The sequence below is a fragment of the Gorilla gorilla genome, chromosome 1 (genome assembly GCF_029281585.2).
Source record: "Gorilla gorilla gorilla isolate KB3781 chromosome 1, NHGRI_mGorGor1-v2.1_pri, whole genome shotgun sequence".
Classification (NCBI taxonomy): Eukaryota; Metazoa; Chordata; class Mammalia; order Primates; family Hominidae; genus Gorilla; species Gorilla gorilla.
This window is the reverse complement of record NC_073224.2, coordinates 183,129,769-183,391,750: the sequence shown is the minus strand read 5'-3', so window position 1 is coordinate 183,391,750 and position 261,982 is coordinate 183,129,769. Positions and strand designations below refer to the sequence as shown.

At 38.8% G+C, this 261,982-nt stretch overlaps 2 protein-coding genes and 2 long non-coding RNA genes across 6 annotated transcripts; 2 read left to right on the top strand and 2 right to left on the bottom strand.

The window, feature by feature from the left end:
- Positions 1-46,395: 46,395 nt before the first annotated feature.
- LOC115933761 (uncharacterized) lies at positions 46,396-63,525 on the bottom strand. Its single transcript, XR_008670825.2, has 3 exons — positions 62,810-63,525; positions 62,103-62,223; positions 46,396-46,659 (listed from the first exon to the last, which is right to left on the bottom strand). It is a non-coding gene; the product is annotated as an uncharacterized lncRNA (long non-coding RNA).
- Positions 63,526-63,798: 273 nt separating this feature from the next.
- PRKAA2 (protein kinase AMP-activated catalytic subunit alpha 2) lies at positions 63,799-133,982 on the top strand. 2 transcript variants are annotated; one of them, XM_004025866.5, is made up of 9 exons: positions 63,809-64,051; positions 93,059-93,200; positions 110,034-110,127; positions 110,993-111,137; positions 112,390-112,477; positions 114,559-114,783; positions 122,603-123,107; positions 124,726-124,852; positions 126,101-133,982. In XM_004025866.5, the coding sequence occupies exons 1-9, from the start codon at positions 63,958-63,960 to the stop codon at positions 126,337-126,339; spliced, it is 1,659 nt and encodes a 552-aa protein (XP_004025915.1). In that variant the 5' UTR covers positions 63,809-63,957; the 3' UTR covers positions 126,340-133,982. The 2 variants fall into 2 exon arrangements, with proteins under 2 accessions (XP_055215851.1, XP_004025915.1); XM_055359876.2 differs by lacking the exons at positions 122,603-123,107; positions 124,726-124,852; positions 126,101-133,982 and adding an exon at positions 115,188-115,605 and having other exon boundaries at positions 63,799-64,051.
- A 3,423-nt stretch (positions 133,983-137,405) lies between these two features.
- On the bottom strand, positions 137,406-238,324 carry FYB2 (FYN binding protein 2). 2 transcript variants are annotated; one of them, XM_004025867.5, is made up of 20 exons: positions 237,862-238,324; positions 210,750-211,497; positions 207,653-207,814; positions 205,857-205,890; positions 186,883-186,992; positions 177,697-177,731; positions 174,917-174,948; positions 172,849-172,945; positions 170,053-170,212; positions 163,161-163,275; positions 163,035-163,075; positions 161,166-161,226; positions 159,703-159,801; positions 157,631-157,659; positions 156,100-156,160; positions 145,098-145,184; positions 142,185-142,278; positions 138,781-138,937; positions 138,631-138,664; positions 137,406-138,313 (listed from the first exon to the last, which is right to left on the bottom strand). In XM_004025867.5, exons 1-20 carry the CDS (start codon positions 237,868-237,870, stop codon positions 138,292-138,294), a joined length of 2,187 nt encoding a protein of 728 aa, XP_004025916.4. In that variant the 5' UTR covers positions 237,871-238,324; the 3' UTR covers positions 137,406-138,291. The 2 variants fall into 2 exon arrangements, with proteins under 2 accessions (XP_004025916.4, XP_063554415.1); XM_063698345.1 differs by having other exon boundaries at positions 137,488-138,313; positions 210,750-211,493; positions 237,862-238,030.
- LOC109028019 (uncharacterized) lies at positions 227,789-230,280 on the top strand. The gene is made up of 3 exons (XR_002007072.3): positions 227,789-227,920; positions 229,635-229,711; positions 230,078-230,280. It is a non-coding gene; the product is annotated as an uncharacterized lncRNA (long non-coding RNA).
- Positions 238,325-261,982: the final 23,658 nt, after the last annotated feature.

Genomic DNA, 261,982 nt, shown 5'->3' with positions numbered 1-261,982 from the left:
ATGGGGCTTCACCATGTTGGTCAGGCTGGTCTCAAATTCCTGACGTCATGATCGCCTGCCTCGGCCTCCCAAAGTGCTAGGATTACAGGCATGAGCCTATCTCAGCCTGATTTGGTGCTACAGATGGTAAAGACTAGCAAACTGTGTAAGTTATCAGCGCCGCGGCATCTTTCTAGTACCTAGCACGGGATTTGCTGTGTACTGAATTAAGCTCAAGTTAGGACCGGTTAGTAAGTGGGGCTTGCAAAGAAAGACAACATTGCTATCTTCTGGAAGCAAGAAGATCTGACTCTCCCAAGAAGTTTTGGAGCTGAAGCATCCAACTGCAAATCACACACAGCACTCTCAATTCAAATAGCACAGGTAAAAGCCAGGGTAGTTCAGAAGACAGATGCTTGAGATAGCTTTTTCTTGAGAAACACCTTCTCTTGAAAAGTTAAAAGAGTGGAAACAAAACAAGGCCAGGTTCATAATTATTGACATTCTAAGAGGAATTCAGGATTCCAGGGTCTTTGCCTACTCAATTGTCTTTGTAATTATAGTCATCTTTGAAATTCTTAGTCACCAAACCATGCTTTTGGAATTCCAATCCAAAAGCAAGCTTTCTTGAAACTGCAGGCCTCTCTGATCTTTCCCTCCTTGGAGCTCTAAAAGACCTTGAGTAGAAACTCAAGGTCTTATTCCACTGGACACGGCCCTATCTGATTACTTCACTTTGCAAATCATGAAATTACTTGCAAAGTGAAATAATAAGACAGGGTCATGTGCAGTGGAATATAGTGGCTTGTCTTACTTGGAAGTGGTCATAATTTGTCCCTCAAACATTGTTAGCTCCATGAGGCGAGAGCCTTGACCTTAATACCACAATAAATAATGGTGAAATCCTAAGTCAAAGAAAGAAATAGTGACTACATGAATTTTATAGGTACCTCCCTGTATGTTTCCTGTCTGCTTTTCCTTATCTGTGAAATGACTTTTATTAATTTAAGAATACACATATTTTTAAAAGTCAGACTGGCTGGGCGCAGTGGCTCACGCCTATAATCGTAGCTCTTTGGGAGGCCAAGACAGGCAGATGGCTTGAGGCCAGGACTCCAAGATCAGCCTGGCCAACATGGTGAAACCCCATCTCTACTAAAAATACTGGTGTGGTGGTACAGACCCATAGTCCCAGCTACTCCCTGAGGCTGAGACACGAGAATTGCTTGAACTGGGCAGGTGGATGTTGCAGTGAGCCCAGATCACGCCACTGCACTCCAGTCTGAGCAACAGAGGGAGACTCTGTCTCGAAAAGCCTGTTATTCCAAAAGCAGATAAAAGGGATAATAAACGGATGTTTAAATAAGACTTTTATATTTCCATTTATAAGGCTCTGTGGGCTATTTTTCCATAACTAAAAGATCGTAGTGTTAATTGATGTATGTAGTTCTATGCAAACAGGTATTATATTTGGGTAACTCTTCAAAGGACCGCTACAAATACTTGTTATTATAAAACTGATTTGAACAAGTAATAAAATATAGTGTCAACATATTTCTTTAGATAATGGGAAATAAAGCAGCTAACCAGACATATAAACTTGAAGGCCTCTTTGCCTTAAACCCTAAAGTTGAATAATCTTACCAGCAAATAAATTGCAACAAAACAGACTTGATAATTTAGAATGGTGTCATTTCAAGGTAATTAAGTAATTAGAATTTCTGGCAAACAAACTTACCAAAATTCACACATCAAAATGACATCCAGTTCATTAAATTGGTCTGTATAAAAACTATAACATCAGCAGGGATAAATGCCTTTTTAAGATTGACTTATTGTGTGTGACAACAACAGCACATCATTCTTACATAACTGATACCTCCCAACAGATTTAAATGGCCTTCATTTCTAAGATCTCTCGTTACCTCATAATTTTCTTTCTCTCTCTTTTTGACTCCCAATATTTAATAATTAATTATTTTTAGTTTTGAAAAGGTATGAATTGGCTCTAGAAATATTGAAGAGGAAAGTAGCTGAGTCCCTTTTATATAAAATTGTATGGTCAAAAAGTAAGAGCCTAAGTTTCTTAAGCCATTGAAATTAACTTAAGAAGACATAGACATTTTGACTAAGAAGAGTCTGTTTATCCAGATTCTTCCAAACTGTTATATTCATATTCCACCTCTGGTTTTTACTAAACAAAAATTGCTAGCTTGCTGCTATAAGTGTTGGATTTGATATCACGAATGCTTCCAGAGGACTGAATGGAAACATCTACAGTAATACTCCTGAGAAAAGGCAGGAAGGGGCAGGGGATTAGCAGGAGGGTTTCTGCTGTTTGACCTGAGGCAAGCTGAATAACCTCCCTGAACCTGAGTTTCCTCAACTTTTAAATGGGGCTGACATTTTCTGTAGTTGTGAGGAGGGTTTAAAAGTATAAAATGAAATAATACATTTGAAAATGCTTGGTACACAATAGGCAATCAATAAATATTAGTTGAATGTTAATTTTGTTTTTTCTTTGAGATAGAGTCTTGCTCTGTCACCCGGGCTGGAGTGCAGTGGCGCGATCTCAGCTCACTGCAGCCCTCCTGAGTTCAAGCGATTCTCGTGCCACAGCTGGGATTACAGGCATGGCCACCAAGCCTGGCTAATTTTTGTATTTTTAGTACAGACGGGGTTTCGCCATGTTGGCCAGGCTAGTCTTGAACTCCTGGCCTCAAGTGGTCCGCCCACCTTGGCCTCCCAAAGTGCTGGGATTATAGGCGTGAACCACTGCGTCTGGCAAGTTGAATGTTAATATTTTCAATGAACACTTTATTTCTACAAAATACCTCATTTAAATACAGCTGTTTAAAAAGCATTTATCAAGTACCACCTTGAATATAACCATTTAATTGTAGTCATCCTTCCCTAAATAAAATAACATCTTCAGCCTCTCAACTCCTGTCTTTTTAAAATATGCAATTTCTTGAGGTTTCAGAAAGTATTAATTCAAAATACTTATTTTCTTGAACGATTTACTTATATGTTGTTTTCTTCAGGATTGTGAAATCCAAGAAAAGCCATTTGCTTAAGCTAATAATCTTGTGAGAGTACAAGTAAAAGTACTTTCATTTTAAAAGCACTTTCACATCTATTATCTTATTTTTATCTTTATAACTCACTGAAGTAGGTGGAGTTGCTATCATTAGTCCCATTTTACAGATGAGAAAACTGAGGCAAGCTCACTTAACTGGATAGAACTGGTTTTCCCCATAGGTAAAATGAAAATGATTCTAACATTAGCTCATGCAGGGTGAAGTGTATAATGCTTTACAGTTTATAATATTTATAATACAGTTATACCCCTTACAGTTTATAATGCTATTTACATTCACTGATCTTGTTTCCGAATAGGTAAGGCGGAGATTATTATCCTTGTTTTAGAAATAAGGAAACTGAATCTTGGAAAGATAGGAGATTTGATTAAAGTTGGTGGTGAGGAGATTCCTGAAGAGCCACTGGAATCCAGGTCTCTTAATTTCTAAACTAAGGTTTTTCTCTTTACCCCACAAGGTCTCACACTCAAAGGTGCTCAGAAATTTCTGCTGTTCAGCAGTGAATTCACAGAGTATCTTAGAGGGACTGAAGAATTAGCTTCATGTCTTTAGTAAAGAGACAGAGGGGAAGTCGTATTTTGTTTGTAATTTCTTACAGGCTTGGAAGGGAACAACAACTGTTGCACCTTGTGTCTCTGAAACACATTTGGCTTCATAATTTGTCAAGCAGTTTTTTTGTTACAAAAAGGGAGCTTTAAGAACACAAAATCGTAGTGGTACTGGAAAGCAGTCTTGGATTCATGTCAACATTTTTACCTTTTTACAAGTAGTAATCTTTTCTTAGCTAGAAATTAGAGCAGTTAAGAGCTAATCTTATGGTAATTCAAACAGTTAATGTTGTTCATTTAAAAAAAAAATTAGAATGGATGGAGGAACTTGCAAATAAAGATGCTTCAGAGAATTTCCAAAACTGGTCAAACTAGAGCTTGGCTGATAACGTAAAAGGAGAGTGATGCTGCCATCTTGTGTCATTACAGGAAAGTGCCATGGCTCCCAAAGTGAAAATGGCAGTAATTGGGGCATGGGGAATGATTGAAATGGGAATTAAGAACTTTTATAGCATACATAAAATAATAGCCAACAGCTATTCGATTTTGACTATCCTAATATTGGTTATTCATTCAATAGAAATTTATTGAGCATCTGCTATGTACCAAACACTCTTCTATAAGCTAGGGATATGGCAATGAATAAAACAAAAATTCCTGTCCTCATTGAACCTTTAGGCTTTAATTATTTGATATGTGTTAACTCCTTTAATATTCCAAGCATCCCTGTAAGGAAGGTTTTTTCATTTTACAGATGAGGCTACTGGGGCACAGGAAAGTTAAATAACTTTAACTGCCAGGTGATAGAGCCTGGATTTGAACCCAGGCAGTCTGAGATAGGAGCCATCAAGTCTTTATTACTATTACTTTTAAATGATTATTTTTCTGGTGAATATTTAGAATTAGCCAGCTGGACTCAGCTTAGATGATCCCAGTTTTGTTGGCCACATCCGAAACGTAAATCAGGAGGCAATTGAACATATGTGTTCTCTCCACCGGGCCTGATCAGGGTGTTGACCTTGGCCACATCAGGGTCATAGAGCTCCTTCATAGCCTGTTTGATCTGGTGCTTGTTTGTTGGCCTTGATATCCACAATGAACCCAAGTGTATAACTGTTTCCTTTTTTGTTTATGCACGTTACTTCCTTTATAGTTTATTATGAAGACTTTCAAATATACAGAAAAGTTGAAAATAATTTACCATGAGCATTCATATGCCCACTCCCTAGAATCCACCATTAATACTTTATTCTACTTGTTTTATCACATATCTATCATTCTGTTATCCATCAATCCATCTCGATTGTCATGTTGTTTTCTGTCTTCTTCATAGCAGACTCAGTGGTCAGTGGAACTGATGAGGCAGAGTGAGTAAGCTTGTTTCTCCTGGGGGTGCTCATCCAAGGATATTTGGGCTGCTTCCACAACCACAGTGCCTTGGGCCACCAGAAAGAGGGTGACATATGGATCTTTTTTTTTTGTGGCCAAAGCCTTTGTTTTGGCATCAGCTTCGGAGGGGGCAGGAGCTTCCTTCTTCATCTTCGGCGCCATCTTGTGAAAAGGCTAAGACGTTAATAATTAATCTGTAATGAATAAACTTTGTCTGTGTAAGGCAGCAGCCCCCAACCTTTTTGGCATCAGGGACTGGTTTTTTGGAAGGTAATTTTTCCGTGGACCGGGGAGGGGAGTGGGGGGATGGTTTCAGGATAATTCAAGCACATTATATTTATTGTGCACTTTATTTCTATTATTATTACATTGTAATATATAATGAAATAATTATGCAGCTCACCATAATGTAGAATCAGTGGGACCCCTGAGTTTGTTTTCCTGTGACTAGATGGTCCCATTTGGGAGTGATGGGAGACAGTGACAGATCATCAGGCATTAGATTCTCCTCCTTGCAAGCGCAGTTCACAGTAGGGTTTGTGCTCTTATGAGGATCTGATGCCATCGATGATCTGACAGGAGGCAGAGCTCAGGCAGTAATGCGAGCTATGGGGAGCAGCTGTAAATACAGATGAAGCTTTGTTTGCTGGCTGGTGGCTCACCTCCTGCTATGCAGCCCAGTTCCTAACAGGCCACGCACCACTACTGATCTGTGGCCTGGGGGTTGGGGAAGCCTGGTCTAAGGCACACAGGAGAAAGATTAGTGGTTTCTGAAGTGGTACTTTAATTGTGTGCATCTAGGAGAAAAGAGCAGAAGGTTGTTTGTGTGCATGATGTGCACATATATATATAAACATTTATGTATTTATTCACTGAATTCAAATATATGTATATATATATACACTCACTGTATACATATGTGTATATTTATTCAATGTATATGTGTATTTACTTGCTCATTTAATCATTCATCAAATTTCATGATCACCTTTTCTATGCTAGGATTTATGCTAGGTGCTAGAGATAATCAAATTAATGCTTATGGCTTCTTTCTTCAAATGACTAATTTTTAGAAAAACATGTGAACAGGGCCAGGCGTGGTGGCTCACACCTGTAATCCCAGCACTTTGGGAGGCCAAAGCGGGTGGGTGAATCACGACATCAGGAGTTTGAGACCAGCATGGCCAACATGGTGAAACCCTGTCTCTACTAAAAATACAAAAAATTAGTTGGGTGTGGTGGCAGGCGCCTGTAATCCCAGCTACTTGGGAGGCTGAGGCAGGAGAATCACTTGAACCCAGGAGGCGGAGGTTGCAGTGAGCCGAGATCACGCCACTGCACTCCAGCCCAGGGATAGTGCAAGACTCCGTCTCAAAAAAAAAAAAAAAGAAAAACATGTGAACAAATACTTGCAATATTATCATATTTCATTGTAAAGTTTAAATTGTTTTCTTCAAAAAACTATAATTTTCTTCATGAAATTTGATGAAATCATGAAATTTGATGAATGATTAAATGAGCAAGTAAATACACATATCTTCAGACACAAACCACACCATGTTCCTAACATGGTACATAATAATAAGGCTTCAAAAAGTAGTTGTTGAAAGAATGACTAGAGGAAAGTTACAAGCACAAGGTAAGGGTATCAGGGAAAGCTTCAATGAACAGATAAGTCATAGTTGCATAATAAAATTGAAAAAGATGTATAATAACTTAAGTACATAGAAGCACATGTGTGAGACCTGTATTTTACATCATTCATAAAACCTAATCCCAGATGGATCATAGACATAAACATGAATAATAAAATGAAACTTCTAGAATAAGATGAAGGATAATATATTCATGATTTTGGGATAGGCAAACATTTCTTAAATAGTAATAAAAAAGCATTGATGACAAAAGAAGAAACGGATAAACTGAAATTCATTAAAATTCATAATTTGTATTTATAAAATATACCAGAGCTGCCAAACTATGGACTGTGTATTAGTCTGTTCTCCCGCTGCTATAAGGATATGCCCAAGACTGAGTAATTTATAAAGGAAAGAGGTTTAATTGACTCACAGTTCCACAGGGCTGGGGAGGCCTCAGGGAACTTCTAATCATGGCTTAAGGGGAAGCAAACACGTCCTTCTTCACATGGTGGCAGCAAGGAGAAGTGCAGAGCAAGTGGGGGGGGGTGAAGCTCCTTATAAAACTATCAGGCCTTGTGAGAACTAACTCACTATCACGAGAACAGGATGGAGGAAACCGCTTCCACGATTCAGTTATCTCCGCCTGGTACCTCCCGTGACACATGGGGGTTATGGGAATTACAATTCAAAATAAGATTTAGGTGGGGACATAGCCCAACCATATCAGACTATAAACTTAATCCAGCCTGTCAAGTGTTTTTGTACAATATGTGAGCTAAGAATAATTATTACATTTTTACATGGCCGAAAAACAATCAAAAGAAGAATGATAAAGTTTTTGCTTATTCAGTAAACGTATTGTGTGTAGCTGCTTTTGCACTAAATGGCATAGCTGACTAGTTGCAAAAGAGACCACATGACCTGCAAAACCTAAAATATTTATTATTTGGCTCTTTACAAAAAAAGTTTGACCCCTAAAACAAAAAATTAAGAAAATGAAAAGGTAAGCCACAGTTTGGAACAATACATGGCCAAAAAGGATATTCACTAAAAGGATGTATATTCAGAGTATGTAAAAGAACTCCTACAAACCGATAAGAAAAAGACAGACAAGCAAAAATGTGGTCTTTTTTTTTTTTAAAAAGGGGGGCAAAATTCTTGAATAGGCAGTTAACAAAAGAGGATATACAAGTGACCAATACACATATGACAAAGTGCTCAACATCATTAGTCATTAGGGAAATGCAAATTAAAACCACAATGAAATACCACTCCACACCAATATATACCCATCAGAATGGCTAAAATTTGGAAGCTTGACAATATCAAATGGTGAGGATATGGACCAACTGGAGAGATAATTGGTATAGCTACTTTGGAAAACTCTTGGGTAAAATCTACTAAAACCAAACCTGTGTCTATTCGATGGCCCAGTAATTCCACTTCTAGGGATATGCCCATCAAAAATGATGACATTTGTCTACCAAAAGACTTGTACAATAAGGTTCATAGCAGCTTTATTCATGATAACTCACAAATGGAAACAACACAAATTAGAATAAATATATATCATACAGTGATATGCAGTGAAATACTATGCAGTACTGAAAAAAGTAAACCACTGCTACACAAAAGGGCTTGGATGCATCTTTCAGACATATGTCAAAAAAAAAAGAAATTTACACAGGAGTGCATACTATATCACTTTAGAAGTTCAAAAACAGGTAACTTGTCTATGGTGATAGAACTAGATAGAACAGTGGTCACCTTTGGGGAGGGGATTGTTAAGTGGGAAGAAGCCTTCTGAATGTTTGATTTGAATGATGGTTACATGGTTAAACAGATATGTAAAAACAGTGTGAGATTAATATGTGAACATAAAGCTTTTGTACCTATTGCATGTATGTTATACTGCAACAAAGATTTAAACAGTCAAAAAGTAGAAAAAGTATAAATGAAAGTATGAATAAGGATGGCAACATAACTTAGCTATGTATGGTATGAATGGGAAAAGGGGTAAATAGAAGAATTTGTTCAATTTTCCAAATTGTGAACATTGGTTATATTTATCCATTTCCTGTTTGGCCAACAGAGAAATAATTATTCTGAAATTTTAACGTACTTACTCATTGCAATTCCCGAACAGATGCCAACATGATTTTGCCCTTGAACCATATTAATGGCTGTGGCCATATGAAAGTCTCTATCTCAGATAATTCTCAGTCATCTACCTCACTTATGTCTGTATAGACACTCCAAGAAAGAGAAAGAGAGAGAGAGGGAGGAAGGGAGGGAGAGAGAGAGAGAGAAAAGAAACAAGAAAAGAAAAGAAAAAACATTTCTCAAAGACAACTTTTCAACTTAGAGAAAAAAGATGAGGAACGTGAGAAAGTCCATAACATGGACAAAGAAGAACTGAAACGCCTTTATTGAGTGTAGTGGATTGAATGGTAGCCCCCCAAATGATCTATTCATATCCTAATGGCCAGAATCTGTGACTATGACCTTATTTGGAAATGAGTCTTTGCAGATGTAATTAAATTAAGGATTTTTTTTTTTTTTTTTTTGAGACGGAGGCTAGCTCTGACGCCGAGGCCGGAGTACAGCGGTGCGATCTTGGCTCACTGCAACTTCTGTTTCCTGGGTTCAAGCGATTCTCCTTTCTCAGCCTCCCGAGTAGCTGGGACTACAGGTGCGTGCCACCACACCCAGCTAATTTTTTGTATTTTAAGTAGAGACGGGGTTTCACTGTGTTAGCCAGGATGGTCTTGATCTCCTGAACTCGTGATCCACCCGCCTCAGCCTCCCAAAGAGCTGGGATTATAGGCATGAGCCACTGCGCCTGGCTTAAGGATCTTTAGATGAGATCATTCTGAATTACTCAGGTGGACCCTAAATCCAAGGATAAGTGTCCTTATAAGAGACAGAAGAGAAGACATGGGCACACAGAGAAGGCCATGTAAAGACAGAGGCAGAGATTGGAGAGATGCAGCCAGAAATGCTGATGCAACCCCCAGAAGCTGAAATTGGCAAGGAATGAGCCCTTTCCAGAAGTTCCCTGAAGGAATGTGGCCCTGCTGGATTTTGGACTGCTGGCCTCCAGAACTGTAAGATAACATATTTCTGTTGTTGTAAGTTACCCAACTTGTGGTAATTTGTTACAGCAGCCCTAGAAACTAATACTAAGAACATTATCTTCCTCAGCCCGGTGAAACTTTTCTATTTCTTTAAATTTTGAAGGATGGGAAAATGGGATTCAGAATGACAGAGATATAATGAGCAGGGCCTTTGCACGAAATGTTCCCTCTGTTGGAGTGCTCCCCTTCTTCAAACTTTTACTTTGCTACCATGTCTGCATCTCCCCTGATGCCCTTGCTTTCTTTTTCTCCATAGAATTTATCTGACACTGTATATTCTTTCTTCTTCTTCTTTTTTTTGAGACAGGGTTTCACTCTTATCACCCAGGCTGGAGTGCAATGGCATGATATCGGCTCACTGCAACCTCCGCCTCCCTGGTTCAAGTGATTCTCCTGCCTCAGCCTCCGGAGTAGCTGGGATTACAGGTGCCTACTGCAACGCCTGGCTAATGTTTTTGCATTTTTTAGTAGAGACGGGGTTTTGCCATGTTAGCCAGGCTGGTCTCGAACTCCTGATCTCAGGTGATCCGCCTGTCTTGGCCTCCCAAAGTGCTGGGATTTCAGGCGTGAGCCACCGCGCCCGGCCTGACACTGTATATTCTACTTGTCGTTTCTTTCCTGTCTTCCCCCACTATATTTCACACTCCATCGAGCTGAGAACATTCGCCTTTTTCCCCCTTCTGTCTCCCTGATGCCTTGTGCTCAGTAAATATTTGTTGAATAAACTAGAAAATAAACAAATGCGCAAGTGAATGAATGAATGAAGAACCAGTGGGGATGGCACACACACAAAGCTCTCAGGCGGAGTGCATGATGCTCTTACATATTGTTGAAGTCGTGTCCTCATTTGAAGAGGACTGCTTCTTTGTTATTCATTAGATAAAACACACAGCTGTGGGGTTCATCTCATAGCAGCCAATGTTCCAAACCAATCCCACTTTTCTCAGGAATTACATGGTCTGGTCCACTGTTCATATTTGCTGATTGCATTCTGTCTCCCCAGCCTGGATCGCGCCTCCCCACTTAGACATTCTTTTCTTCATTTTCCGCTCCTGCGGCAATGTTCATTGGCCTTTATCTCCCATCTTAAACTGGTGGGCAATTTACTGGGCTTTACCATACTGAGAAAATGTCTAGGTTAACCTAGTCCAAATAAAAGTGGAAAGTTTAATTAAGACAAAATTCAGGTGAAAAATGAGGAAGGAAACTTTAGTAACATTCTTTGAATATGTAATACGTGCTGGTTCCCTTCGTATGTATTATCTCATCTCTTCATGTCAACCCAGTGAGATAATATCATTAACTACCACTTATATCTGCTTACTATGTGCCAGCCCCAAGCACTTTGCATATATTATCTAAGGCGTATCTTTATTTAACAACCCTATGAGATAGGTGCTATTATTATCCCCATTTTGGGATTAAGAAAATGAGACTTAAAGAGATTAAGTAACTTCTCCAAGATCATACAACTATAGTCATGGCAGAGCCAGGATCCAAATGCAGGCAGTTGGAGGTTCAGAGTCTGTGCCTTAAACCAACAAGCTGTAATAAGCCAGTAGATTATTAGTTGGCTACTGCAGGTTATGTTATCTCCATCTTACAGATGAAGGAATCCGGAAAAATAATAATGGTTTTCAATGTCACGTAGCTAGTAAATGGCAGAGCCAATATTTAAACCCAATCTAAACCATATATCAAACTGTTGATGTGTGTGTCTACAGGGTTATTTTCAAACGCATCTCAAATTTAGTGTAGCCAGAACTACACCTAAAATGACTCTTCCCCAGGGTTTCTCAATCTAAGTAAGTGGGATCTCCATCTGCTCATATCCTTCATGCCGTACGTCCACTCAGTTTGCCAACTTTCACTGATTCTCTCTCCAAAATAGACACCAAAGTCCATCTCTTATATCTGCCTTCACTTCAACCATCCTTTCTTCCTAGTCCACTGCAATAACTTTTCATTGCTCTCCCGGTTTCTACACTTTCCCACTTCTAATTCTCCCCACGCCAGCCAGACAGAATGATTTTTTCAATGGAAATCCGATTATGTCATTTGCTTGCATAAATCCCTCTAAATCTTTCTTTTGGGGCTTCTGGTAAAATTTAAAATCCTCATACTATGGTCCTTATCTAACTGCAGCTTATTTTCCAACTTGTTCGTACACCTTAAGGATATTGGCCTTCTCTCTATTATCATAGGTACCATGATATCTATCAACTCATAGATATTAAGTTCCTTCCTAATATGGGGCCTTATTATTACTATTATTATTATTATTACTGCCCCTTTTGTTATGTTCTTTCCTTCCTTTCTATTACCTAACTCTCTTTTTTAAAAAACAGATTTATAGCAATGTAATATAGAAATGTAATTCACATACCATAACATACACCCATTTATGGTATACCATGCAATGGTTTTAGTACATTCACAGAGACCCGTATCATCACCACGATCCATTTTAGAACATTTTTATCATCCCTGAAAGAAACCCTATACCAATTAGCAGTCACTCCCTGTTTCCTCCAACCCCTCTAGCCCTAGGTACTTCCTAATCGACTTTATGTCTCCATGAATTTGCCTATTCTGGACATTTCATCATTTCATATAAATAGAGTTATACAATGTGTGATCTTTTGTGACTGGCTTCTTTCACTTAACATAACATTTTCTTTTCTTTCTTTTTTTTTTTTTTTTTGAGATGGAGTCTCACTCTGTTGCTCAGGCTGGAGTGCAGTTGTGCGATCTTAGCTCACCGCAACTTCCATCTCCTGGGTCCAAGAAATTCTTCTGCCTTAGCCTCCCGAGTAGATGGGATTACAGGCACCCACCACCAAGCCCAGCTAATTTTTGCATTTTTAGTAGAGACGGGGTTTCACCACTTTGGCCAGGCTAGTCTCCAACTCCTGACCTCAGGTGATCCCCCTGCCTCAGCCTCCCAAAGTGCTGGGATTACAGGCGTGAGCCACCATGCCCAGCCCCATAATATTTTCAAGGTTCATCCAAATTGTAACACATATCAGTTCTTCACTTTTTTTAATGCTAAATATTATTCCGTTGTATGGATACAACACATTTTTGTTTATATGTTCATTTAGCTTTTTCCACTTCTTGGCTATTATGAGTAATGCTGCTATAAATATTTTTGCCACTGAAAGGACTTCAGCTTTTACTCTAAACAAAATAAATGTCCATTTTAGATGGGAGTCAGAAAAGTGATGATCTGACTTAATATTTTAAAAAGCTCATTCTGGCTGTTTTGAGAACAACTGGATATGGACAAAGGTAGAAGCAAGGAGTTTGGTTCAGAGGCTATTGCAGTAATCCAAGAGAGAGATGACTGTCCATTGAATTAAGGTGGTCACAGTAGAGAAGGGGGTAAGGATGGTCAGTTCCTGGATATATTCTTAAGACAGATTCCACAGGATTTGTTGACAAAATCGGTATGCAGTAGGATAAAAAGAGAGGCATCAAAGATAACTCCAAGGGTTTTAGCCTGAATAACTAGAAGGATGGAGGAGCTGCCATCAAAAGAAATGAGGAAGACTGAGAGTGAAGCAAGTCTGGGGAGGAAAGATAAAAAATTCAGTTTTGGACATATTGCATTTGAAATATCTATTAGATATCTAAGTGTCAAGATGTCAGGTAGACATATATATATTTTGAAAGTGGATCCAAAAGGACCTACATATATATATGACATCTCTTGTATATATAATAGATATCATCCTGGTAACATTAAGTAACCAGTGTTGTTAATTTAATTTTGAGGCATAACTGTCGATTTTTTTTCTTTCTTTCTATTGAGACGGAGTTTTGCTCTGTCACCCAGGCTGGAGTGCAATGGTGCAATCTCGGCTCACTGCAACCTCCGCCTCCCAGGTTCAAGCGATTCTCCTGCCTCAGCCTCCCAAGTAGCTGGGATTACATTTTTGTAGTTTTTAGTAGAGACAGGGTTTCACCATTTTGGCCAGGTTGGTCTCGAACTCCTGACCTCAAGTGATCTGCCCACCTCAGCCTCCCAAAGTGCTGGGACTACAGGCATAAGCTACCGTGCCGGCCAACTGTAGATATTTAATAAGGGTAACCTAACTCTTTGCCTCAGATGGTATTCTACATATTTCAATGAGAGCAGTGTGGGGTCTGGAGATCTGAGTATGAGTTCCCTTTCTATTTTGATTGATTATGTGATCTTGAGCAAGTATCTTTACTTATTTATGCCTTAGTCTCTTTAACATTTTTTTTTTTTTTTTTTTTGAGATAGAGTCTCGCTCTCTGTCACCCAGGTTGGAGTGCAGTGGCGCGATCCGGTTCACTGCAGCCTTCACCTCCCAGGTTCAAGCGATTCTCCTGCCTCAGCCTCCTGAGTAGCTGGGATTACAGGCGTGTGCCACAAGCCTGGCTAATTTTTGTGTTTTTAGTAGACACGGGGTTTCGTCATGTTGGCCAGGCTGGTCTTGAACTCCTGACCTCAAGTGCTCCACCTGCCTCGACCTCCCAAAGTGCCGGGATTATAGGTGTAAGCCACTGCACCTGGCCTCTTCAACTTTAAAATGGGGAGTTGTGCAAGATAGTAGCCAAGACCCACTCTGCCCCACCCCCTGCCCTGCAGCCCTAAAAATTCTTCATTTTACTTATCTTAACTGAAAACTGATTTTCTCAAGGTGACAGCATTTTTGGAATTTTACTGGAGAAGGCAGCTTCTTTTCCTTCTCCTGTTAACTCAGTGGGCAAAGAAACAAGAACTTTGTGTTTATATATGCCTGTCTCTCCATGGCCACTTTTTATTTATTTATTTATTTATTTATTTATTTATTTATTTATTTATTTGTTGTTATTATTATTTTCAATACTTTAAGTTCTGGGATACATGTGCGGAACGTGCAGGTTTGTTACATAGGTATACACATGCCATGGTGGTTTGCTGCACTCATCAACCCATCATCTACATTAGGTATTTCTCCTAATGCTATCCCTCCCCTAGTCCCCCAACCCCCAACAGGCCCCAGTGTCTGATGTTCCCCTCCCTGTGTCCATGTGTTCTCATTGTTCAACTCCCACTTATGAGTGAGAACATGTGGTGTTTGGTTTTCTGTTCCTGTGTTAGCTTGAGAATGATGGTTTCCAGCTTCATCCATGTCCCTGCAAAGGACATGAACTCATCCTTTTTTATGGCTGCATAGTATTCCATGCTGTGTATGTGCCACATTTTCTGTATCCAGTCTATCATTGATGGGCAGTTGGGTTGGTTTCAAGTCTTTGCTATTGTGAACAGTGCTGCAATAAACATACATGTGCATGTGTCTTTATAGCAGAATGATTTTGAATCCTTTGGGTATATACCCAGTAATGGGATTGCTGGGTCAAATGGTATTTCTGGTTCTAGGTCCTTGAAGAATTGCCACACTGTCTTCCACAATAGTTGAACTAATTTACACTCCCACCAACAGTGTAAAAGCTTCTCCACATCCTCTCCAGCATCTGTTGTCTCCTGACATTTTAATGATCGGTATTCTAACTGGTGTGAGATGGTATCTCATTGTGGTTTTGATTTGCATTTCTCTAATGACCAGTGATGATGAGCTTTTTTTCATACGTTTTTTGGCCACATAAATTTCTTTTGAGAATTGTCTGTTCATACCCTTCACCCACTTTTTGGTGGGGCTGTTTTTTTTTGTTTTTGTTTTTGTAAATTTGTTTAAGTTCTTCGTAGATTATGGATATTAGTCCTTTGTCAGATGGGTAGATTGCAAAAATTTTCTCCCATTCTATAGGGATATGTAATTTTTAACAAAGTATAACTATACATTTTTTTCGAAACACTTCTTATTGAAGAATGAAATACAAACCTTTTTCTTTTTTCTTTTCTTTCTTTCTTTTTTTTCCTGTACACTCTGATGATAGTTTCTTTTGCTGTGCAGAAGCTCTTTAGTTTAATTAGATCCCATTTGTCAATTTTGGCTTTTGTTGCCATTGCTTTTGGTGTTTTAGTCATGAAGTCTTTGCCCATGCCTATGTCCTGAATGGTGTTGCCTAGGTTTTCTTCTAGGGTTTTTATGATTTGAGGTCTTACATTTAAGGCTTTAATCCATCTTGGGTTAGTTTTTGTATAAGGTGTAAGGAAGGGGTCCAGTTTCAGTTTTCTGGATATGGCTAGCCAGTTTTCCCAACGCCATGTATTAAATAGGGAATCCTTTCCCTATTGCTTGTTTTTGTCAGGTTTGTCAAAGATTAGATGGTTGTAGATGTGTGACATTATTTATTTATTTTATTTTATTATTATTATACTTTAAGTTTTAGGGTACATGTGCACAATGTGCAGGTTAGTTACATATGTATACATGTGCCATGCTGGTGTGCTGCACCCATTAACTCGTCATTTAGCATTAGGTATATCTCCTAATGCTATCCCTCCCCCCTCCCCCCACCCCACAACAGTCCCCAGAGTGTGATGTTCCCCTTCCAGTGTCCATGTGTTCTCCTTGTTCAATTCCTACCTATAAGTGAGAACATGCAGTGTTTGATTTTTTGTCCTTGTGATAGTTTACTGAGAATGATGATTTCCAGTTTCATCCATGTCCCTGCAAAGGACATGAACTCATCCTTTTTTATGGCTGCATAGTATTCCATGGTATATATGTGCCACATTTTCTTAATCCAGTCTATCATTGTTGGACATTTGGGTTGGTTTCAAGTCTTTGCTATTGTGAATAGCCTCTGTTCTGAGGCCTCTGTTCTGTTCCATTGGTCTATGTATCTGTTTTGGTACAAGTACCATTCTGTTTTGGTTACCATAGCCTTGTAGTATAGTTTGAAGTCAGGTAGTGTGATTCCTCTAGCTTTGTTCTTTTTGCTTAGGATTGTCTTGGCTATATGGGCTCATTTTTGGTTCCATATGAAATTTAAAGTAGTTTTTTCTAATTCTGTGAAGAAAGTCAATGGTAGCTTGATGGGGATAGCATTGAATCTATACATTACTTTGGGCAATTTGGCATGGCCAATTTTATACCATTGTTTTCCTACCATGAAATTAATAATATCTCTTCTTTAAACAACAAATAACCTTTATTATTACTACAAGAGTAATACACATTTAATATGGACAATAATTCAAATTATGTTGCCTCTCGTGTTTATCTGCTAATTTCTCATAACATTATGTTCACACCTCTGGTATGGCATTTATAACATTCTGTCTGCTATTACTGTTCCTTGTGGACTCTAAGATAGTTCATTTCATGATGCCAGTGATTGTCTCTGACTCATTTTTGCCAGTCAGAGACTGTTCAGGTAAATGCCTTATCAATCATGAACACTAGAAAAATGTATGGTGAATTAATGAGTGAGTCAATAAACCAATTATATAATAATAAAATAAATTTTCTAAACTATAAAGTACAATAAAATTAAATTTCCCAGAAGGACCCTTCTGATATCCATGGGTGGGTTTTCTGCTCTTTTGAGCTTTTATGTAATATCATTAAACAGCTGGTGATTTCATACACACCTATGAGGTCATTGAAATTCTCTCTGGCACATGCAACTTATTTCTAACTTTTATAAAAAGTAGCATAATGAAAAGATTATTGCAATTAAAAGCAGCAGTTGGAATCCTAGGTCTATCCCCAAGTAGCTGTGTGACTTTGGGTAAGTTGCTATCCCTCGCTGATCCTCAGTTCTCAATTTGATAAAGTGAGAATTGCAGATCCTATACACTGGGTTAATGTAGAAACACAATGAAATAATGAAATTCTTTGTAGACTAAAATGACTCTATTAAAAATATCTTCAAAAAGATTTCTGAATCAGGCAGTGTGGCTCATGCCTGGAGTCCCAGCACTTTGGGAGGCTGAGATTGTAGGATTGTTTTGAGCCCAGGAGTTCGAGACCAGCCCAGGCAACATAGGGTGACCCTGTCTCTTAATAAAAAAAAAAGAAAAGAAAGAAAACAATTTCTGAGAAGACACACTATTAGTACATTATTTTTATTGTTAAAATGATCAAAATTCTTAAATAGAATAATTTAGCAGACTCCCAGTTTAATGCTAAGATATGATAGTGATCTAACCTGAGAGTTGTGCTCTATGATTTTTCAAATGAGGGGATAGAAAAATATGTCCATAAAATTTTTGGAAATGTATGCTAGGGTTGCTGCATGTGGCTGCACCACTCTGGGTTCTCTATTCACACAGTCTCCAATAACAGCACAGTGTTCCTCGTGGTCATCCAAGCAGTTAGTCACAAGAATAATTGAGAGACCTAGTATGGATCACCTAATACATTCTGTGAGTGTTTGGAGAGATACCATATATTTATAATAAATTATTAAACTGTGTGTGTCCCTCCTTGTCATTACTAATACTAAAAACGTGAAGAAAACGTTTTGAGTCAGGCCGGGCGCGGTGGCTGTAATCGCAACACTTTGGGAGGCCGAGGCAGGTGGATCACGAGGTCAGGAGTTCGAGACCAGCGTGGGCAACATGGTGAAACCCCGTCTCTACTAAAAATACAAAAATTAGCCAGGCATGTTGGCGGGTGCTGTAATCCCAGCTACTCAGGAGGCTGAGACAGAAGAATCGCTTGAACCCGGGAGGCGGAGGTTGCAGTGAGCTGAGACTGTGCCATTGCACTCCAGCCTGAGCAACAGAGTAAGACTCCATCTCAAAAAAAACAAAAAAAAAGTTTTGAGAGAGAGAGATTGAGTTGAGAGGGTATAGCTAACTAGATACAGAGAGAGCGATATGAATTCATCCCTCCTTGACCTAGGTTCTTCATGTCATTTTATTAACATAGATCTGTATCTCGGTTGGGCACAGTGGCTCATGCCTGTAATCCCAGCACTTTGGGAGACCAAGGTGGGTGGAGTTCGAGACCAGCCTGGGCAACCTGGTGAAACCTCTATCTCTACCAAAAATACAAAAAAAATTAGCTGGGAGTGGTGGCACATGCCTGTGGTCCCAACTACTTGGGAGGCTTGAGGTGGGAGGATCGTGTGAACCTGGATCACGATGGATGGGGAGGTTGCAGTGAGCCAAGATTGCACCAATGTACTCCAGCTTGGGTGACAGAGTGAGATCCTATCTCAAAAAAAAAAAAAAAAAAAAGAAAAAGAAAAAGAAAAAGATTTGTATTTCATTCTTCAATAAGAAGTGTTTCGAAAAAAAGGTATAGTTATACTTTGTTAAAAATTACATATCCCCAATAAATCATAATGTCTAAAAACATGTGCAAATGTATTACACAGGTATATTTAAATACATAAAGGCTGCACTACACAACTTTTCTTATGTTACCTAAATATTATGTTTAATGGATTTATCCATTTATCCAAATAAACATTGATTAGACATTTAGTCTGTGTTCAGTCCTAGGAACAAACCAAACAAAAAAAAAAGAAGGCAAGAAATAATGATCATTTCTTTTTTATATGGGGTAAAATCATCCCCAGGTAAGAAAGAGTTCAGACACATGAGTCAGGGTGGTGCTGAAGTTCATCATTTGAAAGGAGTTGTTTGGCCTAGGACACTGAATCACTATCAAATGCATTTCACTCCAGCCAGAGGGAAGACGTTTTAAAGTTCTTTGTGAACCAAATACAACTTTTCCATTCCCAGGCAGGCCAGTGATACCAGTAAGGGATAAAGCAACAATGTTGGCATGAGCCTAGCAAGTGCCAGAGCAGTAAGGTACACCTGGAGTAGCAGCAGCAGGAAGGAAACTTCATCCAGGACCCCATAGGAAGGGTGGACATGAGAAGCTTGGGATCCTAGTGAATTCACTGTTTCACTGTTATTAGTATTAAAGGTAGACTGGCTGGGCGCAGTGGCTCACACCTGTAATCCCAGCACTTTGGAAGGCCAAAGCAGGCAGATCATCTGAGGCCAGGAGTTTGAGACCAGCCTGGCCAGCATGGTGAAAACCCGTCTCTACTAAAAACACAAAAATTAGCTGGGCCGGATGTGGTAATCCTAGCACTTTGGGAGGCTGAGGTGGGTGGATCACCTGAGGTCAGGAGTTCAAGACCAGCGTGGCCAACATGGTGAAATACCGTCTTTACTAAAAATACAAAAAATTAGCTGGGCGTGGTGGCGGGCACCTGTAATCCCAGCTACTCAGGTGGCTGAGGCACCTGTAATCCCAGCTACTCGGGTGGCTGAGGCAGGAGAATCGCTTGAACTCAGGAGGTGGAGGTTGCAGTGAGCCAAGATCGCGCCATTGCACTCCAGCCTGGGCAACAAGAGTGAAAGTCCATCTCCAAAAAAAAAAAAAAAATAGCCTGGTGTGGTGGTACACGCCTGTAATCTCAGCTACTCGGGAGGCTGACCTCTGGATTATTTGATTGCATCTAAATTTGAGGAAGGTTGATAGAATCTAAATTCCTCCCCTCTGTGACTTACAAGTTGCAAAACTGGTCTGAATGTCCACCTTTGCTGTATAAAAAAAGGCATGTCAGAAAAATTATTCCTTCAATGCATAAAAATAATCCACTCTTAGAGCTAGAAAGACTCTTGATGGTAGCTTGGACCACGGCCTCATTCTACAAGAAGGAAATTAACCCACAGAGACTAAGGAATTTGCTTATGATAGAGAAAAACCAAGATCCCAAGTCTTCTCATTCCCAGTTCTGTGCATCTTCCACCACACCACATTGCTTTTGTTTTGTTTTTCATGTGAAGGATTCTGTTTTACCAAAGAATTGAGAGCAAGAAAGAACCCTTACCTTCATTTATCTATTCCTATACTTTTTAATTCGTAACTCTTTCACATGTAGTTTTCAGCCAAAAATATTTGGAAGTATGTGATAACATTTTTTTTATAGTCACTATGACTACATGTACATAGTGATTGGGACCCAGGAATATTGCATAATACAGCATAATAAATATCCCACATGAATGCAACAGTGGTCCTGGTGAAAAAAAAAAAAAAACTGACACACTGATATGGGTTGGCTGTGTTCCAACCCAAATCTCATCTTGAATTGTAGCTCCAGTAATTCCCATGTGTTGTGGGAGGGCCCCGGTGGGAGATAATCGAATCATGGGGGCAGTTTTCCCCATACTGTTCTCGTGATAGTAAGTCTCATGAGATCTGATGGTTTCATAAGGGGTTTCCCCTTTCAATTGGCTCCCATTCTCTCTTGTCTGTCACCATGTAAGACATGCCTTTCACCTTCTGCCATGATTGTGAGGCCTCCCCGGCCACGTGGAACTGTGAGTCCATTAAACCTCTTTTTCGTTACAAATTACCCAGTCTCAGGTATGTCTTTATCAGTGGTGTGAAAATAGACTAATACACACCCTGAATATGGATCATGGATTGTGCTGCTAAATGCTTATATAAATACATTATATCCCATTTAATTCACACACAAAATAAGAGACATACTATCAAAATTTCCACTTTACAGAGTAGAAAACGAAAGCACTGAAGGGAAGAGTTGTATGTATGTAGGCATGCACGTATGTATATGCATTGACATTTTCCTCAACACCACCCTTTTTAGTATCAAAGCACAGAATACAGGCATACCTCATTTTATTGCACTTCACTTGTTTGTGCTTCACAGATAGTACACTTTTACAATGCAAAGTTGGTGACAACCCTATATCAAGCAAGGCTATCAATGTCATTTTTCCAACAACATGTTCCCACTTTGTGTCTTCATGTCACATTTTGATATTCTCAGAATATTTCCAACTTTTTCATTATTATTACCTGTTAAGATGATCTGTGATCAGTGATCTTTGATGTTACTATTGTAATTCTTTCAGGACCACCACAAACCATTCCCGTATAAAATAGCAAACTTAACACATTTTGTGTGTGTTCTGACTGCTCCACTTTCTAGCCATTCCCTTCTCCTCTGGCCTCCCTATTCCCCGAGACACAACAATATTGAAATTAGGCTGGTTAATAACCCTATAATTGCCTCTAAGTGTTCAAGTAAAAGGAAGAGTCACACATCTCTCACTTTAAATCAAAAGCTAGATATGATTAAGCTTAGTGAGGAAGGCAAGTCAAAAAGTGAGATAGGCTGACAGCTAGGCCTCTTGCACCAGTTAGCCAAGTTGTAAATGCAAAAGAAAAGCTTGTGAAGGAAGTGCTATTCCAGTGAACATACGAATGTTACAAAAGCAAAATAGCCTTATTGCTGATATAGGAAACGTTTTAGTGATCTAAATAAGAAATCAACTCCAACATTCCCTTGAGCCAAAGCCTAATCTAGAACATGGCCCTAACTCTCTTCAATTCTATGAAGGTTGAGAGAGGTAAAAAAACTGCAGAAAAGTTCAAAACTAGCAGAGGTTGGTTCATGCGGTTTAAGGAAAAAGCCATCTCCGTAACATAAAAGTACAAGGTGAAACAGCAAGTGCTAATGGAGAAGCTGTAGCAAGTTACTCAGAAAATCTAGCTAAGATCATTGATAAAGGTGGCTACACCAAATAACAGATTCTCAATGTAGATAAAACAGTCTTCTATTGAAAGAAGATGCCATCTAGGACTTTCCTAGCTAGAGAAGAGATGTCAATGTCTGGCATCAAAGCTTCTCAGGACAGGTTGGCTCTCTTATTAGAGGCCAGTGCAGCTGGTATCTTTAAGTTGAAGCCAATGCTCATTTATCATTCAAAAAATCCTAAGGCCTTAAAATTTATGTTACATCTACTCTGCCTGTGCTCTATAAATGGAAAAACAAAGCCTAAAGGACAACACATCTGTTTATAGCATGGCTTGCTGAATATTTTAAGCCCACTGTTAAGACCTGCTGCTCAGAAAGAAAAAAAAAACTCTCTTTCAAAGTATTACTCTCATTGACAATGCATGTAGTCACCCCAGAGCTCTGATGGAGATGTACAAGAAGATGAGCGCTGATTTCATGTCTGCTAATACAACATCCAGTCTGCAGTCCATGGAGTAAGGGATAATTTTGATTTCAAGTCTTACTAATTAAGAAATACATTTTATGAGGCTATAGCTGCCATCTCTCCAAATTTTTTTTAAAAGTTCTTCTGTGGGTAAAATGCTATCAAATAATATAACATGCTACAGAGAAATCTTTCATGAAAGGAAGAGTCAACCAATGCAGTAAACATTCTGGTCTCCCTATAAGAAATTGCCACAGCCACCCCACCCTTCAACAACCACCACTCTGGTCAGTCAGCAGCCATCAACATTGAGGCAAGACCCTCCCCACAAGCAAAGATTACAACTTGCTGAAACCTCAGATGATCATTAGCCTTTTTTAGACATAATGCTATTGCACACTTAATAGACTACCAGATAGTCTAAACATAACTGAAAACCAAACAATTCATGTGTCTTGCGTTAATGAGATCTAGTTTTATTGTAGTGGTCTGGTTCCGAATCTACAATATCTCCAATGTGTGTCTGTATCTGAAACATTAAAAAGTGAGGGAAAACCGTTTTCTGTGTAGTTCCCTCTGCTTTGGTACCCTGGTCTGAAAATTCCAGCCAGCTCAGCTTCCCTAACTTTTGATCTCTTTCTCTCTTCAATTCAGTGAAACTTCTGTGCTTTGTCTGTGCTCTTTCCTGAGAAGGATCATACCAATATCCACTATTCTTTATTTTTATTTATTTTAGTGGATATTCACCATCCATTTTTTTTTTTTTTTTTTTTTTTGAGACAGAGTCTCACTCTGTCACCCAGGCTAGAGTGCAGTGGTGCGATCTCGTCTCACTGCAACCTTCGCTTCCCGGGTTCAAGTGATTTTCCTGCCTCAGTCTCCTGAGTAGCTGGGATTACAGGCATATGCCACCATGCCCAGCTACTATTATTGTTTATCTTTATTTATTTATTTATTTATTTATTTATTTATCTATTTATTTTTTTTGAGACAGGGTCTGCTCTGTCACCCAGGCTGGAGTGCAGTGGTGCAATCTCAGTTCACAGCAACCTCTGCCCCCCTGGGCTCAAATGATCCTTCTTCCTCAGCCTCTTAATTAGCTAGGATCACAGGCACACACCACCATGCCCAGCTAATTTTTGTATTTTGTTTGGTGGAGACAGGGTTTCAATATGTTGCCCAGGCTGATCTTGAATTACTAAGCTTAAGCAATACACCCACCTCGGCCTCTCAAAGTGCTGGGATTATAGGCGTGAGCCACTGCTCCTGGCCAACCATTATTCATTTTCTACCACATTTGTACAATTTTTTTGGTACATTTCCTTATGATGTTATTTCCTATGCATCTGATTTTTTAAAAAAATATGATATTAGTATATATACAAATGTTTACATTCTGATGTTTTCATGTAACATATTATAAACACCCCCTCATTGCTATATAGTTTTCATAACCGTCACTTTACAATTACACTGTAATTAAGAAATTACAATGTTCAAATCACTGCCTATACCTTAATTAAGCATCCTTTTTTAGTCCACTTTGCTATATTAAATACAAAAGAAAAATATTCATGATTGATGTCCTCCTAAATAATCTCTCTTTATTTCTCTCCCCGCTTCTCTGCAAGTCTTATTGTAGGCTTCAGCTATATTTTTGATAGTTCTAGGATGCCTCTCTGCCTCTGTGTATGCTACTTCCTTATCTGAAATATCCTAAAATATCCTTTACCTCTTCTCCTTTTGGCTTCTCTTTTAGAGGAGGCATTCTTTTCTCTAGAAAGTCTTTTTGCAAGACTGCTCTAAGACCTATGTGGTTGGATTAATTATGTGCCCATATCTATCAAAACACTTACTCTACAAAACTTCCACTTCCATCATAATGGGATAGCTAGTATTGGACTTGCCCTACTGCCATTAAAAAAATTAGAAGAATGGACAAAATATATGAAACAATTGTTTTCAGAATTTGGACATTAAGCATAACAAATCTCTGACCCCTAAGGAAAGGGAAACAAATGAGAAAAGCCCTATGATTGCCCCATTTCTTTTACTTGGGGGTACTCTACAGAATATGAAGCAGGGAGAAAGAGCACAGATGTCTCACTGAATTGAAGGAAGGCTGAAATGGCTGGAATTTTCAGAGTAGAGTACCAAAGCAGAGGGGGCCACACAGAAAAAGATTTTCAATAAACTGCATGGGAACCGACTGAGTCTGCTGTTGAATACTAAGTTTTGAATACGTAGAGTAAAACCCCATAAGGCTGGAAAACAGCAACTGAAGGCCTGCCAGCTGAACAATTCTCAAAACCCACAGAAGAGAGGAGAGATATTCAAGTAACAATAATCTAAAGAACAGAGACATTATTGAACACCTACAGCATATGATAGAAACCTGAGAAGGCTCATACCACAGTAGTAAAAGGTTCATACCATAGTAGTAGAATTCAACTAGTCCTAGAGTAAAGGCTACAAAGTACTGGGTTCACCCCAATAAAACTTAAAACAAGCCTCAAAAGTATCAAGCTGATCTCAAAATAGCTTAGCATTCTTTTTAAAAAGATATCAAAATTTACATATTGGAGATCATAAAATCTCAATGTCTAATGTCCAATCAAAATGTCTGGACATAGAAGGAAGGAGGAAAAGATGACCCATAGGCCAGGCGTGATGGCTCACACCTGTAATCCCAGCACTGTGGGAGGCCAAGGCAGGCAACTCCCTTGGGGCCAGGAATTCAAGACTACCCGGGCCAACATGGTGAAAACCTGTCTCTACTAAAAATACAAAAATTAGCCAGGCGTGGTGGCACATGCCTGTAATCCCAATTTCTCAGGAGAATGAAGCATGAGAATTACTTGAACCGGGAGACGGAGGTTGCAGTGAGCTGAGATCGCACCACTGCACTCCAACTTGGACAAAGAACGAGACTCTGTCAAAAAAAAAAAAAAAAAAAAAGGAAAAGAAATAAAGATGACCCATAATCAGGAGAAAAATAAGCTAATATAAATCATCCAGAAATAACAGGTGCAGGCAGGAATTTTAAAGCAGTTCAAAAATTTAAAGAGAAATACAAACATAATACAGAAAAAAAATTCTAAAAAGAGTAAAATGGAAACTAATACACAATATTCTAAATAAAACAATTCACTGAATGGGCTTAACAGATTAGATACTACAGAAGGAAAGGCGGGTAAACTTGAAGACATAGTCAACTGAAATACACCCAAAGTGAAGCTCAGAGAGGAAAAAGAACAAAAGATAATGAACAATTACAATGACTTGTGGATAATATCAAGCAGTGTAACATGCATGTAATTCAAATCCCAGTGGAGTAGAGAAATAATGGTTGGAAAAGTTTTAAATTTTTTGAAAACTATAAACCCACAGATCCAAGAAGTTCAACAAATATCAAGCCCAATAAATACACACATATATACACACACACAAGCACATGGCCCAAACCAAGGCACATAATAAACACATTGCCGAACACAAGTGTATAAACAAAGTCTAAATGCAGCAGGAAAAAAAACAGACATATTACACAAGGGGCCATTTTCATAAACAATGCAAGCCAGAAAAAAAATGTAACAACATAAAGTATTGAAGTGGGACAGAAACTGTCAATCTGGAACTATATACCCAGAAAAACTATCCTTTAAAAGTGAAAGTATCATAAAATAAAATTTAGAAAATAGAAACAAATTTCTAAAATGCTGGCAGATTAGACATTCATAAAATAAAATTTAAAAAATAAAAATAAACTAAATAAAAGTTAAGGTAAAATATAGATTCAGACAAATAAAACCTGAGAAAGTTTATTGCCAATAGACCTGCACAACAAGAAATGTTAAAGGGGCCGGGCTTGGTGGCTCACACCTGTAATCCCAGCACTTTGGGAGGCCAAGGCAGGTGGATCACCTGAGGTCAAGGGTTTGAGACCAGTCTGGCCAACATGGTGAAACCCCTTCTGTACTAAAAATACAAAAAAATTAGCTGGGTATGGTGGCGCATGCCTGTAATTCCAGCTACTTGGGAGGCTGAGGCAGGAGAATTGCTTGAACCCAGGAGCCAGAGGTTGCAGTGAGCTGAGATGGCGCCATTATACTCCAGCCTGGGCAACAAGAGTGAAACTCCATCTCAAAAAAAAAAAAAAAAAAGTTACAGGAAGTTCTTCTGACTAAAGGAAAATCACACAAGGTAGAAATTGGACCATGGATCATCTGTAATACAAGGTGGTGGCCCAGTTGCCAAAACTGTCACCAGTGGTAACTTGAGAGGATGTTCTGGTGAAGGGGGGTGCCTCGGTTGGTGTAATAATTCAGGCATGGGGAAGGAGGCAATGCATGTGAGACCACTGGCTTGTTAATAAGTTATATTTACACTTCATAGAGGGATATATATATAATGAAAAGCTGAAGGCAAAATTAATTGTGACGGCAAGAGAGCCTTATTAGAAAGAGGCTCTTATCTCCTGTAGTGAGTAGCAGAAAAAGCTGAAAACCAGATTCAAGATTGAATAGTTAGAACTGCCTAGCTCAAAAACACTTAACCAAAGAAGTCTGTTATGCTAATGTCAGAATCTTGGTTGGGAAAAATCTGGGATTCTGAAACATGGGATGGAGAAATCTGGTTGAGTGCCTCTGAAGATTTGTGTTACCTAGCCTTAGCTAAACCTTTAGAACCGCAGAAGTGGCCTGCCTCTCCTTACTAAGAGCTAGCACTCTCTGTGGGAGACTTGTCCTCTACAGTGCTACTGGGCCTGAACATCAAAGTCAATAGCTATGTGGAGTGACAGCATAATGTAGCTGGGTTTATGCTGACCCTGAGAAGGGAAGATAGGGTCACTGCTCTAAATGAGCAGGAAGAATTAGCATTTTCCAGATAGAACTACGGGAGTACCTGTGGCCAAGCTATGGTGCCTAGATGTTTTGTCAAATACCAGTCTACATGTTGCTGTGAAAGTATTTTTAGATATGACCAACTTTTTATTTATTTATTTATTTATTTATTTTGAGACAGTCTCACTCCATCATCCAGGCTAGAGTACAGTGGCACGATCTTGGCTCACTGAAGCCTCCACCTCCCAGGTTCAAGCAATTCTCATGCCTCAGCCTCCCAAGCATGTGCCATGCCTGGATAATTTTTGTATTTTTAGTAGAGATGGAGTTTTGCCATGTTGGCCAGGCTGGTCTCGAACTCCTGACCCTCAAGTGATCTGCCCGCCTCAGCCTCCCAAAGTGCTGGGATTACAGGGGTGAGCCACCATGCCTGGAATTTTTTTTTTTTTTTTTTGAGAGAGGGGACAAAACCAAACCATGTCATTCCACCCCTGCCTCCACCCAACTCTTATGTCCTCACATTTCAAAACTAGTCATGCCTCCCCGACAGTCCCCCAAAGGCTTAACTCATTTCATCATTAATTCAAAAGTTCACAGTCCAAAGTCTCATCCAAGATAAGGCAAGTCCCTTCTGCCTATGAGCTTGTAAAATCAAAAGGAAGTTAGTTGCTTCCTACATACAATGGGGGTACCGGCACTGGGTAAATACAGCCATCCCAGATGGGAGAAATTGGCCAAAACAAAAGGGCTACAGGCCCCATGCAAGTCTGAAATTCAGCAGGGCAGTCAAATCTTAAAGCTCCAAAATGATCTCCTTTGACTTTATGTCTCACATCGAGGTCAGGCTGATGAAAGAGGTGGGTTCCCATGGTCTTGGGCAGCTCCACTGCTGTGGCTTTTTAGGATACAGCCTCCCTCCTGGCTATCTTCATGGGCTGATGTTGAGTGTCTTTGGCTTTTCCAGGCAAATGGTGCAAGCTGTCAGTGGATCTACCATTCTGGGGTCTGGAGGATGGTGGCCCTTTTCTCACAGCTCCACTAAGCAGTGTCCCAGTAGGGACTCTGTGTGGGGGCTCTGATGCCACATTTCCCTTCTGCACTGCCCAAGTAGAGGTTCTCCATGAGGACCCCACCCCTGCAGCAAACTTCTGCCTGGGCATCCAGGCATTTCCATACAACTTCTAAAATCCAGGCAGAAGTTCCCAAACCCCAATTCTTGACTTCTGTGCACTTGCAGTCTCAACACCACATGGAAGCTGCCAAGGCTTGGGGCTTGCTCCTGCTGAAACTACAGCTCAAGCTCTACATTGGCTCCTTTCAGCCAATGCTGGAGGGGCTGGAATGCAGGGCAAGAAGTCTCTAGGCTACACACAGCATGGGGACCCTGGGTCCAGTCCATGTAACCACTTTTTCCTCCTAGGCTTCCAAGCATGTGATGGGTGGGGCTGCTGTGAAGCCCTCTGACATGCTCTGGAGACATTTTCCCCATTGTCTTGGGGATTAACATTCGGCTCCTCATTACTTATGCAAATTTATGCAGCCAGCTTGAATTTCTCCTCAGCAAATGGGATTTTCTTTTCTGTCACACTGTTAGGCTGCAAATTTTCTGAACTTTTATGCTCTGCTTTCTTTATAAAACTGAATGCCTTTAACAGCACTAAAGTCACCTCTTGAATGCTTTGCCACTTAGAAATTTCTTCTGCAAGGGGTTGCAATCCTAGTCTCTGATAAAACAGACTTTAAACCAACAAAGATCAAAAGAGACAAAAAAGACCATTACATTATGGTAAAGGGATCAATTCAACAAGAAGAGCTAACTATCCTAAATATATATGCACCCAATACAGGAGCACCCAGATTCATAAAGCAAGTCCTTAGAGACCTACAAATAGACTTAGACTCCCACACAATAATAATGGAAGACTTTAACACCCTACTGTCAATATTAGATAGATCAATGAGATAGAAGGTTAACAAGGATATCCAGGACTTGAACTCAGCTCTGCACCAAGCAGACCTAATAGACATCTACAGAACTCTCCACGTCAAATCAACAGAATATACATTCTTCTCAGCACCACATCGCACTTATTCCAAAATTGACCACATAGTTGGAAGTAAAGCACTCCTCAGAAAATGTAAAACAGCAGAAATCAAAACAAACTGCCTCTCAGACCACAGTGCAAACAAATTAGAACTCAGGATTAAGAAACTCACTCAACACCACACAACTACACGGAAACTGAACGTGCTCGTGAATGACTACTGGGTAAATAATGAAGTGAAGGCAGCACAAAGATGTTCTTTGAAACCAATGAGAACAAAGACACAATGTACCGGAATCTCTGGGACACATTTAAAGCAGTGTGTAGAGGGAAATTTACAGCACTAAATGCCCACAAGAGAAAGCGGGAAAGATCTAAAACTGACATCCTAACATCACAATTAAAAGAACTGGAGAAGCGAGAGCAAACAAATTCAAAAGCTAGCAGAAGGCAAGAAATAACTAAGATCCGAGCAGAACTGAAGGAGATAAAAACCCAAAAATCACTTCAAAAAATCAATGAATCCAGGAGCTGGTTTTTTGAAAAGATCAACAAAATTGATAGACTGCTAGAAAGACTAATAAAGAAAAGAGAGAAGCATCAAGTAGATGCAATAGAAAATGATAAAAGGGATATTACCACCGATCCCACAGAAATACAAACTATACTATAAACACCTCTATGCAAATAAACTAGAAAATCTAGAAGAACTGGATAAATTCCTGGACACATACAGTCTCCCAAGACTAAACCAGGAAGAAGTTGAATCCCTGAATAGACCAATAACAGGCTCTGAAATTGAGGCAATAATTAATAGCCTACCAACGAAAAAAAGTCCAGGACCAGATGGATTCACAGCCAAATTCTACCAGAGGTACAAAGAGGAGCTGGTACCATTCCTTCTGAAACTATTCCAATCAATAGAAAAAGAGGGAATCCTCCCCAGCTCATTTTATGAGGCCAGCATCATCCTGATACCAAAGCCTGGCAGAGACACAACAAAAAAAGAGAATTTTAGACCAATATCCCTGATGAACATCAATGCGAAAATCCTCCTTAAAATACTGGCAAGCCGAATCCAGCGGCACATCAAAAAGCTTATCTATCAAGATCAAGTTGGCTTCATCCCTGGGATGCAAGGCTGGTTCAACATACACAAATCAATAAACATAATCACATAAACAGAACCAAAGACAAAAACCACATGATTATCTCAATAGATGCAGAAAAGGCATTCGACAAAATTCAATAGCCCTTCATGCTAAAAACTCTCAATAAACTAGGTATTGATGGAACATATCTCAAAATAATAAGAGCTATTTATGACAAACTTACAGCCAATATCATACTGAATGAGCAAAAACTGGAAGCATTCCCTTTGAAAACTGGCACAAGACATGCCCTCTCTCACCACTCCTATTCAATATAATTTTGGAAATTCTGGCCAGGGCAGTCAGGCAAGAGAAAGAAATAAAGGGTAATCAATTAGGAAAAGAGGAAGTCAAATTGTCCCTGTTTGCAGATGCCATGATTGTATGTTTAGAAAACCCCATCGTCTCAGCCCAAAATCTCCTTAAGCTAATAAGCAATTTCAGCAAAGTCTCAGGGTACAAAATCAATGTGCAAAAATCACAAGCATTCTTATACACCAATAACAGATAAACAGCAAGCCAAATCATGAGTGAATGCCCATTCACAATTGCTTCAAAGAGAATAAAATACCTAGGAATCCAACTTACAAGGGATGTGAAGGACCTCTTCAAGGAGAACTACAAACCACTGCTCAATGAAATAAAAGAGGATGCAAACGAATGGAAGAACATTCCATGCTCATGGATAGGAAGAATCAATATCGTGAAAATGGCCATACTGCCCAAGTTAATTTATAGATTCAATGCCATCCACATCAAGCTACCAATGACTTTCTTCACAGAATTGGAAAAAACTACCTTAAAGTTCAAATGGAACCAAAAAAGAGCCTGCATTGCCAAGACAATCCTAACCAAATAGAACAAAGCTGGAGGCATCATGCTACCTGGCTTCAGACTATACTACAAAGCTACAGTAACCAAAACAGCATGGTTCTGGTACCAAAACAGAGATATAGACCAATGGAACAGAACAGAGCCCTCAGAAATAACACCACACATCTACAACCATCTGATTTTTGACAAACCTGACAAAAACAAGAAATGGGGAAAGGATTCCCTATTTAATAAATGGTGCTGGGAAAACTGGCTAGCCATATGTAGAAAGCTGAAACTGAATCCCTTCCTTATATCTTATACAAAAATTAATTCAAGATAGATTAAAGACTTAAATGTTAAACCTAAAACTATAAAAATCCTGGAAGAAAACCTAGGCAATACCATTCAGGACATAGACATGGGCAAGGACTTCATGACTAAAACACCAAAAGCAATGGCAACAAAAGCCAAAATTGACAAATGGGATCTAATTAAACTAAAGAGCTTCTGCACAGCAAAAGAAACTACCATAAGAGTGAACAGGCAACCTACAGAATGGGAGAAAATTTTTGCAATCTGCCCATCTGACAAAGGGCTAATATCCAGAATCTACAAAGAAGTTAAACAAATTTACAAGAAAAAGTCAAACAACCCCATCAAAAAGTGCGCAAAGGATATGACCAGACACTTCTCAAAAGAAGACATTTATGCAGCCAACAGACACATGAAAAAACCCTCATCATCACTGGTCATCAGAGAAATGTAAATCAAAACCACAATGAGATACCATTTCACACCAGTTAGAATGGCAATCATTAAAAAGTCAGGAAACAACAGGTGCTGGAGAGGATGTGGAGAAATAGGAACACTTTTACACTGTTGGTGGGAGTGTAAACTAGTTCAACCATTGTGGAAGACAGTGTGGCGATTCCTCAAGGATCTAGAACTAGAAATACCATTCGACCCAGCGATCCCATTACTGGGTATTATAAATCATGCTACTATAAAGACACATGCACACATATGTTTATTGCAGCACTATTCACAATAGCAAAGACTTGGAATCAACCCAAATGTCCATGAATGATAGACTGGATTAAGAAAATGTGGCACATATACACCATGGAATACTATGCAGCCATAAAAAAGGATGAGTTCATGTCCTTTGTAGGGACATGGATGAAGCTGGAAACCATCATTTGAGCAAACTATCACAAGGACAGAAAACCGAACACCGCATGTTCTCACTCACAGGTGGGAATTGAACAATGAGAACACTTGGAGACAGGGCAGGGAGCATCACACACCAGGGCCTGTCATGGGGTGGGGGAATGGGGGAGGGATAGCATTAGGAGAAATACCTAATGTAAATGACGAGTTAATGGGTGCAGCAAACCAGTATGGCACATTTATACATATGTAACAAACCTGCACGTTGTGCACGTGGACCCTGGAACTTAAAGTATAACAAAAAATTTTTAAAAAGAACTTTCTTCTGCAAGATACCCTAAATTATCTCTTTCAGTTTCAAAGTTCCACAAATCTCTAGGGCAGGGCAAAATGCCGCAAGTCTCTGCTAAAACATAACAAGAGTCACCTTCGCTCCAGTTCCCAACAAGTTCCTCATCTCCATCTGAGACCACCTCAGCCTGGACTTTATTGTCCATATCATTATCAGCATTTTGGTCAAAGCCATTCAATAATTCTATAGAAAGTTTCAGACTTTCCCACATTTTCCTGTCTTTTTCTGAGCCCTCCAAACTGTCCCAGTCTCGCCTGTTACCTAGCTCCAAAGTTGCTTCCACATTTTTGAGTATCTTTTCAGCAGTGCCTCACTCTACTGGTACCAATTTACTGTATTAGTCCGTTTTCACACGGCTGATAAAGACATACCCAACAGTGGGCAATTTGCAAAGGAAAGAGGTTTAATGGAGAACTCATTGTTCCACGTGGCTGGGGAAGCCTCACAATCACAGCAGAAGGCAAGGAGGAGGAAGTCACCTCTTACATGGATGGCAGCAGGCAATGAGTGAACTTGGGCAGGGAAACTCCCCGTTATGGAACCATCAGATCTCATAAGACTTACTCACTATCATGAGAACAGCATGGGAAAGACCTGCCCCCATGATTCAATGACCTACCACCAGGTCCCTCCCACAACATATGGGAATTCAAGATGAGATTTCGGTGAGGACAGAGCCAAGCCATATCAGAGCCTTGGAAGTGTAATTGCTAAGTCAAAGAACTAATATATATGTATAATTTTGCTAGATATTAACTGGTAGTCATTCTTGTAAACCTATTTCTTCTCTTTAATTTGTCATCTTCCTTCAAGGAACCTCTAGATATTAAGTCAAACAACTCAAACATTTGGAGATTACCTCCAACCTTCCTCTTATTCCCTGCCACCATCAAAATAGACATACAATTAAAGTAATTTTACCTTGTAGGAATGTTTCAAATTGAGTTCTGACTTTTAATCCCTGAAGCCGCTGCTTTAATTCAAAGTCCTGTGAACTCTTTGGATATGCTCTTACACATATTATTTGTATCTTAGAATATAGGAGAGGCCAGGCACAGTGGCTCACACCTGTAATCCCAGCACTTTCGGAGGCCGAGGCAGGTGGATCACTGAAGGTCAGGAGTTAGAGACCAGCCTGATCAACATAGTGAAACCCCGTCTCTACTAAAAATACAAAAGTAGCTGGGCATGGTGGTGCACACCTATAATCCCAGCTACTTGGGAGGTTAGGCAGGAGATTTGCTTGAACCCAGGAGGCAGAGTTTGCAGTGAGCCAAAGTCGTGCCATTGCACTCCAGCCTGGGCAACAGGAGAAAAACCCTGTCTCAAAAACAAACAAACAAAAAGACAAAAACAAAGCAAAACAAAAAACATAGGAGAGAGTATATAATACTAATTGGAAGACTGAAGAGGCACTAACTAGAGAAAAGGCATTCTAGGCAGAGGAAAAGGCATTTCCTAAGATACTGTGGTAGGAATGTGCATGGAAAGGAAATAAAAAGAAAGTCAATGTGTTGAAAACACAAAGAGCAAAAGAAAATCAGTTGGAGAGCAAGAATCAGTTGGTAGCAAAACAGGCAGGGTTTATAGGCTATGTTAAGGATTTCTTATTTTATTCTAAAATATATAGAAACCATTTAAGGAGTTTAAGCAACTGGGTGAAATAATGAGATTTGGGGATTGGAAACATCATTCTAGCTGCTGGATGAACAAAAATTGGAGTAGTCCAGGCAAGAGATACTGACATACTCTGGTGGCAGTGGTTGTGGCAAAGTAGAAAGATTGAATAAATATTTTTAATAGATTTAATATATGTGAAAATAGATAGAACCTAGCGATGGATTAAGGCAGTGTTTCCCTTAATCATGTTTTTTCTTTTATGAGTTGATGGACAGTGATTCCAATCACTAAAACAGGAAAAACTGAAAGACAGCCAGGTTGGGGCAGAGTTGGTGTGGGGCAGGGGTGGAAATAGTGAGTTGGCTTTTTATTATTTTTATTTATTTATTTTTTGAGACAGAGTCTCACTCTGTTGCCCAGGCTGGTGTGCAATGGCAATATCTTGGCTCACTCCAACCTCCGCCTCCCAAGTTCAAGTGATTCTCCTGCCTCAGCCTCCTGAATAGTTGGGATTACAGGTGTACACCACCATGCCCTGCTAATTTTTGTATTTTTAGTAGAGATGGGGTTTCAAGGGCCGGGCACACTGGCTCACGCCTGTAATCCCAGCACTTTGGGAGGCCAAGGCAGGCAGATCACCTGAGTTCGGGAGTTCGAGACCAGCCTGACCAACATGGAGAAACCCTGTCTCTACTAAAAGTACAAAATTAGCCGGGAGTGGTGGTGCATGCCTGTAATCCCAGCTACTTGGTAGGCTGAGGCAGGAGAAACACTTGAACCCGGGAGGCAGAGGTTGCAGTGAGCTGAGAACGCGCCATTGCACTCCAGCCTAGGCAACAAGAGCGAAACTCTGTCTCAATAAATAAATAAATAAATAAATAAAATTTAAAAAAAAAGAGATGGGGTTTCACCATGTTGGCTAGGCTGGTCTAGAATTCCTAACCTCAGGTCATGTGGCCACCTTGGCCTCCCAAAGTGCCGAGATTATAGGCATGAGCCACCATGGCTGGCCGAGTTGGCTTTTTAATGTTTTGTTGTTCTGTTTTTTTTAATCTTTTGAGATAGGGTCTCACTCTGTCACCCTGGCTGGAGTGCAGTGGTGCGATCACGGCTCACTGCAGCCCTGACTTCCCAGGCTCAAGCGATCCTCCCACCTCAGCCTCTGGCGTAGCTAGGATTACAGGCGCGTGCCACCACGCCCAGCTAATTTTTTTATTTTTGTAGAGACAGGGTCTCCCTATGTTGCCCGGGTTGAGTTGGCTTTTTAGACATGCTGAGACTGAGGTGCATTTGATATTCAAAGATATGTTAGTAAGCACTAGATGGAAATAAAGTTCAGGGGAGAGGTCTCGGTTGTTGCTATACATTTGTGAGTCATCTGCAAATGGTGTAATTTGAGTCATGGATGTATATGAGAATGCCTAAGTATGTAATGAGGACAGGAGAGGTCTAGACCAAGCCTAGAGGACTGACAACAGAAGCAACAGAAAGAAAAGGAGGAGCACACAAAGGAGATGGAGAAATAACAGCACGTGAGCAGGGTTAAAAGGAAGGCATGGAAAGGGCCTATACAAAGGAAAGAATGTTTCATTGTGTTGATTGCTGCTTGAGGCTGAGTTAAAATGAAGCCATAAAAAATGATCATTAGATTGAGCAACAGAGAAGTCATTAGTGACTTCAATAAGGGCAGTTTCAGTGAAGTGATGGAGGCAGAAGCCTAATTAAAGTGGGTTGAGGAGTAAATAGAAGGTAAGAACATGGATTACAGCTTTTCCTTCAGAGAAGCTTAACTGGGATAGGAAATACAGAAGTGTAGAAATAGCTGGAGGAGAATGTGAGATGAAGGGAGGTCTTTTAAATATGAGAGAATATTTTGAATACAGATGGGAACAATTCAGTGAAGTGAGAGGGTGGAAGAAAAAGTGGAAAACAACAAGGAACCAACCCCCTGAGGAGAGCAAAGGGAGTTAGATCTATATTGAAGAACTGGCCAACCGTAGGAGAAAGAACCCATCATCAGATGAAACAAGAAAGAAGGAAGAGGTGAGGGCAGATACAGATGGGTTCATGGATCTAATGATAAGATTATGAGACGGTGCCCATCTGATGGTTTCTACTTTCTCAATTTAATTTGAAGAGAGGTTGTCAATTGAAAGTAATAGGCATGGAGATAGATATTCCATGAAACAGATATCTCCATGAATAGGAAACTGAGCTTATAGGAGAAATGTGGTATGATGGCTGGACAGTGCTGACAGCTCATTTTACTTGCCAGTTGGCAATATGATTGTTCTTGTGTACTTAACTTCCTGTGTTGTAAATTAATCCAAACTGATCTCTGTAAGAGATTGGTCTGAAATAACCAAATGATGGTTTCAGTTCTCCACTTCACTTATGTCTTAGCTCAGATCTTCCAAAAGCAGGTCTGAAGCAGTGAGTTTATATTCTTTTATTTTATTAGGGAGTACAATCCCATGGAAGAAGAGTTAAGGACAAAGACAGTGAAAGAAGGAAGGAGGAAGAGTCAAAGTGAGGATGTCATGTGTGAGTTGCTGCCAAGTGCTGTGCTCCTAAGAATCAGAATACACTGTATCTCAGGACTGCCCACTTAGTGGGGGAGGCAGTAGAAAAGAGGAAGATGTTATCCATTAGCTGTGATCTCTGAGATCACAAGTTCACCTGTTGGGCTTCCAGGTTGCCCATGTCTGGATGCCCGCCCCTAGTAGTGCCTAGAAGGGGCTGCAAGGCAAAGGAAGCCCTGAGATGGGAGGAGACAGGTGTAAGGAAGAGCCAGCAGAAAAGTTCTTTTAACTTAGGCCTTCAAAGAGACAAAGAACGTCTACGTCCAAAGAAACATCTGATACAATTTACAACTAGGAATATGGCTTACCTGATTTGACTAAAGCCAAGTAATACTTTAGAAACACAGACAAAATGAAAATCAGCTCATCTATTTCTAAAGTAATTAACAGATGTCTCCTTACCTGGCTGGTGAGCTGATCAGAGATTTTAAAGATGTTTTCTACATAACAGGAGAATTTCAAATTTTATTTGGACAGACATGCAGGAAACAATTTTAAAATTATTATCTTAGCGGGGCAGAAAAGTCTCAGGGATTCTGAATGGTTTTTCGTTTTTTTTTTCTTTCTTTTTTTTCCCTTTTTTTTTTAGACAGGGTCTCACTCTGTCACCAAGGCTGGAGTGCAGTGGTGCAATCCCAGCAGCTCACTGCAGCCTTGACTTCTTGGGCTCAAGCGATCCTCCTGCCTTGGCCTCCCAAGTAGCTGGGACATACAGGCACACCTCACCAGGTCCAGCTATTTTTTTTCCATTTTGTTATAGAGACAGCTGGTCTTGAACACTTGGGTTCAAGCGATCCTCCGATTTCAGCCTCCCAAAGTGCTGGAATTACAAGTGTGAGCCACCATGCCCAGCTTTTTTTTTGTTTTTAAATCATAAAGTGCTCCCATTCTGCTATCTAGTGCTCACTAGTTTATCAGGGGAAATTTTCAAGGAATTGCTTTATCTGTTTATCAATAACATCACTACCAACATTTTGTGGCAGGACAATTTCTAGTTAAGAGGGACTGCTCCAGGCATTGCAGGGTATTTATGTCCCTGCCCTTCACTCCCCTTAAATTCAGTCTTCTCATTAAATAGCAACAACCACTCACAGTTATTGTGAGGACTGAAAACACTCCTGCACATTTTTAAGTGTGCCCCATGACCCCAACCATTGGGAACCACTGCAGGAGGGGTTGACAGCCTCTACTTTACAGATGGGACACTAGGGCTTAGAAGCTCAGTAACAAGGTCATATTACAGATCAGCAGTAGAGCACGAACTCATAAACGTAAGTTATTTTCTAATGCCCTTTTCCTCTCTACAAAGGATCTTTAAGAAACACTGGGGACTGGCCACAGTGGCTCACACCTGTACTCCTAGCAGTTTGGGAGGCCAAGGCAGGAGGATCGCTTGAGCCAGGTGTTTGAGACAAGCCTGGGTAACATAAGGAGAACTCATCCCTATAACAAAATTTAAAAATTAACCGGGCATGGTGGTGTGGCATGCCTGTGGTCTCAGCTACTCAGGAGACTAAGGTGGGAGAATTCTTTGAGCTGGGGAGGTCGAGGCTGCAGTGAGCTGTGATCGCACCATGGCATTCCAGCCTAGGTGACAGAGTGAGACCCTGTCTCAAGAACAAAAAAAAGGAACTGTAGCTATCTTAGTGGATTTGTAATATGACACAATTTATACAGATTCTATTTTCACATAGCTTTATTTAATAAAGTGAGGGTCACTTGTGAAATCATCATAGTAACAAAGATAGCTAAATAATAGATCAGAGAAAAGTCACAAAATACAAAAATCATTAAGGGATTAAAAAAAGAGATTGAGAAAAGACTGTAGGAGGAAATTTTAAATAAACTAGGTTTATTCAGACTGAAAATTGGAATGAGGATTTGAGGATGGCCTTCTAGCACATGAAGGATTTTCACACGTGGAATGGTATGTATAAGTGACGTACTATACTAGTTTGAGATGCTTGCATTGGGATAATGTATGCACAGTGCTTGAAAGCTTACCAAGCACTTTCTTTTTAAAATTTTTCTATTTTTTAAGTTTCTTTTTCCTGACCTATACCAGCTGGTTCACAACCAAGCACTTTCATATGCATTATCTTATTTAAATAATTTTGTAGCATCGAGTGGAGTTAAAAATGTAACTTTTATATGCATCTTGTTATGTATATATGTTAAAGAATAGAGAAAATACAAACATTATTGATAAAGATAAGAGACAGGATTATTGAATACAAATATTTCCAATGATCCAGGTTTTAATCATATAGAAGATGGGAGTTCGTATAGGTACATTCCCTATTACCTAACATCTAGGTAATGTAGGAAATTGCTTAATTTCATTGAAGGTATGTATTATAAGATGTAGCTGAACAAATGAACAAAACATCAATCAAAGTGAAATCAAGTTTAGGCCAGGCACAATAGCTCATGCCTGTAATCCCAGCACTTTAGGAGGTCAAGGAGAACAGATTGCTTGAGCTCAGGACTTCGAGACCAGCTTGGGCAACATGGTGAAACCCCGCATCTACAAAAATGCAAAAAAAATTAGCCAGGCATGGTGGCACAAACCTGTGGTCCCAGCTACTCAGGAGGCTGAGGCAGGAGGATCCCTCAAGCCCAGGAGGTGGAGACTGCAGTGAGCCTGGGTGACACTCCAGCCTGGGTGACAAAGTGAGAGCATGTCTGAAAAAAGAAAAAGTGAAATCAAGTTCAAAGAGTAAGTACGTATGTATGACAAACTGCAAATTTTTAAAAAACAGTGAAGCTGGAACACAGGATTATAGGGAATACATGAAGCACAAGGAAAAGACAGGACAAAGAGGATGAGATAAGAGAAACGTCTGGAAAAAAGAGAATTTTGAGAACAAAACTATGTATAAGCTGCAAGCCTCTAATTCATTATTCATGAGGAATTGTCCATTTCATTACCTGTACATGTTAGCTTACATAACTAGGAATGGGTACTTAATGTAAGACATGAGAAGGATTGACTATGTAATTAATATTATTCACATTCATTCAATGTAGTACTTAACATTATCTAATCTACTTTTAAATTAAGATATCTACTGTGATGGTGCCATTATACCTTCCCCTGTGAGATTGTTCATGCAACAAATAGAGTAGCAGCCATGGGCTCCGCACTATTTTAGGCACGGGGATACAGTAGAGAACAAAATAAATATATTCTTGTCTTCATGGATATTATTTTCTTGTATGTGTATAGAGGAGTGGGAGAGGAGATAGACAAAGATTTTAAAAAGTGCAGCATGTAGGTGGTGATAAGTGTTAGTAAACATTAGCTACTAAATACCACATACTAGAAAATAAAGCAGAAACAGACTATAGGGATTGTTGGGACATTAATGAAAAAGTAGTATTTGTTGCTTTGGATAAAACATCAGGTGAGTTCAGTCATGGGGGCTCACACCTGTAATCCCAGCACTTTGGAAGGCCGAGGCAGACAGATCACTTGAGGTCAGGAGTTCACCACGAACATGGTGAAACCCTGTCTCTACTAAAAATACAAAAATTAGCCAGCCATGGTGGCGAGTGCCTGTAATCCCAGCTACTCAAGAGGCTGACGCAGGATAATCACTTGAACCCGGGAGATGGAGGTTGCAGTGAGCCGAGACTGTGCCACTGCACTCCATCCTGGGCGACAGAGTGAGACTCCGTCTCAAAAAAAAAAAAAAAAAATCCGGTGAAAAGAGCAGAACTGAAAACTACATATAAGTCCCTTGTCAATTTTTATTTAAAAATATGTTTAATACAATATGCATAGAAAAGAGAATTAAAGGAAATATATCTGTTATGGTTTGGCTGTGTCCCTACCCAAATCTCATCTCCAGTTGTAATTCCCATGTGTCAAGTCAGGTGATTGGATCATGGGGACAGTTTCCCCCATGCTGTTCTCATGATAATGAGGGCGTTCTCATGAGACTCATGAGATCTGGTTGTTTCATAAGTGTCTGGCAGTTTCCCCTGCACACTCTCTCTCTCTCCTGCCACCATGTAAAATGTGCCTTGCTTCTCCTTTGCCTCCCACCATGATTGTAAGTTTCCTGAGGCCTCCCCAGCCATGCAGAACTGTGAGTCAATTAAACCTCTTTCCTTCATAAATTACCCAGTCTCAGTTATTCTTTATAGCAGTGTGAAAGTGATGAATACAGGAAATGCGTACCGCAAAGAGTGGGGCATTGCTATAAAGATAACGTGAAAATGTGCAAGTGGCTTTGGAACTGGGTAACAGGCAGAGGTAGGAACAGTTTGGAAGCCTCTGAAAAAGACAGGAAGATGTTTGGAAGTCTAGAAAGTCCCAGAGACTTGTGGAATGGTTTTGACCAAAATGCTGATAGAAATATGGACAATGAAGTCCAGGCTGAGGTGGTCTCAGATGGAGATAAGAAACTTAGGTTTAAAAGGGAAGCAGAGCATAAAAGTTTGAAAAATTTGCAGCCTGACCATGTGACAGAAGAGAAAAACCCATTTTCTAGGGAGAAATTCAAGTTAGCTGCAGAAATTTGCCTAAGTAATGACTAGCCAAATGTTGGTAGCCTGGACAATGGGGAAAATGTCTCCAGGGCATGTCAGATATCTTCATGGAAGCCCCTGCCATCACAAGCCCCATGGGAAAAATGGTTTTCTCACCAGAACAGCTTTAGGACTTGGTGCCCTGCATCTCACACTCCAGCTCCAGCTCTGGCTAAAAGGGGCCAAGGTACATCTCAGGCCATTGCTTCAGAGGGTGCAAGCCCTAAGTCTTGATGGCTTCCATGTGGTGTTGGGCCTGCAGGTGAGCAGAAGATAAGAGCTGAGCTTTGGGAACCTGTGCCTAGATTTCAGAGGATGTAGGGAAACACCTGGATGTCCGGGCAGAAGTCTGCAACAGAGGCAGAGTCCTCATGAAGAACTTCTGCTAGGGCAGTGAAAAGGATAAAGGTGGGTTTGGAGCCCCCACACAGAGTCCCCACTGGGGCAGTGCCTAGTGGAGCTATGAGAAGAGGGCCACTGTCTTCCAGACCCTAAGATGGTAGATCCACAGACAGCTTGCACTATGCGCCTGGAAAAGTCACGGGCACACAATGCCAGCCCATGAGAGCTGCCGCAGGGCGTGAACCCCGCAAAGCCACAGGGGCTGAGCTGCTCAAGGCCTTGGGAGCCCACCCCTTGCATCAGTGTGACTTGGATGTGAGACATGGAGTCAAAGGAGATTATTTTGGAGCTTTAAGTTTTACTGACTGCCCGAGTGGGCTTTGGACTTGCATGGGCCCTGTGGACCCTTTGTTTTAGCCAATTTCTCCCATTTGGAATGGGAACATTTACCCAAAGCCTGTACCACCCATCTTGGAATAACTAACTTGCCTTTGATTTTACAGATTCATAGGTGAAAGACACTTGCCTTGCCTCAGATGAGACTTTGGACTTGAACTTTTTTTTTTTTTTTGAGATGGAGTTTCACTCTTGTTGCCCAGGCTGCAGTGCAATGGCACGATCTTGGTTCACTGCAACCTCTGCCTCCCAGGTTCAAATGAGCCTCCTGCCTCTGCCTCCCAAGTAGCTGAGATTACAGGCGCCTGCCACCATGCCTGCCTAATTTTTGTATCTTTAGTAGAGACGAGGTTTCACCATGTTGGCCAGGCTGGTTTCGAACTCCTGACCTCAGGTGATCTGCCCACCTTGGCCTCCCAAACTGCTGGAATTACAGATGTGAGCCACTGTGCCTGGCTGGACTTGAACTTTTGAGTTAATGCTAGAACGAGTTAAGACTTTGGGAGACTGTTGGGAAGGCATGATTGGTTTTGAAATGTGAAAAAAAAAACCATGAGATTTGGGAGGGGCCAGGGGCAAAATAATATGGTTTGGCTGTGTCCCCACCCAAATCTCATCAATCCCCACATGTTGAGGGAGAGACCTGGTGGAAGGTGATTGGATCATGGGGGCTGTTTCTCCCATGCTGTTCTTGTGATAGTGAGAGAGTTCTCACAAGATCTGATTGTTTGGTAAGTGTCTGGCACTTTCTGCTGAGCTCTCTCTTGCTCTCCTGCTGCCATGTGAGACATGCCTTGCTTCCCCTTTGCCTTTCACCATGATTGTATGTTTCCTGAGGCCTCCCCATCCATTTGGAACTGTAAGTCAATTATACCTTTTTCTTTCATAAATTACTCAGTCTCGGGTGGTATCTTTATGGCAGTGTGAAAACAGACTGATACAATATCTAAATATTAAAGTTATTATCTTTTCTGGATGATGAAACTAGGAGTGGTTTTTAAAAATGTTTTGCTTTATACTTTGCTATTTGTATTAGGTTTCCTATTATTAGCATGTGTTACTTTTATAAATCAGAAACGATAATATTTTTTAGTTACTTTTCTAAATACATGTTCCGTATCTCCACTAAATGGAATGATTTGAGGTCCAACATAATATATTTGGGTTAGATGTATGAAAGAATCATTTTCTAAAGTGATAAAACTTTCCCAAAATGCCCTATAGTATCTCTCTTCATCATTACATTTCTTTCTATTAAAATGTGATTAGTTTTTCAGGTTCTGGACCAAATCCCCTGATTTCTCTTCTCTCATTCACTTACTGCTTAAACTACTCATAAAACAGTTACAGTAATTTTCTTGTACTTAATAGCCTCCTCTTGAGAGGCAGTGAGGTATGGTGATTAAGAACACAAGTTTCGGAGACAGGCGCCTAGGTTTGAATTCTACCTTGCTACTCACTATTTGTGTGACTTCGGCCAAGTTAACTTTCTGTGCTTCTGCTTCCCCATTCAGAAAACATGATGCCTACAATTCCTGTCTCATGCATTATTGTGAAGATATGTGAGTTCATCCATTTATAGTGCTCAGAACAGTCATTGGTATATATCAAATGTTAGTCATTATTATTCTAAATGTCATCTTCTAGAAGGCAGGAACATCATTTGTTTTTTCTCTATATTCTTAGCTACAACTAAGCACAGTGCTAGAAAATGTATCCTATCAATTTATACCTCTAGGACCCAACATATGTAGGAAACAGTGATATTTGGGGTGGGGGTGGAGAACAACATGTCAAGCAGTTTTATAGGTTATCTTTGTAATTCACTTTCCATCATTCTTTGAGGTAGATAGGAGATATGAAAGCTAAGGTTCTGAGAATTTAAACATCTTGCCCAAGATGAAATGCAAATTAAATTCATGTCTGTTTGACTGTTTTCATTGTATTATGTGTTGGAAATAAACAGGAATAAATGGATCAGTAAATCTGAGAAAGATCTGGAATTGTCTTTGGAACTCCTCCAAAATAAATTGTCTTTATTTACCACTGTATCCCCAAAATTTAGCACAGTGCCTACTTCACGGGAAGAGCTCAATAAATATTTATTGCGAAATGACTGAATAAATAAAGAAACAGAAGGACAAAGGAACAAAACAAAGAATGAATGGGCAAAAATGACTTCTTAAAAGGGTATTTTCAGTCCTAATATTCAGTCTCATACATTCAGTCTATGATGAATTTATGACAAATGCTTCCATTCAGCACCTTGAGAAAGCAGAGGAAGTAATTTATACTTATTTGCTATAAGTATAAATTCAGACCAACTGGTTCACAATCACTTGTGATTTTATTTTTATAAAATGAAGAAGTAATAAGCCTCTGCAACCATAAGTTTCATTCGTTTGGCTGTGGATTCACTTGGAATTGGCAAAGGAATTCAAATAAATTTGTGTATTGTATCCTAAACATATTCTTTTCTTTTTAATTCGGAGAACTTTAGGAAAACACTTTTTTTGTTTGCATTTTAGATGATTGTATCCTGACCCCCTCCCCCTCAAATATTCAGTCTCAAGCTGGTAAAAGTCTACAGGGACTCCTGGAGGAACTGTTAGAGATGCTTCCTTGATGCAAATTAGTCCCCAACTTCCTCTTAATACATGCATGGGAGAAACACCTAAGTTTAACATAAAATGGATTTGTTTATAATAAGATGTCAACATGATAAAAACACATTAATATATCTGCAGGGTACAATGAAAAGCTATTGCAAAAAATCAGCTACAAAAATACTTTTCATTTAGATCACAAATACCAGATACTTGAGGAATGAGTCAATGTATGTCTTTGTGAAAAGAAGTTTGTATCCCACTGGTGCTTATAAAACATTTCTCAATTTATAAAAGCAGGCTTTCTTGCATGATTTTAGAGTACATAAAACTATTCACCCTGGGAATGGCATAACATCATTTTGGTTTATACAGTTACATGTTTTCTGCCATCACACACACAGATCTTCAACATTATAATTAATTTTAGAACAGTCTACTTTGAGATAGCCAACTTCCTATAATATTGCAAATATGGTCTAGTGAGAATAGCAGAAGCATATGCAGGATAAATGTTAGTCATAGATGCTTTTAAAGTTTTGGGATCCATTACTAATGTACAATATTGAACAAGAAATATTTCTCAGTTTTTGAACCAGAATCTTGCTACAAATGAGGGAAATTACCCATGTTTGGTATTCTTGCTCTTTTTATTATCGCACATATCCGTGGTATATAGTTATGTAACACTGTAGTCATACAATACTTATTATTTTTTTTGTGTGTGGTCACTGGTACATAGAGAAAACTGTCTGAAGCATTTACTAAGCCTTAAGTTCTATTTTATTAGGGTAAAACAGAGTTTCTGTCCCATCTAAGTTATTTGGGTTGAATTAGAATGATGGCAATAGATTTTATTATAAAAATGACTCACTGTCCTTTTAAATTTTATAATGTAAGAAGAATCATGACAGATCCACAGCTATTAATCACACAAATATATAGACACATAGACATACCTATAGGTTACTGTCTGGCTCCTAAATATTCGCATCTTATGCATACACTCTGGTACTAAAAGGTGAAAAAGTAGCTGTGTTAAGGATGACACAACTGTAGCATATTCCACAATCTGTGTATAACATTAGCATCTTTTTGTTTTGAAAGTAAATTTAAACATCCTGCCTTTTGTTTATATTGCTTATGGCTTTTCTTACAGTGTGCTTATAAAGTCAACACTTGTATTAGTCAATGTTTGCTATAGTAAGAAACAACCCCAAGACGTCAGTGGCTTATAATAATAAAGATTTATTTCATGCTTACAGGCCTTTGCGTTGGCTACAGCTTTGCTGGGCTGTATGTGTTTTTGCAGTCCTGGACTGCCTGAGGAAAGCGCTTCTTTTGGTAGAGATCAGAAGCTCAAGAGACCAAGCCAATTCATGCAGGCACATCTAAAACTTCTGCAAGGATGTGGTAAATTACATCTACTGACATTCCATTGGCTAAAGAAAGTCACATGGCCAAGCCTTTTGTTGATGAAGTGACATATATTCTTTCCATGGGGTGGGTGAGGATATAGGAGAGTAAATATTAGCTGAAAAATAACACAATCTACTATGACTACAGATTAAAAAGCTAAATCATGTGCCTGAGTTGCAAAAAGAGTTAAATACTAAAATGGCACTGTAAATTTAAGGAAATTTTAAATATTTCTTTGGACAACTCCTTGCAAAGAACATGATTGCTTGGGAGCCAGAGTGGAAATTTAGAGAAAGAAATCTAATACATCAATCAAACATAAGATAGCATAAAACAAAAGAGTATTTATGCCTCTTCCGGGCTTCTTTCATACCTTGTGCTTACCTCTATCATTTTACTTGTCATTATGCTTTCTGATTTTTCATTTCTGAGATAAAAATAAAGCTTTTTTTTTTTTCTTCATATACCCAAGGCCGAGTAAAATCCTTAGCACAGAGTGGGCACTCAATGAATGTTTGTTGAATGACTACATGAATGCATGCATACATAATCCAGAATATATTGTTCTTACTATTCCTTTTTCAGTGCTGAAATTATTTATATTATATAACATGGAAGAACTAACATCCTGTATTGGTTTTTTCCTCCCCATTTTCTTTTCCTACCTGAGACTTTTCACTTTTCCTTCCCTCAGTGAGATTATTTGATTTTAAAGAAACAATGTTGAACATTCTGTTATATACTGAAGTATTTTCCTGCTAAGCTGTGTGTGTGTGTGTGTGTGTGTGTGTGTGTGTGTGTGTGTGTGTGTGTATAAGACAGAGATCTGTGCAAACAATTTTTATATGTTTAGGAAATATCACTGGAGTACTCACTATTCATTTACTATACTACTGATGAAAATCAGTTCTTGAATTTGTTCTTTCTACATTTATTTCTTTTGTGATTTCCTTACTGGGAATACCTTCAGAGATTGACATCCTGTAGTTATGAGACTGTCAGGAGGACTGTTACTATACTAACACTGTTAAAAACATTTCAATTAGGTTGTATAATGCAGTGCCTTCACAGTAAATAGCAGACAACAATAGAAACGAATGAAAAAGCTGATAATTTTTAAAAAATGGAAATAGTAGAATGCAAACTGTTTTCTATTACCATTCAGCACATATAATAAACATTTCAATTTCTATAAAATTATTGCTAAACTCACTTGGCTCAGCTGCGTATTTTTTATAATTTAAATTTCACACTGAAGTCATGAAGTACTTTAAGATGAAGTTCATACAAAATCGCATCTTTCAAGTCATCCAGAAATAGTATAGTGATATCATCTCTACAATTCCCCTTGCTCCTCCAAACCAAGATTTTACAATTCTGTAGTTATAGATAGACTAAGCATGTGTCAAAAGTAGAAAATATTGGCCGGACGTGGTGGTTCACGCCTGTAATCCCAGCACTTTGGGAGGCTGAGGCGGGTGGATCACAAAGTCAGGAGATCGAGACCATCCTGGCTAACATGGTGAAACTCCGCCTTTACTAAAAATACAAAAAAAATTAGCCGGGCGTGGTGGCGGGCGCCTGTAGTCCCAGCTACTCGGGAGGCTGAGGCAGGAGCATGGCGTGAACCCGGGAGGCGGAGCTTGCAGTGAGCAGAGATCCCGCAACTGTACTCCAGGCTGGGCGACAGAGCAAGACTCTGTCTCCAAAAAAAAAAAAAAAAAAAAAGTAGAAAAAATTATTTTAATGTGGTTATACGAAAGGAAAAGAGATCTTGAAACTTAATTGTTCATGACAAAACTTCTGAGGACTCAAATGGATGTGATTTCTTAGTCAAGTGTTTAAGTGATGTTGGTTTTTTTTTTTCCTTATAGGTCAAAATGGAATAACAGTATAGAGACTAGATGAATTATCCAAAAATTGACAAAAAAGCTGTCTTGTTTCATGAAATATCAGATTTGTAATGAATATTCAGAAAATTTAAATTTAGAATCTTAGACATATTATGGAAGAAATAGTAAAATGATTTAAAATAGTTAACATCTGAATTCTCAAAATTTTTGTTTAGTGCAGAAAAGCACTTGGAATATAGTAAGATCAAGTTCTTTTTATCTGATTATTGCATTTAGTGGAAGGATTCCATCAGATACAATCTAGGCTAAGACTCGTGACACAAATAATATAGAGCTCCCAACAGCAAAGGAGTGAGAACATGCAAATTCTTGTAGGGATTTATTTTTAATTTATATTTGAAAAATGTTTCTAACAGATGGGAAAAAGTAAGGGACTATTCATAAAACTTTTGGCTTTTTTCCACGAAAATGCTCCATTTATTGAACAGGAAATAAGGTATAGAATATGCTTTTAACCAAACTAGGAATTCATTTCCCCAATTCATAAAGTTATTCATTCCCTCTACAACTAATCTACATATATCTTCATCTGATACCTCTCAATAGATTTGTCTTTAAATAGAGTCCAAGAATAAGTGTTTGTGGCACCCTCTTTCAAGAAAGAGGAAAGAGCAATCTCTCTTTTCAATGTCGATAAATGCTAGGTGATGACCAGGTTAAGGATATTACTTGTTGTGACCAAGAAACTTGACAGAGTGGTATGTTCCTGGTTTATCTGATATTATGCCAACTTCAGGTGAAAGCCTAGAGTTTCCTAGGGTGAGTCCAAATTTCACAGAACGAGTTTTGGACTGATGGAGATGATCAAGAAGTTGTTGAGCTTTTCAGATGTTGAATAAAGTAGGAATGGAAAACAGGGCTAAGTATCAAGAATGCAGATTAGACTTAATCAGTAAACTAAGAGGCAAAGTAAGAGGCAAGTGATAAGAGTTAACAACAGGTGTCTATACAACCAATGCTGAGAGCCTTTCCAGCAATAATTCAGAATGGAAGCTGAGTTTGGATTCAAGGAACATAGTCCAATGTTGGGACTTAGAAACACGACGTTTGTTAAAGACAGTTTTGATTAATTCTATCTCAAAGAAAAAAAATTCCTCCTTGTCTTCCAGGTTGTTTTCATTAAGAAATTACCACATGACTTAGCTTTTGCCCTGTGGGCATCATAAAGATCCCATTAGATTTTAGAATGGGGTAGTAAAGAAAAGGGCATAAAGGGTGTATAATCACACTCTTATTTTATAAGTCTATGACTCCAAGTGTTTTGTAATAGTCAATGAAAATAGGTAGCAAAAATCCAGTTAACTTCTTTCTTATATAACCAAATAGAGCTTGGTGAAAGGAATATAATGAGGTGCCATTTAAATCCATGAGTTAAAAAGTAAGTAACTTGTTTTAAAATTATTTCATGGGTACAAGTCTTCTCCTTGAGAAGGTAAAAGCCTTGAGGGTGTTGTTCATAGGATAATTCTTTTGTATCTAGCATGTTAGACAATAAAAAATTCTCTTTTTCTTTTTTTTTTTTTTTTTTTTTGAGAAAAAGTCTTGCTGAGTCGCCCAGGCTGGAGTGCAGTGGCACGATATCGGCTCACTGCAAGCTCCACCTCCCAGGTTCACACCATTCTCCTGCCTCAGCCTCCCGAGTAGCTGGGACTACAGGTGCCCACCACCACACCTGGCTAATTTTTTTTTCCATATTTTTAGTAGAGACGAGGTTTTACCATCTTAGCCAGGATGGTCTCCATCTCCTGACCTCGTGATCCACCCACCTCGGCCTCCCAAAGTGCTGGGATTACAGGTGTGAGCCACTGCGCCCGGCCAAAAAATTCTTTAGGCTTGAATTACATTCTGAAAAACTAGCATTTAGTTTACTAAAAAATATTTCCCCAATGAGTAAACTTTATAGCAAACCAAATTATAATTAACTGAATAAAGCATATTAAAAGAAGTAGATGTTTTATAAAGTGACTTAGAATCAGTACAAAAAAAGAGAATACCTCTCAATTTATTTTTTCATTGTTCCTAAAACATTTGAGAAATATCAGAAAAGCCTTTAAATATACATTTTAAAAATAGAGGAAGATAGGATGATTTCTTTTTATTCTTCATGGGAGCATTTTAAAGCCCCACTTATGAGAATACAGTTGAAGATAGTTTTGACCTCTATTTTTTTTTTCCTGGAAAAACTCATGGGAGATGGCATGATAAGCATCTCAGTATACATTATAATTTTTATTACTTCCCTAAGTGTGCCTGAAATTCTACACAATTTATTAAGTAATCTATGTTAGTAATCAAGTGAATAAATAATGAAAGAACATAAGAACAGGATTATGGGCTGGGTGCGGTGGCTTGTGCCTGTAATCCCAGCACTTTGGGAGGCTGCACTGGGCAGATCACTTGAGCCCAGGAGTTTGAGACTAGTCAGGCCTATGTGGTGAAACCTCATCTCTGCTAAAAATACAAAAAATTAGCTGGGCATGGAGGCACACACCTGTAATGGAGGCTGAGGCACAAGAATCGCTTGAACCCGGGAGGTGGAGGTTGCAGTGAGCTGAGATCATGCCACTACACTCCAGCCTGGGCAACAAAAAAAGACTCTGTCTCAAAAAAAGAACAGGATTATGGTGGCAATGCCATCTGCATGGTCACTTTGGAACACTGGCAAGGGTACCAAAGTGTCAAATTTGCATGGGGACCTCCTTGAAACATGCGTTGTTCTCTCCCTGCCCCCTTTAGGAGAAGCTTTCTGGGGCACTAGGATGATGATACAATGAGGAAAACCAAACTGGGGGGAAAAAAAGCTGCCACCAATTTGGGGGAAAGTGGAAGATGTTCCCTGAGAAGGTGAGAATTACCCAAGTGGCAAAAAAAAGAAGAAAGGTACACTAGACTCGGGCAACTCAATTATGGTTTGCAACAGTAACTACTCATCACTGTTCGTAGGTGATATCCCTCATGTGTTGCTCAGCCCGTTTCCTGAGAAATTTGTTGCAGATCCTGCTTCATAAAGGCCTGTAAAAAGGAATAAAATAATTTTTTCTTTTAAAATTATTTAAAATGTTTTGTTATTTTTCATAGAGAAGGGGTTTTACCATGTTGCCCAGGCTGGTCTCAAATTCCTGACCTTAAGCCATCCACTTGCCTCGGCCCCCCAAAGTGCTGGGATCGCGGGTATGAGTCACCACGCCTGGCCCCAAATCATCTTTTCAATTGGTAAAGGGTTGTAGGCACTGTGAAGAGAAAACAAAATCCCTTCTCCTAAATTTTAGGACTTGGCAATGAGCACTGGATGGACAAGCAGAGCCGAGGAACACTGGAAAATGGAAATGAGTATGGGTCACTTGGGTTCCATAGAGAACAGAGAGCAGAATTTTGTAAAACATCAGGAAAAACTCAGTTCCTGCAACATTTCAATTTGTCGCCAAGGCTAGCATGGTCTGGGAAAAAAAGCATAATTTTTCAAAGTAAAGTTATTATTTTATTTGGGATTTAGTTTATGAAGGACAATATTGTGTTCCTCTAGCCCACACAAATAAATTATGCCTGGCCATAAATAGTAATATATTAAATGAGCAAACCAGTTTTGCATAAAAGGCATGGTCTGACTTCCCTGTGGACATGACAATAGAAATAGCATTCCTTCCTTTTTTAAATTCATTCATCACTACTTAAAGAATGACTATAACATGGTCATTCTCAGTGGGGCAAGAGGTTGTTATAAATAGAAGCAAGTAATGGTGCAAATGCAGTAGCTTATTGTTTATTTTGATAAAATAAATCATATCAGCTTTGAGGGTATTGCTTTTTTACCTCTTCCAGTAGGAAAGGGTAGAATGAATCTGAGCACCCTGGAAATTGGTATGGCTGTGTGCTACTCAAGTATAGCAGTACACAAAAAAGGAGGGTTGAGAGCCACAACTGTATAGCAATATAGCGAAGAATAAAAGTTTTCTTGTCCTTGGGCTTTTATAGTCACTCTAAATCATAAACTGTTCCAGAGAGTGACAATTACTCAAAAGAGAGAAAACTACAGGTAATAGAATTCTAGAGAGAAAGATGAATTCAAGCCAGGAATGATTAGAAAATTCTTCACAAAAGTGGAAAAAGCTGGGCATAATTACATGATGTATGACTTTAAAGGGTAAGGTGGCTCTTTAATTATTAAATAATACTTTCCTAAAACACTTATTGGGTACCCAAGTGGTGGGGATATAAAGATAAACAGGATAAAATCCATGCCCTTGAATATTTTAGGTAGGGGACACATACACCAAACAAAAAAAAAAAAGGAAGAAAAATAATGTCATGGAACAAATACAATGTCATACCACAATATAGTGCTAGAACAGAGGTGATATAGGGCCTCAGAACAATACATAGGAAAAAGCCTTCAGTGCTACCTGGGAAGGGATAGGTAAAATAAGATAAAGTTATTTCTGAGGCTGAGCACAGTGGCTCACATCTGTAATCCCAGCAGTTTGGGAGGCTGAGGTGGGTGGATCACTAGAGGTCAGGAGACAACCATGGCCAACATGGTGAAACCCTGTTTCTACTAAAGATACAAAAAATTAGCCGAGTGTGGTGGTGCTTGCCTGTGGTCCCAGCTACTGTGGAGGCTGAGATGGGAGAATCACCTGAGCCTAGGAGGTGGAGGTTGAACTGAGCCCAGATTGCACCACTGCACTGCAGCCTGGGCGACAGAGCAAGACTCTGTTTCAAAGAAAAGAAAAAAAAGTTATTTCTGAACTGAGATTTCATTCAGTTATTACTCATTAATTTAACTAACATGCATTAAGTGCCTACTATGTTCACAGTGCTTGCTCTCAAGGGATTGATAGTCAAATGGTGGACAAGACATGTAAACAGATAAGTACAATGATGGATTGAATTAAATACCCAAGGTGCACAGCATTATTAAAGATACGGAGGTCAAATGTGTGTGGGAGGTTGTGGAAATGCTTCATAGAGGAGGTGAGTTTTTAAAGATGTGGAGGTATTTGTTAGGCAGATTGTAATGGAGAATATCAAGGATGAAGGAAGTACCAGACAATAAGAGTGGGAGTAAAGGTGCAGTGGCCTGCTCCAACTTGGTGTATACACAGGACTGACAGAAACTTGATATGACTAGAGCTTTGGATAACAAAGATGAGACAAGAAATCGGGTTGGTAAGGACCAGATCATAGAGAGCCTTGAATCCAGACTTAAGGACTTTGATTTTTCTCTGTAGACCAGTAATTTTCAAACTGGAACCCACTACTTCCTTGAGTTTCAAGGAAGTACATTAGGAAGGTGATATGGTTTGGCTGTGTCCCCACAGGGGAGCTCAAATTGTAGCTGCCATAATTCCTATGTGTCATGGGGAGGACCTGGTGGAAGGTAATTGAATCATGAAAACGGCTCTTTCTCATGCTGTTCTGGTGATAGTGAATAAGTCTCATGAAATCCGATGGTTTTATAAAGGGGAGTTCTCCTGCAAATGCTCTCTCTTAACTGCCGCCATGCAAAACATGACTTCGCTCCTTCTTTGCCTTCCACCATGATTGTGAGGCCTCTCCAGTCACATGGAACTGTGAGTCCATTAAACCTCTTTCCTTTATAAATTACCCCATCTCAGGTATGTCTTTATTAGCAGTGTGAGAGTAGACTAATACAGAAGGTAAAGAGCATACCAAAAAGGCAGACTTTTTTGGGGGCTGTGAACACTAAGCTAAAGAGTTTTAAACACTAATCTTTAGGTTATGTTAAATTATTGAACACTTTTAAGGAAGGAGGTGATAGGCTACGAACTGTTTTTGAATGATCAATCCATCCACAAGATTTCTGTATCATTCCAGAAATCTGTTAAGTCATCCCAAATTGCTTCATTGTTCTTCTAATTAATAACTAAGCAATTGCTAAATCCTATTTATTCTTTCTCCTAAACAATCCTTAAATCCATCCTTTCCCTTCCTTCTTTACTGGGACTACCAGTGGTTCAGGTCCTCATCATTTTTCCCCTTGTCAAATAAAAGAGCGTTTAACTTACTGCTCAGTACTCTTTAGTCAATCCTATATGTAACTTTGTCATATCACTTCTTGCACCATTTTGAAATTTATTAGATTTTTTTTTTTTTTTTTTTTTTTTGGAAACAGGGTCTCACTCTGTCACTCAGGCTGGAGTTCTGTGGCACAATCATAGCTCACTGCAGCCTGGAACTCCTGGGCTCAAGGGATCTCTCCACCTCATCCTCCCAAGTTGCTGGGACTATAGTCCTAGCCTCACTTTGTTGCCCAGCCTGGTCTCAAACTCCAGGCCTCAAGTGGTCCTCCTGCCTCAACCTCCCAAGTATCTGGGATTACGTGCGTGAGCTACTGTGCCCAGCTGAAATTTATTTCTGAAGTGTGTATGTTTTCCATTAGAGTACAAGTTCCTGGAAAACTGATGTGAAAGGTCTTGAAAGACTGTCATTTGGATTCACTGCTAAATGTTCTTCAGTTATTCATTCTCTCTCACACATCAGTTTGTCCTTTTCTATGGATCATACAAGTAGCATACAAACATGCTATACTTTTCCCCATCTTAAAAAATCTACCCTTGTTTCCATATCCTCCATTTGCTGCTATTTCCCTCACAGCAAAACTTAAAAGAATTGTATAGAACCACTGTCTCTATTTCTTCACTTCAATTTTTTCATAAACTCACTTCACTCTGACTTTCATCTCCATCACTCCACTACAAAGTCACTTGTCACAGTCATCATATCCAATAGTTAACTCTTCATCCACATCTTCCTTGACCTTTGAGTAGCACTGGATACAGTTGATAATAATGCCTTACAACAGCTGAAAATATTCTCTTAAGTTTCCTCTTGGCTTAGTGGATATTTCTTTTCAGGATCCTCTTCCTTTTTTTTTTTTTTTTTGAGCCAGAGTCTCACTCTGTCGCCCAGGCTGGAGTGCAGTGGCGCCATCCTGGCTCACTGCAAGCTCCAGCTCCCAGGTTAACGCCATTCTCCTGCCTCAGCCTCCCAAGTAGCTGGGACTATTGGCGCCCGCCACCACGCCCGGCTGATTTTTTGTATTTTTAGTAGAGATGGGGTTTCACCGTGTTAGCCAGCCAGGATGTTCTCGATCTCCTGACCTCATGATCTGCCTGCCTCGGCCTCCTAAAGTGCTGGGATTACAGGAGTGAGCCACCGAGCCCAGCCAATCCTCTTCCTTTTATAGGTTTCTAAGTCTGGGATGGTTCAGCCCTGGAGTCTCTTCCTTTTGCTGTCTACATTCACTTCCTAAGGGATCTCCAGTCCTGTGGGATATACGCTAATGATTTTGAAACTTACATTTTGAATTTGGGCCTCTTCCCTCAATGCTGATGATTTTGAAACTTACATTTTTGAGTCTGGGCCTCTTCACTCTGGTCACAAACTACCTACTTGGTGTGTCCTTTGGGATTGCTATTAAGCATCTCAAACTTCGCATGGTCAGATCAGAATTTTGTACCGCAACCTCCCTTCTTTTCCCCCAGCTTATTTCTCATAAAGTCTTTGGCATTTCAGTCTATGGCACTCTTATTCATCTCATTGTATGGGCCAAAAATCCAAGTCTTTGATTTCTCTTTTTTGATTCTTTGCACACTTTTCATCTAACCATCACCAAAATTTCTTGGTGTTAACTTCAAAATCTTCATGCCAAATCTGAATGCCTCTCACCATTTTCACTGCTACCATCCTAGTGTAAGCTACTATCAGCATTCATCTGGTCTACTTCAATAGTCTCTAAATTAGTTTTTTTGTTTACACTTTTGACCCCTTAGACTCTCTTCCACACAACCATCTAGAGCCATCTTTAAGTTTATAATTCATATCGTGTCACTCTCCTGTTCAAAAATTCTCAGAATATACTTGACTACACTTTTTTAAAAATCTAAAGGTTTTAATACAGCTTACCCAGTATAATCTAGCTATAGGCATTCTAACCACAAACGCTTTCATTCTCCTTCTTGTCCACACCACTCTGGACACATCAACCTTCTTGTTATTCCACCAATATGCCTTTAGCACTGTCTCAGGACCGCTGCACTTGCTATTCCTTCTGCCTGGAATGCTCTTATCCCAACTATTTCAATGGCTCCTTCCTGCACATAATTCTTAGATGCTACATTCTCAGAAAGACTTTTTGACGACCTATATAAAATGCCTGCCCTCCCCCATCCCCACTTTCATCTCTGTACTCATTTATTCTGCTTTTCCTTCACAGCACTTAACACTAACCTTACATATTATATATTTATTTGACTCCTTATTTTCTCATTCTTACAGTAGAATGCAACAAAACACTCTTTTCTCGACCTAACTCTAGTCAGACTCCTCTGACCCACTAGGTCCTGTCCTTGGGCATGTCTTCAAGAGCCCAGTTTTAGCAAGAATTCTGCTAAGCCAATTTAGCCAAAATTCCCCACCCTCACTACCTGATCCTCTTGATGTCTAACCAAATTTCTCACCCTCACACCATTCCCTGGGTAATAGCTGATCACCCTGGCCTGCCTTCAGCAAGAATCCTGTTAGGTCCGTTTAGCAAAGAATTACCCCACCCTCCTAGTAATTTTCCATTCATCAACACATCTTGTCCCTCCTCCTTGGCTATAAATCTCTACTTTTCTTTGTTGTATTTGGAGTTGAGCCCCATCTCTGTCTCCTACTGTAAAACCTCATTGCAGGAGGTCCTATACCTTTCACAATAGTCCCAAATAAAGTCTGCCTTACTGTCTTTAATAAGTGTCATTAATTATTATTTTCTTTGACAAAAAGTACCATTATAAGTGGTAAATAAGATAGGCTATACTATCTGTTTTGTTCATTGCTACATTCCCAGTGCCTAGAAGAGTAGTGTGCCACTCAGTAGGTATTCAATATATCTTTGTTCAATGAATGAATGTACTTAGAACAAAGCAATGATATACTCCGAGAATCTAGAAATCTTTTGTCTGTGGAATAGCTAGTTGTGTAACAATTTAAAAACATTTCAATATTTTAAAAGTAGAAGGTGAAAAGTTTATTACTTAATGCTTTTAAAAACTATTAACAGAATTTTACAGAATTGAAACCCCAGAGTCTTGAAAGGGCACCTAGTCTAAGCCTACATACAAATTAAAAAAAGAAATGGAATTATCTGATTTTTTTAAGGTCCTTATTCTTGGAAGGAGAATTAGTTTATTATTTATAGAGCATTTAGAACTTGAAATTACCTAATTTATCTTAAGTTTGCATTAATCATGTCAAAGCTTAATAGTTAATGTTAACGGGATTGTGCCAACAGCCAAAGCATTAACACCCACTTGAGGTCATTAAAAGAGTATTATAAAAGGCTTCAAATAATAGTATATTACACAGTTTTGTCAAGGGGTGTTTTAATTCCAACGGACAGCCCTAACAGAGATGATAATCAACTCAAGGTGACACTGGTATCTACTTACTCCAACTTCACCAGTTCAAAAGTATTCAGTACAGATAGTCACTGAATCCATGCCAAGAGGGAAATAATTGATTTAACTGATCTAAAAGTGTGTTTGAGCTTTTTTTCAGACAAGCTGTCAACACACACATGAAAGCAAGATTCTAAAAGTGCTGTCAGATCCATAATGTTTATACAGCAAAGCAAACAACCTTTATTATTCCAATTAATGCATCTGCTCATGAAGGAAGTCTGATCCAAAATGTTGTATTTTTTCTCAGCTGCACTGAAAATTATAATGTTGACTCATATTGAAGCAATTTAGAAATGTACTCAGCCACAAAATGAAAATGGATTAAGTATAATATTTGTTACTAGGGTACCTGCTAAAAATAACATCTCAAAATTATTTATTACATTTCCTTTAAAGGGTTTCAAGTATTGTCATGTGTATCTACTTATGTCTTTGAAGGGGGCTAGGCCCATAATAGTATTCTCTTAACCTTACAAACCAGTGATGATAAATATTAGGAGATAAACTGTGTATAGGGAAAATAATGTGGCAAGATCAGTTCGTTGAGATACCTTGGACGGTGACCTACAATACTTTACAGTAATTACTCTATCTTTTTCCCTCTATTGTTTAACTCTAAAACAGGGAGTGGAGTTTGGGAGTTGAATGTCCCAACAACTGACAAGTACTTTAGTACTTCATAGTCTAGTTCAACACTATTAGTTTTACCAATAAGAAGTGAAATGATCTGTTTAAGGACACATTGCTAAGAGGCTAAGATGGAACATGAACTCAGGATATATATGTACATATACAAATATATACACATAGATAATATATAGAGAGAGTATATGTATTTATATATACACATATATATGTACATATATACATACATACATATATGTATATATATGTATACACACATATTTAATTATATATATAATTTTGAGACAAGGTCTTGCTCAGTTGCCCAGGCTGAAATGCAGTGCTGTGATCTTGGCTTACTGCAATCTCTGCCTCCCAGGCTCAGGTGATCCTCCCACCTCAGCCTCCCTAGTAGCTGGAACTACAGGCGCACCCCACCAGTCCAGTTATTTTTTGTACAGACACATTTTCACCATGTTGCTCAGGCGGGTTTCGAACTCCTGGACTCAAGAGATCCACCTGCCTCGGCCTCCCAAAGTGTTGGGATTTCAGGTGTGAGCCATTGCACCAGGCCATGATTTTTTATTCCAAATACTGAGCTTTCTCTACTACCTCTTGTGATCATGAATAATTATTGAGATAAATCCAACAAGATCAGGATATTCAACAGTTAAAATAATTCGATGTTTCAACAAATAGATGACATTTTTAAAAAAGAGTGGGAAGAGAAAACACTACATATTAAAAGAGATGTATTGACAAAATGGTAAGTGTGACTTTTTTGATCCTGATTAGCATAAACCAACTGTAAAACTACATTCCTGAGACAATCAAGGGATATTCACCACAGAGTGGGTATTTCATAACAGTAAGGAATTAGTGCTAATTTTGTTAGATATGTTAGTAGTAGTATGGTTGTGTTAAAAAGAAGTGCTTATCTGTTAGACCTATATACTGAAGTATTTGTCAGTGAAATAATCTGCTTATTTACTTTAACACACTCCTGAAAATAAATTTAAAAAGTGCAGAGATAGATGGGTAAATGATGACAATTGTTGATCATCACAGATGCTAAGGTTATTTATGTTACTCTACTTTTGTGTATGTTTGAAGTTTTTCACACAAAATTTAAAAAATGTAATTATTGAGCTTGTACTTCCTATAAAATACCATAAACATCCTTTATTATTCATCGAGTGTCCAACTTTTTTATTTTAAATTGGAGACAGCCATAGAAGCCCTATATCATGAATCTATAGACTTCAAAGGTGCTAACTCATGCCTCTCTAACCTCACTAATGACTGCTGTGCTGAGATGTAAAATTATGCTTTGCCTTTAATATATGTATACATCAAATAAAACTGCACTCTTCCCTGTATTGTTGTTACTTGATTCTCTAGCTTAGTAACTAACCCTTTCTAAAATTCAATTTAGCAAATATTTTTGGAATGATATACCAGGTTCCACCAGGCCCCAGAAACAGCAAGTGGGGTATGAACATATCATTTGCATATATAATATGTAAATATAAATACATATATGTATCTATCTATATGTATGTATAATGTATATAATAGAATTGATAAATTCTATATTAGCTATATTAAACATGTACAATGGAAAACCTAAAAAGAAACATGTAATGAAAAACTTAATGAATCATGCTTAATGTCAGAATTATCTTTCTATTCTATTTAAAAATTTACAAAATATGAAGAGGTAATCAAAGGGTATACAGCCAGAAAATGTAGAAAACAGGTATTATAGAGGTATGTTAGATAATTAATTTATAAAAGTATTGTTATTTTTCTGGATTTGGGGATGTTTGTGGCATTTGTCAGCTTTTATAAATTTGTAGAGAGTTGTTTTTCACTTCAAATTCTCACTTTCATACCCAATTTTGCATTTTTTTTCTCTTAAAGAGATTCCCCCACACTGAATAAACTTCAGGTGCCACATTCTGAATCTGCTTGGATATCTATATTTTGTCAGGCATTGTCCCGGGAGCTAACGATACATCAGTGAACAAAATAGAGAAAAAAGGCCTCTCTTCTTTTGTGAAGTTTAGATTCTAATTGGGAGAAACAGACAAAAATATAATAAGCACATAAATTAAATAGTATGTTAGATGGCTAGTGCTATGTAAAAAAGTTGAGGAGGGTCAGGGGACGAGAGTGCAGGGCAGAGAGCATGAGTGAGATAAAACCGCAATTTAGGCCTGGTGCGGTGGCTCACGCCCGTAATCTCAGTACTTTGAGAGGCTGAGGCAGGACAATCACTTGAGTCCAGGAGTTTGAGACCAGCCTGGGTAACATGGCGAGACCCTGTCTCTAAAAAAAAAAAAAAAAAAATTTAAAAAAAATTACAAAAAAAAAAAAAAAAAGAAACTGCAACTTAAATAGGGTGGCCAGGGTAGGGTTCACCAAGAAGGTGACTGTGAGCAAAGACTTGAAATAATTGGTTACTGATAATACCAATGGTGTCTAGTACAGTATATTAGTTTAGTGGTCTTGCATTAATGTCCTATTCAGGACTTATTTTAGAATATTTGAAGGTAAAACAACCCCAAAGTTTCAGAAGCAGGAGGGTAAAGCAGTAATAGTTGGACCAGCGCTAAGAATTGAACACCTCCCTGGGGCACCGGCCTTAGAGATTGGTACTAAACAATAGCGGCGTGAAACCTTCATTGGAAGATAATAAAATGGGAACATTGCATTTACCAGGTCATCTTTAGGGGTGAGACCTCCAAGAGGCATGACCCTCAAGGAGATCTACTCTGATTAACTGTCGGGTTTTCTACTGCTGAGTAGGAAGAGGCAAATATGGAACCTTATCTGAAGTGTCCAGGACAACAAGAGGGCTGAGTACTGCCACCAAGAGTTGTCCTTCTTACCCACTTACCATTCAACCTTTCCTCTAAATAAAAGTCACAAAAACAACAAAAAGTAGTTTAAATACTTACAAATTTATAGGATATATTATTGGACTGCCCAAGAAATAATAAAAATATGAAAATGGAACCACAACTGTGACAATTTTTAACTTTCTTAGAGCACCATACTTTCTTTTGGCATAGGCAGCTGCGGTATAATAGGCAGACTGAAGGACAAGTCAGAACTGGATATGAGTTCTGACTCTGCCACTTTTTAGCCCTGGGCAAATCAGAAAGGGAAAAACTAAGTTTTATCGTCTATAAAATGGGAAAAATAATCTTTCTTTTATGACAATTAAATAATTGTGTTTAAATGAACTTCTTAATCAACAAAGTATCATAGATGTTTCACATAGTAACAAAACTATAAGGTAGTCCACAGTAGCTATGTAAGAATCATAGTTATGAAGTATATAATAATTTAACTTACAGTATTTATCAACAAATAGTTAAGACAGTACGAAATGCTTTGAAATCTCAATTTACAGTTAGTCTTTATGTAGCTTCAAGAAAGCAATCATCTAACTTCAAGTGAAGACTTTTCAACATCTTTTAACGGGATATTAGAGCAGAAGACATATACATCTCATACCTCAAAAGCAGAATAGGTCTTTTCTTACTCACTTGAATACTGAAGGAATGACCCTTAACCAGATGAAAGTTCAGCACAAAAATAACTATTTTCTCAAAATTGCCAGCGAGGTAGAGTGATTCCTAGATGATACTTGTCAGCAAGAAAGATGATCTGAAGAATGAACAAAAATAGCCTCTGTTTAACACCTGTGATATCTATAATTTATAAGCTGTGATCTCTCATCAGATTGTCTTCATGTTTGGATGAGAATGAATGTTTGAAATTTCTATATTTAGTACTTATCAGAAAACAAAGTTTTGTTGTGTCCTATTCTTTTTGATCAATACATTTCAATTTACATATAAACAGTGTTCAAGAGACTTCATGTTTGAGGAATGTGACCTTGAAACTCTACTGGCATGCAGTGCTATAAATGTTTGACTAATCCTTAATTACTTATCCCCAAACAGAATTATTTTACTGTTTTAAAATTTTTTATTTCATTGGCAAATAAAAATTGTATATATTTAGTATGTATATGTTTTGAAATATATTGATTGTGGAATGGCTATAAGTCAAGCTAATTAACAAACATATTGTATACGAATCTTTTTGTGTGTGTGGTGAGAAGCAAATAAACTTTAATCACTGAAAGACAGAACAACATTAAAGAATGAGACAACATTAAAGGAAGGAAGGAAGGAGGGAAGGAAGGGCGGGAGAGAAGGAAGAGAGGCAGAGATAATCGCTTTATTACCTAATTCTTTGCCAGTCTTTTTTCTTTTTTTGTGGGGGGGGAGGGTGGGGAGGTCAGTCTTTGAACACGCTGCCTAGGCATCATGCTTCTAATTTCCTCTTACTCTTTTCACTTCTATATCACATTTATTCTCCCTTTAATATGTGACCTTGCATTGGCCTCGCCCTTCACCATTCCTCTGTCGCTTACGTATTTTACTTTCTGCGGGCAGAATATTGTTTCCCTTCCCACGTCTTTCCCATTTCCTTCTTGTACAGCTGTATCACATTTCGGTACTATATGTTTATATAAGCGCGTGGTAAAACTACATATTTATATAAGCATGTGCTAAAAAACAGTCGAGCAAATACCGTGACTGAGATTTTTTGGAAAACTGTGGGCAAATTAGTTAAAATTGAGAGCTCTGGTGGAGAGGGTCTCTTCCATCTATAGGACAAAATAATTGGGAATTACAGAATAAGTAGAGGAGGACAATTCAAGAGAGTACAGAGCTGCGTGCGTTCTCCCTGTGCCGCGACCCGTATCCAAAAGCCTCAGACGAGACTTGAGGAGCTTCCTAGAGGCTCTCCTGCCACTGCCCCTTTGGCCAGGGCCCTTCCCGCAGTCTCCCCTCCCGACTCTTCCCTTTTACAGCCCCTAGCTCCCGACACCCGAGGCCCGTCTCTTCTTCCAGTTTGACTTCCAAGTCTTTCCATTCCCTAGGATCGGGCCCCAGTCTCACCCCCTATTTTCACCCCCTTCGGTTTTCCCTCAGAAAGGGCCTCCTGCCTCCCTCGGCACCCTCGCCTACCCCCCTCGCAGCACCTGTCGCTTCCGCCCCTCACTCGGACCCCGCGCATCTGGCGCGGCCCCTCCCGCACTCCCGCCCAGCGCCCCGCGTCCCCGGCCCCCGCTGTCGCTGCTTCGGGTTCCGCCGCAGGAGCCTCGCGCTCCCTCCCTCGGCCCCGCCCCGCCCGCCGCTCGCCCGTTGCTTCCCACCTGGGCCCGAAGCGCCCAGCGCCCCCTCCCGGGACCCCGCGCCCGCCCCGCGCCCCTCGCGGCTCGGGGTCCGCCCCCTCGCCCGCAGGGCCCGCTGCACTGTGGGTAGGCGGCGGCGGCGGCGGCTACGCGGAGCGGCAGGCGGCGGAGCGAGGCCGCGCGCGCCGAAGATGGCTGAGAAGCAGAAGCACGACGGGCGGGTGAAGATCGGACACTACGTGCTGGGCGACACGCTGGGCGTCGGCACCTTCGGCAAAGTGAAGAGTTGAGTACGCGCTCCGCACAGCTGTGCGGGGCTGCCTGACTTGCGGGAGGCCGGGGGGAGAGGCGGGAGCCCCGGGCCTCCGGCGGGCGCGGGGCTCGGCGGCAGGTGGAGCGGTCCCGGGTCGCGCGGAGCTGGGGCCCCGGGAGGGTGGCGCGCACCGCCTCGCCTGGCACCGGCGCCCGGGCCCCGCAGGGTCCAGGGAAGAGGGCGGGGGTGTGAGCTGAGGATGGGCGTCCTGGGTTCCAGGTCCCGCGCCCATCTGCCTTTCTGGAGGTGGGAGCAAGGCACTTCTGTGTTCTCTGGACCTCAGTGTCCTCCTCTGCAAAATCGGGAGAACTGGACTCGTTCTGCGAGGCGCCTTCCAGCTCTGAGCCTGTAGGCTTAGGGCGGGGATCATCCACGCTACTGAGGACTGAGGCGCCGTTTCGTGCCGGGTGCCCTGTTAGGTGCTTTGCATGGAATCTCATTGAATCCTTACAGTGACTTGGTCAACATGTTGTCCTCACCCTAAAGGTGAGAAAACTAGGACCCCTAGAGATGTAGTAACAAGCCCAAGGTCACACAGAAATGGGCAGTACCAGAGTGAAGTCTAAGATGTCCTCCAATTCTGGTCTTGCTGGGAGGTCCCTGCCATCCCCAGATTCCTTCACGTTCCAGGACTCTCGGTTGTTGGGGGTGACTGTTTGGGGGATGCTCCAGGGGCCAGAGGTTGCGAGTCTTTCTTCCTGGGGTGTTTAACGCTGGAATGCAGCTGGATTGGGTCAGAGGTTAATTAAAACAGAGAGGTCTGAAGGTGTTTGTGTTTGTAAAATGGCTATGGGAAGACTTCTAGGGTAAGGGAGAGAAAAAGTTTCCTTGGTGTTTGGAGGATTTGAGGCTGAGGAGGTCAGGACTGCTAAGGCATATTCTGCTAAGGTCTGTCTTCATGGAGATAGGATCCCCTTTTGGATGTAGAAAAACAGGCTGCTTTTGAAATGTTATACTTTATTCGAGTTAAGTAACTAGTAAGAATAGTTAAGTATGGAACTTTCATTTGTTTTCTTTTTTGTTAATTAGTCACATGGGATTTAATTAACCTGCCTTCTCTCCAGAATAGAGACAGTTGTTTATTAAAAATACTTTGTTGCAAATCCAGAATTATAAGTGAAATATTGACCTTTTTTTTTTCTCTTTGCTGAAGAAATGCTGGGTAGGCAGTCTGGAAATTTTATTCTGAGGTCTCTATTTCCTTGTAAAATTCATATTTTAACCCCAAGTCAAGGCTGTTGAATGAGTAGAAGAGACTCATTTTTCATTCCTGTGGTAAGAATCAGCTCCTGTTTTCTTGCACATATTTAATACTCATTCATTTGTTCAAAAAACGCTGAGCACCTGTAACGTGGTAGGCACTGTTCTAGGCAATGAGGATACAGCAAGGAAAAAACAGATCTTTTTGTTTAGCTTTCTAGTAGGAGAAGGCAGACAGTAATCAGAATATATATGTAAAAGGTATGTTTAATTTTATTGAGAAAAACGAATCAGAGAAGGGAAGATAGAGAGTTTTGTGAGGTTGGCAGTTTTCAATAAGGTGGTCAGACAAGGTGGTATTTTTGCAAAGACCTAAAAAGTTTGTAAAATTCTTTGCTGTCCTGTGAGGGTTATAAAGTCCTGGGTTATTTTTGAAAGACCTTATAAGTAAAGTGGATAGTTAGAATGTATTTAAGATGAAGACAGGACAATCCAGGGATTGGATTAATGCCTGTAATGTTACTTGTCATTTAGTATTATTACTAAGGACTATTGTGTTACAACATTATACAGTTGCTCAAGCAAACAGCGCCTTTGACATTTGGACATGTACACTCAAAGTTATATAACTTAACCCTATGTCCTTTCATATTGTGTTAAAAGTTTTTGCTTGTCTTTTTAAGTTCATATACTGTAATCTGAATGTAGAGTACAGTACTCATCAGATCAATCAGTCCATTGCCAAAGACAACTTAAATCTCTTGTATGTACTTTTGAATTGTTTCCAGGCACTGGCTTCTTAAAATATAAACAGAAAGAACTTTGATTTATGAGAAATTCTTTTCCTGGAGAACCTCTGTCCAATGAACAACCAGTTGAAGGAGTTTTCCTAACACTGTTAGATCCTCTCAAAAGTGATACCATGGTTTCCTATCCAAGATTAGGATTAGTACAATTGTTACTCATATAATTCTTCAAAGGACAAGCGAAACAAAAAGTCATGTTTTTTTTTTTTTTTTTTTTTTTTAGAAAACAGCTTTATGGTTGGGCACTGTGGCTCACACCTGTAATCCCAGCACTTTGGGAGGCTGAGGCGGGCGGTTCAATTGAGGTCAGGAGTTTGAGACCAGCCTGGCCAACATGGCGAAACCCCGTCTCTACTAAAAATACAAAAATTAGCCGGGCGTGGTGGTAGGTGCCTGTAATCCCAGCTACTGAGGAGTCTGAGGCAGGAGAATCATTTGGACCTGAGAGGCAGAGGTTGCAGTGAGCCAAGATTGCATCACTGCACTCCAGCTTGGGCGGCAGAGCAAGACTCCGTCTCAAAAAAAAAAAAAAAAAAAGAAAAGAAAACAACTTATTTAGGTATATTTTATATATGAAATTCATCCATTCTAAGTGTACAATTCAATGATTTTTACTAATTTTGCCAAATGTTGCAACCATCATTATAGATAGGTTTTAGGACATTTGAGGACACCACAGTAAGATTCTTTATACCCATTCACAGTTAATCTCTTTTCTACCCTCAGTCCCAGGAAATCACTAATCTGTTTTCTGCCTGTATAAATTTGCTTTTTCTAGGCACTTCTTCATAAATGTGATCGTTCAATATGTCATCTTTTGTGTTGAGCTTCTTTAACAATGCTTTTGAGATTCATGCATGACATAGCATGTGCTATTAATTTGTTCCTTTTTATAGCTGAATAATATTCCATTGTGTGGATATGCCACATTTTGTCTATACAAAACCAGTTGATGGTCATGGTTTCAAGTTTTGGGCTGTTATAAATAATGGCACTACGAATATTCACATGTAAGTCTTTGTGTGGACATATGTTTTCATACACCTTGGGTAAATAACTAGAAGTAGAATTGCTGGGTTATATCATAGTTTTATGTTTTACTTTTTGAGAAACTGCAACACTTTTCCAAAATGGTCACACCATTTTATAACATTCCCATCAAAGATGTATGAAAGTTCCCTTTTCTGAGTATCTTTGCCAACATTTGTTATTGTCTGCCTGATTTATTATAGCCATTCTAGTGGGTGCGAAATAGTATCTCATTGAGGCATTAATTTTGCGTTTCCCTAAGGACTAATGATGTTGAACATTGTCTCACGTAATTACTAGTCATTTATGTATTTTCATTGATGGAATGTCTGTTTATATCTCTTGCTTATTTTCTAATTGGGTTACTTGTCATCTTATAAGTTGAGTTGTGAGGATTCTTTGTAAATTGTGGATACAGATCCTTTAATGGATATATTTTGCAAATATTTTCTTCCAGTCTGTTGTGTCTTTTCATTTTCTTGTGTTTGAAGTATAAAGTTTTGAATTTTCATGAGGTCCAATTTATTAGTTTTTAAAATTATTTTATGGACTATGCTCTTGATGTCATAGGCAAGAAATCTTTGCCTAGCCCAAGTCTTAAAGATTTTCTTTTATGTTTTCTTGTAAATATTTTATTATTTTAGCCCTTATGTTTAACTATGTGATCTATTTTGAGTTAATTCTTATGTATGGTGTGAGATGAGGTTGTAAGGTTAACTTTTTGCATGTGGATAACCAATTGTCTCAGCAGTTTTTGTTGAATGCAGGTGCATTTTTAATTGTTGTAGATTTTAGACATTGCAAAATGAATTTCTACTAAAAAAGCTAATAGGAGATGATGTAATTTTAAAAGGTTGGCCAGGTGTGGTGGTCCATGCCTGTAATCCTCCTAGCACTTTGGGTGACCAAGGCAGGAGGATCCCTTGAGCCCAGGGGTTCAAGACCAGCCTGGGCAGCATAGGGAGACCCTGTCTTTGATTGATTGATTGATAGAAAGATAGATAGATAGATAGATAGATAGATAGATAGATAGATAGATAGTTAGATAAATGGTTATAAAAACATGGAAATGGAGAAGTAAGGAACATTTTATGTGCTTTCTCTCTTGACTTTTTTCCTTTTTCTTATTTGTTTATTAATTAGTTTTTTTAGGGACTGTGTTGACCAGGCTGTTCTCAAACTTGTGGCCTTAAGCAGTCTATCTGCCTCAGCCTCACAGTGTTGGGATTACAAATGTGTCCCACCATGCCCAACTTTGACTGTTATGCTAATTATAGATTTAGAAATTTTAGGCCAGGCACGGTGGCTCACGCCTGTAATCCCAGCACTTTGGGAGGCCGAGGTAGGTGGATCACTTGAGGTCAGGAGTTTGTTGAGAACAACCTGGCTAACATGGTGAAACCTCGTCTCTACTAAAAATACAAAAATTAGCTGGCTGTGATGGTGCGCGCCTGTAATCCCAGCTACTTGGGAAGCTGAGGCAGGAGAATCACTTGGACCCGGGAGGCGGAAGTTGCAGTGGGCCAAGATCGTGCCACTGCACTCCAGCCTGGGTGACAGAGCGAGACTCCGTCTTAAAAAAAGAAAAGAAATAAAGAAATTTTAACTTCAGTTGTTGATATATCAATTTATGGACCAAAGTTAGGGACAAAAAGCAAAAACTGAAAATGGAATAGTTTTAATAGCAGTAGTTTTAATTTGTTTTTTAAAAGTATATGGAAATCTTTGTATTTGTTAATAAAGCCTTATTTAAAATGTTTTAAATTTTGTCCTTCATTAGTCTATTGTATTAGCAGATTGCTGGGGGACTGTTTTTGGAAACATTATATGGGCTGACAGAGTTTAAAAGTAATGCTTTTTATCTATTTAAAATTTTTCTCTATATTGACTGTTTAGGCTCTCACTCTGGGTAGGGTAAAACTGTTAGAGAGTTCTTGTAATTAGACTTGTTCATTTCTTATCTAACTTCTCTAAAGGTGATAGAAATTCTAGAAGAATGGTCCTGTTGTTTGTGTTATATAAAGACTGGTTGAAGAAAAAAATTATAGTGCTAATTATTTATTTAAAAAGAAGCCTGCATTTTCAAGATAAGTAGTAGTATACATGTGGTTTATGATTTAAACAAATTTTTTTCAACATTTTACTCCAGAAATATGTTTACTTATATGTGGTTTATGAAATAAATATTCTTCATTGGAATTGTACACCAAGGGATACTTAGGTTGTTTCTTGTTGGCAAAGTCTCACGAAGAAGTTACCCTTTCCATTTTTCAAATAGTTACATGACTGGCCTACAGACTGCTTTCAAGAAATTAAGTAAATATTTTACTAATTCCCCACTTGTTTTTGAGATAACAGGAAGGATAAACCAAAACTTAAGACAAACAAACAAACAAAAAGTGTTACCTTATTTTGAAATGTAAATATCAAGTCCTAAATGATAAATCAAATTTCGCACAACTGTCCCATCAATTGATGGAGCTAAAAGTTATGTCTGTGGTATTTTGGTCCCTTGCTAGGATTTGTTTTTGACTTGTGTGCTAGTGTGGAAGCCCTGAACAATTTAACTCCCTGGGCCTTGTTTCCTTCCCCTCCTAAAGGATAACACTGGAGTAGCGAATCTGTGAGGTCCTTTACAATGCTATCATTAAACCGATTTTTAAAAGATTTAACTCCAAAAAAATGGGTATGTTTAATTATTCATTGTGGTTAATGAAAATTTGAGTTCCTGAATCTGAAATGTAGATGTAATGTAGAACAGGGGAAAAGGAAACATTTGCAACACTTCAGTGATAAAAGGTACAATTTGATTAAGTTGTTACTATATTCTAATCACTGTATGATATATGCACTTGATTTTTTTTATTCCCAGAGTAATCCTCTAAGTTTGGTATTATCTCCATTTAACAAATGAAGAAATTGAGAATCAGATACTTTAAGTAACTTGTCCAAAGTTCCAGTGCTATTAAGTGGTAGAGCTAGCAATCAAATTCAGGGTTCTCAGACTGCAAAGTCTCTGCTCTATGGACTGTAAAGTCAAAATGCCTAGTATGTTCTGAGTTTCAAACCTACAAGGATATAATTTTCTATGTCTGCTCATATTTATCAGAATTGAGAAAATAAGATTTAAATGTCTTTCAGTCCATATTTAGAGATAAATAACGGTTTTTGAAATGCCATATATAGATGATTAAAATTTATATTTTTACTTTTCCAACATTTACTTGGATGCCTCAATCTTTCATTTCTTATTATAAAATGTGCTGAATTCTACCAGTTTTAACCCATGTTTCTTAGAAATACTAGTGATTTCAGTGTGTTTACTGATATAAAAGTGACCTTTTTTTTTTTTTTTTTTTTGAGACTAGTCTGGCTCTGTCGCCCAGGCTGGAGTGCAGTGGTGCTATCTCAGCTCACTGCAAGCTCTGCCTCCTGGGTTCACGCCATTCTCTTGCCTCAGCCTCCCGAGTAGCTGAGACTACAGGCGCCTGCCACCACGCCCGGCTAATTTTTTTTTTTTTTTTTTTTTTGGAGACAGAATCTTGCTCTGTCGCCAGTCTGGAGTGCAGTGGCGCGATCTCGGCTCACTGTAACCTCTGCCTCCTGGGTTCAAGCGATTCCACTGCCTCGGCCTCCCGACTAGCTGGGACTACAGGCATGCACCACCACACCCTGCTAATTTTTTGTATTTTAGCAGAGATGGGGTTTCATCATGTTGGCCAGGATGGTCTCGATCTCCTGACCTCGTGATACGCCCGCCTCAGCTTCCCAAAGTGCTGGGAGTAAAGGCGTGAGCCATTGCGCCCGGCCTCGCCCGGCTAATTTTATGTATGTTTGGTAGAGACAGGGTTTCACCGTGTTAGCCAGGATGGTCTTGATTTCTTGACCTCGTGATCCACCTGCCTCGGCCTCCCAAAGTGCTGGGATTACAGGCTATAAAGGTAATCTTGACTAGTGATTGCCAGTAACCTTTAGTAACCAGACTAAAGAGAACTTGTACAAATGATTTGATGTTCTAGAAGAAAACATTGGTATAAGAAGGTATTAGCTCTGGAATTAATTCCATTTCTACTACTAGTTGTCTCACCTTTGGGAAAAACCATTAGATGCTGAGCCTTTGTTTCCTCCTTCGTAATATGGCAATGATCATACTTGTCCTGCCTACCTTCTGGAATAGTTATGAAGATCAAATGAGTTGAGGTATATAAAATGGCTTTGGAAAAGATAAAGTGCTATACAGATAGATGACACTTGTGGAGATGGTGAGATGCATGGCAATTGTAGGTAAATTCTGCACCCTGTGTTAGAAAGTACTTAACTTTCCATTGAAATGCCTTCAGTTCTCACACCAACATTGAGATAGAGCTGTAGTAATCTGCCCCTATTTTGTGGTTGCCTAGGTTGAAGAAAGCTCTTAATGACTACTTTATCTGTGCTTTATGATACTTATTAATGTTTATATTAAAAATGATATCCTGTATGACTAAGTCATGTAATTTGCTTTTTCCCAAATATGGAAGATGAATAAAATAAGAATGAAATGGAAGTAATAGTGAAATAAAAGTGAATGTACACACATTCACAGTAAATTGATTTTACTTTTGAAATTATGCAAATTCTAAACAAGTGTTAAATATTGGTTCCAAATAATGAAATTGTGTTTCTTCTCAAATACTAGATTAGTGATTGAATTAAAATCAGTTGAATTATTCTCGCAAACAATTAGGTAAATACGTGCTATTTAGGTTTCTCTTGCTGATATATATAGATATATATAATATATATATAATTTATATGATTTTTGAATTGTGTCCTTAATATCTGAATGGATTTTGTTCATTTGGTGTAGCCAGTTGATTGACTTTCAAAGGGTATTTTAAATAGGAAACAATGTTATAAATGGTAGCTATTTTCAGAGTACGTCCACAAAGGCAGCATGATGTAGTATAAATACTCTCTGTAGTATGTTGAACTTAGAAGACATGGTGTGGAACCTTTGTTTTGTCATAAACCAGCTATGTGGTCAAACTCAATCTGTAAAAATGGGAATAATACCATATGTTCTCTTCTAGTGTTGTGAGAAGTACAGGAGAAAATGTACATAGATGAAAAAGCACTCAGAAGTACTTATGTGTACTTTTGTGTATGTAGACACCATTATGTACTTAAACCCACAATTAGCTGAACTGTGAGAATAATCTGTGATCTGGTTCTGAGACCAGAAATTTATTGATGAGAGATAGGGAAGAATTCACTACCTCCTGTCTTGTTTTACTCTGGTCTTCTTTCTGCAAATGAATGTGTTCAGAAACCTGTAATTCTCTAGAAGCTGCTCACTTTTCACCGTCTTCTATACATCACTTGGAAGGCACAAACACATTATATATATTTTGTATACATACCTATATATATATGTATGTATTCCAGATCCCATGGTATCCATCATAGAAACTCTTGGAGGAAAGAGGCATAAGTTGGGAAGGGGGAAAGTGTGGGCAGCAGATGGCATTTAGTATGAATGGGTCATTTTAAAGTCATGGTCCACTTGTAGTAGAACCAAAATGAGGCTATACATATATTTTCAGTACAGATAATACACTCTGAGCTAAAAATGCTTTTCTACCAAACTTTATCTTAACATATCCATATAAATTAGAAAGGATTTTGTAGTTTGGTCATATATTGAGGTAATTACCTCAGTTCCATGAGCTTTCTCCCTTTTTCATGCTGACACAACCATGCTTTATCTTGCTTCTTTTTGTAAAAACATCCCAAAATGTCCACTTACCTTGTGGTCCATGTTAGCTTTCTTGAAAGCGTTTGGTACTGCTTTCTAATAATAATACCACCCCATTTATTCTTCTGAGATTCCTGTGGTTTCCTAAATGATAGGGAAAATATTTTGTAGAGGAAGTATTAATAATTTTTGAAGCCAAGCAGATAATTTAATTTGACCTAGCAGGAAGATCTAATCTCAAATCCTTTAAGAGATAATGAGTAAGTAGCTGGCACAAAACCCTTAAAGCGTTAAATATGTTATAAAAATGAGAGCAAATCTACCTAGTGTATTTATCAACTACAAATATAAGAGAAATGTAAACCTTAAATCAGGCTTTTATTTTTATCTGTTATTGAAGTGATTGAAATGCGTATGAAAAGCAATGTGTTTATTTTGAAATATGATGAACCTTTTTATTTTTAGTATGGTGTTATTAAGGAAAGAATTTCAGGCAGTTATCTCTGCTAATAATAGAAGCCTTCTTCACCCCTTCAAGGGAACAGTATTCTTGCTTAAGTGGTGTCTTATGTTTGGCAGTGTTTGCCTCTGATAAATTTTATGTATTTCTTTGGGTGGTACCTTTGTTTTTAAAATATTCATAATTCTCTTTTTAATCTGCCATTAGATCTTTTTAAACAGCCTTTTATATGATTAAAGATAATTTATAAAATCTTGCTATATGTCTCTTACTCTGAATGTTAGTATGTTATTAATATACTTTGTTTTTTCGAATCATTTTTCTTCAGATTATATATACTATTAACACAAGAACAGTGTGTTCTTATTCAACATCTCAGTTTCTAAATTATAAATGAATTATAAGGTAAGTTAAACTGACTGTCATAAAACAATAGATCTAACATTTTTAAATATACCATACTTTTTTTTTCTAAATGCTTGTTTTTCTTGGGCAATATGATAAGTATAAGTTATTTTCATTTTCTTTTTAAAAAAATCATTTTACTGTTTCTCACAATATATGTATTTATATATATATGTATTTATATATATGTATTTATATGCATTTATATATATGTATTTATATATATATGTATTTATATATATATATATTTTTTTTTTTGTAGAGACAGGGTCTCACTGTATTGTTCAGGTAGTCTCAAACTACTGGGCTCAAGTGATCCACCTACATTGGCCTCCCAGAATGCTGAGATTACAGACATGAGCCACCATGCCCAGCTCTTTTTTTTTTTAATGTGTTTGAGCATAAGTTGGAACTATATGGTATTCCATAATTGATTCCAGTTTTTCCAGTCTTAATTAATGGAATAATACAATCAATATAAAATATTTGCTGTGTTTAGTCATACGGGATTTTAAGCAAAATGCTTTTTTACCAGTGTTCATCTGCTCATGAGAGATCTTCTCCTATGACCCAAACATCTCCCATTAGGCCCCATCTCCAACATTGGAGATTAAATTTCAGTGTGAGATTTGGATAGGACAAATATCCAGACTATGTGAAGTGGCTAAAAGGCAGAAGAACTAGGCAGAGTTTGAGTCTTGTGAGGCAACAGTTGGAGTTCCCAGTTTATCAAGGAGAGTCTGATAAACAATTGGGTTTTTGGCTGCAACCCTCTGAAGACGGATATCCTGCTTAGAATAAGCTTAATCTCAGATTGATCTGCCTCTTACCTTTCTTCTCTGGGGGAAGATAAAACTGTCAGAGCCTCTACAGATTTTCATACACAATGTTCAGCATTCTAAGAGACAGGGTGAAGATAATAGAAACAGGTTTGTAGGGGATGCAGATAGTAAAGATATCAAACACAGAATTTTAAATAACTGATACTTTTGTTTAAAGTGGAAAATATTAGCAGAGGACTGGAGTCTATAAAAATAAAGGAATTCTAGGACTGAAAAAATACAATAATTGAATTATCTTTTAGATGATTAATAGCAGATTAGATTCCATTGAAGAGAGGATTAGTGAATTAGATGATGGGTCAGAAGAAAATATCCAGACTGAAAGATAGACAAAAGGATGAAAAGAAAGTATAAGACACATATGAGAACACAGTGAAAAGTCTAATACATGTATTATTGGAAGCTATATAGAAAAAGTTAATTGCAAGCCTCCAATTTTTTTTTTCTGTAAAATGGTAACCCCAGGTTTACCTTCTTTTAATACAGTTTCTCTGGACATAGACTAAGATAAATGTGATTTATCAGTTCTATTGCCAACAACAATATTTATTGTAAAAATGACCTGTGATTGGTTAACTGCATTTGGACTGGGAGGACTACGAATGGACATGTTATACTCCCAAGAGACTACATTATTCACCATTTCTACCAGCATAAAACTTATAGGGAAACAGACGTCCAGTTTCCCTTTAAGGTGTCTCTTCAAACTCAAGCACTTCCTGATGGGAGGCTTAGAAGTTGCTAGAATTGGCTTATTATATGAAGTATTTCTTGTTTGAGGCTTGTATATGCTGGAGTGTACTGTATCCACTGATACGGGCTTCCCAACTTCATGTACCCCTGTGTGATGAGGAGGCATGGAAGTAGCAACTGAATATTTTAAGGACTTCTGATGAAGATGTTTTTGGTTATGCCATCCTGACGTTCTGTGTTTCTGTCCTAAGTTCTCATAAAAAGCTAAGTAAAACTGATGTAACATTACCACCTTTTGTATCCTGGGGTATGAATGTCATCTTGAATCCAAGACCACTGATGGTCATACACAGCAGGTAATACATAATTCCAGAAGAGGACAAAGGGAATGGGGCAGGGGCAGCATTTGAAGAGATAATGGCAGAAAGTATTCTAAAACTGATTAAATGCCTCAAGCCACAGATTCAGAAGCCCCAAGCAGAATAAATATAAGAAAACCATTCCTAGAGATATCATTGTGCAACTGGTCTAAACCAATTCCCTTTTCTTGAGCCTCCCTTATGCTGGTGTAGACTGTATTTATCCTTGCAGAAATGGGAAAAAAATGTTGAGAATATCTTAAAAGCAGCCAGAGGGTGGGGTAAAAAAAAGAAGTGTATTATCTTCAAAGGGACAGTAATAAGTTGACTCCCCAACTAAAACAGTGAAAACAAGGAAAAAATGGAATGGAATTTTTTTTTTACCTTTAAAGAGGTAAAAGAAACAAACTGCCAGCATATAATTTTATGCCCAGCAAAAATGTTCTTCAAAAATAAAGGTAAGCTGGGCGTGGTGGCTCATGCCTGTAATCCCAGCATTTTGGGAGGCCAAGGCGGGGATCACCTGAGGTCAGGAGTTTGAGACCAGCCTGGCCAACATGGTGAAACCCCGTCTTTACTGAAAATACAAAAATTGGCCAGGTGTGGTAGCACACATCTGTAATCCCAGCTACTCGGGAGGCTGAGGCAGGAGAATTGCTTGAACCGGGGAGGCAGAGGTTGCAGTGAGCCAAGATCGTGCCACTGCACTCCAGCCTGGGTGACAGAGCGAGACTCCATCTCAAAATAAATAAATAAATAAATAAATAAAACTCCAGCCTGGGTGACAGAGCAAGACTCCGCCTCAAAATAAATAAATGAATGAATGAAAGAAGGAAGGAAGGCAAAATGCATTTTTATGCAAACATAAATTGAGACAATTTGTCAACAGAAGACATATACTAAAGGGAACACCAAAGGCAATTTTTCAGGAGGAAAGAAAGTGACCCCAGGTGGAAGGAAGAAATGCAAAAAGAAATGAAGAGCGTTGGAAAGTCTAAGTTTGTGGGTAACTAAATAGATACTGACTATACAAAATAATATCTTGCGAGATTGAAAATATATGTAGGAATGAAATGCAAGAACAGAAAAGATATGAGAAAAAGTAGAGTTATAGTGTTCTAAAGTCCTTGCTTTGTTTGGGAAATGTAAAAACACAAATTTTTATTAGACTGAAGTTAAGGATGCATGTTGTAATATCTGGGATAGCCATTAAAATGAAACCTGAGGGCTCTAGAGAAAAAAACACAGATCATGTTTCTTATTTTGTTTTGGAGAGAATTCTAGATCATTCCACAACTGTACTTTAAAAAGAAATTTTATGGAATGTAAAATTATGTAGTCAACAAGAAAACATTCAGAGGTGTTAATGAGAATGGAAGGGGAGTTGTTTGAAGACAGGAAAATAAAGGAGGATGAGTAAGAAGGAGATGAAGCATGTGGAATAAGAGAGACAAAAAGAAAATAGACACATAAGGACCAGAGTTGGAAAGACATTAAGAGAGGGCATGGTCTGTGACGCTTTGGGATAAGTGTTGCTGGCAGAGTCTACTGAATGCTAATACATTCTCCAACGGTGTTAAAGAGTCTACCAAATGCTAATACATTCTCCAACAGTGTTGAAGAATTTATAGTGGTAAATGTTTTTTTTTTTCTTCCCCCCCCCGCCATTTTTTGTTTGTTTGTTTGTTTTGTTTTGAGTCTGGGTCTCACTCTGTCACCCAGGCTGGAGTATAGTGGCACAATCATAGCTGGCTGTAATCTCGAACTCCTGGGCTCAAGTGATCCTCCGTGATCCTCCTGCCTCCTTTTTTTTTCCTTTTTCGGAGGCAGAGTCTTCCTCTGTCCCCCAGGCTGGAGTGCAATGGCATGATCTTGGCTCGCTGCAACCTCTGCCTCCCGGGCTCAAGCAATTCTTGTACCTCAGCCTCTGCAGTAGCTGGGACTCCAGGTATGCTCTGTCACACCCACTCCTGCCTTCTCTTCCTGAGTGGCTGGGACTACAGGCGAGTTCCACCATGCCCCGCTAATTTTTAATTTTTTTTTTTTTCTAGAGATGGAGTCTTCCTGTGTTGCCAGGGCTGGTCTGAAACTCCTGGCTTCAAGCGATCCTCTCGCCTGGGCCTCCCAGAGTGCTTGGATTACAGGCATGAGCCACCATGCTTGGCTGTAAACTGTTTTCCTGACTCTATTTTTTAATCTTAAATGATTATGTAAAAATAAAGTTGATTTTCCTGCGGAATCCTAGATTAACTTAAATTTTAAAGAAGTATTTTATTGGCCAGGCATGGTGGCTCATGCCTGTAATCCCAGCATTTTGGGAGGCCGAGGCAGGTGAATCACATGAGAGACCAGGCATTCAAAACCAGCCGGCCAAGATGGCAAAACCCTGTTTCTACTAAAAATACAAAAAATGAGCTGGGCGTGGTGGTGCATGTCTGTAATCCCAGCTACTTCAGAGGCTGAGACAGGAGAATCACTTGAATCTGGGAAGCAGAGGTTTCAGTGAGCTGAGATCATGCCACTGCACTCTAGCCTGGGTGACAGAACAAGACTCTGTCTCAAAAAAAAAAAAAGGAAAAAAAAGATATTAAATATTTTATTTATTTATTTTTCTTTTTATTGCTGCTGCACAAATTAACGTTTTAAAGAAATATTTTAAAGTTACAATCTAAAGCCAGTATAAACACTTATTTTAAAAATAAAGCAGAGGTGTCATATCTCACTCCTGTAATCCCAGCACTTTGGGAGGCTGAGGCGGGTGGATTCCTTGAACCAGCCTGGACAAAATGGCGAAACCCCATCTCAACAAGAAACATAAAAATTAGCCAGCCATGGTGGCACGTGCCTATAGTCCCAGCGACTTGGGGAACTGAGGCGGGAGGATCGCTTAGGCCTGGGAGGTTGAGGCTGCAGTGAGCTGTGAGCGTCCTACTGCACTCCAGCTTGTGTGACAAAGAGAGACCCTGTCTCTAAATAAATAAATAAAGCAGAATACAGCATATCATATGATTAAAGAAGTTAGGTGTAGAGCAAGTCTTTACTAAAATAAATTATTTTCACAAGTCTTTACTGATATATGTAAAATAGCCCATTTTCCTGTCACCTTGTCACTCTGCTTTCTTCATGTATCAGCATTACATCACTGTTTCTTCTATTAGAAAATTTCCTTATTTTTTGTCTTCTAACACACCAAGCACAACTATAATGTTATATATTTGTTTATTATTTATGTTCTCCACCAGAAGGCAAGTTCCATTTATTTTCGCAATTCAAGGCAATGCCTAGTACACATCAGACACTCAGAACATATTTGTTAAATGAATGAATGAGCAAATGAACGAAAGACTTCAAGGATGTACAAGTTCATTCTCTTAATAACATTTAAGTTCATTTTACATATTTTATTAGGGGATTTAGAGACTCTTAAGACTTTCAGTTCATGTGTTATTTTCTTGATTTTTCAGCACTTCTTGATGACTAACCTTAGTATATCTGATCCATACAAAGGCCACAGCCCTACCCCAGCCTTACTCTCTAACTGAACACAGCAGTTCTCCATACTTGATTATTTTCATGCATTGTCCCTCCCTCCTTAGCCTATCACTACTAGACTCTATCCCTTCACTGTGACCTCATTTCTCAAATCTAATGCTAGAGATAATGCTTATCCTCTTAAGCATGCAAGTGAGCACCCTTGATACGTTGTAATCAAGGAAACCTGATTATTGAAGGGTAAAATTGTGTGAATTTTGAGCTTGGGCGTTAGAGGCAGATACACCATCCTGTCACTCACCAATTTCTAATTTCCAGTTTGCTCACTTGTAAATAGGGCATAATAATATTTACCTTGTGGGAGTTTTGGGAATTAAATATGTACGTAAAGTACTATTTAATAAATATGGTACTTATTTAATAAGTTGTAGATAAAAAGGAGAGGAAGTCTCTTGCTTGCTTGTGAGAACCATCCTTTAGAGAACTTTAAAGGATTTTCAGGGAAAGGAAATTTGGAGAAGAGCAATGAGATTGTTTTGTTTCACCATGGGCAAAGGTGAAAGGAGCATTGTGTTGTTTTGGCAGGAGTCTGGGGATGGTAGGGGTCGGAACATATGTGCATTACATAACGCTGCTGATCACCAGAGTTATGGCTCTTGACATGAATGAGTAAAGGTTGCTGACCACCCCATGAGGCCCAACTGGCTGATACATGTGTGATCTCTTGGCTCGTCACAGCTTAGGTATATAGTGTCCTCCAAATGTTCTTAACTTTTTTATTGTACTCCATATACAAGAGTATACTGGCATCTTTTACGTAAATTCTCAATACATTTTCACAAACTGAACACATCCATGTAACCACCACTTTGATAAAGACATGGAAAATGACCAGTATCCCAGAAGTCCCCTTGTGTCCCATACCCCCTTGTTTCCAACCTCCACCCCACCAATGGGAACCACTATCCATGGATAGTTTCACCTGTTTTTGAACTTTATAGAGACAGAATTCTACTGTATCTGGCTTCTTTACGTGGGATTATGTTTATGAGATCTATCCATGTCATTGCATGTAGTTGTAATTCATTCTCATTGCTGTATAGTATTGCATTAAGACTATACTATTATTTGTCCATTCTATTACGGATGGAAATTTGGTAGTTTTTACATCTTGGTTGTTATGATTAATGCTATTTTACACATTCCTGTACTTGTCTTTTTTCTATTTTTATTATTTTAGAAAAACGTGAATTTAAAACCATATATATAAATATTATTTTAGAAGTATATTTTTTTCTACTGTCACATTTCAGATTCTTGTCATTACTGGGAGTATTTTTTCAAGTATCTACCATGGCTTTCTAGAATACCATATTTATTGTTATTTAAGTTGTTTGAGATCCAATACTTTTGAATCCATACACAATACTGTAACAGGTACTTGCTAATATAATGTTACAACCTCAGGTGTTTTTTTTCACTTGTCTTTTTGAGTTATAAGCTTCACTATGTTGTAACTATTTAGTATACTAATTTTTAAAGTAATCTTTAAAAGACTTTAAAATGATATTCTACATTTGTATGTGTGAAATCATTCTTCAGGGATAATTATCATATTACTATATCCTTGATAAGTATCTTTTTTGTTGTTACTGATTCCATCAGAAGTTTTCTCCCATGTAGTAAAGATTGATACATTTGTTAGGCAAGTGTGTCTTACATATAGTCATTTGTTGTTCAAAATAATTTAGAAAGTGCCTTCTTAAGATGAAAGTGTCTTCTTAAGATGAAAGATTTATGAGAACTTGAATTTAGGAAGAATCTCTTTTTTTCTGCAGTTTAACTTTTGATTAAAAAGGAAACATCAGATTATATTTGGGACTATATATCTTTGAGAAAAACATATGACAGCACTTCAAACATTCATGGAAAAATGGAATTAAAAGAAAAATAAAAAATATAAACATTTTTAATTTTTAATTTTAATTTCAATTTTTTAATTAAATAGAGATGATTTTTTAAAAAAATTAAATACAGACGAGGTCTCACTATGTTGCCTAGGCTCGTCTCAAACTCCTGAGCTCATGTGATCCTCCTGCCTTGGCCTCCCAAAGTGCTAGGATTGATTGCAGGCATGAGCCACCATGCCCGGCCAACTTTATTTTTTAGCATAAATGCCATCAAGGTCAAGATACTTTTGTAAGCAATGATAGCAGCCATGTAGTCCATTCCTAAAGAATTTACAGTCCTCAGAATCTAACCATGTCAGCGCAGTCTTTTTTACATGAGTAACTAAAAGAAAATAGGTTTGTTTTAAAGGTGTGTGTGTGTTTTTTTTTTAATATTAGGAAACAAAGTCAGAAGGAGCCACATCAGAAGTGTAAGTTGGATGCCTAATGATTTTCCTTGAAAATTCATGCAGATTGCCCTTGTTTGATGAGAGGAATGAGCAGGAGCATTGTCATGGTGGAGAAGGACTCTTTGGTGAAGCTTTCCATGGGAGTTTTTCTGCTAAAGTTTTGGCTAACTTTCCCAAAACACTCTAATAATCAGATGTTGTTGTTCCTTGGCCCTCCAGAGAGTCAATAAACAAAATGCCTGAAGATCCCAAAAAACTGTTGCCATGAACTCTGCTCTGTTTTTTGTTTGTTGTTTTTTGTTTGTTTGTTGTTTTTTAAGAGACAAGGTCTTTGTGTCACCGAGGCTGGAGGGCAGTGGCGCAATCATAGCTCACTGCAGCCTGGAACTCAAGTGATCCTCTTGTCTCAGCCCCCTGAGTAGCTGAGACTGTAGGCCTGTGCCACCACACTTGGGTCATTTTAAACAATATTTTTGAAGAGACGGGGTCTTGCTATGTTGCCAGGCTGGTCTCGTCCTGCTGGGCTCAAGCGATCCTCTCGCCCCTGTCTCCCAAAGTGTTGGGATTCACAGGTGTGAGCCACTGCGCCTAGCCCACCTTTGCTCCTCATCAGTCCACTGTACTTTAACTGGACCACTTCCACCTCTTGGTAGCCATTGTCTGGACTGTGCTTTGTCTTCAGGATCGTATTGGAAAAGCCATGTTTCATTTCCTATTACAACTCTTCGAAGAAATGCTTCAGGATATTGAAGCTACCTATTTAAAATTTCCATTGAGAGCTCTGCTCTTGTCTGCAGCTGATCTGAGTGCAACAGTTTTGACACCCATTGAGTGGAATGTTTGCTCAACTTTAACTTTTTAGGCAGAGTTGTGTCAAACTAAATCGATTGACATGCCTATGATGTCGGCTATCATTTCTGCCTGTCCTTTTCAATTAAGGCATGAACAATATTAATTTTTTTTCTTACAAATCTGTGAGGGTGGTCTGCTGCTATGGGCTTCATCTTCAAAATCATCTTGTCAGCCAAGCATGGTGGCTAACCCCTATAATCCCAGCACTTTAAGAGGCAGAGGTAGGAAGATCGCTTGAGCCCAGGAGTTTGAGACCAGCTTTGGCAACATAGCAAGACCCTGTCTCTAAAAAAAATAAAAAATTAGCTGAGCATAGTGGTGCACGCCTATGGTTACAGTTTCTCTGGAGGCTGAGGTGGGAGAATCACTTGACACAGAAGGTCAGGGTTGCAGGGAGCAGTGATTGCATCACTGCCTTCCAGCCTGGGCAACAGAGTGAGGCCCTGCCTCAACACAAAACAAAAAACTCTTCTTGTCCCTTCTTAAAACAAATTACCTATTTGTAAACTGCTGATTTCTTTGAGTCGTTGTTCCCATAAACTTTTCATAAGGCCTCAATGATTTCACCATACTTCCATTAATGCTTCGATATAAATTTGATGTTTGTTTTTGCTTTAACATTAGCAGAATTCATGTTGCTTTAATAGGGACTCTTTTCAAACTGTTGCTTATCCTTCTTAGTGCCTCAAACTAGATCCTGTTCAGACATGTAATAGTTTATTTTGGTACAAAAGTTTTTTGATATCCATGCATAGTTTTTTCATAATATGCATTTCCATGAATTTTTTGAATTTTTTAAATATTTTTCTTTTTAGTTCAGATGTTGTTTCTGGTCTAATATTTACTTGTTTATATTTAATAAGTTATTTTTAACTTTAAAAATATTTGGATCTTTTTTTACATGCATGTTTGTGTGTGCAGTTTCTGGTGTATTTTTAACAGTAGCAATAGGACTGTTCAGGACTCTTAGGAAATGCAAAGAGAGCAAATTTTTTTCCCCTTGAGACTTGCTTTGGAGATAGCAAGGTATAGCTTTGAATCACAGCTCCAAAATTGATTGCTTATATGCAATTTGGTTAAGTGTCTTAAACTCTGCGAGCCTGGGTTTTCTCTTCTACAAGAACTCTTGTAGAATTTAAATTAAAAAATATATAAAGTGCTTAATGCATTTATATACATAGAAACACATGTATGCATAAGTATATGTGTATACACACACACACACACACACACACACACACACACACACACACACACACACACACACATATATACATACATACAAACAGCCTGCTAAGTATGAGGCACGCATTACCATTATTATTAGCTGCCTTTCAGAATTACCTATTTTCTATTGATATCATAACTACCTTTCCTCAATTGCTTTATCTTTTAGGCCCCAGAATTGTCTGGTCTTTCCTGACTTGGATACCCACTCTAGCTAGTTCCTATGTTTTTTTTTTTTTTTTTGAGACAGCGTCCAAAAAAAATCCAGGCCAGAGTACAGTGGCACTGTCTTGGCTCACTGCAACCTCCGCCTCCCCGGTTCAAACGATTCTCCTGCCTCAGCCTTGTGAGTAGCTGGGATTACAGGTGCCCACCGCCACACCCAGCTAGTTTTTGTATTTTTAGTAGAGACAGGGTTTCACCATGTTTGCCATGCTGGTCTCAAACTCCTGACCTCAAGTGATCTGCCCACCTTGGCCTCCCAAAGTGCTGGGATTACAGGCTTGAGCCACCGCACCCGGCCTAGCTAGTACCTTTCTAAAGTACAATGTATGAGTACTTTTCTTTCCATTTCTTAGATCTTTGCTACCTAAAGTTTAAGTACATAGATTAGCAGCATTGAAAGCTTCTTATAAATACCTCAAAGCACTTGAGCACTTTTAATTTATGCATTTCTGTTGGTTATAATACTTGGGAGTGAAATCACTGAGTCATAGAGTGTATACATGTTCAGTTTTAGTAGTTATGCATTTTGCATCAATTTATTGTTTTCCCAAGTGTTTGCACTAATTTACATTCCCTCCAGCAACATATAAAAGTTCCAGTTGCTCTATTTCTTGACTAATACATGGCATTGTCTGTCTTTTTTATTGTGCTATTCTGGTGGGTGTATTATGGTATCGTATTGCATTGTGGTCTTAATTTACTTTTCTCTGATGACCCATGATATTGAGCACCTTTTCATGTTTATTGACTATCTAGATCTCCTCTTTTCTAAATCTGTTTTCCTGTGAGACATATACCTTCTTTTGTAATGCCCAGACCTTGAGTAAATTGTAGTTCTGGTGCTGATGGTTATTATTTTTTCTTCTGATTCTTTTCCATATTTAGAAGCTTCTGGAATGCAGTACTACATAGGATTCTTTAGGACTTGGAATATATAGATAATAACTCTCTTTTGATAGGTGTTTGTTGGTTTGCTCAGATATGAGAGTGATTAGCACACCAAACTTACATACACCTCATATTCTAAAGCAGCAATACTAGTAGATTGTGAAGCCTGTATCATATATTCATGCACCCCAAGTATTAGAGTTAGTCATGCATTTTTTTTCCCATACAGTAAATAAATAGTTACTGAGTGTTAGTTATGTGTTAGGTACTGTGCCAGATGCCAAGGATCAATGATAAATGAGACACAGACCCTGTTCTGAAGGAGCTAGCCACCGTAAAGGAGATCAGTAACAACAACAGCAAAGTAGGTAATTACAGCACTTGATGTTAAGAGCCACCAGGAAGAGGAGCTGTGGGATTACATTAGAACATCACTTAATCAGACTGTTGAGTTGGTGGAATGAGTTGGGGAATGGGGTGCTAGTTAGGGAATGCTTACTGAAAGACGGTACTTCATTTGAAAGACAAATGAGACATAGACATGTGATGCATTGGAGATTTGGTGAATGGGAATTTAAATAGTTCACATATTTAATGGCATTTATTTATTCCATTGAATACAGTTCAACTGAAATTTGCTGAATGCTTATCATAAACTGGGCATGTGTTGGCTCTGAAAATGAGAGAAAGCACAGTCCTTATGGGAAGTTCCAAATAGTTCTAAATGACTGAAGTATAACATTTGAGGTGAGGGAATAGTGAATGATGATACAGGAAAGACAGGCAGAGACATATATATGTATTATATAAATACTATATGTATACCTATAGCACTGTATGAAGTCCTTTAATATTCAACCATTCTGATTACCTTCTTACTCCAATTTTCCAATTAGGTGCATAACATGCTGTGAGTGTAGAATGGGTTTCAGCTTCCCAATATCAGTGGAGCCTCCATTCTATATGGTACCATAATTTGTCCTGACTACCAGAGCTCCTGTCCATCACCATCGTACAAAATTCTTGAATCTTCCCCTTGCTTTTCATTTCAGTCAGCTTGCCTTACCTGTAACAGGGTATACAGAAGACTAATCTTTCTTACTACTAAAGTATTTCATAACATATGGACACTTTGGTCAAAAGTAATTAGTGGAAAGAGAAGTGTTTCTAATTCAGGGTCTACAGAAAATAAGATAGTGGAGCTGGCTGAGGACTGATACACATGCCTTCCATCAGAGCCAAAACTTATCTATGCTCGTTCCTCATTTCATTCATTCTTGCCCCCAGTGTTTTTTTCCCCCACTTCTTAAACTTACGGCCAATTTAAAGGTCTGGCCTTCAGACTGTTTAGGGTCGTGAGGGGAACATTGTAACGGGTAGCCAAAAATGCCACTCCAACTGGAAGGCTATATCTCTAGCATCTAAACTTGGAATTCTAAGTGTCACTCCTCCCAAACCCAAATTATTATTACATATGGTGTGTATTAATAAATTCTATAATACCTTTAATATGATAGCATTATTTTATATATTATGAGTTAAATCTTTCGTTGGGTAACCACAGATTGTATTATAGTATAATCATTAGGAACATAGGCTTTAGAATCAGATAGATCTGGATTTAAATACTGGTTTTGTCCATTACTAGTCAGTTTGAATTTCTCTAAGTCTTAGTTTCCACATCTATAAAATTTCCTCATACAGTCATTAAAAGCTTAAATGAAACAATATATATAAAATGTTAAACATGTATATATACATATAGATACACACCTGCTAAGGTATCCCTCACAGATTTGTGAGAAAGAATAATTAACTGTCGTTAAATAACCCCTGCTACAAATCTGGATTATAAATTGACTTCTGTAGACACCCTGAAGGATGATGTCCATTTCTTGGTAGTCTCTCTTGTGCCTTCACTTGGAGACCCTCCTGAAGGACTTAGTGCACATTTTCTTTTTAGTCTAAATTTTAAGTCAGACCACCCCAAATATGTCCCAAAAGTTCTAAGAAACTTTTTAAGCTATGGTAATACAATGGTAGGCTTGATTTTATTTATTTAGATAAAATACGATGATAGACTTGATTTTACTTATTATATAGACTAATAACTTCCTGGGAGCACTATGATTGCCACACTTCCAAAGAGAAGAAAAACTTTTCAAGCACCAAAAAAGTAGCTTAAAAACAAATTTTGTGCACCAGTCAGGGACTCTTAGAGTGCACTCATAGGTGGGAATTGAACAATGAGATCACATGGACACGGGAAGGGGAACATCACACTCTGGGGACTGTTGTGGGGTGGGGGGAGGGGGGAGGGATAGCATTGGGAGATATACCTAATGCTAGATGACGAGTTAGTGGGTGCAGCACACCAGCATGGCACATGTATACATATGTAACAAACCTGCACATTGTGCACATGTACCCTAAAACTTAAAGTATAATAATAATAAAAAAAAAGAAATACCACCTTCAGCACCTTGTCCAGTGGAGCATGTGAAATTAAGTACTTAGATTCTTTTTGTGGACTGAAGCTTCATTTTCTTTGGGCTAGTTCAAATTATTATGCAGTATTTCCATAGCCTTTACATTTTGGCAACTCTTTTCTTTGATCCTAGTAGAAAAATAGGTTATAATTTAGGCCCCAAATAATTATTTTTTAATTGTTCCTTTTGTTTTATTAGATATGATAATATCCTAAACTATATAATATATTAAAATAGAATGAGGATGTATCTGATATGAATTACTATGGGATGATGTACAGATACAGAAGTGTTCCAAACTATGCCTTATGAAACTGTAGTGTCTTGCCTGTGGTAAAAAATGCTGGACTTCATATGGGAATGATATTGGAAATTTGAAAACTTTTAATCTTTGTGTAAAACAATTGTGTATTTATACCTGTATAACACAGCTGTGTGAAGTTCTGTGTCTTGTATATAAAGAAAAATGTGTCAAAACTGAAAAGCATCCAGAAAGTGGCAACCAAAATCGTCAAGAGGCAGGAGTGGCTTAAAAGCTTTATACCCTTCACTGTGGAATGATCCTCAGGGATATCATTAGGAAAGTCTTAGAGTTGGAAGGGGAATTAGCCTTGATCTACTCCAACCTGTTATTTAATGCAGGAATTTATCTTATGATAATCCTGACAAATGGCTGAGCTTCCTCTGTTTGAATACTGGATGATGCATTAAGAGTGCTGATTTTGGCTGGGCACGGTGGCTTACGCCTGTAATGCCAGCACTTTGGGAGGCTAAGGCAGGGAGATCACCTGAGGTCAGGAGTTCCAGACCAGCCTGGCCAACATGGTGAAATCCTGTCTCTATTAAAAATACAAAAATTAGCCAAGTGTGGTGGTGCGCGCCTGTAATTCCAGCTACTTGGGAGGCTGAGGCAGGAGAATCACTTGAACCCGGGAGGCAGAGGTTGCGGTGAACTGAGATCGTACCACTGCACTCCAGCCTGGGTGACAGACTGTCTCAGAAAAAAAAAAAAATGCTGATTTTGGGGACATGCTGCTTGGGTTTAAATCCCAGCCCTGCCTACTGGGATCTACCATGGTCACTCACCTACTAGTTGAGTGACCACAGGCAAATTCTTAACCTCTCTGCAAATTTTTACCCAGCCCCATTTCCTGGCTTATTATTGCCAGCATCTGTGTTCCTGACAATAGGCGAAGACACAAGGGATCTAGCCTCTGACCCCATCCCATCTAGCATTGAGAGATGAACTGAGAATCAAGTAAATGTTTGCGTTATACATCTGGTGGAAAAAAAGTATATTCAGCATATCGTAGTTACCTTAAAAAGTGAAATTTTCAGTATAGACCAGAGTGGTGAAAAGCAAGTTTAGGGGAGGCTTCATGGATCAGACAAGTCTGTTAGTTGAAGGAGAGTCTATTGACAGTTCCCAGTTCTGCCTTCTGGAACAACATAAATCAGTTTAATTCCTTCTGTGTGACAATTCTTCACCTTATCAAACGTAAAATATAAAAGGCATAGTTCGGGTGAATGTGGATTTTTCCCCTCTTAAAATTCCATAGCTTTAGAGAGTGTTTTGTGTATTTTGGCTAAAATTTAGGAAAAACAAAATGAACCACTAATGGGTGATAATTTTGTAGAGCTCTTTAACTTTTTAATCCAAAAAATTGTGTGGACTATAAATTAAAATTTGTTTCCATCAACTCATATATGGTTACTCAGCAAAATTGGAAATTTGAACTAGATTCCAAACCTTTTGAGTTTTAAAATATTCTAAATAGTGTATTATTTAGATTCAGCTTTGAGTGACAGAAATATCCAAAATAAGAATGGCTTAAACAAATAGCAGTATTTTGCTGTCTTGTAAAAGTCTGAGCAGGTGATGTAGACTGTTGTTATGTCTGATGGTGTCAAAAATATGGTTTTCTCTTTCCTGTTGCTCTCCCCTTCTTAAGTCTGGTCTTGAGGTGCAAAATGATGGGTTTGATAATTCTAGGCTTCAGGATGAAGGAAGGGACGAGGAAGAAGTTGCCAGGGACATTTCTGCTTTATATCTCATTGGCTGGAACATACTCATGTGGCCACATCTATTAATAGTTACAAGAGAGGCTAAGATGCAGGCTGTACGCTGGGTAGCCATGTACTCAGTTGTAATTTGGGAGTTTCATGTGTGGGAGAAAGAAAGATGCAGAAGATATTGGGGGACAACCAGCAGTGTAATGTAATTAGTATAGCTACTTACTTGAGTAGGCCTTCATTAAATCGTTGTTCAACAGATGAATGTTTCTAATTGCTCCTGTCAAAGTAGGTATTGATCTGGATATTTATGTATATACATGATAAATTATGGCAAGATTATTTATTATTGGTGTTTTTATAATTTTATTTCTCATCTACTCTTTATGAATATGGTATATCTGACAGTCTTCAGGCAGATGTAATACTGTACAAGATTTATTTCAGTTTATTTATTGTGGTCTCCCCACCCCCCAAAACTTGGAGGCGTATTAAAAAATCTCTTCTCATGTGTCTATGATCAACGTTTCTTGCATATGCTCGGCAAATGTTTTGAGATTGAATAAATGAATGGTAATAAAACTTTGAGGCATCCAAGCCTTTTCTTTTAATTTCTTTTGTTTCGATTTACACAAACAAAAGTTTATATCTGTAATATACATAGAAGAAATTCTTGACCTTAAATCTGTATTTATTACAAGATTTTCAGGAACATTCATTCAGCTTTCAGGTGGAATGTGGTTAGGTTTGGATTTAATTATGGTTAAGTACCAATTATGACGTTATTAGGCAAAAAAGGCTAAATCCCCATTGTAGGGATTTCAGTGCTAGTTATTTCATTGAGGCTATCGGGGATTTAAGGAGAGAGACGTATTTGTTAGACCAGCCTGGCAAGGTGTTTGGGTCTTATAAAATTCCCAAAGATGAGTAATAAACTACCCAGGTATCAAGAAACCGTTTAACTTATTTTAATTGAATAGAAAGTTCCTAGAAATCGGTAAGGTTTTTCTGGAGTCCTAGAAACATTTTGAAATGTTAGCAAGTTATATTGCTTGAACTTGATATGTCTCACTTTGTTTGTTTTATATGCTGAGAAAGTAACTTTCAAGCTTCATTAAATTTTTTGACATAATTTACAGTTTGCAAAAGTTATTAAGATAAAAATAATCTCCAGCGACAGAAACTCAGTTCTTCCTAAGTCATCGCATTACATGTTTGGAGTACTCTGACTGAGGGTATTACTCTGTGGCAGTTGTGCTGGCTCTGAAGTCAGACAGCCCAGGTCAGATGTTATGCCATCACTTACTGTGTGACCTCGGGTGACTTATTTAGCTCCTCTGTGCCTCAGGTTTCTCATCTATACACTGGAGTGTAATAATACTTCATAGAGTTGAGAGAGCAGGGAAGCTAGCACTTAGAATAAAGCTTAGTACATAATAAACAATAAATGTCATTAATGGTCACTTTTGTCATCATTATTAATGTTTTTCTCAAAACGAGTTAAAATATGACTCCAAGAAATATTTAGGAGATTATATCAGTTGACTTTTTCATTTGTAGCATATATGCTATGTGCTACCAAGTGAAATAGAAGACACAAGTTTGGTGAAGAAGAGGAGGAGAATGCTGAATGTGGTTTTTTTGTTTTTGTTTTTCATTTTTTTAGAGACAGGGTCTCACTCTGTCACCCACGCTGTATTGCAGTGGCACCATCTTGGGTTACTACAACCTCCACCTCCCAGGCTCAAGGGATCCTCCTTCCTCACCCTCCTAGGTAGCTGGGACTATAGACATGTGCCACCACACCCAGCTAATTTTTTATTTTTAATAGAGATGGGGTTTTGCCATGTTGCCCAGGCTGGTCTCGAACTCCTGGGCTCAAGTGAACCACCTGCCTCAGCCTCCCAAAGTGCTGGGATTACAGGCATGAGCTGTCATGCTTGGCCCTTGAATTTAGTTTTGAATGTGTTGAACTTGAGTTGTTTGTGGGATATTAATCTTGAAATATGAATTTAAAGGAGGGACAGAGGTCACTGGCATATGGGTGATAATTAAAACTATGGGAGATGAATGACATAAGGGTCTACCTTGGGCCTAGGTTTGAAACCTGGGGATACTAACCTTCAAAGAACAGGCAGAGGACATAAAGGAAACCATCTGAGAGTTGGTAGGAGAAACAGGAGAGAGAAATACCACCAAAAAGAGGTATGGTGTCTGATGAAACAGAGATTATAGTAATCTGAGAACTGAAAAGTATCCATGGCTTGTTAATTAATGGGTGTTTTGTGACCGTTTGGTATCCGTAGAGTGGAGGTGGAAACCAGATAGCTGTGAATTTAGGGATGGTGATAAGGGAGGAAAAGAAGGCAATAAATGTAACTACTGTAACTACTCTTGAGAAATTTTAATGAGACAAGTTGGAAACTAGAGGAAGATACAGGATCAATGGAAAAGTTTTGGAGGGTATATGATTTGGATAGGCTTAAGAGAAATAGCCATTAGAAAAGGAAAAAGGTTGAATATGAGGAGAGTGTAGAAAAGATGGGTTCAAGGCCAAAGTTGATGAGACTGGCTTTGAATAGGAGGAGGGATGTGGACAGAAGTAAGCCTTTAAGATAGAGGAAATTGGGGTTCACCTGTAATCCCTGCACTTTGGGAGGCTGAGGCAGGAGGATCACTTGAGCCCAGGAGTTCAGGACCAGCCTGAGCAACATGGTGAGACCCCATCTCTACAAAAATTTAAAGAAAAATTAGCTGGGGATGCTGGCACATTCTTGTAGTGCCAGCTACTGGGAGGCTGAGTCAGAAGGATCACTTGAGCCCAGGAGTTTGAGGCTGCAGCGAGCTATGTTCACAGCACTGCATTCCAGCCTGGATAACAAAACAATACCCTGTCTCAAAATAAATGAATGAAAAGATAGGGAAAGTCACTCCAAATGACTTCCATGTTCTCTAAAGAAATAAAAAGGGTGTTTGTCACTGAAAGGAGGGTTAGATAGATGTTTTGAGGAGAATAGTGAAAGATTAGAATAGAATTGAGGAAAATGGGAGAGGTAGCTGACAAATTTGTTCCTCGACTGAGGGATTTTTCACCTGAACAGTATTTAAAGATATCACTGTTAGTGTGGATGCCATGAATGTGTTATATGAAAAAACAGAATGACTATATTTATCATAGAATATATTGATTTAGCACCTCTGTGTACAAAGCACTGTGCGCATATACTTCCTGAGAGATTCAGATGAGCACTGGTCATCTTGTCCAAGGAGAGTATGAGCTAATAGCTCAGGTCATGTGATTTGTCACAAATGCAAATGTTTATAAAAGATTAAAAATGGTAAATGACACGAGTTTTATAAACATACTATAACAGTTTGAAAGAGATAGAGATTCCATCAAATGGGGGAAAATAAAAGGACTTTATGAAAAAGGCACAAAAAAGGGCTAGGTGTGAATTCTCTGTTGAAATAGTAATTATTGTGAATTTTTGATTTATTACACTATTTATTCTTCTGTAATACAATGACTGGCATTAAACAGAAGAAGAGTAACAAAGAGATTAATGAAACAGTGAGTTCTTTCCTGTCCAAACAATGTTCTAAAGTTGATTATGTTTTTAGTAAGAATATAGAATTCAGTAATCATTTTCACAAATATTCCACAAATAGGAACATCTCTGTTAGGTGCAAAAGATACAGAGATGACTAAGATACAGTTTCTGTCCTCAGAGAGTGCATACTCTAATAGAAGAAATAGAAGTAAAAAGAACTGTAGTTTTGTACAACAAGGGATATAAAGATGGTATATATGAGTAGAGAAGTTTAGGGCACAATGGAAGGAAGCATGAATAAATGATTATGTTGATATGATAGCACATTTTTTTTCCTTTTTCTTTTCTTTAGTTGGAGAACATCAATTAACAGGCCATAAAGTGGCAGTTAAAATCTTAAATAGACAGAAGATTCGCAGTTTAGATGTTGTTGGAAAAATAAAACGAGAAATTCAAAATCTAAAACTCTTTCGTCATCCTCATATTATCAAACTGTAAGTATTTTTGTATCTAATAATACCAAAGAAACACCTATCTTAAAATGTTTTTTAGGAATTTTATAATAATTGTTAATTGTTAACCTTTTACAAAGATTTTTTTTTCATGTTCATATTCAGCAAGTGTTAATTCATTTAACCTTTATCAGTCCTTTTTTTTGCGTACTCTTGGTTAGAATGAACAGACATTGTTTCTAAATTAGTACTCAATTTATGTTTCTAAATTAGTACTCAATTTATGTTTCTAAATTAGTACATCAATTCTCAAGTGATGAATGAAGTTGATTCATCACATTTAGAAGTTGATTCTTATCCAACTTTAAATGTCATTCAGGGCTTTGACATTTCTAGATTCATTTTTATAATTTTTATCTAGTCAACTTTCACTAACATTCAGGGTATTTTTTTCTTTGGAAAGATGGAAAGTATATGTCAAAGATTATTTCACATAGTATGTTACTTGTAGAACTGAAAGTAGTACTATAACCATAAAGCTTTTAGGAAGGCAAATGTGTTTTTTTCCCCTTGGAATAAATTATAAACTTAAAAGTTAGGTAAATATTGAGATAAATAAGTAATTGAAAGATAGATTATTTTAAAATTGACTAGACCCTAGAAAATTTAAATATTCATTGTGCAATAATGTGTTTCTTTCAGTCATTTAAAGTTGCAGTTTAATATTTGTTGGGAAAATGTAACGTGCTAGACACTGAAAATTGTCTTATTTATCTTTAAGCTTGGATACAGTTTTATAAAATAAGTATTGCTCTTACTTATTGAGTACCTGATAGTGGTCAGGAACCGTACCAAGCATTTTTTTTTTGTCAAGGTTCTGCTGAATGTGTGGAGCATTTTACTTATTTAATTTAATATTATCTTCATGATCAGTGTCTAAAGTAGGCTTACTTTATAGACAAGGAAACTGCATTATCTAAAAAGTAATAGCAGCTTATCCAAGGCCACACAGCTAGTAAGTCACAGAGCTGGTAGTTGAGGTCAAACCTGATTCCAAATGCCATGCTGTTAATGCTCCAGCATTCCAGTTTTTCTTAAAACTGAGAGTTATATAAATTCCTTTTAAAGAAAAAATAAATTTATGGATCCCTCATTTTGACTTAATTATTTTTAATGTACCATTACTTAAGAAACAAAGCCCTACGTATAAACTTTATATGCATATAGTTCGAATACAACTATGAAACCAAAAGAAATTCACAATTTAAATACAAAAAAACAATGGAATCAATGGGATTCAAAGCAGTATCAATAGTATAATGTGACAAATAACAATGTTTTATAACAACCAAAATCATTGTTAGAGAATTTAATAGTGGAAACAGTAAGAGGAGATCAAATACTAAATTTATACTGTGAGTCAAATAAGATTGGTACAGAGAAAGCATGTTCATATAAATATACTATTAAAAAAGCAGTATTAATAACTCAGATGTTATTTGCTAGTTCATTAAAATCAGGCATTATATTTAGGCTGACCTTTGTCAGTGAGCAGTCTCTGAATGTCAGCATTAATGGGAACAACTTGATAACCCTGTGGAGTTATGTTGTTTACTTGATGACAAGAGTAGCATATAAGTGTGGTAAGCAGAGTAATACCTGCCCCCCATGTCTATTTCCTAATTCCCAGAATTTGTGAATATGTTAGGTTGCATGGCAAAGGGTAACATTGCTAAGCAGCTGACCTTAAACTAGGGAGGTTATCCTGGATCATGTAGGTGGGCCAAATATTAACACAGTGGTTCTTAAAAGTAGAGGAGAAGAGTAGAAGAAAAGAGTCAGAGAAAAAGGTCTGAACATAGAAACAACATCAGAATGATAAAATGGGAGAAGAACTCAACTGGCTGTTTCTGCCTTTGAAGATGGAGGAAAGGGAGCATGAGTCAATGAATGCAGGCAGTCTCTACAAGCTGGGAAATGCAAAGAAATTCTGCCCCAGAGCCTTCAGAAGGCAACACAGCTCTGCTGACACCTTGATTTTAGCCCACTGAGACATAGGTCAAGCTTTTAAGATAAAGAACTGTAAGATAATACATTTGTGTTATTTTAAGCCACTGAGTTTGAAGTATGGCAGCAATGGGAAACTAATACAGCATCATTCTTGAAATCCTTAAATAAATGGCTGGTCCAATTATTGTTGAGATTTGGAAGATTCATTTAGTCTTTACTGCTGTACTTATTGTTAGTGAACTGTGGCTAATTGGTATTTTTAATGAAGGGACCCATGTGGTGCATCTTACCAGCAGCAAGAGTATGCCACTGACTGTTCAGAGCAGGGTTTTATGGGATTGGTGTGGATGACCGGTGATGACTCAGTTCTCACATCACTGCTAGGAAACCTTCATTCTTAGAGTAAGCTTCAATGTCATATGATCTTGAAGTTCACTTAGTCATAAACATAAACAAAAAAATTAGGTCACTGAAATTGCATGGCAGTACTTGATTATAAGGTTATCATCCAGGACCTATGTATTAGATGGTCCAGAGTATGTATATAGAGGTTTTTAAAGATTATCATAAGAATTAAAATTCCACCCATGAGCTTGGTGACTCACCTCTCCTATCCTTTGTTTCTTTAACTTTAAAATGGGACACCTCATTTGAGGATTAAATGTGTTGGCACTGGTATAATGCCTAGTGTTTGATAAGCATTGGCCCAGAGCAGGAATTAGCAACTTATAAACTAATTCCAGTCCTCTTTCATTATTCCAAATGGTTTTCACTTAACTGAAACAGTCTCTGACTTCAACTCCGTATTATTAATGACTTTGTTCTAGTTACTGGGTAACATCTAAGCTAAATCTCTTTGCTCTTCCCCACTGAGTGTCCACTTCCTATGAGAAGAGAAAGCTGAAATAGCCAGAATAAAAGTGTCATATGCTAGAATGAAAGTGGAGAAGGGAAAGATCTTTCCATATTTGCCTTATACCTTGACCTCATCACTTTTACAATGCCAACCCTGAAAGACTTTGAGGAAATTTTACCCATTTGGGTATGAGTCCTACTATCTGTACAGTTCCCAGTTCCTAAAAACACAAATCAGATTTTATCAATAAGCAGTTGCAATTGTCATAATTGTCATGAGGATTCTAAGGCTTCTTTTTTTTTTTTTTTTTTTTTTTTTTTTTTTTTAACAGAGCCTAGCTCTGTTGCCCAGGCTGGAGTGCAGTGGTGCAATCTTGGCTCACTGCAACCTTCGCTTCCCAGATTCAAATGATTCTCATACCTCAGCCTTCCAAGTAGCTGAGACTACAGGCATGTGCCACCACATCCTGCTAATTTTGTATTTTTTGTAGAGAAAGGCTTTCCGCCATTTTGCCTGGCTGGTCTTGACCTCCTAAGCTCAAAACCATCAGCCTGCCGCAGCCTCCCAAAGTGCTGAGATTACAGGCTTGAGCCACTGTGCCCAGGCCCGAAGACTTATTTTTGATGTCATATTTATCAGTGTGTTCTTGCCTCCATTTCTATATTTACTTTCAATCATTTTATTTTTGTTTGTCTCATCCTGATATAGGATTATTTAATTATTTGCTATTTTCTGAAGGAATTATAGAAGGTTGTCAGAGTTGGTCAGAAAGTAATTGGCAGAGGTGAATTTGCAGTTTAAAACTTTTGGCTTCCAGCCTTGAGATTAATTCATTCAGCTACATTGCCTCTTTAATTGTAGATCTGATCTTAAAACAAAAAACAAACAAACAAAAAAACACCCATGTATTTTTGCTACAGAAGAAGCTTATTGACATCGTCTGTAACAGTGTTAGTGATTTAAACAGAGAGAGCAACCTTACCCTTTCAGTGGTTTTCTTTTGTGTAGCCTTGGACTGTCAGGAATAGTTTCCTTATTGCAAAAATGGGACTCTAGAATTAGCAAGAAAGTTTGAGCATTGAATGCCAAGAATGAAGGATATTTATTGCATGATTTCTTTATTAACCCAAATTGAAAAAAAAATTAGAAATGAATGACCTAAAACCCGCTGGTAGAAAATTAAAAGGCACAAATAGGATTTAAAGAGAAATCCAAACTTTCCTATGAAGTAGAATTTGTTGAATTGATTTTTGTCCTTGTTTTTCTTTCCTCCATAATTCTTAATGCAACTTGATTTTACTTGGTCAAAAGATGCTTGTTAGTCTGGTAGAGATGATCTTGTCTAATTTTTGTTTTTTTTTTTTTTTGAGACAAAGTCTCACTCTGTTGCCCAGGCTGGAGTGCAGTAGCATGATCTCGGCTCACTGCAACCTCCACCTCCTGTGTTCAAGCGATTCTCCTGCCTCAGCCTCCTGAGTAGCTGGGACTACAGGTACACACCACCACACCTGGCTAGTTTTTGTATTTTTAGTAGAGACGGGGTTTCACCATATTGGCCAGGATAGCCTTGATCTCTTGACTTCGTGATCTGCCCACCTTGGCCTCCCAAAGTGCTGGGATTACGGGCGTGAGCCACCATGCCCAACCTAATTCTTTTTAGTCTATCTTATTTAACCTATGGCCTGCTTTTTAACATCATTAACAGCCAGCACCGCCTTGAAATGTTGTCTCTAGGTTTCCATGACACCTCAGGCTTCTGTTTTCTTTTTTTCATTCTTGTTTATTCTGAAAACTTTCTTTTATGGGCCCCTCTTTATCTTCCTGGCTGTTAAGTATTGATGCAGTCAAGTACACTGAGCTAGTGTAATTTTCTTAGTGAACCCTCTTTTGATGATTTCATCTACTACCATGGTGCCATTTGCCATCTCTATGCTGAAGATTTCCAAATCTTTATGATTTCTGGCCCTTTTGTTTCTCCAGATTTCTGAGCACATTTATCAAATTGTTTATCGGATGTTCACATTCTAAAGTCACAGAGTCACCTGAAGCTAAACTTTTCTCTCTCTTCCAAATTTACTTCTCTATTTTTGGAGGGTGCGGTGGGAGAGTGGAGGGAGGTAAATGAAAATACCATTCATGCAGTTTCCCAAGCCCCAAACTTGGGCAAAATCTTTAATTTCTTCTTTTCCCTCATTTCTCACATACAATAAATCATTAAGGTCTGCACTTCTTTTTCCTAAGTGTCCTCTGAATTTATCCATTTTTCTTTGCTCTGTCAGGTTACCATCTTGCTTGTTGTACTTCAGCTGTTTCCTCTGCTTGGAATATTTTATCCACATCTCCCTTTCCCTAGGCTGCCAATTCCAACTTGTCTTTTAAGTGCAATTACATTTGACCCTTGAACGGTATGGGTTTGAACCACATTGGTCTACTTATGCTTGGGTTTTATGCCGCCTTTGCTATCCTGAGACAGCAAGACCAACCCCTCCTCTTCCTCTTCCTCCTCAGTCTACTCAGTATGAAGATGACAAGGATAAAGACCTTGATGGTGATCCATTTCCGCTTAATGAGTAGTTGGTATATTTTCTCTTCCTTATGATTTTCCTAATAACATTTTCTTGTCTCTAGCTTACTTTACTGTAAGAATACAGTAAATAATACATTTAACATGCAAAATGTGTGTTAATTATTTCTGTTATCTGTAAGGCTTCTGCTCAACAGTAGGCTATTAGTAGTTAAGTTCAGGGGTAGTCAAAAGTTAAACGTGGATTTTTGATGCACAGGGGTTGACACCCTAACGCCCACATTGTCTGAGGATCAACTGTACCCCTGAAAACCTACTTTACTCACTAAGACTAGGTTAGGCTCTAACTCCTCTTTGCTCTCAAAGCACTCAATGTTCACCTTTTCCAAAGCCCTTAAATTGTGTTGTAATTGCACATTTTCTTATTGGTATTTCCCACAAGACTGAAGTACTCAGAAGCAGGAATTATGGCTTTTTTTTTAATTCAAAAAAAAATTTTTTATTATACTTTAAGTTCTAGGGCACATGTGCACAATGTGCAGGTTTGTTACATATGTATCCATGTGCCATGTTGGTGTGCTGCACCCATTAACTCATCATTTACATTAGGTATATCTCCTAATGCTATCCCTCCCCTCTCCTGCCACCCCATGACAGGCCCCGGTGTGTGATGTTCCCCTTCCTGTGTCCAAGTGTTCTCATTGTTCAATTCCCACCTATGAGTGAGAACATGCGGTGTTTGGTTTTCTGTCCTTGTGATAGTTTGCTGAGAATGATGGTTTCCAGCTTCATCCATGTCCCTACAAAGGACATGAACTCATCCTTTTTTATGGCTGCATAGTATTCCATGGTGTATATGTGCCACATTTTCTTAATCCAGTCTATCACTGATGGACATTTGGGTTGGTTCCAAGTCTTTGCTATTGTGAATAGTGCCACAATAAGCATACGTGTGCATGTGTCTTTATAGCATCATGATTTATAATCCTTTGGCTATATACCCAGTAATGGGATGGCGGGTCAAATGGTATTTCTAGTTCTAGATCCTTGAGGAATCACCGCACTGTATTCCACAATGGTTGAACTAGTTTACAGTCCCACCAACAGTGTAAAAGTGTTCCTATTTCTCCACATCCTCTCCAGCACCTGTCGTTTCCTGACTTTTTAATGATCGCCATTCTAACTGGTGCGAGATGGTATCTCATTGTGGTTTTGATTTGCATTTCTCTGATGGCCAGTGATGATGAGCATTTTTTCATGTGTCTGTTGGCTGCGTAAATGTCTTCTTTTGAGAAATGTCTGTTCATATCCTTCGCCCACTTTTTGATGGGGTTGTTTGATTTTTTCTTGTACATTTGTTAAGTTCTTTGTAGATTCTGGATATTAGCCCTTTGTCAGATGGGTAGATTGCAAAAATTTTCTCCCATTCTGTAGGTTGCCTGTTCACTCTGATGGTAGTTTCTTTTGCTGTGCAGAAGCTCTTTAGTTTAATTAGATCCCATTTGTCAATTTTGGCTTTTGTTGCCATTGCTTTTGGTGTTTTAGACATGAAGACCTTGCCTATGCCTATGTCCTGAATGGTATTGCCTATGTTTTCTTCTAGGGTTTTTATGGTTTTAGGTCTAACATTTAAGTCTTTAATTCATCTTGAATTAATTTTTGTGTAAGGTGTAAGGAAGGGGTCCAGTTTCAGCTTTCTACATATGGCTAGCCAGTTTTCCCAGCACCATTTTTAAATAGGGAATCCTTTCCCTGTTTCTTGTTTTTGTCAGGTTTGTCAAAGATCAGATGGTTGTAGATGTGCGGTATTATTTCTGAGGCCTCTGCTCTGTTCCATTGGTCTATATCTCTGTTTTGGTACCAGTACCATGCTGTTTTGGTTACTGTAGCCTTGTAGTATAGTTTGACATCAGGTAGCGTGATGCCTCCAGCTTTGTTCTTTTGGCTTAGGCTTGTCTTGGCAATGCGGGCTCTTTTTTGGTTCCATATGAACTTTAAAATCATTTTTTCCAATTCTGTGAAGAAAGTTATTGGTAGTTTGATGGGGATGGCATTGAATCTATAATTACCTTGGGCAGTATGGCCATTTTCACGATATTGATTCTTCCTATCCATGAGCATGGAATGTTCTTCCATTTGTTTGTGTCCTCTTTTATTTCATTGAGCAGTGGTTTGTAGTTCTCCTTGAAGAGGTCCTTCACATCCCTTGTAAGTTGGATTCCTAGGTATTTTATTCTCTTTGAAGCAATTGTGAATGGGATTTTTATTGAGCACCTACTATGGGTTGGGTGCTGTTCTAGGCATAGGGGATATAATCATGAAGGACAGAGTCTCTTTCTTGTGTTTTTTATGTTCTGGACAGTAAGTAAACAAATTAACAAGATCATTTTAGGCAAAGATAAGTGCTATGAGAATGAAACATGGTGCTGTCACAGAGTGTGACTCGGAAAGAAGAAGGGCTAATTTAGATTAGGTATGAGGAAGCCTCGCTAAGAAGATAGGTTTGACCTAAGACCTAAAGGATGATAAAGATCTGACATGTGAAAATCTGGGGACAGAGTGTTTTCAAAGCAAGGGGAAGAGCAACATCAAAGAGGTGAAGCAAACTTCAAGTGTTGTAGGCAAAGGAAGATTATGTACTCTCAGGAGTGGAGTGAGGAGAAGAGAAGAAGTTCAGGAATTCTAAGAGTAGATGGGGACCAGATAACAAAGGGATTTGAAGGCCTTGCTAAGGAATTTGATTGTGTTCTAAATAGGAACTTTTGGAGAGTTGGAGAAGTAACATGATATGAATATAGTGTAGAATGGGTATGGTGGCAGAAGTAGAAGCAGACAGACCAGTTGGGAAGCTATTGCTATAGTCTACCTGGGAGATTATGGTGGCTTTAACCAAAGTGATAATCTAGATTAGTGTTGGCTAATACAGTAGCCACTGGCCACATGTGGCTGTGTAAATTTAAATTAATTAAAATGAAAAATTTAGTTGTCTGGTCACACTAGCCACATTTCAAGTACTTAATAGCCGCATATGTTTAGTGACCACTGTGTTGGACAGAGCAGATAAAAAACATTTCTATCGTTGTAGGAAGTTCTGTTCAACAGTCCTGGTCTAGATGGAGAGAAATGGATGGATTTGTTATGTATTTTGGAGGGAGAACTAATGTATTACTGATGGGTTAGATAAGGAGGAGAAAGAAAGGATTTTTTTTTTTTTTTTTTTTGCTTAAGCAACTGGGATTTTGGGTTTTGGCTTGAGCAAGTAGGTAGTGATAGTGGTGTCATTTTCTGAGATGGAAAGAATGGAAAAGAAACATTAGAGAGATGTGAACATTAAGGATACTGTTTTGGCCATGATAAGCTAAGAATCCATTAGACTTGTAAATGGAGATATCACCTATCATCTTTATCTCTCCTGCAACTAGCACAGTAGTAGGTATTCAATAATTACTTGTAGCTCCATAAAGAGGTGACGTTTGAACAAGGTCCTGATGGCTCTAGGAGTCCAAGCAAGAACAAAAGAATGAAAGTGTAAGGAATATGGTGTATTGGGAACAAACAATCTGGTTTGTTTGGTGCACAGAGTATGTATAGGGAAGTGGAAAAATAAAGCCAGAAAGGCAGGTTGTTGGTTGATCCATTCATTCAACAGATGACACCATTTAGGCACTTGGGATACAGCAACAGACAAAAAGGCAACAACAACAAAATCCTTGCTATTATAGAGATTATATTAGTGTGTGGTGGAGGGGTCGTGGGGAAATAGACAATAAATCCCTTATTATATGTCATATGTTAGACAGTGAAGAGGTGAGGGGATATGCCATGTAGATATCTGAAGGGGGTGAATGTTACACATAGAGGGAAGAGCAAATACAAAGGAAAGTAGAAATTCCTGCAGGTCAGAGATCAAGGGAGCAGAATGATCTAGGAGGATTAGAGTGAGAGATGAGGTCAGAGACATAAAAGGCATTATATGCCATTGTCAGGGCTTTGGCTTTTACTCTTGTCTAAGATGGGAAGCCATTGGAAGGCTTTGATTAGAGGTATGATGTGATCTGACTTACATTTAGACTGTAGGTGAGCAAGAGTTGAAGCAGGGAAACCAATTGGGAGTCAATTGCAGTGATCTGTAAAAGACGATGTTGGCTGGGAATACAGCATAGTGTAGTAGTGTTTAGAAGTAAGCATGTTTTGTATGTACTTTCAAGATAGAGTCAACAGCATTTGCTAACAGATAAAATGTGAGTTGTGAGAGGAAAGAAGTTAAGGATGACTCCAAGGCATCTGGCCTCGGCGAAAAAACAAGGATGGAGTTGCCAGTAACTGAAGTGGAGAAGATTGTAGGAGGAACAGGTTTGAGGTGGGATGTTAGGGGGGTGGTTTCAACAATTTAATTTTGGTTTTATGAAGTTGAAATGCTTATTAGACATCCAAGCAGAGATGTAAGTAGGCTGTTGAATAAGTGAATCTGGAGTTCAGGGGAGAGGTGTAAGCTAGAGAGATAAATTTGGAAGCCATCAGCAGACAGACTGTATTTAAGATATTTAAAGCCCTAAGACTGGATGAAATCACCAAGATAAACAAGAAGTCCAAGGACTGGGCTCTAGAACACTATGATGCTAACATGTCTGAAAAATGAGGAGGAACCAGTAAAAGACAATGAAAATGATCAGTGAGGTGGGAGGGAAATTAGGGGAATCGGGTATCTTGAAGCCAAGAGAAGAAAGTGTTTTAGGAAAGATCACCAACTGTCCCTTTTACTGGTGAATATTGAGTAAGATGATAACTGAGAATTGACTGTTGGATTTGGCAATGTGGAGGTTGCTGTTGTCTTTGAAAAGAACCAATTTATTGGAATGATGAGGGCAAAAACCTGATGTAAAGGGTTTAAGAGGGAATATGAGATAAAAAAGGGGAGATAGTAACTATAGGCAGGAGAGGAGAGACATAGGAGTGGTAACCAGAAGGAAATGAGGAGTCTAAACAAGGTTAGCTTTTTAAAATGGGAGATATTGTAGAATGTTGGTATGCCAAAAGGAGTGATTCAGTCAAGAGGAAGGAATTGATACAAAAGAAAGAGGGGCTAATTATAGAAGCCAAGTCCCTTCGTAGGTGTGGGAGATAATCCAGTGCATAATTGGAGGAGTTAGTCTTTGAAAGTATATGACCATGGAGTGGTTGGCTGTGTGTAGTGGAAGAAAAGATAATTAGAAATGAGGCGTTCAAAGAACTTAAAGGCCATATGTTAAGATATTTTAAGCCTTAAGACTGGATGCGGTTGCCAAAGATATGAGTACAGATAAACAAGAAGTCCAAGGACTGAGCTCTAGAGCACTATGATGTTAACATGTCTGTTTATATCACAGATTATCTATAAAGATATCACTTACACCTAAAACAGTGACAGTAGTAGCAATGGGGAAAAAGATATTAATTCAGAATGAGAAGGAGTTAGTAAGAAGATTGATTGATGACTATAATGTGAAAAGGTATTAGGAGGTATTATTTGATGGCCTGCACTTCAAAGACAATGAGATTTTTGAGGGAGGAAGTTTTGGGTAAGAATTTCTTTTAGATCAGAATTCATTCATTACTAGACTATGCAAATTTGCCAGCATTTAAAATTTCATTAAATTAATGTGAATTAATGCATCTAGGCTCTGATCAACAGTGGCTTCCAATGTGTCAGAAAAAGAGACACATTATATGCCTTTGGCTAGAGGTACACTACACTACTTAGTCTTTCAAATGAAAACAAAAATTGCAAAAATGAAACAAATCTGATCACGTATCTAGATTTAAGAGTGGGTTAGAAATTGTGCATTTTGCTGCTATAAAAGATGGAACAACAAAATTCATACTGTGGAATCCTCTTTAACAAACTAACTGGTTTCTTCAACAAAAGAATGCAAGAAAAAAAACAACAGAGATAGAGGAGCAACCTATAAATTAGAAGAGACATAAGAGACAAATGAACCAATTACAATATATTGATTGTGTTTGTATCAATAAATCTTCTGATTGGATATTTGATGACATTCATGGTTTTTTAAATTTATGCATGATAACAATATTTTGCATATTGTGCATACACACATATATTTTTAAGTTATCCTTTAGAGACATGTACAGATTTATTTACAAAGGAAGTGAAATCCAAATTCAATGTGAAATGATGACTGAAAACATATACTTTTACAAAGTTAATAACCAAGACATTAATTACCTTAGACTCTAGAATGTTATAGAAAGTTTGACTTATTCTATATGTCCATACATGAATAAGGAAAGTACTGTCAACTCAATAAACATGGGCAAAAGACACAGCATTTTCTACGAAGAAATGTATATGGTGTTTTGCAACTGTTGGAGAATATATAAATCCACCAGTTTTCTAAAGATTTTAGCATTGCCAAACTTTCTTTGGAAAACTGTCTTTGGTATTATCTTTTCAACTGGAACATACACAATAACTATGACTCAGCAGTTACACTCATCAGTGTATATCAAGGAGAAAATCTTGCCATGTAGAAGAATGTTTGTGTTAGTCCATTTTTACATTACTATAAAGGAATACTGAAGGCTGGGTAATTTATAAAGAAAAGAGGTTTAATTGGCCCACAGTTCTGCAGGCTGTACAGGAAACATGGTGCTGGCTTTTACTTCTAGTAAGGGTCTCAGGAAGCTTACAATCATGACAGAAGGCAACTGGGAGCCAGGGTGTCACATGGTGAGGGGGAGCAAGAGAGGAAGGAGGAAGAGCCAGTCTCCTTTAAACAACCAGCTCTCTTATGAACTGAGCAAGAATTCACTTATTACTGAGGCAATGGTGCTAAACCATTCATGAGGGATGGATCTACCCGCATGATCCAATCACCTCCCACCAGTCCCCATGTTCAACACTGGGAATCACATTTCAACATGAGATTTGGAGGGGATGAACATACAAACCATATTAATGTTCACAGCAGCAAATAATAGCAACATTGTAGAAACAACCTAAATACTCTTTTTTTTGAGACGGAGTTTCACTCTTGTTGCCCAGGCTGGAGTGCAATGGCGCGATCTCAGCTCACCGCAACCTCCGCCTCCCAGGTTCAAGCGATTCTCCTGCCTCAGTCTCCCTAGTAGCTGGGATTACAGGCATGTGCCACCACACCCGGCTAATTTTTTATTTTTAGTAGAGATGGGGTTTCTCCATGTTGGTCAGGCTGGTCTCAAACTCTCGACCTCAGGTGATTCGCCTGTCTCGGCCTCCCAAAGTGCTGGGATTACAGGTGTGAGCCACCGCGCCTGGCCAAAACTCTTTAGTGGTAGAGTAGATGAATAAATACAATAGGATATAACAATGGTCAAATCAAATAACTATAGCAAACACAACAATAGGATTGAATCTCAAGAAAATAACTGCTAGAATATTACATAGAGCGTGATACCTGGTTTTTAAAGCAAAGAACAGTTTAACATATATATGAATTTAAATTATTCATATATATGAAATATACATATGTAGAGAGAGGGGATACACACACATGCATATGTACATATATAAACTGTATAAAAGAGGTGGGAAGGAAAGGATAAACAGGGTGTTCAGGATGACAGCTGCATTGGGTGAGAAGCAATGGGATGGGGAAGGCGGATCCCTGTATTAATTAGTTGGAAGCTGTTGTCAAGGTCTTGGCCTTTTGTCTGAGTGATGGGTTTGTAGGTATTACATTATTAAAATTAGTAATTAAATAAAAGGTCATTCATGGACTACTGAAGACAAGTGTCATCAACCAAGCATGATTGCTACATTTCTATGTAACTGAGTTCTAACTAAAGAAAAATCTTATGTGTATGTAGCTACATAAATAATATTCTAAAATCTCAATAGATTTGACCACCAAAAAGGTGTACTCATGAATGTTGATTTTTGGCTAACTTTGGAAAGATTTCTATTTTTTTTGATTTTCATATACTATTTTATGTGGCTATTTCCTAAAAATGCATATAACTTGGTCAACTGGAAAATGCTTAGGATTTTTCTGGATTATTAATTTATTTTTACCAATTAGAAATGCTGTTTCTGAAAAATTTTTTAAAGTACATTAGTTTATTTCTCTGCTGTACTAAGAAAATAATACTGAGAAGTATGAGTGATTCATGATTGAATTTCTTGTAATGCTTCAATATACTTGTATTTTAGACAGCACAAGAGATTTGACTTACTCAGGCCAGGCTTAGAATGTAATCCTGGAATTTGCCTTTTCCACTAAATCCTTAATGTAAAACTGTCTTTTTAAGACATCTTCCTTCTGAAATTTGTTTCCCTTTGTCCCTACCCCATTGTGGTTAGGGGTGGGGGACAAAGGGAAATTTTATTGGTTGAAGTTTTGCTGTAATTTTGCTATGACTTTTCAGTTTCAGATTACTCTGGTTTTGGCTCTAAGCACTCACGTTATTTAAACGTGCTAATTTATACATTTACTTAAATACCTACTTTGTTATAGGCACTTTACTAAATACATATTCATTAATCAAATTATTGTAATAATAAAAACATATAATTACAAACTGAGGTGTGTGGTCTGAAGCTCAGGAAAACGCATCTGTGAGTGCAAAAAGGCACCTCACCTGGACTTAGGAAGTGACTTTTAAGCTGAGATCTAAAGGATGATTAGGGCTCAGGTCATAGTATAGGATTCAGGTCAGTGAAAACAGCTTATACAAAGGAGCTGTAGCAGGAGGAGGTACAGCATGACTAACACTGAAAAATGTAGTATGACTCAGTGTTGTGACTCAAAGGTGAGACCAAACAACAGAGATGGCAAGGGCCTGATTTATTCAGGACGTAAGAGCAATGGGAAACCTTTGAAGATTCTAAATTGAGAGGCTACTGGAGATCATATTTGTGTTTGAAGAGAATCTTTATTTAATGTCTGTCTTTCTGGCTAAACTGTAAGCTCCACGAGTAGAGGCACCAACTTTTGATCTCACCGAGTACAATACAAGTAGGTACTCAATAAATGTTGTGTCACCATTTGATAGCTTAGTGCCTGGCAGACAGTAAGTGCTTAGTAACGTTATGGTTTTCATTGCTCTAGACTGGCCTTTAGTGTAAGACAGTGGCTGCTAAGGATTTAGAGGTTTCATGAAATAATTAATTCCAAGAATATCTGTTGAAGACTTGTGATATACTCAGAAATGGCAGCTAAATTTATTTATTAGAATGTCATCACTTCTTTTGTGCCCCATCTAGGATGTACAGAGCACAAAAGTGATTGAAAATTGTTACTAAATCAGACAAACCTACAGTGAGGTGCTACAGCAGATGCACCTGCCCTACAGTATTCAGTTTACGTGATCACTTTGGTGCTTGTAAAGATAGCTTTTATAAAACTATTTCTTCTAGAGTTCTCAGTATAATTACCTTTCCAAAGTTCATTTGAAATAGTCTCAATTCTTCTTCAATCATATTCGTTTATTTTATATAAATTAGAATACCTTGCCATGTTTCTTCCCAAAGACTAATGATTGCCGTTCAAAATATTTCTTCTGGCCAGGCTTGGTGGCTCATGCCTGTAATCCCAGCATTTTGGGAGGCCAAGGCGGGCAGATCACTTGAGGTCAGGAGTTCAAGACCAGCCTGGCCAACATGGTGAAACCCCCCTCTCTACTAAAAATGCAAAAATTAGCCGGACATGGTGGTGCGTGCCTGTAGTCCCAGCTACTCGGGAGGTTGAGGCAGGAGAATTTCTTGAACCCAGGAGGTGGGGTGCGCAGTGAGCCAAGAGCATGGCCGCTGCACTCCAGCCTGAGTGGCAGAGCGAGACTGTCTCAAACAAAAGAAAAAAAATAACTAATTTTAACGTCTCCAAAACTTGGTTTGGTAAAATTGTGTATAGGGGTGTAAGTTGTAGTTTTTGGGAAAAAAATTTATTTTATCAAATAAAGCTAATTTTTTTTCTTAGTTTTTAATGTGCCCAGCTTTGGATGCCTAGAAACACAGACACACACACTCTTAATTTTTCATGATGGGAATTGTTTAACATTTACAAAAGTAAAGTGGTGAAACCCCATGCGTGTCTTATTCAGCTTCAACAATAGTCAATTCATTGTTTTATCTGCTCCCCCCGATTTCCCCTACACCAGATTATTTTGAAGCAAATCTCAACATTATCTTTTTAATCTGTAAACTCTTCAGTATCTACTCTAGAAAATACTTTTTTAAACTCTAAATAACATAAACATAGTATCATCACATCTTTTTTTTTTTTGAAGCGGAGTCTCGCTCTGTTGCCCATGCTGGAGTGCAGTGGCACGATCTCGGCTCACTGTAAGCTCTGCCTCCCGGGTTCACGCCATTCTCCTGCCTCAGCCTCCTGAGTAGCTGGGACTACAGGTGCCCGCCACCATGCCCAGCTAATTTTTTGTATTTTTAGTAGAGACGGGGTTTCACCGTGTTTGGTTTAGCCAGGATGGTCTCAATCTCCTGACCTCGTGATCTGTCCGCCTCGGCCTCCCAAAGTGCTGGGATTACAGGTGTGAGCCACTGTGCCCGGCCTATCACATCTTAATTAAAATAATTAACAACATTATCCACCACTAATTAGCATGTAGACTTTCCTGATTGTTTCATAAATGGTTTTTAAAGTTGGTTTATTTGAATCAGAATCAAAATAAGTCTATACAGCATAATTGGTCAATTATGTCTCTTAAGTTACTTTTAACGTATAGTTTATCCTTTCCCTTTTTTTGTTGCATTTTATTTGTTGAGGAAATGGTCATTTTTCACTTTCTGGATTTTGCTGAATGTATCCCTGTAGTATCATATTACGTGTCCAGGAAAATATATGTATGTTTTACAGAAATGAGGTCTTGCTATGTTGCCCAGGCTGGTAAAATACTGACTTTAGAAGATATATTCCACTTAATTGCCAACATGATGCCTATGCTTTTCAAAATCGGTTCCATAAAATCATGTTGAAGATCAGTTATTTTCTTTTCTTAGCACTTTCATGTATGTTCTGTTTTAGTTTGTTTTACTGTCAATTCCCCAAAACATTGCCCTGAGCTCAAGTGATTCTCCCACCTTGGCCTTCCAAAGTGCTGGGATTACAGGCGTGAGCCATAGTGTCTGGCCCAAGTATATTTTCTGTTTATCTTTAAATATGTGATACCTCATCTCCTTTGACTGTAAACAAATTTTTGTTTATATGGAAAAATTAATGCTTAACTTAGTTGTTGAAGAGGGAAAGATTTCAAAAATTATGTAAACTTGAAAGGGAGGATCTAAAGGAATGGCCGTGAGCCTCAAGAAATAGAATAATTTTGTAATGGTCCGTGTTTATTGCTCTGTGATTATTTTGATAACATGTAATTTGTTGCCATCTTAAAATATTATAAAACATTGAAATATAAAATTGTAGCGAGTGGATATACCAGTTTGATTTTGGTTAAAGTAACATACTTTGTTAACTTTTTTTAATTAACAAAAAAGATACCAGGTGATCAGCACTCCAACAGATTTTTTTATGGTAATGGAATATGTGTCTGGAGGTGAATTATTTGACTACATCTGTAAGCATGGACGGGTGAGTAACATACTATCTGGTACACTAAATCTCTAAACTAATAAAAAGGAAAGTATTGGGACATAGAACAATGCAAAGATATCTTCAAGGTTGAAGTTGCTTTTATGGTAATGCTCAACTAAACATGTAGACTGTTAGACAAATTTTCTTTCTTAAAAAGCATTCCTTTTGAAATACTGATTTTAGAAAATATGTTTCACTTAATTGCCAACATGATGCGTATGCTTTTTAAAATCTGTTCCATAAAATCATGTTGAAGGTCAGTTATTTCCTTTTCTTAGCACTTTCACATATGTTCTGTTTTAGTTTGTTTTACTGTCAATTCCCCAAAACATTGTGCACATTTAATAATATTAATTGGAATTTAAATATTTCTGCTTAGCAACAAAGACAAACTTGTCTTTTGACATGTTGAGCTTTGACAAGCTTTTGGTTGGTTTATTTTGTCTGATTTGTTGAGAATTCCAACATAATTCTAGCTTGCTTAATTATATTTAGCCTAATTATGAAATTAAAACTCTTGTCAAATAGATGTCTCAGATTTTTTTTTTTTTTTTTGAGACAGACTCTTGCTCTGTTGCCCAGGCTGGAGCACAGTGGCATGATCTCAGCTCACTGCAACCTCTGCCTCCTGGTACAAGCAATTCTCCTGTCCCACTCTCCTGAGTAGCTGGAACTACAGGTGCATGTCACCATGCCCGGCTAATTTTTGTATTTTTAGTAGAGATGGAGTTTCACCTTATTGGTCAGGCTGGTCTCAAACTCCTGACCTCAGGTAATCCACCTGCCTTGGCTGGGATTACAGGCATGAGCCACTGTGCACAGCCCCAGATATTCTTAATGCAGTTTCTTTTATGCTTGGTAGGTTGAAGAGATGGAAGCCAGGCGGCTCTTTCAGCAGATTCTGTCTGCTGTGGATTACTGTCATAGGCATATGGTTGTTCATCGAGACCTGAAACCAGAGAATGTCCTGTTGGACGCACACATGAATGCCAAGATAGCCGATTTTGGTATGTAACTCCAGGGTTGTTCAGAAATGTACTAGCTACCTTTTAAAGCATAACAACTCATTGAACTAAGAACTTTACATTTCAACCTTGTACATTCTGTACCATGAAAAGGAATTAGCTGAAGTCTCCTCAGTAGCTTTTTTTTTCATTTAATTAAATTTTCATTAATTTTCATTAAATACACTTTAAAAATGCAGATACCTCTAGAGAAGTTAGAAGGTTGTCATCAAGATAAATCCATTCAATCTGCATTTTCTCCTAAGGAAATGATGCATAACTGTGTTTTTTTTTTTTTGAAGAGAGGGGAGGAGTCCCAGACTTCTTTGAAAATCTCATGAAAGTATGGGCACTTTCCCTGATGAATGCATGTAAACCAAGGTACCTGAAAATATGCATGCAGTTGAAAAAAAGCCCTTCTGAATTGATCCACAAAGAGGTCCTTAGGTGTAACATCTAATAACTTGATTAGAGAACAGTTTTTGTCAGGGGTAAAAGGTACATAAAATGTGATTTTTATACTCCAAACACTTTGTGGGATAAACATACGTGGAAAGGATGCCTTAATAGGGTATTTGAGAAAAAAACTAGGAAGTGAGAGATTAAAGAGAAAGAGATAGAAAGGTACAGGCTATTGTTGCCTATTTGTGGTCTATACCTTGTCTTTAATCTAAAAACCTGGAAACTACTTTCTCTATTTCTCTTCCTTCTGTAAATCATGAAACTTATTTATTACTATAGCTCAACTAGATTTTTGGTTCAATAGATTATTTTTTCCATGTTGAATTAAATATTTCTAAACTAAAAACTTTTGGAACATAATCTCTTTATGAGGTGGGGCCCATCTGGTTTCTAATTACAGAATTTAAAGGGGCTTTTGAAAGCATAGGGCAAAAAAGTAGTAGTCTCTATTTTATTCTTTCGACTGTGGAAATAGGTAAATAATATTTTGATGTTTTCATGTTTGGGAAAGTTAATATGCTTCAGAATAACCTCATTTGTGATGGGAATCAACATTTTTATTTAGAAAGGAAATTTAGTTTCACTCATATATGTGATGTGCTTTAGCTTTTTGTTATAGTGTAAGCACTCTGAGATGGTCTCTTTCCAGTTAAATGCTTTCCACTGCTTTTTTTTAATAACTTAAAAAAATGATGTATGGAGGATCCAGGACTTGAAATTTTGCTCATATTTATATGACTTTATCTACTTTTAAAATTATCTAGCACCAAGTAAACATTACTTTTATTTTTAGGATTATCTAATATGATGTCAGATGGTGAATTTCTGAGAACTAGTTGCGGATCTCCAAATTATGCAGCACCTGAAGTCATCTCAGGCAGGTAATAATCAGTGAAGCATAAGCTTTTTGTAATCTTGTGTTCATTTTGATAACATTTAATTACAATATATTCTCTATGGAAGGTAAGATTTTAACATGGTAGAAATGGATTATTCATTTATTTTTCCACTGTTAAAGGGATAATGGTTATATCAAAAAATGTTAAACATTTCATTTAGATGTCATTATAAATATACTTACGAAGTTTTCCCCATTAGAAAAATAACTGAAGTAGATCCTGATTTAACATATCTTTCATTTTACAAAAGTGCAGATAAGAGAGTAAGAATTTGCTAAATTTAAGCTAGTGTCATTTATTTATTAGATATAGCTCTTTAATAATACCTTGCATATTTTCCAAAGTATATAGAGCATTGTTTTATATTTTGTGTTTGGAAAAATGAGATTTTGGGGGAAAATATTGTTTCATGAAATTAAACTACACAAGTAGAGATTGTGTAGTTACTCATATAACTTATTCATTGGTACATTATAAAAATGTTTATACAGATTGCAGTGGTAAACTCAAGTCTTTCTACAGTGATCAACGTGTAGATTTTAAAAGTTAACAGAATCGTATAAGAGAAAATATGGTTAAAGTATTATTGCAAATAGCAGATAAAGAATTATCTTAGTCCATTTGGGCTGCTATAAGAAAGATACAATAAAGGTGATAGCTTATAAACAATAGAAATGTATTTCTCACAGTTCTGAAGTCTGGGAAGTCGAAGATCAAGATTTGGTATCTGGTGAGGGTCTGCTTCCTAATAGACTACTGTATGCTCACTGTAACTTCACATGGTGAAAGGGACGAGGGATCTCTCTGGGGTCGCTCTTAGCAGGGCACTAATCCCATTCATGAGAACTCTGCACTAGTGACCTAATCACCCCCCTAAAGTCCCCACCTCCTAATACTATCTCCTTGGGGGTTAGGATTTCAACACATGAATTTTGGGAGGACATAAGCATTCAGTCCATTGCAAGGAGTTTGAACAATACAGCAAATGATGTAAACAATCACCATTTTTTATATAAACATTATATTCTTTTCATTAGAATTGTAGAGATTTACTTTGTTACCTCAGACCCAGGTTTGAGTATGGTAATATGCTATCATGGGGATTGTAATGCTGTAGAAACGTAAGAGAAAAAAGGAATAATACTATAAGCATAGGTTATCTGGATCAAAGATGATTTTAGTCATATGAGTTAGGAAGTGATGAGAATGGAAGTAGTAAGTACTCAGGATAATGTGATACAGGATAAATACTGTCTACACAGTACTAATTAAGTACTTTAATGTTTTAAATATCTCTCTCTCTATATAATATATTTTATATATATATTATTATTATTATTATTTGAGATAGAGTCTCGCTCTGTCACCTAGGCTAGAGTGCAGTGGCACAATCTCAGCTCACTGTACCACCTCCTGGGCTCAGATGATCCTCCCACCTTAGCCTTCTGAGTAGCTGGGACTAAGATGTGCACCACCATCCCTGGCTATTTTTTGTATTTTTAGTAGAAACAGCGTTTCACCATGTTGCCCAGGCTGGCCTCAAACTCGTAGCCTCAAGCAATCCGTCCGCCTCAGCCTCCCAAAGTGCTAGGATTACAGGTGTGAGCTACTGTGACCAGCCTCAATATTCTTTAAAGGTGTGCCAGGGGTAGAAATTCTATTATATGTATATATTATATGTATGTTTTCTTTCTTGTAATAGTTCTTTGGGAAAAAGATTTAACGTATACACCATAGTATTTTTTCAAGTTTGTGGTCATCTACTTTGTTTCCCTCAAAAATCAACCACAGAAAGTATTATGTTTTAATTCGTATGTTTCAGTTAAATGAATTTGTGACAAATAAAAATACCCTATTCACTTGGCAGGCTTGAGTAGTAGTTGGCTAGCCCCATTACTCTCTTTGGGGAACAAACACTGAATATTGGGGAGCAGCCATGGACTTCATTAAAGACCTTGGAAATAAATATGTACTGAATGTAGACTACCTATATATAGAAGTAGGGTACATAGAGAAAAAGTGATACTTGCATTTCAGGTTTGTGTTGTCATCTTTTTTCTTAGATTGTACGCAGGTCCTGAAGTTGATATCTGGAGCTGTGGTGTTATCTTGTATGCTCTTCTTTGTGGCACCCTCCCATTTGATGATGAGCATGTACCTACGTTATTTAAGAAGATCCGAGGGGGTGTCTTTTATATCCCAGAATATCTCAATCGTTCTGTCGCCACTCTCCTGATGCATATGCTGCAGGTTGACCCACTGAAACGAGCAACTATCAAAGACATAAGGTGATTTTTCTTTTTGTTTCTGTTCTGCATATTTTCTCATAGGAATAATAATGTTAATTAAATGATTCTCCCAAAGTCTCATTTCCTGCCCTCACCACCTCACCCCAGTACTCGTGCTTCAGCCACATTGAACTTGTCCTTGTTTCTCAAACCTAACATAGATTTTATGCCTTCATATCTTTGTTTATATTATTCACTTTGCCTCGATGCCTTTTCTTGTTTCTTTTTTGACCTGATAGACTTCCATTCATCCATTAAAGTTCATGCCACCCCTTTTGTGATTTCCACACGTGCTTCCATTTCTGTTTTATCAACATTTTGTTCATGCTTTTATTATTTAATCCTCATCCTGTATCTAGTTATTTCTCAGTGTGTCTTTTTTCTCTCTTAAATTATGATATCAGGGTAGAGAGTGTGTCTTATTCATCTTTGACTACACAATGCTAAAAGGCCTGGAAAGATGGTATGCTTAGAAAGTGTCTGAAGAAATTTCAAATGGAGAAATAGGGTGAGATTTTGTATTTTACATATGGTTAAAGACATAAAGCATAAAAAGTTTTGCTAAGTTTTTGAATTCAATAGCTGCTAGTCAGCTTACTGTGAAGGCTTTTTTGTCACTTGAGAAAGTTTGGAAAGTGCCATTGCTGATGCGCCTATGAATATGACCTTTGTATATCCCACACCTGTGTATAGTAGCAAGATGATTCACTGCATCCTGCCTATGACTTATCAAGGCATGTTTCTTAGAGGTTTTTTGTTCTTACCTAAGATTTCATCCGTGTTTGTTTACAAACATGTTCTTTTGACATCTTTCCAGAACTCTTTCCCCTTTTCATCATTAGCCAGCAAAGAATTTTTTTTTTTTTTTTTTTAAGGCAGGGTCTCACTCTGTCGCCCAGGCTGGAGTGCAGTGGTGTGATCACAGCTCACTGTAGGTAGCCCCAACCTCCCAAGCTGAGGTGATCCTCCCACCCCAGGCTCCTGAGTAGCTGGGACTATAGGCGCAAGCCACCACACCCAGCTAATTTTTTTTTTTGTGTGTATTTTTAGTAGAATGGAGTTTTGCCATGTTGCCCAGGCTGGTCTTGAACTTCTGGGCTCAAGCAATCCACCCACCTTGCCCTCCCAAAGTGCTGGGATTACAGGTGTGAGTCATTGCACCCAGTTCCAGAAAAGACTGTTTTGAGACCTCTGACCTTTGGAATATTTAAATGATGGATGAGATAGCTGTTTATGTGACTGCTGCTGATTTCATACAGGCAAGGACTGATGATTCTTTTTGCATTTATGTATCATTTTCTTTTCCCAGCCTTTCTTCAGTGTTCCAAACCTCATGTATAACAATGTAAAAGTGTAAATTAGCCACCAGATTTAGTTATAAAAATGAACTTAGCAGGAAAAAAACTCTTTTGTATTTATAGTTCTTTAGCATATATACTTCTGTTAATGACTTTTCCTTAGAAAATTAGACATGCTGATATATTTGCAGCTGCTCATATCAGCATATACATTTAGAATAGTAATAGGCTGGGGGCAGTGGCTCATGCCTGTAATCGCAACACTTTGCGAGGCTGAGATGGGAAGATTGCTTGAGCCCAGAAGGTCAAGACTAGCCTGGTCAACATAGTAAGCGCCCATCTATATGAAAATTTTTTTATTAAAAAAAAAGTCAAATGGTAATAATACTGATTCATTGCTTTAAAACAGGTGTTTGTATATTTATAGACTTCAGAAGAGAAATGTAAATATATTTACTGGGAAGAGTTAATTTGTACGTAGGTAGATGGCATGAAAGTATCATTCATCTCTATACTTTAATATGATAACTTGAATCTATAGTTTTCATCTTTTTAAATTTATGTCATATATATATTTACTTATCTATATTCAATTTTTTAATGTTTGGGAATTCTTCTCATTTTTTTAATTTTTTTTTTTTTTTAAAGAGATGGGGGTCTTGCTATGTTTACCAGGCTGGTCTTGAACTCCTGGCCTAAAGCAGTTTTCCCATCTTGGCCTCCCAAAGTGCTAGGATTACAGGCATAAGCCACCACGCCTGGCCAATGTTTGGGAATTCTTGATTTGATAAAATATAGTTCAATAGGGAAAAGAATTACTAATCATTGAAAAATTACAAAATACCAAGCATTCTGCTTTATGGCTTAACTTGCATTGACTTTTCATAGATAGCTATAAACCATTTTACAAACCATGAAACTGAAGCTCAGAAAGCTTACATCATGATTTATGTATCTGTTTGCCCCTATTAAATTATAAATTACTTTAAATTAGGGACCAATTATTAATTCATAGCAAAATGCACAAGGTCTAACACATATTAAATGTTAAGTAAATCTGTGTTTGTTGAAAACTACACAACTAATAAGGAGCACAATGGGGCTCAACTTGGAACTTTACCTGAATTCAAAACCTGTGCCATTTCTACTATTCCAAATTGTTACATCAGTTCTGTGATATCTATCCTTTCAATCTATCATATTTTATTTATCTCTTATGCTACTACATACTTACTGTCTCAATATTATTTTTGTACATCTATTATTTTCTTGTAAGATAGCCATTGGAAGTTTGGAAATATATCTTCATATTTATTTGCTTATTTAACCATTTTCACTTTTATTCATTCAACAAATATTTATTTCACATCTGCTCTATGCAAGGTCTTGTGCTAGGTGCTGGTAATATAGTGTTAAACAAGATAGATATTATCTTCATGGAAAACACATCTTTGTGTTCTCCAGGTATCTTAAGCTTAGTAATAGTATTAATGTTATCGTAGTTAAAGTGACCGGTCTGAAGTTCAACTGAGCACAAATCCCAGTGCATCTGTTTATTAGCTATGTGCAACTTAGTTACTTCCCACATATATTAGAATTTTGGGGAGCGTAGTCATAGATCAAACCTTGTGAAATTGCCATTTAAGTAGTTCTGAAAATGATTGAATATCAGAAACTGCAAATATTCAACTTAATATAATTAAAGCTTTTAGAACAATGTCTAGAACATAATATTAGCTATTATTATTTTTGAGGGAATATTTGAAAACCTTTTAGCTGCACTTAAAGAAATTTGGGCATATCACGAGGTTTCTAAAATTTGATAGTCTTTATAATCTAACCTTAAGTCATATATCAATTTCAGGTATCAGGTAGTAGTGATAGAAAAATATAATTTCTGATGCCTGTATAATAGCCCATGTGAAGTGAATTGCTTTTGTCTCAGATGAACCTTCATAAACATCCTAGTTACTGCTCACTTTGGTAGAGTTAGTTCAGAAACTGACTCCTGAAAATCAAAAGCTAGAAGGATGGCTTTTAAAATTGTCAGTTATTACAAGCAATTATGGCCATTTGACTAAATTAATGAATTAGAAATCAAATTTAGATTGTTTCCTTATTGTTTTTTAAAATTAATTTTTAAAATATAATTCACATATTATAAATTTATCCCTTTAGATTGTATAATTCACAGGCTTTTAGTATATTCACAAAGTTCCATAATCATTACAGCCATCTAATTCCAGAACTATTTTATCATCTGTGAAAGAAACTATACACACTAATAGTCACTCCCCATTTCCCCTTCCTCCTATCCCCTGGCAACCACTAATCTACTTTCTGTGTTTGTGCCTGTTCTGGACATTTCATATAAATGGAATCATACAGTATGTGGTCTTTTGTATCTGGCGTCTGTCATTTAGCATAGTGTTTACAAAGTACTTTCCTACTGTAGCATGTATTAGTACTTCATTTTTTTTGCTTGAAAAATATTCCAGTGTATGAATATACTACATTTTGTTTATGCATTAGTTAATGAAGATTGAATTGTTTCTAATTTGTGGCTTTTATGACTACTGTTTCCATGAACATTTACATACACAGTTTGTATGGCTATGCTTTCATTTCTCTTGGGTGTATATACCTAGAGTTTATAATTGTCATATGTTGTTGCTGCTGCTTCTGTTTGTTTAGTGATTTTTCTGATCTGATTCTGTAAAATCTGTAATTTTTTTTATATATGGCTACTGAAATCTCTCTTTGGTTAGCTTAATGATCAGCTAGTGATTAGATAAAAATTTCCTTAAATGCCCTGATCTAATAAGTCTCCCATCCTTTGCTAATTGGCTTTGTGTGATGTTGGGGTATATCCTTAGTGCTCCAACAGGCAGTTGTAACTCTGCCTTAGCCTTCACTTCCTGCTTGTGCAGAGCCTTAAAATCTGCCAGTGGTGAGAAATTATGGCCCTTTCAGTTTTTTCTCAGGCAAACACACAACCCTGCATTTGTTTCTGGCCTTTCTGAGTCCCAGAAATATATCAGAGCTTTCCAAAGACCCCTCTGGAAATTGTGTTTCCTAATTTTTCCTTTTAAGTGTTTTGGTCAGCTTTTCCTTTACCCAGCTTTCGCTGCTGCTTCAGGCAGTTGTGATGTTAGACAGTTGCCATTGATTTTTGTTTTTTCTTTTTTAACAAATGCCCTGGGGAGAAGGCTGTTTGCAGGAGTAAGCTCTGAGTCAGGTCACATAAAAACCAGGCTTGTGAGTGGAGGTTTCCAGAGAACTGCTAGACGTGTAAAATAATGACAGTTCTCTCATGGTAAGATTTTTGGGGAGCTCTAAACTGTTCTGCTCCTCTGTTCTCCCCACCTCAATGCCCCAGTGATTGTTAAGCTCCTGTTTTCTCAGCTCTGTGATTATGAGGCTGTTGGTTTTCAAGGCTGCCAAGGAGCTGGACAAAGGGAAGCGGACTTAGGGCAACTTGAAAAGCCACAAATCTCACCTTTCTTATTGAGATTCAGCCATTTTTCTTGAATAAACAGTCTTCAGATTGTTGTAAGCCTTTGGTTAATTTCCAGGGTTCTGAAAAAATTGATTTTCACAGTTTTTGGTTAATTTCCGGTGTTCTGAAAAAGTTGATTTTCACTTTGCTGGTATTTTATTGTTTTATGGAATAATAGATTTTTTGAGTTTATTTTGAAAGTGCTTAACTTTTCTATTTGTCATTGATATTTTAAAAATATTAGACATGTAACATAATTTTTTGCCTTCTTTTACTTCTTTTGTAGCTGGGTGTGGTGGTGTGCACCTGTAATCCCAGGTACTTGGGAGGCTGAGACAGGAGAATCACTTGAACCTGGGAGGCAGAGGTTGCAGTGAGCCAAGATTGCGCTACTGCACTCCAGCCTGGGTGACAGAGCGAGACTCCATCTCAAAAAATACATGTATAGAAAAGATCTATCTCAAGTTATTTTTATTGCTGAACATTAATAGGTGCTTAATATTATTATATAGCCAATAAACACATGAATGAATTATTTTTTGTGTCCATACTTTGTCTATTTATCATATATGCAGCATTTATTGAGCATTTACTCTACTAGGTAGTAGGGTAGAGCTAAATAAGGTATGGTCACTATTTCAAGAAGTTGTTGCCGGGCGCGGTAGCTCACGCCTGTAATCCCAGCACTTTGGGAGGCTGAGGCAGGTGGATCACGAGGTCAGCGACCATCCTGGCTAACACGGTGAAACCCCGTCTCTACTAAAAAAATACAAAAAAAAATTAGCTGGGCATGGTGGCAGGTGCCTGTAGTCCCAGCTACTCGGGAGGCTGAGGCCAGAGAATGGCGTGAACCCAGGAAGCGGAGCTTGCAGTGAGTGGAGATTGAGCTACTGCACTCCAGCCTGGGTGACTGAGCGAGACTCTGTCTCAGAAAAAAAAAAGAAGTTGTCAGTTTACTGGGCAAGATTAAGAAAAAAATCAACAACTAAAAGAATGTATTGTGATAGAAAAGTCTGGTAGCTGTAGAAGTTTTATCTTTGTACATACCCTCAGGGCCTGACACACCATTATTTCTTACTTGGACTATTGCAACTAGCATCACCATCATCATTTTTATCTTTTCTTTTTTTTTTTGTTTTTGTTTTTGTTTTTTTTGAGATGCAGTTTCACTCTTGTTGCCCTGGCTGGAGTGCAATGGCACGATCTCGGCTCACCGCAACCTCCGCCTCCCAGGTTCAAGTGATTCTCCTGCCTCAGCCTCCCTAGTAGCTGGGATTATAGGCATGTGCCAACACGCCCGGCTAATTTTGTATTTTTAGTAGGGACGGTGTTTCTCCATGTTGGTCAGGCTGGTCTCGAACTCCCGACCTCAGGTGATCCGCCCGCCTCGGCCTCCCAAAGTGCTGGGATTACAGGCATGAGCCACCGCGCCCGGCATCATTTTTATCTTTTCAATTCATTTTCTATACCACAAACAAAATGATCTTTACAGAATGATAACTAGGTTATGTTACCCTGTCTCTTTAAAATCCTTCAATGATTTTCATCAACCACCAGTTCAAATCATGAGATTTCCTTTTTATGGCCTACAATTCTTAGAAATATCTGATTTCATTTGGTACTCCATCTCATAACTCATTCTTCTTTCATGATGTTGAGCTCATTCCAGTTCCTAGAGCACAGCATAACTCTTTCTTGTCTCATGGTCTTTGCACATATTGTTTCTTTTGCTGGGAATATCTGTTCTGCAACTCTTTGCATAGCTGACTTCAGATCATTCTAGTGTCAGCTTAAATATTACTCAGAGTGGCTTCCCTGATCACCCGCCTTTCATTCTAAATTATATACTCTCATTTTACTCTATGCAATTTCTCTTGCAGTCTTTATCACAGGATTTGCATATTTGTATATTTGTAACTATATTTTATGTATATTTGTTTAATCTCTATGCAGCTAAAATATAATCTTTGCAAGGAATGTTTCTTTTTGTCCATAGTATGTCCTCAGTAAATATTCAAAAATAAATTAATCAGTGAATAGAAGACATTCGGTCAAAATATATCTTCATCTGAACTTAGGGGATGCCCAATTCTACCAGGTAATAATGCCTAAACAATCTCGAAGGAGTAGTTTGTGTTAGATGAAAATGGTTTGGTATTCTAGAATAACAATAGTCACATGAAGCGCAAAGGCCCAGAAGTGTGAGAAAATAAGGCTTAGGAGAGCAGTTCTCAAACTTTTTGATTTTAAAATCTTGTAACTCTTAAAAATTATTGAGGACCTCAAGGGGGATTTTTTAAAATGTAGGTTATTATCTATCAATATTTACTATATTAGAATTAAAACTGAGAAATTAAGAAAATATGTAATTTACTTTAAAATAACTATGTTAAATAATACATCTTTCATGAAAAATAACCATATTTTCCAAAAAAAATTGTGAGAAGAATTACTTTATATCAAAGACAGCTAGGTTCTCATACCTTCTTCATTCAATCTGTTGCACTATTTTGTATTAGCTGAAGTGTGGTTTTCATACCTTCTTCATTCAGTCTGTTGCATTATTTTGTATTAGTTGAAGTGTGTAAAGGTCTGACCTCACTCAGATAAGTGGTTGGAAAAGAAAAAAAGCATATTTATTATTATTAACACCAACTTTAGCAGAAAGTCTTTAAGTATTGAGAAGCTGTTAAACTCACACAAATAATACAAAATTTGAAATTTTTGCTTGAAAGCTTGAATTTTATCATTGGCAACAAATATTGCTGGTTGTTTTCCTTAAAGCGATGGGCTCGCTTTTTTCATTTTTGAGAAAATGTCGTCCAAATGCCAAGTCTTAATAACCATAGTTATTCAAGGGTGGTGGGTAATTAACTTGCTCAGGATCACATAGCTAGTAAGTGGCAGAGCTAGGTCTAGAGACCAGATCTTTTGATTATATTCTGTTATATTGCTCTATGTCTAAATTATTTGGACTTGCCAAACCGTGTCTTACAATAATGTATTGTGGTGTTTTTCCTAGAGAGCATGAATGGTTTAAACAAGATTTGCCCAGTTACTTATTTCCTGAAGACCCTTCCTATGATGCTAACGTCATTGATGATGAGGCTGTGAAAGAAGTGTGTGAAAAATTTGAATGTACAGAATCAGAAGTAATGAACAGTTTATATAGTGGTGACCCTCAAGACCAGCTTGCAGTGGCTTATCATCTTATCATTGACAATCGGAGAATAATGAACCAAGCCAGTGAGTTCTACCTCGCCTCTAGTCCTCCATCTGGTTCTTTTATGGATGATAGTGCCATGCATATTCCCCCAGGCCTGAAACCTCATCCAGAAAGGATGCCACCTCTTATAGCAGACAGCCCCAAAGCAAGATGTCCATTGGATGCACTGAATACGACTAAGCCCAAATCTTTAGCTGTGAAAAAAGCCAAGTGGCATCTTGGAATCCGAAGTCAGAGCAAACCGTATGACATTATGGCTGAAGTTTACCGAGCTATGAAGCAGCTGGATTTTGAATGGAAGGTAGGAAATTATAATGTAATAAGATCATTTGTAGAAGCCATTTTTCTATATTATAAGCTGCTCTGAGCTCCTGAGTTGAGTATTAAGCCCAACTTTTTCTAGTAATATGCTATGCACATTAAAAACAAAACAAATAACCTCTATAAGGATGAAAAGTGGTTGATACTGGGAACCAACATATTTTGAATTATAGAAGTGTTCTTGGTCAAGAAAAAAGTAATCAACTAGAAATCATCTGAGAAAATAGCTTACCAGTTTCAGCATGCATCATAGCAATGAAAAATCATGAGTGTCTTCAAAGATAGTATGTTTTTACTTTCTCTTTTTTTTTTTTTAGGGAGGTTATTTTTCTCTTCTCTTTTTTTAGGTGACAGAGGCAGGTGGCTGTAATAGCTAGTGGTCGATACAAATTATATCATCAGGACATATTTATTCAGTCAATAAACACTTTTCTCCAAGTTGTGATATTCTCTTTTATTTGGCTAGTGCTTTTAATACTTAGAGTACATTTTCCTTACTCTCAGCCTACAGTTTGCTTTTCTTAAAAATTAGTGCTCAATTTCATTTCAGTTCTATTTGAATATATGTGTGGGGAGGGGCATTTTTTCTTTTCAGATATGCCTTTCACTCTTGTTCTTTTCTTGAGGATCGTGAACTTTTAAAGGAAGAAGAAAAATGTGCAAACTTACCACATAAATATGCACTTGATGTGTTCAAATAAATCAGTCATTTTCATTTTATTATTTGTACATGAAATGAATATTTTCTTAAAATCATTTAAAAAACAGATCTCTCTGTTTTGGAGCAGTCTTATTTAGTTAAAAAAGAAACGTTAACATTTTTAAAATTCTGTACTGAAACATTTTGAAATTAGTACCACAGATGTTTTGAAAACCCAAAGCAGTGTTGTTTTTTTGTTTGTTTTTTGTTTTTGTTGTTTGTTTTTTTGAGACAGGGTCTCACTCTGTTGCCCAGGCTGGAATGCAGTGGCGCAATCTTGGCTCACTGCAACCCAGGGTCAGGCTATCCTCTCACCTCAGCCTCCCTAGTCGCTGGGACTACAGGCGCCTGCCACCACACTTGGCTGATTTTTTTTGTATGTTTTTGTAGAGATGGGGTTTCACCATGTTGCCCAGGCTGGTCTCAAGCTCCTGGGCTCAGGCAGTCCACCCACCTTGGCCTCCCAAAGTGTTGGAATTACAGGCGTGAGCCACTGTGCCTGGTCCTCTTTGTTCCTTCTACTCCATAATCATCCATGAACATGTTCAGGCAGAGACTGGACAACCAAATTAGAATTGATGTTTTAGAGTTGATGCTTATCTAGAGTGAAAGCTGGACCCTATGTAATCTCTGGGTTCTCTTTAAGTTTTTCTTTTATCTTTCACTTTTTTCTTCAGTACCCCAAATTTATTCAAGTAGCTTTTCCTTTAAATCTTAATTGCCATACAGTACTGCCTAGTGGGGGTTAAATAAATACTAAAGTGAACTACCAGTAATATAAAAAAATTATTTGATATTCCTTTCCTACCTCACCCCTATTAATTATTTGTTTTGACTTTTTTTGCATAAAAAGGTAGATATTTTGTAGTTTATTATTTTTATTGATTTTTCACTTTAGGTAGTGAATGCATACCATCTTCGTGTAAGAAGAAAAAATCCAGTGACTGGCAATTACGTGAAAATGAGCTTACAACTTTACCTGGTTGATAACAGGAGCTATCTTTTGGACTTTAAAAGCATTGATGGTAAGGAAGCTATGCATGCATGAGCTCTGAGAAGATAAAACTTGGCACTAGTTGACCAGATGTTAAAATCATCTCGAAGACATCCGGTGGGTAGGTCCTGCACTGGTTTTTAAGCAATCTAGACTTAACCAAAATGTAAGTGAAGTGAAAAGGATGAAAGACATGTTGAATACCTCTTACCTGGCATCTTTCCACAAGAAGTATCTCCGTGGCATAAAAGAATCATTTGAAGTGTTGCCGTGGAGCACAAGTAAGGAACAACAGGGAAGCAGGTTTCACTTTTTAAAATTAACTGACTTGTCAGATTCTTTGTCATATTTCTCCATTCATATTTTATTAGTATTGTAGTGTCTAAACTTTCCCCTTCATCACCTTTCCTCATCCTGGGTGGCCAGGGCGACCAAAGAGGTCTCCATTGGGATTTGGGTTGGATTTAGGTACCCATGGCAATCAAGGAGCCAAAGGCATCAGGGAAAATTGTCGTGTCCAAGAACTTAGTGTGTGCCAAGAATTAAACTTGGGTAAACCAAATCTGATTATTCATTTCAGAGGCCCAAGTGGGATAAAACCAGAATAAACCAAGGGTCAGGTGCTGGATGGAACAAGAATGGAACTGAGTTTAGAGTTAGGGAAGTTGTTTTAAACAAAGCATTTAAATTTTACTCTTGAACTACCATCAACTATGTATGGTAGTGTTTATATGGATCCCAGACCTCTTTCATGGAAATTACATGTTGTTATTAAAACGCAGATCCCTGGGAACCACTCCAGACCTATCAAATCAGAATTTCTGGAGACTGGTCCTGGGAATCGTAGAAAATGCAGTTTTAACAAGATTTCTCTCACTTTGCCCTCCACCTCCCCAAGGCAATGTATGATGGTAACTTTTGTTTTTACCTTAATGATTTTTTTTGTTGATATGCTAGAAGAAAATAAGTTGTTAAGGATATGCTTTCTTCACATGCAGAGATATCAGTTTGATTCCAATATCAATGCCGATTACTCCGATTTGAGAAGGACTTAGGGGCCACATTTTGACTGTGTGCAAGTCTTGTGATTGGTAGCGATGTTTGTTATGATTGTTGGAAGGAAGAGGACTGTGCTTCTACAACACGGAAACATGACATTCATTATTAAGTTGCCCTTGCTCAGATGTGTTTACTTAATATTCTGAATATCATAAATTCATAGGAAGGGCTTGGGCATATATACTTTCCATATAAATTGCTCTTCTTTGGTCCATTTCAGATGAAGTAGTGGAGCAGAGATCTGGTTCCTCAACACCTCAGCGTTCCTGTTCTGCTGCTGGCTTACACAGACCAAGATCAAGTTTTGATTCCACAACTGCAGAGAGCCATTCACTTTCTGGCTCTCTCACTGGCTCTTTGACCGGAAGCACATTGTCTTCAGTTTCACCTCGCCTGGGCAGTCACACCATGGATTTTTTTGAAATGTGTGCCAGTCTGATTACTACTTTAGCCCGTTGATCTGTCTCTAGTTTCTTTCTGTTATTGCACTATGAAAATCAGTTATATTCTTTAAATTTTTATCTTACTTTTGGATAATATCCACTGCAATACTAATTGAGAAACATGAATTATTTCCAGGGGCACACAATGCTATTGAAATTACTGAAAACAAAATATCTGACATCTTATTTACTTGTAGAAATCTGTAATTCTATTGTGCCTATGATAAATTCACATAGGCAATATCTTTAATAGGTTAATATCGATGAAGATTTTTAATTACAATAATGAGTTCACTACAGACGATTAACACACCACACTGGCGAACCATCTCAGCGTAAGGGTGGTTTGGCAACACCTCCTTGCTTTGCTGTTTGGTGTAGGTAAATCTAGTTTACTTCCTAAATTTCAGTAGGCTTTATGCTGTGTTTATGCCCCCAATTTATTTTAACAAAAGAAGATTAAAAAGTAAAAGAACCACGAGTAAGATATTATTTAAATGTTGAAATCTTAAAAACCTGCCTCCAAGATTTCAGAAGCCAAGTTTTTCTAACAGTATTTGTACAAATACTGCCTAGTGTATTCAACAGAAGGACTGTGGTCATGTAACAGGTAACCACAATTTTCAGGTTTCTTAAAAACAGCTGTAACTAACTCAGGATTTTTATCTTGAGATTTCCCTGAATAATATATTTATCTTAAGAGCCTTCAAGTTTCAAATTAATATTGGAACATCTGGAATTGCAACAACTTTTGTCTTTTACATAAACTTACGTCATTTAAAAAATGTCTTCAAAATCTACCTTTCTCAAATTCTTTTTGCCTCTATTTATTTTTGCATTTCACCAACAGTGATAAAATAGTTAAATGAAACAAAGCAAAGTATCAACAGTCCCTTAAATGAGAATCCTTATCTTTGATCTTTATTTTCTGTGTTAGGTGTTAGGGTCCTGGTGCAGCTCATAATGCTAATTCTTCACTGGAAGCCACTCACTTCACCTCACCTAACCTAGTCACTATTGTCTTTGTTCATTGTTTGATCCTGAGTGGTTGATTGATATAGCTTTGAATCTTTTCTAGTCCAAGTTTGAAAACACTGTTCTGGCCCTAAGGGCTGGCTATGACCTTCACTGTTGAACCTGATAGGGCAGGGAAGCTTTGAACATCAAGAAAAAATTTTTATCTTAAATAAATAAATATATATATTCACACACCAGTGCTTTTAAGCAAAAACCAGTTTTTTTGTTTGTTTGTTTTGCTTTGTGCAGGTTTTTTTTAAGATTAAAAAAACACAAACTATAGCAGGGTAGATAATAGTTTATTGATTATATTTTGTTTTAGTAAAAGTATTTAATTTTAAATTCTGTGTAATTTATCTAATTTGTATTTATTCATTTGTTATTTTTATGTTGTAATTAACACTTATTTACCTGGATTACCCTAAAAAAATTAAGCTCTTGAAAACAAAAAAATGACATTACCTTGACAGGCTTCTCTTTGCCAAAAGTAATGTATGTTCTACCAAGAAGCAAATGAGAATGTTAGACTAAGTTTCTCCTGTTTAGTAAACTTAGTTCCCACTAAGTTTAGTGGAAAACAAGTGTGTCTATCTTTAAATTTTCTTTGAATCAGGAGTTTACGTTGTGTCACATCATATGGCTTTGCAGATCTTTTAAAAACTGATGTTAAATAACTTATAAGTCCAACTTCTTAATATCAAAATAAATGAATAGTTCATCAATTTGGGGAGAAGGGCGGGTTGCAATTTGAGATAGTTTAAGGTTTAATTATTGAAAGACTGCCATCTTGTGGCACCAAAAGGTAATTTTTACGTGATTATTTATATAGTGATAAGCAGTCCTGCTGTGTTAGCCTGGTGCATTATAGATATGGCATAGTTTTGGGTTCTCTAAATGGGTCCATACCTCTTTTGGGAAAAAACAAGGCCACCTCATAATATTTGCCTGATTATGAATGGAATTACCTTAGAAATAAGGAACTAATCAGATTACTTAACCCCAATGACAAAATCCGCAAAAATTTTGAAGGCAGAGAAACAGAAGGAATCCAGTGATGTTTTAGCTCCATTAATATCTAATAGGTCAGATATTAAAAAATTTTTCATATCAAAATTACCTTATATGGATGATTGCCATGTTTTTTGAGAGTTAATTATTTACTGTTTTCTAATTCTTGCCAGTATTTATGAACAGCTGTAGTTTTATATTTACCTACTGAATTTTAGGAGAACTAATGGTCACAGTTTGGGTTCTTTTATGTGTATGTTTTTAAAACAGCTATTTTGTGAATCTAGGTGGTTGGTTTTTAGAGAGAAGATTTCAGGAGATGCAGTCCAGCACAATTAGAGCTAGAACATTGTTACAGCAGGCTTTTTGTTGCTCATGGGCAGATAGAGGGAAAGAATCAGTTGTTAGCCCCAAATTTCCACATTTCAGTCTTGTAAACTCTGGATGTGGTAGGTAGATGTGGGCTAAGAATAATTTCCTCCAGTTAAGACACAGGAGAAGAGCTTCTATTATTAGGTTATAGATAAGGCCTTAGTTATATCATGGAAATGGACTCCATGTAGTTCTAGAACTGCATTTCCCAAAGTATATCCTGTGAGATGCTCCACAGAAAAAAAGATTGCATGGACTAAGTTTGAAAAATGTTGCATGCTACTCTTCCCCTCGAAGATGACAGTGGATGTCAGCATTAAAGACTTTGACAGGTCTTTCTGTGAAAAAAAGAAAGCCATATAACTTTGTTGAACTTTGCCCAAATTAATTTTTCATTTTAAAAAACTTAATATCCCATGAAAAGCAAATTTGGGAAATACATTTTTTAGGAAAATACTGTCCCAGAATGCCATAATTAGGATAGTTAATAATTAACACTTCCATTTCTCTTACTGGTTGTTGGGAGAATCTGATTGAAAATTAGAATTACTTTGTTTTAACTTGCAGACATGTTCATCATGAGTGAATGCTGGATTAAATAGAATTTTCTGTGTCTGCAACTTGTTTCATGACACCTTGGTTTTCTTAATCATCTTGTATTATTATTTGAGTGCAACATTATTCTTATGCATGGGTGACTGAAAAACCTGAAACAAGATTACTTGTTAAAAAAAAGTCTAAGAGACTAGTGACTCATGCTTATGGCTCTGTGGGTAATGAATCAGTGTCACTGATTCTTACTTTTAAAATGTGTAGTCAGTGAACATTTTCTAAATACTTTTCTTTGGGATACCATATGAAGATCTAATTCCTTATGTTTCAGTGTAGGAACAGCTACCTTCTCAAATAGAATATGCAGGGAGGGAACTAGGCAAATCATTTACAAGTTGGGTTTTTGTTTTGATTAACCCGTTAAGAGACACTTTTGTAATCTCTAGTGTTTACGTTCCTTTATACTAGCTATCTATAAAGAGAATCCAGAAGCCTAAATTAATCAGAAATAATTGTATTTCTATGTCAGGGTATTGGCTATATGTAGCATGAACAATTCTCCATTTTCTGCAAATGGGTTTTTCAGGACAGTTTTATAATTCTGAGTTTGCTTTTTCTTATTCCCTAGACAGTTTGTACTCAGGGAATACAAATTGATTTTTACTGTTAAATGAGACATAGTTTAGAAAAAATCATAAGCAACTATTGTAGATTTTTGATCTGTTTGGATTTATCTGTAGCATTGAATAATGTGCAGTGTACTGAGTTAATGTAGGCACCTCACTTTCGATTTATAAAATGTAAAAACCTGGAACATGCCTGCCACAGACACCACTTTGTCTATTCACCGGATAATAATTTACATCCTATTAATGGTTGTAAAAGCTGAGTGTCTAAATGCTAGACATGTTCACAATTTTGTCTGTTTTTGTTTATTTGTTTTTAAAGACCCAAACCTTTTCAATCTTGCATTTATTTACTTGGTTCTCATGTGTCACCCTGTGGCTTTTTAAATAGGGAATGTAATTTATTTTAATAGTAGTTCTCAAAGACTCTATTAAAAACTCTGGACGAGGGATATGTGCAATCTGTTGGTAAGTCACATCCTATGTTTGGCCTCATTTTTATAACTCCTAAAATGAAAAAGGTAGATTTTAACACTTCTAAGGTACCTTTGAGCTTTAAAGTTCTTTTCTGCTTTTCCATATGATTTGTGTTAGTGTTCACTTTTTATATATTTAGAGTTTTTATATGAGTGTGAATGTTTCTGTTTTGATTTGGTGAGGCATGTCAAAGGTATATACTTGAATATTTTTCTAAATACAGCTGCTGGAGGAATGCAAATGGCAAAAATCATCCAGAAAACCAAACACGGTGAAACATCACGTCCATTTGGCATGAAGCAAAGCATTACAAATTTGGAGTGATGAAAGTGTTTCATATATTTTTATAGTGATTTTTCGATCTAGAGACCCTTCATATTATTTACTTACTATTACAATAACTTTGAGAGGTAACCAGAGAAAGCATTTTTGCCATTTCCAGATGAGGAAGCAGGACCAGAAAGCTCTTCATAAGGCTTTAACACCATACAAGTACCCAGCAGTGATCAATTGCTCTTTATAGGAAACCACCTTTCCTCTGGGGAAGAACAGTCTGAATTAATAAAACATCAGAGTGGTTGAGTAATAAAAATAAACACAGATGTATTGCTTTCAAGTCTTAGAGTGACATAAAGTAGTCTTAAATAAATAGTTCTTAGTTTATTTTAACCAGTTGATTGTACTAACGAGATGTAATTATCTGAAGTATTTATGATTAGCATATTGGTTTTTATAAGTATTTCTGAGTTATTGAGGGTGCTTAAAAGTGCTGAAGAAACTTTAAAACAGGATTCTTTTTATAATTTTGTGTGATTCTTATAGCACAATCATTTTTGAAAAAGGAAAACTAGGCCGGGTGTAGTGGCTCATGCCTATAATCCCAGCACTTTGGGAGGCCAAAGTGGGTGGATCACCCGAGTTCAGGAGTTCGAGACCAGTCTGGCCAACATGGTGAAACCTCGTCTCTACTAAAAATACAAAAATTATCCGGTGTGGTGACAGGCTGCTTGTAATCCCAGCTACTCGGGAGGCTGAGGCACGGGAATCTCTTGAACCTGGGAGGCAGAGGTTGCAATAAGCCAAGATCATGCCACTGCATGCCAGCCTGGGTGACAGCACAAGACTCTGTCTCAAAAAAAAAAAAAAAAAGGAAAAAGAAAACTAGCCCCAGTCCCTGTCTAAATTGTTATAGTTTTTGACTATTATCTGAATTAGTCTTATCCAAATTTCATGTGCAGATTGATAATTTTTCATTTTGTATTATATTACATGATATAACTATTTTCATAGAATATATTTCTAATTTACAAACACTGAATTATTATTAGCTTGATAGAGTTTCTCCCAAACCTTATAAAACTTTGAAATGTACTTATGTTTGAGCTTTAAAAATTATAAAAACTTCATTTAAACAAGGCATCATTACTAGCCTTTCCACCTATAATTATGATGCATTTGATGCCACTGAACAGTAATAGCACAAAGAACAGGTCGCACAGTCTAGACTGGATTGAGTTTTAATTAAACTTCTTCAGCCATAGCCTGATAAGAATCAGGCTGGGTCTAGAAGAGTTATCAGACTGTAGGCCTGTATTAATTTTGCAAGCTAATGTTAATGTTTACTGCCAGCCTTGCATAGCAATGCCAGTTTGCAGTTGTGACTATGATGTGACTTTTGGTAAAAATGGTTTATATCTAAAGTAGTTTAGATTTTATGGAAGTGGCTCTTGATTGTTTGGACAAGCAGGGTAGGTAAATTTCAATTACGTTTGAAGTGTAATTAAATCCTAGACTAGAGCACTCTCCAGAAAAAAAAACATGAAAAAAGAATTTGGAGAATATCCTGGCATGAAAACTTTTTTGAATAATACGTAGAATTTTGACAAGGTTCATACAGTGCATACAGTGTGACCTTTTTTGAGGTGGGCAGGGAGGGTTGCTACGTTGTGTTGATTTAAAATTTCAGGGAGGAACAAAAACATTCTAGCCAAGGAGAATTGCATTGTTAATTTTTTTTCTACTAATTTAAACGTGCATTTTTCACAGTTACACATTTGTTTAAGTTTTGCTACCAAAAATGGCCATTTTTCTAGACAGATAACATTTTCCTAAAGTGGAAGAGAGATCCACTGTTCTAAAAAAAAAAAAAACACTAAATTGTGCCTTCTCCCTTAAATTATAAGAAGAGTAATAGTAAAAACTTGTTTAAACTATATTTTCTTTTTTTCTAATCCCTCTCAGTTCTCCTTAGATCTGCCTCCTACAAATGATCATGTTGTTTGCATCTGCCTGATTGAGTTCCCTTGGTCAAACCTCTCACTATCGCTATCAGAAGTTGTTCACTAAATGTATTTTCCTATTTCTTTCATGTTGATTGACTTTATAAGTCACCTTGGTAAACATAACATTTGGCTACCTTCTCATGCTTTATTAATGAATGGCAGTTTTTATATTTTAACCCTTTAAAAAGTTTGTCAAGGAAACAACTCAGAGCTAAGAACAAAATCTAACTTGGAATCAGTTTCTTCCTTTGGCTGCTGAAGCAGCAGCAAGTCACATAACCTCATTTAGTTTTTCGATTTACAAAATGTGGATAATAACCTACCTCACAGATGTGTGTGAGCAACTGTTTGAAAGCCCTTGTTTAAATACAGGGTTTATATCCCCACATTCAATGTAAATTCCTTTTTTTAAAAAAAATAAGTATCTTTGATACTGATAGGATGAGTATCTTGATTTTTAGGTAAGATCACAGTTTCACAAATTGTGGTGTTGTTAGGTGACATTTACTATTTCTTGAGACCTCAAGTATTCAAATATCAAACTTGTCCTGTGTTGTAACAAATATTCAGAATCTCTTAAAATGTTGGCTGAAGCTGCCTTAATGTACCAAAATACAGCTCTCAAGACTGTTCACAAATATCTGTGGTTGTACAATGTTTTGAACATTTAATGTAAAGTTGTTATAGAACTGTGAACTCTAAGGATAGTATCTTTATTGTTTTAGGAAGAATGGTTGTGTTCTTTGTCATGTATGCTTAAATATACAGTGGATTTTGAGTGCAACAAATAAAACTGAAAACAGCCATTTGGTGTGTCATGACAATCATAATATAGGATATAATATTTACTTTTTTTCAAAAACATCCTGCATTCATTCATTCTTAGCCTACCTTTGAAAAAGAAGAAAAAAAAATCCATAGGTTGATACATTGACCCATTGCAGTACTTCATTACGTATTTATTGAAAATTTTTTTTAATTGTTGAAATTGGGACCACTTTTTATAATTGGTTTCAAGAAAAAAAATGAACAGACTTCCAGTGCTTTTCTGTTCAAATAAACTCCGATTCAAATTTCAGTTTTGTTTGTTATATACTTTTTGTGAGTGTTAAATGATATGGGAAGGATTTGTCTTTCAGTAACCATATGGAAAAGATGTCTTCCTGAATTACATAGCATTTCATAGTTACAGATTCTTCCTAATTAATGTTTGCACCGTATGAAACTCATAGGTAACAAACACAAAGGAGAAAAGCAGCCTGTCTGATTGCTTATAAGCTTTTTTCACAAAATCAAATTAAAGTCTCTGATTCATTTGAAAGCTATTTTTGTTTCTGCTCCATCATTATGCTGGTATTCTGCACACCAACTAATAGTTACAGGAAAGTTGTTAGTGGAAAAGATTGCCTATACTCATTGGTGATTTCACACCATCTTTTTTCATTTTTGTCATCTTAGTTGTACATTATAGTTTTTAACTTGAGTTATTGCATTGGTTTTCTACTGTTGCTGTAACAAATTACTACAAACTTAATGACTTAAAATACAAATTATCTTATTGTTCTATATGTCAGAAATCCAGCAGGCTTACCTGGTTTTTCTGCCTCAAGTCACACAAGCTGAAAACCAAAGCATTGATAGGGCTGGGCTGTGGAGGAGAATCTGTTTCCAGTTGCATTGAGTTGTTGGCAGAATTTCACTCCATGGTGCTGTAGGATTGAGGTCCCTGTTGCCTTTTTGGCTGTTGGCTAGGAATCATTTAAAGCTTCTAGAGGCCATCATCCCTTGGCCCATGGCTCCCTTCATCTTCAAAACCAGCAACAAGTGGCTTATGGGTTGGATCTCTTCTTCCTTCTCTTCAACTACATGTCTCTGACTTGCTGAGACTGACTTTACTGCCTTCCTTTTCAAATTTTAAGGGCTTATGTGATTAAGTTGGGCCCACCTGGACTATGTGCTTTTTGAAAAGCATACTTTAGCCCTCATGAAAAAGAAAAATGCAAGCATATTAAAATCAGGATATACAGGTAAAGATTTCAACTTGCTTTTTCTAAACTTGAAGGAAAAGAATGGATTTGTTTTTATTAGTGAAAATATTTTTTATTTCCTAAATTGCATAGATAATAGATACTTCCTATAGGAAATTTGAAAAGTGAAGGAAATTTAAAGAATCAGAAAAATCTCACCCATAATAAGAGGCAGCCACTTCTTAGTTTTGTTATTGTATGTTCATATTTTTCCTCTTCCATTTCTTCCCCCTAGAATATACCTTTTAAAAGTTTTGAAGATTTGCAGGAGAGGGCCTGGTCAAGAAGGTTGCTATGACATCTTAGAAGAGTGAGTATATCACAGAGAAACTCAGAAGCGGGAAGGGAGGTCTTGGGACATCTTAAGGTTGCTGGAGGGCCTGGCCTATATGTCAGTGAGTTTATGAGTAGGCCAGTGTTAAGCCTCTGTTACAGTAAAGTGCTTTAGTATGCTGCCTTTTATCTGATGATGCCATTATCTTTACTATATTTTTATGCAAAACTGAAAATAAAAGGTAAACTTAGTCTTTCCATTGAAGCTTTATGCTCAATTAGGGTTTCTAGGAGACAGATGACATCTGCTTAGAATATTACTGAAGTCTTAGTTATGGTGTTTACATTTTGAAACCTTGCAGATTAATGTGAAAAATATAGTTTTGATGCTTTGATTCCAAGAATGGAGGAAATGTGGCTGATATTGGTGAAATAGAAACATAACTGCATTAAGTATGGATAGAAAGGATAGAAAAACAATCATTTTTTCTAAAAACCTATACCATATCAATAAATAATAGTTAGGTACTAGTTTATATTAGACAAAATAGTTTATACTTTAGTATACCATATTTAATAGGCTTTTAACCCTGAACATTTTTCTGTCTATGCAAAAAAATTACTTAACAGCCATTCTTTCAAGTCTTACAATTTGAATTTTAAAAATGTATTTTTGTTTTCAGCATCTTCCAACTTCAGAAAAAGCCAGGTACAAAAATGACACCACTTATACAGTAGTGTGTATTCAGGATTTTAGACTACTTTTATATTATTACATTATAGCATAACAACTACCCTGTGAAGTAGACGAGATGAGAGTTATTAGCTCTGTTTTTTTTAAAATTATTATTTATCTTTTTTTTAGACGGAGTCTCGCTCTGTCACCCAGTCTGGAGTGCAGTGGCGTGATTTCAGCTCACTGCAACCTCTGCCTCCCAGGTTCAGGCGATTCTCCTGTCTCAGCCTCCTGAGTAGCTGGAATTACAGGTGTGCACCAGCACACCCAGCTAATTTTTGTATTTTTAGTAGAGACGGTTTCATCATATCGGCCAGGGTGGTATCGAACTCCTGACCTCAAGTGATCCACCCACCTCAGCCTCCCAAAGTACTGGGATTACAGGCGTGAGCCACTGCGCCAGCCTAGCCTTGTTTTAATAATGAGGAAATTGAGATGCAAAGAGCTGAGTCAAATTAGAACAAGGGGCCATGTAATGAGGCGGAAAGTGCAGGGGACCAACCTATCTGAATTCAAATTTAGTCCCACTGTCACTCCAAGATTTAAAAGGCTTAATGGCGTGGTGAAGTGGCAAGAGTGATGTATGGTATATGATTCTCTGTTGGACAGGATTACTGCATGAAAGATTTCTGCTCAACATAGTCATATACTCTTCTTGCCCACAGACCATACTTAGCCTTGTCTTCTACAATGCCTACTCTAACAATTATTGTCCTGGAGAGCAGGAGAGAGCTGCAATTGCCTCTCACTGGGTAGTAGATTTAGTTCAGGGGGTCCAAACAGAGTTTGGTCTCTAGTCTAAGCAGAAATAAATTTCCAATCTTTGGTACCAGCCTTAATTTCATCTCCCAGAAAAGAAGTCTCAAAGCCATTCCCTAATTCTCCTTCTCTCTCATCGCTACATCTACTTAGTCACCAAGACATTCTGTTTTACCTCTGTAATACCTCTAATGGGGCTCCTATACCATATATTTCTGTTGCTGCTGTCTTAAGCTGTAATGCCCTTTTGCCTAGAATATTGCAAAAACGATTAATCTCGCCTTTATTAGCCATATTGATGATTGCTTCCCATCCCCCAAATATTTGGCGTTTTCTTCCTGTCCCCCAAATAACTGGCATTTTCTTCCTGCTTAACCCTTAAATGACTCCTTACTCTCTAAAGGAAAAGGTACAAGTGAAGTCTGTCACATTCTAGCCCCACCTTACCCCATGCCAAACAAACAGCTCTTGCCATTCCCCACCAGACATTCTACACTCCATTTACTTTGAATTTCTTCATAATCAATCACCAGACAGAGCATGGATCTTCCATCTCTGTGCCTTGTCTAATAAATAAACATATTTAAAGACGAAGCTTCAGTGTTACCGTCTCTGTAAAATATTTTTTAATCCTTTTTAGCTGTTCCATTCATATCTTGTTTAATTATGTTATTTGTAATAATCTCTACAGATTTCCTTCTCTAAACTCTGAACTTTTTGAATATCTTTGATTCCTGTCTTTTAAAATAAGCTTGGCCTTTATTGACAAATGTCATTTGGAACATGAAAAGGAAGATAAAAGAACCTAGAAGCTTAAAAAAATATGGCCTCAATATAAAGAACAAGGCCATGGAAACAAATTCCATCACACTTGTGAAGGCCAGAATAACCCTGCTTAAAGAACTGAGTGAAATTCTTCAGTTTTTCAGCGCTGAAAAAGCCACTTTCAAAAATTTGAAACTGTTAAATGCATATGTAGAATTTATTTCTCTTATTGACATGCAGTGCACCTCATTTAAAAAACAGAATAGATGTCAGCTTTTAAATTTTTATTTAATTCCATATAAATGAAAGTACATATGAATGCTATTATTTGAATAGTTATTTGGGCATAGACAAAATAATGACAATTGTTCTTATTTTGGACAAAAAGATGTTTTAAAGTAATACGGCATATATATTATTTTGTTAAATACATTTGGGCACTTCTTAAAATGATGGGTGAATTTAGGAATAAATTATTTTTCTGCAAACTATTCCCAAAAGAAACAAATGTGGAACAGTATTCATATGAGTTTATTTTTGTGATAGAGTAAAAGGACATTTATACTTTTTTAAAGACTGAGCCATAATTAATTAAGATTATACCTTAAACTTGAGTATTTAAAAGACCTTGGTTACACTGTTTACTGTTCAGAATTAAATTATACCAAGTTTGAATGCACAACATCTAGAAATTACAAATGCTCATGTACTAATATTAGAAGCAAACTAACCATCTGCACAACTGACTAGGTGCCATAAGGCATGATTTCTAACTTTGGATATGGCTCATTAAATAAGTGCTCAAATGCTAACACATACTGTTTCACATTCTCTTGAACTGGCAGTGAAGTAGATACTGAAATAGACATTGAAAGATAACCTTTTAGGAGTAAAACCAACATCTAAATGTTGAGGATTTGTTTTTATTTTTCTCTTTTAAGTTCAGAACGAAAGTTTCCACAGATTCCACCATCTCAAAATTTTGACATGTAAACTGAAACTGATGTAACGCACGACTAGGATCTTAGGACTAGTTCTCCCTCGTGCAGTCCATAGCATTTGATCTTGATCTTTCTAAGGTGACCAACTTTGATGCCTGAGAAAAAATAAAAATATGCAAACATTTTAAAATATAGGACAATGAAACAGTTGAGTGGGAGATTTCTAGGGAATTTCTGATCTAGTTTAGTATGTTTGTGTTCTTTTAAAATGTTTATAAAGCTGTGTAGAGAAGTTTGATAGCATACTCAGGAGAGACAATAATAAAGTCTCTTCCAACATAATCCTTATAGAATAGGGCACTGCATGTCTAATTTTTAAAACTTATCCTGAATTTCAATAAATTCAGTAGTCTTCTCTTGAGACTAATGTATTAGGAACTCATGATTTAAAGTATAAAATCAAACAGCTTACTTGAAATCTAGATGTTCAATGAGCACATATCCATCTATAGAAACAAAAGTCACTGTTAATTTGAAAGTTATAGAGAAAATTTTTTTTTAAAGCATTTTAAGATTTTTTAAAAAGAATGAAATGTTATGAAAGATAAGCAAATAAACTTACATTTGCCTTTAGAATTACGACATATCACTAGATTTTGTTTGGTGGTATCAATGACTTCCAATTCTTCTCCAGGACTTATTGGCAAATCAAATATTCCATTTCTTGAATTATTGGAACAGGCCACTGCTGTGTTGATGACAATAATCTCTTTGTCGTACTGAAATGAGAAATTACTAATCAGACCATTCTTGCATAGTTGTTATTTTTCATAATAAAATTAATGGAGGATATAATATAGTAACTTCAAAATAAACTCAAGATACTATTGACTAGCTAAATAACACATATGGGAAGAGAAAATAGGAAAGTACACAGTTAAAGGAAAGTTCTTTAAGAAAATAATAGTAAAATGGTACAATCTCACATTTGTTTGGTATGATTATACTTTCAAAGTGTTTTCACAACCATTATTATTATTTTTTCTCTCAAATCTTTTTTTAAAATTATTCTTTTTAGGTATGGGGTACATGTGCAGGATGTGCAGGTTTGTTACATAGGTAAATGTGTGCCATAGTGGTTTACTGCACCCGTCAACCCATCACCTAGGTATTAAGCCCAGCATGCATTAGCCATCCTTTCTAATACTCTCCCTCCCCGCACCCTATCCCCAGACAGACCCTAGTGTTTGCACAACCGTTATTTAATTGTACTAGAATGAGCCCTGCTGGATGAGGTTGTAACATAGGTATGAATTAAGCACCACAGATGGTAGTTAACTGTTCCATTACTAAAACCTCTGTGTAGTGCCTTAAAGCTTATAATATTCTTACATACCTATCATTTCTAGATGACACTCTTTCCATGCTTTTTCTCTGTGTGAGCTTATGTATTCTTATATATAGCTATACTACATGTTATTTTAAAGTAGTAGGAATTGACTGTATCCAGTTGGGGACAATTCCCAGTCTACTTTTGTATTCACAGGCAGGCAGGCATTTTGTTAGAAACTCCTGAGAAATTCAATTCCTGACCTTGGGTATCTTTTCCTGACAAACTGACCTATACATCTGCAGCACATCACTTTCTAATGCACTGAAATCTGTTGACCACAAATAAATAGTTCCAGAATACGCAGCTTAGATTCCAGGTACCTACTTCTCCAAATTAGTGTGACCAAATATCTCCTTTTGCCCAGGATATTGTCTGTTTATAACTAATGTATCTATCTATAACTATTTATTATTATGATTAAGAGTGCCTCCTTCCACTCTTAGAAGTGTCCTGTGTTTGGATCATAAATTACAAGATCAACCTATACCAAATGAGATCAGAAATACAAGATAGATTTTTCCTTTACTTAACAAAGTAATCGGTTCCTTACTGGCTTTTTTATCCTTTACAGGCCATTGCTTACTGTGAATTCATAGTGATTTCTTAAAATACAAATCTAATTGGTCACCCTTCTATTTACAAAGTTCTAAAAACTCCTTATTCCTTTAGGATGAGATCCACACTGCTTAGCTCGACATTCGGGGGTCCACTGCATACTGTCATTCCCCATCCCTCTATCTTTGTCCCCTTTACTGAAGCTGCATCAAGCTACATGACAATCCTTGAATACATGCTGTTTACTTGAAATACTCTTATGTCTCTTAACCACTTCACATGAAGACTGTTATGACTGCCATATATAATTTACTGTCTTAACTATACTTTATATCTATTCAAATTATAGAATTTAATAACATACTGTCTTATCAAATGAAAATAGTAGACAGTCTTATTCATCTTTGTACCCTCAGTGCCTGGCACAAGTGAGTTATCCAACGTTTTATGACTTGAGCTGGATAAAAATTATTGAAATGGCCTATCAAGGAAACCCACTACAGGTAATAAGAATGGAATTATACACATGTACAGGAAATGGAATATCTTTCCCACATGAAACAATAAAAAACACACAGAGATGGAAAAAATGATTGGATGGAATATAAGGGTCTTTTCAACAAGTAATTGCCTCGCTGTTGTTTTTCAATTAAGCAAATAACATCAGGGTTACAGTAGATAATAACATATCACAATTTCTAGGTATAGTAACCCCAATAAGCTTTGGTTCAAACAGGAATTATCAGTGATGATGAGAGATTTGTGTACATTCCTATTTTAGTTCATCTCAAAAAATATTTTATTCATGTTTACAAAATGCTAAGCAGCCTTATTCTGCTCTGCACATGGATATAAACATAAATAAAATAACCATTGTCCTCTAGGAGCTCATAGTTTAATATGATGAACATGTAATTCCAATTACTTTAATGTGTGATAAGCTAGAGATTGCTCAAGTATATAGGTAAACAGAAGAAGAGTAATTTATTTAATTAGAAGATTTGGGCAAGTCTTCCTGGAGAAGAGGAGATGCCTCGACTGGGTCTTGATAAATGAACAAGAGCTAGTCAGATACAGAAGAGTGCAAAGGTGTACCAGAGAGTTGGAATGGACCAAGGAAGCACTTAGAGGGATGAAATAGCAAGACAAAGATAGAGGTGGAGGTTCATTCGAGGGACAGAACTGTGAGCAGTTTGTTGCCAAAGCAGAAAGTGCAAGGCAAAGAGTGGCAAGAGATAAAGCCAGGAAGATATGCAAAGGTCAGGACATAAAGAGCTTTCTATGCCATGTTAAGAAGCCTAAACTTTAACCATTTTGCAAGGGGGAATTTTTGAAAAATTGTAGGCAGCATAGTGACTATGAGGAGGATGCACACTTTGTCTCTCTCAGTCCAGTGTCTAGCACATGGAAGGTGCTCAGTATGTTTCATAGTTAATAATCCTCACTTTGACAATATATGAAATCAGGGAAGTTTGAGCTTTAGAATAATGAAAAAATGTCCCATGGACTCTTAATAACAGAATAAGAAGGCAGAGAGCTTTGGATGCTGCATCATTCATTTGTTCATTTTGTCATTCATTTGCTTGTTTATTTAGGCATTCATTTACCAAACACTGTGCTTACAGTTTTATGTCAGGCCCTGGGGAACAAACTTGAATGAGACAGGGTTTCTTTCTCAAAAAGGACTCAAGAGATTAATTAGTTCAAGATTCACAGACACGCACACACACAAATGCTTTAATACAACTAATCAGTGTTACAAAAGACGTGTAAAATAGATATATAAACTGTTCTGAAGGAGTAACTTAACCTGGACGAGTTAGGGAGGAGTGGGTGACATTTGAACAGAGCCTTCAAGAACAACTTAGGAGTTTTTCCAGGAAGAAGGAATAGCATGTACAGACATAACAATATAGAAATGTACCAGAAAAAAATAGGAATGAAATGCTGGCTTTTTGTGTCAAAGATCATGTCTGTATCTCAGAGAGGCAGAGGCACAGCATACTTACAGATTTTTTTTTAAATGAAAGCTCCTAGCTGTTAATATTGCTAATTTTTACCTTCAGAAGAGAACGTACCTTAAACATTTCTCTAAATAGTTTTTCTTCTCTTTTCATTCTGTTCTTTTCTAAGTTTTGCTTCTTGGTTTTGAAGAAATTTCTAGGAGAGAAACTAGCAAGAAATGTGCAGGTAGGGTAAAACGTACTATAATAAAACTCTTTAAGTTTCTGAGTCTACAAAGTCACTTCATTACAGGATAAATTCAGGTATAATTTTTTGTGATCATAATTTTATATAAAATAATACATACACAAAGTCATGCATCTGTATTTGTGTATATGTACACACACGTATGTAGGTTCATAATACAAATACACACACATATTTCCATTAGAGCAAATTGTCAAACAACTGATCAGGGTAATGTCAATTGCTTTTCCCTACAATTAAAAAAATATTTTTGATGGCAAGATAATAACTTGGGATAAAATCACATTGGTTAAACAAATGAAGGTAAACAAGAAACTTGTCTGAATGAGACTTAGAGATATAACTTTTTTTTTTTTAGGTTTAGGAAATTTATAAATGTTCCCATTCACCTTCAGACTATTTAATGGAAACCAGTAAGAATAAGTAAGCAGCTTACTTTGTGAGGTTTTCTAAGTTGTTAAACCTAATTGGGGATCACAAGTCTACATGGTTCAATCGAAGAGCTCTCCAGTTTGCTGAATGTTTTGGAGGATGAATACCATTAAGAAAATAAAGAAAGATGCCACAAAACGTGTGAGAATTTCAGCACATAAAAATAAATAACCCTACAGAAGAAGCTGATTATACTCTTAGTCCTCCCTCTTGCTCTTCACGTGAGATTTGGTTCTTCTTTTTAGCAGTTCAATGTATTGACAGAAGTAAAAAAGTCAACCAAGTCCTGTTAGTCTTATTCCTAAGTGTCCCCTACATTTGTTTATTTCCAAGATTACAGCCACTGCCATATTTCAGATTATCACTACTTACTGCCTGAGATGCCATCTTCTTCTTACCTCTCCTTCCTCAAATTCATTGGCGTATCTGCCTGCAGAGTCATTTTTCTAAAATTTAGTTATGTCACTCTCTTGCTTAAAACCTTTCAATTTCTCTCTATTGCCAATAGGATAAAGTCTAAATTCATTAGCATTTTCTAATCTGGCCTGATCATCTTTCAAGCTTCATCAGCTGCCCATTTCCCTACACATTACAATGTCTACTTGGGTCATCTTAGAAAGCGGGTTATCCTTTTCATGCTGTTATACATGGGATACTGCTATGGGTTGGATATTTGACTCCTCCAAACCTCATGTTGACATTTGGTCCCTAATGTTGGAGGTGGGGCCTAATGGGAGATGTTTGGGTCATGGGGTTGTCTCCCTCATGAATGGCTTGCTACTGTCCTCTTGGTAATGAGTGAGTTACCACTCTCACAGTTTCCTAGAGCCTGGCATCTCATTTGTTAAAATGAGCCTGGCACGTCACTTGTCTGTCTCTCTTCCTTTATAGCCATGTGATGTCTGCACATTCTCCTTCACCTTCTGCCATGAGTAGAAGCAGCCTGAGGCCTTCACCGAAGCAGATGCCAATGTCATGCTTCTTGTACAGTCTACAGAACCATGAACTAAATAAACCTCTTTTCTTTATAAATTACCCAGCCTCAGGTGTTCCTTTATAGCAACACAAACAGACTAAGACAGATACCCTTACCCAACTTTTCTTTAAACTTGCCATCATCTTTGATTGGTAAAAGAATAATAAAAGGGTTGAACTAATACTTCTTACTTACTGGTAGAATACATTATGGTAGAAATCATTTTAAAAATGATACAGAAATTGATACAGAAATAACTAGCCTTACAGTAACGTTTTCTAATTTACTTGGTTCAGAATAAAATTATACTGTTATATCACTCTGTTGTAAAAAAATAAAAAGCCACTGGAAAATTGTTTCCTAAGAAGACTTATTTGTAGTTATCAACATACTAAAAAGCTTTTTGGGGGGCAGATCAAAAATGTTACTAATAGTCCATCTCTTGGAATTCTGTTTTGTTATGCTGTGCAAATGTATGTAAAAGTATGAAGTTTAAGATAGAAAGCTGCTTTTCTAGTCTGTTAGTACATCTTTCCAGCCTAAGAAAAATAAATTACATCAAGTCTAAACTTAAAGAAAATAAACTTACGAGAAGGGCCATCCAATGCCATCCTCTGAATCTCAGACACTAATGTCTGGTTTCCTTTGGTGCACCCCAGTAGGACTTTTGTAACAGGTTTCCCAGAGCAGACAGACTACACAATGTTCACATGTCAGTGACTATTTAGGCAAATATTTCCCCAAGTCATTTGTTGAGAAAGTACCTCATATCCTGCCCCATGTCCTAGCAATTGAGAAGATGGGATCAGAGAGCAGTAAGTAACCACCTGCCTCAGCAAAAACATCCTCTCACAACCACTTGGGAAATTTAATTACATGAATGCAGGTTAGATCTTGACTCAGTAAAACATTGTCTTGTAAAATTCTAACACTAATTGTAGTCATAACTAGAATTATATTTTAGGGAAATTAGTCTTACTATATGATACCTAACTTTTTTTTTCTCAAAGTTACATTTAAGTTCTAATTGGTGTTTTATTTACATTATATCTTAGAGAGGGAAGTTCTTACACCTAAAAGAAAACTGGAAATTTGTCATTGTTTGAAAATGGCTTACTTGAAATCTCTCACTTCCTATCCACCAAAAGTAGGGAGGAAGATGATGAAGATACATGTGTATGACACTTAATATTTTTATATTCTTTGTCCCTTTTAATCCTCTCAACTGTACCATGACGTAGGTGTTGTTACTCTCATCTTGTAGATGAAAAAGCTGAGAATCAAATTTCATTACTTATCTAAGGCCACACAGCTAGTAAGAGGTATAAATTGCAGCAGATAAGCTATAATAGAAGTGCCTCTGTGTTCCCACCTTTCTGATTCTTCAGCACCGTTTTTCTCTTTTTTTTCCTTTGGTGTCAGAAACTTGGGCTTCCACATTTTCAGTTTATCTTCATCTCTGAGGAGAAATATATTTTGAGCAAGTAAATTAAGACTGAATTATATATTCATGGAACCATCAACACTTCATGGGCAATTATGTTTTACAAAAAATTAAAAAGTCATCTAGAAATATATTTTGATAATCCATGGAAAGGCCATATAATAAATATTTTAGGCTTTGCAGGCCATATTATCTCTATGGCAGCTCTTCAACTCTACTGTTGCAACTTCATACACAGAAACAAGTGGCAGGCCATATTTGGTCCTCAGGCCATAGTTTGCTGACCCCGATGTGTGGTAATCCAAATTTGAATCCAGATGCAAGAGATCAGCCTGCTTATAATCACATTTCATCTCCTTTATGAGCCTCAGTTTTGTTTTGTTTTGTTTTGTTTTTTGCCTCTAAAATGTGAACAATGTAACTGAACTCCATTGTGAAACAAGGCTAAACCAACTAGCATGTAACATTAGTGATTCCAGGCAAAAGAGAATGCAGGGAAGGGAGAAGGTATTTATTATAGAAGGAACTAGTACTTTTTAGCATGTATGTGTCAGGTCTTATGCTAAGCATCTTACATATGTTAACTCATTTGGTTTTCAAAGTAAGTATTGCAACAATCCTTTAAACTGATCACTCAAAGTTTTACAGTACAAGGGAGGAAATGGATGAGCAGAGAGAATGAAATGGATGGTCATAGTGGTATGACCACTTTGGAAAACAAGTTGGCATTTTCTTATCAATTTGCATTCCTTATAATTTGCATTTTTTCCCCTTCTAAGTGTATCTTCTAGAAAAATTCCTGCACACATTCACAGGAGCCGTAAGAATATCTGTGGCAGTATTATTTGTAAGGGCCCCAAATTAGGAACTACCCCAATACTTATCAACAATCGAATGGATAAATGAATTATGGTATACACATACAATGGAATACTATAGAACATTAAAATGAAAGGAAAAATGAAAGATTAGATTTGAATAAAAAAGTTACAGAACTCTATATACAGTGTCTCATTTTCATAATGTTCAAATCCCAAATGAAACAATATTTGTATCATATGTTTGTTAAAACTATTTTTATTTTGAACAAGGAAATGAAAACACCAAATTTATGAGAACAGTCACCTTGAGGGAAAGGATACATGATGTATACAAGGGAAAGAGGCCAAGGTATTGGTTATGTTCTAGTTCTTAAGTCGAATGATAGGTTCAGGGCAATTCGTTTTACCATGTTTTACCATGCTTTACAACTTTTTGTTTTCTTTTGATTTTTACAAATGATTTTTTAAGAAAAAGAATTTATCGAGATTCAGTGGTATGCACTTGTAGTTCCAGCTACTTGGAGGCTGAAGTGAGAGGACTGCTTGAGACAGGAGGTCAAAGTGCAGTGTGCTATGATCACGCCTGTGAATAGCCACTGCATTTCAACCTGGGCAACATAGTAAGACCCCATCTCAAACAAAAGAGAAAAAGAATTTATTCCTTACCCTAACTTGATATTTCAGGGTTCTCTTCCATCTTATGCCAAATTACATTTCCTGTTTGTAACACCACTTTCCTGATCATATATGCCTTATGGTCCAACACAACTTCCCAAGCACAAGTGTTTTCCATTTACAGTTGTCTACTCCCCCTCTTACCCCTCCCTTTTCTCTCATCTTCTTTTGCTCCCAGTCTTCACCTGTCAAAATGTTACCTGTCTTTCCTGTTTCAGCTTGGCACAAAGATTTTTGATCGCCTAAATAACAGTAATGTGTACCTATTCTGAGCTTCCAGGTTATCTTGCACATTTTTATAGCAGGTCCTTCTTTGTTAACTAATTTATCAAATTATGTTTTGGTATCAGGCACGTGATACAGATATGAAAGCCACAGTCCCTACCTCAAAGAGTTCTCAGTCTAGCAGATGAGAAAGTCAAGAAAACAGACCATTACAATTCTGAGAAAAATATCTTGATAAAAAAAGGGAGTACCTAACTTAAATAGATAAAGTTAGACATGGCTTCTTAGAAAAAGTGAAATCTGAATTCAATTTTAAATAACGAGGGATAAAATAGCCAGGCAAAAAACACGGCAAAGTGTGTTACAGGTAGAGCAATTCTTTTCTTCTTAAATTATCACCTTCTTGAAGAGGCTTTCCACCGCTATCCATACTTTAAAACCCCTACCAGCACACACCCTATATCCACTCTCTTTCAAAAAATCCTGCTTCAAAGCAACCAAATTCCAATGTGTAATTATAGACTTATTTTTTCATTTGTTTATTGATTTAGTCACTCTAAGCCCACAGGAGTAGGAATTATATCTCTTTTGTTCACTGCTCTATACCCAACACCTAGCACAGTGCCTTGCGCAAAGGACATGTTCAATAAATATTTGTTGAATGAATTGATGAAGTTGGAACAAATGTGAAGGTTTGGAAATGCTGGACAGCATATCTGGTCTAAGGAACTCCAAGTAGTACAGTATGGATGGAACACAGGAATAGTGGGTAAGCAGGAAGAACAGGTGAGGCTAAGAGGTTGCCAGGGGCTGGATTATGAATAAATTTTATGTCTTCCTAAGCAGTTTTGACTTCATTCTGAAAGTGATGGTTAACCACCAAACAGTTTTCAGCTGTTGGGTGGCAGGTGGTCACATTTGCACTTAAGAAATTTTGGAGAATAAACTGAAATGGAGGTAAGATGGCTATTCAGGGAGTTGTAGTAATCTGGTTGAGAAACAATAAGACTGAATTGTGGCTGTGCATTGGGGATGGGAAAAGTGGGAACAGTTTGAGTTATTGGAAGAGAGTGATGGGAAGGGAAAGGCACAAGAGGAGAAGGAATAACAGATAACCTAGGGTTTCAGCCTGAGCAACTGTGTGTTTATTGAAACAGTCACCAACATAGAGATCAAAAGGACCAGAATTGGGGCTCCATCTTCAGTGGACCCAACACTGGAGCACCCAGATATATAAAGCAAATATTATTAGGTCAAAAGGGAGAGATACACCTCAATACAATAATAGTTGGGAGACTTCAACATCCAACTGTAAGCAGATTATCTAGAAAGAAAAACAGCAAACATCCTATTTAAACTGCACCATAGACCAAATGGACTTAACAGACATCTACAGAACTTAATAGACATCTACAGAACATGTTACTCATGTTCTGTATAGTACACATTCTTTTCATTATTAATGGAACATTCTCCAGAACTGTTCATAAGTTAGGACACAAAACAAGTATCAACAAGTTTTTAAAAATCAAAATCATATCAAGTATCTCATCTGAGCACAGTGGATTAAAACTAAACATCAATAACAAGAGGAATATTTGAAACTATACAAATATATGGAAATTAAACAACATGCTCCTGAACAACCAATGGGTGAAGGAAGAAATTAAGGATAATACTTAAAAATTCTTTGAAACAAATGAAAATAGAAACACAACATATCAAACTTATAGGACACAGCAAAAAATATTAATAGGCAAGTTTATAGCAATAAATGCCTACATCAAAAACTAGAAAGATTTCAAAAAACAATCTAATGATTTGTCTCAAAGAATTAGAAAAGGAAGAACAAACCAAATGCAAAGTTAGTAGAAGAAAAGAAATAATAAAGATCAAAGCTGACATAAACAAAATTTAGATAAAAAATGCAAAAGATCTGCATAGTATTCCATGGAATACTATGCAGCCATAAAAAATGATGAGTTCATGTCCTTTGTAGGGACATGGATGAAATTGGAAACCATCATTCTCAGTAAACTATCGCAAGAACAAAAAACCAAACACCACATATTCTCACTCATAGGTGGGAACTGAACAATGAGATCACATGGACACAGGAAGGGGAATATCACACTCTGGGGACTGTTGTGGGGTGGGGGGAGGGGGGAGGGATAGCATTGGGAGATATACCTAATGCTAGATGACAAGTTAGTGGTTGCAGCGCACCAGCATGGCACTTGTATACATATGTAACTAACCTGCACAATGTGCACATGTACCCTAAAACTTAAAGTATAATAATAAAAAAAAAAGAAGCTGCCAAAAAAAGAAATGCAAAAGATCAATGAAACAAAAAGCTGTTGTTTTGAAAAGAAACAAAATTGACAAACCATTACCTAGACTAGAGAGAGAGATGGGGTGAGAAGCAGAGGGGAGGGGAGGGAGGAGGGGAGGGGAGAGGGAAGGAGAGAGGGAAAGGTAAACGGGAGGAGAGGGGGAAAGGTAAAGGGAAGGGGAGGGGCGTGGAAGGAGGAGAGGGAGGGGAAGGGGAGAGGGAGGGGATGGCAAGTTCAGGTAAATAAAGTCAAAGTGAAAAAAGAGACATTACTTAGAGACCACTGTGAGCAACTATCTGCTAACAAATGGGAAAACCTGGAGGAAATAGCTAAATTCATGGAAATATACAACCTACTGAGATTGAACCAAGAAAAAATTAGAAAACTTGAAAAGACCAATAAAAGTGATAAGATTGAATCAGTAATAAAGAGTCTCCCAAAAAAGAAAAGTCTAGGACTAGATGGCTTTCCTGCTGAATTCTACTGAACCTTTAAAAAAGAATTAATACCAAATCTTCTCAAATTATTCCAAAACATTGAAGCAGAATGAACTCTTCCTAACTCATTCTATGAGGCCAGCATAACCCTGATACCAAAAGCAGACAAGGATACAAAAAAGAAAATTACAGGTCGATATCCCTGATGAACATAGACACAAAAATCTTCAACAAAATATTAGCAAACTCAATACAACAGCACATCAAAAAGATAATACACCATGATGTAGTGTGATATATCCCAGAAATGCAAGAACATATTAGTGGGATATATCCCTGAGCCCAGGAAGTCAAGGCTGCAGTGAATCATGAACATGGCACCGCTGCACTCCAGCCTGAGTGACAGAGTGAGACCCTGTTACAAAAAAAACAAAACAAAACAAAACAAAACAAAACCCCAACTCACTCCCAGGGCATCCTCCCTGCACACAACCAGGCTGCTGTTCCTCTGTAGCCTCACACACTGACCCCTGGGCTCACTTGGTGAGCACATCCCCAGAAAGAGGGTAGGTGGCAGGAAAGATCGCTGGCTTGGGGGCAGGCCACCTAGATCTCAGACCTACCTCTCTACTCAATAGCGTGGGCAAGTTAGTTACCCTTAGCCTTGATGTTCTCATCTGAGACAATTTAAAATATTTTTTTAAATTATAAAGATAGAGATGGGGTCCCACTGTGTTGCCCAGGCTGGTCTCAAACTCTGGAGCTCAAGCAATCCTCCCACTTCTGCCTCCCAAAGAGCTAGGTTTACAGGCATGAGCCACTGCACCTGGCCAACTGGGAACCATTCTAATTTATCATGGAGGGTTACTGTGATAGAAAGGGAAGTATCAGGCTGGGGAGATTTCAGCTCAGCTCATGAATCACTGGCTTCATCATGTGAAGCCGGAAATTCTCTAGCCATCACCCCCTCCATGGTCATATTGATGCCCATCAATCAGACCACCAGGAACATGCCTGCAGTCAACAAAGTTGGGTCATTCAACATAGGCAAATCAATAAATGTGAAACATCACTGCAACAGAATGAAGAACAAAACCATATGATAATTTCAATAGATGCAGGAAAAGCATTTGTCAAAATTCAACATCCTTTCATAATAAAAGCTCTCAATAAATTAGGCATAGAAGAAAAGTACCTCAACATAATAAAGGCCATATATAACAAACCCACAGCTAACATCTTACCTAACAGGGAAAAGCTTCCAGCTTTTCTGGAATAAGACATGGATGCCCACTCTCTCCATTCTTATTCAACAAAGTACTGGAAGTTCCAGCAGGATCAATGAGGCAAGAGAAAGAAATAAAGGACATCAAAATGGGAAAGGAGGAAGTAAAATTGCCCCTGTTTGCAGACGACATGATGTTATATCTAGAAAAATCTAACAACTTTACGAAGAGACTCTTAGAACTGATAAATTCAGTAAAGTTGTAGGATACAAAATCAACATATAAAAATTAGTAGCGTTTCTATACATGAACAATGAACTAGCTGAAAATGAGATCAAGAAGGCAATCTGGTTTATAATAGCTGCAAAAAACAAAAATACATAGGAATAAATTTAGCCAAGGAGGTGAAAGACTTCTACAAAGAAAATGACACAACACTGATGAAATAAATTGTAGATGATGTAAACAAATGGAAGGACATCTCATGCTCATAGATTGGAAGAATTAATATTGTTAAAATGACCATACTACCCAAGGCAATCTGCAGATTCAATGCAATCCCCATCAAAATACCAATGCCTTTCTTCACAGAAATAGAAAACACAATCTTAGAATTTGTATGGAATCACAAAAGACCCCAAGTAGCTGAAGCAATTCTGAGCAAAAGAACAAATCTGTATAAGGCACAGTACCAGACTTCAAAACATTCTACAAAGCTCTAGTAATCAAAACAGCATGGTATTGGCATAAAACAGACACACAAACCAATGGAACAGAATAGGTAACCCAGAAATTAATCCATGTATCTACAGCCAACGGCTTTTGACAAAAACTCCAAGAACACTCAATGGGGGAAGTACAGTCTTTTCAATAAATGGTGCTAGGAAAACTGGATATCCATATACAGAAGAATAAAACTAGACCCCCCCACCCACCACGTACACTATACAAAAATCAAACAAAAATAGATCAAAGACTTAAAATGTAAGACCCAAACCTCTAAAACTATTAGAAGAAAACAGGGGAAACACTTCAGGACATTGGTCTAGGAAAAGGTTTTATGACTAAGACCTCAGTAGCACAAGTAACAAAGCAAAAATCAACAAATGGAATTTCAGCAATCTAAAAAGCTTCTGCACAGTAAAAGAAACAATCAACAGAGTGAAAAGACAACTTACAGAATGGAGAAAAACATTCGCAAACTATTAATCTGACAGGTGATTAATACCCAGAATATACAAGGAACTCAAACAGCAAAACAGAAAAAAAAATTCAATTAAAAAATGGGCAAATGAACAGACATTTCTCAAAAGATGACATTAAAATGACCAATAGTTTATTTGCGTAGAGGTGTTTATAGTATTCTGATGGTTGTTTGTATTTCTGTGGGATCGGTGGTGATATCCCCTTTATCATTTTTTATTGCGTCTATTTGATTCTTCTCTATTTTCTTCTTTATTAGTCTTGCTAGTGGTCTATCAATTTTGTTGATCTTTTCAAAAACCCAGCTCCTGGATTCATTGATTTTTTGAAGGTTTTTTTGTGTGTCTCTATCTCCTTCAGTTCTGTTCTGATCTTAGTTATTTCTTGCCTTCTGCTAGCTTTTGAATTTGTTTGCTCTTGTTTCTCTAGTTCTTTTAATTGTGAAGTTAGGGTGTCGATTTTAGATCTTCCCTTCTTTCTCTTGTGGGCATTTAGTGGTATAAATTTCCCTCTACACACTGCTTTAAATGTGTCCCAGAGATTCTGGTACGTTGTGTCTTTGTTCTCATTGGTTTCAAAGAAGATCTTTATTTACCCAGTAGTCATTCAGAAGCAAGTTGTTCAGTTTCCATGCAGTTGTGCAGTTTTGAATGAGTTTCTTAATCCTGAGTTCTAATTTGATTGCACTGTGGTCTGAGAGGCAGTTTGTTATGATTTCTGTTCTTTCACATTTGCTGAGGAGTGCTTTACTTCCAATTATGTGATCAATTTTAGAATAAGTGCGATGTGGTGCTGAGAATAATGTATATTCTGTTGATTTGGGACGGAGAGTTCTGTAGATGTCTATCAGGTCCACTTGGTGCAGAGGTGAGTTCAACTCCTGGATATCTTTTTTAACCTTCTGTCTCATTGATCTGTTTAATATTTACAGTGGGGTGTTAAAGTCTCCCATTATTATTGTGTGGGAGTCTGAGTCTCTTTGTAGGTCCCTAAGGACTTGCTTTATGAATCTGGGTGCTCCTGTATTGGGTGCATATATATTTAGGATACTTAGCTCTTCTTGTTGAATTGATCCCTTTACCATAATGTAATAGCCTTCTTTGTGTCTTTTGATCTTTGTTGGTTTAAAGTCTGTTTTATCTGAGGCTAGGATTGCAACCCCTGCTTTTTTTGCTTTCCATTTTCTTGGTAGATCTTCCTCTATCCCTTTATTTTGAGCCTATGTGTGTCTTTGCACATGAGATGGGTCTCCTGAATACAGCACATTGATGGGTCTTGACTCTCTATCTAATTTGCCAGTCTGTGTCTTTTAAATAGCAAAGACTTGGAACCAACCCAAATGTCCATCAATGATAGACTGGATTAAGAAAACATGGCACATATACACAATGGAATACTATGCAACCATAAAAAGGATGAGTTCATGTCCTTTGCAGGGACATGGAATGAAGCTGGAAACCATCATTCTCAGCAAACTATCACAAGGACAGGAAACCAAACACCGCATGTTCTCACTCATAGGTAGGAATTGAACAATGAGAACACTTGGACACAGGGTGGGGAACATCACACACTGGGGCTTGTTGGGGGGTGAGGGGCTGGGGGAGGGATAGCATTAGGAGAAATACTTAATGTAAATGATGAGTTGATGGGTGCAGCAAACCAACATGGCACATGTATACCTGTGTAACAGACCTGCACATTGTGCACTTGTACCCTAGAACTTAAAGTATAATAAAAAATAAATAAAATAAAATGACCAATAAACATATTTTAAAATGTTCAACATCACTAATCACCAGGGAAATGCAAATCAAAACCACACTGAGGTATCATTTCATCCCTGTTAGGATGGCAATCATCAAAAAGACAAAAAAAAAATCACATGCTATCAAGGATGTGGAGAATAGGAAATTCTCTTCATTCTTAGTGGGAATATAAATAGTACAGCACCTATGAATAACAGTATGGAGGTTCCTAAAAAACTACAAATAGAACTATCATATGATTCAGCAGTTCCATTGCTGGGTATTAATCCAAAGGAAATGAAATCAGTTATCAAAGAGACATCTATGCTCCCATGTTTATTGCAGCACTATATGCAATAGCCAACATATGGAATCAACTTAGGTATCCAACATCAAATGAATGGTAAAGAAAATGTGATAAACATACACATGGCAGAGCACTATTCAGCCATAAAAAAGAATGAAATCATGTCATTCACAGCAACATGGATAGAAGTGGAGGACATTATGTTAAGTGAAATAAGCCAGGAATAGAAAGTTAAGCACCACATGTTCTCACTCATATATGAAAGCTAAGAAAGGTTGCTCTCATAGAAATAAAGAGTAGAACAGAGGATGCTAAAGGCTGGGAAAGTAGGGAATAGAGAGAGATTAGTTCAGGATACAATATACAGTGAGATATGAGGAATATGTTCTAGTGTTCTATACCACTAATATGGTCAGGCTTTGTGTCTCCACTAAACCTCACCTTGAATTGTAATCCCCATGTGTCGAGGGAGGGAGGTGACTGGATTATGAGGGCAGTTTCCCACATAGTGTTCTCATTATAGTGAATGAGTTCTCATGAGTTCTGATGGCTTTATAAGGGGTTTTTCCCCTTCACTTTCTCTTCTCTCTCTTGCCTGCCACCATGTAATATGTGCCTCTTCCCCTTCTGCCATGATTGTAAGTTTCCTGAGGCCTCACCAGCCACATGGAACTGCGAGTCAATTAAGCTTCTTTCCTTTATTAATTACCTAGTCTCAGGTATTTCTTTATAGCAGTGTAAAAATGGACTAATACAACTACCATAGGATGACTATAGTTAACAATAATATATTATATAGTTTTAAATAGCTAGAAGGGAGATATTGAATATTCCCAACACAAAGAAATGATAAATGTTTGATGATGAATATGCTAATTACCCTGATCTTATCACTATATATTTTGTTTATCAAAACATCACTATCTACCTGGAAAATATGTACAATTATTATATGTCAACTTAAAAATAACATCAAATAACAAAGAAATAATAACATAGAAACCTAGGGAAAAACTAGTATTTTTTTTCCTTTGGAGGATGGCATAGTTCATATTTTAAGATATAGAGAAGACAAATAAAGGCTTAAAAGTATCTGTTGGATTTAACAAAGGAGTTATTAGTGACCTTACCAAAAATAAGTTCAATTGTATAAATAGGAAACCTAATTGCAGTGAGCAAGGAAAGATGAATCAAACATGAACAGAGGAGACTTTTATTTTTAACCAATTGATTAAGAGGGAAAGTATAAATAATAAGTGACTGGAGAGGGAGCATCAAACTTAAGGATGGCTTTTTTTTTTTTTTTTTTGGAACAGAGCCTGGCTCCATTGCCCAGTCTGGAGTCTAGTGGTGTGATCCCGGCTCACTACAACCTCTGCCTCAAAGGCTCAAGCCATCCTCCCACCTCAGCCTCCTGAATAGCTGGGACTACAGGCATGTGCCACCATGCCTGGCTAGTTTAGTAGAGATGGGATTTTGCCATGTTTCTCCGGCTGGTCTTGAACTTCTAGGCTCAGGCAATCCACCTACCTCTGCCTCTCAAAGTGCTGGGATTACAGGCATGAGCCACTGCATTCAGCCATCTTTTTTGATAAATTATAGTTATTTAGTCCTTGAATACAGACTTTCTGTCACATAGTGCTTGCTATCCTTCATGTTGTCATGTACATTGGAGATCATTTAAAAAATGTGTTGAAATGAGTTTCAAGTCTGAATTCAAAAATAAAAAACAGAAACAAACTCAAAACCTCCAATGTCTTTTGTGGTCACCTACCACTTTCGGATCATATATGTTATTCAGTGTTTTCCCCTCTTAGTGAGAAGACTATCTTAAGTTGACTTTTCATTCAATCTCCAAGGATCTGAAAAGATGGTTCTGTGATCATAATTAAGAAAGCATCAGGAAATGGGTCAAATATCAGCAGGGATGACCAATAAGGTAAATTACTTACTTTGACTCTTTTTCACTCAGGTCTACATCATCATAGATAATAACTTCCTGAGACTTAAGTTCTAGGGTCAAGACAGAATCAAAATAGTCCATTATTAAGCATGGTTTATATAAGCACTGACTTTCCAAATTATACCCAATTACCTAATTATCCAGGTGCATCTTCAGGTCTGTTTTAGCAAAATCTGATCATAAAATACAAATAGGCTAGAAGAATCAAAGAATAAAAATATTCTCTATTTGGGAAGAAATTCAACTGAAAGATTAAAAAAAAAGTGTGATGTCCCAGTATCTCAAAACATATATATTTATATTAATTTGCTTTTACATAGAGTTCCAGAAAAATATGAGTTGCTCAAAGAATCATTTTTAGACTAAGTTCCCATCTTTCTGGAATTGAACAAATATGCTATACTGCTAGAATAGTGAGAGGTCTTTTCTTAACTCCTAGGGGGGAGAAACAGCTTAATAGAACAGTAATGTTGATTTTTCTTCCATGGTTTTTATTTCAAATCATTGGCAATTGCTCCTATACAATAATCTTGCATAATGTTGAATCTGACTTAGTGCATAATAATAATTAGGCATTTTCATTTTAGGATATTCACATTCCTTGGCACTCTACATAGAATTACATGATTTTCATTTGATTCACCACTGAACAAGTTTGAGACCTTCTAGTATAATTATTCATAATTATTCACTCCCTTATTTTATTAAATACCTTCAAATGTGGGTGGGGATAAAATGCATGTCTATTCTAGGTCAGCTTTTTTCTTTTAAACACAGACCAAGGATATGTTGTGATGTGGGATTTTATCAGGTATATATAATTGTCATTTGTCTTTTAGTTCAGCAAACTCATATTTATGAAATATACTTTTGAATTGTCAAGTTCGAGTGACATCCAGGTAGCCACATAGCTAGAACCCCTAAACAAAAACTAACAAACAACAGAACACATGACCCTCTTTTATTGACAAATTCAATGTACTGAACATGTATTGATAGTCTACTATGTGTCAAGCACCGTGCTAATTTATGCACTATTATTTTAATGGAAAAGCAAACAACATTCCAATGATCCATTCTCAATTCAGTTAGTTTGCTGGTGGCAATGTGATCATATTCAGTTAGTGTCTTAATTAGGATGAAGGATACCAAGTCCTTCAAAAGGCAGTATGGTAGAATGCAAATTGCATGAGTTTCATAGTCAGAGAGCCTGGAATACAAATCCTGGATCACTTAAATATGGTCCTACAGCTTCTCTGAAAAGGGATGATAACATTTATTTTTCTGGGACTTTAAGAGGAACACATCTGCCCCAGGGCATGGTATGTAGTAGGTACTTGAGAAACACTACTCATCTCCAAAGTAAAAAAATACTTCCGTGTGAAACATCTTCTTTGATTTTGGTAGAGCAATTTTTCATCAAATGTGGGAATGCAGGAAGGGTTACCATTTCTCTTTCCCTGCCTCTGAATATACAAAAGCTGAGTACTTTTGGTCTGCAATAAGCAAATGGCACTTACCTAAATCAGGCAGCAAAATGGAAAATGCACTGTTGATTGACAAAAGACACAAAAGAGTTAAGGAAAAAAACCATGTTTGGAAAGATGAGCTGACAGATCTCCAATAACATATTGATGATGCTGGATTGCCCTTTTTGCCCTGGTATTCTCTGACTCCAAGAAAAATGGTTTCTCTGGTATTAACAGATGTCACAAGATGTGCACAAGATGTTATGGGAACACAAAGGAAACGGGTAATCCAGGTTTGGGAAGAGAAGTTCAGGGGAGGCATTCAATAAGGGACAATATTTGATCGAATTTTAAGGGAAAACTAGAACTTTGAGAATAAAAGAAGGCTGGAGGAGGGCAGGTACATTCCAGACTATGAGAATGTCATGTTCAAAGCATGGAGGCATGAGACACCATGGCAGAGTCTGAGATCTATAGCTATGTGGATGGGATGGTAGTGAGAGTTAATTTTAGTGAGAGACAGAACTAGAGAAGTAGAATGGGGACAGCCATGAAGTATTTACTTGCCAGGGTAAGGAACTGGATATTTATTCTAAACGTAGTATGTAGCCAATGAATAGTTTTGAGAGAAAGGTAATCAGATTTGCATATTAAAAACATTAGCATTCTCATCTTGATCAAATATTGTGGGACTGCCAGTTATCATGCCAATAATTTTCTCTCAGAAAACATCTAATCTGCTAAGGCCAGGGTCTGCCTTTGTGCATAGGGTCTCGTTGACCACACTCCCTCTTCTTCCATATCAGGACTACAATTTATAAACCTCATGTTTTGTAGGGTCTCTTGGTAGATCTAGATCCAATTGACAGTTGAACCTAAAGCCACAAAACTCTGAAGCTTTATAATCAAAAAGAACTTCAGGGTAGAACAACATAATTCCATCTCACTATAGGTAATTACCTTGGGCAAATTATTTTAGCATCTTCTGCCCTCACAAAATACATCTCTATGTCTGTATATCTACACAGATGTTCCCAGCCTTACAATGGTTTGACTCCCAATTTTTCTGCTTTACGGTGGTGTGAAAGCAATATGCATTCAGTAGAAACCTACTTCAAGTATCCTTAAGACCATTCTTTTTCCACTTTCAGTACAGTATTCAATAAATTACATGAGATAGTCAACACTTTTTATAGACAGGCTTTGTGTTAGATGCTTTTGCCCAACTGTAGGCTGATGTAAATATTCCAAGCATGTTTAAGACGGGCTAGGCTAAGTGATGATGTTTGGTAGATGTATTAAATGCACTTTTAACTTCACATATTTTAGAGTTGCAATGAGTTTATTGGGACACAACCCCATCATAAATTGAGGTGCACCTGAATATCTACAACTATATCTATCTATTGCCTGCAAAGCGTCTCCAGGGTCCCCCTTCCATTATATGCAGGAGAAAACTGGAATGCTCTGGGTGTATAAAGGAAGTGATATGCCCACAGTTGTACATGGAATAAATGGCAGAACTGGTACTAGAATCTAGAATCCAGGTCCCCTCACATCTCTTTCTAGTGCTAGTGAATTTGGAACCTCTCTCAAAACTGGCAGTTAGCCTAGGTTATCTCAGAGGGTCTTTTCCAGGTCTAAGACCTTGCAATACACGAACTGTTCAGCTGAGCAGCTCATCTCCCCCTTCCACATATTGCTGCTCTCAAGGGAGATAAATTAAATATGGAACAGTAGACAAATAAAAACTACTGGGGCTTGTAGGGCCCCAAAAGCATAAAAGGACATGGTAAGTAATGCTTAGTGGTAACAACAGGAATAGGATATTAAGGCTGATGAGGAAAGTTTCCTTTCTGGACTTTGCTTAAGATTTTCCCTCTACCCTCATTTTCAACCCTTTCTCTGCCATTTTTTCAAAGGAGCATGCCACTTTCTCATTAATTAGTCTCTGTGCATGTAGTTCAATAAAAAATTCACAAGAAAGGGGCAGATGATGGCCAGACCCTTGGTTTTAGTTTCTGATATCCCCTTCACTGTTTCTGAGATTGGATGGAGAACATCAACTTGTGTACCTACCAGGTTAATCCCCTCATGGAAAGGGATTTAAAGGGGCTTTTTACCTTAAGTTTTCTTTTGACTTGGTTTTCTTTATTTTAAATCTATCCTTTTCTTTCTTGAAGAATTGCTGCAGTCTTTTGAATGCTTCTTTTCCATCTAAACTGAGAGGAATCACAGGATATAAGTAACATGGCATTTAAGAGAGTACTAGAGATAGAAGGCTGTTGTATAAAATCAAATGCCACATGTTCTCACTTGTAAGTGGGAGCTAAACAATAGGTATACATGGTCATAAAGATGGAAATAACAGACACTGGGGACTCCAAAAAGCGGGAGGGTGGGAGGAAGAATGAAGGTTGGAAAGTTCCCTATTGGGTAAATGTTCACTGTTTGGGTAATGGGTAGACTAGAAGCCCATACCTCATCATTAGGCAATATATTTATGTATCAAACCTGCACAGGTACCCCTGAGTCTATAAAAAAAATAAAGAACCAGAGGCTTTGTTTTCATGTCCAAAACACATCTCACTCAAGAAAGAGCAAGAAGATGCCTTATTGAATTCTATGCTTTTCTTTGTTTAGATGTGATATGAAGTAGCACACACCAGTCAACTATGAAGGGAGTAATTATATTTCAAGACAAACTACTGCAAGTAGTCTCTATTTTGCAGATTTTATGAAGCAGTCTTCCCTTTAGAGGAAAAGATAACTCAGGGAAATGTACTTTACAAACTGTACTAGAAATATGTTATAGAAAATCCTGGCTCTTGAAATTCTTATCATTGATTTTTAATTTACTGAATAATATAGCAATGATGGTACATTGATTACCCAGCTGATGATTACAATTCTGTCAAATATCCTTTTGGGGCCTTTAGAGGGTAGAGCGAGGGAATGATATACCCACATCGTGCCAACCAGCATGCCCAGTTCAGGGTCTTTTCCCCCTTGAACCCTTAAACTCCTTGCTTTTGACCATTGCTGTTTTCTTTTCCACAACATGTCCTTAATAACTAAACTTGTAGAATAATACCCATCTGAACAAATTTTATTCTTGATAACACTGAATCACACTACATGTTATATTAAGCCCAAATCCCAGAGATAGCCTTACTAACTTACAGAGACACAGGTAAGTCATAACCATTAATTTGTTCCTGGAAAAACAGCTATAAAATTGAAGCAAGTTTTATTAATATTCACATCTCTTTTATTACTTATTTTCTAACCCAATATCAAAATCATTTACTCTGGGAAATGGGTATTTCTCAAAAGCGAGAACAATGTGATTTAATATTGATAGTATATGATTGTACACAATTACAAGTATCCTATTGATCACAATTGTAATATTACAATAGGTTATCATAACTCTCAGTGTGAATCTTTCCTAAAAGATGATGATGGGAGTCGGGGGTGGCAGTGGGGCTGGGGGGCGGATGGTGGGTCCTCACTTAAACTCTGGCTTTACTAGACTAACAGGAAGTATCATTAGCCTACAAAGCCAAGAAAGAGAGAAACTCACTCTATCTTTGGGTAGTTGTTCTTTGTTTTGTAGACATCTTCATACAGTTCTCTATTTTCTTCTGAAATTAAAAAAAAACCCTACTTATATTCATTATAATAGCAATAGTTCAGATTCATATTTAACAAAAAATGTTAGATACTTACTAGATGCTAGGTACTTTGATCTTTCTTTTGTTAAATAGTTTTTACTGAAACTCACCCACATGTTTTTAAAAGCACATGGTAAAAATACTTAAACCTCTATAAAAGTATGTATAAATGAAAATTAAGACTTATTTCCACCTGATTCCAAATTTGAACTGATTTAGTCAAAGAAAGTTGGTTCTTCAATAGATTCCTTCCTTCCACCCTCCCTTCTTCCTGTATTTAATACATAACAATCAGAATTTACTAAGCATCAGGCATTGCGCTGAATGCTGGGGCAACCATGGAAAATGAGATATACCTTGAATAATCTCTCCCTTCACAGCATGGCTTTGGCCTAGCCCAACACATAAGCTTAACATACACAGATATACTTTAATTCAATCCTGAAACAGAGTCTAATGGAAAGAACTTTGAATATCAGGGTCAGGATTTTTAGGTTCCAAACTCAACTTTAACACACAATGATCTTAGAGGAGTCACTTCTCTATGTTTCAATTTTCTTTTTAAAATGAGTGTACTGGGTTTAATGATATTTAAGGTTGTTTTTCCCTCTAAACTTCTGAGATTCTAAGAAGATCAATCAGAGTAACATTTGATTCTCTGCACTCCATTGCTTTTTCTTTTTCTAAAATTTATTTTAAAACTGACAAATAATAATTATATATACTTATGATGTATAACATGTTTTGATAATTGTATACATAGTGGAATGACTAAGTCAAGCCAGTTAACATATTCATTACCTCACATACTTTTTTGTGGTGAGAATTTTAAAATCTACTCTCAGTAATTTTCAAGTATATAATACTTTGTTATTAACTATAATCACTGTTGTACTATAAACCTCCTGAAGGTACTTCTCCTAATTGAAATTTTGTATCCTTTGACCAATACCTCCCCATTACTTTTTCATTCATGAATTCCTTCATTCAACAGATTTTTTTTGAATATCTAACATGTGCTTGGCATTATGCTAAGGGCTGGAGAAAATGGTATGTATAAAGAAGGTAATAATCTAGGAGGGGAGACATTAATTAAAAAGTCACATAAGTATAAAATTACAACTGTGACAAGTACTATGAAAAAGAAGTCCGTGGTACTATGAGACTGTACACCAAGGAGAATATTCCCTGTGGAAATAATGATTGAGCTGAGATTAGAAGATTAAGAGTCAGTGAAACAAAGGGACCCAGGAGAGGAAAGAGCATTCCGGAAAGGGAGGGAGAAGCATATGAAAATATCCTGCTGTTGGAGCTTGGCAAATTATACAAGCTAAAAGAAGGTCAGCATAACTGGGTCTCAAAGATGAAGATTGAGTACAGTGTGAGATGAGGCTCCAGAGGTCTGTAGGGGTAGGTTAGTCAAGGACTCTAGATCGTGTCAGAAGCCAATCTTAAAAGTATTGGAAAGCCAAGAAAGTGTTTTAAGTAAAAACAGTCCTATAATCAGACTTACACTGTGAAAAGATCAGGAAGGAAGTAAACTCACTTTTACCATAAGAATGCTCTTACCAGCATCCTCATGTTCCTGATTCTAAATGCATTTATTAGCACATACCTCGGTATTGCTGTTAGCACATATCTTGGTATTGCTTCTCTTAGCTTCCCACAAATTGGCATCATTAAAATATGAATAATTAAAAGACATCTTATCACTAATCAGCCATAGAAGCATTCTGCAATTCCTACTGGCAGCTTCAGAAATGTCTTCCTATACTTACCACTATTTGAGGCAAATGAGCTAGAGTAGTTCAGCTTCGGTCTACGGGAGAAAATAACAAAGACCATTATTGTACCTTTAAAGTTTCATCACATTCATCTTGCTGAAAGACTGGAATGTTACTTACACCTCTTTCCTGGAGTACTCGACATCATCATATATCTCCTCCGAGATGGAACTTGACTTAGAGACCCCTAGGTCTGGAGTTTCTTTAGTCGACTCCAAAACCTCCAGATACCCACCTGAAAGGAAACCAGAAAACCTGAAAAACATCACATCAGCTGCCATCATAAAGCCATTCACACACATCACTGGCAGTGGAGGCAAGCATAAGAAAAGGCAGATTAAATGGGGTAAAATTGGATTACAATCTTGGTATGTATGATCCTCGGGCAAGCCACCTCACTTTGTAGAGCCTCAGTTATGATTCTCTGAAGTTGAGGATAATGATGCTAACACCGAATCATGTGGTTTTGGCAAGGATTAAATACATACTTATGAAGCATGCTGGTTACCTAGTAAACTAGTAACTCCCTTCTTTGATGGTTCTTCCTTTAATCCCTGACCTCAAACTTTGAAGTCTACCAGGGTACATCCCTGGGGCTTATCTCTCCACAGCTAGATGATCTTATCCAGTCTTAAGGCAGTTCTTAAAGCAAAATTTCTCAGACAAGTCGGTTGAGCACATATCAATATATATTATTCATTAATTCATTCTGGAGTTAGCCAGAAGATAGTGTGCCAGGTTAACAAATGTATAGGGATTGTTTGCACAAGTAGATGCTGGCTTACTTCACAGAGTTGTAAACTTGTCATAACCATAAAACTGCCACCTCTTTATCTGTTGGCATAGGTTAATATTTAGGGTATGGGTAATTCATAGCCATATTCAGATATGAACTATTAATCAGAAATAGAAAGTAATATACTTGAGAAATAAACAACAAGCACATTAACTGGTATCTATTAATTAAATGAACCAAGCAATAAGATTTTATCCTCTGACAAGAAGTCAGTGAGCATGTAGGCCCCAAACCATCTCAATGAATGTCAGCTCTCAGAGGCATAAAGTCCTGCTTTTTCTCAAGGAGTTATCAGTAAATTTCTCCAATACAAAATAAAGATGCTGAACACACACAGTTGCTTCCTAGTCTGCAGCATTTATTTCCTTCTTCAATCCTTCCTTTTGGCTGAAGCAAATGCAAAAGTTTATGGCTTCATTTTAAAAACACTGACGACTCTCAAATTTACATCTCCAATTTAGACATCTCTCATGAATTCCAGATACTTTATCAGCCTTCACACCATTTCCTTTTGGTTGTCTAAACATATTACATTCCAAACCAAAATCATAATTTCTCTCTGCAAGTGTGCTCTTCCTGAAGTTTATTCAATCTCATAAAAGGGGCAATTCCATCCTTTATGTTGCTCAGGCCCAAAACCTTGGAGACATCCTTGATTCATTTCTCTCTCATTTCTCACTTCCAATCCAAAGCCATCTGTCCACTATAGTTTCAAATTATATTCCGATTTCAAATACATCTCAGCAATTCTACCATAGTATCCCCCTCCAAGCTACCACCATTTCTCACCTAAATTATTGCAATAACCTCCTAACCGGTCTCCCCGATTTATCTCACATTTTATTTTCAAGACAGAAGCCAGATGATTTTTTAAAATGCAAATCAGGTCATGCCTTTCTTGTACTTTCAAAAGCTTTCAGTGGTTTTAAAAATCTCATTTATGGTAAATGCTAAAGTTCTTGCAATGATCTACAGAAGTCCCTTGTTATTTCTGTGACCCCATCTCCTACTATACTCTTCCTCGGTTACTCTGTTCTAGCCACACTGGCCTCCTTGCAGCTCCTCCAACATATCTGGCCAACTTCTGCCTCAGGGATTTGCACTTTTTTTCTCTTCCTAGGTCATTCATATCCTAGATACACATATGGCTCTCTTCCTCAACTACTTAAGGTTTTTGAAGTAATCTCTGAGCACTTTAAAATGGCAACCTCTATCACCTCTACCTGCTTTAATTCTCTTAGCTTGCTTTATTTTTTCATAATATTTACTATTAATACCATTCAATATAGATATTTTATTATTTATTGTCCGTCTCCTCTGATCCGAAAGTAACCTCTGTGAGAAAAGGAATTTTTGCCTGTTCACTGCTATACACCCCCATTTCCTAGAACAGTGCTGGGCACATAAAAAGCACTTAATATATTTGAATTTTGAATGATTTGAATGCATGTGTCTTCTCACTGGTGAATTTAGTGTATTACATTTATAGTGTTTGCTGATATTTTTAAATTTTTATCTGTTATCTTAGTACATATTTTTATTTGTTCCATGTTTTTCTTATCTTCATCTGACTAAAGTTTCTTCTCTTTCTGCCATTCTGTTTTCTTTTCTATTTGTTTTCTTTCATTTGTTATCTTTTAATAGTTACCCACAAGAGTGACTACTGTCCTGACTTCTAATACCAGCGGTACTTGTTTTTGAATGTTTTAATAATGGAATAATTTAGTATGCACTCTATGGTGTCACCTACTTTCCTTCAATATTATGTTTGTGAGATTCATCGATATTGTTGCAAATAGTTTTTTTTGCTCATTCAGATGACTTTATTCTATTGTGTGAATAGGTTACCATTTATTTATCCATTCTACTTTTTATGGGCATCTCGACAGTTTCCAATTTGGGGCTATTACAAAAAGTTTTGCTATAAACATTTTGCATGTGTCTTTTGGTGCATTAAACTGTGCACTTATATTGGGATATATACATAAGTACTGAATTGCTAGGTCATAGCATATGCATATGTTCAACCTTAGTACTGCTAAACAGTTTTCCAAAATGGTTGTCCCAGCTTACAATCTCCACAGTGAATGAGAGTTTTAGTTGCTCCATATCTCTACTAACACTCGATATTTTTAGTCTTTTTTATTGTAGCCAATTTGGTAGCAGAACTGAATTTTCATAGTGTATTTGCCTTTTGGATAGTCTCTTTGGGGAAGGGCCGTTTCAATATTTTTCTAATTTCACTATATTTCTTTTATAAAAAATTGATTTCTAGTTTATGTTTTCTGAATACCAAGCATTCACAGATGTATATTCCAAATATGAGTCATTTATCAAATATGTATATATTTGATACATAAACCGTATATGTAAATAATGGAAATATCTTCTCCGACCCAGTGACTTACCTTCTCACTCTTTTTTAACTTTTTTTTTTTATTTTACTTTAAATTCTGAGATACATGTGCAGAATATGCAGGTTTGTTGTGCCATGGTGGTTTGCTGCACCAATCAACTCGTCATCTAGGTTTTAAGCCCTGCATGCACTAAGTATTTGTCCTAATGCTCTCTGTCCCCTTGCCTCCCACCCCTGACAGGCCCCAGTATGTGACGTTCCCTTCCCTGTGTACATGCATTCCTCATTGTTCAACTCCCACTTGTGAGTGAGAATGTGTGGTGTTTGGTTTTCTGTTCCTATATTAGTTTGCTGAGAATGATGGCTTCCAGCTTCATCCATGTCCTTGCAAAGGACATGAACTCATTCTTTTTTATGGCTGCCTAGTATTCCATGGTATATATGTGCCACATTTTCTTTATCCAGTCTGTCATTGATGGGTTGTTTCCAAGTCTTTGCTATTGTAAATAGTGCTGCAATAAACATACGTGTGCATGTATCTTTATAGTAGAATTATTTATAATCCTTTGGGTATATACCCAGCAATGGGATTGCTGGGTCAAATGGTATTTCTGGTTCTAGATCCTTGAGGAATCACCACACTGTCTTCCACAATCATTGAACTAATTTACACTCTGACCAACAGTGTAAAAGCATTCCTATTTCTCCACAGCCTCACCAGCATCTGTTGTTTCCTGACTTTTTGATAACTGTCATTCTAACTGGTGTGAGACGGTATCTCATTGTGGTTTTGATTTGGATTTCTCTAATGACCAGTGATGATGAGCTTTTTTTCATATGTTTGTTGGCTACATAAATGCCTTCTTTTGAGAAGTGTCTGTTCATATCCTTTGCCCACTTTTTGATGGGGTTGTTTTATTCTTGTAAATTTGTTTAAGTTTCTTGTAGATTCTGGATATTAGACCTTTGTCAGATGGATAGATTCCAAAAATTCCCTCTCATTCTGAAGGTTGCCTGTTCGCTCTGATGATAGTTGCTTTTGCTGTGCAGAAGCTCTTTAGTTTAATTAGATCCCATTGGTCAATTTTGGCTGTTGTTGCAATTGCTTTTGGTGTTTTAGTCATGAAGCCTTTGTCCATGCCTATGTCCTGAATGGTATTGCCTAGGTTTTCTTCTTGGGTTTTTATGGTTTTAAGTTTTCCATTTAAGTCTTTAATCCCTCTTGAGTTAATTTTTATGTAAGGTGTGAGGAAGGGGTCCAGTTTCTGTTTTCCACATATGGCTAGCCAGTTTTCCCAGCACCATTTATCAAACAGGAAATCCTTTCCTCATTGCTTGTTTTTGTCAGGTTTGTCAGAGATCATATGGTTGTACATGTGTGATGTTACCTTCTCACTCTTTTAACGGTATATTTTAATGATTGTATCCTAGCTCTTCTAATTCTTTCAAGGCTAAAGCAAATTAATACCATTACTCTCTTCCCAAACAATTATCAACCTTAGGACACTTTAATCACCTTCTCAATATAAGCACTATGAATGTTCAATATTTTATAATATTTTACTCCTTCCTCAATTTGACGTTATTTTGTTGAATTAATGCTTTTGCTTAACTTTTTTTCTTGCATCCACAACTTTCTATCTGTGATTATTTTCCTTCTGCCTGAAGTACATGCTTTAGAATTTCCTTCAGTTCATTTTACCTGGACAATAAAATGTCCCAGTTTTTATTTGTCTGACAACATCTTATTTTTCTTTCATTTGTGAAAGGCATTTTTATGAGACATAAAATTTCAGGTAGACATTTAATCTCTTTCAGCAAAATTATATTCTTGTTACACAGGAGAACTCAGCAGTCAGAACTCAGTTGTGTTTTTTTTTCTTTTTGTGGGTGATTGGTTTTTCCCCTTTGTCTGTTTTTAAGGTCTTTTAAGATATTCTCTTATTCTTTAATGTTCTTCATTTTGCATGGCTAGGCATAGATTTCTGTTTTTTATCCTGCTTGAGAACTTTAGGGTTCCTGGCTTTGCAAATTTATCTCTCTCAACAATTTTGGAAAATTCTCAGATAGTATTTGTTTTATCTATTATTTCCTCTTCCTCACTTTTCCAGTATCCTTTTATGGCATTCTGATTTTTCTGATTTTATTGCAATTTTAGACTTTTCACTTTATCTTCCATGACTTTTATCCTCTCTTCTACTCTTTTTAAAATCATTTTCCCCTATAGAATGAATTTTGGATAATTTCTTTAGATTTATCTTTTAGTTCACTAATTTTCTCTTCAACTATAGGTAATGTGATATAAAATGTAATCATTGGCATTTTATCAATTTATCAATTATTATTTTTTCCTTTTCAAATATTTTTAAAATATGGCTATTCTCTATTCATATTATTCTCTATTTTAAAAACATATTAAACATTGTGTTATACCTGATAATCCTAATATCTGCAATATCTTGTGGGTTAGTTCTGCTATCTGTTCCACTGGTTTTCCCTCACTGTGAGTTGTTTCCTTGTGTTTGGTTATTTTTGACTATCAATTGTTAATATGTAAAGAATATTTTGAGGGGATTATTTGAAATCTGGGATGAAACTAAATAGGGATTTGGATCTCAGTAAAAATCACCAAGGCGAAAGTTAGCTTTGGCATGCACTTCCCAGGTTTCCTGGTTACTGCAGGACTGTGGGTGCTTTTCTTTATAAATCAGTTCTGTGGTACTTTTATGAATGTTTTTAAAAAATTTATTCTTCACTTTGTTTTAGTCAAGAGAGTCATTCATATTGCCTAGTCCACCATATTTTTAGACACTGAAGTTTGATTTATCCTTTCATTCTACAAAATTAAATTGGGTTTCTCCTGTGTGCTTGATACTGTGCCAGGTTACAGAGATACAGAAAAAAATACCAAATGGTCTGTGATTTCAAGGTGCCTACGGCGTGCCATGGGAGATAACACATAAATCATGAATTGTAATGTAAGGCATGGTATAATTTTTCAAAATAAAAATAAATGAAAAAGACTAATAGTTACTTAACATATGATCCAGAAACTTTATATGCATTGACAAATAGCCTTAGGAAATTAGTAGTGGTATCACCATTTGCACATGAAAGTAAGTACATTTTCCAAAATCACAGGGTTAGTATAGAAATGCTTTATTCCAGATCCTATTACTGTGGTTGTTCTGTTGTTATTGAAGTGTCAACTGAAAGGGTAGCAAAACCAGAAGTGGAAAAAGTGATACCAAGTCACTATGATATTGTTTGTGTCCCTGGATCCAACCATGACTAGACTTTCTGCTAGGTGAACCTCCTTTTCTTTTTGTGTTTAACATAGTATGGTTTGATCACTGTTGCTTCCAATCAAGGGTACCGACTAACACGCAGGTAAAATGCAACCTGAATAAAGTCAACAAATGATACCATAGTGTATCACCAGTACATGTCAATGATGATGTAAGCCTAGACAACAGGAGCTAGTATATATATTAAAAAAAAGAACAAACATTTGCTGAGTACCTATCATATAATATACTGTCAGATTTGGTCCTCATAAAAGCCCTGTGAGGTCCATATTATGATGATCTCTTTTTATAAGTGAAGAAATTGAGTTGCAGGAATATGAAGTCACTTACCACACAGCTTACTAAGTATTAGAGCTTAGGTTTGAACTCAAGACTTCTGCTTTTCAATTCAGTGTTTTTTTTCCACTACTGCACAGCTTCCTCACTAGGGCAAGTTGCTTGGCACAAAATAGATGTTCAATAAATATTGGTAAAATAAATTAAAATTTTGGCCATGCTCAGCTATAAAACAAATTGTAATGATGAAGAAGATCAGAAAGAAATGCAACTTACAGTGGCCTTGGGAGTGCCTGGCCAGCTTTGGGCCCTCAGGGCAGGGATTTGTCTGGATGATGTCAATCATGGCCTCTTGCTTTCCAGCCAACATGTTCCTTCTACCTGTGTGGACGTTGGTCATCTGAATTTTTTCAGGTGTCCCTTCACAGGCATCTACCTAAACATATGCAAAAGGGAGAGTACTGTAGGGCTGTGACTTACCTAATCAGTTCTTTGCTTACTTGTACAGTTTTTCATTCATTCCTCATGGATAACAATTATTTATCATTTATTTAACATTGAATAATATCTTACTAGACTCTAAGTTTCCTGAAGGTGCATACTACATCCTTCATTACCTCTGAATGTTCAATGAATGCCTGGCACAGAGGCAGCTCACAGGAAGCAGTCAGGATATAGGGTGTACTGACTATAGGGCAGGCTTTTTATATTCCATATAACTTAATCATCATGATACCTCATGAGAAAAGTATCATCAGTTCTCTTGATAAAGAGTTTAGAGAGGTTGAGTAACTGGTCACTGGTTCCACAGTTAGTAATCTACCTAGGCAGGACTTGACCCCAGAACCTTGTTCCAAGGGATGCTATGTATTCCTTTTCATTTCCTTCTTTTTGCCTACATTTTGTCTTCCCACCCACCATTCTTCTGTTCCTTCTCACTTCTTTCTTCACTCCCTTTCTCTAGCATTTGTCAAGCACTTACAGAAGGCAAGACAACATGCTAAGCTCTAGAAGTAGAGACAGAGTTTCTTAACACATTGGTCTTGGAGATAATGCATGCAAATGATTAATTAGGGTATAATGTGATGAGTGTTATTTACAGCAGTATTGCTCACTGTCATGGAAACAGAGAGGATGAGGAGGTTGGTTCTCTTGGCTGGGAGATGGGTTAGCGAAGACCTCAAAAAGCAGATTTTATTAAATTGTATTTTCCGAATGTCAGTAGGAGATTGACAGAGTGGATAAAGGAGTATCTGGCAGATAAATCAGCACAAAAAAAAGGCACAGGGGATTTGGGGAAGTGTTCGTGTCCTTATAAGGGTAGCAAGGAGGCTGCTGATAAGGTAAGAGTTGAAGGAAAAAGATAAGGGAAGACAGCCTGGCGATGAGGTTGAAAAGGTAAATGAGAATGGGGCTGAGTTATGAAGGGTCTTGCATGCAAAGCAAAGAGTTTGGGCTTTATTTCTTAACCATTAGGAGTCAGGCCAGGGAAAACCCTGATCACATTTACATTTCAAAATGTTCTGGATAGACTGACAAGAAGAGACCCTGGAGAGAGAGAAAATTAGAGTCTTTTTGGCCATCTAACTGTTTTATAATTGTCCAATGAGAGAAAGGTAATTGTCCTTCTGACTACAACAGAGTAGACATGAGGATTGACTATGATAATACATTTGAAAGTACTTGGGAAAAGCTAATGTAATTAATAGACATAAGGAGTGGATTATCCTGAGTTTTGGGTGGGATCTTAGGGAAACTGTCAGAAGAATAAGAGGAGGGGCATTCTTTTAGGTCATAGTACCAAGAATTAAATGTATAAATGGGGAAAATTGACAAGAAAGTAATGAAGTCAATATTTTGCAGAAATATAGTGACCACCATCCTTCAATGTAGTCCCATAATGAAGGCAGCCCCTCATTTACCTAACATATTCTAAATAACATTTAACAATTTCTGGAACCCAAACTCACTCCATAAAAGAAGGAAGTGACCCTTTGTTAGTAGTTTGAGCCCATATCTGGCTTACGCCACATAGCCAGCATTGAACAAGAGCAGAGCTTGCGATTTTTCATGGCTAATATCCTTAGTCATGTATCTCTCCTGCCGTCTCATATGCTCCTAATCAAACCATTCCTGATCTCTAACTTGACAGCCATTGATGGCTTGGCTTTCACACCCAGTGCTGCTCCCCTGGCTCTGGACCTTGTCTTTCTTAATTAGCAACTTACTCCATCCTTTGAATTATGCTGCTTTCTGATGCTCTCTGAACACCCAACATGGTCCAGCCCAACCTCTGGACCTACACGCCAGTTCAGGCTCATACAGCCATCATGCTGTTTGACTTACCCTACCTCTGCAGATGGGACTGGGACAACTGCATCTTAAAAGATAGGCTCATCTCAAACAGGTATCTAATGTGAGCACTGGCAATAGCCCTGGTGGTGTCTATTGTTTAAGCCTCCTGCCACCCAACTGCTTTGAAGCATATGGGGTCAGTTGGATATGGATATACACACATTCACCATATTTAATATTAATGAAAGCAACAAGAATACATTTCATTTGTATGGTAGCTTATGGCTTATGAAACACTTTCTTGCACATTATTTTATCACCACAAACAAGGTAGAATTGGCATGGGAATGGGGATGGTAATTGGGTAGGAATCATTTATTTTCATTTTATAGATGAGGTAACTGAGCTCAGAGACAAGTCACTCTTCTAAGCAGGGCCTTAGGGCACAACGTTTAAGGAAACTCTCACTTCAGGGTAGTGCAAGGGCAGGGATGGCACCTGAGAGTGGGTACTGCCTTATAGTTTGCACCGTGGGTTTCTTGTTGGACTTAATCTAGTCCCAGCCCTGCTTCTAAGGCGATCTTCATGGCTAAAAAGTGGAAAATTAGGGGCTGGAGCTTAGTGTCATTGTTACATTTATTTCCTTGATACAATATCAAATGCCCATTGCCTTTTCTAACTCTGTCTCTCTGAAGAGCTCTCTCAGGCCATGTAAAGTCACCCCCATGAACTGATCTGTTATATGTCTAAACTGCAGGAACCGTAGAACATAGGTACCTTGAAAACATGGTTTGAATATGGTTCCTTTTCTGTGTTTTTAGGTTCCAATTCACATGGTTGTTTTTCCTTCATTTTTTTATCTTCATGTTTAGCACTGAAATGTGAAGAGATACCAGGAAAAAAATGAAGCTTAGAGTGTTTAAATGATAGTGTACTGTCCAATCCTAAATGAAATGAATGGGAAAAATAGATTTGAACAAATATGAATCATTTATCTTAGATGAAGGGACTAGGATCAGATCAATTATATACATAGCTTCCTTGAGTTTCTGCCTGTTCCAATTAATGCCAGTGTCAATTCCTGCTTAAAATCTTCTAACTCCCTATTGCCTATAGGATAAAACTTAAGTTTCATCGTGATCTGGCTCCTACCTTTCTTTCCAAACTCATCTCCTGCTGCTTTTTACCTCCACTTTGGCTTGAGTCTAGACTCTCATAATTCCTCAAACCCACCACCCTATTTGAGCAACTCTCCCTTTTTATTATTTTTCTTTAGACATGCCTTCCACATCTTATACTGCTGGTAAATACACTGCCCTTCATGATATAGCTAAATCATCTTACCTCTGAGAATGCTTCCCTGATTCTCCCAAGCAGTCATACCTTCTCTACTCTTCTAACACTTCGTTCTTCCATATTGTCTTACAATACATCTATCTATGGATCTATCTCCAGTCCCTCCACTTTGCCTTGTCAACCACTAAAAATCAAGGCAGAACTATCTTATTCACATGTGTAACTCCAGCATTAATGCTGTGTAATCCATGGTAGGAATAGCTGGTTTTCGCACCTCACTTCTGTGTTGTTAAACTTCCATAGCAGTGATAATATTTTATTGTGATTTCCTATTTATTTGGTCATTTTACCCTCCAAGTAACCCCTCACTCCCAACTACTCTGGCTTCCCCTCCCATCTTGGATCAAGGGTAGAAAATATATTCTATTCAGTTTTGTACCTCAGAATCTAGCAGTGTCTGAAGAGTAAAAGCTCAATAAATGTTGAACTAAATAATTAATCATTTGACCTGTGCCTTACCATGTGACCAGCACTGTGTTAGTGCTACAAGGTATTTATGAAAGTCATAAATTTAGGGACAGGCAGGAACTCAGGGAGAGAGAGGAAGGTAGCCCATCCAGCTAAAGCAGGTTTTCTCCATGATTCAGCACACGTTTTTAGACTCAATCAGGAAATTTTGATATTTGCTTCTCCAGAGCTCATCAACCATGCTTTTAAAAAATATATTAGAATAACTCCAGGGAGAAGGACTAGAAACAGACTCTGAAGAGGCAGGTAAGAGCACTACTGTGTGCCAGGGCATTCCTCTGGCCCCAAGAAGTGTGAGAGGTACCAGGAACACCAAAAACATTAAAACATTGGCCCTACATACAAGGAGATCCCAGACAGGAAGGGGAGTAGGGAGGGGAGGATGAATTCGCATGTTAGCAAACTACATACAGTGGCATTTGTGCAAACATACTGTGCAAACAGACCTTACAGTGGTACCACAGGCAAGGGACTGGTCACTTCTCTCTGAGGGAGTGGAATGAAGGAAGGGTTCATACATGAGGGGTGCTTAATGGATTAGTAGAAGCTTGCCAGACTGTTAAATTGGGGTAAATCAATGACTTAAAAGAGCAAAGGCAAAGAGACTTCAAACAGTATGGTGCATTTCAGAAATTGTCAGTTCTTTGGAACTCATGTTATTATTATTTTCCTGTTTGAGTGTGTGACTCTCCCACTAATTCAGGAGATCCTGAATAGTGCAATAGTGCAATAGCGAGGTCTCCATCACTGCCAAAGCCCCACTGGTGAGCACATATCTGGCACATGTTGGGTACTCAGTAAATGTTTGCTGAGTGCAGCATGGGCTAGAACAAGATGAGAGGGGGAGGCAAGGCAGGATCACGGATCACTTCCTCTGTACTAGGTACCTTGCAAGGTGCTGGGGAAACTGAACCAGGCTAGCTCAGTTTGGAAACATAGCTGACCCATAGACGAAAACTAGTTCAGTCATCAGAAAGTCAGTGGTTGGACAGGTGCTTTTCTTTTTGAAGATAAAACTCACCTAGGTTCTGGATACGGAAAATTCTTCCCAGGCTGAAAGTAAAGAGGAAAATGGTTATTTTCATAAATCAACCTGAATCAGGCTCTGTTGTTTGGTTACAGATCATTAGAGACTACACCAAAAGGTGAGGGGGATGAAGCCTCAGTAGAGAACAAAGGCAGACACTGACCACAGAAAGTTCCAGGAACGTTGCAGTGGGGCTGAAGATCAATCAGAAATGAAAACAAGCATTTCTGAAGTTACAGATCATGCCCAAAGGAATGTATGATGTGACTCAGAAAAATTGTATGCACACCTTTCCCGAAATGCATCGGAAACGTAAATAACTTCTAAATCCTATGAGAAAATATGAATTTGTGGGATTTAAGCAATATTTTACTGGGCAAATTGGTATTCACAAGTGCACAAGCAATGCTGGAATTTCTCCGTTACTCGCTGATCATGTGCCCTGTGATCACCGCTCAAATCTTGCAGGATCTAGATTTGGCTCCATTAAAATTATGTCCCAATGATCACAATGTAGCCCCTCATTTATTCAGTGATTATAGATCTGGTGCCATTCATTATTTGGAATCTGTCTAAGAACCCTGAGAAGAATAGAAAATATCTAAGCATCTAAAATGCCATCACAAAATCCAGGTATCATAGCTCATTATACTCTCCTTTGAGGGCAGCCCTGCAAACCATTATTCAGAGACTATTGGTTCTTATTTTACACATAATTCTAGCAAATTAGATGCAGCACTGGTAGAATGACAAGTCAGACAGACCTTGTTTTATATCTTTGTTACATGATTTACAGGTTACTAAACCTCTCTGAGCCTTAATGTCATCTGTAATATGGGAGCAGTGATATCAGCTCACAGGGTAACTATAAGGGTTAAGCACTACTGTCTATGCACAAGTGCTATCACACCAGAGGGACTTGGTACATGTTTGACCACATGAAAAACTCATTGCTAGACACAAAGATCGTGACAGTAGAAAAAAAGGGAAAAGAATACAAAAAACTGACTTGTGGTAGTTTGGTGTGAAGGGAACTAGTTCTTCTGCAAAGGCTCAAGAGCATCTCAAAAGAAGAGCATAAACTATGTTGACTCAGTCCCTTATAGTCAAGAATATTCCAAGTCATTAAGAAAGGAAAAGATCAGATTCTACTCACTGAGCTTAAAAATACAGAGATAAACACAAAACATGTATGAGAGTTAAAAGATTTAAAAATTAAAAATAATTGTATGTTTTACTTAAAACAGAAAATTGGGATAAAATGGGATAAAATTCATTTACTTGGCAAGTTCATTTGTGCAGAACAGTTTATTATTTGTTGATGTTGCCGGGTACATGAAGCATTTTAATAGGCTATTTCTACTCCCATTAATAGAAATAATAATCATTCATATTTTTCTAGTGACAAAGTGTATCCACAAATGAATAATCCTTACCAGTAAGCATAAGAAAACTGAAACGGAGAGATGAAGGATCTAGACTAAATGTACCCAGTGAGAAAAGAGTAGAACCTTAACTGATCCCATTAAAACACTAGGTAAGGGCCTTCTATGAGCTTACACAGTGCTTACACGGTGTTTGCCTTACTTCTCCCAGATTTTCAGTGAAACAAGTATTGGTCCCTTTATTTATTGAGCATCTACTACTGCAGATACAGTAACCACAAGACATATGCTTCCTGTCCTCATGGAAAATATGCCTTTTCTTTCCTTCTTTTTTCTTTTCTTTTCTTTTCCTTTCTTTCTTTCTTTCTTTTTCTTCCTTTCTTTCTTCCTTTCTTTCTTTTTCTTTCTTTCCTCTTTCCTTCTTTCTTTCCTTTCTTTCTTTTTCATTCTTTCTTTTTCTTTGATACAGGGTCTCAGTCTGTCTACTGCCCAGGCTAAAGTGTAGTGGTACAATATCGGCTCGCTGCAACCTCCACCTCCTGGGCTTAAACGGTCCTCCTGCCTCAGCCTCTCGAATAGCTGGGACTACAGGCATATACCACCACTCCTGGCTAATTTTTGTATTTTTTTTTTGTAGGGACAGTATTTCACCATGTTGCCCAGGCTGGTCTTGAACTCCTGGGCTCAAGTGATCTGTCTGCCTTGGCCTCCCAAAGAACTAGGCTTATAGGCATGAGCCACTATGCCTGGCCAAGAATACACCATTTTATAGAGGACATATCTAAGTCTCAGAGAGGTGAAATGCTCTGTTTCAAGCACTTACTAATAAGCTGTTTACCTTCATTTATCTTATTTTCATTCTCACAAGGACCTCAGATGTGAGTGCTTTATTATCCCCATTTTGCAGGTGAGGAAATGGACATTCAAGATCACATAGCCAGGAGTTGGGATTGAGGCCAGCAGTGATTCTGCTTGGGCCCTAATCAGGTTGCTATGCTGCCTCCAGGTGGCACCTGACACCATGTCTAGCAGGAGCCCAGAAAGCATGCGCTAAGGGGTCTGAAAGCCAGGATATACAAACCTGGATTGTGCCATAGAACTCTTCTCGCTGGAAGTCATAGTTATTAAAAGCTAGTTGTCACTGCCCACCACAGAAAAGGGCTATGGATGAATTGGGACCATTTCCTACCATCCTATCACATATTTTTGTCTCTGACAGTAACAGGGCTCAAAGTGCAGACTCTTAGAAGCTGGAGTCTGGAAAAGCCTCAGAAATAGGAGGAAAAATGAAAACAAAGACATTTTTTCCCTCTAAAAGATACTACTTTAGAATCAACCTTGCATTCTTATTTTACTTTTAGTTATAATGTTGGTAAGGAGAAACAATACCTTCTGGAGTTCTTCAATTCCAACTTCATAAGTTGCTAAAGTAAACATAAAAAAATTATTTCAAGGCAGTTCATCCACGCATTTCTTATAGTACCCAGGATTAAAGCAGTTATAAAAGATTCCAGAATTCAGTTTTCTCACCTTTAAGAACATCAGACTATGTAAAGCTCTATCTACAAAGTTTGGGAAATTATGGGGTCAGTGATCATGGTTTTAATTTCTGTGGGGATTTCCAGAATGGAATTTACAGTCAATGAAGCATGTGAAACCATTTCAGTTTCCTGTTTTGGCAAACAGATACACACTCCATGCTTAAAAGAAAGCACTAAAATTTAGTGGCAGCTCAGAAGGCAAACGTGAAAGGAAAGGAAAAGGAAAAAGCCTAAATCCCACTTCAACAAAATGAATTCTCTATCATGCCCCAAAGTGCTCTGTTCCACAGCCATTTTTATTTCCTTAAATACAGTTTGAAAACACGAGCACACCAACTAAGGCTGACCCACCTTTTGACTTTTCCAATAGTTCTGTGGATTTTATTTAATGACATGATGCCAATCTTAATTACAGTCATGCATTGCTTAACAATGGGGATCTGTTCTGAGAAATGCATCCTTAGGGGATTTCATCATCACGTGAATACCATAGAACATACTTATACAAACCTAGACGGTATAGCCTACTACCTTCCTAGGATATAGGGTATGGCCTATTGCTCCCAGGCAACAAAACTGCATAGCATGTTACTGTACTGAATACTGTAGGTAATTGTAACACAGTTATAAATAGTTGTGTATCTAAACATAGAAAAGGTACAGTAAAAATACAGTATTATCATCTTATGGGACCACAGCTGGATACACAATTCATTGTTAACTGAAACATTGTATAGCACATGACTATATTAATAAATACAAGTAATGACAAGAATTTGAGTTCAAACACTGTTCTGCCACTCCTACATAGGGTATTTCAGACAAATTACTTCATTTCTTTGAGCCTCAGCTTGCTCATCTATAAAAATGGACCAATTGGTACCTGCCTTACAGAGTTAATGGGGAGATTCAAGGAAATAATGTAAGAAATTTGCCCAGGTGCGGTGGCTCATGCCTGTAATCCCAGCACTTAGGGAGGCCAAGGCAGGTGGATCACAAGGTCAGGAGTTCAAGACCAGCCTGGCCAAGATAGTGAAACACCATCTCTACTAAAAATACAAAAATTAGTCAGGCACAGTGGCAGGCCTATAATCCCAGCTACTCTGGAGGCTGAGGCAGGAGAATCGCTTTAACCAGGGAGGCAGAGGATGCAGTGAGCCAAGATCGCGCTACTGTATTCCAGCCTGGGCAACAGAGGGAGACTCCATCACAAAAAAAAAAAAAAAAGAAAAAAAAAAAGGAAATTTAACATACCTAGCAGAACACTGGACATTGTATAGAAAATGGCAATGTTTTTTGATAAAATTGTTTGTTTGGTTTTCTTTGCTTAGAAGTTATTTATAAAAGTATTATCCCTACTGTTAATGAACATATGTGCATAAAAGTAGGACTCCTCCCTCTGTTTTTCTCTTTCTTGCTGCTAAAGTCCTGAAGCTTTAGAAAACTGACTGAACAATATGTTGCATTTCCAAGCTTTTATTATTCTAAACGTATAATACACTGACAAAATCAATGAAATGCTAGGTTTTGTTTAGGGACTATCAGCATATAATTGTTGACACAGACCTAAAATTCTACGTGGATAATTAATAATATGTATTTCAACTTGGGTAATTGTACACATAATACTTTAAATTAGGTAATTGTACACTTATTAATACTTTAAAAATACCTGTTTGTGATACAGTTTGCCCAATAACCATTCCTGATATGAATTTGCTTCCCAATTTTAAAAATAATAATCTCCTTCTTTCTACTCCAATTTATTTACTTGTCTACGCTTTTCAAAAACAAACCATGAGCTCATTTGCTTCTCCTAACCACCTTGGGATGGATATTATTACTTATTCTGTCTTAGAAATGATGAAACCAAAGCCAGGAGAATCCTTACTTGCCATGGCTAGTAAACAAAGATAATCCACATTCAATTAATAATGTATTCAAAATGTTGTTACTGCCTTTTAACAAAGTGGAGGTTCTTTCGTGGCAAGCTAAGCTATCCAAACTTAGGTAGGAATTCCAACATATATTCCAAGGTAGGAATATAGAGGATAAAGGGCTACATCCCAAAGGATCAGAAATGGACTAGGAATTATGACAAGAGCATGTGATCCACAGCATGAGAGTCCTCGCTTACTTTCTGCACAGAGTTATATAACCCTCTCTCCACTGATTAGTTGTATTGTGTGGGCAGAGAAACGACAAATATCTGAAGATGGTCCTCAGCAACCCTCCAACTGCTAGTGTCACAACACGGTCATGTCTTGGAGGCCTTTTGTTCCTTCTCCTCATCCTGTCTGTATGATCTTGGAAAAGTCCTATTACCTCTTTTACACCTGGAGGTGAAATGTTTATTACTAACATAATAAAAATAATAATTTAAAAGAAACTAACATTTTTTATACTTATCGATAGCAGGCACTATGCCAAGCATTTAAATGCATTATTTCATTTAATTCTCAATGACAATCACTACTAATATTCCAATTTTACTGACGAGGAAACAGCCAGCCAGACAAGTGAAGTAAATTGTCTAAGATCACTCAGGTAAGAAATGGCTTGCAAATTTTCTTCCATCCATGGCTTTATTAATTTAAATGGAATGTTATGCAGAAGTGTAAACAGAACTCTGAAGGTATCTCCAAGAGTCTCCAAGACTCTTCAAAAAATTCTCTGGGGCCTAGAAGTACAGTCTGCAAAGCACTAGTCTATATGACCTCTGAGGACAATTCTGCAGAGCTTTTAGAACAGCCTGAATCATGTATGCCCAATCCCAAGTTCTGTATAAAAGAGATGAAACCTCACCAAAGGCACCAGTGCTGAGCTAAGCACTAAACAAGGATGGTCTTCCCTGTTTTCTTGGCCTTGTTCAAGGGACAGTCACCCGAAGGCAACAGCAAAAGCCAACCACCTTGACCTCTTTCTCCTGCCTTCCCTCTCTCCTTCTCTTCCATCTCTCTCTCCCTGCCTCTTTGAAAGGTATCATTTAGATGTCTCACCTTTGGTGTACAAAAAACAAAGAGGAAACATTCATTTTAAGTTAACTTTTGTATAAGGTGTGAGACTTAAGCCAAAATTTATTTTTGTTTACCTATGGCAATTGGTCCAACACCATTTTTTAAAAGGCTGTGTTTCCTCTATTGAGCTGCCTTTACATCTTTGTTAAAAAAAATAACAACAACAGTTGGGCATATCTGTATAATTCTATTTCTGAATTCTCAATTCTGTTCCATTGTTCTACGTGTCTCTCTTTGCCAATGCCACATAGTCTTGATTATTATCCTGATAATTCTTAAAACTGATATACTAATGCCTCCCTTTTATTTTTCAAAATTGTTTTTAGGTATTCTAACTCCTTTGCCTTTCTATATGCATTTTAGGATAATCTTATCTGTATCTGCAGAAGATCCTACTGGGATTTTTATAGGAATTTTATTAAACCTGTGTATCATTTTGAGATAATTGACATTTTTACTGTTAATTTTACTGTGTTTTGTCTTCCAATCCATAAACATGGTATGTCTCTCCACTTATTTAGATTTTCTTTGATTTAATCAGAATTTTATAGCTTTAAGCTTTTAGGCCTTATCATGCTTTGTAGGATTTAAATATAAACACATATCTATTTTTAAGCAATTATAAATGATATATTTTTCAATTTCAGTATTTGTATGTTCATTCCTGATATACAGAAATATAATTGATTTTTTCGTACATTTATTTCGTATCCTACAATCTTTCTGAAATCATTTATTAGTTCTAGGAGGGTTTTTGTGTGCTTTTTTGGTAAATTTCTTGGGAATTTCTATCTAGATAATCATGCCACTGTGAATAGATAGTTTTATTTATTCCTTTTCTATCTGTATACGTTTTATTTCCTTTGCTTGCCTTATTGCACTAGCTAGAAAATCCAGCACTATGTTGAATAGCAATGGTAACAGCAGACATCCTTGCCTTGTTACCAGTAGTAGGGGAAAAGCATTCAGTGTTTCTCCATTAAGTATCATGATTAGCTGTAGGCTTCCTGTACATGTTCTTAATCAAGTTGAGGAAGACAATAGAGTCCCCATCTATTCCTATTTTATGACAGTTTTTTAAATCATAAATGGAGGTTGTATTTTGTTAAATTATTTTCTGCACAGATTGTCTAATTTTTCTTCTTTATCCTGCCAATATGGTGATTTTGTTGATTTTTGAATATTGAACCAGCTTTGCATCTCTGCACCCTTATATAACACAACCAAATGAAGAATAAACCACACAATCATAAAGAATAATTCATTTTCTATGTTGCTGAATTCTATTTGCTAATATTTTGTTGAGGATTTTTATGACTATGCTAATTAAGGATATTGATCTGAAGTTTTCTTCTTTTGTACTGCCTTTGTCTAGTTTTGATATCATGGTCATGGTAATACTAGCTTTAAAAAAATGTGTTTTCTCCTCCATTTTTGGGAAAGATTGTATAAAATTGGTATTAATTCATCTTTAAATGCCTGATAGAATTTTTCAGTGAAATCACCTGACTTAGAGTTCATTTGGGGGGAGTTTTTAAACTATGCATTCAGTTTTTCTTGAGAGTTACAGGGCTATTCAAATTATTTATTTTGAGTGAGTTGTGGTAATTTGTGCTTTTTGAGGAATTGTTCCTTTTTTTTATCTAAGTTGTTAAGTTTAAATGTGGAGAGTTGTTCATAATATTCCCTTATTATTGTTTTGATATCTACAGGGTCTATAATGATATCCCTGCTTCAGTCTTAATATTATATCTTTTTTCTGTTTCTTTTTCAGCCTTGCTAGAAGTTTATCTATTTTTTCAGCCTTGCTAGACGTTTATCAATTTTTTCAACCTTGCTAGAAGTTTGTCAATTTTATTGATTTTTTTCAAAGAACACATCTTTGATTCCACTGATTTTCTCTATTGTTTTTTGTTTTCATTTCATTTCATTTATTTCTAATCTTATCCTTATTGTTTCCTTCCTGCTACGTGCTTTCAAGAATTTTTCTTTGTCTTTAAGAAGTTTGATTATGATTCTTCGCGAGATTGCATTTCTTTTAGATTTGCTTGGTTTCTTGAATCTGTTGTCATATTATGTCTATTTTTTTTTTTTTTTTAGATGGAGTTTTGCTCTTATTGTCCAGGCTGGAGTGCGATGGTGTGATCTCGGCTCACTGCCACCTCTGCCTCCTGGGTTCAAGAGGTTCTCCTGCCTCAGCTTCTCAAGTAGCTAGAATTACAGGTGTCCACTGCCACACCCAGCTAATTTTTTTGTATTTTTAGTAGAGACGAGGTTTCACCATGTTGGCCAGGTTGGCCTTGAACTCCTGACCTTAGGTGATCCACTCGCCTTGGCCTTCCAGAGTGCTGGGATTACAGGTGTGAGCCACCGCTCCTGACTCATATTATGTCTTTTGCCAAACTGGGGGAGTTTTCAGTCACTATTTCTCCAAGTACTTCTTCAGTCATGCACGCCTTCTCTTCTCTTTCCAGAAGTCTAATGACACGAATGTTAAATCTTTTGTTATAGTCTCACAATTTTTTGACGCTCTTTTCATTTTTTTTTTCAGTCTATTTTCTCCTTGTTCAGATTTGGTAGTTACTATTGTTTATTTTTAAGTCATTGACTCTTTTGTCCCTCCATTCTGCTGTTGAGCACATCCACTGACCTTTTTGTTTTTTAGTTCTAACATTGTCATTTTTTTTTACATTTCTCTTTCTCTATAGAGACATTTTATTTCTTTGATAAGACTTTTCTTCATTTATTTCAAGCATGTCCATAACTATGCATTGGAAAATTTTATAAAAGCTGCTTTAAAGTCTTAGTCAGAAAATTCTAGTATTTCAGCCATCTCAATTTTGGCAGATATATATTTTTTTTTTCAGCTTCAGCTGCCGTAACAAAATACCATAAATTGCATGGCTAATAAATAACAGAAATTTATTCCTCACAGTTCTGGAGGCTGGAAGTTCCAAGATCAAAGTGACAACAGATTCAGTTCTGGTGAGGGCCTGCTTCCTGGTTCATAGACAGCTGTCTTCTCACTGTGCCTTCATATGGAGAAGAAGAAAGCAATCTCTCTTGGGATGCTTGTAAAGACACTAATCCCATTTGAGAGGGCTCCATCCTCATGACCTCATGTAATACTAACTACCTCCTAAAGATCTCACCTCCTAAATACCATTGCATTGGGGGTAGGTTTTCAGCATTTTAGAGGTAACAAGCAATCAGTTCATAACAATACCCAAGTAAGAAAACAGCACCTCATCACTGCTGGGCAGAAGTAGGAAGGAGTTTGGCCCTCCAGTAGGCTTCTGCTGATAACATCTTAGCTGGAAAGAGTAGGAGTGCCCTGTTATTACTTCCCACGTGGCCTTTGCTGACACTATAAGGAGAGGGTGGCCTTCTTACTGCTGGGTGGTTATGAAGATCCTTTCTACTAGGTCTCCTCTGACACCATCCTTTGAGGTAGGGAGAAGGGCATCTTGTTACTGCTGGAAGGGGAGTGAAAGTCAAAGTTCCTCACATAATCTTTATGGACACTAAGTGGAATTTTATTACCACCAGGCAGGGGTGGAAATCCCAGCTCCCTACTTGACCTTCTCTGACATCACTCCAGTGGAGGAGTTGGGTGCATCATTGCAGCCTGCTGAGGGTAGATGTCCAGGCTCCCCATTCAGCATTGCTGTTGGTGGTGGGCTACATTTTTTTCTATGATGTTTGGCTGGAGTAGACTAGTTATTGTCTAGAGGTTTTCTGTCTTTCTAGGTTTCCCTTTTCCTGGTTGTTTGGCTAGAAAGAGCAGGCTTCAGCTGAAGCTGTTGTTGTGCCCACTGGTGTTTCTGAGTTGCTAACTTTTTTACCTCCAAAACTGACATATTCGAGGCAAGAAGAAAACCAGGGAACTCACCACCTTATCCTTCCTTGGGGCCTGATGTCCCTAGCTGGTCTACCTTCTTCTCTCTACCTTTCAGAGTCATCTAGTCTTCTTATGTTTGTTTTACATACATAATGCCTGAGGCTTTTAGCTGTACCTAGCAGGAGCAATAGGACAAAAGTACATCTGTTCCATCTTCCCAGAAACAGAGGTCCACTTCACTTGAAATGAGCTACTTGCAGGGGGGTGGATTCTAGGGGCATCACGTGGTCCAGAGAGAGAAGGAGCAGGCTCTGATTGGAGCATCCATTTGGCTCTGTGAATTCTTAGCCTTGTAGAAGGGCATATAGTTGGAACGTGGCCCAAATGGTGCCCACTGCCCTTCTTTCAAAGTGTGGTCTGTAGACCAGCAGCATTGATATCACCAAGGAACTTGTTAGAAATGCACAATCTCAGACCCCATACCGGAGCTGCTGAACCAGAATCTACATTTTAACAGGATCCCTGCATGACTTGTATGAACGCTAGAAATTGAGAAACCCTGCTCTAAAGAAGGGGTCCATATACTCTGAGTATGGGGCAGCACTGCATTTTGGGGGTGCTGGGCAGGGTCAAGAGTTGCTCTTCCTATGGCTAGTATTTTACAAACCATTTAGGAGAATCTAGACTGCCCAGTCTAAAAGAAAGGCAGTTTTTCTAATAGTTCTCCAACCCCTTATTTCCTTTCTTTTTTTTTTTTTTTTTTTTTTTTTTTTTTTTTTTTGAGACAGAGTCTCGCTCTGTCGCCTAGGCTGGAGTGCAGTGGCGCGATCTCGGCTCATTGCAAGCTCCGCCTCCCAGGTTCAAGCCATTCTCCTGCCTCAGCCTCCCGAGTAGCTGGGACCACAGTCTCCCACCACCACCACACCCGGCTAAATTTTTTGTATTTTTAGTAGAGACGGGGTTTCATCGTGTTAGCCAGGATGGTCTCGATCTCCTGATATCGTGATCCGCCCATCTCGGCCTCCCAAAGTGCTGGGATTACAGGCGTGAGCCACTGCGCCCGGTCCCAACTCCTTATTTCTTGAGGGAGAAGAGGGAAATTTCAATAGGTCGTGATCCTTACCTCATGAACTTCCTAAGTATGTATTCCCAGGAAAATGACTTCCTTTCCCAGAACCTTGAGGTTCTTGTCTATACAATGAAGAAGTTGCACCGGATGATCTCTTTTTAGCCCTGCTTTCAGGGAAGCCAAACTTCCTTGAATAAGAAGTAGCATAAACTTGTGGAAAAAGCATAGAATTTAGAGGTAGCCTGAGCCTGTTTCACATTATAACTCTATTCCATGTTATATTTATGGCCTCGTGCAACTCAATCTTTCTGATGTTCAGTTTCCTGTATCAAACATTAGGGGTGATCAAACCACTCTATCAGCAGGGCTGTACACGGGGAACCTAACACAGAACTACAGTATCCTATAGTACAAGCTCACTAAATACTAGTGTTTATTCCAGCACTAAAATGTATGCCTTTTATAGAGAACTGGCTGATACTACAGGCAGAACAAGGACATTGTACCTTGTAGAAATGCAATAATCTCTGCTCCCTCATCTTTTTACATGAGAAGGTCTCTTTACTCACAAAAATGTCCCGAGCATTGTCAGCAATGCCAGAGGCAGGAAGACTTAGCTCTGAGCCAGTGGTCAGATCCATTAAATAAATCCCCTGCTCCTATTCAGACTGAACACAGGGGCCTAATTCTCATGGTCTGTTATCTCACTCTCCACACACCAAGTAACCAGGGAACTTCAAGAAAGACACCAGGAGAAAAGAGATGAAGTTTCTACAGGAAGAGAAGGAAGAAAAATGAATCATCATATCTTGATTTTCCCTCCCTCATATCTACAAAAGGCAAAGCAGCTGAGTCGATTGGTAAAGGGGAGAAAAGAAGAGGCTGGGAAGGCAGCAATAGCTATTGTGAGATAGCACTGATGCCCAGCTGGATTTATTTATATTTTTAAGAGACCAGACACAGAAAAAAAAAAAGAAAAAGAAATAAGATGGTTGTGCAGGATGGCTGTGCATTTTTAAACTTACAGTTAGCTAAAGGGAAAATATCATTTTTGACACATTTTCATTCCACACAGGGTTACACTATTAATTGGCTTAGCAGACTTACGATCAGCAATTTCTTCTGCAGTGCACAGGTTAATGGAGTTGCCAGAGTGTCTCAGATATGAAATTGTTGCCTCATAATTATGTGGTTCTTCAAATTCTGCATTGAAAAGCCTGGAGAAAAAAGGGTTACTTAAAATGTAACATTTTTAAAAACACATTTTGAAAGCTTTTTGTATTTTTTCCTCATTAGAGAAATAATATGTGTCTGGCCAATATGGTGACCTAAGCATATATGGGAGGCACACTACCCCTACTCCAAATGCATAAGAATTCTAGATGAAAGATGGCAATGCAAAGACTTGTGTAAAGATTATACAGTCCACACAGAAATCAATAAAGCAAAATCCCCAGGTGCCAGACATACAGAGGAAATTCACAATTAAAGATGCAAGTGAGAATGGCAGTCAAGGGACACAAAGGGAAATTGAGACCAGATAAAGAGAAATCTTAATGACTGGGCAGCTGGGGATTTAATGTCTGAGTCAGAAGGTAAGTCTGAACCATAAGCCTCATCTGAATAGGAAACTGAAATGGAGCTATCAGCATCAAGTCCAGAGTTACAATATGCTGTTCCATCTGTAAAACGAGTACTAAACGTATCTGTCCACTCTCCCAGGGAATGAGCTTGGAAGTTTGCTATCTGACTATGGCCATAGGAACTGAAAGAGTCACCAATGAGAAATCAGAAACTTGAAAACTCAGCACCAAATACAGAGGTGGGGTTTAATAAACAATCTGCCCATTTCAGAGACACAAAGTCGAAATTGATGCTTGAAATTCAAATCCCTCTTCTAAAGGCAAATCTGAAATTATTCTGTAAAGATGCTTCCGCAATCCACGGCACCTGTAGTTTCCAAAGAAAACAAATTCCCACTCAAAATAAGCTGATAGTGAAAACTGAAAATCATACAAGGAGATGAGCTGCAATAACTAATGGGGGACCTAAATAATAGAATAACATGAACGTTAATTTAAAATACATGTGTTTTTAGTATTCCAAGAAATAAAGTGAAGAATAGAAGCCATTAGGTAAAAACAAGAGACTGAGGGAAAAGAATGCCCTATAGATTTGGAGAAAGGAGTTATAGAGATCATAAAATATAGTTCTTAAGATAAAAAATTTAATGTAGAGGCTGAAAAGTAGACTAGATGCAGCAGCAGAAGGAATTGGTGAATTATTATTATTAGTATTATTATTATATATTTTTTGAGACAGGTTCTCACCCTGTCACCCAGGCTGGAGTACAGTGGTGCAATCTCAGCTCACTGCAGCCTCAACCTCCCAGGCTCAAGCAATCCGCACACCTCAGCCTCCTGAATAGCTGGGACTACAGGTGTGTGCCACCACACCCGGATAATTTTTTTGTGTGTTTGTAGAAAGGAAGCCTCGCCATGTTGCCCAGGCTGGTCTCAAACTCCTAGGCTCAAGTGATCCACCTGCCTTGGCCTCCCAAAAGTACTAAGATTACAGTCATGAGCCACTGGCCTAGAATTGGTGAATTATTTAGATATGAGGACGTTACCCAGAATGTAGCATAGAGAGATAAAGAGATAGAAAATATTTAAAAAGAAGAGATAGGGAGGATAGAATGAGAAAGTCCAACATACATATATTAAGGATTATAAAAAGAAAGAAGAAAGAGAATGATGTAAAGGAGTCAATATTCAAATTATAATAGCTAAGACTATTATTTTCCATAATAATAATATGGAAAGTAGTGGAAGAGGGCTATGAAAATTATTCTCAAGTCTTTGCATTATTTACGAGCAGGATGGAGATTTTGATTAACATTAGACTTTGTAAATTATAGATGTCAAAATTTAATTGTAACTACTATAGAAATAGAATATTTAACTTCTAAACTGGCAGAAGGGAAAAATGCAATGAGAAAGCTTAAATATTTTTTAAAAAGAAGGAAAGAAAAAAATGCAATTATAGAAATTGCATAGTAAATCTTAATTGGGAAAATTCCAAATAGGTCAAGGATTGCAATAAATGCACATAGATTAAGCTATTCCAATTAAATAAAGAGTATCTGAATTGATATATTTTTTTAAAAGCAGCAGACAAGCCAAAGATCCAAGGTAAATGGATGGAAAAGACATACAAACCAAATAGTACCAAAGAAAACTGAAGCAGGTATATTAATATTAGACCAACTTCAGTGTGACTGATGAAGAAAATGAGAAAGGGTACACACGAGTGCGTATACACTGACACAAATTAGAGATAAGAAAGGAAACAAAACTAGAGATAGTTTTAGGCTTTCAGAAACCTAAGAAAGTGTTATGATCAGCTCTCTACCAGTAACTTTAAAAATTTAGAGAAAATTGGCAACTTTATGGGGAAGTGGAAAATTACCATACCGACTGAGAAAGAAACACAAAAACTAATAGGCCAATAAATCATTAAAGAACTTTTATCAGTAGTACACACCTCCACTCTTCCCTGTACCTACCTCCACCCTAACTCGCCTCTCTTCTTGCTCTCTACCAGATAGTTTTACAGACAAGTTTTAATGAGGTGTTTTAGAGGACAGAAAAAGAGGAAAAGCTACGCTACTCGTTTTAAGAAGATAATACAATTTTGATATGAAGACTACAAAATGATCAAAGAATAAGAGAAAATATACTTCAATCTCACTTCAGAGATTTTAGCCCAAATTCACTAAATGCTGAAAAATGAATTAATCAGTATTAAAAATTACTCAAGAATAACTGAAATTTATTCCGAGACCTCAAGGATGGCTTAACATCAGAAAATCTATCATTGTAATTAATCACATTGTTTCAATAAAAGTGAAAAAGGTTATTTTAATATGCAAAAAAGCATTCCAGGGAGATAAACTTTCTTTACTAGATTACCCTCCAACAAATAACATACTTAATAGTAAAGTGTAACAAATAATATTTAGACTCTATCAGGAACTTTGGCAATAAGAAAAAGACAAACCCATAGAAAATTGGACAAAAGTATATTCCAGTCATCACTGAAGAGTCAAATTGAATAGCTTATAAAGGTAAACTCCTAACCTCATAGTGAACAGGGAAATGGAAATCAAGATAATGAAAATTTAGTTCACCCTTCATCAGATTAGCTAGAATCCCAGTTTGAAAATAATACCTTATTTGGCAAGAATATGGAGAAACAGGAAATCTTTACACTGCTTTGAGAGTATGAATTGTCACAACCATTTTGGAGAATAATTTTTCAATATCTAGTAACACTGAAGTTGATTAGTTAGTATTGTTTAGCAATTCTACTTCTAAGTAAATAGCTTTGAGAAACTTGCTTATATTTACCTACAAATGTAGGAGAATGATTACTGAAGCATTATTTGAAATGGTAAAAATTTACAACAATCTGCATGTTCCTTAGCGAGAAAATGCATAAACAAATTGGGATGTGTTCATATGAGGAAATACAATACAGCAATTATGATGAACAAATGACATATACATCAACACAGATAGAATATGAAAACACAGCTTCGTAAAAAAAAGTTGCAGAAGGATAACATAAAGTGTCATTTATACAAAAATTGAAAAACTATATCCTTAACAGATACATGAGTTTATAGCTCAAATGTAAGAATATACTAAATGGATACACTCACAAATTCATGATTGGAGTTGCCTCTGCAAAGGGAGAAAGGGAAATGGAATTATGGAGTAAATTCATAAACTTTTCCCCTCTGTACTCTCCGCATTTGGTATGAGGTAGTTCCATTTGCTATAGATGCAGTTGAAGGGGACTAGAGTTAGGGTTAGGGTTAGGGTTAAAGGTTAGGTTAGAGTTGAAGTGACTTCAGCTGCATCACAACTACATCACAGCAAATGTGGATAGTATCAAAGAGAAAAATTACACACAACCTCTGAACGTTAATACAAATGAGGTCTTAGCATTTGGTAGTCTTCCTGATTTTTCATTTATATGTGTATTCACATAGTTGTTATCATAGACAGTGAAAAAGTTGGAGTTCTCTTTTTTCCCCTCATTTATTATAATCATAAGCACATTCCACCCAATTGTTTTCTCTCGGTTGACTATTTTGCATATTTTCTAGTTTTTTTTGCATAGTTGCATATTTTCTAAAAAATATTTTGCATATTTTCTGGTTTTCTTTTGTGTATATTCTCTGTAATAATTCTAAAGATGTAATAGTTCATTTTGCTGAAAAAGAAAAATTATAAACTCCAATGCATCAGTAATTTCTCTCATATTTTTGTTCCCCTCCCCCTTCATAAAGTAATCAAGAGAAACTTTCTTAAATTATAGGCTATGCCATAGAGCTCATGCTTCAATGGCCTAACAATCTCATTTGGTCTATGGTAAATTAATTTTATTAATAAGAAACAATTTGGGGAAAAATGGAAAGATGTCTAATCAATTTCTTAGACCACTTTGGTCAAAAATGAATAAATATCTCATTTCAGATAATTATAAAGAAAATTTTACCAAAGTTTCAAAAAAGGCATCTTTAGGATCAATTGTCTTTACAGAGAATCAGCGCTGGGATTATTGTTAAGAGGAAAAAAGAAGGTTGCAGATGTATTTTAACCTCCTTTTTTGTTACCTGAGAATGTCTTTTACCTTTATCCCTGGTCCATTAAAACTAGATCTGAGATCCACCTTGATTTTATACAATGTGGATCAATATACAGAACTTGGATTGGAGGGAAGAAATAACTATGATTTAAATCTGTGCTTCAACTTCTTTATTTCCACATTTATGAAAAATGTGTCTACAGGACTATAGACACTACTGGGAGGCAGCACAGAATATGAGACAGACCTGGAACATGGGGTCAGACAGATTTGAATTTGAATCCTAGCTCTCTTCTACATTCTAGTTATAAAGAACTGGGTAAATACCTTAAGCCTCCATTTCCTGCTCTATAAAACAGTTATAATAAAATCTACTTTAAAGGTGTATTATGGATATTGAATGAAATATTTGCCCTCTGCACATAGGCATTCCACAAAAGTGTGCTGGTAATATTACTGTATTAGAGGACAGAAATATTGTATTTTAAAATAAGTTTTGAGGTTTATATCTTGTAAAATTTTTTATTAGTGGCATAGCATCAGGTTTCTAACTTTTCTTACTTCCTTACAGAAAACCTCCAGTTATTTATATACATTATAAAATGTTAATGTTTCTCAGTGATATTTTCGACATTATCTGTGTTCAAGAAGCAAACATAGCTCCTTAAATGCAATATAAGTATTAAAGGTGATTTACAAAACCAGAAAATTTCTAATTTTGTTTGGACTCCTGGAAATCCCATCTTCAAAAATAAATGTTTAAACAAATGGGATCTCTCTAGCTAAAGCATGGACAAGTGACCTCTCATGGTTGTTTCCATTTGCCATGTCTACCTCTGGTCCACAGCCCTGAAAGGTCCCCGTAGAATCCCTCATTGTCCTTTGGAGAATAATTAGTTAACCTCTGTATTAGGCTGTATGCTCTAGAGAAGTTGCTCATGCACCTCATTCAAACATCTGTCCACTTGGTCAAACAGTGAGATTATTAATCACATTAATAGCTACCATTTCTTGAGGGTTTACCATGTGTTAGACACCGTGCATAGATTCATTATATGCACCTCTCATTGGCTGTGTGGTCTTGAGCAGTCATTTAGGTTCTCAGAGCCTTCATTTCCTCATAGAGTCACTGTGAGGGTTTAGTGTGGGAATAACTGAATCACAATGTGGAAAATGCCTGACAGGCGAGTTTCCTTTCACAGGAGAAGACTCCTGTGCCACACTGCATGATGATGACTCAAAAATTTCATTGGAAGAAAGTTCTAGATCTAAAGAAGAGCTTTCATTAAGTAGAAAGATTGAGACTTGAACAGCAAAACCTGTTAGCCATACTTGTATATTTATTTTGTTAGGTTGAAAACACAGTTTCTTCCACTTAATATTTCAATGGGCCATGCATTTTGGAGACAGGATGAACAGGAGTAGCTTAGTCAGCATTTGCTCTGTGTAACATTCTACAGGTTCCTGGTGACAAGGGAGTGTGACATCATCTGATTTCTCAATTGTCCAAAGTCCCAAACTGGACAAATTTCTATTTCCAGTAAATAAATTAAGAATACCCTACTCATAGCTCTTCACCCTAAGAAATCCTTCCCTTGAATGAAATGATTGGTGATTAAACTTTCAAAAGTGACATCCATGCTAAATAAAATGGATCTCAAAATTCATTTGTGCCAGGTTCAGAAAAATATATGATGAATTTGGAGTGATTTTTTTTCATAAGCTACTAAAACTTGTTTCGTATACATATTAGATAATGGTTAGAGATGAACAATCAATGAATCAGTAGAGCAGAATGATTCAGAGAAACATAGGCTTCAGAAAGACAGAGGTGGCAGTGAATCTCAGCTCTACCAGTCTGTGACCTTGGGTGGGTGGTTCGACCTAAGTCTCTTCACCCTTTAATCCTCTTTATATGAGAATGAAATGATATAATTTATGCCATGCTTAGTGTAGTGCTTGGCATAAAATGTTTGCTACTTCTGCTTCCACTACTACTACTTCCACTTTCACTTTTATACTATTTTCCCTTTTACAATTCTACTATTTGTCCTTCGAATTCTACCACCACCTTCACCACTAGTTCTCCTGCTTCTATCATTTTACAGAACACACACATATGTGTGCATACATATACATCTTTTTATGTAATATATATTTTCATTTGTGTATATATGTGTTTACATATATATACGTACATGTATACACACATACACACAATCCTACCACCACATGTACCATAACCTTACTGTGATGGTTAATATTGAGTGTCGACTTGATTGGATTGAAGGATGCAAAGTATTGTTCCAGGGTGTGTCTGTGAGGGTGTTACCAAAGGGGATTAACATTTGAGTCAATGGACTGGGAGAGGGAGACCCACCCTCAATCTGGGTGGGCACAATCTAATCAGCTGTCAGTGCAACTAGAATAAAATAATAGACTGCCTGAGTCTTCTGGCCTCTATCTTTCTCCCATGCTGGATGCTTCCTGCCCTCAAACATTGGACTCCAAGTTCTTCAGCTTTTGGACTCTTGGACTTAAACCAGTGGTTTGCCAGGGCTCTCAGGCCTTCAGCCACAGACTGAAGGCTGCACTGTCAGCCTTCAAAAAGTAGGGATACTTTTGAGGTTTTGGAATTTGCACTGGCTTCCTTGCTCCTCAGCTTGCAGATGGCCTATTGTGGGACTTCACCTTGTGATCATGTGAGTCAATACTCCTTAATAATCTCTCGTTTATATATACATCTACCCTATCAGTCCTGTCCTTCTAGAGAACCCTGACTAATCCACTTACCAATTCTACTATGACTTCTACTACAACAACATACAACAAATAGAGCTTCTCTCAGCCCTGGGCACTAGGTATTTCTTTTTTCTATTCATGTATATGTAACCCAGTTATTTCTACAAAGGACCACAAAACCATGATCACCAAGTAAATGTTATTAAAGTGCCACATAACCTTACAAAATATGCTGTCCACTCTGGCTTTAACTTAACTCTGAAGCTACATTGTCAAACCATTGATCTCATTCATAAGGCAGGCGTGGGAAGGCATGTAAATAATAATAACAGCTGATAATTGTTACCTGCCAAGCACTGTTTCAATTACATGTATCAATCTTTGGCTCTATGAAATAGATACTATTATTCTTTCCACAATCAGATGAAGAAACTGAAGCATGATCCAAGCTCACAGAGTAGTTAGCAGCAGAGATAAGAAGCCAGATATGTGAATCCAGATATTTGAATCTGAAGTCTTAACCATTATGCTGTATACCATCTTACACAGGGGATGTACTGGTTAAAGTCAAACATGGCATGAATAGATCACACCGTAATGGAAGTCATCAAAGAAAGAGGTCATCAGAGTATACAGCAAGGAGGATTCCAAAGGACTGACCAGACTATTAGCTAGAGACATAATGACAGAAAAGTATGTCTGCTAGTGGTATAAAAGAGAAGCTCTCAGATTTCTCATTCATTAAGTTACATGCTATTATTCACTCTTCAAACAAACTATATTCATGTTAATTTTATATGCATTATCTCACATAATCCTCTCAGTAGCAGTATGAGGCATTCTACAGTTGAGGAAACTGAGGCTTGGAGATATTCAGTAACTTGCCCAAGATAGCACTGCTAAGTAGCAGAGGTGGGTCTGGAAACCACACCTTCTGATTCCTAGTCCATTGGTTCTCTCCTCTGCACTACAAGTCACTCTAGAACTGAGGGAACACTGAAAAATGAAAATAATGAAGCACCAGACGATGGTGAAGGTCAAGGAGCTTGTGAGTGGGCTTTGGACAATATTTTTCCAACCTTTGTTAGGCTGACCCAAGAGTTCATAGATCAATTCTTTTATATATTAGTTATTTATATGCGGAAAATGTTATGGGGAAGTTCTTTTTCTTGTCTTTGCCTGACATTATCACCTATAAAATGAAAAATATTACCATTTAACCTGTAATTTGAGGTTAAGGTGGAACCAGTGGATCAGGGTGAATTTGGGAATGACTTTCTAAAAGCACTTTGTCTTCTAAGTGTTTTAGGAAGTCACACAACAACTAAAGCAGACTCTCTTTTTTCCCATTCATCTAGGAACAAGATCTGATAAAGCAGATTCCTAATAAACCAGTCAAAACTTCAGCAGCATGAAACAAAATGACCACAAGCCCTCATTTTGATCACTAGTCAAATTTTAAAATATCTTTGTTTCAAATTTCAGAGTGTCTTCTTTGAGGTGCACTAACATCTGACCCCATTTATTTTACAGAGAGGGAAGTGAGGTCACCCTCTGAACTAGTGGTAGGCTTTTAAATAGGAGCCTGGTCTCCTGACTGCCTGTTCTGCCACCTACAGCATTCGACCTTGATACAGACAAACACTGCTATTACAAACAAACAACAAATCTCTGCCATTTATTAAGAGCTTACAACATTGGAATTCCACTTTGCTGAATTAGAGATATTTATCTCAATCCTCACAACATCCCTGGGGGAAGGATTTGATTTCACTATTTCCCATATTAGAAAATAGAAGGCCGAGAGATATCAAATAACTTTCCCAGGATCACACAGCTAGTGTGTGGAGCTCAAACTATGAATCCAAGGTTATCTGACTCCTAAATCAATGCCCTTAACTTCATGTAACATACTCCCTGGATCTTTTAATTTTTAATTCATTCAATTTAAACACACTTTAATTATGCAGCTGGTAAGAAAGAAATATTAGACCATCTCTCTGCTTTTGAAGAATTTATAATTTAGTCAGGGAAATGAGATACACCCAGGGAAACAGAAAATCACAAAAATAGACTGGATATACTTGAGTCTTAAGCCGAGTGCCGTCTAAGTCCATTCTATTCTTCAGCCAACATTTATTGAACAACTATTAAATGCTGTATGCCCCCTTCCCCATATACACCTTACCACTACACACTCTAATCATGTCAAATTACCCATAGTTCTTGAACACATGAGGCTGTTTCCTGCCTCTTCGCTTTTGTCCACGTTTCATCTGCTTATAATGACCTTATCACCAACATCCTCTGGGCAAACTCATATTTTTTCTCCTAAAATTCTGATTGTCATTATCCATGGCCCTTCTATAGTCTATTCTCCACACAGCAGCCAAGATGATCTTCTCAAAATATAATTCAGACCTTGTCACAATCCTGCTTAAGACTTTCCAGAGGCATCCTATGGTTTTTAATAATTTTTTTTAAAAAAGAACCACTAAGCTCCCCACCTTTATGATCTCATCCCTTTCCATGTCTCCAAGGTCCTGTACTACCATTCTCTTCCTCACTCATCACTCTCCAATCACACTGGCCTCCTGTCTACTTTACAAGGATGCAGTGCTCTCTACTACCTCGAAGACTTGGCAAAGGCTGCTCCTGCTATGTAGAATGGTTTCTGTATTACCAACTCTTTCTCAACTACCAGGTCTCACTTCTGTCCCCTTTGGCAAGGCCCTTCTTCAGCCGGCTTTCCCAAACAGCCCCCCTTCCCACCTATTTCTGTATACCACAATACTTGTTGTATACCCTTCTCAGTCACTGTCATAGTCTTAAAATTACTTTATTACTCTTTGAAACTAGTTTAATTTTCTCTTTCTCGCTCTGGGATCTTGAATATCACTTGCTGCTCAGTACCCATTGCCTCATCCAGTGTCTGGCACATTGTAGGCTCCCAGTTAGCAACTGGTTTTTTGTTTACATCCTTCTCTGATGCTCATACAAAAACACTGGGAACTCTTTGACAGGTAGATGATGTCACATCATTAATTTTTCTCATTGAGCTCCCCCTCTCTGTCAGGTACTGTTCTAGAATATAAAAATAAATAGCAGTCAATGTCCTTAAACTCAGGGTTCTTATGGTCTAGAAAAACATAAAAAATAAATCAATCAAATGAATATTATCAATCAAAGCATTCATAAAAAATAACAGGAAAATAAAGCAGAATCATATATGAAATAGGTAGCACCTTGGGTGAGGGAACATGTGCTATAGCCAGGAAAGCTGACATTTCAGCATATATCATTGCCTCATACCATATTTGTTATTTGTTTTTCTTCCCAACTAAAATATATACTTAATGAGGGCAGATACTTTGTGTTCATTTCCCGCCGCATTTCCAGCATCTAGAAAAATGGCGGGCACATAGTTGGAGTTCAATAATTATTGAATGAATAAATAAAAAATGAATTCTGCATGATGAGAAGGAGCCATTAGGTGACGATCTGGGAGAAGATGACACACACAGGAAAATATAAGTACTTCTGATTGGTCAGGGAAGTTTGTTGTGTTTGATGATTAGCCAAAGGCCAGTCCATGGGTGGAAGACAGCAAACAAGGGTGAGAGGGCTTAGGAGAGGAGTTTGGAGAATAACCAGTGATCAAAACCCATAAGAAACCTATAAGAATATATATAGGTATAAAGAAGTATAAGGAAGCATATTCTTGACCCTGGGAAAAGTACAACAATTTTGAATTTTATTCCAAATATAAAATGGATGCTAAGAGCTCAATGATTAGTTTAATTAAATATTTAATTCAAAAACTAATGAGTCCAAAGAAGAGGAGAGAAGAAAGGAGCGTGCCTCTCATGTGGGCTAATAAATCAGAACAAGCTTCTTGGTAGGGTGTCACTTGGAGCTGAACGCTAGACCAAGAAGGAGCAGAGGAAAGAGGATCTCATGTGAGTCCCCGCTCTCACATGGCAGTAGCCCTTACCTAATATGCAAGGGCAAAGGAAGTGCTCAGATTGTCCTAATTATTTAGCTTTAATATTAGAGGGATATAATATTGGACATGCAAACCAATGCAAAATGTATACAGAACAGAATCTTGAAATGTTTTATTTACATAAAAGCTAGTGGAAGATGATATCATTCTTTCCATCCATCCTTCTCCCCATCATTTTGTTTATCTGTTATTCCACTGGCCCATCACTCAGTCATTCGATAATTATTGCTTGCATGCCCACTGTTTGCTAGGTCTTGTAAAAATAAAGGTGAAAAATATATATGATCCTTCTTTCATGGAATTTGCAGTCTAATAGATATCTCCAAAAGCACTTCATGGTGGAAAAATTCTGGCTGGGTCAGAATAACATAGCTGAAAATCTTTAATTTGGTTCTGAGCTCATATCCCAAATAAACTCTGAAACAGGGCAAGCCATGGTTTCTCACCTATAAAATGACAATACTAATATTGTGTATATTCACTAATGTTCAATATTCAATATACTAATACTAATAATAATATTGCCATTTTATAGATGGCAATTAGTATTGCCTCCTAAGACAGTCATTGGTCTAGAATGAGTCTAACAGATATAAAAGGGCTCAGCAATGCTCAGCATGTGGTCATACACAAACAGTAGTTTCTATTCAACCTTACTAAATAAACCCATGTACAAAACTAGGCCCCAAGTCTGCAACTTGTGATTGTCTGTTTCTTTCTCAATCATGACTTTTCTGGCTTATCATCTGAATGCCACTGAAGAGAAAAAGCAAGGCTTAGTTCCAAAACCTTTCATATTTTAGCTCCACCCTAGGCCAGCCTCCCTCACACAGATCCCTCTGCACAGAAAATGAAATCCTAAGGCAGGCGTTCAAGAACTCCTGCTCAAAGCATATCCAGGCTCGATGTGTAGAGCAAGCCATGAGTCTATTAAGCCTTGCCCTCTTTTGTTGTAGGTAAAGTGTTCTTTGAATCCTCAGTAAGGCAGCCTGGGGTGATAGTTGAGAGGCTGTGCTCTGGAGCCAGGCTGACCAGGTCAAGCCCTGGTGCTGCTGATCCAGTTGCATCACCCTGGATGACTTCACCTGACTCTCCGTGGTCAGAGAGTGCACAAAGCACTTACTGTACTTCATGGGTGGTTGTAGCTGGGAGTTCTAAAGTGAGAGAGAGGACATAAGGTACAACTCTTTATCTATGAAAAGTGCTCAATAAATAGAAGTTATAGGTGAGATTTTTTTTAAGGAGGAATATTTGAAAACAAAAAAGAAGAGAAAAACTCAGTAAATTCACTGCTCCTTGTGAAAAACAGGCCAATCAGTGGCCCTGTTGTGTCCCTGAAGTCCAATTAAAAAGGGATAATAAGAAATTATTGAAGTGGCTTAAGCTGAAACTACCTGAATGTTCTGAGTCTGAAACTGTACAGGCAGGACACAGGCTTCAAAAAATTCATTCTCTTCATTCTTTCCTGTAGCGATTCAATTTATCCCAGCATGCTGGGATTTCCTGGCCTGCTTTCACCTCTTGAATATCACTACAAGGAGGCTGTTTTGTTGTTCGTCAATCAGGTCAGGTCTGTACCAGTCTTAATTACCTGAAGTGCAGCCATTCAGGAAAGAGCACTGTAGTTGCAAACAATTTTAAAACTAGCCTTAAGTGATTCTGTCCTACATGTACAAAGGCACAATGACATGCTTTTTGTTGTTGCTGTTATTAAGCAGAAAACAAGCTCAAAGTCCTTTCAGGAAGGATCCTTCTTGTCTTGCACTGATTGTGTGCTAAGCACTTCACCTGTGTTAATATCAACAATGATGGGAACAGCAAATAACCTCCGTATTGTCCTAGATTCCTCTCTTTCCCTCACATCTCACTCCCTACAGCTGATCCAGCAATTGCTGTTTTCCTTCCAAACAAATCTTTAATCCATCAACTTTTTTATTTCATTTTGACTACCCTGTCCATGTTAAGTTACTTAACTTCTCTCTGACTCAGTGTCCTCATCTATAAAATGGGACAGTACTATCTGCTCCTTAAAATTGTCATAAATGAAATCATGTATAAAGTACTTAGAATAAACACTGAGTGTGTGTTGCTAGTTTTACAGTGGTTGTTGTAATGGCTTTCCAGGACGTCTTTCTGTTTCCACCTTTTCCCATGAAATTTATTATTTATACAGCATCCAGAATGATCTTTACAAAAGAAGTGTCAGCTCATGTCACTTCCCGGCTTAAAACTCTCCAATGTCTTCCCAATGCATTTAGAGCAAAATCCAAATTACTTCCACAGCTCACAAGATACTCCACCTCCATTTCCTGAGCTTACTGCACTTTAGCCAAGATTCCAACCCCTTTCTCCTTTAAAATGTCCTAAGCGTGGTTCTCCCTTTAGTCTTTGTGCCAGTTATTTTCTTTCCTGGGATGTTCATCTACTAGATCTTCCTTTAACTGGACTGGGTCCTTATTCAGTTCTCAACTCAATGCTACTATCTCAGAGGGGTCTTTCTCTGATCGATTCATAGTAGATGTACGTATTTTCAGGGTAATAGGATATTTTAATACATTCATACGATGTGTAAAGTTCAAATCAGGGTGATTGAAATATCTATCACAATTTTCTTTATATTAAGAACATTCAAATTATTCACTTCTAGCTATTTTGAAATGTACAATAGATTATTGTTAATTATTGTCACCCTACTGATCTATCGAACACTAGTTCTTATTTCTTCTATTTAACTGTTTAATTGTACCCATTAATCAATCAGAGAGGCCTTTCTTGACCATCCTAAGCTTTATTTCACTGTCAAACCCTCATTATTATCCTAATACTCTTAAATTTTTGTTTATAGTACTTATTACGATGCAAATAAGTACTGTAAATGCATTTTTTTGGTTACAGTGTTGTTGTAATTATCATTATTTTACTTGAAGGCCTTTGATAAAGCATCTATTCCTCACTTCCACAGGATCAGCCACTCCCCACTGCCTGACACGGGTCCTAGAGACAGTCACATGATCTGCCCAGCCCTAGAAGACATTGTGTTTCCCACTCTGCTTGGGGTAGAAACTGCAAAAACACAAATACAAATATGTGTTTCCAAGTACTAGGCATAAAAGAAGTCATCGGAAAGATTCAAAATAAGCTTATCAGCTTTTAATAAAAGCTGATAGACTTATTTTAAAAGCTTATGAGCATTTAAAGACTATCATCAAAGTGAAAACACCAAATTAAAAACTTCAAGAGAGAAAATGGTAAACTCTTGAGAATTCACCCACAGAACCTCCCCTGAGAAACACCACTGTCATCTTCCTATTCCCAAAATAAACAGCACCTCCTTTATGTGTCTGAGTCAGATTCCCTGAGTCAGGACTATCTCTGACACTTCTTAATGGGAGAAAAGCCATATTTATAGCTAATGAATAAAATATTAGCCAACTGTGCTAAGTACTGACAGAGACCAGTGCTGATTGCTGCCCTGGGACTAATCTACTTTGCTCACACAAATAGGGACTGCTTATTCAAGAGGGATGCCAGCCAGCTTGGTTTGCATAAAAGAGTGATGACAAAGAATAATCTCCAAAGAGCCATCTCACTGTTGGAAACTAATGAGACATTAATATTTCAGAGGTAACAAGGGATGGAGAGGCCAAGGTTTAGAGAAACTGAGACTCATTGAGTTTCTTTTGTGTTTTGCATGCTTGATATAATTTATCTCACTTGGCCTTGATGACAATAAAGTAAATAATAATATTGTGCCCACTTTACAGATGTGTATATCAAAGATCTGAGCTGTTAAATGGCTTGTCTAAGGTATGGAAGAGGGGTTTAAATCTATGCCAATATGACTTTAGAACCTGCACTTGTTCCTTTATACAATGTCACCTCTCATGTTTTAGACACAAAGAGGTCCAGAAATGAAAGATGGCTATTGTAAGTGTGCTGGGTTAAGATGATTAAAATATGTATATATAGAAATACAGCTGGAACACAAAGACTCCTGTTTTAAACATTATGGTTGAAAATAATGAGAGTTTTAATTTAGAGAAGAATGTAGTCCTTAGATGTTTTAAGAATTGTCACATAAAGAGGGGGTAAATATGATGTCTGTTGTACCAAAGAGTGTATCTTAGACATACGGTTGAGAGTTTGGGTAGGGAGGTCAATTCTTTTTCCAGATCAACTTGAAGGACTTTGAAATAAATAAATAAACGAAGAAGTGTTTGTGTGTGTGTATGCATGTTATTTTATTTTGTACACTCTTATATTTTCAATGTATGTAAATGTTTGGCCCATAGTGGATGCTCAATAAATACATGTTGAATGAACAGAATTGGCTCTGATGAAGAAAAATATAAGACTCTCAAGGTGTTGAGCTCCTCATCAATGAAGTTTTGAAGAGACTAAAGTTCTGAGCATAGATTCTTGCCCTTGCTGGGAGGTTATATAACAGCTAAGCAAGGTTTATTGAACACTCTCTAGATGCTAGGCACTGCCCTAAACACTTCAAGATCATTATTTTATTTACCCTCACCACACTAGTATGAGTTAGGTAATAACAACATCATCATTTCACAAAAGTAGAAACTGAGTGGATCTTAAGATGTAGACCTTTAAGATGATTAAAATACGTATCCAAAGAAATACAGCTAGAACACGAAGACTGCTGTTTTATACATTATGGTTGAAAATAATGAGAGTTTTAATTTGGAGAAGAATGTAGTCCTTAGATGTTTTAAGAATTTTGCAGAAGTTTTTTTTGTTTGTTTTAAGGTTGCAGAAGCTAAAGCATTTTCCCAAGATTACACAGATGTTAAGTTCTAGGGGTTGGATCAAAACCCAGGCTTTCATTAACTTTGTGCTATGTAGCTTGGCTACATGAGATTATCAGCACATCCCCTTCCAGTAATGAGAGCCTACATATACTATTTATAATTTAATCTCTGAATTGAAGATTAATACCTTGATAATGGATGATATTCTTCCCAAACGAGCACCAGTTTCCATGGAAGTTATAGCTAAAACTATTGCACATTATGACATTTACTTGTTCAAACTCACTTATCATTGGCAAGATAAAGTCCCAAGTTTTTACCATGGCACTTAATGCATTTTAGGATCCAACCTCATCTCTTAATTGTATACATTAGAATATTTTTTGCCTGTGTATTTCCTTCTCTTTAGAGTCTCCTTTTGTCTGTTTATTTCCTTCCCAACCTCCTTGCTTTCAAACATGTTCTATCTCTATAATAAAAATCCATTGGTCTGTCTATCTGTTTGTCCATCTGTCCATTCATTCATCCACCCATCAACTACATCTCAGATCAACTACATGTCAGAATGGTGGTTATATCAGGGAACAATACCCTGCCTTACCACTTTATAGTCTCACAAAAGAGAACACATAAGTAAACCTATCTAATTCGTACCTATTATGCAGGATACAGGCCCAGTTCTTTCATCTCCCATGAAGGTGCCCTAAGTTTTCTGGCCCCTCTTTATCTCTTTTGCCTGTCACTCTTTCAGCGCTACGGCCCACATCATAATCACTGTTTAGTGAAACCTCATTTCAGAGGGAGGTTAGCTTCCAAAACCAGCATGAAAGGACAGAACAGTCAAAATGGCCCCTGTAAATCCCTTAGGAAGATGGTGCCATGTGGAGACTGACTAATGGGCCATCACAGCAAGTTTATCCTCCATGTTGAAACAGATTGCTGTTTCTTTGATTTAAATGCCAGAGAAGAGGTCAGCTTAGATTAGAACCAATCTGTAGGAAAAATGTGTATCTAGTTAAACACAGCAGTCACCTTACACTCAATCCTACTGAGATGCTCACAATATGAAAGAACCAAGAGCAAGTGAGAGCAGCAGAACACTGTCCCTTCACACTGTCATACTGGGACCTATGTTCATTGAGTAAATGGTGCAAACCATTGCCTGAGGCAGTTAGATTATTCTCTCTCTTTCACATAAATGTGCATAGAACACATCTCCACTGACCTGTCTTGTGCTGTCATTTAACTCTTTCAAAGGGATGACTAACCCAGGAGTTCCCAGAGCACATGAATTGCGTCTAATACCACACTACCAGTTCCTTGTTGGATAAGATTGTCTTATCAATTCCCTGTTGTACAAGATCCTCTGTGATGTGGTTCCTGTTTACCTCTATAATCCCATTTCTATACTTTCTACACTCTAAATGTACTTATTTCTAGTTTCCACAAATTAAACATGTTGCTTCACACCTCCTGCCTCTACCTAGAGTGTCCCTTCCCATGCTGTGCTGTAAATGTGCATCTTCAATACTCATTTCAAATGTTTCCTCTTCGGGGATAGGTTGACTGGATCAATACCCCATTCTTCACTCCTTCCTGCATCCCTGCTTTTTGCCATGAAACTTTCAGCACCCTCCCACTCTGGTTCTGGGCTTGGCCGCATTACTTGCTTGGACCAATAAAGATGTTAGCAACTGCAACACAGCAAGGGCTTGAAAAGTACTGGTGTGATTGGGCTTGTCTTGCTTGTTAGCAGCGACTGTAGAAGAGTGTCCCTGGGCTAGCTTGCTGGATGAGGAGAGACAGATGGTGCCAAGTCAAGGTGCCCACCATCCCAGCCAACACAATCCTAGATCAGTCAACTGTTAAGCTTCCCCTCAACATGTGAGCCACCCCAGCCAATATTGCAAAGTTGCCTAGATAGCCTGCAGTCTACTGCAAACATATGAGCAAACCCAGCTGACCCCAGCCCAGATCAGCTGTACCCCACAGACTCATGTATGCTATGAAAGTTTTTTAGTTATTATGTAGCATTACTCTAGCAATGGAGAACTGATACTTCTTTAAAGACTTCCCTGACCCTCCCAAGAAGATGTAACAACTTCCTCCTTAGTGCAGCCTCTGAATCTTGTCCTTTCCTCTATTACAAAACTTAACACACTTTACCATTGTAAACATTTGATAAAGGAATAAGTAATATGATTATTTGTTGTTAAGTTTGGATCTCCTTCTAAGACTAACCTTTTTGAGAACAGGAACATCTTTGTGTGGGAGGTGAGGTATATAATCAGTGTAGTTATGGCACATCTGGGTTGGAATCATGGCTCAGCAAGTGGCAAACTTTCTGAGCCCAAGTATCTTGAGCTGTAAAATGTGAGCGGCAGCAGCAACTGTGCAGCCCTCTTGAGAGAACAGAATGAGAAATCTGTATAAAGTAGCCAGTTGAGTGCCTGACACATCAAAGGTCTCAATAGATATTATTTGGTTAAGTGAGTTAATGAACTGGCACTTCTGTGGCAAAATTCTTAGAAGGAGTACCCCAAAAATAGAACATCCTTTATCCTATTACCAATTCCTAACATCACACCAGCTGCCCAGAGCATTCTTTAGCCTCTAATTCAATTTATGACTATGAAGGGTGATGTTTCAATTTACTGAACCCAAGTGTGTAATAAAAAAAGGACCTCTGAGGACTATCTTTGCAACTTAACATCAGTACGTGTTAAATGCAATTTATTTAATCTTTTGTTTACAACAAAAGTTACAGTTTGTTGCTTATAAGTTCACTCCTTCTGAAACCCTTCTGAGAAATACAGATTCTTGGTTTGTGCTAATTGCCTGCTCTGGAGCAGTCTAAGTAGCCTCTGTGGTGGGCTACGTTCCTACACAACTAAGGAGCATGTACTTACCTCTCTGGAGACAGGGAGCCCTCTTCCACAGTCACTGCAAGAGAAAGAGGCGGAATGAAAAAGAGGCATTTGCAGCAGCCTGGTTAAAGTGAATGATGCTTGTGTGATGACTTGATCCCACAGATAATGTGGAGAGTGGAAGCTTGCCTGTGCCTGAAACATCCCTTACCTCCACCCCAGCACCCAGGGGATGCCTGTCCCTGCATTGCAGCACTCACCCACACTTTACAGTACAATTTCTTATTTATGGGTACAATCTCTTGCATTAGACTTTGACCTCCTTAAAGACCAGAACCCCTGTGGGGTTTATCTCTTAATCTCTCATTTCCGTCACAGGACATGGTACAGAGATTATAGCTGCTCAATGTTTGTTTCAAATAAACTTGGACATTTACAGAGCACTTCCTGGTATACCAAGCACTATTTAAGCCCTTTCCGGGCATCATGTCTCATTATCCTCACAATAATCCTAAGAGATCAGTGGTATCCCCATTTTACAGATAAGGAAATTATCCCTATTTTATAGATAAGGAAAATGAGGCTCAGTGATTAACAAACCCAAACTTAAATAGCTAGTGAGTTCAGAAGCTGGGATCTACAAAGCCCATTTTATGGCAAAAGACTTAGTACTTTGTTCTATGTTGCTGATAAACCTTCTCATTCAGAGAGATTACTTGAGGCCTGAATTATTTAATGTTTATAAAAATCACACTTATCCTTCTTTGATTTGGAGCTGTCCATATCAGTAAAGTATACTTATAAGAGCCTATCTCCCCATATAGAATTTTCTTTTAGGATAAGACTTAAGATGACTTGTAGCAGTGGTTCTCAAAGCGTGGTCCATGGACCAGCAGCATCAGCAACCTCTGGGAACTTGTTAAAAGGCAAATTATCAAGCTCCAACTCAGACCAACTGAACCAGAAACTGAGAATGGAGCCCAGCAATCTATGTTTTAAAAAGTCCTCTAGGTGATTCTGATGTACACTCAAGTTTGACAATCATGAAGTCAGAGTACTTTAACCATGAAGTTGCCCAAAGCAGTTAAAATGAACAAAGACTGTGTTAGCTGTCTCAGTGTACCTGCCATCTGCTGGTGCTGATGGCCACAGTAAAACAAATGTTAGCACAGCAGTACATTTTGTCCCAAAGTGTATGTTCATCTTGTGTTTCATTAGAGCAAACATCAGCTAAGGCATTTAAAATGTCAACAAGATCAGATTGTGGTGGGAGTGGTGAGGGATGAGAGGTGTTCCTTTAAATAGAAGAAGACACAAAATAGCACAGAAAAAATGGCTTCCAAAGATGTTTCAGTTTCTGGAAGGGATCAGAGGGTTGGGGGTTGCAGGCTTTCAGTTAATTACCAAAAGCAGATCACGGAGGCCTGAGGGGCTCCCCCTAAGGATTTCAGGTCAAGTTCACACTGACTTTCTCCCTTTTCACTCCCTCCCCACTTCTCCTGCACAAATGGATTGTGTTGACAACACAGGTTTGCAGGAAACACAAAGGTTCAGTGACTCCCTGCTCAGCGACTTTCTGTTTTCTTCCTCTTGGACAGATTCCCAGTGATCAAATGCAGTGCTCTCAGGGGAAGTGGGCTGGTCTAGGAGCGATAAAGGGCCAATTCCCACAGAGACATCGTTTCATGGGCAAGCTGCCACAGCCTCTAGATGACAATAAGCAGTGATGGATGTCCAGCCTCATGGAAAAGCAGCAGCGGCATCGTCACCTGGGAGAGGATGTGGAGACGGAGGTGACTCCTGGTTGGCCTTGTGTAGGGCCCTGCGCATTTCCTTACCTTCCCCTTGAGTCTTGGGAACAGCAGCTGGCTGCCTCTGAAAGGCCTGGAGGTTCACGATGGGAGGTCTCGAAGGCTTTGGGGGAGGAGGACCCAGGGAGTCGATGGAGGGCAATGGCTTTGTTTTGGGAAGGTGGTGTTGCCTGACATCTGGCTGTTTTTCTGAACACAAGACAGTAAAAAATGTAAGTTATGATTATTTTCATTTCACAGCTTGTTGGGTAAAACTGGTTTCCTTGCCTCCATCTAAGTCCCGTCCAATCTATTCTCCACCCAACAGCTAGAGTGCCCTGATCAATACATAAACCTGATCAGTTGCCATGCTGCTGCTTTAAGGATTTCCTCAGCATGACATTGGTTACTCCATCTCTGCCATTTCTACACCACACAGCACCCATCTGTGTTTCTAGATTCTTTGTTTGGCATATTATATGTCTTGCTTCCCCCTACTTAAAGCCCAAATATTTTTCACACACATCACTGGCTTCTCCATTCTCCGTATTTGATTTAGATAGCCTTAAAAAGCTCTCATATATCCAAAATTTTGTTCATGTTTTTCTTGGTTCTGGAACACTTTTCCCTTTCTTGGCAAACTTCAATTCATTCTTTTAAGGCTCTGCTCCAATGACACCTCCTCTAGAAAGCTTTTCTTGATTTCTCACAGGAATCAAGGCCAGAATCAACCTCTGATTTGTATCCCTGTAGCACATTGTTAATACCCTTACATCAATATCATGGCACATTGGAGGCACTGGTCTATGTTCCCATTTAACAAAGGCTTCTGTGGGTGGGGATGGTTTCGTATTGATCCCCCAGCACCAAGCACAGGGCCTACCTCATAGGAGAGAGGCTGTGACTACTTACTGAAAGTATTCTTCAAGCACTTATGACATGCAAATAAGTGGCTCTATAAAAAGGAATAAGAATTGATCTGGGATTTCCAGGGCTCATAGCCTAGGACTGGCTTCAAGGCTGACTTTGTGATATCTGGGCACCTGTGTCCTGGAATTTTCCAGGAAAGTTCCAATTTTACATATATTTGTCCTCTGCAGTCTTAAATCCAACTCCAACAGAAAGTCCTATATTATATATGAAAATCATATCTGCCCTTTACAGTGAAAATAGCACAAAATCTTATGTAATCCAACTGCTTTGATTTTTGATTTATGTAAGACAGTAGTTGACTACATGGGCCATTCATGTGAAAACTTAAGAAGTGGCCTAGCATTTTGCATATACTCCTGGGAGACTTCCTGCTCTCCTCCACAAGCTGGAAGGGAGGGAAAGCTTCCTTATTGCTCCACCCACAGCGGGTTACATCCCCAGAAACTCGGGCCCAAAGTTCCTCTCTTCTTAGGCTTGAATTACAAGTAGCGTTGTCAAAAACTTCAGTCATTATCAAATTAGGAAGAAGACATAGTGAATATTAATTATCACTTACTAATTGGGCTGAGTTTTTACCAGGCACTGTGCTAAGTAGTTTACATCCGTTATCTCACTTAACTTTCTCAGTAGCTCCATCTGGTAGGTAATACATTCTTCTTTCCTTTCTCTCATCCATCCTTCTTCCCATACATCTTTCTTCCCATCTGTCTTTTCTTCTTCCTCATCCCTTCATCAATAACTATTTATTTACTATATTCCAGGTATTGTTCTAGGAAGTGGGGATAGAGTTGAGAACAAGACCATGTATATTCCTACCTTCAGGAATTTTTATTCTAATAACAAGAGACTGATGATAAACAAGTAAACAAATAAACAAGAGCATTACAGAGATCCATTAGTTCTATGAAGGAAATAAGGTAGGATGACAAGTGTGAGGTGTTGATGATGAGGCAGTACACTTTATAGAGAGAGGTTAGAGAAAGCTGACCTTGGAAAGCTTTTTTTTGAACTTAGGCCTAAATGCAGCTACAAAAGCTTAAAGAAAAGAGTTTTTGAGGAAGAGGGAATGGCAAGTGCAAAGGTCCTGAGGCTTGACAAAGCCTATTTAAGGAACAGCAAGAAATCTAGTGTGTTGACTATGGGCAGAGAGCTCGGGGAAGACAGGTAGGAGATAAGTCAGACACAAAACAGGGACCAGCATGCAGGGCCATGAAGACCACAAAGCAAGTAGTTTAGATTCTATTCCAAGTACAAACAGAAACCATACAAGGTTGTAAGGAGATTCATCCATCCAGCCTTCCATCCATTTAATCAATCATTCAACAAATTTTTTTTTAGGACTTATTCAATCTGGCCTTTCTCTTCTAGGTGCTAGGGATATGGTAGTAAAAAACGACAGTCCTTATCTTTTTTTTTTTTTTTTTTTTTTTTAGACAGGATCTTGCTCTGTTGCCCAGGCTGGAGTGAAGTGGTACAATTTTGGCTCACTACAACCTCTGCCTCCCAGGTTCAAGCAATTCTTGTGTCTCAGCTTCCTGAGTAGCTGGGATTACAGGCACAGGCCACCATGTCCAGCTAATTTTTGTATTTTTAATAGAGATGGGGTTTTGCCATATTAGCCAGCCTGGTTTTGAACTCCTGAACTCTGCCCACCTTGGCCTACAAAAATGTTGGGATAACAGGCATAAGCCACCGTGCCCAGCCAGTCCTTATCCTTTCATAACTTAGATAATACTAAGGTGAACCAAGAGCTTGGTGGCAAAACCAAGAGCTTGCCGACAGATTCAGTGTGTAGAATGAGGGAGGAGAAGGGAAATAGAGCATGGCTCGTAAGTTTTGGCCTGAGAAATTAGGAGAATAATTGTGTTGTTTACCAAGACAGATGATTGGTGACAGATTTGAGTTATAAGAGAGCACTCAGGCTCTAAGAATCTATATAAATTGCCTAAATTCATGCAGCTTGTCAGAAGTCGAGCTAGGATTCAAATCCAAGTTTTTCCAAAAGCTACCTCACAAAGCAATTCCAGGAGATTAAGCACTTTACTCAAACCCAAGGTTACAATTTAGCAGATGGGCCTAGAATATCACGTGGAGAGTCTGGAGCCACATTTCCCAGGTCATATACATAACCACTCTGAATCAACAGGTTTTAAAGTAGAAAAACATGATGACCCCTCCCTAGCCCCTGTCCCATGGGGATCACATTTGTTACCTGGGGCCTGACTGGCAAGCTCACACTCATAGATGGGCTGGCAGGGGCTGCTTGCCGGGCTCCTCTCAGGAGGTGGGTTTTCCCAGCTCTTTCGGATACGTGGAGAAATTACAAAAGAGGGATCTTCAGAGACGTTACATAATATTTTGGGGGCCACCACGTGCTTCTGGGAAGGAAGAGTCTGGGCTCCTTTTGTTTCCAGCTTTTTCCTGGGTTCCTCTGGAGTAAGCCCCATGCCTTTTTGCCCTTCCAGATGGATGGCCTTACTTCCACAGTTGGCAAGGAGAAGGGCTGATGACATTTCACTTTTCTGAGATGAAACCTTCTCCCAGTTCCAGAGTTTGTTTCTGAAGCTATTGGCCACCATTACTTTTTCCTTAGTGGTTATCTCAACATTTGACTGAGTCACCTCTAACAGCAGAGAAGCCTTCTGTGAACTTGCTGCAGAACATACAGTAGACTTTCCCAGAGGCCCTGGGGAGTTAGAACATTTTGGAATTTCACTTTTCTGAGCCAACTTTATTTTCTCAGGTTGAAGAGCCTGGGACTCACTACTGGAACAGTATGGTGTGCGCTGCTTGTGGTTGGATGAGAGGGGTTTCCCATTGGCCAAAATTTGAGTTGACTGTGTGCCTCCAATGTCACCCTTTGGAGAAACACCTGCTGGGAATTTAATAGGTCCTAGAAGAGGTGGAGCATCAAGATTTTGAAATTTGGCTCGAAGTTCCTTGAAGTTTCTTACCCCTTCCTAAGGCAAAGAATAATCAAACAAACAAACAAAAACAAACAAACAACAACAACAAAAACAAGTGTCTCATTATTCCAAGAAAAAAAGCCAGTGTGATTAGATCTCACTGATCTCACCATGTTAAGGGACTCTAACTGCTGATATAACGCAACTGCTTCTGGGCAATGTTAGCCAGCAATGCTATTGTCTATATGAGATACAATGAAAACACTACCTCTTTCTTAAACACTCCAGGGATGTTTAATTTTCACACAGCACGTAAAGAACACCTATATATAGTACTAAAAACAGTGGAGAAACCCCTTGATACAAACTTTTGATGGCTCCCCACAGCCTATAAAAATAAATTCCAAACTGCTTTATACAGAATTCAAGGTTCTTCACTATGAGGTCCACCAAAAGATGGTGGAATTATGATCTCCAACCACAGCCAAACACAACTACCCTTAAACCAAACAGAACTGTTTACAATTTTCTCAGACCCTCCTACTCTCTATCACCTGGAGTTTGGTTTGTGTTCTTGCTTCACAAAATGCATCCCCATCAGCTTGTCAACGCCTTTCTTGCACTTCGCTGCCTACTAATCCATCAATATTTCACCTAGGGAAATTAATTCGATATGCAAAAAAAAATAACTCCATTAAAAAATGGACAAAGGACATAAACAGAAAACCAACTACTGCATGTTCTCACTTACAAGTAGGAGCTAAACACTGAGTACACATGGACATAAAGATGAAAACAAAAGGCACGGGAGACTATGAGAGGGGTGAAGGAATGAAGGGGCATAAAGTTTGAAAAATTACCTATTGGGTACTATGTTCACTACCTAGGTGATGGAATCATTCATACACTAAACCTCAGTGACACACAATTTACCCATGTAACAAACATGTGCCTGTACTTCCTGAACCTAAAACGAAAGTTGGAAAAAAAAAAAAAAAAAAAGCTTTCACCTGTGGATGACAGACACAGCTAACTTCTTTCCTGTCTCCTTGGTACTTCCATAGCTTTTTATATCTTGGCTGTTGAACTTAATGCTATGGTATGGAGAAAAGAACAAACTTTGGAACTAGACAGACTTATGTTCACATGAAGACTCCACTCTTTATCCTCTAGGGAAATACTCTGAGAAACTTGATCTTCCCTCTAAGTGCTTTATAAAAATAAGTTGTCAAACAGTAGCAGGATTAGGGCCATTATAAGTGAAATGTCCATTACAGTGCCTGACACATAGTAGGCCCATGATAAAGAAAAGTTCTTTATAAGAGGCTAGATGACGCTCTTGCATTTTTAACTCCCCTTGGAAAATGATCATGCTCTTCCCTCTAAATTCAGCTCCAATTTGGTATATGAAAATTGTGGTAGTAATGGGAGCCCAATCTTTGCGGCAGGGGAAGGAGCATGACTGGGTTTATACAGTGAGTTGATTGGTGGTCCGGCCAGGTAGGTGTAGGCTTACCTCCTGCTCCATGCTCTTCCTGCTGGTCCTTCTTCCTCCCACTAGACTGCATTAGATTTTGTAAATGTGTTCTGTCATCTTTTGCTTCTGCAGGAAGTAGGATAATGTCTAATGGAGCCATTGCAAAAAATAAGAGCCACTATCCTCTCCTGATCGTCTTAAAGGTTTTTAATTTCATTTACACAGACCATCTCCATGGCAGTGACTTTTGATTTTGCCAGCTTAGGAAATGTTGGGCGACCTTTTCTCACCATATTTACAGTTGACTCACACCTGCCTTCTGAAGATTTTGGAAGGGAGGAAAATTGAACAAGAAGCATGAAGCAAGTGTCAGGGAGCTTAAGTACATGCACTCTCCCTCCTTTTTCATCTCTCTGTTCTCTCTTTATCTCTCTAACACACACACACATGCACAGGCACACGCACACACATAGCCAGCAGACAAGTTAATTTAACCACACTTTCTCTCCGCTTACATGGCAGAAGCCAGCACTGGGCATGAAATCAGGAGATCTGAGTGTGAAACTCCACTTATCCATTTTCCACTTACGTGCCTTGGGCAATTCACTTCACTTTGTTGAGCCTTATTTTCCTCACTATGAAATGAAACTTATATTTCTGACAGCAGTTCAGGGTTATTGTAAGAATCAAATGAGATAACACACATACACACCTCAGTGATAAATATTTTTTATATTGTGGTAAAATACACATAAAACATGTCATCTTAACCATCTCTAAGTGTACAGTTTGGCAGTGTTATGTAGGTTCACATTGTTGTGTAACCAATCTCCAGATCTCTTTTCATCTTGCAAAAACAAAACTCCATATCCATTAAATAAGTCCATATTCCACCCTCTCATTCTACACTCTGTCTCTGAATTTGACTATTCTAGGTACTGCATAAGAGGAATCATAGAGTATTTGTCTTTTTGTAACTGTCTTATTTCACTTATTACAATGGCCTCAAGGTTTAGCCATGTTGAAGCATGTGTTAGAATTTCCTTCCTTTTTAAGGCTAAATAATATATCATAGTGTATATATAACACATCCTGTTTATCCATTCATCCATCAATGGAGAGTCAGATTGCTTCTATATCTTAGCTATTATGAATGATGCTTCTATAAACATAGGTGTACAGATATCTCATTGAGATCCTATGTTCAGTCGTTTTGGTTGTGTTCCCAGAAGTGAAATTGCTGGACTATATGGTAATTCTATTTTTAATTTTTGAGGAGCCTCCCTTCTGTTTTCCATAGCAACTGCACCATTTTACATTCTCACCAACAGTGTACAGGGGTTCCAATTTCTCCACATCTTCACCAACACTTTTTTTTTTTTTTTTTACAATAGCCATCCTAATGGTTATGAGTTTGTCAGTGGTTAATATTTTTAAAGTAATATAATGATTATTTTCAGTTCTTCACTATTTGAAGCCACATGGACAACTACTGTACAATGTTGTTGCTTAGATTTTAGCCTCTGTAGGATTAATTAAGCAAAGCCCTAGTATGAAATAGAATTATGGATTTGATAACCTCCAAACCAAGGTCCTGTGCAAGGATCACTTGTTCAGCAGGGAGCAAACCTGATTATACCTGGCTCTTTACTCTTTCAACGCATGTTCATTAAGTATCTACATACAGACCAAACATTGTTTTAGACAGTCAAGGGCTCTGTTGTAATGTCAACGAGAGACAGAAAATAAGCAATTACACAAGAAAATATTAGAGACAAAGTGCTATGTGGAGAATTAAACAGATGATGCAATAGTGACTCGGTGCCTACCACTGACTTTCAGAGGTACAGTAGAAAAGTAATTTCTTCTCTCTAGCTCAGCCATACATCAAATTAATGGTTGGTTTGGGTGATCTCCGAAGCCCCTTCCGGCACTAATATTTAGATTTTATTTTCCTTACAATTGATGGGAAATAGATGTGATGCCTTTTGTTTTTTATTATCCATCACCCATAGGTGGAAGTTCAGGTTTGAGGACATGAGGAAAACTGCATGAAGATGGTTTGGGAGGTGGCCATAGGGTCCTTCTGGTTAAAACTATGCCCCATTTTTCAGCTGCCGCAGCTAGTCAATCCCCAAATCCCACTGATGTGAACTCTTAAGCAGCCCGTGAGCGCCTCCCTTCGATTCTTCCTCACTTACTGCTTCGAATGACTTCTTGATGGACTCTCTGCTTCCATTCTGAGCCCCTGTAATCCACCATTTACTCAGCTGTTAGACAAACCTCTTTAAAAACAAATCTGATCATGTAGTCCCTTACGTGTTTTAAAACCTTCAATTTAGCATCCCCAAAGCTTTCAAATAAGCTCAAATTCTTTTCCTCAGCACATAAGACCCATCCTAATCCCGACCCTCTTAATGCTCCAACGTCACATTGGGCCTCCCCCCACATGCTTTCTTCCTTCTAGCCTCACTAAATTGCTGACAGTCTCCCAAACCTGTTTTGCCCTTTCATGTAGCTGTAACTTTGAATGTGCTGCCTGCAATGCTCATCTTTCTCTCTAATTTCTTGAACTAGCACATTCCTGCTCGTTCAAAATTTAACTCATGTCATCTCAAAATATTTGTTGGTTGCCTACTATGCACTAGGCACTAGGGTTACAAAGATGAATGAGGCAACCCCGACCTTTCAGAACTCAGAAAATGAAGGAGACAGACACAAATTGGTTGTTTTAACATAATACAGGGAATTATTAAATATATGGCACAAAGTCTGTGGAGGGAACATAGAAAAGGGGCTTATGATGCAAACCCGGTTGCCAAGCAGGTTTCCTAGAGGAGATTCCCCAGCTTAAACAGTCAGCCAAGCAAAGAACAGAGGAAGGCAGCCCAGAGCATGAACACAGAAGGCACAACACCCTTGGAAACAGCATGATGTATATGGGAAGCAGCAGCAGCAATTTCACATAACTGAAGCCCCAGTGCACGGTATATGAGGCTGAGAAGAAAGGAGAGGCCAAGTCTTAATGTCATCAGGCTTAATCTTCACAGTGGGTGAGGAACTACTGATGGGTTTCCTGGTGAGCAGCTAAAGGCAATTTCTAACTGATTCCTCTTTCATGACCATTCTAGGTAAAGCAGCATCTCTCCTTCACTCTCTACCTACCTTACCCTGGGTATACACTGGCTCATCCAACCCTTTCTTGTGAGCCTTCCCCTGGCACAGATCCTGGGAAGCCTAGAACTACCATGCCTAGGCACTCTTTTATCTGGAATTTTGCCCAACAGAAGTGTCCATAGCTTGGTAAATGAGGCCCTGAGGGTGTGGCCGCTCAGGGAATAGCATGTGCTTTGGGGAGCAGCTGTGGCAGAGGTTCCTGTGCTACGTGGGTGGGGAGCAGCATCGATGGATTCACATAGGAACCGCCCCATTCCCTTAGCTCTAGCATCTAAGCTTCTTGCCAGTTCTGGAAATTCCTAAAATAATTTCTTGTAAATCCTTTTCCATTCATATTTACTATAACAGGTCTGATTATCTGCAACGACAACAACAAAACACACTGGCCGATACAGCCTGGTTTGTTTTTCTTTATAGCACCTATCAAAACCCATCAGATGGTCTGTCTCCCTCCATCAGAATGTAAACTCTTTGAAGGTGGGTACTTTGTTTGTATTTCAGTATTTGCCCACTGCTGTAGTGCCAGTGCCTCAATAAAAATGTGGTGAAGGAATGAATCCTTAATTTACTAGTCTTTCTGAACCCCTTTAAGACAGGGCCAGTATCCTATTTATGTTGGTATCCCCAGCAGTGGCAGAAGTGACCCACGAAATCCTTGGTGAATGAATGAGTCAGTGAATAGATATTTAGAAAAGTTAGCTGGTTCACATAATGCAGGAACCGTAACTCAGCAGAATCTTAATTTTTTCCTGTGTCATCTTTGTGAAAGCAGATTAGAATGCCCATGGAAACAAATGATCTAATTGCTATCATGTCAAAAGACAGCCCTAAAAATAGCCCTGGAAAATAGCCTGGTACTTTTGATTTGTACTGGGCAAGCCTCAAACACCCATCTGGGAAGTACAGGCCAAAACAATTCGAGAGATATTGTGGGAACAACCTAAGATAAAAGACAGTGGTGTCCTCTAAACAGAAGGGGTTTATCTCTTTGATATGGAAATTAAGCAAGGAGGAAGCAGCCAAGAAAAACAAAGACATTGCTATTTCAGAAGAATGGAGAGACCAGAGTAAAACAGTTAGAAGTCTGAATCTCAGCTCTTCAAGTGTGGCATTGTTATATTTAGATGAATGTATTTCGTCACTAGGAAAAAAGACTCCATCAAACAGATGCCTTTTATTCAATGTTTATGTTACAGGAATCTAAGGAATAATGATAATAATAATAATAACAAAAATGGGCAAACACATGATATTACCATATACCAGGCACTGTTCTAAGCACTTCAGATACATTCACTAATTTAAACCCATGTATTCTCAGGATACAGACAAGGATAGTGAGGCATCGGGGGCCTATGTGACTTGTCCAAGGTCACGCAGCAAGGAAGGGTCAAAGCTAGCAATCAAACTCATACAACCTGGCTTTGGGTCCCGTATGCTCTATTCTGGAATCCTCTAACCCAAGAATTTGCTTGGTGGGTCTAGAAACTTCTTTGGCTAATAATTTTCTAGAAACAAGCTAATACCTGATTACATGAGCATAAATGCTGTAACCTCCTCTTCTTGGGAAGATATTTTCCCCTTTGCTAGTTTCAGAGATAACTATATTTTTTTCTATCCTCATCATCCTTAACAACACTTATATATGATGTCTTAATTAATTTCCACAATAACCCCACCAATTAGGCGATTGTTACTGACCCTGTATTATAGATAGACTAAGAGAGAGGTTAAGTAACTTTCCCCAGTTTACATAGTTAGAGAATTTAAATCCAAGTCTGTGTAACTCCAGGACTGCTTTTATTTATTCTGCAATAAATATACAAATATATTGACAAATATACCTTTCTTATAAATTTAGCTTCAATTTAAAATTCTTCTATTAATTCATAAAAATATCATAATCAATTTTGTATATGTCACATTTACTTTAGAGATTATGTTAAAAATGTAGCTTTAATCACACCATTGAAACAAACAAAAATCCCAGGAAGCCAATTTGCATTGGCTTTTAAGACACTTTCTCAGACTTTTTATTGATTTATACTGACATGAGCAAAACATTTTACTTAATATACCTGGCATAGTTTTAAAAATTTTAATAAATTACATGGCCATTGTGACCATGTATCTTGGGTTTTTCAAGGTAGTTTTGATTTAATGTAATTTAAAAGGTGATGGGAAAATTCAGAACCAAATAACAAAACTCAGTGTTATACCCTTTCAAAGTAAATTTGCAAATGATAATAAATTCTGTGTCAAATCACGTTTTGATCTCTGCTTTATAAAGCATGGCACAGACAGTTATTTCATCCTCTCCTGAGTTTACCCTGCTGCCACGGGCTGCTAGGTAACCCTCTCTATGTCACCGCTCTCTGCCTTAACATCTACAATGGCATTCAGTGCACCACACAGCAAGCTGCCTTGGACAAGGACTGCAGGTGCTCGATAAGTTAATAGTGACTTGGTGAGTGAATGCGGTCATAAAAATATACATAAAGTAAGTTCCAAAAGGAGAAGATACTATTTCTATGCACATTTCCTAATTGGAAAATAAAGGTTAACTCATTTCTGAATGTCTGCACATTGCTAACTGTTGCCTTCCACAGGGAGAAACAATGGCAACGTCAACAGCAATGGTTTATCACAAGTCTGAACATTCCTCTGTGGTAAGCAAATCCAAGAGCCTTAAGGAATATGTAAACTCAAAATCCAAGGCAAAGAGAAGGCAGCAGAAGCCAAGAAATTACGAGCCCAGGAAGAGAGGCAGTAGTAGCTGTCAAATCCTATCTAAGATGGAAAGAAGTAGAAGTCGATTAAATATAGCATCTGAGTCACCCTTCATGACTAAAAGGGCTTCAATTCAACCTTCAGTACTATAAGAGCTATAATAATGGTGAAACTGTCTGTATTCTTGGTACCAATGATTAATTCCTATGAAGGGATAGGAACAACAGAACTGAACTGACACCGTAGTTGTTAGTTAAGGTTAAAGCTTAAGGTTAGAAAGATTAAAAGCTCCCTATGTAAAGGCAAATAAATAATAAATAAATTAATTAATTAAATTAAATAATTGCACCCCCATTATCTGTCAGGTCACATGAGTACTTTTCACCTCCAGGTTGGGTATGAGCAAGAATACCAGCTCCATTAAATGTGTGACCCTGAACAAGCTACTAAATCTCTCTGCATCTGTAAAATGGGGCCAATAATACTCACCACATGGGGTGTAAGGTTTCAGTTAAGTGTTACAAAGTCCCTAAGTGCCCAGCCCCTGGCCAGTGCTCTTGGTGAGACTGCGCCTCCTCTAGTTGCAAGCACATATGCCACCTGCTGTCCCTCAGCCATGACACTGCCTACTGCAGACAGCAAAGGCAGCCCAGAGTCTTGATGGTCCTAATACACCACATGCTTTCCTCATCTCAATACCCCGTGCATTACCACTAATGCTGCCTAAGCCCCCATCCTGAGTGGTAGGCAATAGTTAGCCGATGACTTGTCTTCCCCTAAAACATCAGGCCAGTGAGACTTACATCCCCATTTACCTTGGTCACCATGAGAAAACGAAGCTGGTCTGTTAACAAAGGGCCTTATTCCCCACAGACCTCTATAGTATCACCAATTGAATCCCATTTCTCACCCTTCCCTGACCACCCTGCAACCCTCAGTCTGCAAAATTCCTCATGTCCTCAAGCTCTTCTATGAACTTGCCCTCTACCTTTTTGCTCTAACTCAAACTCATCTCCCTCCTGAAGAAATGGCTCTTCTTGTGCTCTCCCAAGCATGGCTTTCTTCTTCCACTCTCCTCTATTCCTGGGTCAGGAAGTGGAGTAAAGTGTTTTCTTAGCTCATCACCGCTGCTTTCAAATTATTTTTTCTTCCTCAATAACACCAACTCCTGCAAAGGGCATATCAAACTAAACCTACTGCTTCCCATTGATGTCTTCCACAATATTCCTGATCACTCCCTTTTATTTATTAAGGATTTAAGCACCCAGCTCACTCCTCTCTATTACTACTCTCATGACAATAAGCAAATTCCAAATCCATGCAGGTAATCCTTCCAACACTTTGGCCTCATTTCTGATGATCTCATCTTTCACCCTACTTTAGCCACTAATTTCCACAGATACACCTTAGACCCTGCTATGAGTAATAAATGAACCGTCTCCACCACATCAATCTCAAGTACCCTACTCCTGGACACCCCCTTTCATCTTACCCACTTGCCTTTTCTGGTGCCCCAACTCCAGCAATGCATTAGCCTCATGGGCCTTAGCACTGTTTCTCTACTATCCCATCCCATCTTCATTTCCCTGTGTACCCAGATTGGGTTCCATAGACCATCATGAGAATCAGTCTCTGGAATACATCTTAATTCTTGCCTATCTCCCACTCCACAGTTACTTGGGTATGGATAAAAGGCATGAAATGTGCCTAGAACTCTAACCTTGGTTAAACATTGTTCCTACTCTTTATTTGTACCAGAGGCAGAATTAAACCCAGGGTAGCTCCTATCTACTTTGCAGTTTTTAGGGGCTGGAATTGTCTATTAGAGTGGGAGCATGCAGAAACTTGGAGTCCAAGTGAAGGAGTTAGGATTTTATTCCATAGGCAATGGGGAGCCTCTAAAAGTTGCGAGCAGGAGAGCACAGTGGGCAACTCCTACTCATTCAAGTCTCATGTAAGGCACTGCTTTCCCAATCCTCCTGGCTTCTTCCCCATCTGGAACAAGTACCTCTCTCTGCTTACTTCTGTTTTGGTGCTTATCACATTCTATCTTATCATAACTACTTACCGGTCTGCCTCTCCCACTAAACCTCATCTTTTTCAATACAAGGACTATGCCTTTCCATCATTGTATCTTCAGCTGATAGCTGGGCTGGAGCAATTCGAAACACTTCATCCCCATTTAGTGAAGGTAGTTATGCAGGCAATTACCTAACCATAAACACAGTGCATGGTGTCAACGAAAATTAGTGAAGAATTAGTTCAGCTTGGCCCATTCAGGAAATCCTTCCCAAAGGAAGTAAGATTGAAGGATGAGTGAGTTTCCATTGTAGAGAAAAGGGCTATCAAGACATTTTAGGCTAAAGGAACAGCATAGACACAGGCATGGAGGTGTGCCGTTCCGTTGTATTTTCAGATTGGAGCAGCTAGAGTATAAAATGAGTTGAGCAGAAGAAAGAAAGCCATTATTCTTCCCAGGAGCCTTCAAACGTTTAGGGACTTCAAAGCCTTCTTTCAATGAAGTAATGAAGAATCTCAATTGCCTTTTCAAGGCAATAAGAGAGGAGGAAATATTTTGGTGTAGGGAACCCTTTGGTGGATGTAAGATCATATCACCTTGCACTTTCTTGTCTGCATGTGCCTACACTCCTTGTCATGAAGGCCTTTCCGTCCATCCATCACCAATTACAGAGCCATTAGAACTTTCATCTAAGAATTCCAATAGTACATTAACATCAACACAATCATCTTCCTAGCATCAACATGAAAATTTGTGTGTTAGCAGCCTCTCTATAAAATCTCTTCCATCCATTTCTTTCCCTGCACAAGACCCCAGTCTTCATGTCTTCCTCTTTCTTTGAAACATTGCTTGGATTCTCTGAGATTTAGTTTCAGCACTAATTTAGGTCTACAATCCTTACAAAATCCTCTGACCAAGTATACTTTGGAATTCAAATTTTTTCCAGTTTTAGAAAAGTAATATATTACAAATTCTGTATACGTAAATCCTGGTGTGGTCTGAGACAGCACGCTGTGATCAAACATGTTACCATTTCTATAGTAAAACATATTAATGTTCATATAATGCAAGATAAATAAAGACCATAAATTGTCTCATGTTGGTTCAGGCAGGCTTTTGAAACCAAAAAAGTTATGAAAAATTAGTGGGTTTCAGAGCTTATTGGATTTTGGAATTGTGGGTAACGAGATCATGAACTTTTCCCTAACCACTTCCTCACATTTTCTTAAGAAGGAAGAAGAAAAAGCAAAACAATTATTCAGCCCCAGGCATAATCAATGGTAGCTGGACTGATAGTTATTCCCTGGTTCAGCAGGTTGTCTTCTGCTACTTAGATTTTTGCAATCATTTTCTAACTGGTAACCCAGCCTCACACAAAAATGTTGCAGGGATCTGATGGCTCTAAAATACAATTCCAGTCTAAAATGTCACTCCATTTAAAAAAATAATATAGTGTTTCACAAGTATCTATCAGTTAAAGTGCTAATTCCTTCACCTCCTTGATCTGGTCCCAAACCGCCACCACACAGATTTATGTTGCAGTCACGTAGAACTCCTGGGCTCCCTCTAGTGTGGGCCTTGTTTTCCTGCATCCCATCACAGCCCATGCTTCACCTGCCATCTGGCATGTCCAGAATGTCATAGCACGAAATCTACTGTCCAAATTTTACTCATTCTTCTAGGCAGAGCTTACATGCTTCCACCATCAATGGCCCCTTCAAAACTTAACCTCTTTCTCCTTAGACCTCTTCTGGCAATTGTTCTTAATCCTGGCTGTGCATGGGAATATCCTGGGGAAGCCTGCCCCACTGAAATAGAAGCTCCGAGGCGTCCATATTTTATAAATAATCTTGAGTGCTTACTGTGAGGCCAGCTCAGCACCTGGTCCAAGGAACAGATTTGAAAACATGTCTTATAGCACTTCATCTGCAAATCTCTTTTGGTCTTATGCCCTTTGCCACTTTCCATATCCTACTACAATTATTCAAGTAGATGCTTCATCTGCCCTATATTCCATGAACTCCTTGAGGTCAGATAGAAATACATGCTCACCTTTGTGGAGCCTACAGGTTCAAGCATGAAAATTTGCTCCTAGTAATACTCAATAAGTATTTACCAAACTAACAGCAAATGAAATGAGTGAATATATTTCTGGAGTAATAACCTCCTGAGGGGATGATCTTTTAAAAGGCTTTCTTTGAGAACTACAAATTAATTTCATGCCAATGATGCATCTAAAGCGCAGGTTCAGGTCAGATGCAGTGGTTCATGCCTGTAATCCCAGCACATTGGGAAGTTGAGGTGAGCAGATCACTGGAGGTCAGGAGTTCAAGACCAGCCTGGCCAACATGGTGAAACCCCATCTCTACTAAAAATACAAAACAAAAATTAGCTGGGCATGGTGGTACATGCATGTAGTCCCAGCTACTCAGGAGGCTGAGTGGGGAGGATGGCTTGAACCCAGGAGGCAGAGGTTGCAGTGAGCTGAGATGGCACCACTACACTCCAACCTGGGTGACAGAGTGAGACTCCATCTCAATAAATAAATAAATAAATACATAAATAAATAAATAAAGTGCAGGTTCAATCATGCCACTCCTCTGCTTAAAATCTTTCAATGGCTCCTTGTTACCTTATTGGTAAATTATACATTCCTTAGCCAAACACATAAGGTCTTCTCTGATCTTTTCCTGTCTACAGCTCCAGCTTCATTTCCCACCACTTCCTGCCTCTAACTCACCCCTCCAGTAAAACTGAACTTGCCTCTGTGCATCTGCTGTTGCCCCTGCCCGGAATGCCCTTCCTGCCTTTCTTGGCCTGGCTAAATGTATTCATCTTTTGAGATTTAGCTGAGTTACCAATCCCTCCCAGCAGCCTTTTCCAGTTCTTAGGTTGGGCCAACTGTCTGTACTTGCTCCATTTTAGTACCTTCTGCTTCCCTCTGTCTTTCCACTTATCTAATTTTGTTGATTAAAGTGATTTACATACGTGTCTGCTTTACCACACCCTACTCGCACATGTGGATCAGATTTTCTTTTCACTTGTGCTTCTGTCACTGTGCCTAGGCACACAGAGAGTAGATGGACAATACGTGTCCTTTTGAATTAAACTGAGAAGATTAGAAAGCATTTGTTGTATATTTGTGGGTGGGGTAACTGGGGAAAAATTAGGAGTAATTCTTGATAAAGGAAAATGAAAGGTGCTTATTATGTTAATGCATTTCCAGGCACTGCACATAGCAGCTTGTGTATGTTGTCGTGTATGTTGTCTCAATTACCATAATCCTTACAACTGGCTTCTGAGCTGTGCCCCCTGAAGATGACAAAAGTCAGGATCAGAGCTTTCTGAAGCTTACCAGGACACATAGCAAATGGGTGCTAAGCCAAGATCTGAACCCAGCCCTGACACCAAAGCCTGTTGATATGGTTTGGCTGTGTCCTCACCAAAATCTCATCTTGAATTCCCACATGTTGTGGGAGGTACCCAGTGGGAGGTAATTGAATCACGGGGGCAAATCTTTCCTGTGCTGCTCTCATGATAGTGAATAAGTCTCAAGAGATCTGATGGTTTTATAAAGGTGTGCTCCCCTGCATGAATTCTCTGTCTCTTTGCCTGCTGCCATCCATGTAAGATGTGACTTGCTCCTCCTTGCCTTCTGCCATGATTGTGAGGCCTCCCCAGCCATATGGAACTGTAAGTCCATTAAACACCTTTTGCTGTATAAATTACCCAGTCTTTATCAGCATGTCTTTATCAGCATCATGAAAATGGACTAATACATCTGTGGTGTTTTAAAATCAACTCTATGCTATACGATATGCCTTTTCCTTAATAACAGTGTTTTCCCTCATCTTTTCCAGACTCATCCAACAATTATTTGTTGTATTCCTACTACAGGTAACATAAATGCATGAGGCAGACACAGGCCTTGCTGTCCTGGGGTTCACAGTCTCATGGAAAAGATGGACACATAAACAGACGACGACAACACCTTGAGGTCCCTGCTGTGATGGAGCAGCACCAGAGGCAGGACAGGGAACACCTAACCAGACTGGGGACAGAGAGAACTTTCCAGAGAAAGTGAGACAGACATAAAGAACAAATAGGAACTTGGCTGTCAAAAGGGGGAATGAGATTATATTAGGTTGGTGCAAAGTAACTGTGGTTTTTGCCATTGAAAGTAATGGTAGAGGAGATGGCATTTCAAAGACCTGAACCTGAGAGAGTCTGGCATGTGTGGGTTTCTGGAGGGGGGAGTGTGGCTGAAATGTGAGATGAGAAGGAGAAATAGGGCTAGGGTGGCCCCTTGAAAGGTCTCACAGGCCTCTAGAAACAAACTTAACAACACAAATTTACATATTTATGGTTCAAAATTCCTTCACAGAATATACTGGGAGATCATGAATATCAAAATGATATTTTGCAACCTTCAAATCCCCTCACTCAAGGCACAGGCCTATAGAGAACCCCCAAAGCAAAGTGAAAAACAAAGGGAGATAACTATTCATTGCAAACAAATGGGGTTTATGATGTCTTTTAGGAAATCAGCCAAAACCAAAAAATGCTATGGGTTGATATTGCTTCAAGATACTAAAACTTAAGCAACATTTAACTGCATTTTGTGGTGAGGGTAAGGGTTTCAGAGGAAAAATTGGGCCATATATACCCTCAGGTGCCAAGTTCAAAATATAGCTTTCAGCAAAAGGCTCAAGTTTAACTTAGTTGGCAGTCTGGGGATCACGGCCTGAAGTCAGAATTTATGATCTCTGCAAACATGCCAAGTCCTCCAACAACCCAATTACAGCCCATCCCTGATTACATGCCCCACACTCACTCAGCATTGCAACTTGGGCCTAGAACAGGAGGCTTCACTAGGAACTGCCTGCCAGGGAGCTGGAAAAACCGACCACAGAGCGTCCTTATTTGAAAGGGTTTCCTGCTCTCCCTGCTGCCCTCTCCTGCTGCAGACAGAACAGTCACTCAGTGTCTTTCAGGTTTATGACAGTTTTATTTAAAGTGCAATTTAATGAACACTGAAAAAAGAAGGGTTGAATAACCTCTTTGAGCCACTTTATTGCTTTTACTCCACAGCTATGATGTAAACTCCTCAGCCGATGTGGCCATTTTAATTTCTTAGATTTGTTTTCTATATTAGAGTCCCAGCTGCATGAAGAAACAGTAAAAGAAATCAGAGACACCATTCTAAATGCATCTGGGGCAGGTTTTACAGGTGTTAGATGTTTTTGCTTTTTAAAGAAGATAAAGGAGCCCCTGTCTGGTTTTCTGTCTATTCAGGACCCTATTTCTCCAATACTAGCAATGGAAGTCATTTTTAAGGTCTGGAGTGCCAATCATTATCATCACACTCATCATTATCGCCTCTGCTACTTCTATGTCACCCATTACCACACCCCACTAATTACTGAGCTTGCACCACTGCAGTAGAGGCAGTGCATCTCCAATTCAGAGATAGAACCTCAGATTCTTCTAACAACCCAGCAAGATTGGTAAGCGTTGGTATTCCTGTTTTATAGATAAAGAAACTGAGGCTTGGAGAGAAAGTAAGTTTGGCTTAGGGATTGAAAACTATGCTCTGGACTTTGGAATCAGATATCTGTGTTTGGATCCCTGCCCTTTCATTTTCAGCTAGATGATTTTAACTTTCATTCCCATCAATAAAATGGCAACAATAATAGTATTTACTGTATTGCCAATTAATTCAGACAATCCAAGTTAAGTGTGAATCACAGTACTTGGTAAATAGCATATTTTCTAGAAATGTTAGCTACTTATGATTATTATTGCCATCATTATTATTACTGGTGTTGTCAAAGTTTGCATTGTTGTCAAGAGGTAAGTTTGGATTTAACAATGAGGTCGGATTCCAATACTCAAGATTGTTTTACTATACCACACTGGGTTAGGCCCTTTTCATACATTATTTTGTTTACTCTGCCACTATACAGCATTAGAGAAGTGATGAACTCCATTTTACAGATGAAGAAATTAAAGCTGGAGGGTTCAAGTCAACTTACTTGACTAAGATCAAAGAGCTAGTAAATAGCAGAACTAGACCTACGGACCTCGATCCCCTAGCTCTTTCTGGCATACTCCTACAGCCTCAATTCTTGGCTGCAAGCAGTCAAGAAATGCAACTAAAGGGTGTTTGAAAGACCCTTTATCTGGGACAAAATGTTTTCAGCCAAAATTGATGCTTGACAGCCTTTCTGCTTTCTAAATATGTATTCTTCTAATCCACTCAGTAAACCTCAGGATCTTCTTTACTCCAAGAACTTACAAAGCCAGACCTTCTTGTGAGAAAGGTTTACAGCAGCAATTAGTTACACACCAATACCTGACAAAGACTCCTGGCACCAGCTCCCAATTTCCTTCACCTTGGGAGGTTGCCAGCTGTGAGGGGCCAGCAACACATTCTGCATCCCAGCTGGTTTCTTAGGAAAGAAGCATCCTTGGCCCTTTGGAGGAAACCATGCACTGCTGGCTTTAAAGAGAAACTGTGTACTGTATGCTGTAATAGAAAAGCATTAACTAGGAGAGCCCTGAGTAGATCTGTATTCTAAGGCAGTCACGTTATATCTCATATCCATCTGTGAAATGGATATGCTGGTTTACAGCAGAGATTTCACTCATGATCCTTGCATGGAGAAGAAGCTGAATGATGGTAATCTTTGTCTAGACTTCCTGCCTGCCTTCTTCATTCATTAGCTTAATCAATAAATATTAATCCTCTATATTAGATGTGAACCCAAGCTACCAAGTTGTGCATCTATTATGTTGTTACACACACACACACACATATATAGATATAAATGTAGCATACAATAGTTCTACATCACTATTCACATTGTGATCACAGAGACCATTCACATTGGCCACCATGTGAACAGCACCTATTGGAGTTGTGCCACTCAGTGGCCCCACTGCAGACTTCAGTGGTGATAGTGGTGAACAAATGTTCTCTGCTCTCACAGAACTTCTAGGCAAATGGGTAACTTTAAAGGTCTACAGAGATCATTCATTCAATTACTAGTTCAGTGCCAACTATGTACAAGGTATTGTTCTAGACATGTGAAAATGCACTGTAAATTGTAAAACATAATATAAGTATATTATTAACAGCTATTTTCCTCTTCTCTCTCCCTCCGAATTTTTTTTTCTCTGCCTCCAGTCTTACCTCTTCTAGTTCATCCACTTCACTAGATTCGCTCTTCCTTTATTCCCTCTTGGGTTTCCTAACGCAGTGACCAGAGCAGAGAAGACACTGTGAATATTTGCTGAAGGAATGAATGCCTCCATGCTTTTGCACACATGTCACTCTCTTTCCAGAATGCTCTTACCCATGTTTATTGTCTGAAAAATATTTGTTTTACTTGACTCAACCCAGCTGCAAGTCCCCGAGGAAACTTTCCATCAGGGATGCAGTGAGGGGTGGCCAGTCCTTGTGCTCCTAGAGCTCCTGTCCCTGCTCCATTGCAGTGTTTATTACACTCTAATTGTTTTTTTACATTTTTTCCCCTTCCTCCCTAGACTAGGAGCAACTTCAAGTGCAGCAATAGGGTTAAGAACATGGGCTTTGGATTTAAAAGTCTTAAGGTGAAATCCTACCTCTCCGAATTCTGGCTCTTTCACCTTTACAAAGCTATTTCACTTCTCTCTTTTCCTACTTCCTGATCAGTGAAATGGGGATACAGCTTTTCACATCCTAGGAATGCCATAGACATTAACCTTGGCCTGGTGCCTGACACAAAGCAAACCCACGATAATGATATTTTGTTGAAGATAGTTGTGATGTGGATAAAGAGAGAGGAGAGAAAGGAGGAGGAGGGAGGGGAGAAGGAAGAGAAAGAGGAGGGGGAAGAGGGAAAGAAGGAGGAAGAGGAAGACAGTGATTATCATGATGATCATAGTGATTTTTAGTGATGAAATGACTGTGGCAGAGTACATGTTCAGTAAATATGTTCAGAATTAATCAGCCTGATGGTTTCAGATGGAAAAATGGTATCAGTTCTGTTAGGTGGCATTTTAGTTTCCAGTAATAGAAATGCTCCAATTTTGCCTCCTTCTTCTGCACTCACGGACATGAACTCATTCCATGAAGTTTTCTTGGAGTTTTCACTCCAGTCTGTACCCCTTGGCTCTAGTCATTCTGTGAAACTACCCTATGAAGTATCCTCTTCCCCTCACTCCCCTCTGTTTCCCACCCAGGCAGCTAACAATGCTAGTACAGAACAAGGGGCATGGGACCCACTCTGTAAACATTTAGTTCTGCTCTGTTTAGACTTAGACTCAATTCACACACCCATTTTCCACTCCCTCCCAGAGGCTACCTTTTTCTCTCAGCGAAATCTGAAAGATATCAAAGAGAACTTTAGCAAGATTTTTCTTTAAATAAAGGGCTAAGGAAACCAAATGGAGATGGCCTTGAGTTGGTCATATGGGCACTGGGTCAGACTTTGTTACTTACCTGAGAGATGCCAGTTTCATGTAAAAAGCCAGAATAATTGAAGGGCAAAATGCATCAGGCACTGCTGCCTGGAACGCACAGCTTAATGGAACATTAACAGAGATTTTTCTTTGGGTTAATTAACAAGAGGAAATAATAAGACTCTAATGTCAGGTAATGTTGTCATTTTTCTGATTTTTTGGAAGGGAGTTGTATTTGGAATACATTGTCCCTTTCCACGATCCTTCACATCCTCTGTGTTTCTCTATCACTGTATTTACCATCTTTTATTATCAATATCTGTTTACTTTTCTGTTTCTCAGTAGATGGTGAACTCCTTCAGTGGATATCATCATCATCAACAGCAACAGCAGCAAGAGCTAACACTCACTGAGCGCAGGTATGCACCGGGCATGATTCTAAATGTTCTCTATATATTAAATCATAGACGCTCTAGGGGAGGGACCGTCATCAGGCAGGTAGAATCAGAGAGGTCAAATAACTTGCCAAAGTTCATACAGCCAAAAAGTGGTAGCACTGGGATTCAAACCCAGAAGCTGAAGGTTTAAAGCACACATTCTATATGAGTTTCTCTCTCTCAGAAACTCTAGAATAGTGTAACCAAGAAATTTAGCTTCAAAATGCATTTTAAAAGTTTTTCCTTTCTTGCTTTCAGCCTTGAAACACACTTTAAAACTTTCTTTCCCTCCCTTCCCACCTGACACTCCCTTGCACTGCCAGCTTATCTAATTATGTGCTTACTTAGAAATTCCAGGGGCTAATCTTGAAACAAACCAGCCCATGGCGACCCAGCTGTGAAATTCCAGAGATTACCTCCAGGCAGTTTGTCAACAACCCAGCCATTGTTGAGATGATGCCAGCCCTTGCTCCAGGTGGACCATGACTCAAGACAGTCACTGGAACAAGACAGGGTTGTCACAGCAAGTACCACAGACTATGTGGCTCAAACAAGAGAAATGTATTGCCTTACACAGGCATGAGTGGCAAAGACCAAAGTCACCCAGAGGTCTTGAGACTCCCAATCCAATGCTATTTTGTCCAAACCACAACTTGGAGAAAAGGTTGTTGTAATGGACCAAAAAAAAAAAAAAAAAAACCAGCAGCAACACACACTTTTGGATGATTTTTTTAAAAGGGTGTGGAAGGTGGTTCTTCCCTGTTAATCTTTTAAAAGTTTAAGTGATAATGCTGCTTTGTTTTTCTATATCGACTTTTCAGTTGTTAAAAACCTTTCCTAACTATTTTTTTTTTCTTTTTCTTTCTCGCCTAAGATCACACTCTGGTCTTTGAGGTAAGCCATTGGCTAGTTCATCAAAAGTGGAGGGTAGAGGGCTCAGAAAGTGGTTTGAATTCTGATGTCAGCTCTGCTACAAATTTTGGATTGGAGAATTTTGATTATATCAACAACTATGAATATTAGTCTAGGATTTTATTCTTTTCATAGTACTTTCAAATACATTATTCTATATAATTTTGTAGACAAGTAGTTATTATTAGACACACTTAGAGATGGGAAATCTGAAACTCACAGAAGATAAGTGATTTGCTCAAGGTCACATTTCAAGTAGATGGCAGACCTAGACTCAAATTCAGGTTTCCAGTTTAAAGATTTTTTTAAAAACCTCTGTCCTATATGCCATTCACCATGACTATGGTAAAAAGAACCAAACTAATGGTTAGGAATGGGGACTCTGGAATTAGACACAGTTTGAATTTGAACACTGATTCTACTCTATCTGTAAAATGGGGAAGATGATTAACAGTAACAATACCATGAAGAGTAATAAGTAAAACCACCACTTTTTCCAGTATTATGATACAAAATTGCTTAATTATTATTTCTGAAGCATTTTATTTGTAACTTCTCTGTATTTAATAGGTCCTAACAAAATGTTTCATTATTTTGATTAATCTTTAAAAATCTCTCCAGGGGCTTGTTATTTCAGGTTTTACAGATGTGAAAAGCTAAAACCCAGAAGTCAGTGATCAGGGAGGAACACTGACCATGGTCGCAGGATCATTTCTGTCTGTTTTCCATGCTGAGGGGCAATAAACACTTCTCAGATTTCTTCTCTGAAGAGATAAGCACAGCTGTCATTTTGGGAAAGGCCAAAATAACAACATGATATAAAACACTTCCCAGGTTGATGGGGGAAGAGTAGTACACACAGTTATTTACATAAATTCTCTCATTTTATTTGCTGATACGGTTCATTTATTAGTTGCTAGGATTGTCACAGCAAGTACCACAGACTATGTGGCTTCAACAAGAGAAATGTATTGCCTTACAGTTCTAGAGGCAAAAGTCCAAGATCAAGATGCTAGCAGGGTTGGTTCTTTTCTGAGGGTTGTTGGGGAAGGATCTGTACCAGACCTCTCTCCTTGGCTTGTAGATGGCTGTCTTCATGTTCACATGGTGTCTTCCCTGTATCTTCACATTGTCTCACCACTTTGCATCTCTCCAGGTTCAAATTCCCCCATTTTATAAGGACATCAGTCATACTGGATTAACTCCTACTCATGAACTCACTTTAACTTGATGTATTAGTCCGTTCTTACGCTGCTAATAAAGACATACCTGAGACTGGATAATTTATAAAGAAAAAGAGGCTTAATGGACTCCCAGTTCCACATGGGTGGGGAAGCCTCACAATCATGGTAGAAGACAAAGGAGGAAGGGAAAAGGCATGTCCTACATGGCAGCAGGCAAGAGAGTGTGTGCAGGGAAACTGCCTTTTATAAAACCATCAGCTCTCATGAGACTTATTCACTATCACGAGAACATCACAGGAAAAACCCACCCCCATGATTCAATTACCTCCTGCCAGGTCCCTCCCATGAAACATGAGGATTATGGGAGCTACAACTCAAGATGAAATTTGGGTGGGAACACAGCCAAAATATATCACTTGATCTCTTCTGTAAAGAACCTGTCTTCAAATAAGTTCACATTCTGAAGTGCTGGGGGTTAGGACTTCAACATGAGTTTGGGAGGGGTGGGTGACACAATTTGACCCATAAGAGTCCACCTGTTATTACTATAAGTTATTGCTTGTAGAATTAACTGCACTTTGAGTTCATGGAGCTGTTCTAAGCTCTTTAAACATATTAATTTATTCAAACCTCGGTTGAATGTTAAGATATAGGTACTATTTTTTCCTTTATAAATGAGATAACTGGGACACAGAGAAATTAATTAACTTGCTCAACACTGAACAACTAGTAAACAGTGGAGCCAGAAATGTAAACCAGTCATGCTGGCTCAGAGTCTGTGCTCTTAAGCACCAGGATTTTCTGTCTCTGTGAGCAAGAAAAAATCCTTGCTCTCTGGGATCTCACAGTCTAGACCTGGGTCTGATCAAAGGGCCTGGGGTCTCTTGCAAGGCAGGGAAAGACCAACTGTGGCCAAGGGGTAGGGAAGGTTTCTCAAGGAGGTGTTGTCTGAGCTGAGTCATAAATGAAGTGATGTTCAGCACTCTGAAGAAGAGAATGTGCATGGAGATGCAGCAGGCTAGGAAACTGGAACATGAGGGATGTGGTGCGGGTGAGGAGGCTCGAGTTAGAGTATACAGGGCAGGCACCAGAGTGCCTCAGCTTTATCATCCAGGCCACAGAGCTTGGGCTGTACTCTGTGGGCAATGGGGAACAACTGGAGAAAATCTGGCAGTAGACTGACATGATCAGATTTTCCTTTTAGGACCATTTCTCCCCAGGGGAAATGTGGGTGTGTGGTTTGGAGAAGGGAAGATTTGACTCAATGGGAAAGTAATGCCAGGCTAAATGCTGAGGTCAGCATTGCTGCATAAGGCTGGCTGAAAAGGACATCAGCCCTCCAGTAGTACAGGTCACTTAATGTGTCACTGTCAAGGACTAAACAACACAATTCAAGAGGACTCTGAGGTGCAGCATCTCAGCAAAGATGAACAGGATGTGCCCAGTCTTTTGGACTTGTGACTAATTGTGTGATCTTTCCTTTTCTCCTTCTCAGAAATTCTCCCAGAACTCACAAAAAGCCTCACCCTAAATTATCCGAACTTAACCCAGGCCCAGTCTACTCTCCCAAGAACAAGCTAGTTAAGAGCAGACCATCCTTATAGTACAGATCCTCTCAGCAGGTCCACTTGTGTAGATGTTACCCTATCTTGTGACTTCTTCCTTAAAAATGGAATTATTCATGAAAAACCCTCCAAAATTGCTCTTGAAGCCTACATGGGGTTTCACAGACATTTAGACCTGGGTTCTGTCAAAAATAAGCCAGGCGTGACCTTGGGAACATACTGCCATCCCAGAATGTCAGAGCATGACAAGACCTCAGTGATATTTAGTTGGACCTCCCGTCTTAGAGGTGAAGCCTCTCAGTGGCTCTCTTGGCTTACAGAATAAAGTATATATGGCATCGAAGGCCTTTCAATATCCAGATCCTATTTGCTTATTGGGATTCCACTCCGGATACTCTTTTTTTAAACTTTCTGCTCTAGTAGCACCTTGCTGCCAACTATCCCCAACTATCACCCTGCCATATTACCCATCTCTGCTGCTCCACCCATGCTCTCCCTTCTGCCTTCTCCCCCTCCTTCACTCGAGCATTCCCTGATGAAATGCCACTTCCTCCTCCTCTGACATTCAGCTAAGACACCAGCTTCTCTAAGGAGCCCAGGATGAACCCCACCCCTTGTCAAGCATCCATTCTCAGTGCTTCCATCAAAGCTTGTGCCTTCCTCCTCCATCAATCTCCTTTTCATCAAATATGAAAATTGTCTGTTTCCTTGACACTCTTCCCTGCAAAGCTGAACAACTAGATGGGATCTAGGATAGGGCCCTTCTCAGAAATTCCAAGATAGGGCCTGAGAGTAGAGTCTACTGAGGAGATCTGACTCTGAGTTTACCCTCAAATTGAACAAGAACATTCATGGAGCAGCCACTGTAAATGGGGCACACTGGATAAGTCGTTATGAAGTGTGTTGGCATTTTCTGCCTCTGTGGCTCAAATGTCCCTGTAAAATGGGAGTTTCCAGACTGGTTAGTATTTGAGAACTCTCCCACCTCCTATATTTTATAATTCCATGACTTGTGCAAATCACTTATAAGAGGCAAAATTAAACTTAAGTATACTTCAACTACAACTCCAATGCTCATTCATCAAAAATTCAAGCACCATTTTGTAAGCTCCCTGACTGGCCAGCTCTCCCAGCTCAAAAATGCTACAATTCTCCCTTGCAATGACTGTATAACTAAGTGAAAACCTACCTGGCTGAGGGCATGCACTAGGCTATACCTCTGATTTAGGAAAAGAAAAACCCATCAACCTTTTTGGGTGTCTAAACTATATAATAAAACAAAATTCTATAGGGTTCACTTTAATCTTATGTCTATGGGAAGAGAATGACTTTTTAAATAACTACACAGAAAGAAGGATATATCTAATTGTCCTGATATCTGTTAATGAAAACAAACCACCCCAAAACTGAGTGGCCTAAAACAAAAAGCATTTTTCTATATTTCACAATTTTGTGGGATAGGAATTTGGACGAGGCTCAGCTGAGTTCTCCCTCTGTTCCACAGGGTGTTGGTAAAAGTCATTTGGCTGCATCTTACCGGTGGCTGGTCTAGTCTGGAGGGTACTGATTTTAGTCTTGCGGGAATGGCTAGAAGGCTAGGCTTAGCTAGAACTGTCAAGCAGAATGTCTACATCACTTGTCTCTAGCCAGAAAGTATTGGGGTAGAGATTACTCACATGGGGGCTCAGGGCTGCAACAGTAAGTGTTCTCATAAATGAGGTAGATGGGGTATGACCTTTTATGACACAGTCTCTGAAAGCACAGAGTGTCACATGTACCACACTGTATTGGTCAGAGTAGTCATGATTTCAACCAAGGGATGGGAACATGGGCACCACCTCTTCATGGGAAGATGTCAGAGAATGTGAGGCCAAGTTTTAAAATCCCCCATATAACACATACTAAACATCTACTACACACCCAGTGCTATTCTAGATAATGTAGATATATTATCAAGATGATACCTCCTGCCTGGGCCTCTTCCTTGAACTCTAAACCCGCCTATGTAGACCCCTAAACATATTGCATCTAAAACCAACTCCTAATCTGCTTTCAAACCTGCTCTGTGTTAAGTCATCTTGGTAAACCTTGATTCCACTCTTCCAGAGGTTCCAGCTTTACAACTTGGAGTCATCAACAATCTTCTTTTTTTTTTTTTGTCTAATCCATTAGTAAATCCTGCTGACCCTACCTTTAATCTATTTCCAGCATCTGACCACTTCTAGCCACTTCATTGCTAAGACTGGTCTGAGCCACCAACCTCTCTTGCTTGGATTACTGCAATAATCTCCTACCTGGTCAGCCAGCTTCTGCACTTTCTGTCCCTAGTATCTATTTTCAAAACAGTAGTCAGATGATCCTTTTAAAATGTAAGTTGGATTGCGTCATTGCCCTGTCCACAATGCCCAGGTGGCTCTCCATTTCGCTCAGAGGAAATGCTCGAGTTTCAACAATGGCCTCCAGGGCCCTATATCATCTGACCCCACTCTCTGAACACTCCTTCACTTCCTCCAGCTCCAGTCATTCCTCGAAACACCAATGACCTTCTGCCTCAGGGCGTTTATATCTGCTGTTACTTCTCTGTAGAATGTTCTTGGCTAAGATATCCACACAGCCCATTAATTCCTATACCTTTTCCAAGTTTCTGCTCAAATGCCACCTTCCATTGACACCTTTCTTGAAACGGTCTCATTGAAAATAGCAGTCCCTCTTCCTGCCTGACCGTCCTTATACCCTTCCCTGCTTTGTGTATCTACATTGCAGTTACTGCCATTTGACCCACATATAGATTTTTTTGTCTTCTCTCACTAGAATATGAGGTTTAGGAAGGCAGGTATCTTCAACCGTTTGGTTCACTGCTGCATCTGCAGCACCAAAGCAGGACCTGACCACATAAACCACGTCCTCAATAAATATATATTGAATAAATGAATATTTTGTTAATTTTAAAAAACGAAACAAATCCTTCTTTCAAGATGAGAAACCACTCTTATTTCTCTCTTGATTTTTTTCTCTCTCTGAGCAGTGAAAGTTATATAATCATATTAGCTTATCCCATAAAAATGTGATTAGCTAACATTAACATGCTCTTTTGTACATTTTTGTCTAATTTGCCTAACATTCTTCCTGCTGTCCTATTGTAATCCTTGCTAGCGATGCTTGGCTTATAGTTGGCACTGACACATGTAAGCTCATGTCCCAGCTCTGCTGCCAGTGGTATGATACTGAGCAAGTGATAACATTGTCAGTTACCTCATCTACAATAAATGGGGCAATGGCATAGACCGCAATGTATTGTTATCAGATAAACTGAAATAATGGATGCCAGTGTGGATCCTGGCCCATCAGAGATGGGAAAAATGTAAGTCAGTTTCCTTTTCTTACAAGCACGCTAAATCTATTCAGCCTGGCACTTTCCCGTCAAGGAGGAGTTTCTTAAAAGTTGCTAAGTGGTATGGTCGAGGTGGGGGTGGCGGGGAGAACTCAGAGGAGGGAGATGAAGTCATACCAACATGCCCCTGCTCACCCCTTTCCAAAACTCAGCTATTTGGACTGGAGTGATTTGCCACAGAGAGAAAGATGCCCTTTACCCTGAGACAAAGGGGAGCTTTTCCTGACCAGCAAAAGCTAAAATGGATCCTCTGCCCTGATTTAAAACCAAACACACACACACACACACACACACACACACACACACGCACATCAAAAGAAACTGACTTACTGAAGACGGAAATAGAGGAGAGTGGAGAATTGGAGAAGGAAAAAGGAAGATGTGGTCAGTCAGGCAAGACGTCTCCAACTGTGCCAACAGCACTCAGCCATCCAAGGGGCAGGGAATGCTGGCGTAGGGCAGGATACTTTTCCATACATCTCTATTTATACAAGTACCTCTGATAGTTTCACAAAGTAGTTATTGTACCAGTAATTCTCTTTCATGAGTGAGGGACCCAGGGCTCAGGATGACGGACACACTTGCCCCAGGCCACACAGTTAACAAGGAGCAGAGCCCGGTCTAGAGCCACAAGCCACAAAAGAGCACTGCACAGCCGGCTTCCTAGCACCAAGCACTGCTCTCTGACCAGGAGGCCTGCTAATCACTGCAGAGGCAGGATACAGTCCACAAGGGCAAGTAAACACAGAAAGAAGCCAGCGGGCGCTTCAACAGAGGATCTGGGAATAGGTCAGGAGTCCAGCTGGCTGGGTAGAGCTAGGCCACATGCTGTCATTCCTCAGCACCTCCTGTCCCCTCACACTCCAGGTGGCACAGGACATGGCACACTCCTCTTCCCTCCCACCCGCCCTGAGCAAAGCCAGTGTGAGCAGAAATGCACTGGCTGACACCTGACATGTTTATTCCTGCCCAGGAGGCAGCACACACAAGCAGTTTTTCCCCAGGGCTCTCAAGTGGGAGGAACTTGTCCTGCAACAAAAGACACACAGAAAGCCGGCAACAAAACCGAGACAGCCTTACCCCTTCCATTGCTTTCCTCCAAGGCAGAGTCAGGGAAACAAGCCCAGCCTCTCAGAGCTGGGTCCTGGGGCCAACAATCCGCTTTCCTCTGTCTCTGCTAGCCAGGGAGCAATCACTTCCCACAGGACACACCTGAGCCCAGGCTCCCCACCTGCCCCATCTGGGCCGAGGCTCCTCCCTTGCCTGGGGTTGGGCCAGGGCCGGCCTCCATCCTCCCAGCTTGGCTTAGACCAGCACCTGCAGGGGGCTGGGGAGAGTACTCCATCTGCAGTCCTGCCAAGCCCACCTCTTCTCAGCAAGTGGCTCTTCCCATTGCTCCCCTCCGGCTGGTCTGACAGTCACTCACTCTCCAGGGCATTTGTGCCCAGGCAGCAGGAGCTGCGAAGGAATGGGGATGGCAGGCTCCTGTTAGTACAGACCATGCAGGCCGGACAGTGTGATCCCCATTAGTAACAACCTCTGCCAGCTCCGCCCCTGCAGATGGCTACTTAATTTCACAAACCCTTTCTCACGGTCAGGGAAACCAAAGCCCAGCAGGACAGCATGCCTAAGCCCACAGGGGGATTTAGTGGAGGCCAGAAAAGGAGTTAACATAAAGGAGCACCCCGTTTTTGGCCTGGTGTTTACTGAGACATTTGGATTCCCATTTTAAAAGGTGAAGAATGGCCGGGTGCAGTGGCTCACACCTGCAATCCCAGCACTTTGGGAGGCCGAGGTGTGTGGATCACTTGAGGTCAGGAGTTTGAGACCAGCGTGGCCAACATGGTGAAACCCCGTCTCTACCAAAAATATAAAAAAAATTAGCCAGGTGTGGTAGTGGGTGCCTGTAATCCCAGCTACTTGGGAGGCTGAGGCAGGAGAATTGCTTGTACCTGGGAGGCAGAGGTTGCAGTGAGCTGAGATCATGCCACTGCACTCCAGGGGGACAGTGAGACTCCGTCTCAAAAAAAAAAAAAAAAAAAGTGAGGAAACTGAGTCTCAGAGAGATGGTAACACCTGCCCATGGTCACATAGGTAGTAAGTAGAAGAGCCAGGGTTGGAACCCAGATCTGGCTGACTCTAAAGTGATTTTATTTTGCTGGGGTTATTTTTGTTTGTTTGTTTTTCTGACAGAGCTGGAGATGGAAACCCAAACCTCAGTTGCCAGTTTTGGGGCTTTCAGCTCTCCCGGGGTTGGGGATGGGCAGAGTGGGTGGCCTGCGCCCTGCTTTATGTGTAACCGGTGTGACTTTTCTTGCTTTGTCAAGTTCTTAGAAATCTTCTCCTGTCCTGACCAGGGAGAGGCGGGGTGGAGCACAGGTGAGGAGACCCCGCCTGAGGGCCATTTCCTCTAACAGGTGATTCCCAAACCTGGCTGATCACCAGAGCTGCCTGGGAATCTATCAAAAATACAGGATTCAAGTCCCAGACAAAACACTGCATCAATGCTTCTGGCCCAGGGACTGGCAGTTTGGGTTTTATAAAAGCCTTTGAGGTCTATGTATTTTAAACTTTATTAATGAATGACTCACAGTAAGATGTACCTTTTACATCCTTCCTCAACACACATACACATCAGCTAAAAGAAAAACTCCCCAAAGCAGTACTCACTCTTACCTTGTGTAATCGTGCTGATATTTTCCATTCTGTTCTGAGCCATGACATGCCATTGAATTAAATAAATGGTAGCACTTTCTTGACTTCATGACTCTCTGTTTGGCCAACACTGCTGTGTAGACTCTGCTCCCAGTCAGTTGGGGGGCCTATTTCTGAAGCTAAAGGGGACCCAGGCCAAAAGTCATCTGTAACTTTCCCTTAGCACTCTGGTTCATGCTCCTATGTGCATAAGTTTGTAAATAAAACAGTGGAGGAAGCTCTCGGGAGAACTTGGAGCCCTCCCCGCAGTCCCAACTGATAATTGGGCTGTCAAATTCCCTTTGCTCCTAGTGCAAGGGCTCCCCCTAGTGGCCTCAGGCCAGCCTACACTGGCAGAGAGGGTGGAGCAGGGCAGCAGGACTCTCATCTCCGCCTTCCTGGGAGGTCTGCGCATTTTGCTTTGGTTTCTGGCTAGTTACAGTGCTAGGTCCTAGGCACTAATCATTGGTAGCTGTTAGGGGTGGGTACTGTTTTGCCAGTCGGCTTAAGAGCTATGACTCTTGGAATGGCAGAGGATCCCTTGCTGTATGTCTTACGATCCTCTAGGTGCTAAACTCAGTTTCCCCACTAGCTGCTGGTCTTGGGAAAGTCAACTCTGAGATGTATGTTTCTCATCTGTAAAAGTAAACAAGAGTCTGGCAGCGTTGGCTTAAGGACTAATGGCCATGGGAAAATCTACTGATAGGGTGGCTTAGCAATGAGTAAACACCAGTAATGTCAGTTCCTCTCTTTCTTTCCCCTCTCCTCCTCAATGGTTGGTGGCTGTGTCATTGTCAAAGTGCCCATGTAGCACTTGGATATACAAATGAAGTAGCATCATTTTATTTCCCTGTAATAATCCCAGTTTTCTCATGGGCCCCCGTCCCATAAGTGGCAGATCCTTGTATTCATTTGCTATAAGGAGAACTCATACATGACTACATGGGAGGGTGAAGGCAGAAGAGGTGGGTACAAATTGCTGACATTGTGGGGAGAGTTTTGGATGGGAAATTTGAAGGTTGACCTAAGTTGCAACAGATATCACTACACCTTATGAATAAATATTTCAATTCAGTAAAGATGTATGAAATCCTGCTATATCCGAGGTGCTTTGGTGACCTCCTGCTAGCTTTAGGCCAGGGCAGATCTTACTGGCCTAAAGCCGGGAAGGTTCACTTAATCATGTATAAAGAAATGACCGACTGAGCACCTACTGCCTGCTGGGATCAGTGCCTCAGACCTTGCGAGCATCATTTTATTTAGTCCTTATTATGATCCTAATTTTCCAGCAGAGGAAACTGAGGCACATACAAGTTAAGTCTCCTCTTCAGGTAACACAACCAGTGGAAGATCAGAGACTTCAATCCAGTAAGGCTGACTTCAGAGACCATGCTCACAGGTGCTCTGTTTGCTTCTATTTAAATCGTAGAGAAATACAGAATCATAAACTCACAGCATCGGAGAGCTTGAAGGGTTCTTTGAAGCAGTTTTTTCCAAACTCAGTTTTGAACGTAGTCTGTGAGAAAGCTTAGCAGATACTTAGGCTGAAGTTTGGCTCAAAATCTTCTAGATTTTTCTAGTTGTTCAAGCCCCTAGTTCCAGTTTGCTCCTCTGCGTAGCAGGGATGACGTGCCATACTCTCCAAAAAGGGCCCATCCATTCTTCAGGGAACTGAGCAGCAGAAATCAGTATTTTCAGCACATTCTTAATGTTTCCAAACCTTACTTTCAATCTCAGATTCTGCTTGGAGCTCTGCAGTGTCTCCTATTATGTCTCAGTCTTTCCTCTCTCAGCAAACATATTACTTACACTTTGTATCATAAGCAATGTTGTGAAACAGAATAGCCCGATGTAAAAAAAAAAAAAAAAAAAAGGAGCATTTAAAACAGATCTGAAAATGGGAAATCACATGTCCTCACCTCTTTCTAAGGTAAACTTTGAGCACTTGTATGTTATATGATGACAAAGCCAGACTGTGTAGATTGATTGTCAGAGTTAGGCTGGTGCTGCTAGAGTAACCTATTATTAATATTAAAATTCTTATTGGTTAGATTAATCATTTCTGAGGATTTCCAGCACAACATGTAATTTATTTATGTATAATTTATATCCTGACTGCTTTCAAAAGGGAGAGAAGGAAAGATGAAAGAAGTTAAATTTATTGAGAGTCTATTGTGCAGCAGGCTACACAGTTGCATATATTTTCTTCTATTCCTCATGACAATGTTGTGAGATAAGAGATGCTATCTCTGGTTGATGAATGAAGAAAGTGAGGCTCAGAAAGGTTAGGCAGATGTCCTGGCCATGCGGAGAGTACAGTTCTGTTTCTCCATCTGAACTCTGCCCTGCCCTAATCCATTGCTCTTTCCTCCATTCCATGGTGGCTGCAAAAGGGGTTGAGGGAGTGGACCATTAAAAAAAACAGGTAAAAAGGATGATATGAAGTGAAGATAATAGCCATGTAGGAGACAGGGCAGGTGGGAAGCTAGGAAGGGATGGATAATCAGGACAGAAACATGGGACTATTCGTATAAGGTATATAATTATTTAAAGATAAAATATTTAAGGATAAAATGCCTAGAATTATCTTGGAGGTGTGTGGGTTCAAGAAAGGTCTTGCTTCCATTTTACCAGTTTTTGAAAAACATTGAATCCAGCTGATCTCTCCTTTGCCTTGAATGAAGCTCGCATCTCAATTTTGTGCTCATCTAAGTAAACAATAAGTGTGTAATAATTTAGTAAGAGCTTTTTTGAAGGATGCTAAGCAAACATGACCAAGACAAGTTGCTTTTCTTTTAATAGTCTTTTAATAAGAATCTCAGCACCTGCTTTGAGCCAGGTGCTGTGCTTGGAGCTAGGGATGTAGCAACCCTTTTGGTTCTTGTAAAGAAATGGTCTTCCCCCACTAATGCCAGTTACATTATGTATACATCACTCAGATGAATTATTAAGATGTTTTCTGATAGGCTTGTCTTGTTGAGATCAAAGGAACACCATTCCTCTGTGGGGAGAAGATGGGGCTTGCCTGGAAGTAAGAAATCTTTTCCAATGTCAATCGCTCCCATGTTCCATCATCCAGAAAAGTGAGTCTTTAGACAGAAAACTCAAGCAGGGAACCCCCGTCTCTCTTTGGGTTTGTTTTCCTTGGGTCTGGACTTCAAGGCATAGACATACCACATGAATGCAATGTTTAGAGGCTCAGAGTACTAGGATGTAGGAGTGGTAGGTCTCTCCACAAAATCCGCAGGTCAGTTGGTATCTTAGTCTGTTTGTGCTGCTACAGCAAAATACCTTAACTGTGTAATTTGTAAACAGCACAAATTTATTGCTCACAGTGGAGGAGTCTGGAGCAAGATGACTGCAGTTTTTGTGTCTAGTGAGGGCCACATGTCTGGTGAGGGCCGGTCTCTGCTTCCAAGATGGCCCCTTGAACACTGCATCCTCCAGAGAACAGAAGGGCTCAAAAAGGCCCAGCTAGTTCTCTCTGGCTCTTTCATAAGGTATGAATCTCTTAAGGTTCAACATAAATTTTGGAGGAGACACAAACATTCAAACCATAGCAATTGGTATGTGACTTATGACTCATAATTTAGGTAGCTGATTTCATATATGTTGGAAAGTTCTATCAAAGTCTAAGAGTTTGAACTGTTTCTCCTTATGAGGAGTTGGGGAGGCATAGCTTCTCTCTCACACTCTTGCACACTCCCTTGCATGGACTTAAGGCAGGTATGTGCACATCCCAGTGTTTGCAAAGGCATGGCTCCTGCTCTCAGGAGTCGCTGTTTCCGACCCTTTGTCATCCTGAAAGCAGCCCTAGGGATTGTACCTCCTTTTCTGGTTTAATGTCTATTTTTCTTCCTCATGTAGCTACATTTACAGAGTGGCCAGCAGCCCAGGCTCACACTGCCAAGAGCTGGTGTGACAGCTTATAGGGAGGTGGGATGTGGCAGGCCCCACTACCATGGCCCCATGTGACAGATCTCAGTTGGCTAGTTCTGAATGAGGATGCTGGATGAAGACAGGCCATTTGGCCTTTGTTCATATTGCAAGGTAAGAGTCCTTTGTCATCAAAATGAAGGGCTCTTGGGAAAGGAGGTGGCCTGTGTCAATGAGATCCTGTTTCCCACTGTCTCCTAGAGCAGAAGATGCTACTCAAGCCACAGGGGAACAATCTGCATGCACATCAGCCAGGCGGAACTGAGCATGGAGGTCAGTGTATTCATTCAAAGGCATCTATCGCTGTGGCAGTTAATCACCTATATAAACATTTGTAGAATTGAATGACCTCATTTGATGCTCACAGCCAGCTAATAAAGAAGGCAGGGCACATAATGAGTCCCCATTTTACAGATGACAGAATAGCAGCTTAGAGAAAGGATTTGATCAGGGCAGGATTTGGGGAGTGTGGCATGTGGAAGAGGAGGAGGGAGTTGGGAGGTCTGGAGAAGAGTGCTATAAACAAGCAACAGAACCTGGAAGCTCCACGCTTGATGTGGTCACCCTGCTCACCTGCTCCCTTCCTTTCTCTTGGCTTCCACCTGCATCCTGCCCATGCCCACATCCATGTCTCTTCATCCATTCAGGAAATGCTTACCTAATTTCCACTATGGTCTAGGTTAGGCCAAGATACACAGTGGGGAACAAAATTCACACTATTTTCACCCTACGGAACCTGTAGTCTAGTTAGGGTGTAAGGCACTAAACAAACAGCTGAGTCATATGAGTACTCATACCCTCAAGTGCCATGAAAAAAATAGGGAATAAAATAACAAGGGCCCCCACTTTGTCAAAGACAGTCATGAAGTCCGGTCATTCCTGAATGTACTTACTCATTCATCCAACACATGTTTATTGAACACCTACTCAGTGTGTTGGGCTAGGCTCTGTTCTATGGATTGAGGACTCACAGTGACCCACAAAACCAACTACCTGCTGCATTTTTCCCTTGGGTGTTTCATAGATACCTCAAACTAAACAAGACCATAATTTAATCAACGATCTGACCCCCAAACCTGCTCCAAGCAGCATCAAGCTCATCCTCTTTCCTGAGCAGAAAACCTGGACTTTCCTGACTCCCACTGATCCTTCACCTCTCAAGTGCAGTGGACTATGCCTCACTCAACAGCATTCAGTGAGCATGCCTGCTAGGCACGCATTCCCACAGTGGGTGTCCAATGGTCACTGGCACAAAGTAGGCATAATCTTTGCATCAAGGGAATGAGAGTCTAGCTTCACCTCAGGAGATGACTAGACCTCAGAAACATCCCTTCAATCAATGTGGTTCCCTCATTCCCCTCTATGGGGGGTTGTAGGTTTAGTCCTGGGAGGGGTATCCCCTGCCTTCAATCCCCCACCTCACACCAAATGAGTCTTCTTAGTTTTACCTGATTGATCTTCCCAAGACAAATCTGACCATGACACTCCACCATGGAAAACATCCTCTAACTCTCTAATGCCTACAGGGGCAAGTCCAAATCCTTCCCAGGACATACAAGACTCTTTAGAATCAGCCCCTTGGTGCTTCTCCAGCCTTGGCTCCCATCACTGGGCTCCCTATACTTGCTAGACTGAATTTCTTCATTTCTGAGCTCTCCATGCTGCATCTGGCCTCTGGATGTTGGCCTATCCCATTTTCTCTACCTGGAATGCTGTCCCTTGCATACCTGTTACCCACCTGTGCCATGTCCCTTAACCTTCCAGAGCTAGTGCCAGTGATGCCCCTGCATTGAGCCTTCTCTGATGACAGCAGAAGGTGATTTACTTAGTTCTGTATTTCCACAGTTCCTTCATCATTCATCCCATAATTGGTCTTGCAACAACACAACTGGTTTTATTCCTATCCATATGGTAGCCTCTGTGAGTCCTTCATAAACTCACCACCCTCCCAAGTATTTCTGAGGATCTTCAAAGGCAGTTTCCCAAAGGCCCCCAAGTCCGACTGTCAGCTGGAACCATCACAAGTGGCATTCACCATGGTCTTTCTTTCCAGCTCCAATCCAGGGCCCACAAAGCTGTTGGAGGAATTTCACTACTGCCACCAGAGGCCATCCATGATGACAACACCAGTGTTCTTGTGTGGGCTTGCATCAGACTAGGCATGAAGAACTTCTGGTGCATAAACTCATTTTATTTTCACAACAACTGTGAGTAGGCACTCACCCCCCATTTTACAGATGAGAAAGCCAAGACCCAGGGAAATGAGGGTCACGCAGATCAGGTTAAAAGGCTGGTCAGTGGGAGGGCTGGGATTTGCCTTTGGTCAGCCCCATCCAGAGCATGTATTCTTACCTGCTGTGCATGGGCCATACACTGAGCCTCTGGACTCCAGCTCAGCTCACCACCTTGCCTTTGTCCCTCTGCCCATGTGCCTGTCTCTGTCAAGTAGGCAGTGGGGCCTTCAAGGGCAGAAATTTGTTCTTACTCATTCTCTACCCAGCTCAGTGCTAACCCTACAATAACTGTTTTGTTTTTTTTTTTTTTTTTTAGTAAACATGTTACCTTTCTGGTGAGATTTCATTTGGTGGGATTATTTTCCTTTTCTCATTTTAGGTCTAAGCTTCTTCTCAATAGCTGGTCAGCCTCATTTACAGCCAAGCCTTTAGAAGGACCAAAGTGATTTGAGAGATGTATGGGTCAGGAAAGGGTAGAACCATCCTCCACTGTAGTGGGAGCGTTAACTGCTGGCCATTCCCAGATCCCTTTTAAATGCCTGGTTTCTATTCATTTGGCCTCCAGACCAATATGGAAATATAATAATGCTCTGGGCAGCATTGAGGAGACCATGCGGCCATGTGCTGGCCTCATGCACAGGGGAGCATTTCCGCAGCCAGCCTGTTATCCAAATCTTCCACTTTGGCCATGAATGTGCATCTTCTCATCATGTGCAAATTGCACTGGGCTCTAGGAATAACTGTAAACTGGCCTCACTCTGGCTAAAGTCACATATCAGACCTGAAGAGCAGAAGGATAATGGATCCTTTGCCATTGTCCTAAGGGCCCCTGCCAACACTCTCAGTTTTTCTGGATTCTCTAACTGTTCTGATTGTGATGATCTCACTCCACACCCAGTATCTCACCATCTGTCAGTGACACAGATGCTATGCAGGACTTGAGTGTGGGTTAACTTGAACAAGAGGATTGGGGTTGGGGAACCTAGTTAGGAAAAGTGGATAACTTTCCCAGAGCCATGAAAGTGTCTTGGAAAGTATAAATATAAACATGATTTATGATAAGTAAACATGTTTCTCCATTCACCCATTCACTGGTTTTATTATTAAACTGACCATTCTCAGGAACTCCTGGACGGGGAGATGAGCTGATGTATCTGCCAGGGTCCAGTTAGGAAAACAGAAATCTTTCTACATATTGGAAGCAGGAAATTTAATATGGACAATTGGTTACACACGGAGAGCTGTGAGGATACCCAGAGATTAGCAAGAGCTGGGAGCCACTAGGCTACCGGGACAAATTGGAGGTGGTATATTAGGATCTAGGAGCTAGAATCACTCAGAGGAAGCGTGAGAATCAGTAAGGGAAAGTAATGGCCACCTCTACCTTCTGAGGCTTCTAGAGAAGAGAAGAAGTACCCTGGCTTCTTCCTTCCTCCCATCCTTCAGGAGTCTCCTGTGAGTGCCTTCCATTGGCCAAGCCCAGAGAGAAGCCAACTGATGCAGAAGCCTGAGACCTGCAGCCTGTAGGGGTCAGAGGTCCTGCCATATGGGGGAGAACAGGGCAGGGCTGAAGAATGCATCTGCGGGCAACCTCTCTCATGGCAGGCATAAGGGATACATATAATACAAGAGAAAACAGTAAGTACCATAATTGACTTTTCTTAAGCCACTAGAGCAAAATAGAAGGAGCAATGACGTCCTTTTTTTGTGGAAGGAAAGGGTTCAGAAAGCTTTTTGGAGGAGATAGCATGAGCTGGATCTTGATGAGGCATGAGAGTTTGACATGAAAGCAGGGAGAGGCTGTTTCAGAAGAGGCAACAGTGTGATCGGGGCACAGCTTCTGGAATGGGTCTGGCATTCTCAGGGAGCAGAGAGAACTCTGGCTCTGGCAGAAGTGCAGGGTGTGTCAGGAAAGCCATCCCAGGAGGGAAAGACTACACATCCCAGAATGTGTAGCCACAATGCGGGCTTTGAATTGTGTGCTGAGGACTTCAGATTTAGCCTGTAGGCTGGGAGAATTCTGCTGCAGGGTGGCTGAAAGAGGGTGGTCCAGATCATCTTGGACGTAGGGGAAGAGTGTGACACCCTGCCGCCTTCCTGTGTCTCCTTCTCCTTCCTGCTCTTCCTCCTCCTCTTCTATTAAGCAAATGGAAAACTCATGCCCCCTCCTGAGTGTTTGCTCTTCAACATTTATTCTAATGCTGGGATCCAAAATATTTTTGTAATTCTCCATGGACAGTTGCCTTCAGATCCTAAGATATGTTATTTAAGAAGACAAATCTTTGCTTTGGATTTGCAAACATAGATTCAGTTGTGGTTTTCTTTTCTTCTTTTTCATTTTTTTGAAACATTACAGGGGCTTGGGAATTAAATCAGATGCATAATTCAGTTGATCAAGCCATTATGCTTTTTGTTAAAATTGAGGCATAATTAATACGAATTGAGCTGTGGCTCAAATATTCATTGGAATATGAAGTTCACCTCTCCAGGTGACTGCTCAGAAGAGCAGTACTCATTCGAATATCTAAGTAGTCTGTTTAAAAATCAGTCTCATGATTTTATGATTAAGTATCATATGATTTACCTTAGGCATGAAGAGCAGAGGAGAAGAAAAATCCCTCCCATTTGTACAGAACCTTATGCTTTCTAAAACACTTGCACAAAATCAAAGGACAGTACAAAGAAATAAAGAGGGAGGAAAAGCAGAAGAGCAAGGAATTAAATTATTCTTACAAGACTTTAAAAAAAAACACTGCACTGTCAAGAGAGACAGGAAGTCAAAATCTGAGCATATTTCAAGAAGTCGATATCTAAGGATATTTTAGGAAACTCATTGTCAGAGGTTAGGAAGTTGAAACCCACAATGTCCAGTTAACTTACAGATTTCTGAAAGGTTAAATGACCATTCCGAGTGGTCACAAAATAATATTAACCATCTACCCCTACAACTTCTTTCTTACGTCAAGGGAAAAAAACATACCAATTGTGGCACCCATTTTTGGTAGACTCGCTAGAATACACTTATCCCTGCTCCCCTTTCCCTCGGCTTTGAAACATTATTTAAAAAAAAAAAATGTGTGCTTTCATACTTCCCCTACTCCCACTTAAATCCCTCTGTGAGTTAAGGAAAAGCTGGTTCCTCCCCCTCCGTCCCTCACCCCCTGCCTCCACCAATCAGATCCCACCAGCCCCAAATGTGGGAACTGATTGGCAGTTCATCAGCACATATTCTCCATCTCAACAAAGGGATGGGTTCAGTTGTAAGCATATGATCTAAGCCAGTCCAATCAGGGGATTTTTTTTCTCGAAATATTGGGATGGGGTTTCCTCTTGCCCTTAAGGTTCACTAGGAACATGTAGTAGCAGGAGCTGCTGACAGCCATCTTTGACCATCAGGGGAGTCAGGTTAAGAATGAAGCTTTACCAAGCAGAATAAAGAGTGGTCCTTGAGTTGCTGAATGGATTAAACCGGGTCTAAGGCTTCATCTAGGCTTGAAGTTTCCAGCTCTGGAAGCCAATAAAATCCCCTTTCAGTTCGCCCATTGGAGTTGGATCTTCTTTTTCTTACAAATAAAAACCTGGGTAATAGCCACAAAAATACTCTTCCAGCATGAAAATATTGCTTGTGTGAAGCACAATGGCTTCTTTTTTTTTTGAGACGGAGTCTTGCTCTGTCACCCAGGCTGGAGTGCAGCGGCGCCATCTCGGCTCACTGCAAGCTCCGCCTCCCAGGTTCATGCCATTCTCCTGCCTTAGCCTCCCGAGTAGCTGGGACTACAGGCGCCCTCCACCACGCCCGGCTAATTTTTTGTATTTTTAGTAGAGACGGGGTTTCACCGTGTTAGCTAGGATGGTCTCGATCTCCTGACCTCGTGATCCGCCCGCCTCGGCCTCCCAAAGTGCTGAGATTACAGGCGTGAGCCACTGCGCCCGGCCTCACGAAAGCTTTTAAATCAGCATTTATTCAGCCCTGATAGATGCCAAATGTTTTCACATACATTGTTTTGTTGATTCTATTTACCCTATCTTTAGATGAGGAAATGGTGGCCCAGGGGGATTCAGTGACTTCCTTTAATAGTCAGGGTAGTTGAACCTGGCTGCTCTAACAAACAGTCATCATATCTCAGCACTTTACCATATATATGAGTATTTCCTGCTCACATCACAATCTAATGAGAATTAGGTGGCTTTCCTGGGTGGGTGTCCTTTAGGTGATGATTCATGGATTTGGTTCACCTCCCTTGTGTGATCCTGACGTTTTGGAATATTTTGTTTCCGTTGGTGTGGATTTAGAGACAGAGTGTGTGAAAAATCTTCAGGGAAGCTTCAGAGGTAAGGCCTGGAAGTGTGGCATCACTTTTGCCCACGTCCTACTGTCCAGAATCTAGTCGCGTGGCCAACTGCAAGGGAGGCTGGGGAACAGTCTTCTTCGTGCCCAGAGGAAGAGGGCGAGCATCTCCCTGTCACCCCTGTGGAGGGCCATTCTAGGATCCCTCCTGGTGCAGCTTGTAAGTGGAGCCGGGATTCTAAGCTAACCGTCTCGTTCTACCGACTCCTTCCGCGTCTGTTTCTTTTGCTTCTCCTTCTTTTTCTCCTCCGCCTCCACCCCCCATACACAGTTGTATTTAGCTAATCCCCTCCATACGTAGTTACACTGCTTATGCAAAGGTCAGCTGATATTTCTTCCCTCAGTATCTTCTTAAGGGAAGAAGAAACCCCCAGTCCCCCTGACATTTGATAGAACCACAGAGGCTGTTGTTACTTGAGAAAAATGTTCACCACAGAATAATGTATATGAGGAATTGATCATTTACTTACCCTCAAAGCAGATGGACTTTATAAGCAGAAGTGCTCTGTAATGCAGGCATGACTGGGAAGAACAAATCAGATTTCTCTGTGTACTTAGGGGAGAAAGAATTAATTCAAATGCAGGGTCTGCCGCTTCAGGTCCATTTACGGAAGCCGCAATCCTGCACTATGACCACCAGGGGGAGCGCTAGGCCCATCCCTGCACAGGTAGCTATTTTTAGAGGTTGCTTCTAGCCTGGAGGAAGAAACCAAAGAAATAAAAGACTATGATACTTTTTTTTTTAACCGGACCAACTTATAAATTATTTGTAAGTCCAATAAAAGGCAATTATCAACATTTCCTACTATTTCAGGAGTAATATATTCTATGTTAGAAAAAGATGCAATTTATTCCATGGCTATGATTCAGACAATGGGAAATTGGAGAAAACCACAGCAAAAAAAAAAAAAAAAAAAAAAAAAAAAGATTGTTACCCTGTGTAAATCTTTGTCTTTAAAACCCAAATCAGAGGATGTGAATTCTGGCCCTAGTGGGCATGAGATATTTGCCCTGAAGGCTGTGGAATTTGATGGGCTGGGGAAGGCGACTGGAAGGTATGTGTGTGATGCGTGTGCAGTAACACTGTGTATAACTCTCATTCTTTCCACAGCACAAGGGAAGTGAGTCAGAGTACTCTTGTCCAAACAACTGAATAGTGAGCAATAGCAAATTGTTTTAGGAAATATAGTTTTATTATTTCTAACTCTGTAGGCATACAATATAATAATGAAGCTCAGAAGATATTCTCATACATGTATGTATATATATACATACACACAGACATATATATATACACACACACACAGAGAGAGAGAGAGAGAGAGAGAGCATGTGTGTATGTGTGTGTGTGTGTGTGTGTGTGTGTGTGTGTGTGTGTTTCACTATGTTGCCCAGGCTGGCCTCAAACTCCTGGGCTCAAGAAGATGTGTCCTCCTGCCTCAACCTCCCAAAGTGCTGGGTTTACAGGCATGAACCACTACTTCCAGCCAGAAGAGATCCTCTTCTAATAAACAAAATTGTTGTTTTCAAAGAGCCCTCCTGTTCTTTCCAATCAATTGTATGAGCATCACTCTCTTGCCAAGCAGCAGTGTCGTGTGATGGGACAAGCATGGTTCCTTGACTCCAGAAAAACAGAGCCTGAACCTTGCCTCTGTGAGTCAGTAAAACTGAGACTTTGGGCAAATAATTGAACCTCCTCCATCTTCGGTTTCTATAATACAATACCTGTCTCCCAGAATGAACACAAACCTGGAATGAGACAGTATACATGAGTACCTAGCTCAATAAATACTAGCTTTCTACTTTGATAAGGTCTCTTGTTTCCCTACAGATGGCAACAAATACATTTGAACAGAGTTGCTGGATTCTACATTGTCACATATTCTGAGTCTGTGGGCCTGGATGAATGAGGTTTTGCTTTGAAGCCATTGTAGGGATGAGGAGTGGGTGAGGGTGGACCCGCTCGGGTGTGGAGGCGGGCTTACCAAATCCCTTAGCTCTAAAGAGAAAGCATGTTTCCAGGGCTATGTGTTCTCCAGAGAACTGAGGCCCTTCACTGAGCTGAGAAGGCCTTTTTCTCAAGCACAGGGAACAAAGCAGCAGGCAGTGGGAATGTGAACATGTAAACCAAGGCTCCCATCAGCTACTGTGACTACTTGGAGAACTTTTCCTGACTGTGTGACAAGCAGAACAATAGGAGCTGATAAAGCTCAGAGCCTCTGCTGGGGCAAACGACTGAATGTTTGTGTGCCCCCCAAATTCATAAGTTGAATCCTAACCCCAGATGTGATGATATTTGGAGGCGGGGCCTTTGGGTGGTGCTAAGGTTATGAGAGTGGAGCCCTTAAAAATGGGATTAGTGCTATTATAAAAGGGGCCGTGGCACTATTCACAATAGCAAAGACTTGGAACCAATCCAAATGTCCATCAATGATAGACTGGACTAAGAAAATGTGGCACATTTACACCATGGAATACTATGCAGCCATGAAAAAGGATGAGTTCATGTCCTTTGTAGGGACATGGATGAAGCTGGAAACCATCATTCTCAGCAAACTATCTCAGGGACGAAAAACCAAACACCACATGTTCTCACTCATAGGTGGGAATTGAACAATGAGAACACTTGGACACAGGAAGGGGAACACCACACACCGGGGCCTGTTGTAGGGTAGGGGGAGGGGGAAGGGATAGCATTAGGAGATATACCTAATGTAAATGACAAGTTGATGGGTGCAGCACACCAACTGGCACATGGATACATATGTAACAAACCTGCACATTTTGCACATGTACTCTAGAACTTTAAGTATAATATATATTAAAAAAAAGGGTGCCATGGAGAGCTACCTCACTGCTTCCACCATGTGAGGTTACAGTGAGAAGCTGGTGTCTGTGAACAAGGAAGTGGGTTTTCACTAGACACTGAATCTGCTGGGGCCTTGATCTTGGACTTCCCAGCCTCTAGCAATGTGAGAAATAAAATGCTTGTTGTTTAAGCCACCAAGTCTATGAGTATTCTGGGTTATCATAGCCCGAATGGACTAAGATAGCTAGTGTCTAGGGAACTTGGAGGTGCAACGTGTAGAGCTTGGAAGAAGGTGAGTTGCAGGCATTCTGAAGATTACCAGGACTCTGGGGGTCAGCTCAGTGCTCCAGAAACAAGAAAAAGCTGACGCCCCTAGAGAAAAAGCCCATTTGCCACAAGGTTTGCCATCAGGCGGCACAGTGAGCCCAGCACCTGCTCCCCATTCACAGAACTGGTCTTGAACCACTCATTTCTACCCACCCATTCCTCCAGGCCTGATCCCTGTTTGTGAGCATTAGCCTAAGACCTCATGCTCATCTCTGCTGTTTATCCTTAATACCCCTCCACACCTGTCCTCCACCTTTCTCAGCCGTTGTCTGTGCCCTGGGAGACTGCACCACCTGGACTTCTTTGCTGCCTGTTCAGGTTAGGAAGCTCCAGCAGGAGGTCCCAAAGTGAGATAAGAAGGAAGTTGACGTATTTCTTCCCTGCCCCTCTTCCTACTTGGGCGTGAAACTCTGCCACTCCTGGTACCCTTCCAGCAACTGCAGCTCCCACCAACCCTCCTCATGGCCCCCATCCCCGTGGAGATCTAGTGATCATCTTTCCCCTGCCACCTTGCTCCTTCTACCATCTGTGTGGTAATGGCTTCCTGCTCTTGCTCCATGCTGGGTGCTCCACTCTTCCTTGTCAATTCCTTCAACCCTATTCATAACTCCCTGAGATGTCTTGTCATTAAAATCTCTGCTTTTCAACCACCTGGGGTGAATTCTGTTTTCCACAAGGGCCCTGATTTATATATATCCCCTCTTCATAAATATTTATTTACATATATCTTATTTTAGAAAGGAGCTAAGAACAATATATAAACTGTAAAATCACAAAAGTTAAAGTAAAATTTAAAACCATGAGGACAAAGGCATAAATTGGAACCAAACACAAAACTAAGAAAACTGCACAGCACCATAACTCCCCCATTTGCTTATTGGTGGCCACAAATGCAGCCCCTTGTTTTCTAGATGCCCACAGATAATGTACAGCCTCTATTGAGTGCAGAGTCTACAAAATACCAATAAACCAAGTACCTCACACAAATACAACTCTACGGGACTATAGTATTAGCAGCATTCTCTTCGTCGTAATGAAAAGACTTTTATACGGAACAGCACCAGAAAGGGGAGGACTAGGTGAAGGTGTTGCCATAAAGATGTCCTTGGCCATGAAGGAAAAGGGCATGTCCCAGGCATCTGAGAACAGGTGCCACAGTGTGGCCAGACCTTCCAGTCAAGGCACCTGGTCCAGGGCACCTGCAGAAATCTCAGCGGCAGGGCTTGCTGGCTCTGCAACCCAGTGGTCCACCATTAGCACCGCTGACCTTTTTCTAACTATTGGTTTAACTCTGCTTCTCTTTCTGCCAACAATTTGCTCCCTCAAATGTCCTTGGTCTTTGTCAGAGTTCTGGTTACTCAGGTTTCCACACTGCCATAATTTTGTTTGCACATAACATCAGTTTATTCAGGGCCTCTGTTCTACTGCATAGCCTCTGTCTGGGCATTCAACCAGCCTCACTTTCTGCTACTGATTCTCCTTATATCTTTCAGTTCAGGTTTTCCAGAGTGAAAATATGATTGGCCATATTTCTCTTCGGGCAGAACTTTCCATATTCGGTCACATCATAACTGGCGTTTGGTCAGGTGTCCAGCCTAGTGCATTCTGGGGGCTGCCAGGGTAGGTAGGGTCACATGCTAAACATGACAGCTCAGGATTGTGGTGTGTGCAGGGCAGTTTCCTTTGGAAGAGGAAGATCAACCCATATACACTGCATCATCTGGGCTCCACCAGTTCACAAGGAAAACCCTGTCGGTCATTTTTCACTTTTCATGAAGAGACTATGGACGTTATGTGAACATCTGCTGATTCTGGTCTCCTGGACTTCCCTAGGAATCTCCATCATGGCTCAGTCCTCTGTAAAAAAAAATTTCTACTGATCTTCTCCAGCCCTGAAAGCAGAACCCAGACAACAGGGGGATTATGGCCTGGGCAACCACAGTAGATATTTGATTTTGGTGAGGTCATTGGTTCCTGAGCACGCCAGCGTGAGCTAGGGGCTACAAGACAAATGCTAACCACTCTCTGCTGGTGAGGACAGAGAAGAACTCTAGCTTGCAATGAACTCAGGACATGAAAAAGATGAGCTGTGGATGATGTCTCTGAAGGCCTCCAGCTGAGTGCGGCCAGGAAAGGCAAGCAATGTCACATAGCCAGTCTGGAGAGTGTGTCCTTCTGTAGTGTGGACAGCCATCAGAGAAGAACTTTCCCCAGGGAGTTTAGCATTGGTGAGTGCTGGCAGAGCTGGAGTTCTAACCCTGCCACGTATCAGCTGTGTGACTTTGGACAAATTACTTGATTCTTGAAGCTGTGTCTGCATACATAAAATGCAGACAGTAATATCTACTTTGAGGAGCTGAAGCAAGAAATACATGATAGAGTGGTTATGAAGCACTTGGAGACTAAGCTTTCAAAAACTGATAGTAATTTTTATAATTATGATTCTTGGTGGAGCTGCTGACCTGTTTTCTAATATTTGCAATAGGACTTGGGTTCCCAATGACTTGAGAATAAAGGAACCTTTCAAACCAAAATGAGGAATTGTGCCACTTATGATGAGGCAGCCATAGCATTTTGGGTAGACAGGGCAGTGGTTTTAAGCAGAGGCTGGGGCTACGTACTTCATGCAGCTCAGTTGGTTGTGGGTTGAATAATCTATTGCAAGATCCAGATTTGGAGTTAAACTTTTTAAAAAGGCAGTGGTACAAGAAAAGATAACAGGTCTCCCAAGAGGCATAGCAGGCTAGAAAGCATTTGTTGCATGGAGACACAAGGGTGGCTCAGTCCGTTATAGCATAACCCTGCCCCTCAAATCCTGGAGGTGGTGAGGGAAAGCTCAGGCAAGCTTGACCTCATATTGGAGTTGCCATCTCTCACAATAGCCCTCCCCGCTAACATCTGAGATCCTTAGTTCCAGCAGGGTGTGAGCTCTGAATCACTGAACTCTATCTACCTATACCCTCTGGGGAGGGCTGCAGGAGGCCAGTGGCTTAGGACTTTTTTTTTTTCTGCCTCCTAGGGGAAAAACTGTTCCCCTTCAGCCAAAGGCGCCATTTCTGCAGTCAGAAGGGAAGGAGCCCGGCTCAGTCTTGCTGCCAGGTGCAGGCTGAATTATCTTGCAAGAGCAACTGAAGTCTACCTTGGCTGAAGTCAGTGAGGTTGTAAAATCACTTCCCTGAGGCACTGCAGCACCCAATTTGGAGATGAGTGGGGATTTACATGATTCAACGGAATGTTTCTTTCCAGTGTCAGGGCTCAGTCAGTCGTGAAGGAGGAATTTGTGAGCAAAGCTTACCGGCTGTGTTTGAGATTCATTCTTGTCCTTGTCCGGAGGGGCTGGAGGAGCAGTGGCAAAAAAAAAAAAAAAAAAAAGGGCTAACTTTTCTGGGACAAGTAAAAGTAAATTATGCTCAGGGATGGGATTTATCTGCTCCACTGGGACCTTGTGAGGCTCTCTTTTTTGGGGCTGGGGGATGAACCGAGAAAACTTTTCTAAGTCTAAATCCACAATAAAATGGACACTCAATTGCTGAATATTTATTGTGATAGGTTAGGTGCTATGTTAAGTCATTTACATAACATTTTCTCATTAGATTCTTACAAAAGATCTATGAAGTAGCTATTTTTGTCCTCGTCTTACAGATGAAGAAACTGAGGCTGAGAGAAATTAAATAATGAGCCCAAGGTGATGCGGCCAGAAAGTTGCTCAGCTGACTCCATACTGCCCTACCCCAAGGCGACACTCCCTGGAGTTGTGGTTGGAATTCGCACCTGAACGTGTTTATTTCCAAATACATATCATGCAATCTAAGGACAAAATGAGCCAGTATGCTTACTTTGCACTTGGAGGCTCTGTGTGATCTCCCTAAAAACAGGTTAACAGGTAGCTGGAAGTTGGGGAGAAGTTGTGTCTGTATGATTACCCTGTGGTTTAGTGGATAAAGCTGGAGATTGGAGTCCTCAACCAGGCAGAATTCAGATCCAGGCTGATCCACTTACCAGGTATGGGATTTCAAGAAAGTCACTTATCCTTTCTGAGCCTCAGTTTCTTCATCTGTTTACATGGATTGCTAAAGGGACTCAGAGGGCTTGTCAATGCAATGGCCTTGCTGTATGGTATAGGCTCCGCAAATGTTAGGATTTCCTCTCTTGTGGTTATCTACCGCTGTATAACCATTTCAAAACATAATGGCTTAAAATAAAACAATCCCTCATTTTGCTCGGTTAAGGTTAAGGCTCAGTGAGGACATCTTGTTCCTTCTTTATGCAACATTGGCTGGGGTGGCTCATGTGGGAATCCTCTTTCAAGATGGCTCATTTGTATGGCTAGCAAAGCTGCTTGTCATTTCCTTTTGAGACGGGATATTTCCCTTGACCCCTTTGTAGGTCTTGTGAAGGGGTGACTCATTTACTCAGCCCGGAGCTCTGAACCCCTCACGGGAGGGGGAGCACACAGGTGATTGTGTGCAGGAGCCCATGCAAATGAATGCTGGAACAGGCTGGTTGCTCCTCTCTGGTGGGAGCAGGCTCTGTGCAGTCCTGCAGCAGGGTTCAAGCACGTTACAATGTTCTTTTAGCTCTGCTATCTGGGAAGCGGTGTCTGCAATCCCTGGAGCCCCAGAGGGTGTGTGTTACAATCAGTGCTCTTTTAACATTTGCTGTCCACGGATGGCTAAGTGTTTACTAGCTCAGTGGAGAGTCAAGGTGCCAGCCTTTTATACCCTGCCCTCTTGGTACCTGAGTTCTTGTCTGGCGTTCAGGAAGAATCAGATCACATGAATGAATTGAAGGGTGGTGAATGCGGAGGATTTTATTGAGTGGTGGAAGTGGTTCTCAGTGGGAAAGGGAGCTGGAAGGGAGACAGAGTGGGAATATAATCTTCTCCTGGAGTTCAGCTGTCCCCGGCCGAACTCTTTTCTGAAGTCCCCGTCAAGCTGTCCCTCTGAAATCAAGCTGCTTTTCTTCTACATCTGGCTGCTGCTTCTCTACTCTCCTTCTCTGCCACTCCATTCTGCTCTTCTGCCAGTGGAGCTTGGGATTTTTATGGGTACAGAGTGGGAGGCTGGTGGGAGGGCAGGGTGGTTTTGGAAAAGGCAACATTCAGGCAGGAAAACGAGCATGTGAATTTCTAATTTAGGGCCATGGGTCCAGGCTTGAGGGTGGAACCCTCGCCAGGGACCCACCCTCTTCTACCCAGTATTTCTCTGCCTCCTCTCCATATCACTTTCCACACTGGTCTGTTCACAGAGCAGCTTGTGCTTCCTCACAGTATGGTTGCTGGGTTAGAAGAGCAAGTGTCACAAGAAACAGAAAGTAGAAGCTGTCCATTTATTAAAGCCTGGACCTGGAAACTGGCACAGCACTACTTCTGCCACATTTTATTGGCCAAGAAGTCCCAGAACCTAGATTCAGGGGCAGGGGACATTAATGGGAGGAATATCAATTAGTTTTGGGATCAAGTTTTAAAACTACCATGCCACACTTTGCCCTCTGGCCTCAAATTGATTACATTTATTCTACATGCCAACTATACCCACTGCTTCCCAACACCCCCCAAAAAGCCTCATCCCATTATGGTGTTAGATTCAGGCTCAAGGTCCAGAATCCTGTCATTTAGTCAGGTTGAGATGCCAGTGAGGCTCCTGGGCGCAGTTCCTCAGATAAAGCTCCTTTTGATCAGAAGTCCTGTGCACTAAAGAGACAAGTCCTCTGCTTCCACTTACAATGGTGGGACAAACTCAAACCATCAGAGCAGCGGTGTTCAGTAGAAGCTGAGCTGCTGAGTCAGTCTGGTGGGCTGGGGGGTGTCTTGTAGCAGCCTCATGCCATGGACTGAGCACAGGCTTTGCCACTAGATGTTCTGGCTTCCAATGTAGACTCTGCCACTGATTTTGTGGGTGGCAGTGAGTACGTCTTTCTGCGACTCAGAACCTTAATTCCCTTTTCCTTAAAATGGGAATAATAATCTGCGCTTCACAGGTCTTTGTGGGGTTTAAATAATGTGTTGTACTTGAAATTGCCTGGTAAAATGCATGCCGTATACTAGGTCATCAATATGAGAATAAATTGGGCATAATGATATTTATTTCACAGCATGAATGCAAGACTCAAAGTAAATGAAAGAGATTTATAAACTGTACAAGTTTTATGAAAGAATAATGTGTGTTTGTTTCTTTTGTTAACATCCATTGGCTGCTTCCTAGTTGAGGCCCCAGCATCAGCAGTGAGGGGTACCCTCTGCCCTGGGGCCAGTGACAGCTTGGTCTCTGAGGCAAAAGCTGGGAAAGGGAGCTGCTAGCTGCACATGAACCAAAAGTCATGAGACTCTATCCCTTTCCTTTTATGGTGCCTTTGCTCTGAAGCCACCAGATTTCACCCACATGGGATTACACCAAAATGTATCAATCCAGCCTTTGGTGCTAGAGAAAATTTCTGGAGGGGATAATTAGATGAATCTACATTGTAGCCAAAAGGTCAGAGCAGCAGTGAGTGGGTGGGTGGCCATATGGTTTCTGTTTCTAAGAGTCAAAGATGAAGTAGAAGTAATACCGGCTTAGAAGTAGGCAAACCAGGCCAGGCGCGGTGGCTCACGCCTGTAATCCCAGAACTTTGGGAGGCTGAGGCAGGTGGATCATAGGTTCGAGAGATCAAGACCATCCTGGCCAACATGGTGAAACCTCATCTCTACTAAAAATATAAAAATTAGCTGGGTGTGGGGGCGCGTGCCTATAGTCCCAGCTACTTGGGAGGCTGAGGCAGGAGAATGGCTGCAACCCGGGAGGCAGAGGTTGCAGTGAACCGAGATCGTGCCACTGCACTTCAGCCTGGTGACAGAGCGAGACTCTGTCAAAAAAAAAAGTAGGCAGATCAGGGTTCAAATCCAGATACTGTCTCTTCTTGACTATGTGGTGTGGGAAAGTCCTCTCACCCACAGGATCCTCAGCTTTCTCACCTGATATGTAGGAAAATAATCATCCCAGCTGATGTAGTTGTAGAAAGCACCGAGGCAATGCATGTGAAGAGTTCAGAGCTCGCTTCATTGCCTGATGCAGAGGCAGTGCCAAGCAGATGCTACTTTATTATTATTGGGAGAGCATGGGATAATAGTATTCCCCTCATGGGCAGGTATAAGGATTGGATAAATTGCATTCAGAGCATTTCCCAAGAGCTAGACATGTAGAAAGTGCTCAGGAAATAGTGGCTGCTGCCATTAATAATTTTAATTTTAGCAACAACAGTGTTAATCACACTCAACTAACAATCTTTCGAAGTTTCTATAAGCTTGGAGATGAGTAGGTTTGAATTATGTATACAAATGCCATGTGAAAGATTTCTTCTGCAAGAGACTGGTGTGTAAACAATTTACTTGCACAAAACAAGGAAATAAAAAATATTAACAGAAAAGGAGCCATACTGAGACCAGCACCCACGATTTTGTTGATGTTTCACATGAAAAAGTGCACAATAAAATCTCCATTTTGAAGATGTTGCTCAATTTTTTAGACAGAGAGAAATACTAAGTGGAACAGGCTTACTGAACAGTTCAAACTGGGGCCACAAACCAGATATGGTTTTATTTATTTTCCAGTCACTGCCTTCAGCTAAGCTCTGTCTAAGTCCACTTTCCCATATCTTATTGGTAAATCCGTAGCTTTTTGGTCACTGTCAGCAACATGGATAAAATCACTCTGGTATTTTAGCCTCCTTGTCCTAACCACGGTACTCTGTGGTCCCTACCTAACCCTCCTTGTGTGGGCTACTCCATCAAGTCTCCTGCCTTCAGAAACCAGAAGAGAAGTAGGCACCAGTTTCTATGTTTCTATACGTTCCCAAACTCCAAGAGACCTCTTTTAAGAACTTTCTTACACTCTTCCCCTCCATGTCAAGGTGGTCCTGGGCTGAGACCTCACATTCTGCAGCTCAGTGGACAGCAGAATGGGGAATATAATGCTTCATGGGTGAGCTATTGATACAATAAGGCTGCCTAACACTTAATCCAACACCTAGTAGTTTAGACCACACTCTTTCTCAGATTTGTGGCTGGCTGAGCAGCCTGGCTTCAGGCTACGGCGGGTGGAGGTCAGCTGATTGAGTCTGGATTTGACTGAGCAACTCTAATTCAAGCTGAAGGTATGCAGGTTTGCTGGGCCCTTCTGTTCCATGTGCCTCTTTTCCTCCAGGATAGAGGGATACCTGAGGCATGTTCTTTTTATGATGATAACAGAGGCGTAAAAGGGCACCTCTAAGTATCGTGACCTCACATGACTATATTCAAGAACATGAAGGGAAATGAGGATTCTCCCTGCACATCTCTTTGTTTCCATGCCTTCAGAAACCAGAAGAGAAGTAGGCACCAGTTTCTATAAGTTCCCAAACTTATAGAGTGGTAGTTTTCCTTAGAAGTTACCCAACAGATTTTCCTCTGTATCTTATCCACCAGGATGGAGTCTCATGTCTATCTTCAAATGAATCTCTGGAAAAGTGAAAGCGATGACCATGGTGGGCTCAGAAAAATGCTTGTTGAGTGAATTGATTTTTATGGAAACAAGCAATCTTCATTTAGGTTGGTAAACGAAGTGTCACTTCTGAGAACAAGCAAAATGCATGCCCAGGTTAGGGTAACTAAGTAAAAGGAAATGAGGAGGGAAGAGTAGGAAGAAGGATCCTGCTTTATGTTTGTTGCCAGCTCATCTACTGAAACACAATTGTAGTTTCAGTAACACAGAGTGATAATATGCTCAGAGTTTGAGGGCTACGCGAGAGCTTCCCAAGCCTGGGGGTCCTTATTTCATATTCAAGAAAATAAAAGCAGTGGCAGTAAGGAAGTTAATTATAACTGTAATAACAATGTGT

Bases quoted from the DNA above. Each gene is read 5' to 3' on its own strand.
- PRKAA2 (XM_004025866.5), top strand. From the start codon at position 63,958: ATGGCTGAGAAGCAGAAGCACGACGGGCGGGTGAAGATCGGACACTAC. The intron at 93,201-110,033 runs GTAAGTATTTTT...TTAACAAAAAAG, and splicing joins CATCCTCATATTATCAAACT to ATACCAGGTGATCAGCACTC. The intron at 110,128-110,992 runs GTGAGTAACATA...TATGCTTGGTAG, and splicing joins ACATCTGTAAGCATGGACGG to GTTGAAGAGATGGAAGCCAG.
- FYB2 (XM_004025867.5), bottom strand. The intron at 177,732-186,882 runs GTAAGTCTGCTA...TGTTTACTTTAG, and splicing joins TGCAGAAGAAATTGCTGATC to CAACTTATGAAGTTGGAATT. The intron at 163,076-163,160 runs GTAAGTAACATT...TTTCTCCCGTAG, and splicing joins GAGTACTCCAGGAAAGAGGT to ACCGAAGCTGAACTACTCTA.